The sequence below is a fragment of the Numenius arquata genome, chromosome 6 (assembly GCF_964106895.1).
Source record: "Numenius arquata chromosome 6, bNumArq3.hap1.1, whole genome shotgun sequence".
NCBI classification, from domain to species: domain Eukaryota; kingdom Metazoa; phylum Chordata; class Aves; order Charadriiformes; family Scolopacidae; genus Numenius; species Numenius arquata.
In genome coordinates this window covers 26,119,524-26,407,881 of record NC_133581.1, presented here as the reverse complement: position 1 = coordinate 26,407,881, position 288,358 = coordinate 26,119,524, and the positions used below count along the sequence as shown (strand labels likewise).

General features: G+C 39.3%; 3 protein-coding genes across 3 annotated transcripts; 2 read left to right on the top strand and 1 right to left on the bottom strand.

Annotated features, from left to right (window-relative positions):
- The first annotated feature begins 37,018 nt into the window (after positions 1 to 37,018).
- FSHB (follicle stimulating hormone subunit beta) lies at positions 37,019 to 37,949 on the top strand. The gene is made up of 2 exons (XM_074149506.1): positions 37,019 to 37,177; positions 37,713 to 37,949. The coding sequence occupies exons 1-2, from the start codon at positions 37,019 to 37,021 to the stop codon at positions 37,947 to 37,949; spliced, it is 396 nt and encodes a 131-aa protein (XP_074005607.1).
- Positions 37,950 to 67,308: 29,359 nt separating this feature from the next.
- Positions 67,309 to 72,830, top strand: ARL14EP (ARF like GTPase 14 effector protein). Its single transcript, XM_074149444.1, has 4 exons — positions 67,309 to 67,431; positions 68,841 to 69,343; positions 70,371 to 70,501; positions 71,935 to 72,830. The coding sequence occupies exons 2-4, from the start codon at positions 68,921 to 68,923 to the stop codon at positions 72,161 to 72,163; spliced, it is 783 nt and encodes a 260-aa protein (XP_074005545.1). The 5' UTR covers positions 67,309 to 67,431; positions 68,841 to 68,920; the 3' UTR covers positions 72,164 to 72,830.
- Positions 72,831 to 112,782: 39,952 nt separating this feature from the next.
- On the bottom strand, positions 112,783 to 218,118 carry MPPED2 (metallophosphoesterase domain containing 2). Its single transcript, XM_074149414.1, has 6 exons — positions 217,991 to 218,118; positions 183,161 to 183,342; positions 162,203 to 162,428; positions 120,212 to 120,327; positions 117,376 to 117,489; positions 112,783 to 114,209 (listed from the first exon to the last, which is right to left on the bottom strand). The coding sequence occupies exons 1-6, from the start codon at positions 218,116 to 218,118 to the stop codon at positions 114,091 to 114,093; spliced, it is 885 nt and encodes a 294-aa protein (XP_074005515.1). The 3' UTR covers positions 112,783 to 114,090.
- Between the last annotated feature and the right edge of the window lie 70,240 nt (positions 218,119 to 288,358).

Genomic DNA, 288,358 nt, shown 5'->3' with positions numbered 1-288,358 from the left:
TCTTAGGCACCAAAGTAGCAATGAATTCTTGTCTCCACAACTAGGTTTTCTCTCCCAGGCTTTATATCGCTTTAGGGAGTTCATATTTTATTCATATTTTACTAACCAGGCTCAGTAAGACACCCCTGTCAAAAAATCTGGCTTGAGTACTGTTCTTTTGAATATGATTGCCACTATTTACCAAGGTACTTAGCAGAATAAAATAGAGCCTATTCTCAGTTTGTTCTTATACACAACATATATGAATAGCACATCTGTTCCTTACTCGTACTGCAACAGGGTAACCCAAGGAAGTTGACACTTCAGAGAACAGCAGGCCTTTTATACCTCCTTAGGAAAGTATGCAAAAACCACTAGCATTTACCACTGAGTTCAGGATGAATAGCAGTAAGAACACTGATGATATTTGTATTTGGACATTAAGTTCTTGTACCAGAGCACGGACCTACTCAGAAACTAGGATAAAAATACTGTGTATGGTTTATTTTTGGACTTGACTATTCATTCTGGGCAGACTTATATCAGAGATATTCTTGAAATCAACAAAGGCCAGGGCGGGGGGGCAGATAGTAATGAGAGAAAGCCTCTAAATAAGGAGTTGCTTGAGAATGAAGAAACCTTACTTATATTCATGGTCTCATTCCAGATTTCTAAGATACCCACGGCAACATTACTCTTAATACTGACCTCCCTTTTCCAGTATAATAAGGATAACTTCCCACCCTTTTTTTTTTTTTTTTTTTCCTCCTAGCAATTTGGTTTTATTTAGAATGGAGGAACTTGGATGAGGCAATGCCCCTTCTTATGGATCTGCTAAGTAGCAGTGAATAGTGTGGATTTCCAGTTTGGATACTGTTATTGTAATTAACTCATGAAGGAAATGAGTTAGATTCACAGAATTGCTTAAATTACTGTGTCACTGGACTTGCTCCATTTATGTATTCAAGAATCTGTCTATTGATCTGAATATGCCATTTTCAAACTATTCTAACAGTAAATGCAATAATTGTAAAACCTGGAAACATAAGGTGCTAATTTCTGGCTTGCATATATATTTGTCTAGATCAGATAATATTATGAGGGCATGGCAGGCTAATTTCTCAGGAATACTCTGGAGGAAAATTAGGTAGTGGGCGAATAATTAATGTAGCTTCACACTATTAAGTTAACTAGGACTTGCAGAACAACTGGAAAGCAACATCTGGAGGACAACAGCTCAAAACTACTACTGTTAAAAACATGAAGACTTATTAACTAGAAGTCCAAGTATCTCCTGCTCCAGGAACACGCAGTAGCATGAAGAAGCATGTAAAGAAAGAAATTTAGATGTTCAAAAATGGCATCAAACATACCTCACATACATCTGTTTAGGTAAAAAAAAAAAAAAAAAGTGTCTTTCCACAAACTCAAGGCTTATAGTAGATAGATGTTGCTTACATTCTAGCAAATATATTTTTATAACTCTTATTTATGAAATTATTTATAAATGGAAGATGTGCACAAAGGAACTGCTGGATCAAAGTATAAATAGTGGCTACACCATTGTATCTGTTAAGCTCCAAATCTTACCCAGAAGGCTCCATTTACACTTATTATCACACTTATATTAGATGGGAAACCTAAATTTACTGGACAATTCCTACTAAAGATTCTGGCCTATAACTACAGGAGTTACATGTTTCACAGGTAACTGTCTTGGTTCATAATTTGATAGTAATCATATACAGCCTCCAGAGGAACCTTTAGGTCAAAATCAGTATAGTCTGCTCTGGCATCATCTCGTCACCCGACAAATACAGACAAACCAGGACAGACACAAGATGAGACTGGTGAAGAAAGAAGCAGCAATCAGATTTCACACCCTTCCCACTAAGTAGGTCAACAGGGAAACGAACACAGTCATTTTCTTTTGCCCTTTAGAGATGCGTGTGAGGGAATGCTTTCATGCCACCATTGCACTAAAGGATTATTTTCCTCCTGCCATAATAAGGATACAGAAAATTGCTCCATGTTTTAAGAGGAGACCAATTCTGACAGATTCGAGTTCATGACATGTACCAGAAGTATGTCAGAGTATTCAGATGTAAGGTAAAAGTTTTGATTCTGCTCTTTTCCACATGCATGAAACACAAATCCTGGAAGATTGTATGGGGGTTTTTAACCAATGTTGATGGCCTTGTGTATCAGAGAAAATGTAAGCAATTCTAACAAGGAGAACCATGTTGACAAAAATGAGAATCTATTCAACCTTATTCCTAGTGGCTTCAAGATGAGATTCACATGGGTTCTAGTTGCCTAGAAGTTTTACAAGCCACGTGTACTGATCCACAAGGGAAAGATTATAAAACAAACTGTTCCTAAATAAATTATATACTCATAAAAGTTCATTAAACCACTTTATTTCAGAGATATTGTTGTATGATCTCAGGGGTGTATTAAGCACAAAGTTAACACTGAAAAAAATGTACACAGCTTGAATAAACACACAGAATTAACCAACCTTGGCAGGGTGCAACAACAGTTATACTGTGCAAGGCTGGAGAAAAATAAATTCTTGAGATTATCAAATAAAATAAATATTCTTGGGCTAATTTTGAACTAGCAACCAGTTTATAAAGAATCTTATGACAGCCTTTACTTTGTTGCGAGGTAAACATATAGTTTTGTTGTTGTCAGTACAATATTTACTGAGGAAACCCTTTCCAGAAGGAAAATGCCCTTTCTAGAGGGTTGCCACAGAGAAAGAAATTGGTCTGGGGTCCAGGGACTAGCTAGGAATTGAGAAATTAAAATAGGTATCACAAAGGCAATATAAAAATCGCTGTAATACTGTTGTATATATGGAGATACTAGAAGTACTTTGGAAATTAGTCTCTTGAAGGAGATCTGCATTTCAGGACATTAAGGATCATTTACAGTAATGCTTGGGAAAGATAAGGTAAAATTAACACAATAAAGTAACATATCCCTTATGTCAGACCTAACCTGTTGAATGAATCATCCAGCCTGTTGTCTTCTGAGAAAATAGGAAATAGTGTGCTGAAAATCACATGCTGTCCTACCAGCGTTTCTCCTCATGTTCAGGCAGAGCTGTCCCAACCAGGTGAGGGAAGGAATTGCAGCCAGAAGCACCCTTTCTCTGTTTATGCATCAGGGCAGGTAAAACTGTAAGATATAAACTGTCATAACCTCATTAGTACAGCCCAACACCGAAATCCCCAAAGTGGCACCACATCCCTGTAGCCCAAGTATATAGTTTCCATACAGACATCAGATATGATCTGTAGAGAGTTTGTGTTCTTTTGTACACTGGCTACAGAATAACTCCTGAAAAATATCCCTAGTTAAATTTAGCTCATTTCTACCCTTCTCCTATCCCAGGACAGTAAAAAAACCTCCTTATCAACCCTTTCTTTTACAGAAATCTTATGGTTCTCAGCTGCAGTTTACTATAGCAAATTTCCTCATATCTGTGCGTAAGTGTGGGAACTCTCATGTTATTAGGTCATTGTTTAACTATTGTTGAATACAAACAGGGGTGGGAGTTTTCATATGGAGACCAAAAACTAAACCAGTTGTAGTTTGTGAATATAATCATCATTCATACGAGATCCTGAAAACTTTAGCTCTTTTAAAAATTTGCCACTATACCTGTGTCAAAATTAACCCAAATGTTAACCTCAGCATGGAAGCCTTGGGCTTAAAATCTTACTGAATGTGTTGCTAAACTCAGTGTTAAGTAAGTAGATCTAAGGGTGAAGGTACTTCAGAATTTTTCAGTCCAACACAGATTAATTTCTTTTCTATATTGAAGTCAAAAGCTTCACCAAATTGTTCAGGATTAGACCTGTGTAGCTAATTAGTTGGAACCGGAACCTTTAGTAACCAGCAGCTAACTTGCTCTGTGGGATACAAAGCTAAGTATATAATTTATTTAGGAACACCTTATCACATTTCCCATGTAGATCTGTATAAACAGCTCATAAAGCTATTAGACATCTAGCTCCTATCTGAATCCACTAGGAATCAAGTTGAATATGGATTCTCATTTCTGTTATCATAATTCTCTGAACCCATTGACTAGAAGGGTCTAATGCTAAGGGATTCCGTGAGGTTTGACCTGAACATGAGCTATAAATCCCTCTGTACTAACAGAAAGGGCCTAATCTACTCAGGCCCTTAGGTCTCCCTACTTGACTCAGCACTTAACACTCTCCCTAGGAATACAGTAGTGCTTCACACAAGGGATTGTTGATGTGTCAGTTGTGAAAGCATCGTCTGCACTAACAGCGCTGTGAACGTCTGCCCCTCTTCTCTGCACCACCATCTCAACACACTATGAAATGGATTAATTGATGAATGTTGCACACAGCCACCAGATTAACAATATAGCAGTTTCTATCCACAAGTAAAAATAGTAACTTGAAGCTAGACCAAAGCTATTCCCTAAACAAAGAGAAAAATATCATGGTCTGTTGGCTGTGTTGTCATGCCATTGTCCTTCTGATCTGATAAACATCCACTTTCTTAGGTAAAATAATTTTAAATCATTATAGTTATAAAATGAATAGGTAAATAGTAGTTACAGGAATAGACTCCCTTCTGATTAAAATGACCTTTACAAGGCAAATTCATGTTCAGGAATGTTCATAAGAAGTTTTAATAAGGTAAAAGCCAAGAGAACTAACATATAAAAATCCAGCACATCTTTTACTAGGACAGGCTTGTCATCCTTCCTGTGATGCACACTTCATGCAGCCATCTTCAGATATTCTGGGAAAATATTAGAAAGTAACATCTTCCATTTTTCCCCTTCCTGAAAGAAAATAAAGAACGTTGAGTGTCTCCAGACACTCCCTAAAGTAGAGAATGAGTCTTTGAAAATTAACGTAGTTGATGAAGGTGCTCTAGAGACCAAGGTTCTCTCTTTAACCATAGTCAGGCAGCATGAAAAGCAACAAGTTAAATTCCTGGGCACTCCTGTCTCTATGCTGACCTGGTAGAAGAGAAGGTTCTGCGATTATTTCTTGTATCCTATGATGAATAATAATATGCTTGCAAAACTCCCTTAGCACTTTTGTAAGGGAACTGCACTCAGAGATACCGTCATTGCTGGTAGTACTGAAATCAAGTAAACAAACTAAAGCTATTTTATTCCTGAATGAGTTCACTTTCTCGGGAGTCATCAACACCGTGACTTCAAAACCAGCCCAGGTTCATCCACTTCAACAAGTTTAAGCTCAATTTTAAGCAAAATTTCTTTTCCAGTTTAGGAAGGAGCCAAGCAAATCTCACTAACACAAGTTTGGCTTGACCTTCAGGGTCTCTTCATAATTCAAATGTACAGATACGCATTATTTATCAATACAAATATTTGTCAAAACCATGAAGTTTACCAATTTAGTTACCACCAAGAATCTTCAAATGGAAGGTGTTAAGACATACCTACAATGGTTCTTCTGACAAAATGGTTGGATTACATTAAACAATGCAGCGTAAGCAAAGACATCTGAATGATGTAAATGTACCTGCATTATACCTGGAGCCGAATTCTATACTCAGACTCTTTGGTACAAAGTTATTTACATACAAAAAGTTTAACTGTTTCAAGAAATGTCTAGTACTCCTCCCTCTTTCTGCAAGGTGGAATTGATAAATTTCTGGTGCCCATGTATGCACAGATATACGAACACCCATATACTCCTGCATATACCACTTATGATCCTAACTTGCTATTCTCTGAGGGTTTCTTTTGTGCATCCATGGAGTTGTTAAATGACAGAGCGTGGTACGTGAATCACCTGTGGGAAGAAAAACATTACGCAGAAAAAATACAACATCATGCCTTAAATAATCTTTGCTTTCTTTTACACATGGCTTTCTTTTTGCACAGTTGGCATGAATTCCAACTGTGAATTAAACAACAATAAAAAGTCTTTCTGCAAAACATATCTTAAATTCTTAACTTGCATATTGCTCTTGTTGGCAGTGGCAAAGGGAAAAACAAGGGTTAGCTGAAAATCAAATCAATCTAAAGGTAGCTAAAGAAGCCCAGTATAAATCTGGAATATCTAAAGGTAAGAATTACCATTTCAATAATCGAAAAGCGAGTAGATCCTGATAATAGCTTACTCTGAATACAGTCAAAACAAATCCCCTGTTTTATCCACAAATAAAGAGCTTTTCTCACTGCTTGCATATGTAAGAGTCCATTACCTATCTTTAGCTAGGAAGACAGACAAATATGCAACTACCAGCTTTATGGGATAATTTATAAAGTCTTGGTTCAGCAGAGTGGGAGTTCTAAATGAGTGTTATTTTACATTTAAGTAAATGCCTGACAGATCAGGGGTTTTTTTATGCAGTTCTGGAACTTTCTTTATATTAACAACGCACTCTGTCAAACTAGTAGAAAAAAAACCTGGTATAAAAATGTCCATTATCTAGGGAAATCATAATTGGTTTTCATATCAGCTTTCCTTCTTAAAATACCCAAATGAACAAAGTAGATAATTGCAAAGTTCACAGTGTAGCAATTATATTCTGACTATAGCAATCAAGATGCTGACAAACTAAAGACCCACTATGTGCATAAATAGGCTAATCTTTGTTTACAGGTGACAAGAAAGCTAACCTTTAAAAGATTTTTACGCCATCCCTTAATTCATTCTACTGAGATTTACAGGTTTTGTTTGTGGCATTTTAGCACTTTCTACTCACTACACTAAGACTCTGGTTCAACAAGGTAAACAAACATGTATCTTACTGAAAGGGAGTGATCAGTTCCATTGCCATTTGTGGACTACTCTTTTTTACTTCTGCACACCGTGATGCTCCTTGCTGAACTGTGCTGTAATTAACTCTTAATGTATATGGATTTTAGTATCTTCCTTTTGCTCTCTCTCACACAATGGGAATTTGTCTATAATTGTTTTTATGTGACTCTGTGTAACTTAAATCATTCTTACCATGCATTGCCATCTCCTGTCATAGTTGCATTATTTGCCCAGGCATAGCCAAAGCAGTCCAGTTTCCACTGGGCCACAATATACAAAGTGGCATTTGGTGGGGTTTTGTTCCAGCAGGATTGTTTGTTCCAGTCTTGCATTAAATCCAAAGTTCTGCCTCTTACTTCACCTTGCTATGTTTTGACGATGATAAGAAAATTGTTAATCCTTTAAAAAAATAAAAGATTACTTTGCTTTGAAAAAATCAGAGAGATGACAGGACAAAGATACCTACTTTCTATTTTAAATTTAGCATCAAAATATGTCATCAGTCAGCTGCAATTTTCTGTCTTCTGCAGTTTTCACTAAGAAACTAATATTTATTAAATCTTTGCCATCGTCATTAAACTACGAACTTTGTCACTTCTTTTGAACTTTGTCACTTCTTTTGAAAAGATGTTTCCCTGAGTTTCAGCAACTTTCCTCATTTTCAAGGAACTACTCATTGGATCTTTGCTACCTTTCCTTCTATGTGTTTCTGGGGCAGCATAAAGACATAAAATACAGAAAACATAATACATCCTTCATTAACACAAAAAAATCAGTAAAAGATACATACTAATTCTCAGGCTTTACATTATGAATAACTCCAAACAATTCTCGGGTGCAATTCTCCGCCCCTGACTATTCTAGCAGAACTGAGAGGTATTTACCAGGCTGGAGTCTACTCACTGAAAAGTCTGTAAAAATACATTCATTATATCTGTGAACTTCATGGTAAAACAATGCCAAACACAGTCCAAAGGGCAGGATTTAGAAACATCTTCTAAATAAGGTGCTGAATGTGAACACACATGCCCTCTTTTTCTAACAGCACATATCAGAAAATCCTGGGAAGAGAACCTACCTTAGAAAAACATCATATATGTGCCAAATTTTTTCTCCTTGCCAGTAGTCCGAGGTTCCTGTCTTGCAAAAGTATACAGTTCTTTTAGTAAGCACTTTTTTTTTTCCTTTTCTAAAATGACCAGCACTTAATACTATTCTGCCTACTGCCTGTTTTCCATAATTAAACTCCCTTTTCATCTCTCTGGCAAAATGTAATTCCCTAAGGATATAAATCATATAATGGTTGGGCTCTCTCCACTCTTACCTGTCATCTTCAAATTCTTCCTCAGTTACATCAAGTCTTCTTCCCTTTAGGTCAGTCTTCTAATAAAACTTTTTTAAAATGGTAAATCTTCGTTTCATATTACTCAGTGCTACTAATGCTTCATTTGATGCACTGGTGGCACTGGAAATCTCAACTTTTACTTCTATGGCCTCTTTGATAGCATTATTTTTGCAATGAATTAACAAGTAATGACAAGCACAGGTAAAATTTAACTGTTTTATTAAATCATCATGGATGCTATTACCCTTTGTTTTTCAGTAGCTTAACTAAGCAGTACAATAGTCAAGTATCACATTCAAGCAAAGAATAAACACTGAATCAATTTTCAGTTTTTTCTGACTGTTTATGGTGAACTTATATAGGATAAGTCATATGGGGATGCTTTACACACCTTTGACATTCCAGTCGACCTCAACAAAAAAATAACTACCAATATCTATCTGCATACTAAAAAAAAGCAGATGAAGACAGTTGATAAAGTTCATCCTGACCCAAAGGTTGATCTTAAGATCTGTTATATCTGCAAAAGAATACTTTTACTATACCGAACAGCAAATCATGAGGAAGAAATATACAGCTGTACAGACTAAACCAAAAAGACTGAAATGCCACAGTGAAAATCTGACAAGGCTTTGAGACTTTTCCCAAGAAATTGTACTATAGCTTTGTGAAACCAGCATAGCAGGGTAACAGAACCAGCAATACAGGCTAGGATATGCAAACAGAAAATGAGCAACTACTTTCATGAAACTGTAGCATTCTCATCTTAGTGTGATCATATTTTAAAATACAATGTATGTTGCTTACATGGGAAGTGAGAGTATTAGTGACAATGCCAGCTGTCTTTGAAATCTACAAAGAAAAGAAGAAGTGAAATCATAATTAGAAACAACTCAGGGACAAGAGACCCTGTGGATCTACTCTACAGTACTGCATTCACAATAGATTTGTAAGAAGGGAATGGGTCCTAATGCTCTCAGTAAGTAGGACTACTAGGAGTGATAACTGCATATTCTTTTTTACTGGATGGATATTATTTTCATACAGTTAAGGAATAGATACAGTCTAAGCGAGGCATGTTAAGCTGCACCAGGGCTGCTTTATCATATACACTGACTGGACTAGTGGAAGTCACTCCTGCATGAAAAAAAGGTGAGTATTACCAACAGAAAGAGCAGTCTTGCCTACCTATAGCAAAGGTACTTTCTGTCTGCAGTTCTGCTCAGGATTAGGATTTTAAAAACAAAACAAACAAAAAATAATAAGAAGAAAGAAAAGGAATACTTTCATAATAAGCATCAGCATAATTCCTGTATTAAAGAAATATTTTGTTTTGCTCTTGCGTTCAACATTGTGAACCTGTCCTCTGCGAATCACTTTTTGGCTTTGCCTTTAGTAATGAACGGCTCAGGTACCACAGCTACTAGCACTCTTACAAATATTTGAAGACTGGTAGACCAGCCTGGAGAAGAGAAGGCTCCAGTGGGACCTTAAAACTATCTTCCAGTACCTGAAGGGGGCCTACAGGAGAGACGGGGAGGGACTCTTTATCAGTAAGTGTAGTGATAGGACGAGGGGTAATGGTTTTAAATTGAAAGAGGGGAGATTTAGATTAGATCTTAGGAAGGAATTCTTTACTGTGAGGGTGGTGAGACACTGGAACAGGTTGCCCAGAGAAGTTGTGGATGCCCCATCCCTGGAGGTGTTCAAGACCAGGGTGGATGGGGCTTTGAGAAAGCTGATCTAGTGGGAGGTGTCCCTGCCCATATCAGGGGGGTTGGAACTCAATGATCTTCCAACTCTAACCATTCTATGATTCCTAGTGCATCATTTCTGAAAGGACTCACAGATTTGTCTTCCTTAGCTACAAAGCTGTTCAAAGATAGCGCTTTCAACAGATAGGTTTTAGTAAGTTTGACTTGCTGACTCACTTAAAAATAAACCGTCTTAGCTTCACAGCACAGTGCATTCACAGAAGCAACTGGCTCCCACCTGCTTATTCTGCCCTCGACAGAAATAGCCAACCATAAAACCACACACCATTTATGGGATCTGTATTGCCTCTGATACAGAGCATGTGGTGGAACTTCTAGGGCACAGCACACTTGACTTTTGTTGTACTTTAACTTGCGAGTTTACATAACCTGAGGGCACAGCCCTTTTCCTGGTGAAGACACAAGTGCCAATTTTGTTGCCAAAATGTACAAAGGGTGACGACTCCTCAGTCCAGCCTGTCAAGTGCCTACAGTCTAGCATGTCTTTTTTTTAACCCAGGATTGGATTCTTTCTCCAGATCTCTTGGCTGAAATTGATTTGATTGCAAACATTAGAGACTTCTCACATGCCAACAGTATTCTGTTGTTGTGTGGTCTGCTACAGCATTTGTATTGTAGCCTAAGGATCTCAGTAAGACAAAATTTATGATGGTAAGGTAGTATTAGATAAAATAATTGGACCGTATCTGAAAGAAAATGGGAAGTTTTTTTAAAAAGAAAAATGCCTGTGAAGGAGTTTATGTGTCTCTGTCTAGTTTCTCAACCATTCCCCAAACTAATAAAATATATTAGTTGTCCCTGCAAACATTAGTGTACAAACAGTAATTTGTACATTGGAGTTGATGCTTTTCAATTTCAGCCCCTATCACATAGTATCCACAATGATACTTCATTGCTTTGGTGTTTTGTTTTTCTCTTCTAGCTTGTGGCTATGTTATCCTCTTGTAGTTCACTTTCTATTTATGACACTAATTCACAGACAAAGAGAGATCATAAAAAGACGTATGTGCTGAGATACAACTTGGAGAGAAAAAATAACCAAAAAAAAGTTCCCTGGGAGAGCACTTGTACAGTTTTAGAAGAACAAGATGCAGTATTATAGAAAGTATTAAAGGAAATATCACATGATCCCACAGCATTTACTGATGTACAGAAACAGAAAGAAGCAGACCAATGATGTGGTGAACCTCTTAAAAGAAATCATGGATCAAGATGTCACAGAAATAAATTCCAACTGTGGTCATGAACACAAGGAATGAAAATACGGATTGACTGTGGAGAATGAACTGGTACAAAAAGAAGAGCGGGCAGTGATTCCAAAAATGATGTATTCAGATATTCAACAGAGAGGAGGGAATTCATTATGGACAACTCTGTATGCATTACATGAGGAACGCTGTATGATTGGAGAAAAGAATAAATCCTCAGAAATCTTGAGTCTGAGCCAAGTACAAGAGTAAATTAACAGAAATCCGGTTTTTAGTGATGCTCTTAGTACAACCTAGCAGCAATTGGCAATGCAATTATAATCAACACAAGCACAATCATAAGGCAATATTATGACTTAGCTAGGGCTACAAGAAGCATACCTTACTCCAAACCAACTCATCCAAGGATAATTGTTGCAGCAATATTAATAGTGGTACCTCCAAAATTCTTTTTTATTTTAGTCTTTAAAAGATACCTTCGGCAGCATACTATGGACAGAAACACATTTGAAAGAGAGACTGTAGCTTCCTCATGTAACGACAGACGAACCGGGGATATTATTTTCATCTAGACTCTCATTCCGATTTTACATTTTACAAAGCTGCTGAAAGAATCACATTCCAGTTCTGAAGCCTTTGCGTCACCAAAACTCCCACTGTTGGCTGAAGGATTTTTAGCGAATCACAAATGCAAGACTCAGACCAAAAGAGACTACGTACTTCTTAAAAGAAAAGTATTCTGTAAAGTGTAGAAATCCTCCTTCACTATTTTTCTGATTACCTAGAATACTGTGCTATAATGCCAAAAAATATTTTAAGTCCATGCAGATATTTGGCAGAGCAGCATATAATGTTTGGAAGAACATCATTTCTACAAATTAAAGCAGTTTCATTAAGTATCTTCAGCTGCTAGACAGGAAGTCAGACTAACAAAACAGCTTGTCTGTGAAACAGTTACTAGAGGCATTTTTCAGGATCAAATTAGCGTTTCACCCTGAAGGCTTCCTACTGATTTTTCTTAAGAGCTCATTTTTCAAAATGTAGTTGTGTATCATACTGATACCTGTTTATTTTAGTTGTTTTGGCTGGAAGTTTGGTTTAGCATCTTAATGAAACTGTATTCATTGTAGGCTTTCGGTTGTGTTCGTGTGCTATATATATATAGCCCTTCATTCTTATTTCTCTTATCCACTTTCTCCCTCCTCAATTTGCACTGTTTGCTTGAAGGAGCCACTCCTTGCAGCTAAACTGAAGTTCTGGAGGACATTCAAACTTTGTATATAAATGGGCGTGTAGTTTTGCCCACAAAATACAAAACTACTCATTATCTCTCACAGGACACTCACAAGGCAAGCACCTACAATAGAAGACTTGAGATAATGAAGTTTAACGACCTTTTCATTCTCAATGGGAAACTATTACTTTCAATACAAGAGGAACTGTAGGCATCAAAAGACTGTGATGGTACAGAGGCATAGGGTGATTCTTAGTTACTCACGTGGCATCTGCTGCTGTAATACCACCTCAAAAATCTGCAAGTACTTGTCTTTACAACCTCTGAGGTTAAGACGTCCTATTGAAAATAATCTTAAAGTGAGGGAATTCACTTCCAGAGGAGCTAAGTGACTTTCTGCAGTCATACAGGAAGCTGTAACAACACAGACCTATGTCTCAGAAAGTTTATCTTTCATGTAGGATGGCAGTACCCCAGCCATGCAGCCACTCACCTGGTTTAGTTACTGATCTCAGGGAGCATAAAACATGAAGTACAATGGGAACATGAACAGGACTCGGACTCTAATACAGTCTTACCTTATGACTGTGAGGACATAGAACAAACCGAGATTAACAATCCCCCTTTAGTTTCTAAAGGCAAAGCTTGCAAAATCAAGCTACTAAATTCTGAATACACTGAAATGTTTCTGTGAAATAAAAAGCAGAGATGTGAAGGTGTTTACAGCTTAAATAAAACAACAAATTCAGGAAATTACTTCAGCCTCAGGGTGTTGGCTTTCAAGGACTGCAAGTCAAGCCATTTTTGTGTCTCTCTAATGTGCCCCATACAGGAGAATCCAATGTAGCACAAACTATTTAAAGGACAATATCCTCTTTTTTCCCACCCAAAGGGAAAAAAAAAAAACCAACAAACATGAAGAAACCACCTGGGGTACAGAGTGAGCAGACTGCAGTGATTTTCTCAGACCATTGCACCACTCAAACATTTATTCACCTCTGCAGAGGAGCTGGCTGCCTTTCAAAATTACTTTCTCTGGTCTTCTAATCAATCCCTTACAGACAGGAATGGAAGAACAGAATCTCTACTAAAAAGACATAGTCATTCATATTTTCTCTCTCCCTTTGTGAGAAAAGGACATGAAGGCTGGTGGTCTGGGTCCCAGTCCTCCATGTGTACCCCAAGAATCAGATCCGGCAGGCAAGCAGATAGTATGTGATTTAACCAGTTATGGTGAGGAGGAACGACTGCATGCAAGGATAATGCATCAGCCCGAATTTCTGCTGGTGCAACAAAGAATCAGACCTTGGGTGGAAGGATAACAAAAGAACCGTTTGTCTATCAACAGCAGTAAAACAGATTCATAGCAAAATTTACATGGTACATTTAGCAGCGACATGAATCTACACTGCATTCACAGTAAAAGAAAAAAAGAAATCTTTTGCATTCAGAGGGAACTTTGTCCTCACATGAAAGAGGAAAATGTGCTCACATATTCCCTAACACTCTAGATATCAGTCCTAAGAGAGTAAAAATATGCTAGATTGTTCTTTGAGAAAGAAACGTTTCCATATATACATAAACTCTACATGAACTTTTCTGATATGGGAAAATGTTACTTTCTCCAATAAAACAACTCACCCTCTCCCTCGCGTCTATATACGCATACATATATTTCCATGTTTTTCCTTCCATCTTGTGATAGTCCAGACAGTTTCCATATAGCCCACTAGACACTGTAAATCTCAGGTGGGACTGTTTTTTTAAATGATATATTTGTTTCTGGATTATCCCCAGTGTCCAACTGGATTCACCTCCAGGACCACTGCAATACACATGAATTGACACGATAGAACATGTGAGCTTCATACAAATAAGGAGTTTTCAGAATTTTTCATGCAATAAGAACAATAATAAAATATTTTATATTGCAGGAGCATCTCAAAACATGCTTCAACCATCAGGCGCTGAAAGTGAAAAATGACGGGTCATGCCAGAAAGGACTCACAACGGCAACATAATTGCAAAAACAATGCTGTGTGGATGGAACAGATCTGGAAGAGAAGAGGCACATACCAGATAACAGAAAGCCAGCAATTAATTAAGAAACATTAGAGTATACAAGCTGCCCAATCATTATCAGATTTTCCCTGTTAGCCTGAGAATAGTAAATTTTAATAAAGCATATTAAGTGGTATTTTCTTTCAGCTGTTTAAGATTATGTAGCTGTTGACCTTTTTAGCATGTTACAAAAGGCAACAACAAGCCCTTTTGTGACAAAAGGACTAGGTTTGTAGCCACTGCAGAAAAGCCATATATTACAGATTAATTTGGAAAACTGTATAGTGGTCGTAGATGCCTATAACATTTGTTAAAACTGACATATTGAATGAGACTACATAAATCTGTATTTCCAATACTGAATTCTAAGTAATATGTTATTTTGTTAAAAAATTGACTTAATTACATGTTATTATTACTGATGCTGAATTCACTTTCATATCCATATCATGAAAGAAATACAATTTACCTAGTGTTCACAAGTTAATTTTGCTGTGTTTTCTAGCTATAGATTAATTACTCTTTCATCAGTGTTAGACAGTATTTTTTGTGATAGAGCACGCTTCATTACAAGACACAAAAGGAAGTAAATGTGAGAGATACAGGTTTAGATTTTAATTCAAAGTACACTAGTTTATTCCATGAGCAAAATACCAATTTAGGTTATTTTCAAGGTGAGATCGTTATGTATCCCCAGCAATTCAGTCAAGATAAAATCTGATGTATACATCCCGCTAGTAAGGGTACCATAAGGTCAAACGTTACAGAAACTACTTATTTACATTTACAATTACAGCTTACTATTGAGCTCTCATCCTTTTTTCAGAAGGTTTGTGACACAAACTCAAGAAGCTTTTTAATATGCAGGAACTCCATCATCTTCAGAAACTGGAAAGTAATGTTGTCTACACTGCCAATAAATGAAGCTGAAGAAGTGACCCTGTAAAGACAAAGACAACAGCATGGTATGCTCAGGAAAATATGACTATTTCAATAAAGCTGAAAACCAGAAACAAAGTGAGCTGCAGTGAGTTAAGGCTTTTTCCAAAGCATCAACTGAAATGTTCTATTTCAACTCCCTCATATAAACAAAATTATTTGAGAAATAACAGGTAAAAATGGTCAAACTAACTGGTAAAGATGTCAAGATGTTTATTCAACAGTCATAACATTGATAAGCCTTAATTCAGTAAGCAGAAACAGAAATCTAACTGGATTACCACTCAGCACATCAAAAACAGGCAGAGAATTCAAGCTTTTGAATCTGTCTCCTGAGATGAACTTAAGGTTGATTAGTTTCCACAGCAAAGCCAATGTAAAAAAGATTAAAAATTTTAATGGAGAGGTAGGTAGCAAGGACAAATCCTTAGTAAAAACAGCATTTAATCTTCTTTTTAAATAGAAATTGTTTACTTATTACTTAAAAAAAAAATTACTTGTTTACTTTGCTTGTATTGTTGCATTACAAAGCAATGAATAAATCAAAGATGTCTCTCATGCTACTTTTGTTTCTCTACACCTTAATCCTTTAAACTCAGCCTGCCAGATGTCACATATATTCCTTAAGCTCAGAAAACCACTGTCCAGAGTTTTTTATGTTTTCATAGATAGTCAGAAAGTTTATATCACATGACTGCAGAGCCACACAAGTATCCATTTTTTGGTCACGGTTGCTGAGTGTTTTTAAAGTTGGGGAAAAAACAAAACAAGTTATAAGGAAATGCTCTAAGGAAGAACCCTCTATTCGCTCTGATTTCCACTGAAGTTTTCTGGAGAGACACAAATTCTTTTTTGGTTTCCTCTCTACAAAGATTCATGCAGTTAAGTATTACTAATACGAATCTTCAAGAAGACTGAATTTCAAAATCACGTGGGTGTGTAATTGCAGGTATTGAATTTTGCATTTATTCACATAAATACATTACAATAGAAATTATAACTCCTATACTTAGTCAAGCAACTGTAAACTAATCAGAGTTAGAAGATCACTTGCATCTTATAAAATTTTCCCCAAGAATCAATGTCAGCACAAGGCCTACATAGCTCCTAAACTCTGCTACTGCCTATGTAAGGACAATCCCTTATGTAAGGTAATACTATTTTGGTCGTATATTTCATTTTTTGGTAAAGGACTGCCTAAAAGATGACTGAAGATGAAACTGGAAAAAAAAAAAAAAAGTAATTTTAAAGATAAAGGACTCCGTATCTTGGAAGTAAATTATATACAAACAACTGGTAGTATCTAAAAATTATATTTTTCTTAATCTGTCCTCAAAATGGACTGAATCCTTTGGGCTGTGTACGGAGTGATTTCTAAGCTATAGATTCTATCAATCAAGCCTTTTTTCATTGGTAAAACTTCCATGGATTTCAGTAATTTTCAGGAAAATTTTTGTCATTGTCAGAAAGATATAAATACATTCTGTAATCGAACTTTAAACCCACATATATTACCACTTCTAAATCTTCTGCTATTTGTAATCAAACTCCATTTTTGTTCCTTCCATTACCTAAAAGCTGGCAAAAACTTTAAACAAATACAAGCAATCGGTTGAACAATATTATCTATAGTGGGCTTCCAAAATGAGTCAATGCCTGCTGAAAATTTAAGTTAATTATGTGGGGAGGTTTCACAGTATCTCAAATATTCCAGTTTAGTGTGGAGTACGACTGATTATAGTTGTAAATATAATTGATTGTGTTCCTGTTATACATAGTGTTGCAAATAGAGAGATGTTACACATTGCGGGTCATGATATGACACATTTTGAGCAACAACAGCCTCAGCTATCGTATCTATAAAACAGCCTTCATTCCAGTTTACTCTTCAAACTTTTTTATGAAACTATGTGCAAAATCTGTCAAAATTGCAGTTTTGTGAAATGGGAATGATCGCGCTCTGTTGTAGGACTGCGATCATCAACACATTGACAAGTACAAGATCATCCTTTGTCATTCCTGACTGATGCCAAAGTATTGCCTGGCTTTGAATTTATTGTACATTTTGAAAAGGTGCAGAGGATATCACTAATACGTCACTAATAATTGTTGTGGGGATGTGGCAGTAGAAAAAATAAAAGCACCACAAAGAAGAAAAGAGTTCACATAAAAATGCAAATACAATATCAATATTGGAGACCCATAAAGAGTCATTAATGTTCTTTTCTCCTCCCATTCTACAGCAAGCTGGTTTGATTTCAGTAATAGTTTATCAAACTTACTAAGTGTCATCAGGAATAAGTCCTGATAGATGACTCATGGGTTCAGAGAGTTAAACAGGAGTATTAGTCATGATATATAGTTTGTGCATAAAAATATAATTGAAAGGGCTTGTCCGAGAATGGGTCTTAACTGTGCACAAAAATAATTTTAAAAAAGCTTCTAGCACTCTGGAACAGTGATTTTGCAAATGCAGACCCCTATCTGTCTAAGAACAAAAAAAATGAACTTTTTTTTACTAATGAGAATTAACTTCTTGGAAGATAATGGAACCATTTTCTTTGGAGAATCATTTCCTTCATGTAAAGAGATGAGCTGAACTTCAGACGAAATTGATAATTTATGATTTTGTATTCAGACTGCTAATCAAAATGAAGAGGAAAAAAGTAAGGAAGAAAGAGTGCAGATTTTAAATTTCCACAGCTACCATCAAAAAGGCTTAAGTTTGAAAGCTCTAGTTTCATTTTATTCAGTATCTTCATAGAAAAGCCAGAATAGAATCAATATATAAATCAGAGAAGAAAACAATACACCTCACAATGACTTCCAATTCAGATGTTCAGTTGATTTCAAAAGACCGCATACTGTGAAAATTGATATTTCCAAATAAATTCACATGTGAGCATTCCCATTGTATATATTAGTGTTCAAAATTTCTTTTAAAAAACAAGTAAACAAAATTTCTTTAAAAAAAAAAATTATGCAAACATTTTTTAACAATATCTTTTCCTTCAACTATACCTAAAAGTTAACCAAAAGTGAGGGGGTTTTTGCAACATCAAGCTCAAAAAGATTGCCAGTACAATCAGAATTGAACTACATTAAATGAAATGAAGATTTGTCTGGCTGTGCCATATTCATTCTGTGCTTCAGGCCTCCAACCTGCCATCTTTTTGTAACAGTCATAAGCCTTTTATCTTACAGAACATTGTAAGATAGGTAACCGCAGGGCTGGCTGTGCCTTTCAACACAGACGCAAGTGAAGCGTGCTGCATAGGATGTGCACTGCCCCAGGAGGAGCTCAGGGAGGGATCATGCATGACTTAGATACAAGTCTTTCCCTTTTCTCCACTTTCTGGCAGAGGCATAGGATTAAACTCGACTAGATTTTTAACAAGTTATGCCATTCTTGCAGCAAGCCAGATGCTTACTTTTCCCCCCTATATTCGCTTACTTGCAGACATACTCCACAGTAGATATGTCTACTTGGCAAAGAAGTAAAGGTCCAAGCATTTTCTCAGGTTCAGACTCTTCTTGTGTACCTGATTTCATGTTTAAATGGACTGAGAAAGAGTAAAAATATGTTATAGGCTTACACATAAGCAGATACTCCAATCAAAACTTCCTAAGCATTGTGAGGATGATCTACACGTGACCTGCAACTATCCCAGTTGAAACCAGGACACTTGGTCAGTTAACGTGAATGGAAAGTACATAGACCACAGGAATTTTTATGTTTAACTTACTCTTGACCTTGCAGTTCATCATCATAGCATTTTCTTCCCCAGATCTTTGGAATAGAGGTGTTTTTTTTAAAAAAGAAATAGTGGGAAAATTAGTGATAAAAATATTTTTATTTACACTGTGCTAATTTTCCAAAACTGACACTTTTCTATGTATTCACTTTTGTCCGGTTTTAATGAACATTCATCTTGAAAGCATATGGGTGTAGTAGGATCTAGAATGTTACTCATCTAGCCTGAACTCCAAATTTATTTGTTTACATTCATATTTTACTATCTAATTTTTAATTTTTTTAATATATCATTAAATGTTTACTCGGTCACAGAAAAGCTTGTACTTTGAATTCCTGATCTGAATAAGGGCTCATAACAGTCTTCAACATTTGCACACCTAGGCTCGTTTATACTGATCAATTGCAAAATCTGTTAAAAGACCCTATTTCCTGACATTTTTTAAGCAAGAAAGCCTTGGAAAACAATCTGCCCCTAATTCCCCATTACAATGTAGCATATCTCCCACCTAATGACCTCTGATGTAAGGAAAGTAACTCTGTTTCTTGGTATTCCATTAACCTCTGTCAAATACACGGGTATTTAGGATTATACGCTAATTGATGTAGTTGTTTTAGCTACAGTCCAATAACAATGAGTTAGAGTACTCTAGAACTGTGTGCTTGTGGAGCCAATTCTGATACTGCTGACAGCAGATGCTTCAATAGAAATTCCTAATATCTGGCAATATCAGAACTCATGGCCAAAAAAACTCTAGAAAGAACACAATGCAGAAAGCTATACCAAATAGAACTAATTTCATCTTTTCTTCTAAAGAATAATCATGAGAAAACTGGCCTTTGATGTTGAGAATTCCCCAATAATAATCTGTACTCAATATTGGAGAGATATATGGGTCAGGTCTAATCATTTCTTATTGCTATGAATATAAAAAAGAACAGTTTCACACTGTGTGAAATTATGGTCTAAAGTTTCGCAAGTGGTATGGAAGATACGCAATCAGTGAACTATTAAACAATGCAAAATATGAAATCAGATAATCAAAGATTATGCTGTAATGCATCCCAGATTCAGCAATCATGCTAGACAAAATTTCATTAACTGTGGGAGGCTATATAAAACACAAAAATGGACTACTTTTCAGATATAATGCATTTAATTTTATCCAGAGAGAAAAAAAAATCCTTCCTTCTGACCACTGATAACAAAACACATCTCAGCATTCTTTTGATATTTATTGCTATTTTTAGATATCTATAAAGAATTCTGTGAATATAATTCTGGATGCAAAACTCAGACTCAGAATCCCGAAATATTGTAAGTATATAGATTCCATTATGTAAAAGATAACGTGTCAAATTTTCCCTTTTTTTTTTCCCCATTTCCAATTTTCCATTCCCCAAATTTGGAAATGGCAAATCTCAAAGTTAACTTTTTTCTCAAAGAGAATGCAATCACAGTTAATAGCTAACAAGATTCTTGGACAAGTTATGGTGATATTTAGATAGGTATCCAGTGTAACAGTGAAGGCTGAAGTATTGGAGTGATTCTTGGCTCAAATAATAATTAAAAAAACAAAGTAGAGTATTTCGCCTCATAGCAAGGAGTGAGGGAAGGAAACGAAATACTCATTACAGTGAATTGCACAGAATTACCCACAGATACCCGTGCCTGTACAGCTGCAGTCAAATATGACCCTGTTATGAGGGACATATCATGAGTATAACACCCATCAAAGGCAACAGTTGATCACCTTTTCTAGATCACTATCAGAGACTTTAAACTGAGCTGTCTAAAAGGTCCCCTCTAACTCACAGCATAATAGAACTAACTGAAACAAAGGAAACACCAGAATAAACTGTCTCAGAAAGTCAATCGGAGACACTCTTTCTGGGAACTATGACTAAAGAAGGACATCTGAAAAATTAAAGAAATTAAACTCTAGTGTTGTGTTACCCACAATGAAATTCAGTAAAGTGCTCATCCTCATTTTCCCTGGAAAATTCACTAGAAAGAGGGGTTTTATTCTTTGTCCTACTGACAGAATAAATTGTTTCATTCTTCAAAACTATTCAATCAGACAGACAGGCTTAGAACCTTAGAAAACAAAAATTTGATTTTTTTCTTAAACCAGATATTTTACACCCATATATAGAGCCATGTTCTGTACTTACAAGCTTTGGTCTGATTTTATATTCTGTAACTTGGAGGAGAATCAGGCTAAACCATTATAGTGAAAATTTCACTCCTACATTACAATTAATATGATCACTCATTTGATTTCTCAATATTTAATGTAGTTCTTGCAAAACATACTAATACAAGAAGTGATTAAGCGTGGTGGTGTTTCTTGCCTTTCCTGTAACGTGGAAGGTTTTATTAATCATAGATTCATTAGGGTGGATGGAATCTAAAGAGTTCATGTAGTCCAACCTCCTGCTCAAAGCTAAGTGAGACGAGGCCAGATGGGTCTTCCAAATCTCCAAGAATACAGACTCCACAACCTCTCTGGCAAACCTGTTCCAATGATTAGTTATCCCATAATGATCTTTTTTCCATATACCTAATCCAAGCCACTCCTGTTTCCACCTATGAGCACTGTCTCATGCTCTACCACTATGCACCTCAATCAAGAACCTCTGTTTTCCTTCGGTAACGGTAGCAACTTCTTCGGTATTGAAATTCTTGTTTGACTGTTAATAGATGCAAAATCTGTATTTGCTCAAGCTGCAAACAGAATAACTGGCAATGCCTATAAATGGGAAAAGTTACGTTGCATTAAATTTTACATTCTTACCCACTGATATTTCTAAATATTTAGCAAAATCATGTTTATATTTTATGAATCATTTTTAAAGTTACAGGCTTTAAAAAAAAAAAAAAGATGGGGTGACAGCAAAATACCATTTAGTTTGAGTGACAGATCACAACGAAAGACTGGGAGTTAAACTACTTTCAGTTTTCTCATTACACTTTTCCCAACATGGTTATGACTATTCCTACTCATATGACAACACCAGTAGCTGGGAAGAAAGAAAATATATCTTTAAATCTGGAACCAAAAGCAGGACCCTGGCAGAGCCTTGGCTTAAATAATGCCCCAGTAATTAACAAGACAAAAAGACATAAACTATATGAAAAATAGTAGACAGATGGTCTTCTGAAAGGAACTTTCACAAACATTTTCAATTAGTTACCCGAGAGGGATTATCTCAAAGCATCCATTCTAGGTGCATTCCTTTTTCCATTACATTGTAAAGAACATCTCACAAGCCCAGTTACTTCTGGAGCAGCAGAGCACCTTGGAGGCAGATGTAAGCTTTGCCATCATTGCATACTGTGCTGCTGTTTTACTATTTACGTGCTTAGAAATTCAATGCACTTACATTCCCCTGGCCAATTTGTTTGAGTTTATGAATTCTTGCTCTGTTAATATTTTCTCCTTGTTTTAGTGACAGAAAAGCATCCTTGAGCCTGCAGGTAAAACTGAATCAAAGTTTTAAAATGTCAGAGCTCCGATAAAAGCCTGGTTCTTTAGCAACTATTAAATAATTAAGAGGTTGCAGCAGCAGTTTGAAATAGCCCTTGTCAATGCTTGATAATTTATTTTCATTTCAAAACCATAAATCATGGGCAATCCGCATTTCTAGTGTCACTTGAGGACATATTGTAAAGTTCTAAGGCTGTTTTGAGGAAAAGACAAAGAAAATGCACTGGATTAATAAAGAAGTAAAAGAAAAATCTTTCTATTTTAAAATTAGAATCTACAGCTAAAGTTCATTTACATTTCATGCATCTTCCTTTACATTTTCCCACTATAATGAAAACGAATCTACTTTCTTCTCATCAAACACAAACAGACCGAGACTGAAGAAGAAGCATGTCTTGGTTTATCACCCCATACTCTTCCAACTCTTTTCTTAGTTATTGCAGCCCAACTCCTGTGAAACTACTGAATTTCTATCCTTGATAAGGGAAGGACAATGGATCATTTTGATTCGTCTCTGTAGGCTCTGTGAGATAATAAGATGTGAGCCAGCAGAGGAGCAAGAATCACTTTGACAAATGCAAGAACACATGAATCTTCAAGAATAATGGGAATTGCAAAGCTCTTTGGGGGAATTAATCCTTTTCCATTCTGGTCCCTATAAAAATTCTCAATGTTTCAGTGTTTTCTCAAGTTACTGACTGAGGAGAGCTTCTCCCTGGGTAGGGGGCTTCATTTGTGCATGTCATCAAGATAACTCCACATTCAAGTAGCCATAGAATTCTACATGTAATGGCCCGCATATCTGTAAGGTGCCAGTTTTGAAGGAAGCCAAGAAAACTCCATAGAGGTCAGAGACATCAGCAGGGGATCCTTCTCATGGCAGATAGCTCCACCCAATGATCCTCTGCCATTTTTCACCAACTCGGGTCAACACAGACAACCTTGCTTTGTAGGAGTACATTGGAATTAAAAACAATACACTGGGGCTCCTAGAGACCCAATAGTTTACATTAGTTGCCTTATGGCATCAGGAATGGGAAAGACCTGTCAACAGCTCAATTTTTCCTGTTCACAAAACAGAACTTTCTTTCAGCTTTTGAGAATTTTGAATTCTGATGCATAAAAGATGCAAAAAAAAAGCATAAGATTGATGCTTCCACTATTCTGGAGTCTCTCTTTCAGACCACTAATTCTTATCTCATTAAAATTTTCATTATTGCATTGAATTTTTCATCACTTGACAATTCATCTGCTACATGCCACCTTTCCCAGCTAAACAACACTTTACATGGCAAAATACCAAATACATTCCTGAAGACCTTATAAGTAAGATCTGCTGTAGTCTCCTTGTTTATAAAAGAGTCAAAATGAACAAGGTTATCAGGCTGTTCTATCACAATCTGTCTTAATTAGCTTGTTGTTGTTCCTTTGTTACTTTCCTTTATGTTTTTGATTATTTTTTTTTGGTTGATAAGTTCACAATACTTGCATACTATTAATTCAGACTAATGGGTATACAGTTGTCCATACGTTTTTAGGCTGGGCTGTTGGTGGTTATTTTTAAATATAGATGTTATCTACAGTATTCTCCAGTTTTTATATACCACTCCAGTTTTAACAGATTAAGTACAAGATCCTTGCTAGTAGCAATTTCACATGCCAGTTTTTCCACTGTTACAGAGCAAAGTGTACGTTGAGCATAACAGCTTTTAAGGTATGTTACAAAGTTCTTTCATAAAACCTTTTTCCCCAAAGACAGTCATAGTAAAGTTGTCATATATGGAAATGGGAGATGTTTTTGGTTAATTGGTGAGATCTTGCTTTGTTAGCTGAGAGATTGCCCTTAACTTTGTTGAAGTGTGACATTTTGTCTTGCATAGAAACATGGTAAGCTTATGGGAGAAATTTCTGAAACACAGGAAAGATTTCCATTTTCTCTCACACATATACAGTTATTGATAAATACTGAAACAGAAAAAAAAATGTAAAAAAGCATAGGTTTGCTTCATTGACAGTAACTCCACTTAGTTGTAGTATACTACAGTTCATTGCAGAGCAAAGGATATAATAAACTTTTTCACCTACAACTTGCAGCCATTTTTCTCATATAATTTATTTCCTTATGATATAAAGCTGTAATTTGTTTGAGAAGCAGAATCCAATTATTCCCTAATTAAGAAAAATCCGTGTCCTTTGTTTAACTGGAAGGGATCCAGACTCAAGTAGTTGAATGTTATTTTTTGTCACCATTAACAAAAAAGAATTCTTGATGTTTTCAGGAAATCGCATCAATTATTTCTTCCACATTTAATTCCTGGAAGATGACTCTTATCTCAGACCTGGGTAGACTGAGTATCAGGAAAAGTTTTACAGCATTGTACTAGACTCAAGCTATAGTCTCTATACATCATAAGTATTCCGATTTGCATATCTAGGAGTTTCTCTTTTTAAATAAACAGTTGCAGAGAGATCCTTGAACATCATGCAAAGTCCAGACTTGCAGATGTCTGCATAAGTTTGACCTGATCTCAGCGGAGGCTGGGAGTTATGTCTTGATATTAAAATTCTGACCTGAGCATGTGCACTGGAAAACAGGTATACTATGTCATTTGCATGTAAAAGTGCAGGTATGCTTTTGAAATTCTGTGAGTCTTAACTGCTGCTTGTTGGGAATGTATAATTTCTTTCTATAAAAAGAAGCATTGGATAGTGAATTGGGACTTCAGAATACCTGGTAGACATTATTATTTATAAGTCTTAAAAGCAAGGACTCCTTTTTTCCCAAATCTTATAGTACCCATGATAAATTTGTCTTCAGTTTCCTTACAAAGAGTTCCCAGATTATATAGGGATCAGTGTCTTACAAAACTATGTCATAATCTTGCACAATTTCTGTTTTATGATAAAAGAGGGTGGGAGGGAAGAAATTCATTAGATAAGGGAGGAAAAAAAGCATCATTCAAAATTCAGAACAGCTAAATAGGTCATTCAAGTCTTATAAAACTCTCCAGTATCCAGGAGCAGGTGACAACATTCTGTACTCTTAATTTCTGTTCCTGACTACCAATGCTGGCATTTTTTGCAGAGATTATAGGTGTCATGAACACTGGATTACCTCTAGCACACTTGATGCTCTATGGGGTAACCCTTAAATACATTATCAAGTGTACAAAGGCAAAAATGTGTATGAGAATATACAGAACACCTCCACAGCCTTAAAATATCTGCATTTCAAGCCACTCAAATACAGTGGCTTAAATACTGCTTAGAATCCTTTAAATAGTACTGAAGGTAATGACTAGTCCTCTCACTGTGGCAACAACCACTTCTGTGATCTCACTTCTGCATTAGCCCATATTGGCTAATGTATCATAGTCGCTTCAGTTAACCAGTCAAGGAATTAATTAAAAAGCTTTCTGCAGAAGGTAACTAATCAGTTGATTTCATTAGCAATTTAGCTCTACTCATAAAAGTATGGTAGCACATTCCCTGTACCCACATCTGAAGCCACAAAAAAGTTGTCTATAATGGGAGGATGGTTGCGGACATACAATGAAACTTTTCTCCGCTGATTCCAAAAGTACTTACTGAGCCTTCTATTCTTTTCTTAAATGTTCAGAGGCCTGAAGTCCACCTCCTCACTTTCCTGTGCCCTCAAAGATCAGCACAGATTCTAGTGTTTTCAGCCAGTGAAGGACCTGCCTTAAGCATTTTACAAGTTGTCCTGGTTTGAAGTAAAACAGAACTAATTTTAATTTCAGTAAATTTACATTTTCTGTTAAAACTGAAATTAATGGCATATTTTTCAGACAGTGTCTGCTTCTAGCAGATAATGTCTAATATTCATAGTGAAAACCAAGGAATGGTATGCAGAGAGGCTCTTGCTTATACTCACTGCTATAACAACCGAGGTCAGCTAACTTTGATATGTACCAAGTTGGAGGGTCGGAAGCAGAAGAGCATAGAGGGGTCACACCTGTGGGGAGGAGGGAACAGGCCAGGTGACCCAAAACTGACCAACAAGGTATTCCATCCCATCTGCATCACGTTCAGTAAAAAAGCTGAGGGATCAAAGGGGTCAGCCTCTTTCTTCAATGGCCAGCATCAGAGGAGGACTCATCTGTTCGACTTCCTTTGATCCCGACCTGCGCGTTCCTGACTCCAGGTCCTGTCCACTGCTGAGTCCAGTCTGGGACTTTTCCAGTATCTGCCAGTAATCGGATTGTCATCCTGGGAGTTCAATTTTGGTTTTGTATAAATCTCATTATTTTAATAATATTATTTTCTTTTCTTTTTATTATTAATATTTCATTATAGTAATTTTAGTTTTCTTTTCAACCCATAAGTGTCTCCCTTATTTTCTCTCCCTTCTCTTCTGGGAAGGGAGAGAAAGATTAAAAGAGGGCTTCTGTCATTTGTTTAGTTGCCAGCCCAGCCTACAGACTACAACACAAGTCTAACAAAACCACAGCCTATTAAATTACCCATCAGTGTTCCATGGGTTGCAATGAAGATACCAGTTATCATGTCTTCTTCCAATACGGCTTCTATGGCACTATCACATGATACATTTCCAGGTTATTTAGAAAAGGGCATACTATGTAGCAGAAGTAATTTTCTCTTTCAGTGCCCCATATGCTCAGCTCTCTTGTGAAGATTTTATGTCCACTACCTATGGAAACTGAGGTGTGAAGCAAAAACCTCTGTTTGGAGCTACTAAATCATATGTGGCCGGCAACTGTGGGATTTGTTGTATTTACAGGCACCTAGAAATTTTATCAGATTCATGGATATATTGACAGTTTCTTTCAGAAGTATCATTATGTAAAAGTCATTCAAATAGAAACTAGAATTCAAGAAGCGACACATATGATGAACACTTTTCTGAAAATGCCTCTTAATCTTCAGGATGCAATACAAAGTAACAAAACGTGATTTGCAAAACAGAATGGATAACAGTGGACAACACCAACAAAATAGGAGGCTGCAAAGTGATAACCATTTTAATGCTATTGAAAGTTTCCTAGGTTTTAATGATTCCTAAGTTTTAAGGATTGAAAGCAAAAACAAAGCCTAATAAAAATCAGACTTTAATTAACAATCTGCTTGACAACTTTGTATTGGGACAGATCAAGTACAACTTGGAGTAAACATTATGCTTTTTGAAGGTTTAGAGTATAGCAAGATGAGTGAGGTTCTCTGAACAGGACATAGAAAGACTGCCTGAAGTTAGGAGGAATGCCCCTCAGCTTGCAAGCTCTGCAATGAGTAGGTGGAAATGAGATGGAGACAACCACCATATATACACATTGCTGTAAATCTTCTTTCCTTATCCCAAGCAAAGCACATTAGAAGCAGGAGGACTGCACTCTTCCTCTCTACTTTCAGAGCAATTCTATGCTTAAGACACCAGCAGGAATGATTATGCTTAATGCTTCACAGTTTACAGAGAAAGAAAAGAGAAGGCATTTTTTTCTTGAGCACAGCTCTCGATGCCTCTTGTACACAGGGACAAGCAAAATGGCCTGAAGTAATTAATGTCACTGCGTTTAAAGACTGCTGTATTATCACCACTCTTAGAGTTCTGAAACTTCTTTTTGCTCAAAGGCTTTATTAGATCTAGAAAGGACTGAGCACGGCAGGAATCTGGCCAATAGCCAGGAGGCTTAAAGTGCTGTTTCAGCTCTAAACTCTAGCATTTAGCTTCGGTTGCCGCAATGCTGTAAAATCTGCTTTAGCTGTGAATTAACTTTCAACATGTGAACTTTTAAGCAGGAACCACGAGATGGCACCACAAGTCACAACACCTGTTTCATTATCAGCAACTACGATCTCGCTCATTTATATAATTAATAAAGCAATCTAGTAGGACTGTTTCTTTTCAGGCAGTACTACAGAGATTACAAATGATTTCTGCTCAGTCACTCTTCTATTCCTATAAAGCTGAGCAGCCAGTGTTTAGACTGATCCATTTCAAACAGCTGTTTAATATTGTGCTGAAACAGACACAACATAGATCAATATTTTAAGAGGTGATCAGTGGATACCATAGGTATCCAATTCCAAGGTAATTTTAATCACATTTAGGAACCCTCATTTCATAGGCTGTCTCATTCAACTTGTCTTGCATGATGCCTGCCCTGTTTCTTCCTCCCATACCACCATTCAACTCCCCTGCCTGGCATTCCCACACAGAGCTGCCACCCAGGTGGACCTTCAATGCCTTCACTGGCATGGAGGTAGGAAAGAAGGGTCCCAAGCCCCTAATGAGAGAGGGAGAGAAAATGAGTTTCTAAGGACCTCAGCAAGATAAGAGGGACTCCAGGATCCTAAAGGGAACAATGAGCAGTATCTTCTGATGTCAATCTGGCCAAGACTCTGGCTGGAGGTTCCAGCCATCAAGTAGCTTTACTTTTCTGCCATAGGAAAGCTTACTACCTTCTGACACTGTGTCAGATCCAGGACTATTTACCCCATAGGCTAAGCAGCCAATCCCACCATGGCAGAGTCTGGTGCGGTACGTGCTCTCAGTCACACAACATGGAAGGCTCCTCCTGTCTATTAGACCTTCCCAGCTATTTTTTTTTTATGCCCTTAAATAACAGAGTGCTTCTTGTCACTATAATTCACATCCCCTAGGTATAACAGTAATTCACCTTATCTGCTTCCTATACCTTCATCAGAAATTTAGCCAAATACAATACTTGGGTGTTTATTTCATCATTCTGCTAATATAACCTAAAAAATAAGATTTGGTTTTCTTATTGAGCTATATACTGGGCTAACACCTGCAAAGCTTTTTCTTTAAGCTTCGGATCTGTTTCCCCATTAAAGCTCTGCAAGACCGATTCCTGCAGTAGTTTCATGAAGTTTCTTTGCAAATTTGCAATCTGATTACAATCAAACTCCTACAGCTCACAGAGCAACTCCAACACCCCATATTCTGGGTAATAATGGCTCCATTCTCTAGAATAAAGATTCCACAGGACTGCTGAGAAAAAAATAATTTAAAAAAAAAAGCTTAGAATCCCTAAAAGCAGTGAATATTGTAGATACAGCTGCTCAGATAAAATGTTAAAATCACAGCTGAAGGTGCCTATGCCTGTATGCATTCTTTTCAAACTATTTTCTTAAGCAATTTGACCTAAAAATTACTGCACTTGCAAAAAGAATATGGGTCAGACATCGCCAGCCTAAGACTTTATTTAGCAACCCAAATAAGACGGGCTTTTCATGCAAGTGTGCTGAACTGCTCTGCATCAACTTTATTGTGTTATCAATGCACAATCTCAGCAAGATTCAAATAAGCCTTATGTTGCATATCATAGCTGTAGCTTGAAAACAATTAACAGCTGCTGTTGTCTATGTGTGAATAAGGCACAGTCCTGCCAAACTTACTGTTTTAGAAGAAATGCACATTTTTTTCAGAAGCCCTTCGTAAAATCCGTCATAGATAAATGCTTGCCCTGCTTCTTAGCATGGTTACAGAACATAATAGAAACACTGATGAATTTTTAAAGGGTCTGAAACATTGTCTTTTTTACATCTAGGTTTAACAAAATATGAACATGACAGATCAGTGAAACAAGCTACCTAGAAAAAAAATGTTATCATTCCTTCCACAAACTACTAATGGCAGCCTTTGTCCTTTGGACTCAAGTCATTCTTTAATATTTGGGTCTTGAAGTATTATTTATTTTTATTTTTTTTTTAATAAATGTTGTTATTTATACAATCTGTGTAAATTTGTTATAAATACTGACATGAAAGAAAACCAGAAGGCCTTCTAACTCAGAAATTGACAGGTTTGCCACTCAGCAAGTTGTGTCAATGAAGCTAAGTATCTCCACTTTCTCTCAAGCACTTTCTTTTAGGAAGCATATGCAGTACCAAAGCACTCAAATGCAGTCAAATTGGATTTGGCTTTTCAAATGAATACTTAGATATGTTTATTTGTTTTTCATTTTGGTTTGGATTTCAAAATTCATTCAGCTCCTGATTAATATGGTTTAACAGTAATGAGCATATAAGTGTTTCTTTAGCAATCTAAGATAATTGTTCTCCAAAACAGAAGTCCAAAAAAATCTGATACATTTTTCCCAGAAATTTACCATTCATATATGGAAATAGCAAATGATGAATTTGAAATTTGTTGAAAACTTGCTCTACAAAGATGATTTCAATGCAGTTCACTGAAAACTAGGTTTCCTGCCAGCTTTTTCATCTGACTGCTCAGAAGTCTATCAAGCTGGGTGGCTGAGGATACTACATTTCCAAGGCTGGGCAACCCAGTGCTTCCAGTATTTGCAGCTGCCTAGGCAGTCCACGTGCATGCTCTGCCGTCAACAGACAGTAACTTGAGACAGAAAGATAGCAACCTGAAGCAACTCAACAATGAAAAGGCTTTCCTTCTACAGGGTATGTCAAACTTTTGGGGTTTCTTTTTTAAGAACAAAAAACTTTAAAAAATAGACTGGTCTTCCTCTAGTGGATAGTTTTGCTTCCATTCGCACTGAACTCTTCTCATACTTAACAACCTGTGAGTCACAAATAAATCCAGAGGGCTCTCCACTACTGCTCAGTGAAGAAGATGACAACACTTAGCACGGTTCCTTCTTTACAGGTACACACAGGCACCACTTGAATTAGAGTGGAACAGATCTGGGCATGTCTCTGTACTCTGTGCAAGACCAGCAAAAACAAACCATAATGAACCATATCAGATGCAGCCTCATGCCCCTGTTTCTAGTTTCTTTAACTCATACCCTCATAGAAATATTTCCTCACTTTTGCTACCAACAGCATAATGGCAATCCCATACAGACCCAAGAATTGCCCACATAAGAAAAAGGAAACCCCAGTTGGTTATGTATTAATGGAATATATGAATTTAAATATATTGTCCATCAGGTCTCTCCCTTTCCCTTGTTATGTCAACTCTTTTCTAATATGACTAATACATTTTGTTACACCCATTAAGATGCTTTCTTGTTCTTGAAAAACACTAGTTGTACCCAGAAAGCTTAAAATAGAACAGTAGTGCTCCAGGACAGTCACAGGATCAAAACTGCTACCTGTTCAAACACAGAGAACCCATTCCTAGAAAAAAAAGATTTAATTTTCATTGGAAGAATAAAATAATCAGAAACAAAGTGAGATGGTAAAATGCAAGAATGATAAAGAAGAAAGGAAAAACAAACACATAATTTTTAAACCTCATTTAATCTTGAGCAGAATCTTAACATACACTTCCTAACAGATACCACTGGAGTTATCAAGTGATCTTATATAAGAAGCCAAGATCACACTGTGGTTTTGTAAGAGCAAACAGCTGAAGGTTGTAAGAATCCCATCACTAAAAAGGGTAAAAAAATGCACCTGGCTTATATATTCAGAAATGTGGTATAAATTCATTCATGGCTGATTTTATATCAATTTATATAATTTATAATTTGTGTTTATATACAAAAGGGAAAAACAACATTCCACTCAATTTACTTAACACAGGCCTGTGCTGCTGTGCTGTGAAATACCAACCCCGCACAGGAGTCCTGACGAACAGATGCAGAAGCAATTTGCAATCTGTATACCTCAAGGACATCAATTTAGTCAATCGCTGGGTAGCAGCAATAAGGCCTTTGGCTTTAAATACCTCAGGTTAAATTTGGCCCTGTCCAGAAAAACATTTGGACAAACGCAAAAGAGGGGAGACAGAGGGTATTCAGTCAGGACAGGTTCTGTGAAGAGGAAACTTGACAGAAGCACATATTATACTCAGCACGATGGCACTGAAGTGCACAATTCCAAACTTAGGACAACCAACTCTTCATTCTGTTCAAACCCACAGAAATGTAATTAAGCCATAGATTTAAGCACCTTAAACATGCTTTGAGACATACTTTCAATGAAAAACATATTTCAGATGCAGAAACTATTATCTTCAGAAACATCTGTTTAACAAGGCCTAAAACATGTACCCACAATCGTGAATCTAATAAACCTAAAACCACATCCCTTGGCACTTTTAAAAGAATACATTAGAAGGTAAAGCTAGTCTGCAGCTGGAATAATTTACAGATAATACCTGCCTTTTATACCAGACGTTGTGTTTTTTTCCACTAGAAGGTCCAATACATCTTCTATCAGGACAGAGTCAGATTTATTACTCATGGTGGATGAGATGCACGCATATAACTGAATTTTCAATATGGACTTTCAAAGATACAGAATTTTTTTGAAAGATCTAAACTACCTTCTTTTAAGCAAGGCAGATTTACAACTTGCAGTAACAGAATTGCAAGTACTACCACCACCTCTCTTGAACAAAAAAATGTCATCACTTCAGGACAAATAAGAAGCACAAAGCTTTCAGTCCTGTATTAGATGCTTTTGAAATAGGGAAAAAAAAACCACGCACACCAAACCACAAACAGAAGAAAAAGAGCTTTTACTGCTTACAAGGGAAACAGCAGAATGTGTCACAGCACTACTAGTTGAGGTGATTAGAAATGGCAAAGCAAGTGCTCTCTTGTGGCAGCAGTGGTAACAATGGCTTGCTACATTACAACAGTAATCAGTCCATAGGGAAATTGCCACAGAATACAAAAAAAAATAAGAATATAGAGAAGCCTTTTATTTCCCTGAGATGCCACTAAGACATTAACACAGCCATGTGAATCTGATACCCACTATAACTTGCACAAAAGTTGCAGAGTCTTCATCTACAGGACTATCTGTACTCCAACAAACCATCTCCTTGTTCATGTTGAAGACCAGATTTTATGTTATAGCATTTGCCAGGTTTCCCCACTCACTTCAAAAGGAATACAGCAATCTCCATTGACAGAGGTCTTGACCATTAAGCGCTAGCTCTTCCAATCCAACTCTTTCATTCCCAAACATAATGCAATTACAGGACTCTGCAGCAACTTGAGCCCTCACGGGGCTTGCTGGAGCTTGGATTCTGCACAATGAACCCACTAGTAAGCTAACCCTAGAAAGGTGGAGAAGAGCATGAGATTGCTTTGCCCCAGTCCAAACAGGCCATTTGCAAAGACATTCCCAATCTGTGAATTTCTTAGCTGGGTCCAAGAGTGAGCAGAGCACACACAGTCCAGAAGCGTAATGGCAACTGCTAAATCTAGGATGGGCAATTCTGCTAAAGAACTAGATAGATAAAACCGCTACTCAACACTAAAAGCTGCTGTAGCACATGAAGAAGAAGTATCCTTCCCTCTGACATTATTCCCTAAATTGAAATATAAACCATTTAAAATGGAAAGCATTTCTATTTCTCAAATAGACAAAAAATTCAGTAACACAGAACCTACATATAATGTTCACATATATGTGAAAAAAATAGTCTTCTGGAAAAATAGCATTTGTTATTCCCTTCACAACTACCATAACCCTTTTTTTCAATCTAATGGGAATATAAACTTGAAGGAGTATGACATAGGTAGCATATAAATGTTTTCCCAGAGGTATGAACTAATAATCTTAAAAAAACATGTCCTTACGCAGCATCTTGTTCATCATTAGAAGTAATTACTTTAGCGTACCTTTCTAACAAAAGGTGTGGGAACAAAATCAAAGCCAAACAAGTAACAACTCACCAAATTACCACTCCTCAGAGATGATAGACCGGTGGTTAATTGATTTCAATTTGTAATTTTCTGTTACACTAAAAATTCATATTCCTGTATTCACACTATGAATTTAGCAAAGCTGGTAGCTGGAGAATCAACCTAGAACTGATGATTACAGAAACAACTGCCCTTGAAGTCAGTGCAGGAGGAAATTTTCCTGTTAAAAAGTTTGTGTTGTGTTTACAATGTGGCTTCATGAACTCTTCAGTGAGAACACTATATAGTGCATTTCCTGTTAACCTCCCTCCTCATTCCCACTCCCCAGCCAATCCCATCAATTACACTGCTACAGCTGTTCATTTCACTGTGGAAAAAATTGACATGGATTAACAACAATGCTGTAAAAGACATCTGGGTTTTTCCCTTTTAATCAGAATGATTTCCCTAATTTGCATTTCCACAATTAAGGGAGCTGAGTGGGCCAGAACAAGGAAGTAGGGGAGGGAAGAAACAGCATGGCAGAGGCTAAAATTGCACTCTCTGCTTATGAAATGATGGTTTTAGTTAATGTGTATGACTTCCTCAAACCATGAAACAGATCATTGCAACTGAGAGATTAGCTATTCTGTATTGTCCTTTGCAAATGAAGTTAATTTAGTTACATTTAATTTGTATAAATTAGTACTTAGAAAAGGCCAGATCCTCAGTAGGGATATAACAAATTATAATCAGCTTTTCTCTGGCACCTCTGGAATTAGTGATTTACAGCAAGTGAGAATCTTCTCTGGGAAGACAGACTGTTGACACTAATTGACACAAAAGACCATTATCAAATGATCACAGAGTTTACATCAGTAAAGAGGAAGATGTTTTCTTTCTTGACTTTTTTATACATTTAATTGAGCTGCAGTGTCATTCAAACAAAGCTATTATTACAGGAGATGTCTAGGAAAAATTTGTGGATCACTTTCTAACTTTGGTGTTATAGCAAATTCATTAATAAATTATGGTATTGCAGACTGGATGGAAACTGGAACAGATGGCCAGTCTGCAGGACCACAGGAAGGTATGAGACACATAAAGGGCTCATTTGTACAAGCCATTTTGAAAAGTATCCCATCTGCAGGACAACTAATAAGCCAGTGAGAATTTCTTTTCATGATGAAATGCTTTTAACTCTATGTCCTTGCCTAGTTTTCTTTTGTGGATAGATTTCTGTAAAAGTCAGACTGACCATAATAGAACAGTCATAACAAAGCAAGACTGGCTGTTCTGGGCAGGTGCTAGTAAATACAGCACTAGTGTGAGTCATTTTCCCCAGAAGTGATATGTGAAGCTCAACAAAGTTATTTCTCTGTCATTATTCTGGTGAAGAGGCACACATAACTAACTTGTAAATGCAGGAAAAGGGCAGTGAGCAGGGGAACACTATTCATAGAATCTTGTATTATCATGACAAACTAGGGAATGCATTCAAGTTGAGTTTACATGGTTGTCTGCTAAAAATATTAGCATTTTCCATGTAACGTGACAATACTTAATCTGAGATTACTGACAGAAAACACAGATCTGGAGCCTCATTATGACATCTTTATAGTCCTTTTTCACAATACAGACATCCCTTACATAAGTCAAGAAAAACGTGACCATATGACAGACAGGAACCAGGACTGCATATACTGGGATAGAAATCTTAATTTTGAATAACCACAGTAGTATTTTAAATGGTAAAGAAAAGTGGAGTTACTCATGGTTTAACAAAAATCACACTACAACCTTTCTTGGACCACAGATCAATAAAAAAGTACATGTGCTGCTTACTGGGTAAAGGCTAATTCAGAGAAAAGCAATTAAGATTGATACCCTGAAAAACTCAGGAATATGTTCATTAGCCAAGAAACAATCTAGTAATGTCTCTGCTATGAATTACCAGAGGACCAGCTTGCACCCCAAGCCTATCAGTTTGAGGGCTGACATAAAACACGTTAAAACACTTGAACTTTTTGTCAAAAAATAGGCTTCTCAAACTTCTTTCAAACTGTGGAATGGCTCAGCCATTTCTAAATGCCACTGAATCAAATCCAGTGAAACTTCTAAAAAGACATTGTGACAGTAACCTTCACCATCACTTCCTGAGTGTGTTTTGGTTTTCTTTTTTCCTCTTTAACAACGCTTGATCTCCCTGTCTGGCTGAAAATTAATCCGCTTTCATCAAGTACCAAACTAATGCTCACTGCATTAATACACTGCAAATCCTCAACATATAAGTTACACACGATTTAGTATAAAAGGTAAGCATAGGACTTTCTTTTCACTACAGCTATTACCAGGAAGGCAAGTAGGATACAGGTAAGTTTTCATCAGATTCTCATCGAGAAATCTTTTTCCAAATTGCAAATACTGTATGTAATGACTTGATTTTGAAAAATAGATTATGCTTTGCTCTTTGTGTCTCTTGCTTCTTTTTCTTTCTCCTTAAAGACAGGACACATTCTCTGTACAGAAACTTAGATAAAAATATTTCATTGAAAGTGGTATTGTACTCTGCTATTATTATTCTGCAAAGATTGCTGATGTGTCATTTCAGTCACTTCGGAAAATCAAACTCCTTAACAATAAACCTATGGATAGATCTATGTAATGGAAATATATGGATAGATCTATGTAATGGCTTTATCCTATGTTCTCACTGATGTTTCTGAAAGCTTGCTATTATAGCACCACTTGAGGATAATGTGAAGACTCGATTTCTCCCTGTTTCTATAATTATTTCCTGTTGAAAATAACTATACATATTTCTTCAGGATAGATTTTTATTTTTTTTTTATTTTTTGCTTTATACACAGGATGAAGGCAGTTAATTGTTACGTGCTGTTATTTTGCTGGAAAGCAATTTGTTGCAATAGCTGTCAGCTTACCAATATTACTATAGCAGTGGAAAGAGAAGAATGTGAATTCTGTATTACAGTGAATGCCACATGGTGCTCAGGATACTGCTTCACAAGGGTAAGAATCTTAAGTTTAATTTCAAGCACTGGAATTAAATATTCTGAGTGATGTATAAATAACCCATTTCTCTAGCCCATAATGAACACATAGGCAGGATGAGCCTCGTGAAAGAACAGGTTAAGTAACTGCTGTGCTATTTGACAGGAAAGTAGATACACAGCCAACCTGAACCACAAAAGGAAAGAGTGAGAAGTTGCTGGCAAAATTCAGATCTTTAACTGGCTGCATTCCTTACGTTTATATTGTATGAACACAGTTGAAATCTGGGTTTCTGCCTTGTGTTCAATTTGTAATTGCAAACAGATACAATAAAGCAGCCATTACTATGTAGACTCCTCTACTTTTCCAAATAATTTGAAGAATCACAAGAAGAAATCTAAGGATCCAGAGTCTGATCTAAATCCTTTTGATCTCAGTGGGATTTTCCCACCAGTTAAATTAATTTTGACATTAGGTCCTTTATGTTATAAAAATGTTTAATTCTACCCAATAACAAATTTCAAAACAGATATTTCTTTCTTGTAATTTTCAGGATCCAGTATATAAATATCCACCAGTATCATCCGTTCAGCAAACATGTACCTTCAAGGAGGTTGTGTATGAAACAGTGAAGATCCCTGGCTGTGGTGACCATCCTGAATCTTTTTATTCGTATCCGGTAGCTACAGAGTGCCACTGTGAGACCTGCGACACTGACAGCACTGACTGCACTGTAAGGGGACTGGGGCCATCCTACTGTTCCTTCAGTCAGAACAAAAGTAATCAATGAAGGGTACTTGAGATGGCTTCAAATATTCACTTCTCAACAGAGGTACTGATCGGGCTTAAGCAGCTCAATAAGTGGCTCTAAATAGGCAAGGCTATTTAGAAACTGCCAAGACTCAAACAAAGATTTTTAAGGCCAAAATGGAGAGCTACCGACTAAACTTCTCTTCAGGCCTTCCCTACTTATCCCATCAGTTTCCTTAAAATCATTTTCATAGGTCTATAGAACACTGCTTCAGATTCCTTCTGCCCTTGCCTCCTCTTATTCTCTATTACACCTTCATTCTTTATATTCCTGTATTTCCACTGCCCAGTTCACTTAGCTTATTCTATGCTATGCTATCCTATGCTTTCAAAAAGTTCCTAAGATCCAAGTCTAATATCTTTCACTTTTCATCTCTCCTCAGAAAGCACTTATTATCAAAAGCCTTGCAGCACTGGTTTTCTTAAAAGCAACATCTTTGCCCTCACTTTCTATTAGTTGGACTGTAAACCTCTCTTAGCTGAGACCCTGCCTTTTTTTTTTTTCCAAAACATTTCATATAGCCATTATGGTCTGTAAATAATAACAGCATGTTTATTTAAGAGCCAAAATCTGTGTTCAAATGTTGAATGTCACCTGACTCTTATGCTTTCTCAGTAAGGCTTGTTAGCTCAGGCTCAGTGCCACAATAACACAAATAACATGAACTCTAGTTCATACCTGGATAACTTGAAAAAAGAATAATTAGCTGTCTACTTTCACCTGAGTAAACATATCCTAAGTCAGTTATACAATTCTGAAGATTTTGCCACCTATCAGAAACACTGGATTTCCTCTCATTATGCAACAGAATGTAGTAATGAGATTTTTTTTAAAAAAACACTATTTAACATAGGAGTCTCAAAAACTATTTAGGGATGAATCCAGAGGCACCTGATCCCAGTAGTGCAAACATGCCTTGAAAGTAGTTCACAGTAGTCACTTCTGAGAATGGAATTTCTGTAGCAACCTAATTCTGCGATGGCCAACATGAAGCTGGGATGGTCTGGAAGCAAGCTGGAGGACTGACTGAATCAGAACGGAAAATTATTTCACATTATTGGGAAAATTATCTGAAAACTACAGAATGAACTGCTATCAGGAAAATGAAAAGATACTGTTCTCCACCAGAAACAATCACCTACACAAACACAGAATGGAGAACAACCGGTTCAGCAGTAGTTCGGCACCAAAGACTTGGAGGTTATACAAGCTAGGTATGACTCAACAGCATCACACTGCTGCAGAAAAGTGGGAACGTAAGGAGTAGAGTTTACAACACAACCTATTTCCACCACTCAGTTCAGTGTGATAAGGGCCTCAGCTGAGTTGTTATTTCCAGCTTTGGACACAGAACTTCAAGGCATTGAAAAACTGGAGAAAATCCACAGAAGAGTAATAAGAATGGAGAGAGGCCTAAAAAACATCTTAGGAGAAAAATATTTAAGAAAAACATCTTAGGAGAAAAATATTTAAATAAATGTGGTTGCTTTGCTCATGGGAGGTGACACTTAAGGAGGGAAATTATTGAAACCTTTCACATGCTTGAAGACTGTTACAAAGTGAAAAGGAACAGTCAGTTCTCCATGTTCATAGTGAACAGAACAATTAATGAAAGATTCAGAGTAGTCACTAGCAAATCTTCCAAAAGGTAGAGACAGCTAGTCACTGAAATAAATTGTCAAGGGTTTGGGGAAGGAAGGAAAGGGGGGAGTGGTGTCTGTAGAGTAGTGACCACTACAGGTCCTCAAGAACACATTGAACCTGTTAGGAATGACAGAGATAAAGTTAATTCGCCATGAGGCAAGGAAATGAAGTAGACAACCCCTTGAGGTGGCGTGGCATGTCTGCTTTGGAGACCCTTACAGACATATTTAATTAAAGGAAATTTGTCTTGTTACTCTGGATCTCTCATAATAGACAATAGATATTTTAACTTATTTTATTTTTAGCTTTTGTACTGAAAGATATTAGTTCTCTTAGTTTTATTTATAAGATTAATCCACACGGACATTTTCTTTGGTCTAGTGGAGTTTTAAAAGTGGTAAACTAATATGTAAATCAAATTGCCTCTCACACATTTCTGTTTTAAACATGGGTTGACTTCAGTTAAAACTAAGCATATTATTCGTATTTGGAATTATTCCATTCTGGATAAGAGAATTTTGAATTAAAATTGCAAAACAGAGTAGCTTGTAGTACAAAAGTATGGGAAAAAATATATTTTCAAAATAGATCTGTAAACAGCTACATTGTCTGTTGTGCATTTTGGAATAATAAAAACAATTTGTTGCACTTCTGTTATGTATGTCTTAACAAGCCTACTAAAAAACTTAAAAGAGTCCACCTGCCCACTTTACTATGCTTTAAATCACACATTTTCTTCTCCCTCCCCCCTCCCCTAATTTTTTTCATGTAACTAATACACCCACCTGAGTCATGTTTGCATTATATGGCGAAATCACATCAAATAAAAGACTGGTATATTTTAGCCTGATCCAGTAATGTGATGATTAAACATAGTTGTAACACAACAGAACTGTGGATGAGAATAAAGTTTATCATTAATATTTTATTTAAACTGTAGGGATAAGAACCTCTCCAGAGCTGTGTCCACATCTCTGTCACAAATTACCTTGCAAGATGAATGCACTACTCATTTTCATTTTGCAAACAAATCTCTTCAGAACCTCAGATCTAAAACAGTAACTAATGTAGTCAAAAGATTATTGAAGTTAATATCAGAATGCTAGCAAAAAAATCCTAATCATGCATCGCTACAAGCTTCCAGATTCTTATTTCATATCTCTCATACATCTTAGGTACCAATGCTGAGACAAATACCAAGTTCTAGAGACTCAAAGATGCAAAGAAAAAGGTGCACTAACCCCTGCCAAGCAAATTATAGCCTTTGGGAATACCTCCTTCAAACACTGTCTCAACCTCTGTCCAGTACCTAGGTATGAGTTCTACCCAAATCTCTTCCACAAAGCTGCTTTTTGAAAGATGGGTGTATCATGCATCAAAAGCTTTCTGCTTTTCAAAAGATCAATGGGGAACAGCAAACAAATAGTTTATTGCATTCATCTTCTTTTTCTAATCATAAGTGATCACATAAAAAGGTTCAAGAAACATGTAAGTCCCACATGAAGCCTTGCTGTTAACATCAGTGAGCTTTGAATGCATGCCTCCATTTATATCAAACCAGCACTGGTATTCTACTCTGAAGTAAAATCCATTCCAGATCACGTCGACAATTACTTGTTCTACAGGTACAGGATGGCAAACATTTCACTGTCAGTAGTTCCACTGACAGAAATTCTTACAGAAGGCTGGCCTGACTTGAAGACATCTTGGACTACCATTGATAGTTTGTAAGATAGACTTTGACTTTATCTTCTCAAAGTTCACTTTCCATTCAATGCCAAATAATCATTTCATTAAACTCACTTTTACATTGACATTCTTCCAAAATTTTAGTGAAGGTACATGCAAGCCATGAGTATCAGTGTAGTCTGAGGTCCAAACCTGTTTTGAATTATTACTGAAGAAAAACAGTTAAGAAGTAATTTTTATGCTCTTTGCCTAGCTCTATCATGATGAATAAATGGGAACTCTGTCAAAAGGTGAAAGCTTCAGTATGACATTTATTGAATTGGTGGGTAAGCTTTCAGAAACATTCCTAATAGAGTCAGAAGTAGATTTTCCAAAATTCCTGCCATGGGCCTAACTCTTTCCACTGAAATCAATAGGTAAAATGCTTTTCAACTTCAATAGAACTATTCTGCCAACAACGAACTTTTCAAAAACTGCATATTAATTCTATTTTTAAAGGCAGGGTCTGCAAATAGACCTTACAATATGTCAGACTTTAGCCACCAACCTAAAGAAACTAACTTTAGAGGAGTAAAAACTAAAATGGACTGAACTATCTATTTATTTACTCTCAGTTCAGTAAAATTATCTCTTTTCTTTCATCACCCTGAAAGCAGCAAACCTGGAAAACTGTAATTTATAAACCCCTGGTGAAGGCATACAGCATAGCAGCAATACATAGTGTTGAACTGTCCCTTAAAGACCTTTGAGAGGGACACAATGCAGATTCACTGCATTGTAATGAATTAAGTCTTTCAAATACTCAGATGTATAGGTAAACTGCATGAAGATTATTCATCTCTGCTGCCACATCTGTGGGTGAATTAATATTTCTATCATTTTTTATGCAGACAGTTTGACCTTGATCTTATGAGTGTCTGTGCCCGTTGTACTGGAAGCTCTCCAGACATCAAGATGGGAACATGAAGTGCAGGAGGAGTATTCATAGTCCTGCTATTGAAATGACTGTTTAATCCCAACTGCCTTCTAGGTAGAAAGCACACCCTGATTTTACAGACAGGCAAATAAATACAAGTTCCTCACCTTGAAGCCATTAATAAAGCATCAACATATTAGCATCACTCCACTGCTGTTCAATGCTCAGCTATTATTCCCTGCCTAAGTTCTGTAAACCATTCCTCCTAGCTTAAAACAGGTTTACACTTCCCTTTATAATTTTGGCATATAACTGGGTTCACAATATTTTTTACCATAAGCAAGAAATATAAATGTCCTCTCCTATTAACCCAACTATTGAATAAGAATTTATTATTCATCCACAAATCCTCAGACAAATGTAGCCTGAGACAGAGGTAATTACAAATAATAGGTGGAAACAGGAATGTCAGGAGTCTGGCTTGTACAGGTCAAGTTGAGGCTGCACTCAACTTGGGTTATTTGAATGGGAAGAGGAAAGAGAGTTGAGCATGGTGTTAATATGCTATACTCCTCCTTCACCCTCCCACCTCAGCAAGTGCACTTTGCTTTGTCAGTATGCAATATTTAGCCACACAGTTAATTTTCATTTAAAAATACAACTAGCATCTTAGTTGAAACTAAAAAAAAACGAACAACAACAAAAAAAAAACCACTACAAAAAAATGAGTGAAGGAGCTAATCTGAAAAATTCATTTGGAGATGGCAGCCTTGAGATTAGTGGCTCCCCTCTACTCAGGCAATGGGATCTATAGCATTTTTCTGTGTATCTCATGTTTCTCTTCAATTTATGTTATTAACACTAGCTATCAAAGCCTTGGTCTTTCAATGTGACTTACACTGATAGACATTACAGCAGCTCACAAGGCTGCAGTCTCTGGGAAATACAGAAAACAAGTCAGGAGCAGGGTTAGAGAAAGGCCATACTTTCAAGAAATCAAATGTCACTGCTTCATTATGTGTAGGTGGGGAAGAGAAAGAATTAACTAGCTATGCTTCACAGTCGTTAGCCATCAGTTCTGTTTCATGTAGCAACTCTAAGAGGCAAGAGGCAAAGTCCTACCTTCGCTAATGACCTCTTAATTCACTGAAAAAATACTAGGGGTGGGGTTGGGGTGTGTGTGTGCCAGATGTATTACTTGTATAGTACGACGTTATTCTGTATGAGAAAGGAAGGTAAATTCTGGATCCAATATCTTTAGATTACATCTGGCTATAGTTATGTACGCTGAATAATACTATAGACAGAGATATTATTCAGTCAGAATATGAGTCTAACCCCTAAAATATGTCCTCCTTAAGATACCAACATTCAAGACATATAAGGTAATCTAAGATTATCCAATGGCTTGTAGACAAACCTTTGAACAATTTAAGTAATCCAATTTTCTTCTTGCTTCACATGCTTACATTTAAAGTTTCATTCAAAAATTACCTTAGCTTTCATTATCTCCTTCCCTCATTATACAGTATTGGCAAGTCTTCATGCTTTTGTGAATGCTGTGGGAATTCCCAGTCAAAATAATACGATAATGAAGAAAAATCTTAAGAAGTTAGAAAGAAAACTTTTGGTTCCGACACTGTCAAAATTTATGTCACAGTCAAGCAAAGGGTTATGGATCAGGTTAATGCCCTGATAATACTTGCCTTTTCAAACAGGAGTTTAGAATCATCAACAGCTATGTAACACAAAAGTAGGGCACATTTCAGCTAGCCCAATGATCGAGAAATAATAAAGACAACTTAAAATTAATTCTGCTCCCACTTCCAAATAGTACCAAAGACAGCCCTGCCAAGCAATGGATCGGGCCCAATCAGTTAAATTTCTTTCCTATAAGACTTCTCCTTTTCGAATAAATATTTCAATCTTCATGAGAATTCTAAATCACATGAGCTAATGCTTTAGATGGGAGATTGATTTACACCATCAGTGTGAATGGATACAAACTTTACCATGCTGGCTTTGTTTATGCAGTCTAGCCTTACCACAAGTAGATCCTGATCTACAAGTATCTGGATGTGTTCATATACTTGGATTATTATGTCTGGAACTCGAAACCACTTTACACTGTGATGCTTAGTTCAGGGACAACGTAAAAGCATAACCAAATCCATTCCTGTCTATGCACAATCTAGTTACTTAGTATTTGTTATTCAGCATGTACAGCACATGGAAGACTGTCACTTATTTTATTAAGCATTTCTTTAAGCAGAGTGTAGAAACCACCTTGTCAAATTCCAATATTGAGATAATAAATTCAATAGAGACAATGAAGGTGCAGCAGTTTGACAAAGACTCAGTTTACCCCAAAACAAGCACCAAAAATCACATCTAAGAACAAACACTGTAGTTAATAGAAAGTGTGTTGTCTGGAGTGGTCTTATAGACTCATGAAAACCACTCTAAGAATATTTATTTTTGTCTATTTAACACTGTAATATTTTAGAATATATATTTTAAGAATATTAGGATAGCTAGTGGGATTACAGAGTATTCTGATATAGTATCTGAAGAATATCTGTTTAGTTTTGCTTGTACCGTGTAGACAAATATTGCTGTAATAATCAAAAATAAAACAGCATGAGAGAAAGCCTGGGAATGAACAACATTATATCAGAATAACTAAGCCACAGTTATGAATTTCAATGCTTCAAGGGTTAAATACTCAAGGATTTGTGATGCCCTTAAATAATTCAGTCTACGTCCTTTCAGTAGACGTCTGATCCATTAAATATTCACTAACACTTTGAAGACCAGAATAGTGTCAGATCTCAAATTAGAAAATTTCTTTTTAATGTCACTCTTGCATTAATTTCTGTTATATTATTTCAGGTTATTTGCCACATGTCAAACTAGGTAATATTAATAGCATAAAAAAAGATCTCCTCTTTCTTGATGACTCAGTATGCCATATGAAAGAAACAAGCAATTCTGCTTTTGACATACACAGTCTCATTGACTTCAAAATAGGAAAAGTGATATGCCCAAGGATATGGCAATCAATAAGGGAGACTCTTCAGGACCTCCTGACTTCTCACTCTAGCAAAGCTACATAAAAACACAGTTTGAAGCATTATACAATTGTCAATATCACTATACTACACCAGTTTATTAAAAAAGTATCCTCGTATTTGATCTGAAAATAAAATAAAAGCTTTTTGCCCAGACAAAAGGAAAAACAAGGGATAAATGTCAAATTGTAACTCTACTACTAGATGAAAAGAGCCTAATGTAGACCTGCCAGGTTTCAAAAACAGACAACTGAACTGGGAAATCCCTTCAGTCTTGGTATGACATCACTACATAAATCCTTGTTATGTTACATGGCTCCAAAAATATTATGCAAACAGCTGTTCAAAAAGCACTGAAACAAGATCTTTCACACATCACGAACTTTGTGTCATAATTGGATTCTCCAGCTTGGAATATGTCACACTCTCCTGGTGAACACGTCTGTGCTAGGCAAAGGAACTCCTGCTTACCTCAGCTGATTTTTAATGAGAAATCCATGCAATTTAGTTCTTCTTTCAATTTTTGAATTATTTCTAGGTAGATGTTGATAACTGTTTTGTTTGCAATGGATAATGCAACCCAACAACACTAAAAGCAAGATGCCTTAGTCACATTTCTTCCTCATATCAATGAGGGGACACAGTAAGGGACCTATTTTCCCCGCTATAGATTCCAACTATTGTGTGAGTAATGACATGGCAATAAATATTGCTGGTCTGTTTGTGACTAGGACTTACTACTGTGAACCTGGACATGCTGCAGAACATTTGACAATCTGAATTTATCTCAGTGAAAACAAAGAAACTAAAAGTACTGGAGATCTCGCAGTTAAAATAAACCAAGTAGCATCACTGTGGCACAAAACAAAAGACCCTGAGTCATTGAAAAAAAACATAGCAAGAAATCAATCACCAAATCAAAAATGTTACTAGCAGGAATTAGTTGTATAATACTCTCTTGTCAAGCATTCCCTCCCTTGCAACCTGGTTTGCCATGTTTCCTTCTACAGGGAAATCCTAAGATGTCAGAAAGAGGGGTACACAAGGAACAGATATTTCAAATTAATCTTAAATTTCGTATCAGTAGAGTTATACCGATGGAAAGCAATGTACACCACAAGCTTCTTCCCAAAAGAAAAAAAGAGGTAAATGAAACTATACATTTCCTGAACTAAACAGAAATGGACCACGTCCTCACAAAGAGACTTTTCATTGTTTATCAACTGTTACGCAGTTTCATGACTGGTTCTAATGACAATTACTGCAACTCTGACTCAACAGGTATGGATACTGTTAAGGGAAAAATATACTGTGCTGGATCCAACAACCCAAGAGAGACAAAGCTTCTGCAGCTCCATACCCCCAGGCCCAACCAGCAGCAAGGCTGAAGACACATGCCCAGTAGGTATATGCACAGAGAGCACATATACGTTATACTACATATATACATGGCTGGCCACAGAGATCAGCCACCCCAGTAGCTGGCACTTGATTTCGTTCACTCCAGGCTCTCCAGTTGCTGGCACCCAGGCACATGGGCCCTCTGGAAGACAGGACAGACCATGCCAAACAGGTGCAAGGCATGGCCAGACAAGCATACCGACCAGTGAGCTATTTACACCAGACCAGATCTTTTATGCCTTTATCTTTTCCCATGCTTGTTGCTCCCCAAATCACTTAAATCTATCCCTTTCCCCATCTTTGATTCCTCCCCTAAACATTCCATAATAAATCCTACGCAATCCCAAAATACTCTTCCCCTGCATCCCATAATGCATCACATCCCTAGGCAGCAACCTCTCCCAGTCTGAGAGGTGCTTCAGTGTTGACTCATCCCAATAGTGTCTCACACGAGGAGACTGGGGCTGAGGGGGGCAGTCCTGCGAAGGGCCCATACAGGGAGTTCCTTCCTCCAAGTCCTTAATTTGGCTTCCCACCCTGTCTCTGTGCCTCTGTGCTCCTCTGGGCTTACAGAGACAAGCCTTTGATGAGCTGACAGCTCTCCTGTGATGGGCCTCGCAGTAGTTGAGCAGAACATTACTTTGGCACCCCCACCCGACATTGTTTGTCTATGCTCATTTCTGGGTGTGTGAGGCTTCTATCATGTAACTTAACAAACATGAGCCAATAAGACAGCTGAGTACCTATGAAGCATCAGTTTATGCTGTTCACACTTACTCAGAAGTCAAATTAAAAATGCTAGACACCATCTGTTTGTTAAACACGGGGATATGTACAGCCTCTCTCATGAAGTCAACTGTCATTCCCATCTAGGTCTCATTAGGCTTGAACCCCACAATGCATTATAATTTTTCCATATTGTTTAGCAAAAGTCCAAGAGAAGAATAGTCTTTCTTTGGCATCTATTTAATGCATCAAGGATTGCCAGCCAGACAAATCTTACTGCCTTTTCACTCTCTTAATTGATGCTCAGGATTTCAGGTTGTGTAATTTTAAGGCTTTTAGGTAAAAAGAAAAAAACTACTTATTTGGGTATTTTACATTTGTATTTAGAAGTTTTAATAAAACAGCTGCTTTCCTCTTCCTTTCCTTACCACAATTTCTGGCTACTGAAAAAGAGAGAGGCATTCTCGCATACTTTTGATCATGACGTTGCTAACAATTCATACTGACTCCACAGAAATTCTTTTGAAGAGTAATTCTAGTCACTTTTTCATGTCAGTAACTCTGTTCTCATTCTTTTCACATGATAAGCACCTAAAATCATGCCTAGTTTTCCAAACTGTGTGCACAGTATTATGCTTACCTTATTCAAGTTTGCAGATAAAATGTTTCAGTATGCGTATATCCAGTTACTCAGTAGTTTTGCTCTAATCCTAACTGGATGCATTCTCACTTTTGAGCACACATAATGGCACACACAAGTTTGAAAGTCAAATTTTCAATAATTGATAAAGGGCAGTGATGTTAGGTACCAAGAACCATCATCAGTCATCTTCTGCTTAAGATGCTAAGTGGATGTTTTTGATACTGCCTTTGACTTAAATGCACAACAGTGTGTGTCTTTTTAAAGAAGTCCTCAACTGAAGTTAGCGCACTGCATAGCTATGAAATGTTCATATTCTGCAGTGAAGAAGATAGCATAAAAATTTTCTGAAGGACTTATAACTCTGATTCTCTTTGGAAAAAAAATACGTTATATGAGTATGTCCCTCCAGATCAGAAAAAGGTATGATAAAGTCTATAAATAAGCTATCACTGGTATCCACTTCTGCTGAGCACAACACTGAGTCTATTTTACTGCTGTTTGAGCAAGAATCACAAAATATAAGAGAATGAAATTGATATTGTGACAAGAAGAAATGCACATAGGAGTAATGAAACTCACAAAGTCTGTTTTCAATGTGGAACAAAAGATAATTTCCCCTTTCACCTCTTCAGCTCAGACAGCCTTTGGCATTTATTGAGCTCAATGTTTTGATTTCAAGTAATGTTTTTCTTTGCCTGGATGAGAATGACCTTTATGTGGTACCTGCACTAAAGTAAAATTCATTGGGAAACCAAGGCCAGACAGATTTTCCTGGTGAACACTTGAGTTTCCAAAACAAATCATGTTGTAATTCTTTGTAAGCAATACTTTCAGGATCCCAGCTTTAGCTATCTAAATTAAAATCTCCACAAGTCATGTTTTCTAAATCTAATTTACTCTTTAGTGCACTAACGTGTCCTCGGGTACCTCAACAGAATAAGCTATGAGTATGTGCAACAGTTGCCCTAAGTTAGGTTCTGAAATTCCACCTAACTTGTAAGACTTCTGCATTTGAACAGTCCTTCCTAAATATGTAATTATTTTATGAAAGAGACTAAATCACAAACGGGCTTTTCAACATAAGAACCATTCTCATTTGCCTACATAGCATTAACAGCAGCAAAGAACTCGTGCAAATCAAAGGTCTTGTGCTTAGGGTGGCTCCCACCATCTCTATGATACAAGTATCCTGAATTGTATTCAACTCCAGTGTAATTTAAGAACATTTCTGGACTATGTCCCTTCCAGGAAGGTGACAAGAGATTACATGTTACTTATGTGGGAATGCCTTGATACCAAATATCTTCAAATGTTTGAAAACAAAGCACAAGACTTTGGAGTGAGGATTTATCCCTGAAGCATCATCTGCAGGACTGTATATGTTTTTCCAGGTCATATAAGGATTGTTGAATTTCTATGACAGACATCTATTTAGATGGTTTAGTTGCCCTAGCTTCCCGCATAAGCGATATTGTATGTCCTTTCTGGAAAACACAAAACATAGATACACAAAACATACAACTGTTAAGTGCAACCCTTAAGAAAGATAAAGCAGATAAATTTTAAAATTAGAAAAACTGACCAAGCAGCTGTACAGCAGAAAGAGAATCTCTGAGTTCTAGTGATTAACAACAAAATTATGACTCAAATATATATTATGACTCAATATATTGTTGCAGACATGTAAAATCTCATCTTAAGATCTATTAATAGGGGGCCTAAACAAGCTATAAAACAGAGGAAGAGGTTTTTTTTCTCGGTCAACATTGGTAAGGTTTCAGTTTAAACAGAATGCCCAGTCTCAGGGTTTCACACTTCAATTACAAGGTCTCTCAGTAACTAAAGCTATATAACTAAAAACTTAATAAAGATTGACTTTACATTCAACAGAGCAAAGTAAAGCATATATTCAGCAGCAAATGCCCAAATACAATTCATGTACACCAGTTCTGACAATCCACTGCATACTCTTCACTTATTTAAAATCAAGAAAGGGCATACTCAAAAAAGTAGGGGTAAAGAACATAGAAGGAAAATGTTTTAAACAGTGCTTTTCTACAGAGTTCTTATATTAGATTAAACCCAAATTATATCTTGAGGACTATATCTGCTTTCCTGGTAAGTGTGAAAAAATACTTTTTTTTTTTTGATCAAGTGTATCTCAAACTTCAAAAATGGGAACACAGGTCCAGGCATAGGCTTAACCTGAACAATCAGACAGCAATCTCACCATATTTTAGTAGTGTGATTACTTATTAATAATTATTTTAAAGTGAAATATATCTATAAAAGACTCCTTGAAAGCAGAAACAGTACTGAAGCAGAAGCAGTCCATTTTCCTGAGTAATAAGTCAGTAAAACAAGTACTGGAGCAAAGTCTGAAGTTGTTTTTAAAAAATTGGCCATAATCCAGTTTTACTCCCCCCCCCCCAAAAAAAAAAAAAAGCTTCAATAGCTATAACATTCTGAAACAGCTGTAGTACTAGATTATTCTGATTTCCAAAACAACCATATCCTACCTATAAGCAAACCACCCTTCAGTTTCCAGGGACATACTCTTTAAATGGGGATGGCAAGGTTCTCCTTTAATATGATACTATGACAGTGTTCTCTGACTTTAAAATGTACCCCAGCACTAGTCATAAGAAGTTAGATCCCTTTAATTTCAATGGATAGGTATTTTACCCTTGGAATATTTCACTGATCTTTGTCATCCTGTCAAAGGCTCAGGAAGAATGCAAATTCACATTATTCTAGAGTGAAGGGAACTTCCCTTTTAATTCTCACAAGTCTTTTCTAGCAGTCTTACTACTCTCTGAATCAAGCCTTACAGAATTCAGAAAATAACCTTATAGAAGTATCTGGAACAGTATGAATAACTAGGATATTAATAACTGATAGAACCTTTTTCTCAGCTCACAGAATGCTAACAAGCAAACTAGACTGATTTATCTGGTGATTTTACCCCACAGACTGTTTCAGAATATTTCCAAGGGAAGTGGTAAAGACTCAATGTTTGAAATCCTATCAGTCTAACCAGTTGTGATGGGTCACCTAAGTTAAGTAGCATAATTTTTTTTCAGCTGAAGAATGCTGACTCTTACAAAGAATCTTTTGGGCACCACTTAGCACGGGTATAAATATGGTTTCCCACGTATGATCATTCCCATAAATTAGAAAGTCAGACTCCTTGAACTGCTAGAAGTAATATTTAATTACTTATTTTTAAAAGATGCTAAAACTAGCTGAGCGTACCTGAAGCACATTCAGGGGGAGGGAGAAGGAAGGGGGGCAGAAAACAAAAAAACCCCAAACAAACCAAATCAAATATACACACGGAACTTGATTTGTAAAAATTATCCTTTTAGATAATATCAAATAATGGCAGCATAGCATACACAGAGCAACAGAGATACCAGGCACACCATACCACCTCAGCTGAGAGGGCGTTTCATATTCATAGAAACAATATTTACCTGTTTACCTACTTTTGCTCAAGTAAGTGATACAGTTATTATGTGCTAAGAATGCAACAGAACATCCATGGAGAATTAAGCATTGTTGATTGATCTATACTATAAATAAATACCTTCTGCAAATATTTATGTCACATAGGTTTATCATTGTGTGTGTTTTGGCTGCAGAACTTCCCAAGGATATGCCTTACTCCAAGTGATATTGTGCCACAGTGACACGTTTGACAGAAGGAAAAACTGAAAATTAAGAATATTTATTTGTCGGTGATTATATTAACATCAAATAGTAAAATGCATGGAAAAGTAATAATATTTTGGACTTTTTATAGATTTATGAAGAATGCTGCTGCCTTGCTTGCCAATCTAACCGTATCATTGTTCTCTGCAACCTTCTACTGACTGTCCCTTCTCTATTGCATTAACAATAAGCTATTTGCCATCACCTTCAAAGCTCTTTATAATTGATCCTTCCTACCCATCATCTGTCATCAAGTATTTAGAGGCCTCCAATCAAGCTATAGTGACAGCTTCCCTCATCTAGTTGTTAATCTTCCAGACAAGCACCTCTATACTTTCTGTCAAGTTAAGAGTTGACACATCCCAAAAAGCACTTTCTGATTCTCCGTTGTATCTTCCCTTAAAATTCTCCTTTGCTATAATGCCAATAAAAAGAATATTGTGGTGTATGAAAACAGACACTTAACAAGTTGATCAAGAATATTAAATTGTCTCCTCGACAACCTGTCTATAAGTATCTTTATGTTATTTTAAAGCCATGAATTATTCACTCCTCTTGGTAATACTTTAGAGCTTGGTGGTTTAGTTTATCTCTTATGACAAGATAAATGTGTAGGCCTCCCTCTAGGATAAAGGGAACGCACTTGCCAAACCCACAGAATTTCTTACTCATTTTAATCTAGAGTAATATAACAACAACTCCACAAGATGGCATTACACTACGCCCAGGTGGAGGAATACGAGGCACTGGCATACACTCAGTCTCTTGACTGACTATTTTCAGGAAGGATTCAGTACTCATCAAATCCTTTCAAAATAGACATCATGCAGAAAACCGACATCCCAATCTCTGCTCTTGAAAGTAACATGAGAAAACATATAAAGGGAATGAAAACACAGAACAATAAAAACTACAATTTTTCCTTTTAGAAAACACAGAGTACTCACTTCATAGATTATATTTTATACAGAAACAAACTGCACATGAGCAATCTATGGGATGCTATAGGCTTGCTGTCACTGCAGAATCAGTTTGATTACATTCTGAGCACTGATGCTCACTTAGTTCCTCACTCAGAAACACAATTCTCTAGCTGAAGCAATGTTTTTCACTCAAGCTGACTGGCCCATAAGGGGTGCAGGCTGACATTTAAGTATAGGGAAAATTAATGCAGCACCGAAATAGCGACTCGGTCTCTCTGGGCAGTTAATAAAAGTATCCAGCTAGCTCAAGAAATGCAGTGCAACTTGGTGTTCTCCTGAGAGTCAAACAAATTCCTCTTAAATTATTGCCAGTGGGGATGATGCATACTACCTCTGCAGCAAAAACAAGGCATTATGAGATTTCAGGGGCCTACTGCAGATAAGCCAGCATCACACCAAAATTGAGACAGTATCTTCTCAGAGGCTTTGGCAGAAAGCAGTCTTGAAGGATGCATGCAGAGGCTGAGAGATAATTCTACAGAAGGAGAAAGATCCTATGACCTGTAACACCTCAGAGGCTAAGCAAGATAATCTAGGCAGCTAGAACTATTCTAATTCTACCTGCACTATTTCCAGATAAAATCCAACTGTGTCAAAGCTGTCACTGGTTTAGTCATTGCCCTGTTCAATGGTACGTACAGTCATGGAATCACCAGTACAGTCTGCACTAAAGTCCTAGTGTCATGAAAGTCTCATATCTCCCAATAAAAAAAGCACTAAAAACCCTAACTAATATAATCTACCTCTTTCCCAGAGATCAAATGATGGGAGAATCTATTAAAACAAATATCCATGGCAGCGTCTGCTTTACTGTTTCATCTGAAACACTGTAGGCCAGATCTAATTCAAAGCCACCTGCTGACTTCAATGGGCTCAGGATCAAGCCTTAGCTGAGGAAGACTTCTCAGTTATCTCTTTAACAGGTACTCAGTTGATTAACAGCCCTCCTGCCTGCTACTCTAATGGGAATGCTTTTATTTTTATGCTTCTCAGGGCAGCAGACATGCTTGTGCAATCATCAGCAAGAAAACTTTTTTCAAAAAAAGCCGTATAACTGCAGCATCTGTTAGTGTATTTACACTACAACAACTGCTTAGCTGTTACAGAAGATTCCAGTAACTTCACTGGGGGCAGATCCTCATTTCGCAATCAAGCTATCATCATAGCAATTGAAATGCTAATTTGAACAGAATAGCTGATCTTTCAGAGTGTGACTTTGAGTATCAAAAACATACTGATGTTAAAAAAAAATCCACAGAAGCCAACAGTGAGAAAAAGCAATAGCTCTGAAGACTTTCTGAACTGAACAAAGGTGAGGGAAGACATAATATGAGCTCGCTGTTCATTAGATATTTGTTGGATTAAAAAACACTAAGAAGGCTATTAAGGGACAATCAGTTAGGAAGAATTACAAGTTTGTGAAAAGGACAAACTAAGTCTAAATACAGCAGCCACTATATTCCCCCCCAGGAAGACTACAATTAGTGTGGAGCGGGGCAGGAATGGTCTGACACCTTTTTGAGTAGTAACATAGCAAGCAGCCTGGATCGCTCACTCCCCTTATCTCATGCTTCAAAGGAAACTATGTGCGTAACATCTTTTTTTCCAACGTCACTGGAAAATGATGAAGTGAAAGTTGATACAAAAGGCTGGACACATGCAGTGGGCCTTGCTTTCTGAGGAATAAATATAGGATTGAAGTAGAAAACTGCTCAGGATATTTCTTCTTTGTGACAATAAGGGTCACTTATTACACTTCATATTGATACGGTATATTTTCTGTAAGCTCACAATGAATTACTAGATTTTATGCATTAGACGTCTCACAAGAAGATTTTCATTATTTTGCAAAGGACCAAGCTTAAATTCTGAAAGCCATATTCACATCACATTTATTTTGCTACAAAACTAGAATAACTAAGTTTGAAAAATATTTCAAATTAGATCTGCGTACTGGAATTCTGCCCTGGGTTGCAGCGGCTTAAGCCGTCCTTAATAAAATTGATATAGAAACTGAAATCAACATTAAAAATTGATGAATCACAAGATGCTTAAACTAAAGACAACATATCCGTAAAAAAGTTTGGATTTTTTTTGTGTATGTTTGAAGCACAGAGCCATAAATGTCTCTTTAGATTTAATCTAAATTTAATTTTATTAGCACTGTGAAGAACCAATGAAAGATGCCAATGTCCAGTGTTTAAAAAAAATGAACTGTAGGTCAGGATTTAGGGCTAGTGTCACTATTAAAGTGCAGTTCATGTGGAAAAAGATACAAATCACATATTTCTACTTATAAAGTCTGGCCCCTGTGTGCTATTTACTGCATATCTTTTTATGTCTGACAAAAAACACGCTTTCACTGTCTGTGCCACAGAGTAACATCCAACAGAAGGCTGAGCTTGAATCTTCAATGTTTTACACACTGTAAATTTCCACTTGTGACACTATAGCTTGATTCTTAAGTTTTAAAATTGGACAATGACAATCAGAATATTTGATACTTTAGATGTAGACTCTTGACTAGGATTTTTGTTTTGCCTGCATTACACTAATACAAGTATTACTGCTCAGAATACTGTTACATTTAAAAGAATAGAAAGGGTGATTTTCACAATGATACAACATTGTGATTTAAAGTACTTGTAAAGATGAGAAGTAAATGGGCTGATATTACTTATTCCCTTTGAAATTATAAATGCCGCTTGTCACACAGAGAACTTTTTGTTCCCAAACCATTTTTTTTCTTTCTGCTTTATCATACAGTTGATGTTGCCACCAATAGTGAAAGAAATAGATATTGTTCCATAAATTATGCATCAGTAAGCCAAGTCTTTTGCCCCAGGAAAGACAGGACAATAACAGGACAATAGTTTAATACGTATGATCAACACGTGTATTTGTAAAATGAATAAATCTGCTTATTTTACAGAGGCTTTAAGGATACAGCTAAAATCTATGCTAAAATTTCACTGGCTCTAAAGAAAGTTGGGAGTAAATCTAATTTTGATTACACTCAAGAATATGCAATTTCTTCAAAAGTAACAAAGTGACACAAAATAAAATGTGTTCTATATATGAGCAAGCAAAGACTACAGATAGCAGAAATACAGCCAGATGCATTATTATCTCATTCATGTTTATAACAGATAATACCTTTTCTCAAATTTTAAACATATTCAGTTTAAAATCTAGCATCACCTTGTATAAAATTAAACATTCAGCTTCAAACCAGAAATCTACTACATAAGTAACTGCTGATGCTTTGATTTTGCAATGTGACATTGCATGGAATTTTAAACCATCACCGACAAGAACTAAATGGAAAAAGATTTGCCAAATATGCACAGCAAAGAGGTAATTGTGGTGATTTATGAGCTTATAGCCAAGACTAAGCATGTTGTCCTGGGAGACCACTAAGTAACACCTTATACTGATGGAACATCAGCATGTGACTACTGACACACCTCTAATTTGTTCATTAAGGCCAAAGACTACAAACAAAAAGTCAAGTCAGTGCTTCCGTCACTTTCAACCCTGTAATGGGTCTTGTATAATCCATCTCAAGAGCATTTGAGCTGGCTTCTCTTGTATTCTTGGCCCTCTCCCTTTGTGAACTTTAGTGGCATTTCTGAAGACCAGAAGAGAAGGAATAAAGTAAAGCCTGGCATACTGAACCATAATACAGTATAAATAAATACAGTTGCTATCAAAGATTCATGCACGAAGAGAAATTATTCTTCTACACAAACTGCTGCCAACAATTACTTTTCACTGTTACAAAAAGCTACTGCAGTGTACTCAAGGGCAAACAGATCCATGTGGGGAGACACGACTTAAAGCATGATTTGCACAACATTTTGAAACCATTTGAGCTGTAGAGTGTTAGCACAAAGAAGTCAGAAAATTTTCTCTTCTGTTTAAATTACCATGTTTTAGTAGCACATACCTTCTCCTTGAGTTTTCTCACCCTAATTTGTTCATAGCCAAAATGTTGATTTTTGGGAAAAAGTTGTGTGGATCAAGTCTTAGCTTACAATTGTGTAACATTTCAACATGAATAAGGTATTGCACAATTTAGTTTGCAAATTTCATCAAGTTATGTGAAAATCTCAATAACAGCCTCATTCTCTGTTTTCTCTGATACAACAGTACTGTGATTCCCCATCCCCCCCAGCCAAGTTCTGGGCATGTGTTATTATTACACACTAATTTAAACTTTTTTGCTTCAGTATGTGAGCCAAGGCAGAGTTGGCAAACTTATTCTTAACCCACAGCTCTCTTTGAGCTTATTCTTAAATCCACAGCTAGTTATCTCCAAACTGTTTTCCATTTGCTGCCTTGTGTTTTCTTGAAGCGGTTGTTTTGACAAAATAACAAGAGCATTCATACAGTTTGACACAACCACTGGTCTTATCTAACGTTTTAATTCTTACGTGCCTATATTCTGAGTTCTCAGTGTTCATAAAACTTCGCAAAAACACAGATCAAAGTGCACAGTTGGTAACCAAAAGAGTATTCTTCACCACCTACTCAACAAGTGACCACTATTTTGTAAATTAAAGGGAAAGCAATCATTGTACTGGATTTTCCCATACTTGCTTCCTAAGGTTAAAACATATTACTTTCCTGCTATTTTCCCTGTTTCGAGAAAACAGTGTACCTTGACCGCCAGAAGGACCAAAGCCAGTTTTCTCATACATTATAACTTTATCAAGCAAAATTAACTGGAGGGGAAAAAAATTGTACTAAGCTCAGAGCTCTGGTCTCTTCTGTTACCTCCATTTATTTTGCTTCTGTCTTTTTTGCCATTTACATCTTTCTGTTTCCATTCTTTCTTCTCCAGTCCTTGAGTCTTACTATCTTGCATTCTCAGTTCATATCAATCTTAAATTCTCAGGCAGTCCTCAATGTTCCTCCATTTATTCTGTCCCAGTCCAGCCTACTCTCTCATTTTGTGTTTTCCTCCATTGCCTTTTCCCCTTCTGTTCATCTTACTAAGTTCTGGCATAAATTCTTTCTGTTCTCACATCTGCTTTAGCTTCTCTGAGCTAAACATTTTGCAAAGGCCAGAAAGTTTTCCCACAGGGTTGCCCTGTACAGGCATCAGTCTACTTGGGCTTCTGCTTAAAAAAAGCTAGTTCAGACATCATTCGGTGCTTGGGGAGACAAGAGCCTGAAAAAGATTGCACAGTATATACAGTTTTTCTATGCAAATGACTATAACATAGCACATTACCTCTTTTCTGTTAGTCATGGGCCTATATGGACAGTAAAGAAAAGTAAAAATAATTAATACCCATCCTAGTTGGTGGCAAACATAAAATCTTTTTTCTACTTTTTTATGTTTGCCATTATTTTCTGGTGCTTTCCACTATTAAAGACAAAAATACTAAATCAGTGCTAAGACACAAAACCACACTGAAAACAAACTGTTAAATACAAGTCTGACCTAACTCCAGAATACTCAGCCTGATCCAAGCACAGTCCACAGTGACCATATTTCACTTCACAAAATTAGCTTCCCCCTCCTTCAGCAAAGAGCCACCAAAAGAATGTAACACTGTGTAGAGTACAAGTTACCTCATGGGAACAAACACAGAACAAAACAGACGCTTTTGTGTACTTCACTGCATTATACCACTCCTAGGAGTTTGTGGCTACTAAAAGGAAAAGCACTTACATTCAGAGACATCCGATAAATACACAAAACATGAATTTATGAGAAGATATTCTCCTGAGACAGAAAACTGATTCCATTGCATGTCCCTTTCTTGAGAAGCCACTAATCTGAGATAGGATGAGCCTGCACTGGGGTCTTTCAAGTCTCTCTGCATCTTGAGAAGATTCAGATTAAAATTCAGATTAAAAACAGCTCTCCAGTCAGATCAATACATAAGAATATCGTAACAATTCCAGTGGATAATTTCCGGGACACTATGAAATATTAACATACAAAGTAGCCCTTTGAGGGAAAAATTTCCTCAGCCTATGTCACTCAGAACCTATTTGCTGAACCATTTTCTGGGCGGGTTTCCTAATATCCATTTCTTGCATCAACAGAAGAACAACTGAACACTTAGGTTTCCTCTTTTATGCACCAATTGACACACAGAAGCTGTAACCCACAAAATGTAGCTCCTGGCCGCCAAAATTCAGAATTGCACTTGTACATATGAATTACATTGTCAATAGGACACTTATACAAAGCCAAGGACTCTTCATATGCTAAGGACTTTTCCAAGGACTTCCTAATATTTCAAAACCCATAGAAAGCACTAGAAAGTAAGTAAACACATGCTTATGATTTAGAGTAAGAGTCAAAGAGACTTCTAAAATTCTTGCACTCATTATAGTACAGTACCATAAAGAGGCTGTATGAACATAATATATATAAGCTTCAAAATAAAGGAAAGAAAGCAACATAAAACACCATAAACATTGAGATTACAGTAAAGAAAAGGAAATTACACAAAATGAAAATAACATTTTGGTCACAGTCCATTAAAGTGAATAAATAAGGAAATGTTCCAGTGGTAGGTTTATATACTTAAAATGACATGAATTCAAGGTGACAAATGGCCCAAATGTTTGTCTCCTATAGCTGGAGGATAATAGAGTCAGGAAAACAAAACAAAGCATGTACAGAAAGGAGAATATTCATTTCAAATGTCTGAACAATCAGCCTTTTAACTCCCCCCTTCACAAGTTTGAGAAGTCTGCTCATTAGCATACTTCACAGTGTCACTACAAAATTACGAATATTTTGTAACTAAAATTAAATGTATGTAACTCAATCCTACCCACATTTCTCTAACCACAACTGTGGCTCTGCAAGCACTTCCCAGCTTCTAGGTCCTGACTGCATCAGTGGCCACCATCCCATTTCTCTCTTTCAAACAAACCCAGATATGGCTAGAGCTGTCACACATTCCAGCAGGTCCCTCAGTTTGGACAACCAGAGACCACACTGAGCACACTGGAGGACGTCCTTCGTCTGTAGTATGACGAGACCCTCTATTATATGCATACAACGTGTGAACTTTGGTATTCAGGTAGTCAGTTTACCATGTACCTATAAAGGAGGACATAAGTGTCGGGAATGGGGAGAGTATTTTGCTTTCTGAACTCTTCAGGTGATTTATCCGCTATTGCCCTTTCTTAGGTCTGCTCTTCAGAGGTCTTGGAGAAATGAACATCCTGGACCAATAGCCCATGATAAAAAATTCTGAAGTATAATTTGAGAGCAAATGTTCAACATAAGAGCCTTCCCTCAGCACTTCGAGGGCATGTGGTGGCTTACTGATGGACTCTAATGACCAGGACCTTCCCCTTCCCCTCAGCCACAAAGTTACCACTAAAATGACGCTAAAAAACCTAGAGAAACGAGAAGTCTCAAAGAAGTATACAATGCCATTCCCTCACCCCTCCATAAAGAAATTTTAACTACATGTTGCATGGTATCACCATCTTTCTTTCTTGTTCTCCAGCTTTCAATGAAGGCATAAGATGAAAATTTCTGATTTGAAAAATAAAAGCTTATAATTACTGTCAAAAGTAAGAAACTTTCTAGGTTGTCTTTAGGATAGTTACACCTTTTCAGTTTGGCAATAGCTTTCTTTTGTCAATAAAACTGCTAGGATTAACATATTGATTACTTCAGGAAGCTGAAGTGTCCTCTTTTAAGTATGTTACTTGGATTCAGTAAAAGCTATAAAGAAAACTGCTGCTGGAATTTATAAACTACTGTACAACATCCTTGATTCACTGTAGATTGACTGACTCGTAAATTGGTTTGTTCCAGCATAATAAGTAATAGTATTGGCTTTGACACTAAAGTACATCAACAAAGTGATCCTCGGTTTGAACATGTTTATTGTGGGTTTTGGGCGGGGGTGGAAAACACTTGAATTATCTCCGATCATTTATCAGAGGCTTTCCTGGTTTACTTTTCAAAAAGGCAGAGATTAAAACATCCCAAATCTGATTGCTTGAATATTTTTAAATAACATAGCCTAATACAGTATGCAATGGTTTTACATTAGTTTTTGGAAGTTAAAAACCTCTATGTTTAGACGGACTATTTGCAGTATTTGATGATACGTGCTAATAAACCTATCAGTTGCAGGCAAAAGCACCATTTCCTCTCCAAATACATAATGATTCAGGAAATCAGGAAACAAACAGCATGTTTCTAGGTCACTGATTTGTCACAAGGCTATAGAACTACTGGACAATGTAACTGTCTCCCATGCTATAAAACTACTGGACAATGTAACACGTCTCCCAAGAATAATAAAAATTAAAAAAGTAAAATCATTCTGTAATGTAAAAATAGAAAGAATATAAATAAACTTGATTTCAGTTAATATTTCATGGCATAACAGCCTCATTTCCATAAGGATTTCAAGGAACCATGGTAATTCCCATAGCTACAGCTGATAGAAAAGTTTGACGTACACTAAGTCATGGAGCAGAATGCTGTAGGACTGAAGAATACAGTTACAGAATTGTGTGTATAGCCTAACCTCTGTAACAGAAAAGGACTCAAAAAGAATCTAAGCTTACAGATACATTTCTTTTTGGTTTATGTATACACCCAGCTGCACTGACCATTTAATACCAAGACTGAGCACACACCAATGCAAAAGCAGTATTTTCCCTCGTTGATTCACTGTCAGATTCACAAACTTCATTTTCCATCAAACTATGCATGGAGAGCATATTTTTCTTAGCAAAGGACAAATCCTAAATTCCTTGAACACCCTATCACTCACTTACCAGTGAGTAAGCATTAACTGGTCTCAGGTCTGTACAAATATTAGTTGCTCTCTAAGAGACTAGAAAGAGGCTGAATGAGATTGCTTTTAGTAACAGCAAAAACCAATGTCCGTGCTTCCTGAATCAGAAATAAATTCAGTAACTTTACAGACAGGTAAGGAAAACTTCTTCTGAAAATCAGCATCATTTGAGACACAAATGTAAGAACAAAATGCTATCTACTGGGGCTTTCTAATGAAATACAAACCTGGCAGAGAGACACTGCACCAATTCCAAAGGACAGCAGACATTCATGTTTCTAAGCACGTTCTCTTCGGCCCCGAAGCAAAGAACACAGTATAGCAACAGGGTGATGCTCCATCATCTGTGAAGTTGCTCAAACAAGAGGAGCAGATTGGAAGTAGCAGCCAAAATCCTGCTCAACACAAAAAAAAAAAAAAAAAAAAAAAAAAGAAAGATCTCACTGAGCAGACAGACAGAACATTACGGGTAATAAATTTATAAAGACTGTCAAGAAATCAGCCTGGAAAGGGCAAAAGATTCCCAAAGAGCCATCCCAAAGCCAGATGCCAATAAAGCAGGTAATTCTCATTGTGACACAGCGAGAATCAAAGTGTTGAGGGGATTTTAGGGTTTTTTCCAGCCTGACAGGATAGAAATATATTACTCAAAAAATGCAGCATGATATGAATTCAAATATACAACAATTATGGGTAAAAATTTAAATGCAAATTTTGAAAATAATCCATAATCTCTATAACATTGTCTAATTAGAATAAAACCAAACCACAAACAGGCAAGAAAGCAATTTAAGCTAGCGTATGCATGCTTTTATATCCGTATCTTACAAAAATAAAAGTTATCGTGTTACAAAATATCCTGATACTGTTTAAGATTTTTTTTTATTTTAAGCATTAGCTTTATGGTGATATACAGACTTTTGGCAACTTTAAGTTTTGATGTGAAAGGAACAGTTCTGTTGGTGACAAGTCATTAGTTCATGACTGATAAAATGCAGCATTTGACATGGCATTTTTTAAAAGGAAAAACTCATGTGGGCTACTTATTTACAACTCTGTTTAGGGTTTAGTCTTTATGCTTCTATTTGAGTTTGTGTGGGTAAAGGCATGAAATCAACACTTACCCTTATTTGTAACAAAGTGTATTTATTTAGGTGTCATTCAAATGAAACTGTAGGTCCTTGCAAAGGGTAAAGACAAGGCAACAACTGGTAACACAAAAGACAAAAATATCCGTTGGACAACATAAATTTAACGGCAAAATAATAAATTCTCTAAGGTCCTTTTCTTTCATCCTTCCATAAAGCAATATTTAAACAGGCTAATACTTACTCCCAGACATTAACGTTCAGTCACAAAAGTCCCCTGAGCTGGGGATCCCCACAGCATAAGGGAATATACAAGGTTTAAGAAGAGTGGCAGCTTCCAAACACAACTTAGGATTCACTCCAAATTTGTCACCTGCTTTCTCCCATCAAATCTTTATTTTCTATTATTGAGAGCATAGTAATTCACAATAACCCTTTCAACTGATACAGGCCCCTTTCTGCCATGGGTGTTCCAACTCCTTATCATCACCTTCAAAGGATGTGAACTGCACCTCACATACAATTTTGCCCCTTCACACCGAATTTACTGAGGTATTCCTCGATAGCAAAGGTTTTCTTTTTTCCATTTATGTCTAAATGCTTCTTACCAAAGCCTTCATGTTTTTTCTTTCTTTCTTTTTACTCTCACTCTATCTCTGACTTCATGTTTTTGAAAAAGTACATGACAAACAAAATAACTCAAAGCAGACAACATCTATACCTACTTAGTGTTCCAGCACGTATCTCACATGTGATACTTGCCTACAAACTTTGAAGGAAAGAAACAGGATCTCTGGTTGTAACAAATATATATATATATAACCTAAATTAGGTTCTTTGTTCTTATCAAATATGCCAAACATAATAATAAGCAAATTTTGTTTTCATTTAACACCTGTTTTAAAGAGACACTTCATGAGATACAAAGGTTCTGTACTAACAGAGTATCTTAATTTCACTTTAATAAAAAAAAAAACATAAGAGCATCCTCAAATTTGCTTAGCTTACAGAAGCAATCAAATAAAATCTCTGACTTTTACCAGCGTTTTGCTCGTTTCTAGGCCAGTCTATCTGGATATTAGGTAGGTAAACTGAATTTCTGAAAGTTTCCATGGATAAGCTGTAAACTCTTAAAGCAATGCTGTTCACCTACAAGGTAAAGTTACAAAAAACTTACGCCCAAGGTAGTAAGGTAGTGCTCCCAAAGGAGAAACTACCAAAAGATCTACTTTCTGTTCTTTCTCAGGTAGCCCTCCCCTGTAAAAATTTCTGCTTGATTATCTTTGAAGTTGAGCTGAGCTACCTGGAATTCGTACCGTACTGAATACGGTGCTAATATCACCTTTCTTCTGAGTCTATCCCAGTGATTTGCAGGTCAGTAACAAATCTGTTACTGCTTCAAATTCTGGAAAAACAGGGCGATGGAAAGAGAAAGCAATTTTTATATGATGATATATGTCACTACTACTTTTACATGTGAGTGAACAGAGGCACACACTAATCACTGAATCTTAGCAAGCAGACCAAAACTGGATTCGGAGAGTATGACTTCTACTACTCTTCAACATGAAATGCATTAAAAATTACCTTGATGTACATATTCCTTTGCAGCACAAGCTTTGACAGTTTTCAGATGCACTTATGAATGAAAATGGCACACACAGTCAACCTGCACTGGCAGAGAAAAAAAAATAAATTCCAGCCCAGTATTACCAAAAATATATGAGAATATTTTTACAACATCTAGTCTGGCTCATGATCCTGTTATCTTTCATCTTCCACACCTAGAATCCTTTTACTCTAAGCCTCAACTTCTCCCTCATTAAGGAACAATTCTGTTTACATAGATAAAAGCTACTGTGATCAACCAAAATCAGTCTAAATCCATGGATGGCAGATATGTTACAAGTTAACACCTGGATAACCCAAAATCTCTTACCTAGTCCTATATAATGCGCCTCACAAATTGACACTAACACTGAAAAAGTGACTACACACACCTCACTGCTCTTCCTATATTTATTTAACACAAATTGATGTCACAACCTGTATCTCAAGTATCTCCTCTCATGAATTATTCCCCTTCATTAATTCCACACATTTCATCCTAAGCAGTACAAGTCAGCAGAGGAAGCCTCATTGAAGCCTCCTTGAATGATAGCACTTTGCAGTCTCTCTGTCATCATTGAGCCAATATATGATTTAAACAATATATATGGAATTTGTAATGGCTTTCTTTAACGGTCAGATGGAGAAACGGAAAATGGCACAGCCTACATGCTGTTACTGTAACATTATGATTAAAGCTTTATATTCCTGTGCTTTAGAATCCTGGGTATCTCCTGAAGCAAGTATAAAATTATTTCTCACCTCCACAGGCTTTTAATTATTTTCAGACAACTATTCCACCAATTCTTCCACACTTTTGCAAAAAGTTATATGAAAAGACATCCTGATTTAGTCTTGCATTTTAAAGCGATACAGACAATTCCAAAATTGTATTTCTACATGATAATATCTTTTCACTGATCTCTTTACCAGTACTGACAAAGGCTACTGTGCTGCAGTACAGACTGCAAGAAAAAATCCCCACTTTGCCACTTTGGATCTTTCATGCTGTTTCTAACATTTGTGCCTGGTTGGGTTCAGTACTTCATTATGGTAATATTTTTTTTCTAATCACAAAATATAGCAAAGCCATGAAAAACTACTGCTAGGCCTCAAGAAATTTGTGTATTTTTAACCTTTTTAGCTTAAGTTGGCTACATATTTCAAGCCAGTTGTTTTGCCCTTTAAGGCAAATTTAGTTTCTTTTAGGCTTGGCTAGTATTTGCCAAATCCAAGATTCAGACATAATTTAAGAACTCTTCCAATGAAAGAGGACCCAAAGACTGTTTCAGTCACAACTTCAACCATCTAGACCTACACCCAAATATTTATGGTGAATCAAGACTGGCTTCTGTTGCACTAATCACTACCTTAGCTCCATCCCAAAATTGTTTATTTGTTTAGAAAGAGGTGTCAGCTGTTATATTATCCATCAGCTGTGTCAAGCCCCAAGTAATGGGTATGGTATTACTCTCTATACTGTTACTATATATTAGTTTCTATGGGTCATAATTATTTTTTTAGGTTCATGCCATGCCTCAGTGTATTTGCTCTGACTATAATTTGGCTTTCTTACTATGACTACCCACTGAAGATCTGCTGGAAAGCCATTTAGTAATTATTTAGTTATAAATGATTGGGGAGGGAGACTTAAGCCTCCAACATGACCAACTGGGTGGCCTTAATCTGCTGCTAATGTTATTGGGCTGTGATACACTAATGTTCTATGGGCAATAGCTCTGAGTGGGCAGAAATATACAGCAGATGATCTCACAGATCTTTTCTGTCCAGTTGTGCGATAATTCAGCAATATGCAGTTATCGTGCAGGACAGGAGCAACGCAGGTAGAGCAGCCCAGAGCCTAACAAGTCAGCATTTATGAGAAAGGCAATGTTCTCAAAAGGGTACCCTGCCTTTGAAGAGGTTTGGAAATAACAGTCACATCCTCCAAAAAATTCTGGGTTACACCAAGTCTGGAAAGAGAGCAGGTATAGAGCACTAACAGAAACAGAAGAAAAATACTCTCATCCAGCACTTTTTTCTTATAAGTACTAAAATCCGCAACAGAAATAGATAAACCAACAACTTTGTATAGAGATTAAGTGGTAATTTAGGGCTTTCTTTTAGCTATCACTAAATTACAGTATTAAGTATTCTTAGCATCAGTATTCTAAACTTAAGGCACTTATTAGGACACCTGTGTTCTGCTTGTTAACATCATTGTTCCAAAAACTCCCAAGTAGGGTGTGGCATCGCTACCTAGCCATAGAGCAAAGTCACAATTTCATACCTCCTCCCTGGAAAGATCCATTGTCGTGAAAACTTTATAGAATTACGGCAAACAAACAAAAACCCCACCACCCAACAACAAAACACAAGTAACAGACTTTTGATAAGACATTCTGGAGACAAGAATCGCTGGGGATTTTCTTTCTTTTTTCCTAAACGAAGCAACGAAGATTTTTGTGGGTTTTTTTCAAATAAGCAACAGCTTCAGCGGCACTGAACTGCGGGACGGGAATGGGGGGGCAGTAGCGTGGCGAGGAACCGGGGGGCGGGAAGGGTGGAACTGTGTAGGTAGTTAGGGTAAGCCTCCCCTATTTTATTAACGAGATTTCCTCACTGAGTATCCAAAAGCAGCCCTGTGGCGCTGGCAGCTCGTGCGGGGCGGGCCCGCTGCGCCCTCTGCGGCCCCCGCCGCCCTATTGCAACCGCCGCGGCCGGAGAGCGCCCCCCCTCCCCGTTTCACGGCTGCTTTTCTGTAGGACATTTACACCCGACGAGCGGAACAGCCTCCGAAACCCCTGTCCCCTCCGGCCCTCTTCCCCCGGTGGCGGACAGCCCCGCCGTCGCCTCACGCCGCCTCCACAGGCAGCGGACAGCGCGAGCCCCGCCCGGCGCGTCACGTCGCGCACTAGCCCGCCCCCGGCCACGTGACCCCTCCCCACCTACCCCCCCCAACCCGCCGTTTGCCTCCGCAGCGGCCGGTGTCGCCGTTCCGCCCCTCCCCCCCCCCCCAGCCGGAAGTGCCGCTCCGGCCCGCGCGGCGGTTCCGGTGCTCTATGGTGAGGCGGAGGGCGGGCGGGGTGAGGGGCGGTTTATAGGCGCTACCGCCGCTGCCTGGGGGAACGCAGAAGTTCGGTACCCGCGTCCCGGCGGAAGAAAGTCCGCGGCAAGGTACCGGGGCAGCCTCCTGCCGGCGGCGGGAGGGGCGGTGCGAGGCGACGGGCGGCGGCCCCAACGCGCCTGGGCCTCAGAGAGCCCGGTGGCGGCCGGCCCATCTTGGGCCGCGGACAGGCCTGCGGGTCGCCTCCCGCCCTGCTCCCCTCCTGGCCGGCCCGGCGAGCAGGCCGCTCGGAGGGTTAGTGCCCTCCGCAAAGGCAAAGGAGCAGCCGGGCCGTTCCCTGGTCTAACGCGCGGTTCTCAACCCGCGGGGCCGTCGTCGTTTGGGTGAGAGTGTCATGAAGCGCTGTGCAGCCAGAATAAGGGGTTCAGACAGGGGGTTGCACACGCAGTTTCAGGACTGATCTTTCCCTTCGGCTTCATATAAGCTATTCCTGCCACTCTAAACTGTATTTTCCTCCATCCTTTGTTTTTTCCTGCAGCAAGGAGCTAGAAAACCCTTGCTGAATCGCTGCTATTGCGCAAGTGCTTTGCTGTGCTGATCCTCATCACTGTCTTCTGCTTTAATTTATTGTGTTCAGTGTGGTAAACACTAATTGATTCCCTGATTTCACTGTGTCAATACAAACCTTCATTTAATTTAAAGCTCTCTCCTGTTTCCACCAAAGAGAAAATCAGTGGCAAAAAAAGCTGTGTACTTCTCCCAAGGGGGAGGAGGGAAAAAATGCCTCCAAAGCTTCTACCAAGAATTCTTACAAATCAAGTTGATGAGATGTGTAACTTATGTCACCAGTACACCATCATTTGAACAAACTGTGGCAGTAGACTTGATGTGCTTTCTCTCCCTTTAATATAGGGGTACTTCAGGTAGTGTAGGCAACTGTCAAAACAGATGCCTGCCAAGGATAGTGCTGTAATAATTATTTTCTGTTTTATAGAAAACAAGTTATTTTTTTTAATTAGAACATCTTGCAAGAGTTATGATTTCTAATACATCTGCAAATTTTGAAAATTCAGATAATCGCTTTTCTGTTGACCTAGTGTGCTTCCTCATGCACACATACAACCCCCACCTTCCACAGCAGGAATAAGTCAAAAGTACACGCTAGCATTAGAAGCAAGCTTGGTGTGTAGCCCCTAACAGACTTCTTTGAATAGAGTTATTTGGTATTAGCTAAATTGTTAAAATGTTAACTCAGCTGCAGTGAGCTTAGTTAACAGTGCCAGTTACGTTGGTTTGAAAGACAAACTCTGTGCACCTAATGAAAAAAAGGTTAGTTCTGAGTATATCTGGTTCACTAAGATGGTAATTCCAGAATTAAATTTAGTGCATTTTTAGTTTTATCTAGACTATCTAGGCTATCATTTCGCTACGTGTTGTTAAAATTACTTAAACATAGTCTGTCAAGCTTACGGATAAAGGTTTGCAGCACAAATCTGATTGATTTTTATGCTTTCTGTAGGGTGATCTTCATAGAAACTATTAAAGACTTCAAAGAATTCATTTTAGGCAAAATAAGTGAAGTTGTTCTGATAAAGTAAAATGGATTCTTGTTCAGTTGGAGTTCAGCTTCAAGCTACCAATGAGTGCCACAGGATCTGTTATACTCGTCACACTGGCTTCAAGACTAAGCAAGATCTGTCTTCGTCTGATTTACTGTTACTTCAGCTTAGGACTGGAATAACCCTTTCAGAGAACAATACAATCTGCTTCCACCATGCAAAAATTTACATTGAAAGATTTGAAGACTTACAAAAATCCTGTTGTGATCCCTTTAATATACACAGAAAACTATCAAAGAAAAACTTGCGAGCAATTGACTTAGATGACGCAACTTTTCTAAGTGCCAAGTTTGGAAGACAGTTCGTACCTGGTTGGAAACTTTGTCCCAAATGTATGCAGATAATAAATGGAAGCGTGGATGTTGAATCTGAAGATCGCCAAAGAAGAAAACTTGATTCAGATGTATGTATATGGATCAGTTTTCTTACCCTGCTAAGATCTGCAGGCTATTGGAATTGGGCTTCATGCAAGTCCTACATAAAGAAATTAGGGTTTTTAATAGAAATATGAAAGGGTGTAGTCTTGTAGATGTATGGGAGTTTACTGTATTTAAACTTTTATTTGGAGTACCTTAACAAATCTGCTTCCCTAATTTAATATTATAGCCTTTTAAATTCAAATGACTGTGCCTACAAGGGTGACTTACAATTCATAAGTTCATGTAAATACCAGACTGCTGCTGGTATTTTAAGCTGTTACTCAAGCCTTGCAAAAAAACAAGCTTGTGTGCTTAAAATTGAGCGCTGCAAATGTTCTTCCTAAGGATGTTGAGATAAACTTCTGGTTTAGTCTCTTCAATTTAAAAAAAAAAAAAAAAAAAAAATCCACTTTCTCTAGAAGTTAATTACCAAGTGAACTTGCATTGAGATGAATTAAGTGTACTCTTGTAGTGTCTGAGCTGTGAAGGCCATGGTGTTTGTTCAGGGGCAGTAATAAACTGGCGTGGGAGGATAATGCTTTAAGTGCTGAGTTTGTAACACAGCTTGTACATTGTTGGATGCATTATTCAAGATGTGTGCAGGTAATCTGTAGAAGAGTGGGCAACCAAATTGGCAAGAGCTCATCCATATGTGCCCTGTAGCAAAGCAGAATTGCATTCTAGAGCCGTTGTCCCTTTCAGCCCTTGGACTGTTGCTCAACTGTATTTTTCAGTTATATGTCAGTATGGTTAGGAGACTGATAGGAAGCGTCATTTGAAAGCATTGATTAAAACTGCTACTATAAAGCTTGCATAGTTGGGTTTTGATACTAGTACAGTTCTCCAGTATAAAAGTTTTAAGACTTGAGTTGTTTCTCCCGGGAAATCCAGTGCTTAGAGTTGAGGGCAACAATTTACCTAAGTTATTACAATATTCTGGCTTGACTGGACATTTTCTTATTAATTTAGGTTTGTATTTGTAATTAAATGAGATTTTCTGTCTTTGTTCAGGGACGTACAGCTAAGGCTTTAAAGTCTCTACAGTTTGCTAATCCAGGACGACAGACTGAATTCACTCCTGAGACCAGTAAGAGGGAAAAGAGAAGGCTGCAAACAAAAAATGCATCATTGAATTCAGACAGGTGAGCTGTTTCCTGTATTTACATTATCTTTAACTTTCACTTCAAAATAAAGTGTCCTTGTAGTGCTAACACTTTCTATATGGATATTTGCATGTTTATGGATTGCTTTTTTGGTTTTGAGGATGTTAAAGCTCACTGTCATTACTAAAATAGAAGATAAAATGTTTAAGCATGCAGTTCGTATTTTAGGCAATTAGAATACAAACAAGTATTTGTTAAGACATGAAAATACTACACAGATCAGATGAAGCTATTAATTTATGCATAAACTAAAATTCCAATATTAGGCTAAATTTGAATATATTAAGATCAAATAGACTACACTTAAAATACTAGAGTTGTCATCTTTCCATAAACTCAGTATTTACACTTTGTAAACAAAAGTGTACAAGTTAGGACCTTACCTTCGTTTTAAAATAGGAAGTTAGTGTCCAAGTTGGACAATACTAGTTAACAAGTTACAACCTTCTAACATGACTGATTTTAAAAATCACGTTTTTTACAGAGGAAAGGTATATGCAGTTGAATTTTGTCTGTCATTTTCCACAAAAAGTTTGGACCAATTCAGTCTTGTCCTAACAGGAGAGTGATAGAAATCCCAGCTTTAACTAGTCATACAATATTTGTTAAAACGTGCAGGAAAGATCACATTAATGCCTTTCCCCAGCTCTCCACCTAAGTTTAACCTTACAAGACAGAAACAGACTCTAGATGTGCTTCTCACAAATCACACATCCTTTTCCCCTCCATTTGTTTCTTCTATTCAATTTGGGCACAAGTTGCAACCAGGGACATTTTGTTGAGGTGTTAGGAAAACCTTTTCTATATATGTAGTAAAATGCTGGATCAAAAGCGTTGTGGCATCTCTGACATTAGAGCTATTCAGAACTCAACTAAATGCAGTGCTGAGCAAACTAATTTGAATTGACGTGGCTTTGAACAGAGGTCCCTTCCAAACAGTTTTTCTGCGATTCCGCAGTTTAACATAACTGTTACAGAGATGGGTAATGATAAAAGCATAAAAAATACTTTTAAATTAGGATGTGCACACCCTAAATGATTCTGTTTGACCTCCTTTGAATTACAATGACATGTTACAAAAGAAGAGTAAGTTAAGGGAGCATTTCACATCTGAAAGGTAATCTGAAGTTTACATCCTATAATGAAGATTATTCATAAGTGTTCAAATAAGCATGCTATTGAAGAAATAAAAACTTCTCATGCTTGAAATTATTTCAAAAGCACTATAGTGGAGATACAATTAGGACTGAGAAATGTTGTCAAATACAGTAACATATATACACCTTTTAAATTAGCATTGTCTTGCAATGAACACCTGAAGAAAGCAAACTTCTTTCCACAACTATTAGCAGCTTGGCATCAAAATATGTGTTTTTTTAACATGGAAATAACTGATGTTTTTCATTAAACAGGCAAGTTATACCAGCCAAGAGTAAAGTCTACGATAGCCAGGGCCTACTGCTTTACAGCGGGATGGACCTCTGTGATTGTCTCGATGAAGATTGCCTGGGATGTTTCTATGCTTGCCCCAAGTGTGGCTCCAACAAGTGTGGAGCAGAATGTCGCTGTGACCGCAAGTGGCTATATGAGCAAATTGAGATAGAAGGAGGAGAAGTAATTAAAAATAAACATGTTGGTTAATATATATGTGCATTGTTTATCCTAAGTATATATTCCATGCTTTGATTAAACTGAGCACATTCATCATTTAGTGGTTTAATAAAAACCATTGAATTCATCACGATTCGCATGATCAATGTGCTCACTTTCACATGCATTTTCAGTATGATTGTGGAAATACTCTTAATCATGCTACTGTCTTTTCGCACTTCATTCTACCTTATACTCAGTCTTGTCAGTCATCTAAGTAAGTTCTTATTGAACAGTCATTCACTGTATTTAAATATAAGGTGCTACATTTTCACGTGGCAAATCCTGAGCCACTCACCGTTGTTTCCTATACTGTTTTGTAGAGTGTACCATGTCCATGTATCCCTCATTTTTCCTTCTCTGTTTCAGGATCTCATGGTTTTAAATTTATGTGAAACACTCTAAAAGTTCTCAGTGAATTTACATGCAGTATTAATAAAGCTCTCTCTAGTATTACTAGTGAATGCTGTATCTTCTATAGATTATTCCAGCTACATCTGATAAATTCAATCCTGTTCACTTAAGTGGATTCAGAGGCATTTAGGAGTTCAGATCCCATCCAAGTTACTGGGATTTAAGATCAAGTTATCCTTATGAATTCAGGCCTCACTGTTAAAGTGTTATTAAACTGCCAAGGCATTGAAAAATATGTTAAAGGATTAAATATGGTACTGTTTTGTTGGTTTCTGTATAACACAATTGAAATAATTTTGCTGTATTGGTTACCAGTCTGTAATTGGACTAGACTGGTACTTCAACAGCTGGTTCCCCCCCCCTTTTTTTTTTTTTCCCCCTATTTACTTGTTCTTAAGGAAAGGATTTACATGCAGCTGAAATGAATTTGAGTGTCTGTTCCCAAACTAAAAATACCTACACTGCTACAAAAAAAAAACCACCACAGTTTAATTGAAATTACATTTGGTTGATGCATTATCCTATCCTCACAACATTAAAATTTTACAATACAACAAGATTTATGGAAGAGATTTTATAATTTGAATCATAGTAACGTTAAGTTTCATCCTTTGGTATTTTTGTTGTGTTTTGGATAAATTTCCTATTTCTGTGGTAGACTTGGAAGATCTGCATGTTTATTGGGTTACATTTATTCAAGAATACTGTTAACTATTGATTGCTGAAGACTTACTTGTTAAAGTAAGTGGGACCACATGAACCTCATGAGGTTCAACAAGACCAAGCACAAGCTCCTGCATTTGGGCTGGGCCAACCCTCAGTATCAGTACAGGCTGCCAAGAAGGACTTGGAGTTACTGGTGGATGAAAACCTGGACATGAGCCAGCAGAGTGCACTCGCAGCCCAGAAGGCCAACCATATCGTGGGGTGCATCAAGAGAAGTGTGGCCAGCAGGTCAAGGGAGGCAATTCAGACCCTCTGCTCTGGTGAGACCCCACCTAGAGTACTGTGTCCAGCTCTGGAGTCCTCAGCACAGGAAAGACATGGACCTGTTAGAACAGCTCCAGAGGAGGCCACAAAAATGTCAGAGGGATGGAACCCATCTCCTGTGAGGACAGGCCAAGAGAGTTGGGGTTTGTTCAACCTGGAGAAGGGAAGGCTCCAGGAAGACCTTGTTGCAGATTTTCAGTATTTAATGGGGATTTATAAGAAAGATGGGGACACACTTTTTAGCAGGGCCTATAGTGGAAGGACAGGGGTTAATGGTTTTAAGCTAAAACAAGGTAGATTTAGACTAGATACAAGGAGGACATTTTTTCACAATGAGGGTGGTGAAACACTGGAACAGTTTGCCCAGGGCAGTAGTAGATGCCCCATCCCTGGAAACATTCAAGATCATCAGGGCTCTGAGCAACCAGATCTCCCTGCGCATTGCAGGGGAGGTTGGACTAGGCCTTTCGAGTCCCAACTATTCTGTGATTCTATGATAAAGTTGGATATTTGTTTAGAGTATTTTCTCTTCTGATAAGCGTCATGACGATTGCACCACTAAAATCCAAAGTTATGCTTTGAGTTGTACTGACATCTGCTGGTCCTAGTGAAGTATAAGCATGAATTTATATTACATCCTTATTACGTCTGCTATGAAAATAAACAGACTTTTTTTGGTCAGAGCATTGGCTATTCTGCCAATGGATGTCCCTCTCATTGGCCTTGGATTCCAGCCACATTTGGGTAGCCTAAATTGCCTAGAGCATCCCATTATTAGAACTGTATTTCTCCATCTCCATTAAGTCTCTGAAAAGTTAGTATATCCAGTCTGTCGTTTTACAGATTCACCAGCCATGAGTATTTTCCCAAATAAATGATTCAAGTTGTTTCCTAGCAAACTGCATAGGACTGCTGTTTGACTAAAAGCCTGCGCTCAGTGCTGGGGACTGTTGGTTGCTATAGGAGACTTGGGGGTTTTTCCAGTAAAACAGAACTTTGTGTTGGTTGTTTGCATGTCCTGCTTACTTATTTAGGGCATTTCCATTTAGCTGCATTTCCTTAACTGGCCTAGGTTGTAGAGTGTTATTAAGTTCAATCATATGTTTTTATACACTTCATGCCCTCTTTATTTTTTTTCTGTTAAAAGACATTGTTGCAAGTTAAACTCTACCATCTTGCCAGATTTAAAATGCTTACAGCTATGGATTTCTGATTTTTTTCTGTATGCTTTTATTAAGACCACACAAACTTATCCTGTCAGCATAATACACAACCTATTTTATCATCATCTAAAGTGATTGCATTTTGTTCCCAATAATATACGTAGTTCCCCATCTTTCAGAATTACTCTACAACCAAGCCTGTTAAACAGTACATTCTTTTCTTATAGCCAAAGGAAACAACTACTTTCCATAAAAGCCAAAGTTCATGAACCAGGTATAATAACCACTTTAAGCTCTGCATGCATTAAAGAGAAAAGCCAGCTGCAAATATACCCCCGTTACCATGTTAAAACTCGCCTTTTGATATTAATTGCTGTGTGAGTTGGCACAGGCAGGATGCAGGAACAACCACAAAGACATGGATGAAATGCAAACAGTAAGTTTTCATTACCTTGTCAACCGGGGGATCTCTGAAGCAGCACCCAGGCAGAGGCACACAAGCAGGGATGCAGGCACCATGGAACTTGGTCCATTCTAGAGGATCAGCAAACCTGCTGTTTTCACCTGTTTATCAAGGATTCACACTGGTGTAATTTACCACTGTGCTTTGATCTTTCCCACAGCAGGGCAGGAATCTCATGCACATTTGAGTGCCTCTAAGTCTATCACAGGCCTATGTTATTTAAACACAGATGTTCTGTTTGTCCAGCACACAAGGCCAAAAAAAAATTAGTATGATGTGTGGTTTTCAACACCTCAACTGCAAGTCACTTGAGCATGTTTACAGTCCTCTTATTTTCCCAAATTTCACCCCTAGCTCAAGAGACCACTTCGACTGAGGCTAGCAAAGCTGGAGATGTCCATTTGGACTTATGGGGTGTAGGGCGGGACCATTTACAGAGGCACACAATAAATACATATAGAAAGAGGAATAAACATGTCTCTAGAATAAGACTTTGAATCAGGTGTTCTGCTCATCCTGTCAGGGAATTAAACCACTCAGCCAGCCAGGCACCACCAGTAGGTTGTTTCGTTTGCTGCATTAAGTCCTGGAGATACTGCATGTTGTCCTCTACACTGGCTGATTCGCCGGTTAGTTGAAGCAACACATGCCTTCAAAATCAGAGCAGTGTTAATGGTGTCAGAAAAGGAGATAGTCTGGTGCCAATTGATTTTGTAATGTTCCTTGGCATACAGCCATTACCTATTTGGAAAAAATAGCAATGAGGAACTTTAATATCAAAAACACGTAGCATAGTACAATTCTGTAATACAGCTACTGGGGTTGCCACACCAATGAAACACCCTGACAAAAGATCTGCAGCTGTTAATCTTCCCTCAATACAAAAGCAGCTGAGTTAGATATGGTAGAGACCAACAAAATCCAAGTCAGGCAGGGGTGGAGGGTGGGTGTGGAGTTAGTGATGGGGCCAGAGGCTGTTGGCTTTTTTGCCTAGGCACTAACTTTTGCCATCAGCAAAACATCTCATGTTGTAATCCCATTTATTTCTGATGGTGGGACACCAGCTTGTACAACATCATTCCACATTTGTTTCTTCATCACCCTTGATCTAACTCCTTTCATTTTTGCAGGCTTTTCTTTATTCACCACCCACACAGATAGCCCCGAAGTTATAGCCCCAGTTTCCCTCAAGGTATTTGCTAGGGCACCTACATTATCCGTAGCATTGGTCACTGCTGGTATAATCAAGGGGTTTAGTGGGGCAGGCACTCCTCAAAAGCTGCATTTTGATACTTCTCATTACTGCTACCCTGTCCGGATTGAATCGCATAATCAACACGAGCCACTGCTGTTGTCAAAAAGTACCCATGCACAGCAGAGTAAGATAAGCAGTAAGCAAGCAGTGAAAGCAGCCACTAACGAGCACTAGAGTCTAATATACAGTAAGGCAAGCAAGCCCCATGGCAAGCACAGGAGCCTGCCCATTAATAACAGCAATAACAACAATAAATTTGATCTAACCCATTCCAATCAAGCCTGTTGTTATCTTGAACCTTTTGAGCCCCCATTGGGCACCAAAAAGGACCTTCATGGTTTAACCCTAGTTAGCAACTAAGCACCACACAGCCACTTGCTACTCCCCTGCCCTGTTCATTAGCATTACGCACTATCAACTGTTCCACAGTAGCTTGCAGCATGTGGCACTCAAGTGTGTTTACAGTCCTCCTCACCAATCTTCTGTTATTTTCCCACAAAAATTAATGCCCAGACAAAGTTTACCTATTCAAAGGACAGAAATCAATGACAATAAAAAAGAAAAATCTATTATATGAATAATACCTGTCCCGTGGATCAGTTTCAGTGTCTTGAACAGAAGCTCCAGATTTGTGATCTTAGTACCATTTTGGTTTCTTAACTTTTCTCACACAGAGCAAAATTCACATCAAGTTTAGAACATGGTCAAATTTAACATCTTCTAAAGTCAATGAGAGTTCTTCTGTGAAAACCTTGTGAGGGTTTCCACAGAACTTTGGGGTCATATCTTAGCCAGGATGTGCCCTTTTATTCCCCCCTTAGTGGAGCTGAAAATTTCAAACTGATGATGCATGCCTTGGAATGCTTTCTGTTAAATACTCAAATAACAACATAATACAGTCAGGTAATTAACCCCGAGAAGGTGTTACGTTAACATTTTCAGTATCTATGCTACTAAAAGGCATGTATCTACATTATAACTTTATCCTTACACGCAGCATGAATTTGTTTTTCTTTTAATCAATTAAATTCATAACTCTTAGGAACTAAGAGGAGAAGACTTAACTTTTGAATCTCTTGGCTGAACATTCAAGGCATCAGAAACAACAGAAACTGGACAAACCGACACAAAAAGCATGATTTTATAAGTCTAGAAGTCAGAATTAAAGCCTCTAAAGGAAAAACAGAAAACTGAGTTAAGGTAACTAATTTTATATTTTTTTTTCTGATTTAAGACCTGGTTTAACGTTCTTTTTAGCCTTTTCGTACAGTGTTACCCATATTAGCCAGAATGGGCCAACAGACAAGTGCACAAGAGCTTGCACTGAAATGCTGTAGCGACATATCTACACAGAGGTTTAGTATTTAAGAGGACATCTATCACTTGTTATGTGACAAACAGCTACAACTTGCTGGAATCAGAAGTAAAGCCTTTGAGGTCTCCTGGTCTCATGACAAAACATAAACATACAATTTCCAGTTGCAGTTTGTTTGTTTTGCTCTATAATTAGCATTTCACATTTTTGGTCATATTTGCGTCTCAGTAAAGTTTCAGCATTTTTGAACTGATTTCTCAGTGGAATATCAGATGTACAAGCATGCAGTATCTTGTCCCTCATGATCCAGATAATTTTCCACAATAATTCTTCAGCAAACATTTTTAAAGTTTTATTTACCCTAATACTGATTTCTAACTAGTCAATATTATACGAATGACAACTCCAAACAAGCTAAACAGTTCTCTCCAACTTTGAGTTATACATGTTTTTAAATCCTAACTGTTCCTAGAGGAACAGTTTATTAAAATTATTGTATTTGCATTTAAAGATTGTTAATTACAAGTTGCATCTAATATTTACCAACGTGGAAGATGTAAATGGAAATATTCTTATATTCATTCACTGCTGTTAGATTTCAAATTAACAGCTCTCCTCCAAGCACATATTAAAAAGTATTGTAAGGAGGTGTGAATGGTTGCCATTAAACTGCCCGGTTCACTCTTTGTAGAGGTTTTGTTCTAAACTCGTTGTCCTGTTCTGAAATGGGGCTTCTATAGTTTAGGAGTTCCTCATACCCAGCAGAGGGCATCAGCTTACTGCAAACCTGACCGTGAACAACTTCTGGTGCACCTCTTAGAGATGTATCCCCAGTCATCTGAGCAGAGAAGATTTCATTATTGGACAGGTCCAGGAATGGAGCCCAAGACAAGAGATGCATTACTCAATGTCTGTGAGGTTGAAATATAGCAGACTCGAGTACAAGATTAGCCATTAAAATTAAGAAAAAAGTTTCTTTTTGGTCTTTATAAAGGCTTCTCACCTACCCCTTCCCCCAAATACTTTGACAATTGTTAGTTCTTTAAGTAGAGATCAACACAATTCTTCACAGATACATTTACAATTTAAAGTGTTTGCTATGAAACCTTTGTTTAAAGCTTCTACATGAGGATTCCCTTAGAAATTCAGTATCAGGTAGCTGAGAAAGCCACTCACAGCAGGGTCCTGCAGTCACTAGCAAAACAGGAGACTTTCTGACATCCACATTGGTGCCACTGCCAGTGTGTAGCACAGAGCTGAAGAACCACAAGTGTCCTGTTTCCCAGACAAACAGATAAAACACTGACAGTATTTTGCCAGAGTAGCTACAATAGCAACCAGAAGAAGTCCAGCATAAGTTGTGGTGGAAAGGGTGGGGAAAGATAGGAGGGGCAGCTGGGTATGGGAAAAGTTTCCTTGGGTCTCCTACTAAGTGGTGAGAAAATTCTTCCCTTTACCCCTGCAGCTTCCTTTGGCAGCCCTTCACATGTACTCACCAGCAAATTAAATCTATACAGCTCACTAAAAGACTTACCTGTCTCAGGTCTAGTTAGCAAAATATTAACAACTAGAGTGCAACAAACTCAGTTCCCCATCTCTCCCACAGGTGACAGCACTATCTATTTTAACCTCCCCAGAGTAAACAGTGATTTAGTGTCCACACAGAGCCCCAGACTACGACCAGATGTAAAAGCAATTCTCTTCTGTCATCTTCTGATTGTCTCCTTGCTATTCTTCCATTTGTTCTTGCATTTTACTTGATAACTCTACCTACTTTAAATTGTTCATTGTAGCTACTGAATTAATACCATGAAGCAGACAACACTGATTTCCACGCACACAAAAAAAACCAAAGCAGTCCCAGCAAACAGCAGCTAAACATCCCAACTTGAGCCACTTACCAGAACCATCAGAACTTAAAAACTTCTCAAAGAGAAATCACTGGAATCATACTCAGTTCACAGTTCATAAGGCCTCTTAAGTCATCTAAGAAACTGGAACAAAGGATTAAAGTGTGTCCTCCAGAGCCCATCCCAGATAGAGAAGAAACAAGCATCATAATCTAATGTATATATAAAGACTACAAAGCAATTCCATTAACACAACTACTTCACTTAAAGGTAGAAAAACCAGATTTTCCCAACTTTCAGTAGTGAAGTTTCCTGAATTTAGTGTTTCTCATTCTAGTTCATCCTTCCTAGGAGTACCTGATAATCCAGATGTACTCAAGAGAATGAATTATCTCCTCACTTCAATTTTCTGTTGCAAGTTTGTAATACAAAAAAAAAAAAATTCTATACCAAACAAACATAAAAGTCCCCACCACTAAACCCCCAAGCTGCTCCTTTCCTTCTGTTTTATAAGACAGCAGTGCTCTGGCAGGTGACCGCCTTGACAGTTTGCAATCAGACGGGCTGGGTCCTGCCATCTGACTTCAATCTTATTGCAACTTTTCTCCTGATGACCAGCTCTTGTTAAAAGGTATTAATTAGAGAAATTATATTTCAGTTCAGTTTTCACTTATTGTCTTTGTGCTGCTTCCTGGAAGTTTCAGCTCAATCTCTAAGAAAGGAGAAAATCAGAGTTATTACTCTGTTGAATACACTTGTGTAGGATGCCGAGCCTCCAGCCAGACTTTTTAAACGGTACAGGCTCCTCAGATCATCACCAAGGGGGCCCCAAATCTCAGCTACACCGTTCCCTCAAGCTGGTTTGTCTGTGTACTTGGTTGGCAATAGCAGGCTGTTCTGTCTCACTGGTGAGCTCATATTAAGAGTCCTGTTGACTTCAGTGAAATCACTTAGGTGGGTAAGCAGGCCAAGCAAATAGATGGGTTCTGTACAAGTGAAATGTGTCACAATGAAATGCTGAAGCTGATGCGACTGTTCAAATGAAGACACCGTTCACCCTCAGCTGTTATGTGTGCTTTTGTACTGACACAGGAGCAGAGACTGTGCCCGAGATCCTATGAATTTAGGATCTTAAGAAGCCACTGAGCCCCCCCCAGTGGAAGGCAGCTATGGAGCAACCATCAGTGTGCACCAAAAATAAATTCTCCTTCTGCTGCTGGGATCCCAAAATAAAATGTTAGGGTAAGCTTTACAGGATTGTCCCCTAAAGATCAGATCCGGAGAAGCCTGAAGTCCCTGTGAAACGTTAAGTGCCAAATGCCTGGATCTGGGCTTAAATATTTGGGCCTCCCATTGGAGTTCAGAGTCAGGCTTGGAGACTGGGACAAGGCAGCTGAACACAGAGCAGTAAAATAGATAACTTTTCATGTGCTTTCTGTTGGATGTGGTCATAATGAGCTAGCTGGGTAGAGAGCACAGAGTAATTAACCTACACTAATGAAAGTTGGTTATATCTCTAGACAAACCCAGAATTTTATTTTTCTCAAGAGAAGGTTTTCTTCCTACTGTTGTGCTTTGGGTTTGTTTTTGCTTTTATCAAAAACCCAGAAAGGCACAATTCATCCAGCCTAGTCTGTGCCAGCTACCTCTGCTTTATGACTCCCCTGTGTTAATTTCTTGTCTGTGAACTGCTGACTCTTTGAAGTAAAACATTGGGCTAGATCTGGTTTGGAGCAGATGAGAATGCAGGGCCACTGACAAAGGACATCCATCACCGGCATCGCTGCAGAAGATGTCTGCAGTTTCTCCTCCTCTGCTGTGAGTGAGCTGCAACATCCAGCACACATACCCCCATCCCAACCGGGTACCTTCGTCCCAAACTGGGGTACCATGCTGAGCCATGCTGAGCCATGGTTTTCCTCAAGTACTGTCTGAGCACATTCCTCAGTTTTAATTAGTATTTTTCCTCCAGAATGGCAGAATCTAAGCCACTAACTTTGTATCTGTAATTTATTTGCACAGTGCCCCAGATGGTCTATGGCTGATTCAGATCCTGAACCCCATCAGATAGTTTTCACTTCTTCCAAATCTTGGAAAAGCTGTGTGTATGTGTAAGGGCTTACAGGACTGTATATGAAGTTGATTCAGCCAAACTAATTGGAGCTCACCTCTCAGAAATACAAGGTGCGAATAACATGGTGTAAGTTGCCACTGATCAGAGTGGATTTGTTTGAATCTGCCCAAGAAGGAAGATGTAAAACCACTTTTCTACCTAATCGCATGTTCTGTCCTGTAGGGTATGAGTAAAGGGAACCTGCGTTTCATTGACTTTTATTGGCCTTAACAATTATTCAGCAGTTAACCGGAAGGTTGGAAATTATCCTTCTGCATCTTCTGCTTCAATGTAATCTGAAAGGCCCATCCATCACTCAATTACAGCTGGTAGCTGGCTTGGTATTTTGATACTGCCATGTGCAACAGGGAGAGCTCCTGGAGGAACAGAGCTGCAGCTCTTTTCCCCTTTGCATCTCTCGTTTCCTCAGATTCCACGAATTTTGCAATTTGATTTTTTTTAAAGTGACTTGAAAACCCTTGCCTACCATCCAGCACTAGTTGATGATGCTTCTCACATGTCAGAAATTGCTACTGACATTTCAATTTTGCTTTATTTTTCCCCTTTCCTTGACAGTATTATAGAGAACATCTATATTTGAATAAAAAGCAAATAATGCATGTCAGAGTACGCATCAGGGAATGTCAAATTGTTTTTTTTTCCAATTACAACTCTATTTCAAATAGGGTAATGCAATTAAAGGATAATTACTAGAAGTGAAAAGCCAAGGTTATGATCAGAAATGGTTACCCTTTCACTTCAAAGTCCTGTCTTACTAAATAAAACATTCTCGTGGGGCAAGTTACTCTGCATATCTGCAGCTATCCAGAAGAAACCGAATGTCCAGCACTACTAGTAGAGTGGCTCTTTGTGTATAAACTACCGTATTATGAAAAGAGGATAAATATAGGTGGCTTTGTCACTGATTAATAATGACATAAATTCACTTCAGGATAGACTATTAACAATACATTAGTAGTGTTTTACAGGCAGTATCATAACATGCTTTTAAATACTCATGGTAAACCGCTATTATTTCCTTAATTCTGAGCTATATCATTTATCTGATAAACTATCAGCAACAAAATACGGACAAAAAAGTAATTACATAGTTGTCAATGCTTTGTTGGGTGGTTATTAAGGATGCTTAGCACGGTGCTCCAGGGTAGCCCCAACAAGGACCAGGGGAGGTTGTCTCCCCAGCAGAAGGGATTCAGTGTGGCAGGTGAGCTGCAAAGTGGAGCCTTCAGTCCCCAAGTGGAAGTTCAGCCCACCAGTGAGATGCAGCATCCTCCTGCTGCGGCAGACAGGTCCGGCTCTCTGCTGCACCCCTGCGGCAACCCAAACCAAGTGACACCAGTGGCATGGCTCCAGATTCTCATTCCTGTGACCCGGACAAAAACTGAGCTAAACAAGTACATTTGTACTGCATCCCTTTAGCTGACGACGGTTCACTGTCCTTTCAGATGGCAAATCTACATGCTCCACCTGAAGCCCTGCCAGAGGGGACCTCCTGCCTTCTTACGTCCTCCTGTGCCCAAGTACGGCAGAGCCGTGCCATAGGGACTAGCTTAGAGAGGGGTTTCGGTGTGTCCCCTCCCCCTTAGAGGGAGTTTCCCTCTGCAGTTTGGCTCTGTCTCACAAGGGGTGTTGTGGTGAGCCAGAATTTTTCTTTTTCAGAGCTGCTTTCCCCTCTGTGGGGAGAAATACAGTGTTGCTGTATCCTGGCTCACCTCAGGGTCCATTCGATGGGAGGCCAGCGACAGAAGAAGTCAAGCTGTGCGAACTACAGGGAGCTAAAAATTATTTCCTCATGACACAAACATACATCATTAACTAGTATGAAGCATTAGTTAGCATTGCCCTTTGTCAGGGCCTGTGTCACTGCCGGTGCCCTGGGGAACGGGGCTTTTTTTTCAGCTGGGCTCAGAAGAGGCTAAAGGGGGATTTAAAACCAGCTGATGACTATGGGAGAGGTAGTTATAAAGGTGAGGGCGTTTCAAACCTTATGCAGATAGCATCATGGACTTCCACCCTTTAAAAGTCTGAAGCTGCTGGAAAAACCTGCCTTCCTGCAGGAGCCTGTCTCCAGGAGCCAGCTGGTGTGAGGCTCGAGTGTCACAAACCATTAGTAAGGTTTTGCCAATCTGTTTTATTTAAGTGCATGAAATAAAACAGCAATCCTTTATTATTAGCCGCTTTATTTGACTGGTAATAGTGCCTAAAAGGGGCCGGGACTCCAATTTGCTTCACTTTGAACCGCTATTTGCTGTGAGAGCATATATTCTCATTTTCTACAAGACTGTCAGTGGGACAGTGACTGAGTCTTGATCCCATTTTATCTGTCTTCAACTTTTTTATGGAGATGGCTGACGGGCAATGCAAACTACATGTAAACTGCATAATGAGAGCAAGACTTATTTTAGCAAATGTTAAAAATTAGTGACAGCTAATGAAAAATGCAATGTTCGTAACTAAGCATGCTAGTTTTCCTTTGCTAGGCTCCACAAACTCATGGTGTCTTCTCAGGAGCCAGCTGCTGAGCCCTGGGGGGCTACACACCTGAGAGCCCTGAGGGGTTTTTAATAACCACCAGCCTTTTAGTAACAGAGAATTACTTCCGTGGCTACGTGGTCTCTGGACAAAAAGAGAGAAACCCAGCAAGGTCACCAGGCAGGGACTGCTCTTGCGGAAGCTGGAACTTTTCAAGGGAAGGAGTTCAAGAGAGGGCTGTCTGGAGGTGAAGGTCTGGGGAGAGAGAGGGTGCTCAGCCGGACACAGGTCTTAATCCCCCTCTGCTCCTCTAGTGAGAAACCAGCAGGTGAAGCTGAACACATAGAGACATTTTTTCCCAACATTGACATTTAAAACAAGCCTATAATAAAAATAAAAAGTAAAAATAATATTTATTTATACATATTTATATTTATTAAATAATAATTTTATTTCTAATGTCAGCCTTATTTCCAGGACATCTATTCTGCCTGCATCCCACTGTACCTGAAGCAGACAAAAACGTTTCTCTGTGTACAAACTAGGTGAATGGGGCAGAAAAGCACACCAAGAAATAATGATCCCTACGGAGCAAACAAACAGCGGATGAACAGCTGAGCTAAAGCATTTCTCGCATTCCCTGGAGATATGTCCTTATCTCGATAATTGGAAGAATAATAAATAAATAAAGAAAATGTCTTATTTAGCTGTGGTGGTGTTGTTGGAGTCCTTTGTCTATAGCATACTCAGGAAAAACTTTTGGATTGATCTGGAGTCCACAGGCCTATTCTCTATTAAAGTGTATTAATGCCAGGTTCTGTGCAATTAGTGAAAAGTCAATTCCCATTACTAGTTAACAATATTGAGTATCTGCTTTCTTTAATAAAAAGCTATGTCCAGCATAAAGACTATAAATCGATAAGCAGCCACTTTCTAAATCTATTCTGTCTCCTCCAAAAACGCAGCGAGCGTGCTGCCGTTTAGAAGGCAGAATGGATTGAGGAGGCGATCCCTGCCCTCGGAGAGCTGCGTGCCTGCTGGGGACCCTGCCTTCGCACAGCCCTCACCACAGCAGCGTGGTTCCTGCTGCGACTCAGCGCTGATTCGGAAAAGCCCTTGCTCATTTCTAAGAGCTACACACACGCAATCCGGTGTTACAATCCTTATGTTCATTTAGCAGCATCAGAGACCAGGTTGGCAGAAATCCTCCATGGAACGAAGTCTTCTCGCCTGGTTGAATCACATATATGCTTTATGATCCAGCAGCTGCTGGAAGTGCTCAGCTGAATGTTGGACGGACCTTGAAGTATTTAACAGCTCCTACCAGTGGTGGCCAGGGTAGCTGGTGTCCGCTGTGGACAAAGCCCTGTTGACGGGACAACTAAGTCAGGCTTCAGAGTCATATCTCACTCTTATGAAGAGCCAAATATTTATGCTTTAGCAGTGGAAGATCTGCAGTTCACACACAGCTGTCACCTGGTATTGCATATTCACTATGTTAATTCTATGAGCAATAGCTACGTTTTGGTAGAACTCAATCTCCCATTGTAGGGAGCACTTGCAGTGCTTGTGCTGGACCAGCTGCCCGGGTGGCACGCACATTTAATCCTCACGGTGTCTAACAGAGCAGTCTACAGGTTTCATACTCAATTTGATCACCTTCAGTGAGCACTGTGGCAGACAGCTGAAAGTTATGCTGTCATTATAGAGGAGCAGCAGAGAGAAACCTCTCCTAAGTATGCTTTAGTAATGCTGTCTCCTAGGACAGATTTCTTTGTCTTTGTGTATTTATTTCCATTCTCATTTGAAGGTACAGATATTCAGGCCAGTAATCAAGAGCCACCTGGGTGGCTCTCCTCACAGGAACCACGCAGCCCACGGGGTTGATGTGATAACTTACACTGTTCACACAAGGGGATGAAGTCTCATCTCATTTGGTCTTCTGCTTGGATTTGCACTGCATGGTAAGGACTTAGGGCCAGTGGGACACTATCTTTCTGGTTGTGATGGAAGAAATTGCATCCTACCATGAAGGCAGAGATTTCTGCATGGGAGGAACACCTTAATGCTTAGCTGAAAATCAGAGAGGAAGATGTGGCAAAGGTCTCTTTGGTGCCTCTTAAGATTCTATGTGCAGGTTTCATGTCTTGTTAGCCCCCAATAAATGAGGAAATATGATTAGAAATTAACGATAGAAGTAACTAAAAAGGAAGGAGAAAAACTTGTCCTGGGTAAGAAAAATGAAAACAAAACAAGAATTGGGGGAAGAGTCAAAGAAGACTCTGTTCTGCTCCTGATACCCGAGGTTTCTTTTGTTTAGTATTGGTTTCCACTTGTGGCCCATGGAACCCAAAGGCTGCTTCTAGGAAATGAATAAAAGCTGGCTAAAAGACGGCTGCTGTTGGTAGCCTTTTATTTGTTAATGGCACCTGCAGAACCAGGGGGAAGGGGGAGAACTGGGCAGCAGAAGTTAAGGACTGCTAAAGGAGAGAAAATGTATTTCCTTTCTTTACAGAGAAGCAAGGAAATAAAGCTGCTTTGCCTGTTTTAATGATCATTTGTTAAACATCTGAGAGTTGAGTTGTTAGTCAGAATGAATGTAGATGCAATTCAGGCATAGACAAGACTATTTGTAGAAATTTGAGTTTTATAGACACATTGACAGTACTTTTTCTGAGAAGTATTGAATTTTGATTTAGCTCAGGAAAAGAAATTATATTATGCGATTTAATTACACAATTGTGATTAGCACTTTGTTGCAAATACCGAGAAGTGAAAATGGAAGCCAAACGCAAGCTATCTGGTAGGTAAACATTTTCTTTTAAATTGTTGACTGAATCTTAATAATGAATAAATTGGAGGAAACTGCAATCTGCTTGTGGAAGTTCCAGAAAAAGAAAAAGGAGATAAGCTCATAAGGTAAATTATTAATGTTGGTATATTCGCTTTGCTCCAGTTATTTGTAACATAGGAAATGTGATCTGCGTGTGTATGTCATTTTAAAATTAACTCAGTTGCCAGCTCAGATCTAAAATAATGAGACAGATCCAAGTCTTTCATTTCCAGAGAAGAATTTTTAATGCAAGTGAAATCAATATGGCAAAAGATTCAGCCCAAAGAAAGACTAAAAACTGAGTGTAGCCATAATGCCTGAGGACAAGAGGCTTTAGACTCTCTATTTTCTTCACCTGTGGTGTGATAGATGCCCACACACACATTGAAGTTGATCAGTAAGAGGATAAAGACGCGTACTTTCACCTTCATGTTCAAATGCACGCCGTGACCTTATCTGCAGCCCGTTTGATTAGGAGCAGCTACAACATTATAAACAAGAGTAAAAAACCAGCTGCGTACAGCTGCCAGGGCCTGAGTCAGAGTCAAGAGCTAGTGGTAAGAATTAACATCTTGATGGGATGTTGCTGGGGGAGCCTGCATTTCAGCATTAATGTTGCACAACCTCTCTTCTTTCCATTTGCATCTCTTCCTTATTATTCTTAAATATGAATTTCCAGTCCCTTTTTTTACACTATCTATAAATATCTTCAATTACACAACAAGTGCAGGAATAACATTCTATTAAAGGGAATCGTAAAGTACAGCTATATTTTTAGATTTGATCTTTTTGTTAATTTGGTTTCAATGGTTCCCAGAAACACTGTGATTTTAGTATTTGCAGCTGGTAACTGTGGGACAACTCTGGGCTCTGAAGCCTTATACTTACATCCCAGCATACATCCAGATCCACTATCGCTTTTCAGGCTTTGCTTTGCCAATGCTTCTCAGCCTGAGAACGACCACCTCTGAGAATGAGAAGATTGCCAGGAGCTTCATGTACCCAACGAAAACCAGGCAGAGGCGAAGCTGCTTTGCATGTTGTGGAAGAATCATTGGCACTGAAAAAGGGACAATTTATCTCATTTACCATCTATGGTTCAATATCACTGTGTGGGACCAGATGTACTAGCAATGCCCATGAAACCAACCAAAAAAAAGAGCAGGTGACCTCCACCTGTGCCCTTGCCTACCGATTGAAGAGTGCTCAGGGCAAGGTCCTTCATCACAGCTTCCACTGAGGGTCTACTCACAATGCTAATTGTGCAAGCGAAATGGTTGTTAGCCCACATGCTGACTCTGGGGAGGCCACCAAAACACCATCCAAATACACTATAACACTACTTGATGTAATGATGCCTCAGTGGGGCTCAAGACTGTGCTGGCTTGATTGCACAACTCACATGAAAACCCCATGCTCCTTGTGCTAAGGATCCTGATACCAACATGCAAGCCAAGGTGCATTTATGTTTCCTAATGCTGTGCTGTGAAACGCCAATGGTCTGAAAAGTCTTAAAAGCCATAGCAGTAGAGACGAGGAGAGGACCTAAATTGTGTTCAGATACCTAAAATGGGTCCTGTTGGTGTTTCCATATAAACTATCATTGAAATTGCCTTGGGGTTCAAAGGGAAATGGCAGGCTAAGGCTCATCTAACTTTGAAGCTGCTTGAAACAAGGAGAGAACCCCTTATTTTATAGGGAGGGCAGAACTTCATCTGAAGGACATTGACTAGAAAGCTGTGGAGATCCCTCAAAAGAGCAGAGCTTTTCTCAGGGCTTCCCCTGCTTTCTGGTACTGCTGCAGATCCATCTCTGCGGTCTTTACTCAGTTACGCCTGCTGCATTTGTACCAGAAAGGGAAGACTGAACTGGAGAGCTGGCTCAACCCCACAGGCTGGCTGAGCACCCCATGCCCCTGTCGAACAGCATCTGTGTGAATAGGAAGGGTCATCGTTCTTTCAGCCCTTCTGTGCTCAGCCCATTGAAGGAGGACTTGAGCCTCAGCGAGGTCAGCTCCACTTATGGCCTTTTCAAAGACCTCTGCAGCATGGCCTCACTCCGGGTGTGAATGAACACAATGTACAAGGGAGGAAAATACGGTCATAGGAAAAGCTTGGACTTACCCATATTCACTGTGGATATGATCCTAGGCTTTTGGCCTTCAAGACATGGGAAATACAAATCATCGAGTATAACCATGCATCTTGCTGTAGCTGATTATTTTTGATTTTGAACCAGTGGTCTACAACTGTTTCTAGCATCATTTAAACAGTAATTGCAAATGAACTGTAGTAGCAGGTGGTCTCTTTCTAGCAAAATCTGCAAATCCATATTTTACAGGTCTGCTTCTTTTAATAGGGAAGGCAGAAAACAGTACAGTTTGCAGACTTGAGGTACTGGAAGTAATTTTTCAAAATATAAAGCTTACTGCATTAGGTATTTCTATCAGCTGCAATGCAGTTGCTCGTCAACATCAGCCCCACGCCCAGTGGTTAGAATTTGTGGGGCTAAGCCACACTGTATTAACTGTACGGTCTTGTGGTGACTAATAGCAGCATGAGAATGAAATATTACTCATCTGGCCCAAAATCTGCTCTCCCTGGGACACATACAGCAGAAACAATAGCAGAAGTTGGCTCCTTTTTTTGCAACTTGTTCAAAGCTTGTGCCGAGTCCCCTGGAAGGATCATCTACAGGCTTCATTGTGTGAAAATAATAGTGTTATCAGGCAAAATTCAGGTCTGATTTTCATAACGCAGAAGGATAGTGACTCTGGTGGGGTTATGTCTGGGTAAAAATGCCTCTTTATTTAGTTCAAGGGGTGCTGGACCAGAGGTAACATCACTGTGGAGTTTGGTCCAGCACCTTTCTCCTTTATAAGACTGGCACGAATGTAGAGCTCATATTGTTTTGGGGTGGATCCAGCTTTCAAACTGAGCTGGTATTGCTGAGTTGCCCTGCACAGAGGCCAGGAGTGTGCTGGTTTCTCAAAGGCTTAGAAGTTTCCCCTCTTCTTATTTTCCACTGACTGATTCTGTATTCCCCAGAGGCTCCTCGTTAACAGCACAGGCCATTGCCAAAAATTAAAAATAAAATAGGAGGGGGGGAAGAAGAGAGGAGGGATGGGAATAACAAGACATACCTGCAGCAGTCCTTGCTGTATATTCCCTCTGTGTCCCACCAACGGTGTCATGCGGAAGGGAAATTGTTCTATCAGTGACTATGTTAGATTCATGACCCCACCACAACCTTGAATTGGCCTTTAGTTGTCGCTGATGGGAACTGAAGAACAGCTCCTGTCGACATGATTGCTGCTCTCCAATGAATCAGAACACGCAGGGCACAGAGCAGCACATTAAACTAGCAACAGAAATATATCACTGTACTTTTATATAGATGTATTGCTTTTGCCCAGGCATATAAATGATTGGGCTATCCACTTATTTTTTTTCCAAGGACTATAAATTAAAAATAAGCTAAGGGTTTTGAAATTATGTTCTCTCTCTCTCTTCCCCCTCCCCCCCCCCCCCTTTTTTTTTTTAAGCTGGGTAGCTATTTTAGGTCTACAGTAAAACATTTTAAAGGTAATCTTACCACCTATGTCTACTTGACCATCCTTTTTCTAAAAGAAATCTACTATTGCAGTTATGGCTCAGGTAATTTAACACTTCAGTGTGATCACACTAACTGTATGTATCCCTGTGCTTCTTCTGCTAATGAACACTTACAGGGCTGTATTTTTTAATTTAGTAAGACATGTATCTGAAATGGCAAAATCTATGTATGTCATGTTTTTTCCCCCCCAACAAATATTTCATAAAATAAGATTATTCCAATATACCTAACCAAAGGTCACTTTGACTTGAAAGTTAGTTTGATGTACAGCTGCATAATTTAATGTAGTGCCTCAAAAATGGAAATGTTTCACCACTAAACTGCATTTAATTTTTGCACCTTTCTCTGCTCACTGATTGAATCATCTTTTTAAATCATCCATTTAATTCAGAGGTGATATCACCAAACTTACAGAGATTGGGTTATGTTTTGTCCATTGCACTTTTCCAGCTTTTTGCAAACAATTTATCACTTACCAGATTTGCAGCCAGATGTGGAAGGAATAAGCAAGATGCATCCCTTTAATTCTTCCCCCATCTTATGTTTCTCTGGGATGAAATGCAGAATAAGAAACCATCCAGGAGCCCATGTCTTTACAGCATGAGGCCGAGGCAGGCGGGTATCACAGTGCTTGCTCCAGTGGAAAGCCAGCAGCCCTGCAGCTGAGCTTTGCAAACCCTCGCACACGCGAGCAGCCCTTGGTCATGCAAGTGGAACAACTGACTTTCACGAGGCAAATTTTTCCTACAAGAATCTGTGGGACTGAGCCTGCCAAATCGCCTTCTGCTGGTTTGGTTTTTTTTTTTCCTGAATGTGTTATAACAAGACCTTTACTTTTTTAACTTTACTTTTCTTGGACCAGCTGCTAAAGAAGTTTGGTATTAACCATGTGTCTGTGTGTCAGATGAAATGAATTTGCCGTCCACCAACATGTGACCTGATTAAAGAAAATAAATGAGCTGGTTACAGCTATTTCTCCTCAACAGTCATAAACACCATAATAGCAATTCCTATGTGTCTCCTCACCAAGCTTTGGATGATTAAATCTTTATAACACTTACTACCAAAACTAGTGAGGTATAAATAAAAACTTGGCTGCATTATTATCTTTTAAAAAGATCAGTAATTTCCAGATCTAATGATATTATGGTCATTCGGTATTTTGAAGCTTTTAGCCAAACACTATCCAGGACAGCAATGCTTCACCATGCCACGGTCTTGACAATATTTAAAAATTAAGTCTTTTTTGGTCTTTTGAGCAGCAAGTGTAGTATCAAGAAACACAGGCTTAAAGGCTTCTTAGCGTGGGGAGTGTGGGAAGGTGCAAAAAAAACCCTAACCATCTAACTGCCCAGGAAGTAACAAGACCTCCGTCCTCCTGCTCTGTTGCCACCTGGCCGCTGTACTTTAATTCCTTAGGTGTTTAACTGCCTCCCAATAAATCTTTCTAAATGCTCTTGGCATAGCTAGGGTTTGCTGAAATCTTCAAGAGTGCTGTGCGTTTCAGTACCTAGCTTGTGCTGAAATCCTGTCAAGGCCCACAGTTAACCCAGGGATTACTGGCTAACGGGCGGAGGGGAGCAGCTCCTCTTCGTTGTGTTTTCTCAAGGAAGGGAACGGCAGTCGTAGGAGAAAGGATTTATAGCGATTCTCTACATGGGGACAAATGCTTTGCTCGCTTTGAAGGAAAGCACAGAGATGGAGATTCAGCTGTCCTTTGCTGGCCAGTTCGGGCAGCTCTCTGTTGACCATGTAGCCTTCCAAAATGCCGGAGCAGAGAAGTCCGGAGCGCTGCCTGGAGAAGTCAGCTGTCAGGCTTAGACTCTGCTTTCATAGTGCCACCAGCTAGACAGACCGGTCTCCCCATGGATTTAGTCCTTTTCAAACACCAGCTGAAAGCCCATCCCTGCCTGCATTCTTAAGGTAACAGATGCTGACAACCTGTTCTCCAGATTATTATTAAAAAAAAATAAATTCTATTTCAAGAAAAAAGGTACTTGCTTTGTGGCTCAAGGACTGCTCCAAAGCATCTGGTTCTCTCCCTGCTACAGCTGCAATTTGCCATGTGGCCTTAGGAAAGCCAGATAGCTGGTATTTGCTAAGCTGGGGAATTGGGAATTTGGGGGCTTTTTTTTTTCTGTTTTAGAGAGCTGCTGCAAGTCTTGACTCTCTAACAGCTTTAACGTATGGTAATTGTTTACGAATTAGCTTTTGAGCATGACTGGTACTAAATTCTAGACCCAACAAAGTTATGTGTCTGAGAGTTCACTCCTAAGCTGCTTCAGGCTGCGAGAATAAGTCTATTTTCACTGCTCTCCTGTTAGGCTTGGAGAGGGACTGCTGGCTGCAAGGGCATTTCTTCCCCTCTGTGCCCATCGGTGGGGTAGAGGAGGAAAAGCCAGAGCATGGTTTTTGCTCTTTACCCAGAAAGGGACGATCTCTTGCTGAGCTGGGGATGAGCAGAGGGGTTTCCCTCTGGAGGAGGGAGCACTAAGAGTAAGAGCAAGCCTCTGCCAAGCTCCAGGGGGGAGCATGCCCGCATGATGTTTTCATTGTTAAAATACTAAGTTATTCTCTAGTTTGGTCTTAAAAGGCAAGGGAAAAGCTCTCGTGAGCAGCCATGGAAAAGAAAGAAAATGAGAAAGTATCAGAAACTGTTTCAAAGTAGGGCAGCGGTAGCCAGCGAGCAGCCCGGCTACCCAGCAAGGTGCTCTGTGCCCAGAACTACTCACAGCCAACTGTAACTCAAGTCTTGCCCCTGATCTTAAGTGAGGTGAAGTTTAAGTTATCAGCTGTCTTGTAACTACCAGTCCCCAAACTCAGATAAACTTAAAATATTTCCACCCAGAAAGTATAACTGGCACTTGAAGGACACATAGAAAGTCATTACTGAAAGGTGCTAACTTTTCTGATAATAAATTAGTTTTCTGACTCCTTGAAAGCTTTGTCAGCCCAGACAGGAGATTATTTTATAGCACAGGTCTGGCATGCTGTTTGCTTATTGATGTTATGAATGTCTGTGATTTTATTTAGGGTTCAGGTTATCACCAGATGTTGAGATTGTACAAGGGAAAAAAAACTATCTTGCAATGTCCTCGCCTGATCTACCCAACTGTTCCTCCGGCAGCCCACGTGAAGGGGAAGGTTGACAAATTTCTGATATCAAACCCAGCTGTCAGAACAACACGGGGTAATAGCTGTCCTTGTCAAACGCGCCAATTAATTCACCAGCGTGTCAATGTAGGTATAATTGATAGACTCCACAATCTGGCTGAGTAATGAAAGTCAAAAGCATTACTAAGACCATTTCACCTCCTAAGAGATCCCGTAATCTAACCTGGGCTGTCAGCGCTGCAGTGAGGGGCGCTTAAAAAAAACACCAAAACAACATTTTCCTGTAATAGTAAGCAGAGGTTTCATATGAATTTTCATTTTAAGGGTAGAAAAGGATGTGAAATGAAAGAATATGAAGCAATGGCTTAATATTGTGGAGTGACAGTTTTATCCGAATACTCCTTAAAGTAGAATAGAAGATATAATTAAAGGAATTGCTTTTCTGTGAGAATCGATCTACTCTGGAGGTCTTTCTTTTAATGAGGGAATTGTTTTTAGAAGAAAACATGGCCATTGTCTTAAAAGCTGCGGCTGTGGGAAGGCAGTGTCAACTCAGCAGAGTCATTAGCATAATCTTTTGTCTGACTCAGAAATGTTTGTTAAGAACTTCTAAAACAACAAAAAAATTGCTATCAGAGTTCCCTGACTGCTGTGCTAACCCATCCACTTCCAGTGTAGATTTTGTTTTAATAAATGGTTTGAGGTCTTCTGGCTTTAGAGGGTGGTTTTTATATTAGTCACTCATTTTATTAAATAAATAAAATTTAAAAACCACTTTGTTCTTTATCACCGCAGCACAGGGATGAGGTCGTTGGACCTACAATCAGACCTACTCCCATGGCATGCGCAAGCCAGAACAGCTCTGTTAAGTCAGCTCTGCCAGAAGATGAGTACTCATAGCCACGGACTCAACAACAACATAATAAAATACAGAATAAAATCTTCAGGGATAAATCCAAAAGCCATATACACTAGCAAGATAAGGGCATGAAAGAGAAGGGCAGTGATTATCATGACTGGGGATACTGAAAGCATATCTAGACTCATCAGTATTATTTAAATGTGCCTGAGAAATACCTGCTTGCTACAAAGAGCAGGGAGCAAAGTCAAGCCTGCTTCTCTGTGCTCTAGGGTGGCACAAAGTGTCTGCCTGGGGAGGGAATCGAGCCACCTGGGATTTTAATGCATGCTCCGAGAGAGTCTGAAATAAGAAAACGGAGCTTCCGTGAGAACTTAGGACAGCATTTTATGGGGAGGGACTGCAGTATTGGTTCTTTATGCAGTTCAGGAGATGATTGAAAGACATTACAACCACAGGAAATGATGAGAAAAGCAACTGAAAAAGGCCGGGTGATGCCAGGTAGCTCTGCTTTCCTGCTTCCTAGGATTTATGTACTTATGGATGAATTTAATACTTGGTGATCAAAAGAGTTCAAATAGTGGTTGTATTAATGATTTCAACATAACCTCTAAATCCCAGGATGGCAGTAGAAATCTTCAGCTTGGTCTTAATCTTCTGACACTTTTTATTAAGAGCTAAATTAAGTGCTGTTGCCTTATGATAAAGCAGCTTACAGGAGTGTGAACTGTGGTATTGTCACTATAGTGTGTGTACACTCTGTGCTCTGATCTCAAGTTCCAGTCAGACAGGCTAGATCTTTCCCAAAAATGAATTACTGAAAGGGAAATCTCCTGATCGATATTCTTTTGGCTTTTTTGTTGATACTTGGTTAATTCTTACAGGGTCTTTTTGTCTATGGCTCTGGCTCACACTACCTATGGAGGGATCAGGGCGTGTTATTGTTGCAGATATCCCCAAAGAGGAGACGAGCCCGAGCCCTCCCACCCATGCAGACTGTTTTGGCCCACAACTGTCACTCTTTCTTCCTGTTTTCACATTAAAAGTTTGGTTCCTGTGAAAGATAACCTGTGGGGCTCCGAGCTCATACAAGTATTATGCATCTTGCAGCAAAGACCTACCTTATTGTGGGGAATTTAGCTCACCTGTGTTCTGTGTTCTGTGGCCAAGGAGATATTAATATGCCTCAAAGAAATATGAGAATCACCTCACCGTTACTCTTCTTCTCTTCCTCCCATGTGTTCCCTAACGTATATTGATCTTACATGTGGTTGTTTTCTTAAGCCAATATGAAGACAGTGTGTCTGAATCAAGGATGGAAATAAGTGATATTTGAAGCTGTTCTCAAACCTCAAGACAGTTTACTCTGGCTTTGCGGTGTCAATCCCAAAGATGACCCAGTTTCTAAGTTAGGGGTACTCTTATCTGCTAATTAAAGGTAATGACATCCCCAAAGACCAAAACTGTCAGTCCTAGTCTTCATTTTGGAGCTGTAAAGTATCATAAGATCTGATAGTGAGTGCCTTGAATGAAGGCTAGGGACTTTGGGGTTGACATGCTATTGCACTCCCCCCATGGCATTATCAGGGGGCCTGTTAAGGACACTCCTATTGCAGAATCAGATGGTAATACAGGAGCCAGATAAAATAGTTTTCGTGGTTTCTTTGCCTTCTTTACATTGGGGACCCCAGAACTGAATGCAATATTACAGATGTGGTCCAACAACTGCCGAGGACAGGGGTCTGATCACTTAATCTACCGGCTGTGCTCTCTTGAATATAGCCCCAATGCTGTTGGCCACCTTAGCTGCCATGGCACTCTGCTGGCTCGTGTTCAGCTCACGGCCTCCCATGACCCACCACTTTTTTTCAGCATGGATGTTCCCCAGCACTGTGTCATAGGGTTAGTCACTCTGAAGTGCAGCACTTCATGTTTGTCCTTGCTGAATTTGGTAAGGTTCCTGTTGGCCCGTTCCTCCAGTCTGCTTCAGTCCCTCTGAAATACTCCCAGATCTTTGGATTGAAAATGAGATGCTAATGTTGTTTTAATGCTCCTACACGCACTGTGAGGAAGGCAAGATGTTACACTGGCAGATCCCATTTCTTAAAATGCATCTAGGATATATCCAGAGAAGAAAAAAAAAGGGGGGGGGACACACAAGGACACAGAGCATCTCTCCATGCTCCCCCACCCCCTCAACCTGAGGTTGGTTGAGTCCCTGTTTGGTATAAGATATGTGGCAATAATATCTCAATGTTGTGGCCTTCAATGAATGCAAGGTTTAAGACTTGAGGGAAAGACATCCATAAATTCTCTGAGTGATGAATAGTTGGCAGTTTCATTTGAGTACTTTCTGCTACAGATGTTTAACATTTTTTTCCAAGGGCATACACTGGAGAACAGAACGAGGAGATGTTTTAATCTGAACACTTGCATTTCTCTTATGAAGCAGGCACGGCGACTGTGGGCTAGCAGAGCCAGAGCAGTTGCACGTGGAGTACCCAAGTCATGAAGAAAAAAATGGGAACACAACCGGGTTATGGTCTTGGCAGAAGCCTGACAATAACGTGATGTGTTTTGCTGGGCAAGGTGGAAGATGCGACATTCCCAGCTGGCAACTTCTGGTAACTTAATACTCCCAGATGGAGACGGAAGGCGATGTGATATTCCCAGCTGGTAGCCAAGGCCTGCCGTGGTGTGTTCCCATTCGTACATGTGGCTTCTCCATACAATGAGAAAGGGTGGGCGAAGTGTAATAAAGCAGCTGGTCTATTAGAAGATAAGCTTTGTGGAGAATAACACAAACATGCAGAATCCCCTTAATCTTAAACTTTATTATCCTAGATAATAGGCTTTGGTAGTGACAACAATCAGTCGAATCAGTTGAAATGCAGAATTGTCGTGGCTCCCGTGGCACCTGCCGTGTCAGTCAGTCAAAAGCCATCTTCTGCTGCACAAAACGGTGGCTGCTTGGTACAAGCAAGCTAAAAGTTTTGTTCATTTATTTTGAAAAGGCAAGGGAAAGCTGGGCGTCCTCCCTCCGCAGATTTAAGCGTGCACTCTGAACCTGCTGCAGGGGAAAGGCTAAAGCGATATGAAAGCCTGCTTTTCTTTCTTCCCCTCTGAGGAGTAGGAGCAAGGCATCTTTTGTCCACTGAAACCCACTTGAAAGAGTAGGAGTTGTTATTCCTGCTCTGAATTAGGTCAAGTTTCCCACTATTCAACCAGCAAGAAGAAGGGGAAATACCACAAAATCTGTTTGTAAAATCTTTATCTGTGTCATTTGCAATATCTCTGACATAAAATTAATCCAGTTATCTAAGGCACAATTCAGAAGAAGCATTTCATTCTCTTTTTGGTGGAAAACTCGGATCCCCAAAACCCAATGCACACACATGTGATACCCACTCCTGTAAGCAGGCAGGTACAGAAAGCTTTCAAATGAAAAGGTATTTTACTTTACAAATGGCCTTAGATTTAATAATTTTTATGTTTGTTTTTTTTTTTTTTAAGTTATTTTTTCCACAGTCCTATGATCAAAGTCCTAGTTTTTTTGCCTATGAGGCAAAAAAATATCTGCTTACCACAAGCTGTTCTTTTTTTTAATAAATATTTCAATATGAACTTTGGTTAAAAGAATAACTACAAACTGACAGAAGGTAAATTTTAAGTCATGAGAGATAAGAGTAATTCTAACAAAAAAAAAAATGCCAATTCTTTCAACTTTTTAGTGCCCTCTAACAATAGCTACAACAGGCAGTGTAGCAGAAGCTCACAGTGGGGTAGGAAAAGGGGTTCACTTAGGGAGGGGGTGTTTATACTGGTCCAGACAGTGTAGTTAAATATGTTTAATTTTTTGTGAATATTAAAGCTCAACCTAGTGGGTTAGATTTTGATTCTTAGTCTTGCCCACAAATCCAGGATCTTTCCCTTTTGAAGTCTAACATTTCACCATCTCCTCTGAAGAAAGCGATGAGTGGAGATTTTAAAAAAAAGAAAAAATTGAAACCAGCAGCGTATTTGGACTTGCAGAACTATAAACAGCATGGGAACAGAAGGTGAACTGAAGCCTGCATCACTCTCTGCCTCTCTCAGAAGAGAGGAGAAGTTAAACCTGAGCGAGGCGAGGCGAGACGAGGCAGCAGCGGTGGCCCCAGCAGCCTGACAGCTGCACACAGCCAGCGCTGGAAAAGCAGCATCGTGGCAGACCAGATGCCATCACACAAACTGGCTGGATAAGAACTGGGAAACAAGGAAACCTAAAAGAGAAGCTTAATGACATCTCAGTGGAGCTTTAGGAGAAATGCTGCTCCGAGTCTGACTTACCTCAGCTGAGTTGTCTTCGAAACTCAGCTGCTGGTCCAAGCGATCCGGGGGCTTCTGACCAGCTCACAAGCTTTGTTGCCCTTGTGTCTCCGTAGGACCGAGACAAACTCCCCTCCTCCTTCAGACAGTTCCGCTTCCTCTGGTAGAGACAACCAAGACACCTCAGCTTCCTTTGCGATGCTGTATTGATTTTTTGCAGTCTCTCCTTCCCTAAGGAATTGACTGCACTAGATCAAATTAAGAACAATCTGAGCATTTAATGGGGCTCCTTCAATACGATGAAGTTTGATTGCTTGAAGTTGAAGTTCATGATAATTATTTATGCTGACAGCACCCTCACAGGCAATAAAGACTGACCCTTTCCTCAAGGCCTCAGTCGCTCCATCAGGGAACTGTTTTTGATCCTGCTGTGCTTACCTAGTACACATACTTCTCATTATTAAATATGAAAACGATGATCAGAGAACAAAATGTATTCTATTTCTACAAAAAGCTGGTATCAGAATTCTGATTTTTTTTCTGTTCTCTGTTACCAAATAGAACTCTTGTGCCTGCCTAGTATTAGAAGTACCAGAGCTCGCCTGCAGCTTTGAGATCAGTGGCAAAACTTTTGACTCTGCTGGGTGCACAGCACCAAATACAATCCATTCGTGATGAAAATCGCAGCATTTCTGAACTGTCTATGGGGCTTGTCCTGAGGATTGTCTGTAATCACGACTCTTTGAGTCAGTAAACAGGTTTATCTGCAAGCAGGTATTTTTCATGAATGACAGAGAATTTGAAAATAAATCTCTCTTGTAAATTCTTTAGCCCTGTGATTAAAACCCCTCCTGGTTGGGTGTAATGAAAACAGTCCTTAAAGTCTGTGAGTGTGTGTGCATCTATCCCATAAAATCAGCTGCCTTAACACCTGTGGATGCTTGTCAATGCATGAAGCATCAACACCCTTTTATTTCGGTGAAACAGACACATATAAAAGTGAAAACATGATGCTGTTGTATATATACACACATATAAAAATACACACACACACATACAGTAGCCCTCCACCTGCAGCTGCTGTAAATGAAGCAGTTTAGCTCCTCAGCCCTCAGCAAAGTGTGCAAATTCACAGCAGCTGATGATCTGCTTCAAAAAGTACACAAGGCAAGTAAGGAAAGAAGGCAGTTTTTTGAATTTTTTTTGTTGTTTTTTAAATCTTTCCTCCCTCCACAAAACAAAAGCTACATTCATCCTACTTTTCTCTGGAGCATAACTGTCAAAATATAACACATTTTGGGACAGCTCTGGCCCCATGTGTATTCTGCTTTTTTATAGCAGAAAGAAAAACAATGAATACGGCTTTCACACGAGGGATATAGTACTTACCTAGGTTGTTGAGTCCTCTTTCTGTAGTGGAAAGGATGGCTATAGAGCTCTGATGCAGCTTCATAAAATCCTCATTGCTCCTTTGAACAGGCAGCCCAGGATCCCTGCTGTTCCTGACACACTTTTTCCTCCTTAGCGCAGGCTTCGTTCTCTGTGCAAGTTCTTAGCACTAGAGCTTTTAAACGCAGGAACAGCTGCCTCGCATTACTCAGTAATTCCCCAGCCAAGGGACTGAGTAGAAAAATTAGTCTCCTAACTCCTCGAAATGTAAAAATGATGTTATTTAAGAAAAGAGTTTGTGTAACAGTTAGAAAATGTGAAAATTAAAATGAAGCTGCGTGAATTCAGCAGCCCTTCGTTGGGATGGTGCTGGCTTTCACACAGCAGTAACACACGTGCTGGAGCAGCACAACTCCACACCCACCGCTTTGGCCAGACAGTTGGGAGGCCAGCTGCTGACCAAAGGGGAAAAGCACATTTCATAGAACCATAGAATAGTTTAGGTTGGAAGGGACCTTAAAGATTATCCAGTTCCAATTCCCTGCCCGGGGCAGGGACACCTCCCGCTAGACCAGGTTGCTCAAAGCCCCCTCCGGTCTGACGTTGAACACCTCCAGGGATGGGGCCTCATTCAAAGGGTTCCCTTTATCACAGAATCTTCATGGTTGGAAAGGACCTTTGAGATCATCGAGTCCAACCACAAAAAAAAAAAAAAAACAACTCACAACCAAAAAACCACCCACAAACAGACACAAAACAACAATCTCGGGCACTAGAGCATGCCCTGAAGTGCCATGTCTACATGTTTCTTAAATACCTCCACCACCTCCCTGGGCAGGCTGTTCCAGTGCCTGACTACTCTCTCAGTAAAGTATTTCTTCCTAATATCTAATCTAATCCTCCCCTGCCACAACTTCAGACCATTTCCTCTGGTCCTGTCATTATTCCTTTGGGAGAAAAGGCCAACACCCACCTCTCTACAACCTCCTTTCAGGTAGTTGTAGAGGGCAATGAGGTCCCCCCTCAGCCTCCTCTTCTCCAAACTAAACATGCCCAGTTCCCTCAGCCTCTCCTCCTATGACTTGTTCTCTAGACCCCTCACCAGCTTGGTGGCTCTCCTCTGGACACGCTCCAGCAGCTCAATGTCCTTCCTGTAGTGATGGGCCCAGAACTGAACACAGCACTCGAGGTGAGGCCTCACCAGTGCCAAGTACGGAGGCACCATCATTTCCCTGCTCCTGCTGGCCACGCTGTTCCTGATCCAGGCCAGGATGCCGTTGGCCTTCTTGGCCACCTGGGCACACTGCTGGCTCATGTTAAGCCGTCTGTCCACCAACATCCCCAGGTCCTTTTCTGCTGAACAGCTTTCCAGCCACTAAGCTGGAAGCATAGCCTTTAGATGGCTATGTTTGTTTCTTGTTTTGGTTTTCATATCTTGTAACTTTAACTTGTCTATATCTTGGTTTATCCATTTTAGACCGTACATCAAAATAGATCTTGTCTTGGTGGGTTGCTCTGAAACCTAACGATGGCATGGTCTATATCCCTGATGGGCCAGGCAAAAGGAGGAGGGAGCTGCCCCCCCAGTACGGGTCAGAGTTTGCATTTGGGGAGGGAGTTGGCTATTTTGAAGCAGGGAGGAGTTTTTTGGCAGTATGTCTTGAGATGATTAAAGAAGAGGGTTCAAACCTGCTTCTAATTAAAAAAATATAAAAATAGAAGTAGGAAGGCAGGGAGGCCAGAAGGAAGCCGGTCTGTTTCTTTAAGTGACAGAGGCTGTGCAGGCTGCTCTGAGGAGCCGTTCAGGCCTTTCACAGCCCTGCTGAAAGTTTTTCAGTAATACTGAACTCCAGGTGACCCTCACAGGCCATAATTGCTTTAGCATAGGTTTGACAACAACAGCAAGAAACTCTCTAAAAATATGCACAAGCTTAAAATAAATTTCCACCCCAGAGACCCACTCATGTAAAGAATCCAGTACATCTCCCGTGTTTTCCTTGATTAGCATCACAGTTCTTGGCAGTTCGAAAAATGACAGTTTCCAAGGGATTTCCAATGGCTCCCGCTCCAGTTTCTAACCTGGCAGGGAGCCAGCCTGCTCTGACAGCGGGTGGCCTTTAAAGGGACCTCATGGGGCAGCTCCGGGCCAGCATCCCTGCTCATTTACCCCAGTATCAAGCTTTTTTAAAGGCAGGATACAGAATAAACTCAAAAATTCATTGCAGCACCTGGGATAAAGGTCTTCCCTTGCTTTGTAGCTGTAGCATAGTTCATTTAAAATGGCTACAACATTACTTCTACTGCAGAGTACCCAAAAGCTGGCCACCAACCCCATGCTAAATTAGTTAGCCTTGTGTTGGAAGAAAGAAAAAAATCTTTCTGCACATCAGAAGGAAAAGGGGGAATTTTGGCCACAAGTGTTGAAGGAATTATTTGTTCTTGAAGAGGCGCCCACAGGACATATGCAGAGTAGAGGCATGTCCACTTTTAGAGGGTTTCCTATTATAATGAACCACCTGGAAATTAGCCCTTACCCTGCTAATGTTTTACAGCAGTACGTATACCTTGCTGCTACACTGAATCCAGGGTCCAGAAATCCCAAATGTTCACTGAATTTGATGGAAAGTAACTCTTCTCTCAGTAGGGAAGAAGAAAGTGTTTTGCTTAGAGAGGATGAAGTTTGCTTTTTCTGGCCCATTCAGTGGTGGCATACAAGGGAGTCCTCTCAAAGGCCAAGGACCAGGAGCCAGTGAAGGTAAAAGCTGTCAGCTCTGGTTTATGGATCACAGGATGAGTTTTAATTTGTTGGGTAATGGAGAAAAGAACCAAATTATTATTCTCTAGCTCTTCTTACGGACATTTTTCTCAGTGTGCAGGCTGACTTCTGCAGGCAGCTTTCTCGCAATATGAACTATTGAAAGTTAAAATGTACTTGTCCACTTTGCACACCCTCCTTTTATTAAGGTTTTAGAGAATGATATGTCAAGAAAAAACTGTTAGGACATTGCAGAAGAACAACAGCCACATGCACGGAGTTGTACATGGCATGGCAGTAATCCAGGCTTCTGTGTTTTGTCCTTGTAGGAAGAGTTCAAGTAAAGAAGTTGTATCAAAGAAACCTATAGAAAATGAAATGTTTCAAGCTTTAAATACCAGCTGGTTCCAGGATGTGGTGTACGAGGCAAGAGGACACATACTTTCTCTGCATACTATTGTCTGCAAAGTGGGTTCTTGGGTTTTTTGTTTTTTTTTTTTTTTTTACACATTTTTCCTCCCCTCTCACACAAAAGCTAGAATTAGATCCCAATTGTAAACTGAAATATTCACCTGACAGCAGATGCGCAGATATTCCAGGCATCCTAATGCAGCGCTTTCTCCTGTGCCAAACCAGAGATCTGAATTCCAAGAAAAATAAAGAAGTCTCTTGTTTTCTGATTAAATAAACTTCTGCTCTATCATCATTGATGGGGTCAATTTGGTCCAATGACTTTTGATGAGACAAAGTGGAAGACTTGCTGTTGGCTTTTTTTTTAAGTGCCTACATCTTAGAAAAAATTAGCTATATCAGCTTGCTAAATAACAAAACTCATGAAATTGCTTATTGTAGTCACCATTTGAACTAGTAGTAATTATGCCTGTAATAGTAAAATGAGGTTTTAATGCTGATTAATGAAACTGCTAAACTGTCAAGACTGCTAGCCACACTTACGGGTCTCTGGAGACTGTGCCCTAAAATAGTTGCCATCGTATGTGTAATATGGCTTTTTCTGTAGGACCAGATGTGAAGCATATGGTGACCTATTACAGTAGGGATGAGCCATAAGTCCTGGCTGAATTATATTGGACAAACTACCCAAATGGAAAGATAATGTCCAGCGATCATTATAGGATCATAGCGGCTTTCTGGAGTGTAAGGGACGATGATGAGCTTGGGAAATTGCCTAGCTCAGTTAATCATTCCTGCCTGATACAGTAATACTGATATTCTTTTATGCTTATTTCTATCCTAGAGGAATACCATGCTGCTGTGCGAGCAAACATACTCTAAAATATATTTCTACTGCCTAGCACTTGTTCCCTCTCCTGCCCGTTTCAGGTGCCCATTCCCACTGCTGGAGGGGAGTCCCGTGGGGTGGTGGTGAGGGAAACCTCTTGTGTTCCCCAGTGCCCAGCGCCATGGCCCGCAGAGGAGAAGGAAACATGATGTGTGATTCAAAGGATACTGTACCACCCAGACCACAAAGAATTAGGCAGGAAAATAAATAAACTAATTATGTAACTCCCTGCTCTTTTATGCAGTGACACAATTGTAATTGGGCACATTTTACTTCCTTATGGTCATGTAGTCATTGGGGCAGGGTCCTCACTTGCAGGAAGCCAGCCCATTGCTGCGCTGAGCTCTGGAGGGCTGTTGCGAGAGTGCTTGTGTCCCCTGGCAGGAGGAATGAGGGCAAAAGTCTTTCCTGAATACCCATATTTCCCCATACCCATTAACTTGATCGTTATCCAATACTGTACTCAGTCTTCAGTACGCTGGCAGGTACTATCCAGGGCAGAATATAATGGACTGCTTTTCAGTTTTGCTACTGCCACTTTGTATTACTCTTTGGTATGATTCTGTCATTTCATGAACAGTTTAACCTATTTACTCATGTGTAAATGGACAATGGTTGAAGATTAGAGAGGCCTCATTTGCTATGAAGAGCTACTATCTCATCTCAAAGGAAAAAGAACCAGTTGACCTAGATGGCAGGTCATCTGCTTCTTACCTTGGATGTATCAGATTATCATCACAGTGTTGGCCTATGCAGATAGACATAAATACGCAATAGCATGGCTACACACTGACTTTTAGGGGCCAGAAAAGTATAGACAGCTATTTCAGAAACTAAATATACAACTTAATAAGCAGGATGATTCATAGGCACATGCAACGTGTTTCACGGTCATTTCTGAAATCAGCATGCAAGGTCCCGGTCCGATTGGTCCTCACACAGAGAGGTTTGATTGGTTTCTCACACACTGCTATAATTGCTGCTGGTCAAACTTACTTCAGACAAGATGATCTTGTTTGAATTTATATTTGGAGGAGGGAGCAAATTTTATTTTACCTCCATCTAAACACATTTCCAGTATTTCTTCCATTGCCGTATTCTTGGGCTTTAACATTGTTCCATAAGATAGAAGTGCTCTTCTTACAACCTGTCAGGTCTTGCAATTTCACCAGTGATTTCACAGCACCCAGTCGTGCATCCCACATGACCAGTATCACCAGCTTCATAAAATAAGATCCACAGAAATGCTGAAACTACTTACTATAATTCTGTATTCGTGCAAGGCTGATTTATCGCAGTAAAAGCCCTCTTCAAATTGTCTGGCAACAGCAACTGAGGTATTTTTGTTATATGGCCCAGTTTTCTGTGACAAATAATGCTACCACAGCTTAATTGGCATTTATACAAATATTCAGGCCTGTAAATGATAGTAGTGAAAGGCACAGCTACAGCTGGGGATGTCTGCATATGGTTACTACACTCCAGATAGGTAATTCGTTCCTCGGAAAAGTCCGTTTTCATAGTAACGTGGTTACAAAGGAGTCTCTCAAGTGTCACTGTGTCAGGAAAGCACATCACAGGCAGAAGGTAATGACTGCTGACACCAGCCCAGCTTTCCTCTTGTTCCATATAAAAGCCAGCAAACTCTAAATCATCAGTGCAACCATGCTGCTTACCTGCCCCCATTGTTCGAGCGTGTCTTTACAGCAGGGAGCTAAATCTATCAAAAAACAGTTTAAGAAAAAAATTTACTGCACAGTGTTATAGAAGTGTGACTGGCTGGTCTGATAAAAATTAAACTGGGATTAAGATTACAACAAAGAACAAATCCTACCCAAGGAAAAGTGCTTTGAGAGCTACTTTGCCAAAAAACTCACCCCAAACCAACCATTCCTGCCCCAGAGAAATCTGAGGTGGAATGGTCTTAAAACTGTTCCTGATTTCAGTGAACAGGTAACAAAATACTGTTCGTCTAACATTTGCAGCAGTTACAGCCTGCGTACTTAAGCCTGGAAACCCAGTATGTCTTTAGAATACCCTTTCTGGTATCTATTGGTTATCATTGGCTCAAATGATAGCTTCAATGTGAAATGTTTTGTGCCCTTTTAAACTATTTCGGTTTTCCCAATTAGGATTAAGAAACTGGCTCATTCTCATTGTAAGACCTTTCCAAACAAAGAGCTGTGGGGAACAGAACAGCAGCAAGCTGCCAGATCAGGAAATACGGATTCAATCCTTAATTTGGCCACAGGTCACTGATGTGACTGTAGCTCATTAGCTTAATTTTTGTCTCATGGCTCCTCCAGTTAGAATAGCACAGTTACCAGCTTTTTACTTACCCCGATTCTTGACTTGGGCTTCACAGTAAAGGGATTTTCTTACTACGTTGGACATGTAACACCAAGTCAAGAAGGTCTTAAGCCTCGATTGGACTGCCACTGTCATGCAAATGAGAGCCGCAGCTTTTCTGAGGGGGTATTTGCATAGCTGATTGTTTGCTGTGGGGCATTACATTAAAAACAGTAAATTTTATCTGCAACTATCCACTGTGCTGAAGTCTAACCGGTAACTGTAGTAGCTCCAAAGAAATCTTGGAGCAACAGGTAAGATTTTTTGCACAGGACTTGTCACAAAACTGGATTTTTTTTTTAACATACTTCTAGATACCATAAGGTGATGGATTTAAATGCCATCAAAGTGATGGGGTGTCCAACGGGATTTCTCAAAGATTTCTGGCAATATAAAGGTATCTGAAAATTTGGCCTCAGTTTGATAACAAAAACCCAAATCAAAGATAAAAATAAACCACTGGAGTTTCATTTAAAGCTGATATAGCTATTGAATTTCGAAGTTTTATATCTACTATAATTGAGTAATAAGCCTATGTATTTGTAGTTTTAAGTCTACGGAACGTTCAATAGCACTTTGCACTAGAAGTTGTTCTGTTGATTAGAAGACCTTAATCAATACAATTTAGCTCCTCTTAGGAACTGCCACTCTCCTGGCCTGAGCTGGGCTTGAGCCAGATGCCTTGTAGTGTCAATAAAATGCTCAAATACGCTGTCTCCAAAATTCTCTAGATACCTCATAACACACAGCCAATAACAACGTAGTGTTACTGACAGAGCTGTAGGCTGTTTCTTACAGTAATGTAAAGATTTTGTACCTGCTTCAGACCTTTTAAAGAATCTATGCTTGTGATCATCTTCAGAGAGGTTGGACTAAGCTAATTCATCACTTATTTGCCTGCTGAAAAAACCCCCTTATCATGCACTTCAGCACTTTGAAATGATTGATAAAGGTTTTGCTGTGTGTCTAATTGAGATTGTTTGTTCGGTTACCAAAAGCTTGGTTTTACCTGTTTATCCTCCCTCTATTCTAGCTTGCTTAAAAATGCAGGAATTGGCTTTGATTTTTGTTTTCTGTCTAGCTGGAAGTCTCCCTTGTCACAAGCCAGCCTGTGTTCCAGGATCCTGGGATGATTTTCATAGCAGCAACTTTGCTCTTGGGACAACAAGGCAATTGGTTTCTCCATCTATTCGCAAAGGAAAGGGTACAAAAAGGAAAACTGAAATTAAAGAGCCAGAACACACTGCTCAGGAGATACAGATTCAGTTGTTAGGGCTGCAAAATCTCCTGCACGATCTTGGGCAAGTCGGTCACTTTTCAATCTGTGACCTCAAGAGACTCCTTTTCTGCCAGCTTTTTAGCATCCTGTCCCTTTAGGCTCAGCCTTACACAGGAGATCCCTTGTTACGTGCATAATGAGCTCCCAAACAAAGCAGATCCGTACCAACTTCGGGCAATACTACCTAGAGTGACAGCTCTAGAAAAAAGAAAAGTGACACTCCAATTGCAGTGACTGTCAGCAACCAGAAGAGAAAAAACACTTTGCTGAAATATGCCACCGAATGTTGAAAACACTTGTACACAGTATGCAAGAAACGGTATTTGTTGGGTTGTTCCTTTCCGAACAGTCCACCACTGAAAGCCCTTGGCAACAGACTGACACGTTCGAGCCACATTAATAGTAACAGTAGTTCAAAAATAATTTTTAAGGGGATTTGAGGAGGACTTAAGTCTTTTGTTTCACACTTTTAAGTCTGTACTTTCAAGTCTACTTATGAATATTTTGTAGTTTAAAAGTCTTCTCTCTTAGGACTCTTGCACTTCCAACTCCTCAGTTTGTAAAGCTGACAAGTCCTGCTGTACCACCGAGCCATCCACCTCGATAAACACCACCCACTGTGTGAGGAAGAGATGACTGTAGGCCATTCATTCAGTTATCCTAAACTGAGGTACTGACACTCTTTTGTCAAACTCTACCCCATGAACATAAACCTTAGCTACAAAAAAATGACTAAGTTGTGTAATAACAACTGCAGGGAAATGCTGCCTAGAAGAAAGGAAGGACACCTCTTGATTCTATTGTATAATCAACAAAAAGCAAATTGAGCCTGAGGAAAACTGACAAAACAAAATGAAACGTATCCTTACAGCCACATCATAAATTAATTGTTACAAAACTGGCTGGCTGGTCTCTTCTTACATGTAATTAATGACAGAACGAGACAGAATGGCTTCAAGCTCCAAGAGGGTAGGTTTAGACTGAACATTAGGAAAGAATTTTTCACAGAAAGAGTGGTCGGGCATTGGAATAGGCTGCCCAGGGAGGTGGTTGAGTCACCATCCCTGGATGTGTTTAAGAGCCGTTTAGATGTGGTGTTGGGGGATATGGTGTAGGGGAGAACTTTGTAGAGTAGGGTAGATGGTTGGACTCGATGATCCCAAGGGTCTCTTCCAACCTAGACGATTCTATGATTCTATGACAGAGAGTGCTTTGATGGCTAGGACTTCCTCCAAAAGTGCATTGGGTGTCCTACAAGGGCCGACAGCTGACATAGGTGTCTAAGTCTGATCATATCGTGATTTTACCCGAGTAGCAGGTGAATGTAAATTAGAAACAATGATGGTGCATAAAAGACTGGTTACTGTAAATGAGGAATCTACAAGGAAGTTAGGATCTGTATTTCAAAATAGCAGCAAGACAAAATACACTGCTTTCTGGTGCAGGCTTTGTCCCATGCAGCTTTTACAATGCATTAGTCTTCCCAATAAGAAGTTACGTTGGGCAGGTAAAAGCAGGATTCCTGACTATCTATAACTGCTAGAAAATATCCTCAAGTTAAAAAAATAAAAAATAAGGGGGGGTGGGGAGGGGGAGAAGTAGGAGGCACGCAGGGAAGGGGTGAAAATAAAATTGCAGAAATGTAATTCAATCAGGTGTGGTCAAAAGCAAGGTCTCCAAGAAAGCCCTTGGGTCAATTTAACACAGAATGGAAGGACTACAGAGTTTGGAAGTCTCCCTGCGACTTAAATTATAGATGGTTTCCAGGAGTTTCCTTAATAAAATTTGTCTAGGGAGAAAATATTGGTGTCAGTGAGGGGAAAAAATCTGATTCACGGAAAATGGAAAAGAGAAAGGCAGCTTCAACCAGGAGTTAGTCATCAATCTATTTCTTAGACAGAGTCTTGGCAAAACCCATTCTCCTGGTAGAACTTGCCTGGAGTAGACCAGATTGATTTGACAGTCTCTTAGCCTAATAAATGCTTGACCTCAAGGTCTGCTGAATTCACTAAATTCACTATGCAGAGAGAATTGGGAACCAATCACCTCTGGGGAACATCCTGTTCTGCAGCCCTCCCCTGATAAAGGCCTTGACTGCTTTCAGCCTTATCGAGATGACTAGATGAAAGCTGCTCTCAGAAGAAGAAAGGTTAATCGACTACGCTGCTGTTAATCAATCACTTGGAAAGATTCAGCACTTACAATAGGTAGGTCCCCCTTCCTGCCAAGAGGTTCTTGCATGTTAACCAGGGACCATCTCCTCCAGTTTGAAGGATGAGTAATAAGACAGAAACGCAATCCAGATAGATGCCAGGTGTCTGATCCAAAGCCAGCTGAAGTCAATAGAAAGACTCCCACTGAGTTCAATGGGCCTGGATCAGACCCGAGAGAAAGACTTATTATGCCAGGTTTATTCTGCATACAGATATTGAGCTACTTTTAGTACTAAAGGATCCTTGAAAAGAAGCAGATTCATCACACTTTTGCCTCCCTGTGAAATCAAACTTCTTCAAATCATACTGTGTCCCATTTACCCCGACTGTCAGATATGGCCGACATCCAGCAAAGGAAAAATTACCTGCCTGTGACAGCAGACAGACACATATACATTTTGCAATCTCTAAGGAGAACAGAAAGAAAAAATGCCAAACTACTAATGTTTTCCTGGCCTTTTTGTAATTGCCGCTCGCCAAAATGATAAGCTTTCTCAGAAAAGGAAAAGCTAGATCAATTTCTGAAAGAACGAATGGAAAATTGAGGGAATAAAATTAAAAAGTTCCTGCCATGGAGAAGAACAAGCTCAGTGCTGAACAACGGGCAGTATGCAAGGTGAGGCTGACAGAGCCAGAGAGAAACGTAATACAAGAGAAAACACATGCCTTAGGAAGTACCCCTGAAGATTAGGTATTTCTCTAAATTAACAGCTGTATTCAGCACCAACCACTTGATAACACACCTGATGCACCACACAGCCGAAAAGCCATATGGCCAACAGCTGAAACCAAAAGACACACGCCTTTAGGACATCTACAGCTATGTGTACCACTTTGTAGTTTATTGCAGAGCCTGGTACAGACTTTTGCTTCTTCAAGGCATTGCTTGTGGTAGTTTCTCACTACCAGCCTTACCCAAGGCAGACTCTTGGCTGAACTTGTGCCAGCCTTTACTCATCCAGCTCCGTCTGCTGCCAGAAGGCTTCATGCTGCTCAAATCCTGGAACAAAGCTGCCGGCTTAGAATTTTTGCTTTCGGAATAACCCAATTCCCACTAGAAGCAGATACCTGAAGTGGAGAACAACAGACCGGTACCATGGTTGTATCTGTCCCAGCTAGTGAAGAGGCACCAGGTCTTTCAGAAGGCTGGAGAGCAATCCAGATGCAGCAGTTATTCTCTGCTCATCTGGAAGTTCATGGCACTAGAAAGCATCCCAGGCAATGGATCTTTCCTCCTTATGCAGTCACAACAAGCAACAGATCAGTGGAAGAGAATGATCTAAGGTGCACTATATATATGACTTCTATGTGCTTCAAGAAAACACCTTATCTGAGGAAGGACAGCCATCTTAAATATAGTCATGTTCTTTGCCAGTAAACAGCTGTGGTTGCCAAACCGATTCCCTAATCTTCCCATTGCTGGCTGAAAAACACCCACAAGACAGATCCTGCATATACATTCAAAAGGAAGGACTGATATTTGGTGACTTTTCCCCCTTTGGCTCAATTGATAAAATAACCAGCACCGCAAACAAAGCAGGGCAGATATCATTAAAGAGGGAAGGTACCTGCCTGTTCCATAAGGAAACCTCACAACAAATTCCACGTTCAAAACAAGAACTAAATTTAAGAGTTACAGCAGCTTCTTCCCCAGAGAAGACTGGTATAGCAGCCTTATAAATCTGAAAATTTCAGCCTAACTCCATAGCCATGTGTAATGCGCATTGCATCAAAATACACAAGCAGCAGTGCTCTAAGTAGCACCCTGCTGTTAAGAGCCTAAAATTTGTTATCTATAACCTTTGGAACAAAATAACGTCAAAAGTTAACAACCTGCTAAGATGAGTGGGAATGGTCCGTGGCTTTCCACGTCTTGTTTCACGTTGCTGCAGGTGCAGATTCATGAAAACAATGCCTTATCTTCTCATGTTTGAAACTGGATTTTCACAGCCATAGCTTCTATTTTTGAATGAGATTCTGTTATTATATACTTGACTGCATTGCAGCAATACCAGCAGGTCCTGTTGTGCTTGCCATTCTACTGGCATACGCTGAACCACTCTCCCCTGCAATTCTCTTGCCAGTGGCGGATCCCACTGTAGCCACAAAACCGAGAAGAGATCCAGATAAAAAGTGATGTATTTCATCCGTGACTATTCATTTCTTAACCCACACGGGATGAGCATTGAGCACCTGCAGCTCGGTACTAACGACCAAGTGAGGAAGTACAAAGGTTACTGCCTAATCAATTTTTCCTCGTGTTGTCTGGAGCAGCATCCTACAAGGCTTAACTGCGCAGACTTGGTTGCACTGCATTATAACATCCGAAGAGAAAATCTCCTCTCTCTAAAAGGAATGGAAAGACGGATGGCAGAGAAACGGAAGGAAAAGTCTGAGTGCTTTATCGACCCAACTGACATCCTATGAATGATAAGCAATAAAAATTTATTGAGAAATAGAAAAGTGCTTACTTACCATTATCACTGCCCCCCAAATTGTTAATGCCACAGAAAAATGGAAAGTTCCCTTAAAACCACATATTTAAAAATCTTGCAATTTTATTTGCATATAAAGGCCGCTAGATATAATATCACAATAAATTTAAAGAAACAACTGCTTTTCTAAATTCCATTAACAAGGTAACATAAAATAGAACAAAGCTCAATAGCATTTACAGTGGTAGAACAGAAATAACTATCTGCAACAATATTTTGTGCTAGCGAGATTGCATTTACACACAGTGCAAAATAAGAAAAAGGAAATAAAAAGACAAGAAGAATATTTAAATATAAAGGACAACTAAGCCTTATTTTAGTTAGGCTTGATTGTATCCATTTGACTCTATACATGCCTGAACTACAACAAAGATTTAACTCAGGCTCTTGAAGGCCTTGAGCACTTGGAAAATGTGTCACATCCTTCATAATTTAGATGTGCTGTACAGCATAATTTTGCAGATGCTATACTGGCAATATTAAATCCTAGCTTAGTTATAATGCACAAAAAATACATATATATATAAATTCATATTTAAAAGGAGTCCGCATTTACATTTTTTTTTACTGCATGAAATACCTGCTCTTTGCAGCTTTCACCCCCAGTCTTTTAAAGCTAAAATAATTTAAAAACAAACAATAAAAGGTAGATATCACATACAGGCCGTGGCTACCTATATCAGTCTTTAACGTATAAACCAGGTAGAGACAAACAAGTGAGAAGTCTATTGTCCCCTTGCTGCATTCTACTGGCAACAGAAACGAGTTTCAGTATATGCACACATATCAAGAGGTAAATGGACCCCAAAATATTGTTTGTGCTACTAAAAAAAAAAATTTTAAAAAAATCCATATAAGTGGAGATGAAAAGCTAACATTTAGACCTAGGGAAAAAAGAAGACACTTAAAAAACCCCGACAATAACATAAGTTGTGCAAATTTGGGTGTTTTTAAATGCTGCCTATTTTTAAGCTTATAATATAATATTAAAATAAGGTCTCTCACTTATTAAAAGAAAGCTTGGCTGTCCTTTTGAGAACACTATAACAATTTACAATGGCAAATTTATTGAAAAACAAAATTCATTTTACAAATTCACAATGCTTTATCAATTTAAAATGAATGCTGCATTTCCAAAAAGCACAACCTCTAACTTCTCTTCTTGTTTCTTTTGTACCAGCAATTTACAAAAAAACAACCCCAAAACCCCAAACCCCACCCCAAACCAAAAACCCCATGGTTCCCCCAAATTCACCCCCCCGCAACTTTGAAATAATCACGTAACAGAATGTAACTTTTATAATTAGAAAATGGCAGTTTATAGACCTTCCCCAGTTCCAAATGTGCAGTAGTGCTTCATGATCCTTGAGGGGTTGGAAGGTCAAATATAATTGGTGGGTTGGTTGGTTGAAAGCTGACTGTACACGTTGAAGCATTGATGTACGTTGTGTAACCGTCTGTCATAATGCCATAACCTGTAGGGAGAATGTGTCACACTTACTGTAATATAAACAAACGATACTGCCCGTGGGCAGCTGCACTGAAAGCTCGTTGTGGGATCAATGCTTTGGAATAAAATTAAATTTATCCCTTCAAAACGATACAAGTTCTTGAAAGCTGCCACAAAGGCTTGATTGAAAAAAATACAACGTACTGTGTCTGAAATAAGAACCAATGCTTTTATGTACAAACTTCCCCCCCCCCCCCCCCCCCCCCCCCATGGAAAATCCTCTGTTGCAACTGGATACAGCAGAAACAGACAAAATCACATGTACTTTTTAAAATTACTTAATTAGTGAGCTGTAGTTTGCATGCCTGTAATGTCTGTCATAAGAAAAAGACGAATCTGGAGCAAAAGATTTAGAAGTAACTTTGGTTTTGCCTACAAAAACCCCTCTCTCTGGGCAATGAACTGAACCCGGTAAGCTTTCCCCATGCTAGCCCTTATCATCCAGTTCCTCATCACAGGACTGCCAAGTGGTAGCACTGGCTTGGGAAACCTCAGAAACTCATTAGCAGGTTAAAAATATACATATGTATATATTTACCTTTTACATATATACATATATATTTTTATATATACATATATATGATATCTACCAGTGAAAAGCAAGACTAAGGAAAGGAATCTCCTGCTATAAACACAACAGAGCACTGGAGGTCAATGGATCACCTCTGGCTTAAGCAGAAAATTGAGGTGAAAGTTAAACAGATGAGTGTTTTTCATCATGAAGGGATCTTGATAACTCGCTCCCTGATAAACTAGCAAGAAATGAATATTAATCAAAGGTTTTTCAGCATGCCAAGGACTTGACTCCTCAGTAACACCCTGGCATCAGTTTCAGGATGTTGCAGACTGTCTCCAGCTTCTGAACATCTGGGCAGCAATGCTCTTGTTCAGAGCGTGCCTGAGGAGCCAGCAGCAATGCTGGTTCTCTGCTGGCCTGGAGCTCTCCCACTGGCCGCATGGGAATAGGACCTAACAGAGGGCTGCGCACTCCAGCAATTTTGGGCAAGCGGAGCAAACTATAGCAACCCATGAACTGAGGAGCCTTCATTCAGCAAACGCGATGTGAGAAAACAAATGATAGCAGAAGAACAGAGACACTGAGAAGGCAGAAGGTCTCCTCTTAACAGACGTTCTCTCAAGGATAAGGAGATAGGGGCACCAGTTCCACCAAAGCAGAAGGTGAGAGAAAGCTTTGCCATTGTTTTCAGCTGACATTCACAGACAGCTAACAAAAAAGCTAGAAAAAATCTAAGAAGAATGTGGCACCAAATACACCTTTTTAAAAAAAAAAAAACACCCAACCATCAGAGCTTCACGGAGGAAGAGAACTTCCCATTGCTAACCCACAAGGAAAAAATGTTTTTCTTTTAAACCATTATGATACAGTACAGATCACCGCTGTCTGAAAGCTAAGATAAATACAGCTACCCACAGTGTCTATCAGAAAGAATAATCACTTCAGAATTGCTGCACTGTCCGCCTGTATTACTTTACTTATTTAGACTGGCAATTTTGATTTAGATCATCTCATGGTGGGAAAAGCCTTGTTTGCGGTTGTTCTTGCTTATCAACCAGGAAAAAAACCTGCATCACCAAAATGTGTGTAAAGCCTCCGATGATTTAATATAATGTGGTGCATGTTCATCTCTGCTGGAGTTGGATGAGAATTAATTGCACTGTAAGATAATGCTCTTAACACTTGTCTATTTCTTTCTGTACTTAAACAAGCTGTTCTTATGTCTTCTGTGTAAGTACTAAACAGGACTTTAACTTTTTTGTTGTTATTCTTTTAAGAATGTGTTTGAACGTTCACTTTTAATGTGCTACCACCCTTCCTATGGGATTTAGCATAAGATGCTGCGTGTGGTCCCTCAGTGCTTTCTCACACTAATGCACTGATCTTGTGCATTAAAATACCTTCTTCTCCCATTACTTAACACTATTACAACTAGAAGTTTCATCATCCAGTGTGCCTACAAAGGCTGTAGACAATTTACATGCTTTAGCTAGAAATCCTGCTGTATTCCCATATTCTTAATATGCAAGGATTAATATTTATACAAAATATCCAATCTTTTCCCAGGTGCATTAAAAGACTGCTATTCATGCCACTATACTTAAGGTCATGTCAGTATTTCCATTATAAACTCTTTATTTACAGATAGCAGGCATAAAACCCATTGTATGAAGCCACAGGGGCTTCAGAAAAACCAATACCGCTAGTTGAGAAAGATGTCCTCTTTTTATATTTCTTTTATGAAGTTCTCCAAATCTTTAAGCCTACGGAGAACCTAATTAGAGTCAATGGAGAAACCTCCAAGGGCGACACTATAAAGCATTTAATGTGTAATTTCGAGTTCTAGGGTCACAAAGTCTTACACTCTCTCTCAGGCAGAACTCCTAGTGTTTGTCTCTCAGCCACAGGAAAGCTACAAAACTGTATTAAATATTTAAGTATCTCCAAAACGGATTTAGTCTTTTAGTCTCTTCCACTGCCATAAACTGAGCTTATTGTTTCTGAAGCTTCAACACTCCTGGATCTGATACCGACAGTGGAGAAATATCTGCTCTAAAATACGAGACTGCTGGAAGGTAACACACAGTACAAACTCTATTACAGGATGCTTTTAGAAATGCATGCAAAGTGAGTTCTGGCAATCTCTCCTCCTGATGTCTGACTCGAGATGCCCTCCTTTCTGCTTTTTCTTACACGCTGATGGGAGGTGAGCTGAGACAGTAAGTTGCCTTTGCTTTTCCTTTTTTTTTCTAGCACCTTTCTTGGCTCCTGTGCTTGGAATAATGGGGATCATTTTCATTTTGGCTTGCAAGTGTGGAGAATCTCATCTGTTTTTCTAACCAAGTTTGTCAAAATTTGAATTACTTTCAAATAACCTGTGTGGAACAACCTTTGCCCAGTGAAAGATGTAGGTGGCTAAATGTAGCACGCGTTCCTGAAACAGTCTGTTTTAATTCTAGCATAAATTTACAAAGTGCTGTGCGTGTAATCACTTCCCTCAATTCCCTCTCTACTTTAGTCCAATATGCCACTATCCATCCTTTGCAATAACCACTGAAACGTGCTTCTTTGAAATCAGCCTGAGATTGAAGAGGGGAGAAGTGCTGCTCCTTACCTTCATGAATCCCACCAAAGACATGGAGTTTGGGCCTTACTCGCCTCTGCACCGTGTTCAACAGTTCCACACAACCCACTCTCTGCAGCTCCTTTGGAACCCAGTCTCGAAAACCTGAAGGCAAAATGCAATCAATACTATTAATTTTCTCTATTCAGGTAAGGTTTCATGTAGTCTTTCAGGAAATCATAATTCATGGAAGGTTTATTACATTATCTGTAGTCATAACCTCTCCAGTAAAGCACACAATGGCTTTTAAGAAATGTTTCACTGTCACTTTGTCTTCCTTAAGATTTCCTCCCTCCATCTGCATTAATATTTTTTCTGGATGTGATTCGGTTTTTTAAACTGTGGGTTTAAACTCATATTCCACCTTGAAAACCTGGGACATTTATCCCCGGCGCTGCTACAGATTTTTCTTCCCTCTCCCCTGGCTCTTAGAGCAGTCAGCTTCCCAATCCAGCTCGCTGGTTACTCCAGAAACAAAATACCTCTGCAGGATGAACAACCCGATACCCGCCCCCTCAAAGCTTTAAAATACAGTCTCCCACAACTTCCAGAAGACCGTGGTCTGCAGATGTCAGGTTACTTCTGAGTCCCTGCTCACCAACAACAAGCAATGCAGCAAAATAGCTTCCAACAAGCTAGTGCTAATTGACTACGTTGCCACTCAGTCTTACGGATAAAATGGAAAAATGCACAAAACTTGACATCAGTTATTACAGGATGCTGCTGCCTGGACTAGCACTGATAAGGATCAGCAGAGCAAGATGAATGAGGAGGAGTAAAAGGGAAATCTGGAGCCACAGCCAACTGTAGCATCGTTCTACTGACTTTAAAGTCACTTTAAAGTAGTAAAGTCATTACTACAAAGTAGTAATTACACCCTGTGCCAAGTTTATCCCAGGTAATAAAAACATGTTGTGACATGAACTTGACCGAATTTTGGAAAGAACAAAGAGTCCAGATACAGCTCTACTTCCCTTAATATTTACATAATTTAAAAAGCATCATTTTGCCAATATTATCATGCAGACTGAGACCTAGACCCCCTCCTTTTAGGCACAGTACTTGCATCCAGTCTGTGCCTGTAGTTAAAATATTGAACCAACCTTTGGAAATTGAACTTCATTATCTCCATCAAACCCGAAATTTAAGTACGCTTATTCAATTAAAGCATTCATTAGTGTCTGCAGCATTACAGTATTGCTATATGAACCCAATTCAGAGCAGATGGATTAGCAACCCATTTAAAATAGCACCCGTGAAACATTATAAACATACTTGTGGGGGTTTTTTGCTTCTTTGGGAAAATAAGCAGATTAAAAGAGTGCTATTCATAGTGATGGTTTTCAATATCCGGTGTGCTCCACTGTCAGTGGTTGGCGTATCACTGCTTTATCAAAGCAGCACACCGGTAGCTCTATTAAGAATAAAGAGAATTTACAGATCATCTTACGACACTCTCTAAGTAGTATTAAGAGAGTAACCAGGATATAAAAAGAGCAAGTACATTACCAGTCAAAAACTTTCTGGACTTTTCTGCCTTATCTCTGCTTAGATCGCTGACTCTTTAACTTAATTGTGGTACAAAACGTTAAGTGGGTACTAATTCCTGACTCCACGGTCACTGAGCAGCTCTGTGAACACACTGAGTACCTGGTACCACTTAAACGCTCTTTTATAATGGCACCTTGCAATTCTGGGAAGTTTTTTTTTTTATATTCACTACCATCTCAAAAGTCGGTGACTTCACGTGTCATTAGATGATCTGATCCCTTGGATTTCAAGAGCTCTTAAAACTCTGACAAAATCCCTGTCTACTAACAAGAACGGTAATGAAGAAGAGATGGATACACTTTCTTATCCTGATCAGCTGTAGCTGTATTTATAAAAGGCAGATGCTCAGTTGTTGTAAAACCAACTGAAATATTTAAAATATGGCCCTAGACTGCTTGCCACATGTGTCTTAAAGAAAAGCAGTAAATAACGTGCGATACTATCTTGTGGGGTACAGGACAGGGAAAAAATAGTGGGAATTTTCAAAGAGTTTTAGCGCGGTCTTTAATGACTTTAGATATATCAAAACCGAGTACTCCTGCCTCTGCTGAATTATTATCTTAGTGTCTTTTTGAGACCATCAGAACTTAGTTTAGAACTTAGAATTAAAATGTGGTTCAGTGAATTGCTTACATTTACAAGGCAGGCAAAAATTAACTAAATGAAAACCTTCAAGTAATTAATGAAAAAACAAATTATGCATTTACATACTTGTGTGCGTCTATCGTTACAGTAGGAATAATTATCTGAGAACATAATTTTATTCTTTCACAAATTTGCTATAAGACAATTAACAGCTTTAAAAATACTGTTACATATTCTAAGTTTCCAAGGAAATTATCAAGGAGAGTATGTGACTACATACTCCTCAGCTCTTGACTGCATCCTCTAAAACCTTAAGGAAACATGTCATTGTAGTGGAATATTTTTTAAAAGTTTTAGTCAACCTCTGAAAAATCATATGGGATTGGAAACTGTTTGACAGATGAATATTACTGTTAAATAAAATCCCAAACTCTAATGGCTAGGAATCAGATCTTTGATCTTCCTTAGCTTGAGTTAAACAAAAAGTGTAATTTTTATTAAAAAACACCAGGAAGCTCAACACATCGGCTAAGCCTAACCATCACTTTACACTTCTTCCAAAAAGGCTTTTTAATTCACGGTTTTGAGTTAGGGTGTAATTGCAGTATAGCTTATAGCATTATTATTTTTGCTTATTTTGAAAGTAAAATTCTCAGGCAAAAAAATCACACACAGCTTTTGTTTCACTTACCAAGGGGAGGTCCATGTGTCATTAGTATATCAATTCCCTCAGGAATAAGGTTCCACTTGTCTAGCAAAGACTGACCTCTGGGTAGGTTAAAGCCCCATCCATTAAACCACGGTGTCCTTTGAGGGAAAATAAGATGAACTGCATCAGTATAAAATAAAAATCTCTTCCCTTCTCCAATTTTTCTGAATTAAAATAATTTCTGTACTTCAGAGATGACTTGTAGACAGCCTTTTTGAAGGGGATGCTGCTAAAACAAACTAGTTCAAATACATACATACACTAACCTATACTTCCAAATTTAGATTAATATCGCATGCTCTTTTTGTACAAGAGTATTCAGCCCCGGGGGCGTTTTTCCACTAGAGAAAGGGAAAAAAGTTAAAATAACAGACTTAATCTAAAGCTTTTTTTCCAAAGTTTGGGGATGCTCAAACATAAGAACTCCTTCCTTATGTTACCTACCATAACCAAGAGAAATTCTCAACAGTTTTTGGAGGCAAGAGACAAATGCTGACCACAAAAGGCAGCTAGTGGGTGACAGCTCAGCAGGAAGGCTGTATGGCGCAGTGGTTATAAGCTCCATCTGTACTATGGTATTTCACTAAATTCACACTTGCTTCGTTTAGCACTTTTAATATCAGAACGTTGTCACATAACTCGTCTTTGAACTCCTGGGCCTCCTAGAGGCCTTCATCACACAATGTTTAACCTCACAGTGACTTCTTCAACAGATCTTATAATTTAAAAATCGTTTAGTATTTCTTAAGGAAAATGGAGATCCTCAGTCTCCACCATCACAGCACAGCGTTGCTCTGAGACATTGGTCCATCCATCAACCCAGGCATGCAGTCATGAAAAGCGGACTTTCTAGGAGTACTTTTTCAATGTGTAACAGCCACAGTGAATGGTTTTGATGCAGGTATGTTATAATAAAGCCCTTCTGTATCAGGCAGGTCCACAGAGCAACTGTTTTGAAGAGATAATATATAAACCTATATACAACATTTCATACAGCTGTTAGTATCGTAATAATTTTCAGAGTTTTCATCCACATGTGCGTTTCCCAGAGCTTAGGCAACAGAATTTGACTGGGTTGCTTCATTTTCTGGGTCAGATCCTCCTGGGTCCTAGCCCTAGTCATTTGGGGCCATCTTTCTGAGAGTTCAAGCTACTCCTGCAGTCTTCTGTGTACTGCAGTTCTGAAAATAAAAATTGGGAAAAAACCCAAGACCAACCAGCCGTAAGGAAAAGCATACCTGTTAAAAAGAGAGAGACCATTAGGAGTCCTACATAATTTCATTATATAATCTGCCTCCTGCGCCTTCTAAATTATGCATATTTTCAGCCTCAAATATGCACTGAAGTGGAAATTTCCTGCTGAGATTACATCTCTAATTTTTATATATTTTTTAATTGAAGTATTTGGTTTGCCAGAGACAATAATTTGACCAATGCAGATTATACCCAGTTATACGTATGGTCTCAATTCCTGACAATCGGCAGCATGGGAAAACAGCAGGAGCTGCTAATATAGGAGCAGGAAGGTCACTGGTGCCTTAGTAACAAATAATAGACACGTCCCGTGTAGTCCTCCTGAACGATTACTTATACTACACACACAGAGGAACTCTTTCAACCCAGCAGACTTCCTGGATGCTGGATGAAAGCTAACAAGGCAGAAAAATTAGATGTTAGCTAAACATTTTACGTAAGCGACGGGTTCCTAACATACGTGGCAATGAAACTTCTCTCACCGCTGGCTTAGTCTGCACCCACTGAAACATTTAAAGAAGTTCATGTCTTGTAAAGTCAGGTCAGCGTACCTCGCAGGAGGTTTGCATGCAACTGAATTAAAACTGAAGCATGTGTCTTAGCTTTCTTTAGCTGAATCACAAGTGTTTCTGCTTTTCTATGATTGACCTTTCCTGAAACACAGATCGAAATTTCCTTTCCTATAATGTTCCTGGGTTTTAACGTATCAAGATTATCGTAACCTTCAGGGCTGCAGTTAAAAGTTAAAATATGGTTTGGCTAAACATTCAGCTGCTTAAAAAAACAAACACACGGTGCATAGGTTGAACTTTTCACTGTCAATTAACGATTCTTTCCCCACTTGCATTTCTCCTGCAGATAATGCTGTAGTTATTACACCATAGTTAAACCTGAAATGTGAAACCACATCTGTGATCTCTCTGGAGCTCTTTGGAGACTACAACCACAGAAAAACCTGGATTTGTCTGCAGGTTTTTTATTTTATTTTCTTCTGAAGCACTGGGGGAGGAGGAGGAGGGGAACCTGAGCTCCAATATATTCTTCATTCACCAGCCTCTGTAATTAGCTGTGACTAACAGGCACCACATGGGAATCCACTTGTAAGAAAACTTTTGAGAAACCTTCCCCATTATGCAGCACATGCACAAAAAAAAAAAGACAGCCAAATACTTTTTTAACATACTAAGTATTTTCATACAAAATGAATAAATCGGGGAGAAGAGCGGGCATGACCGGAAGAACACCTGGATTACAGATTTAGGTTTCAGGCATTTAAAACACAAAAATGGATATTCGATGAGAACACTGCACCCTGACTGCACAACCCCAGAGTCCCTGCATTTCGGAGGTGGCTCCGGCATCGCCAGAAAGCCAAGAGGAAAGAGGACGTGTTCAGAACACCACCAGTAAGAAAAAAACAGCTTTATGGCATAGATTCAGGTTTAGATGAGATCACAAGGAAGGTCACCCGATGTTTGCACTACACTGTGTTGCAGTGCAGACAAAAAGGAGTTGATGTACTGTGAATCCCGTGAGCGGACAGATGAATAGCTGTTTACCCCCAGCAAACTTTAAATGTGCAAAGGAAAGACAAAGCCCGCACTGTCAGTAGGCACCACCCTATCAAGGGATATCGGATAGGGATATTTCACTCCTCCTAGTGCCCTTTTTTGCATACCTAAGAGTTAAATAGAGTCACATTCAACTTCTAAATAATTTAGAGCGGAAAAATTGTGCACATAGTTATGTGCCTTCTGCAACATCTTCTGGAGCTGATTACTTATTGGGAGAAACCACTTCATATCTAGGAAGGAGTGTTTATAATGAACCTGTGGTGTTGCAGTCAGGTGCAAACAATTAGTAAAGGCTACTTAGTCATTAGTAAATGTATTTAAAATCTGACGTATTTCTCTTTCCTGAGAAATTTTAAGTAGAAGATGTCAGTTAACTTCTAAACACATTAATAGTATACTTCATTATTTAATAACTGGCAAGAAAAGAAAGCAATCAGCTGTTGAATAATGCCACAAGGAAGGCGCAGACATAAAAACCACAGGGACTAGTAATGAGAGATTACAAATGATTTTGTCATTTTACGTTTGACGGACCAGAACACATCCTCATACCCGATGCCCGGTGTGACTCGGGTCCCGTTTGCCCAGTGTGTCAGCCCGCGTCCGGGAGAACTTAACTGAGCCTCTGCTCGCCAGAACCACGCCGCGCTTCACAGCATCCTTCATGTGCCATCAAGTCGTCACAATAATTCTCGATCCTCGGCTCACCTGACAGCTTAGCCCTCCCCTGACTGCAAAGCTTCCTTATCATTTAGGGATAGCAGTTATGCTGGCACCAGATGTGACACAGGGAATATCCTCATCAAAGGCAGACACCTGGCCTGTCGTTACTCTCTTCAGTTCTTCATTTCTAGGCAGGAATCCCCACAGATCCCCCTCCACCTGGCAGTTTGGAACGTACATTTTCTGTGATTAAAAGAATGCTTATGCAGTAGGCTGCGTATTATCTTCACACCTTGTGCTGCAAGAGACACAGACATCACTTGACAGAATACCAAGAAGGAGGGGATCTTAAACTTCCCAACAAGACTCACCCTCCTTTTGCAGGTGCATTGGGAGAACTCCCTGACAGCACACAAATCCCCCTGCTTTTAATGGCAGAGAGCTGCCTCTCCAGCAGGTGATCAAATCTCCCTTCTCCCAAGAACTACGTATGGTTTTACTATTATACTAAAAAAATAAAAAAACCTGAACAGTGATGCAGCATTATTTTATGACACAAAATCACAACCGACCCTTGGCGTGTACACCTCAAGCAACATTATCACACGGGGAAAACAGGAGACACAAGGTGATGGCCAAGTTCATCCAGGTGATACAGGAATTTCAACTCCTTCTGGAACTTCAACACTTTTAAAGGATGGTATCTCCTACTACCTACTTTCATCTCTTCTCTGGCTCATGAATTTAAATTACCTCATCCTCAGAGTTCAACAGCTCAAAAGGTAAATGTACAATGAGACCCTCCAGATTCAGGTTTTCCTTTTACCTCCACCAGTAAATCCATTTATTTCGATAGTTACTTCTAAACAGGATTAGAAAAAATAAATCATCTCACGGGGTTTTAATCCCATGTATTCATCGACTCATTTTTTTAAGGCTACCCAGTCTTTTAGGAAAGTTTCAATTTTATCCTTAATCCAATGAGTGAATGCACAGGAGGCAAAAATCTCTGTTTTCCTTCCACAGGCCAACAGCCAAGCAGGTGACTAAAAGGCATCACGAGCAGGAAGCACTCCTATACAAGTAATAATGATAATGAAATGCTCTTTATTTTTGACAGCATTCAAATCCAACACACAGACCTGGCTCACGAGGGAGAGAGACAGTTCCGTTCATGGAACAAAAACGGTGGGAGAGGACACTGCTACGCACTCCTAGACTCGTTCAGTTACAGGACTGGCCCACAAACACGTCCCCAAAGTATCTATTACAGTCCTAGGCAAAAGCTGCAGCAGCGCAATGGACTGAGAACAAACCACAAAGGGAGTAAAAGGAAAAGAAGAAAAAAAAAGAAAAGAAAAGAAAAAAAAGCGACCTTTGTGCACAGAAAAGAAAAGCCTTTCAATCCTCCTCCCTCCAGCCCAAATGCTGCGCACAAACATTTGCCGGGGCAGAGCAGCACACACGTGCCCGACTCCACTCAGTCAATGGAGAGAGCGTGCCCGGTGGGAACAAACAAAAAGGGACTGTAGTGTGGGGCGAGGGAGAAGGGGAAGGAGCGAGAGTGTGTAATCATGGAAACAATAGGCTGAGTACAGCAAGTGCACAACACATTAAGGACACACATTTTACAAGTTAAGAGCCTCTATAAAATAGGCTCTGAAACTTGCCTTCTGTGCTACGAAACCTTTTTGGGAGGTGGGGGTTAAGCTTTCTTACAGTGAATATTCAAATGCTTTTTAGTAATGTAACAACCACCAAGAAATCTTCAAGGCTAAATGATTTCCTAAATGTACTCATTATATGTAATGCTGTGATATGAGTAAAAGGCAGAGTCTGGTGGCTTGAGCTGTGTTTCTTTCCCACTAGCATTCACCTGCTGTGCCTCAGCGTCCCATTTAGAAAGCGAGGACAATAATACACAATTAAAGGAAGCATGACGGGGTCTGGTTCCTTGGGATTTTCCTTACCCTGCATCTTTAAACAGCTGAAGCTCTCATGAAAGTGGGTTACCAGTACTGTGACTATGTTAGCCATGTTACTGTATGCACCTCCTTTTTACTGACCTGCACAAAAGTCAGCAAGTCTCTTATGTTACAAAAACATGAAGCCTCAACAGCTGCTAGTAATTACCTTCCCCCGCCCCCCCCCCAGCCCCGCAGGTTTTCTCTCTTTCAACGTGCTACGACCTCTACACACTTGCTGGTTGTCTAAATGACAAAACATTTGAGAAACACAACCCCCACCCATTCACATGGTTGGAGAGAAAGGCTACATGGTGCCTTTTCTCTACAAACCAGTCCCCACAATGGAAATTGCAGCAACCACCTCATCACCACAAGCTAGTGTGACCTAGAACTCTCCTTGCACAAAGTGGTTCTCCATTGCTACCTTAGATTGTACCAACTGGTCAATGGAGGTTTTTAGCTTAGACTCCTGTCAGATAGACACCCGGTGCTTGGATCTCAGAGGTATGAAAGAAAAAGCTAGGAGCTCAACTGCAGCCATTCAGCACATTCCATGGATGTGCTGATGTGGACCAGATTATAGCCTAAAACAGGGACAGATAGAGAAGTAAGCGTAGTTTCAGACAACCATATGGCTGGAAAATGGTACATGAAAATAATTCCTTTATGCATCTTGCAGTTCTCCCCTTTCTCACTCTCTGTGCATCTCTGCCTTCCAGGCTGCCCCAACTTTCTTGACAGGCAACAGAGCTCTGGTCCCCAAATCTACAGCCTACTACTTCTGTGGATACCCTTCAGTATTTGGTTTCTCTGAAGCCCTGTGTCAACCACTGGCATCTTCTATCCTGTGTCTTGAATGGTTAGGGATGCATTTTGGAGGAGGAACATGAAACGTCTGCTCTATTCACAAGTTTTGTGTTAACAATACCAGAGCACCACAGACAGTATTTAATACCACAACTTGTCTTCTGTGGGGAAGGCTTATTTAAAAACACACACACACAAAAGCAAACCCAAAACCCACAATGAACAAAACACAACAGGAGGAGGTTGTGTAAAGAAACACATAAAACCATGCACATGCCAGGGTTTAAGAAAATTGAGGCCAAAGAAGCAGACAGAGGAGGTTAAAATGCCAGCAATGTCACAGAGGATTGCAAGACACAGAGGACAGCAGGACACAGAGCACAGGGCCCCTGAGGACAGGGAGAAAGAATACATAATGTGGCAGAGGAGGGGACAACATGAGGAAGCCAGTGAATACTGGAGAGGAAGGGAGTAGATGAATTTTTAAAGTTTATGACTCAGGCAACCTTTGTTTAAGTATCTGAACTGCTCATCAAAGAGGAAATTTCCTCCAAATCTACTGAGGCTTTCCAATCCCTAACTGTATTGCAATTATTTTATTTAGGGCTTTACTTAATGAGATCTGGGAGATATTTTAATATCCCCAAAATATGAAAATAATTCAAACTTGACTCAAGGGCTAATTTCATTCTACTTTTAAAAAGAACAGAATTACAAAGGCCCAGTGATAAAAGCAAGTATTGGACCTTGCATATTTCTATGCTGCATATGGTTGAGGATGGCTTGAAGGATAGACTTGGTCTAAGCTACAGGCAGCCTCAAGCTAGGTCCATACAGCAACTTCACGGTGCTTCCCCGCATGGTGACAGGAGCACTGTGGCAGCAGCTCAGGCCTAGGAAGCACCATGCCAGACACATTTACAGAACAACTTCTTGTTCCAGAGTGGGCACATTCTGCCCTTCATGTCCATACTGCATCTCTGTGCAGGGTACATGGCACTCTTGGAAATGTCAAAGGATGCTGCGGTATTGAAAAGAGCTTGAACTCCTCCAACTGTTATGGTAGAATTTTGTGGTCTTTGTAGAAACATAGAGAAACATAGGATATCTATCTCTGGCCCCAAAGCTCACCACAACATATCGAATGTCTGTTCTGAGGGATAGGCCAGGGGAAAAGAGGAAAGCAAAGGCAAAAAAGCAAGTGGCTGAAATTTTGATTCAATTTTGCTCAACAACTGTGCATGTTATAGAATGATGCTTGGATGCTTGATTTCTTCTAGTAAACGTGATCATAATGTGCTAGTTGTATTGCATATTAAGTTTATTTTCTACATGCCTCTTATTATCCATGCAGGAAATGCAAATTGACAAAGCTCCCACCCCAGGTAGATCTGGAAGAGGATTTTACTAGTAGCCCTGTTTCTGCAATGACAACACAAATAGAGTAAAAGTGAAATGGAAGTAAGGACCTCTCCAACAAATGCATATTTGTGCAGATCCACTGAGATAGTGTGCTTGACATGCAAAAAAGCAAAATCTGTACAGGTGTAATTACATCCAGTAGCTTCTGTTGAATATTTTATATATTTATAAAAATACCAGTTGGAAAATACTAACTGAAAGATGGCTGCCTTTAAACTTAAGTTACATTTTGGTGAATTGTGAAACAAATGTTACAGGTGTAAGTTAGTATAATAAATAAAACACCCAAAAGAAGTTATACCTGCCTGCCCTGTTGGTGAATTTGGTTCTTGTTCCTATGAAACAGCTTCTATAAACTTCATGGTTTTGAATGCTACTTAGAACAGAATTCTTTACCATCGCTGGTGAGTCTCTGTAGTTCCTTCCAAAAGGCTACGCTGGTCAGAGAACAACATGGTTGCTTATTCATTAATAAAGGCCACAAACCAGAGAAATTCCAGATACATATTTTTATGTAATGTTTCAGAACCTTTATGTAACTTTACATCTACCACATACGGCTCTTAATATATGTAACTTAACGATGCCAACATGAAAGGCAAAACTTTCCCCAAGAGGGTTAGTTTGGGCTGGGGCTCCCTAAGAGCCGCTGAGCCAATGTACCAGTTCGTTGCCCATCACCAGTCCCTGTACCAGCTCCAGACCTTGCAGGTCCATCCCATCTATTTGAATCCTAATGAACAAATGAAGGAGAACACCAGATGATGTCACTACTTCTACAACCCATGACACAAAACCCTGCCACAGACGATGGAGGAAAAAGCAATAGTTGGGCTGCCTGAAAGAAAGTAACTTTTCTCACTCTGTTGTTCTCTGAAGATAATCCTCTGAAAACAGAAAAGACTTGCTGTTTTATGCTTACAGGAATACCTACAGATATCACATCTATGTTTTGAGCCACTTTAGGAAATAAACCCATCACCAGCACTCAATCTCTCACAGTAAAACTGTGGTTAGTACACACCTAAAAAGGACTCAAAATTAACCTGAGTTAGAAAGTGTCTCAAACAGTGGGCTTACATCAGAGCTAAATTTAGGTCTTGTTTCTGCACTGCTTTAGAGCTTTCTATAAAACACACTTCTCCATGCTCTAGCACATAGAATCAAGAAGAAAAGATTTTGGTCTTTATGCCCTTATATTCTGCATGTCTGGGTTACCCTTGCTTTTCCTGATCTGATTTCCAGAGTTAACAAACCAGTTGGTTGTTTCTGAAAAGTAAAAAAACAAAACCAAAACCAACCCAAATCCCCCCCCCAAGCACAAACCTGCATCACAATCCCAGGAACCTGAAGGTTTTCAAAAACTCTTTTCAGGTACAAGTAACAATTAATTTAGCCTCAGAACAGTCTAGATAGCACACTCTTTATAAAGCTACTGTTTAGAACTAGGCTGACTACACCAAGAATAAATTTGCCAGAACATTCCTAAATGACTTGCTTAAAGTGAATCAGATAGTAAACACAGAACATCGCCCTCTGTGATTTTCACTGTAAGTCTTTAACAATAAACCAATTATCCTGACCTACTCCAATATTTTAAAATCAGACAATGAGATTGCTTATTGCCAGGTGGTGCTGTTTATCTATAAATACCACCACTATTTTTATTTATGTTTTGCTCAAAATGCAGCTTAGCATTCTTCAACAATAAATGGAAACTTTCCTGAGTGCCTGGTAGGAAAACCAAACAAGGTTCACATGTATTAGTATTAGTCTTCCATGCACACATAGCCCACGATATTTAATTGTAGGAACTTGTAACATAATCTTCTGAAAATTTACAAAAAAAGAATGGAAACAGTTAGTTGTAATTAGGCCACAGGATGCTCCCAGCATTTCTCGTTTGTTTGAAGTTCATGCTACCTTCCATTTCAGCTTATTCTTGAAACTGGATGTAAAGTCTCTTACCCTCACTAACCAGATGAAAACAGCCAAAGCAATTAAAGAGTTTCCAGTGTCACAATACATGGTTATTTGGCATTTAGGTACAGTATAAAAACCTCATGGCTAGACTTTAAGCAATATTTACTATTTTACTATTTAATTGTAAGTTTACTATTTAATTGTAAGTTTTAGGAAATGTCATTTATTTAAAAGATATGTAGATTTGCTCCATTTATTACAGTCTTTGCTTTATGCAGAAATTTAACATCTGGCTTACTCAGAATTTCACCTCTACTGAAAACTGCGATCCTACTTTGGACTCTGCGGGAAGGGAAAATTAGGAACTCCTGTCCCATCTTCATCCAAAACCATCGCTACTTAATTTGTCAAATTCTGTCAACCAAGAAACTTTAAAAAAATGTCATCTGGGGAAAAGGGTGATCATGGATCATATCACACCTCCTTCTCAGCTCAGGCAACCTGAGAAGACTTGTATGCAAACAAAATTCACACGTACAAAAATCCTATGCTCGGTATTACATGCACACAATGTATGTGTGTGTATATATATATTTAAAAAAATACATTTATCTCCTGTTGCTCCTTGCCTTTAAATAACTTGAAGAAAAGGCACGGTGCACTCCCAAACCAATGCATACTCTAAGTGTTATAGCACTCAAGCACGACATCAGTAATATAAGCTAACATTTTCAGGTTATTACCTGGAGGAGCTGTCTTATGTATGAGCCAATTTAGCAAATCAATTAAAGTAATGCAGTTACTTAATCAAGAGATGAACACCAAAAAAAAAAAAAAAAAAAGACAAAAGAGACTGAGAAAAAAAAAAAACACATATGAGGGTCATAAAATAAGCAGAAGCTGCTGAAAAGACTGCAAAGAACATTTGGCCTCGCAGAGGTAAAAGGAGCATTGTTTTAATTGAAAAGGATCTGTTTAAGCATGGGTCACCTGCTTTTGTCAGCTTCAAGATCATTAAACAAGCAGTTCAGATTACATGCAGGTCAATTTACACAACATTTAATTTTAGGCTCACCCACCTTCATGTTGTCCCTTCAAAGAGGTTTGTGGGAGATGCAGATTACTACAGACTGAATGAGAGTTAACTTGGCTCTTCTGATGAAAAAAACCTAATATGAAAACTTTAATTAGAAACCATTGTAGTAGAATTTTTATCTCAGTATAAGTGACTCCACCTGATCAATAGAATGTTATTTGTGTTTTTTCCAGTTTTCACCTAGACAGAGGGGGAGGATTTTGACACCCACAACTCTCCAAGGCAATGTGCAACCCCTAATTCCCCTCAAGAGAGCATTAATGGAACGTAATTAGGTGCAAGCAAGCAGCAGCAAAAAAAAAAGACATAGGGAAAATGTCCTTCTCATCAACCACCAGTCAAAACTCCAGGCTTTATGAGAAGCCCAAGTTGCCTTCCAGTTGGACTGCAATGTACTTCCAGAACCTGTGTGTATCTGGCTGATCAAACTGCTTCTCCTGGAACCACAAAGCACCAGCCCCAATCAGGGGCACCCTGCGGTGGGCAACGTGCTGGCACGATCAGACATTTCTGGTCCTACAAATGCAGTGCTGTAGGCTCACAATTACCTATTTATTCCTTGGGATCATATACACCCTTATTTTTAAAAAACACACTTCCAAAGAAGAGTTGTGAGCTCATATTCCAAGTTCTCACCTGAAGTAAATTTTTTACTGATAAGTTACAAGCCTATGAACTGGTGGTTTATAATAGAAAGGCAGACTGACATTTAAATAGAGTGGCACTAGAATAATGGCTTTATATTAGTATTTTATGGGAGGCTGAATAACCACAGAGTTAACATACTGTATTTTCTGGCAATAAAAAAATCTGTTGAAAACAAAAGGTCATTTTATTTGATAATGTAAACGAATTAGATTTGTATTGTATGGTCAAGAGAGTAAAGGAAAGATTAATTCTTAGAGGAGAAGTCAATATATCAGGATGGCTAGAACTGGTTTGGTTTTAATTCTTTAACCATGTTGTAAAGCCTGTGGTTCGTAACCCACAGCCGTATATTGCTGTACACTGTAGGTTTAATACAGACCCCGGACTCCAGTCTGATCTGATAAAAATCTGAAACTTGCAGTAGGCCATTACGTGGGCAAACTATTCATTTTATATTCACCTCCTTGTCGTGTCAGTGCAGAGGTCATCTAAAGAGGGGGCCTAATTAATCAAACTGTCAGAGCCAATGAGGAGGAGCATGTTAATAGGACTTTTATTTCACCCAGGAAAGCAGTGGTCTGACAGGAACCAGAAAATATGGCCTTGATGTTGCTGTTTATTAGCAATGCCGAGATCAGTGGTAATAGGTGCCAAGCAGCCTATGTTTGATAAAGCGCTGAATGTCAAGAACCTGCACCAACTAGAAATTAGACTGACAAGAGGCAAGAATCTCAGCATATTGATAGCTACCAGAGAGCAGGTACAGTTTGGATGTGATCACAAAAACGGAACCTGCACAGGACACATTCTCATTTCTTCAAAAGCAAAGGAAACAACCCAACAACACAAATCCTCAAAAAAATCATCATCGACCCCACCCCAAATACCAAAACCCACCAGCTATTTTCCTGCACTTAAAAGTGAGGCTTTGTAATATTTAACTCTTATTTGGCATGTCACCAGAGCAGAAAAGCCCCGAATTCAGTACAACGGTGCTGAAGTTAAAGGATGGCCTCGATGGGATCCCACGGCAGTATAAATCCAGCACACGGGTGCAGCCCTGCACCTCTGTTACCCTTTAAGGGAACCATCAGGATGGTAAATGGTCTAAGACTGGTTTAACAGCTGACACTAACAAATCCAGATCAATGCAGAGGCTGCACCAGATGAAGGAAGCACGGCACAGGTAGCAGTGAGGTCTGTGCACCTCTTGCCTGTGTTAGATGGGGCACTCACCCAGTTAAACCCTGGCCCCGCAAAACACAACGATAACGCTAAAACAAATGCGGTGATGATTTCATTTCTTACTGAAAGCCTTTCCACAAAATTGATGTTCTTAACACAAAGTGCACACCCGTAATAAAGAAGAAAACAAGCATATCTAAAAGGGAGTGAGTGGGAGATATAAGAGATGCTCGCAGTTTTTGAAGGGCACTGGACTCATTTTAGCAGCAGCCACGGCATTTGCTGTGTGGGTGATATATGTAAAATTTTAAATTAATTATTTTAGTAATGCACCCCTACGTGATTTCTCAGTCTGCAATGTATTTTAGACTTCAGGCCATGGTAGTCTTTATAATTAACTACTTTCTGGAGCCATTTTAATTAAATTTTTTCCCCAACACCATTATTTCCAAATGAATAGAGAGCTAACATTAAATAGCCTTCTAAATAGAGAGCTGCAGGAATCTACTCTTGTAGGATAAAGCACCCGGAGTCACACCCCTAGCAATGCCCACAGAAAGGTTTAAGCAGAGCATGTAGCAGCCAAAGGGGAACTGATGGGGCATGCAAGTCCCTGGCGAAGTCAAAAATCTTTCTTGGTGGATGAGGAAAGCTGTTGTGTTTACAGCTGCTGCCATGGATCCATCCTCATGCTGAATTTTTTTTTCCTTCCCTGAGAATACTCCACTGTCTGAGTCTTCCTCTTAAAGCCAGAGATACTAAAATTGGCATCAAATGATGCAGAGCTGAGTTCTGTGCCTCTCACTCAGGCGAGTCAGCTTCCCAGGCAGCCCCGCTCCGTCCCGGGGCTTGCAACAGGCTGTCGGAAAGGCAGGAGCCCAGGGCAGTCCTGCCTCTGCGCTGTGGCCAGCTGTCCCTTGTGAGCGGACTAGCACAATTCCATCTACAGAGACTAGAGAGACTTGCAGTAAAATATTTATCTATTACCCATCTTGACCGGAGTTCGGATGGCCGAGCACAAAGGTACACAACGTGTTTTCTTTGGCAGCAAAACCACTTGGAAAACCTTCTGCCTCTCTCCTGAGCCTTCCCTGCCCCTCCATGCCACAGGCACCGCTCCCTTCTGCTGGCACTGCTGAGACCGAGATGGGGTCACTGAAAAATGGAAGATCTTTTCAGGTATTTGGTTTTAGTGTGTTCAAATCTGCAACAGCACAAATATGGGACTGGAGAATGGTTATTCAGGGCAGGAACTGCTTCTCCGATGGCAAAACTCACTGAAAGCTTTACCATCAAACTACAGCCTTAAAGATAACAATGCATCTCTACTGTAAAAGAAACATACGAAGAATAATTAAGGCACTCTTCCCTTCCTAATCTTCTGCTGTTGACAGTGTCCTTTCCAATGTTTCAAATATTTATTTCCCCTTAGAGTTTCATACTTTTTAATTTAAACAACACAAGGCATGCCCCCTATATGTTACAGAAAATATGTCAGATTGAAAATAAATGCAGAAAGCTAAAATGTGGTCCAAATTAGCTTTTGGAGCTTTAGATGGCTATTTTCACAGCTACAAGAAAAATAAAACTTTAATGGTTATGAGCCTCATTTTTACATTTCTCAGTAGCAGCAGTGTTAAAAACATGTATTAAAGTCAGTTAACCATTAGCATATGAAGTAGCACAAATATTTGGAACTATGTTAAGTATCTTTAAAAAGTATTGAAGAGGGTTTTTCTGCCATTGACAATGTATTACTTATCCATTAACATAGTATTTTATTAGTGTTATGATTTCCTTACTTAGATTGTACTATTATGTTTATGATTGGGGGTGGCGGGGGCGTTGAATTTTTTATAATGTCACATCTTTATTCACTATCATTGTGTAGTCAGAGTATGACCAAGGAAACTAGTTATTCAAAGGCATTGTAAAAGTGTATTATTTTAAATCGCTTGCCTAACTTCATATAGATATTGCTCTTATTTTGAAACAAAAGAAAATCTGCAAGTTAATCCCAATGACATTGCTATAGGAACCTTATTTACAGTATGATAAAAAAACGGTCCTTTCTTACAGCCTCATTAAATCTAAGCCTCATTTAACTACTAGGACATTTTTACAATGGGTTTACTGACATACTATGATAAATGTCTGTATAACATCCTTCAACAATAGCCCCGACTATAGCCATAACCACAATGTGTATAAACACTGCATCAGTTTTAACAATGCGCTGTCCTGAATAGTCGGAAGTGAAGTAACATTGAACACATTTTTACTAAGCCCCACATCTCCAAACCTGTGTTTTGCTTTAAGTTTTTTTCATGGGTTTCTGTTTTGGTTTGGGGGGCTGCTTTGTTTTGTCTTCTCAGTGGGAAAAGAAACATTCCCCTTAAAATTAGGAGAATTAAGACGTTGAACTTTTTAAATATTACAGAATCCCTTTGAAATTTTGACCTAGGCAGAAAGGTTTCCTGAAATTTGATTCTTTCGAGATAAAAGGGTTGGCAGCAGGATGAAAGCAGCCCTACCCTTTTTTCCATGTCAGAGAAATGAATGGAATGGCTTATGAATACATGTAACTCACCCATTCAGGAGCCACTCTGGTGCCTATTTGTCCTGAAATATCAGTGTTAGGTTACTGTGCAAAGCAAAATAACTGTTAGCCAGCGTGAACTCAATCCACAAGGACAATGAGGGCCAGGACACGGGGTTTAGAGACTTAACAAACTTTTCAAACTTCAAGGTAATGCAAGGAATCAGAAGACATTTCTGTGGGAATCATGCTTTAAAAACCCTTTATAAACGGTTAGCCTTTGTAACTTACTCTTGCAAGGAAGAGATCAGGAGTACCAGCACTGTACAACAAACTAAAACTGAACAGGCTCAACTGCTTTCCTGTTCATGGCTGGCCTCTGATTTAATTTCACATCAAATGATATTGCAAAGCTGGACATGGTAAACCTACAGTATTTTCACTGGAGACTAGGGTCTGACATTGTGTCTAAATGAAATTTCCCAGTTGTCCCAAGCACTTTTTATCTTATTTCCATGCTAGCAGTTTGAAATGTCACTATGTATTGCCACAATGACAGGTGAGCAAAGGCACAAGAAAGCAACAGAGCTGGTTTCTCCAATGAACCATGCCTGGCAAATGTGAAAATTTACTTTCGCCCCGGCTCCTGGTCCACCCTCAGGTATTAAAGTTAACAGAGGCAAGCTCTGCCAGCATGATTTCATGCAGGCTGAAATATAGAGCAGTGGTTAAGACAACTCAGTATGTATTTATGTACGTACATACACACGTTATTAAAAACACCACTAAGGGCCACATCTTGCAAATATTTTTTTACTTTACTATCATAGGTTATCTCACTAAGGTTAATCAGAGACTGACGGCAATAAATCCCCTGTAATACAGAAGATTGAGCCATGTGGTCATAATACATATTTTACGTGTATTAATAGACTGAGGCTTAGATAGTATCAATGAAAAAATAAAGAAAACATCCTTCAGAAAACTTTTGTATACAAGTTGACACCTCCTGCTCATTGGGATTTTGGAATCTGCAAAGACTTCCTTTCAGTGACAGTGGGGAGAAGAACATGGTGACATTTATCATTACGCTAACTGATGTATTGCTACTAACTACAATGAATTGTTCTAAAGACAACTTTAAGATCAAACTCTGGATGTTGGTTTCTCTTTCCTAAATCTCTTTTTCTTGCTGTAATGAAATAATAACCTTCTGCCTTTTAAAGGCAACCTCTTTATATAGGCTTGCTTATGTCATAGAGGTGGTAATCACTAGAAGAAAAATAAATAGGTTTATATTACCAATTAAGACCTAGATATTGCTTACCTCTATCTTCCATTTGAGTAACTGCTCGCTCTGAGTAACACTCCTGTTTACCTCACCTCAATGAGACAGGAAGACTTGCCACTCACAGCAATGACTCCTTCTGAGCAATGCTAAAAAAGGAGCAGTGAGCATTTGTATGCAGCAACCTCCATCGAGAAACATCCAGCACCCGCATCAATGTGTGTGAAATGCTGGTCTCCTTGAAGTCAATGTTCAAAATTTCACCCATGATTTATTTTTCAATAAGTCATCTCTCGCTGTTCTGCTCTTTGATATTGCTTTGCTTCTGGGAGCACAGAAGATATGAAAAGGTGCATTTCTATTAGCAACATCCACTTTAAAACTTCACATTCTACCCTCTATATAAGGCCCTGCTGCCAAACATTCTCTGATACAAGCTGTTTATTCAGCCTTCACCTGCCTTTATCCTCAGAAGAAACCATTTGGACTATCACAATCCTTTCTGCATAAAAAAAAGAAGTCATCATGGTCTCTCTTATAAACATTAGGAAAAAAACATTTGAGTAGTAGAGGTGGAGTAAAAATAGGGTTCTGCAGCACATTTTGCCTAGATTCCCCTGAAGATATAAATCTATACAACTGTTTTCTTTAACAGTACACAACTGAGGCACCAAATGATCAGAATCCTTCATGACTGTGACGATATGTGTGAGACATACCATATTTTGGGGATATCTTTTCAGAGCTCAGTAGTGAGATGCATCCAAAACCTTCCTCTTCCGGGGATGCCGTTACCTGCCCCCAGGAGAGCCACAGCCCGAGCCATTTCCTTAGCTTACCATTCCTTGGCTACAGCTGGGAGAAAGAAGGGGGAAGGGAAGCAGAGGACTGCGGATGGTGACTTCAGTTTATTCAATACTCTAGTGGTTAAAAAACTTCCTCAGAGGGTCCTCCTCATTCAGGAGACACAAATTAAATACTCTGAAAATCCGGCAAAAACCTAGAGGGATAGCCTCACCATCCCCTACAGGAAAGGCCAATAAGTCTATGCATGCACACACACATACATGATATATTCCATATATATGTTTTCATATAAAGAGATAAGAACAAGATATGCTACATCACGTGCTAGGCAATTATAATCACGTAAAAAAGTGCAGAGAAAATGAGCATGATTTGGCATGTTAAAGTAGTTTGACATGCTTGCATATCAAAACATACAACTCCTTATCAAACTTTGTTCATCAAACGTTAGAGCAATTAAACTTCTGCCTGTAATTATGAATTTTTAAAAGGGATGTTTCAATGTATAATTGCTTAACTGCAACTTCTATTCAGATAGATGAATTAGCAAAGTGTTTAAAATACAAGCTATTGCTGGCTGTCATCAGGAATGAGTTTTCCACAATGCTTAACATTTTTCAGTGTCTAAATCACTGTCACGATATCCTTACTGAAGTAAGTCTATCTCTGCTGTAGCTTTATTTCTTACAATGCACCAGGAACAAACGTGACTTCTTATTATTAGGTACAGCGAATGCAAGTCTATTAATACTACAGTCCTTGTCAGCTAAATTTAGCCATTCAAAAGTCAAATGTTTGGTCCAAACTAGTTAGCAGGGCTCCTTTATAGCCAATGGATAGACAAGCCCTTGCAAAGAGTAATTCAACTTGTCCACGGTTTAAAGCATGTTTAAAGCAGCTGGGATGGATTGCAGGTGCTGCTTTCTATCCCCTTTGACTTAAAAGGGAGCAGAGGACTCTTGCTTAGCTTCAATTCTCAGTTTTTACATACAAAAACCCCCATCAAACCTCCAAACCCAAAAAACAACAGCAAAAAAATTTATATTAACTTAAGGAACATCATATATTATACAAAATAAAGCTTCTGCAAAAATGTGGTGAGAAAGGTGTTTGTTCACATAAGTGTGTATGTATATATACAGCATATGAAATCTGACACCTAAAAAAAAAAAATATATATACCAACTTCTGGCAATATTGAAAACCCTTCAGCATGTTTCTTCTTTGAAAGTGTGCAATGCCTGTAAGAAGGCAACTGTGATACTGCTTTTAAGCTATTTTAGTAAGGGCCCTTGACAAGCTTCACATAAAATATTCAGCATTGATGCTTTCAAGTCCACACAATCTAACTTAAAAAGCTCTCCATTTTCAGCCCACATTATAAATAGGGTTATTATAAAGGTGGTGTGTGGATTAGATGCCTTCCCTTATCCTTCCCATCTGCCTTTCTAAAGCATGATAGTACTGGACTGCATCACAAACACAACCTAAATTTTAAACAATTTAAAACAATTTCTTTTTACTGTTAAAATTGTTTAGTGAAAGTCTTAATAGTTTTTAAGAAATTTAGAAGAATTTCACATACTCTTTCAAATGCTTATGCTTACATCTCCAACAAGTAACAGTACAGCAGAAGAGCAATTGGAGTTATAAGGGTCCTCTATTAATAAGTCCTCTAGTATGGAACTATATTAGCCATGCCTTTTATTGGGAAGGCTTTTGTTTTCTGAACTAACTTTTAAAATTAAATCCTGGCTTTGCAGAACTGAGAAGCCAATGCTACTGATTTCAGAGGGAGCTGCTTTTCATCCTTAATCTTTTACTTTTATCTGCATAATGAACCGATACCTGCTCAATGTCAGGAAGTTCTTAAAATAATACATTGAAATACTGGAAAACATCTACACGGTGGAAAACATAGCACCCCATTTAACTTTTCAGACTATAGCTGCAATGAAGGACTCTTTGCAGGCATAAAGCAAAAGCTATTTTCAAATTCTTACAGGTCTGGAGACTTCAATGTATTTTTTTTCTAAGCTATTTAGATGCCAAAGGTGGCATCAAGATGGAGATATGGTTGTATTTCGTAATGTAAATCTGCAATCCTTAATCAGGCAGAATTCCAAGCACAGTATTTAAAGTATGAGTATCTTTCTCATCTGCTAAGAACTTAAGATCAGTCACAAAATTTAAAGCCTACCGAGATCAGTGGAAAAAAATCCTATTGGCTTCAATAAGCTTTGGATCAGACTCAGAGGACCACAGTCAGAAAGTTACCTAGGGCCTAAAAATGCATCTAGTGAGTTTTTCTAAAGAACTGAGGCAGCCTGTCTGCAGATGCTGAAGACACTTTTATGACTGAGTGCCTTCTGCATGGATTTTGAAAACCAACAGATTCTCAGTCAAACTATGCCAATTTTGCTATCTCAATACCAAAATTTCTACTTATCTCAGTTTTCCTCATGACTTTTCTACATTACTATACCAAACTGTACTAACCAGACATATTCTTTATTCTTTGTTTCTTTGGAAATCTGATGCCTCTTTTTCGCTCTCCTTTCCCACCCACCCCTCCCTGTTTGGTACGCTTGGGAATTTTGTCCTTGAGAATAGAACTTCATGATAAAATAGAGACTAATAACACTTTTGACTTCTACTTGTGTTATGCAAAGATATTTTAACTTCTGTTGAACTCAAGCTATAGGAAATGGTGATTTCAAACTGGACTTGATACATTATATGGTCATTGAGATATTTCCTATAAATATTTTAGATGGTAATTCTGTTCTTCCCAAAGACAAAATGACTTAATTATCAGAGCCTTTTGCTCACACTATTCATGGAAACAGCTATACTTTTAAAGCATATTTAAAGATTTTAAATTATGAAAACCAGTTCACATAGGGTAACTATTGGAGATAATTATTTGATAGTTCATTATGATGACTACAGTAGATTTATTTATAATAAGTGCCATGTTTTATAACATGGTACCAAAATCAGATACAACTTCATAGCCAAAAAAGCCTCCTTTGGCACTAGCAGATTGAAAATCACCGCAACCTGTCAGTCCAGTCCTGGTAAAAACCAGACACACTTCACTCTGGTGTATCAATATTGCAGATTGCCACCGCAAACAATTTCCTTGTCCAAAGCCACGCAGGTCAGTCTGCTCTCTTACAAGAGCTATGTATGCACATAAGTAAATATGATTTGCCATTTTCGATGTTTTATAATCTACCATTTAACCTTTAAACTTATGTTTACCAAAGCCTCTATGAGCACAATGTCTTATTTTCGCTGGATAATATCAGACATACAATGCAAGGCTTATACACCAACTTCTGCTTGACTGCAAAATATATCAAAACAGAGTGAGGCCCTGTCTGTCTTGGGGAGGGAACAACGCTTCCCTGTCTTCTCAGCTCAGATCTGACACTCGTTTACAGGGACTGAAACTTCATCTCCCACTGAAATGAGAAGCTTGCCCATTGATTTAAACTGTATCAAGATTTAATCAGGCGAATATTGGCAAGACATTTACTGCAGAGTTATTGCAAAACATATTTCATTAATGATGATACTAAAACGCTGGAAATCCATAAAGGTGGAATCAGAAGGACTGGACCAAACGCTCACTGAAGTCAATGGAAAGATGAAGTCAGCTCTGGATCACACCTTGCTTACAAAGCACCATCTTCTTTAGAGCTAGCAAAATTTTACACAAAGGATTAGAGGGGTGTTACTCATTGTCTATATAAAATCCCCATACAAGAAAATGTAAAAGTGTAGATATGAATGGTGAAAATACAGTGAGGAAGCAGGAAGAGAACTAAGATCACGTTTCCACAAACACATGCAATTACTGACGTGCCATTCAGCGGAGCAAATTAAAATTTTCACACCGAAAATTCGCAGGATGGACTCCTCTGCTTACTTTCAGCAGCCTCATCGCATATTTGAGAAATCAAGCATAGAAACCACAGTCTGTTAACTTCTTTCCTTCAAGTTTGAACAGCAACTTTTCAATGCCGAACAGCGACAAGTGCGGTGTATCTGACCAGCAGCCAGAGAGCAGCAGCATGAGATGGATTTTCTGGTCAGAGCCCGGGGAGCTGCCTGTGCTGCTCGGCTACCTTGAGGGCAGCTGTTTGAAAAGAATCACCACGCTAATTAAAAAAATCTAGCTTCTGGAACAGAATATAAGAACAAGTGGTTTCTATACCTTTACCAAGTTTGCCCTTTCTTGTCCGCTTTTGCTGGAGTAAAATGAATTCACCTGAAATATTACCATCAGAGTGGGGTGAGAGGAAAGTCCAATATAACTAGCATCAGAAGTATTACATGAAAGCTGTGACATGAAAGTCACAAACCCCTCCGCCCCCACTATTTGTTCCAACTAGAATAACATCTTGCTCACGCCAATATTTATCTCCTTGTCATTTAAAGAGAAAAAACAGTCAGACCAACTTTTAAATTAACTTACAAACCATGCCTCCAGAAATTATTTTTTCTGAAAGGATAGTTAAGAAGAGCAACAAAAGAAAAACCTACATTACTGGAACTGTGCAGAATTTCTTCTTGAACCACAGCTTATTCTTCAAACAGTAGGACTGAATTGCTCACGCTGTAAGGTCAGCTGCTACGAAATTATGATTATCTAAGATTTTGAACGCACAACTCAGCATCACGCTTCTGTACGAAAGGCCAGTGCTTTTGACAGGTAGGCTGAAAAACACAATGAACTTCCTCTACAGAAACAAAAAAGGCAAACAAGTCTGCCAGAGAGCCCTGGGGAAGACTTACCTGCAGTGCGTGCTTGCTCTCAGCCCCGATGGCTGGACTCCACCAGCAAGAGCACCATCCATCCCCACAGAAGCGCAGCCTTTGTGAAGACGCCACCGCTTTCCAGAAGCTGCAGCCGTGCCCAAATTCACCCAACTTCATCTCAATTTGTGTTAGGTGCGTTCCAGAAAGCATCACTCAACTCCAGAAGCACAAAAAACCTGAAGTCCAGCTTACTACGTATGCAGTTTTAGTTTGCAGTGAGTGGGATGGCTTATTATTACTTGTTGCTAGCTTTCACCACTCATGATGGAAAAATGCTGATGTCTTCACTCTTATCTCTTCAGAAGGCATTCAGTCACCAAAAATATTTCTGACTTTACTGATTGGTCACTTTCTTGTGCAATTTATATTTTAAGTAAGTTTACATGGGAAAGGATATTTTGGAATACACAATTAGAATAATTAACAACTATGATTAAAATAAAAACATGCTGGATTGCCATTCAAAATCTTCAGCACATTGTTAGCATAACCTTCTCATATTGTGTAACTAATCACAAAACCAAGTATCATAAGCAGCTGCAACCCTGAGCACAATAGGGGGGGAAAAAAGACTCTGCTAAGTAGAAAAGCAGCTTGGCATGTGTGGCTTCTCTGTTCTCTTCAGCAAGTTTATCACAGATGTGCAGCAGAAATTATTAAGGTTCAATCAGCAAATTGTGGTGGGGAGACAAACTTACATTTCTGATTTAATTAACATGGATTTTTATTTTGAGTTTTTACATAATGAATTCTAGTTTATATTAAGTACATTATTACAGCTTTGGACAGCTAATTATTTTTAACATTTACCCTCAATCTGTAACTACCCATGTGAAGTCTACACTTGCAATAATATATCAAAATCATTAATATCTTAAAAAATAATCAATGTTTAATTGCTCCTAAAGTTAAAAGTCAAGCCATTGAACTGGCAGAAGTCTCCAAATAAGCTCTTAGAACCACAGTTTGCTGATAAAGATTTTTACAGGATTAGTTTCTGCTTTTGGAGAAGAGAATGTATTTTTTATTTTAGTCCACACAAGTAGTTCATATTAATGTTTGATTAAAATTAAAAAAAAAAAAAAAAACAACCCAACCAAAATAAACTGGGAATCAGAAAAGCAAAAGGTACCACCCCCAATTTATGAATAAAAACTAAATATGAAAGACTATCTCTGCAATCTTGAAAAACTAGCTTGACCAGGAACAATAGATCAGTTTAAAAACAGAGACAAAGGTAATACTTTGTCTTATAAGATAAAATTTGCCTTGATGAACTTAGTTTTTCTTTATGGATTTAGAAGTTCTAAGGTAGTTTTATTCTGGTAAGAGAACAAATTTTAAACTGTTGTTTGTGTTCACTCATAAATTAATTCTAATAATTTGCGTCCAAAGACAGCTTGAATGAATGACAAAAAAGAGTTTAAAAAGAATAATTCATCACTTTATAACCTGAAAAAATGTAAATGTATATAGAAAAAATATTACATGTATATTTTACATTTTTACACTTTATGACTCTAATGTGTACTAAGCTATGCTGTTATTTAAATGAGTCAGTAACATGCCGTTCAAAGTTAACAAGAATGAAACATTGCCAATCAGTGACACCCAACTTTTTTCAAATATATAATCACTCAGAGATTTTTAAAAGTACAAAATTACAAAGTAAAAAATTAAATACTTTATTTTAAAAACGGGTAACTTGGCAAATGGTAACATTTATTTTCCATCTGCTCCTGAGGTCTTTCCATAAGTAATACTGTCTACCTAATCTTTCTGCGGCTCCTTTATGGTGCCATCCAATGCTCTACTTCCCACAGCGTGCCCTCGCTCTGCACCTTGCCCCTGTTTATCTACCTTATCAGCTCAGGAAGAAATTTCGGCAAAACTCTTCCTCTGGTCACCGATATCTCTGGGAACCAAACCCATTAAGATATTTCTGACCCCTACTCATGCTATTTTAACTGTCTGATGTACAGGAAGGAACTGATAAAAATAGGATTACAATGCCCTTACAGACGAACCAGCAGGAGGCTTGATTGTGATTGATGCCTGAATAAATATACAATAACAGGCCCTACATTTCAACACCGCTTTTGATAGAAGGTAAGAAGAAGTGTCGGTTTTCACCGCCTGGACGGCAGGACTCTTTTCTCAAACACCTGGGAAGTGCCTTTGATTGAATATTGAATCTTCTACTTTTAGTCTGATTTTAAATGAAGAGCAGGAGGCAGTAATCAGTAGGTAAGAATGTATATTAGTATTATTTTGTGAGGCACAAAGGTGCATTTCTTCCCACAGGTGCTTCCGTGTGGCCCACCCTCAAGTTCAAATGAAGGTCTAAATTCCTCTGAAGTCTAAATATCTTTCCCATAGATAATCAGTGTCAAGGTGGGCCTATCAGAAAAATAAGCAATAATCCTATAATTATCCTAACAGTTCCATAGAAAACAAAGTGGGCTGGACTTTGAGCTTAAGAGTTGGCAGGGGAGGGCTGGGATTGCCCCGGTCTTTGACAACTCACCACCTCCTTGGGAGAAGCAGCTCTCAACAGGCATTTGGGTACAGACTTAGTCTGGGGGACAGTTTCTATGGAAAAGGCCCACTGCTGGGTTCAGACAGCAACAAGAGAGCATGGTATTTCAAGCAAACAATTTCAGATGGTTTTCCCCGACTCCACTGTGCTGCAGTACAGACTGAAGCCTGGCTGCATCCTTTTAATAGTTCTTAATGAACTGATTATTAATGAGGGATGCATTTACCACCCCAAACAGAAATTTCAGGAAGTAAACTCAGTGCACAGTTTTTATTAACCTTACTCTTTTCAGAGAAGAGGGCTTCAAGTGTCCTGAAATCACACATTATCAGCTCCCACTTCAAGTAACACAGCTATCTATTCCACTTCAACAGTATCTCAAATACGCCCCTTCTTATCCTGCAAAAAATAGACACCTACTTAGCTTTCCAGCACAATGATCTAGCCAAGTACTTAAGCAAGTACACAAACTTCAAGCAGGCAAACAGTCCCACTGGCTCCTTTGAAACCATTCATGAAACTAAGTCTGCATCTGCTTAGTACCTAGCTGGATCATCTTGCTAAAAATAAGTTAACGCTAATGCTTGGCACGTTCACAGTGCTTCATGTGCTGAAACTACTGTCCAAATGGCAAGCAGAGAGGAAAGCATATTAATATTATGAGGTTCATTTTGTAAACGAAGAAATGAAGGCAAAGAAACCAGCTACTCCTGCTCCTCGTATGGGGAGACAGTGTCAGAGCTGGGACCCCCCTCCCCTCTTCCCTCACCCATACACTCCATCCTTCTGGCATCCACGTGGCTCTAACTGGAAGCACAGTCACCATAGGCAGCAGCTGCCTAGCAGGTCTGCAAATAAACTTTAAATGTGCAGTTCCACCGATTACAACAGTCTGCAGCAATTAATATACATCAAATGCTATAATTAAAAAGTTATACCATTAAACTGCGATACACAGCAGCACAATATCATTCAAGAAGCAGAAGGACCAGATGTCCTTGAATATACGTGTTCTTCTACTAGCATAGTAACTGTGCTAACTATTCATTTCAAAGGCATTTCTGACGTGCATATGCGATCAGCTCTCACAAACTACAGACACCTTTCCAGAGCACTCTCTCTCTCTCCACCAAGAGCCCATGACCCAACAGTTCACCTCCTGAAGAAACTAATGTATTTATTGTATCTACCTACTAGTCTTTCTGAAACAAAGAGATAAAGTCTGAATCAAAATTATTTCACAGAGGTCACCTACGTGAAATTGCCTTTCACACACATATGTAAGCACAAATCGTATGGCTCGCTGATGGGAGGGTACAGTAATGTCTTAATGGATTTCTCCTCAGGGGTTCAACACACTAAGAACATACACCAGCTAAGTAACACTGAAAATTTATCATGTCACTTTCCATTACCTGCTTTACACAGAAAGCACTTTAATTCAAATGGGACATCCTTACACTTACAGAAGTACGAAGATAGACACCAAACCTGTCGCTCCTTCTCTCACTAGTCATTATTAGCAGATCTCACTGAAGTACTAATTCTGAAGTCATCAATCAAGACAGTAAATCCCATTTTAGTGTACCTAGCACTAGATCAAAACTCCATCAAACCCCAGACCAAAGCACTGCAGCAACAAGATGCAAAGAACTTACACAGTATAAACTTGGCCAGTTCAAAATGTGGAGCACAACTGAAGGACTAACCATGTCCCCCCTGCAGTCACCACACACTCCCCACATCATGCTTTAGGGAATGAATCAGAAACCCAGGGAATGAATCAGAAACCTGGCTGATTTGGAGGAATTCTCCATTAAAGGGTAGTAATATGGCAGCTCAGACCCAGCTCTACTGATTGTGGAACCGAGATTAAGCTGTCTCCTGGCCCCCCTTAAATCCCGCTGAAACTGGGGAAGGAAAATGCTTGCAGGATGACATCAAAATCACTGTGTTTAAAGTCTTAATACAGCATCTCACTGCTTGGTGTCACTGGAGAAGTTGCCCTCTGCGGCAGGGAGAAGCAAGAAAGCCAGGCTCAAAGCGGCCAGCGAGGTAGAAGCACTGTGCACACCAGAAGCGATTTCTGCGTTCAGACTGCAGCGCTCCCCAGCCCTCACTGACCAACAGGTAATGACAACTGCTCTGGTTTTATGTTACTATAGCTCTGGATTAGCACAGTCGTAAATCAGGGCAGTGACCCACATTTTAATACCGTTTCTTCTCCCAGTTATGATGATGCACAGTTGTGATTTGAACAGCATGCCATTCCAACCAAGCTGTGACAGATAAACTCTCCACACTTCCCTTTATAATGTAAAAATCGATTTTTGTATGGAGCTTGCAAAATGAAGCCAAACATACATAAAAGAAACAGAAATTTCCCAAGACTGTTTTTATTCAGCTGCTGATGACACAACTTGTTATTCAAGTTCATATAGATGCACACAACGTAAATGGAAAAAGTCGTGAAGCAAAAGGTTTTTCCTATTGCAATTTAAAATATGTTTGAATTTGAATGAAATATAAATTCAGTGGGCTGCTAACCAAATGACACATACCCCCAAGCTGCACAGCAAGGAAGCACTTAAACCCATGTTGAACTTGAGCAAACGCATAAATCTTAAAAATTTCACAAGGATGAAAGCACGCACTTAAAATTAAGGAAAGAGTTTGCTGTTGCTTTTGTAAACAGGTGAATGAAATTTCAAATAGACATATATATATAATTACAAAATAACAAAGCTCTGCCAATGATGACTTCTGACAAACAAGCAATAGACAATTCAAAGCTTGAAATATTAACAGAAGAATTCTATCTGGAGTACTTTTGTTTTTCAAATCAGATCCTGGAGAAGCAGTGAGAAACGTGGTGTTGATCTGTATGCCATGAATTAAGGAATGATACTAAGAATTATCTCCTAGTAAGTCTAAATTCAGCACAGAATAAAATTACAGTGTAATTGGGGTGGGTGGTGGTGGAGGAGGTGTAATTGCTCTAAGAAAAGAGAATTATAGCTACTCAGCTGCTATGATTTCAAAGTGCTCCAAAACCATAGCTCTATTTCATCACATTTAATTTTCATAAATATATTAAATTCAGTCAAGTCAGTAGATTAAAATAATATAGGAGTTTGTATCATTCCAGACTTTGGCAAAACGTGATACAATCCCTTTTCGAAAACCTAAAATTGGCTTGCCTGTAAGGACTATCACACAGATGAATAGTGGCTAAAGGGCTATAAACAAATAGATTGCAGCAGCACAAGGGAAGTGCTAGTGGATTGCCACAGGGATTGGTATTAGGATCAGTTTTATTTAACATCTTTATTAATGATCTGGAAGAACGGGTAAACAGTACATTAATTAAATTCACAGATTTCAATATACTGAGAGGTGTTATAAACATGACAGTGGGGAAAGAAATTATGCAAAAGGGGGTTAGAAACACTTAGAGAAGAAAACGGGATTCCTTCTGAAGAAATGCAGGCTAACACATCTGAGAAGAATTAAAAAACGTAAATAATCAGTGAGAGGAAGAAACCCCGAAGGCTGTTAAGCTAAAACAAAAGACCTGGGGGCAGCAGCTGACAGCAAATTATGTATGAGCTTGCAGCATGAATGGGAAAAAGAATAAAATGATCTGGGCTACACACATGGATGTATCAGAAGACATCAAAAAGACAGTGTGACGCAAGTCTGGACTTTCTGCAGAAGCAATGAAACATATGGTCACCATACTACATCAGTATTTCAACTAGCCAAATATCTCCACTCAACATACAAGTACATTAGTGACATCCATGCAGAATAGCAGGGTTTGGTTCTGAGCCTCTGTGAAATTTTAAAAAAAAAAAAAAAAAAGAAAAAAAAAAGAAAAAAGAAAAACACACACCAGACAACCAATCAACCAGAAACCAATACCCAGGAATATAAAAAAGTCCCCAAAAATAAGAAAGAGCAAAAGAGAAAAAATGGAAAGGATTATGAGGACTGAGCATATAATGTAATTGACACATGGCCTGAAAGGTACAAGAATATAAACATCAAGAAAGGTACAAGAAACCTTTAGGCTCATCTCTGCAAATAAGGTACAATTTGGATTTTTTTTTAAAAATGAAATGAACATAGGAAGAATATAAGCAGAACAGTAGTTCCCGTTAGTAACACCTGCTACACTAAGAAACAATCTTGAAAGGAATTATCTAAACCTTCTTTTCTTCATTCATTAAAACTAGGCAAAACATTCAAAAATACAGCGTAGGAGACAATCCTGTGATAGTAGAATGACTTAATAGGTCTTTTCCATCTCTAACTTCAATAATTCCATAGAAGACAATAAGCAGAGAGACAACCCTCTGCAAAATTAAATCACTGGGACTCAACTGGAGAATGAAAATTAAATCACAGTAAAGTATTTTCTTCTTTGTAAGCATTAGCATTAATCACATGCAAAAGTAAAATATTAGTTAATTTGATTCTCTGTGCCTTCCAGACTCTGGTCGAAATGAATCAATGCAGGAAGAGCGATTTCTCTGATAATTGGGGAAATTATAAGGAGGGAGGGGAAAAAGAAGAAAGAAGAAAAAAAACCTAGCAGAAATAGCTGGTGAAAATGAAATTACCAGAAGGGGACTAGAGAGAACCATGTTAAGGAGCTTATTTCTTCCAAATTCCTAGTAAGAACAATAGATGTAAAATTTCACAGTGGCAGCTTTGAAACAGCATTATATAAAGATGGCTAGAAATGGAAGTAAAATCACCTTGTACAGTTCAAACTATTACTAATTTGTTTAAGTGACTGTTATGAGTAATCTGCAAACCTCTGAAAAATGGCTTTACGCTACAGCACCTTCAAATGGTTAGCCCTCTGACACCTCAGGTTGCCACTGAGAGAAGGTGGTAACCCAGAATGCCAGCTCCTCCTTAACCAACACAGTAGAGCGGGCGTGATGAACTTGCAAGGCACGATACCTTTGGGAACCCCTTCTCCTTAATTGCTGTGAAATAGGTTACCAGTGTGCGCACAAGCCGCTCACTCGGCTATTGGTGTCAGGATCGTGTCAGCGATAAGGCACAACCGAAGGCATTCCATCTGCACTGCGTCACCCGAGGGACGGAGGGAGAGAGGTGTCACGCTGGCATTTAACTCCGCTCTTTAGGCCATGAAAGGTCAAACAGGACAAACCACAGCCTAATAAAGGGGTTTGTAGCTGGGGGTGAGGCAGCACAAAGCCTTTCAAATCAGCGGTTAAATGATGGCACAAAGCAGTGAGGGATCAGTTCTCAGCGTAGCCAACAAGAATTCAGGTGTGGACTGCACTGGAAGTCAGGACTGGACCAGTTTGCAAAGGCTGGTAATTTAAGCTTGTGCACTAGAGAAATCAAGGCATGTGCTGTGGGAATACAGTAAAAACGGGCATGAACACAGTGAGAGGCAAGCGCAGCAGCTGAGACAAACCCTGCTGCCTCGGGGCCAGGGTTTTTTCCAGACAGCAGCCCAAGTTCTTTATAGTTCAGTGACAGACTTTATTGAGCTGGCAAAGAAATACGCAATCAACATAACAGAAACTTAGAAAAAAAATAGAACCAAAGGAACAGCATTGAAAAAAATAACCAGGGGTCTGGTTTGTTTCTTCTGATACTTTTCAAAAATAGATACTTTCCTCCTAGAGGGAGGAAATACTGCATTTAATTAGAAGCATAAATCATTACACTTTTATAGTTAGTAATATCTTCTATAATGAAACTAGATTAGTTTCTCACTATATATGCTGTTTATTGTTCAAATTTTACAGTAAGTTTAATAATGAAAGTGTTACAGAACAGTTCAGTTTTGGGGTTTTTTTGTTTATATTCCAGCAGTTTTTAGATTTTTTATATATATATACACACACACGCAACAGTAGAAATTTGTCTGGCTTTCTACCTACTGCAGAAAAACACGCACTATCTTAAACGACCTTCTAAATGTTATGGGGATAGATTTATCTTTAAAATTCTCTAAAACATTTTAAAGCTCATACCCCTGTCTGTAATCAAAGCTTGAATTTTAATCCTCACATTTAAACACAGGGCAGGTTCTTCTCATTCAAAACGCACCTAACAAGCGGTTCTGCTGTGCCAGGCTCCATCCTGCCGCCTAGCTCTCTATCAACGTGGAGCCACAAATGTCACTAACTTAAGGAATTTTCTATAGGGCTGCAATTATTTTCCCCTTTCTATTTTCCCCATCCTACAGCAACACAATCAAGACGTAAATGCAAAGAAAGTACAGCAGACACATCACTGATTTCATTGCCATTTAAGACAACCCTAGGAGCTCTGTGCCATGGACTGATGAGGAAAGCACATTAAGCACTTGCAACAGAACATCCAAGTAGACCTGTTTTGCAGCCTGATTAATAGAAACAACCTCCAAGGACTAATCACAAGTCGAGCCCTGTTTTGTAGATTAATAGAACAAAGGCACAAGAGAATAGGGAAGGTTACAGGACTGGAATATAAATAAGAAAAGGTGTACACTCTAGGTAGTTTGACTGTTAGTAATTATCAGCGAAAGGCATATCCTTATGGCGAGGTCTCGCTGTTCTGAGCTAAAGCAGCTCACTTCCAGATGGACTATCAGCCTCTGCATCTCTGAATATTTTATTTGTAATTTTAACGCCAAAATTCATGAAACAACAAAACAATATCTTCCTCTGAAACAAAGCACACTTTCACCTCGTGCTTTAGGTATCATATTAATTTATATTGAGATTGAGTGTTTATAAAATTTGCAGGAACTACACTTTTCAGTTTTACATACAAGGACCAGCAAATACAATACTGGCATATAATAAATGACTGCTACTCAAAAGACTGCTGCCACCGTGCTATGGTAGCAGATGCTAAGACCCAGCAGAGATCTCCCATACCCCATCTGACCCTGTGAGGAGGTGTGCCGCTCCTGCTGCACCAGCCTGGCCAGTGGATTTTGCTGGCCCTGAGCAGGATTCCACCACATGAGGAATGGTACTCAGCCAGAGAAAAGGCCTACAAATAAATTCCTTGGAAACAAAATGCAAGATAAGGTACGTTTTTTCACTACGTGGAGTTTTGCTACTGTTCAAGGACAATTAGAAGTTGTGAGCTTCTAATTACGTGAACTGTGTGGAGTGTCAACACAAATACCATATAGGAAACGATGGAATTTTTCATGCCTCTGAGAACTAATTCTCTGCTTTTGCAAGTATTCAATTTGATTGGCTATAACGAAATGTGGTGAAGAAACAGCAACCCAAAATGTCGCATTTGTGCCTACTTCAGGGCTCCAGAAGCAGCCCGGGTAGCACTCACAGCCAGCACTTCATTAGACATGTGGAATCTTCTCTCCAAAATCCTGAGTGAAGTGAAAAAGTCCTTCTGACTCCAGGAAGAATGGACTTCATCCTTCATGTTTCAGAATACCTTTCTATCTACACAAAGAGTAAACAATATACTGCACTCTATCAGGGTGCTTTATACTTATTTCCATCTTTTCTAAGGTTTTCCAAAAGTTCAACCTCTTCAAGTGCTATACACATAAGAACCCAAGCAATGTCATTCTTGAACCTTATAAATCTAGTTTTTTAAAACGAGTCTTCACGTTAGTCAATGGAAGGCATTCTTGCTTAAAATGGTATTTTCCAGGTTTCTCAATAAATATAAAATCTGAGTTATATTCACAAACTTACTAAGAAGAGAGAGACAAACTTACTAAGAACTGAAAAAACAAATTCAGGTACCCATAATACTGGGGATTACAGTGTATTGGGGCATCCCATATTAAAACCAGGAACAATTTCCAACTTCAGCTTTTGAATTACCACTCAGTTTGCCTTTCTCTTCCATTTTCCTGTGATGCAGGACATGAAAGTGTCCCAAGCAGCCCAGATGGAACATCAAGAGAGGTGTTAAAGAGAACACCTTTCTTGCAGTCTCTTTTTATTACATTCCCAGTTTTGGAAACAAGAGGCATTAAAATCTGTGCCAGGAAAAGGAGATTGAAAGATTCATCCTTCCTTCTTACATAAAGCTTTCCTACATAAAGTTTGAGGCGATACACAATCCACAAACTCATAAACCTTACTGAAGAGGGCAACACAGTTAGCAGCTGCAAATACCAGCTTTTGCTGGCAAGATACACCAATTCACGTGCATACAGAAATAAACTGGCTTTCTGAGGAACCAGACCATACAACTTTGTCAGTCCTACCCATCCAGCAAATGCTGCTGAAACACCAAAACGGAAAAACAAGAGCTCTCCAGAAGCAGAGGATAGACAAGTTGGCAGATCTGCAGATAAAATACTCAAGTACTTACAAAATTACTTGCAAAAGAAATACGGGGACACATTCTTCAGATGATTTCAAATCATTATGTGCTCATCTTCTAGGAAGCATTATTTCCTTTGTCAAAGTAGCCACAGGCACAGGGTTTCCAAGCGTGACATGCATGTCAGTATGTAAGGCAACCGGCTAAGCATATATATAAAAGGATACTGGGTTGTTCACAGAGAAGGCTTTATACGGAATGCTAAAGAGGAGGAATACAGAATGGAGTTACTAGGTGGCAACTCCCATTATTTTTTCCAGGTACAACTGTATATGCAGATCACAAAACGATGTCCTTATTTGTGCAAAACAGTAGCATGTACTGTAACTTATCCCTGTGACTATTTTCATTCCATACTATCCAGAGGACAGACAGACAATGAATGCTGGACAAACTTTATTTAGGATATGATTTTTATATTAATGCCATTGACCGTACATTAAAAGATGACTATGCAATAACAAGATCAACCAAATTTTTTTTGTCTTCATGCACACACATAGTTAATGAGCAGGTACAGTTCACCTTTTGGGTCTATGTCATATGAACTGGACTGTGCTGGACCGGGCACTTTTGGATAACCCAAACCAACCAACTGCAGAGGTGGCAGAGAACCACAACTTGTGAGGCTTTTCTCTACTTACTCAAGGGTGTATGCAACTCAGCCACGTCTACCAAGGCACAGTGATAAGCTGCTGACATCTTCCTGCTTATAAACCACTGCTTAAGCCTTCTCTCTGTGTGCACATATACAAACATAGCTCTCAGCCATACTAAGTTTTCGATATTTAACTAGTAGAGTCAGAAACGTCAGCAACTCTCATACTTTAGAGACGCACCCAAACCATAATATAGACTAGCACCTAAGCATTTTAGAGGTGGTTATAAATACCCAGCAGTCTCATTGATTTTCAACTGAATCCATGAGTGTTGACCAGTTCTGAAGTAAGTTGCCAGATCCATTCTAGTGAATGGATTCTCATGAAAATCTGATGAATGTAGCTGTCATTCTTGACCTTTATGTCTATGTTCAGATTCATGATCAGTGTTCTCTTATTTGAGCTGCTTGTGCTTTATTTCATAGCCTCTGTGAATTACTTTAAGCATTTTATACGTCAGGGTAAAGTTAGCATTCTGATCAATAAGTATTAGATAAATATGACCCAAATCATCTTGAAAACAGTCATAAGAAATCTTACCCTTCACTGGAAGCTAACAAAATCTAGTCACTTGCTACTTTACTTACTTTTGTAAGTCAAGCACAGTTTTTCAAACATAGTTTCTCTTCCATTCCTATTGCATTTAATCACCATGACATAATGTGAGCTTCATCAGCAGCTCCACCTGAAGCAACATACATGCTTCCAAATTTTATCTTGTTTGTTCTGAATAGAAGAACTATGAAGTGAGCCACCTGTAGACACTTGTTTCACATTCCTGAAAGAACACAGGACCAGATCTACCTTCTCCCCTGTCATCCCCCCTCAATCTCATTCATTTCACCGCATCTCACATCTTATAAAGACACTTGAAAATATCCCCATTTTTCCAACTTATTTCAGCAAAGCTTTTAATATGTATATCTGTATTTAACCGATAATTACATATATAATTAAAGCTTATTACTAATCTCACTGAGTCAGTGAAACTACCCATGTCCCAAACTTGGCACATTTAGATACCTTGTTGAAGTGGGGGTTTTGAGCTACATATTTCCAGTGTGGGTTGACACTCACACTGTGCAGGTGTCTGTCCCATGCAGTCTCTTCTCACTCAGGTTCACAACTCCTGACTTAGAAATGATTCATTCATCCAATGCTTTTAAATCTGTGTTGTTTGGATCTAAATATCCTGCTGAAAGCACACACACGTTCACGTACACTGGGGCTGGATGGGCCTCACCCTTCCAGTGATACAGCCCTCACGTAGTCCTCTTACCCCTAACAGCAAAGTCTTGGTCTCCCACTTAGTTCCTTGCTGAAGTCCTGGTTTCTCTGGCTCAGCAGCTCCTCCAGAGGACCCTGAACCTCCCCCTGCTCTGAGCTCTTGCAGCCAGGACCTGGCTGGCACTCGCCCATGCATCCTCCAGCAGCCTCTTCCTCTGTCACTGCAAGCACTCAGCTGCTCCCTACTTCTTCCTGCTCGGGGTATACCACGTACGGGCAATGAAGGAAAGAAAGGAATGGGCCTTGAAGAGCATCATCCAATGTAAAATTCATCCTCAGATCAGCTCCTCAAAGCTCAAGCCCCTCTCTTACTTCTCCACTCTCCTACTGTGAAGGTGTGTCCTTGAGTGAAATAATTTTTCAGTTAACCTTAACAGCATGCTATTTTCAGTTCTGTCTTTCTTCCCTTCTGCACTAGGCCACCACAAAGAGGTATGGCACGCATACAACTAGAAGAAAATGGAAAAGTAGGAGTCCTGAAGTGCAGAAGGTGCACAGAAGAATTTATTCAAGCAAGCATCAACACGCAACAGAGTCCAATCCTGTAAGGAACAGCGTACCTCCACATCTGGGTTAACTCTCCCCTTCCCTCCTCTCTCCGCAGTCTCCATCTCTACAAGTTTTCAGCCCTCCTCCCAAGAGGAAGTCTGTAGCGGCTGAGTTGAAAATTTCAGGAGTTTTGTAGTATTCTCATTAATCCCTGCTCTTCCTAACTCCTCACTGGTTGCAGATACTTTCAGTCTACTCAGTGCACACAAATGCCACATTGACCACTGTGTTATTCCAGTGCTCAGCAAAAGGAAAGCAAACTTCTTGTTCCTGGGCAGCTGGGAAGTAAAACAAACAAACAAACAAACACACACTCCCAAACCCCCAAATGAAACAAAGCAAAACTACAAAGACAAGCACAACTTGTGGGTTTATGTTTGCCCAACTTCTATATTGTTATTGCGCAAACCACACTTCAACCTATGAACAGGAGACCACCATAAATAATTAGCCCCTCAAGAGCACAGCTCATGCTCATTCTGGCTCTTTGCTTTTTCGCAGAGCACCTACTGAACTCCAGGAAAACGGAGCAGAAGTTGGAGACACAGATTCCCAAAATCATCTGCGTGTTTCTGCTCCGACGGAGTTCAAATCCCTGTTTCCACACTGGGAAAGATTCAAAGGAGTTAGGAGAGCCACCATTTTATGTTGGTTTTACCTGGCTAGAATTTCACCCACAAAAAGACACTGTTTGTGTGTTACACTAGCAATGAATACTCTGAAGTTCTTATTCCTGCTGAAATCAAGCCTGAACGAAAGGTTAAGACTTCATGATGTGCCCCAGTGCTGAGATGCAGAGCTTTCCAAACAATTAGCCAGGACAGGTTAGCATCATAATATTCAAAGTGACTTATGAGACAATATATTTAAAATCACAAACATTCCACTATTAAAAAAAAAAAAAAAAAAAGGAAAGAAAGCAAGCTTTTAAAAGTAAACAAGACATTTTTTTTTTCTTGGAAGTGAATCTGATATCAAAGAGAGTGAAGAAAAATCAGCGACATTCCCAACAAGGCAAAAAATGTAAACAAACCGCTGCAATTCTAGACCAAGGGGAATACATTCTTCGATCCTAAAATGAGAGACTTGAAGGACAAATGCCAAGAAAAACGAAACAGAAGCCTGCACCTTTAAACACAACCATGCTACAGTGGTGGTGTGTTTGTTTAACACACAGACAGGAGACTTCAGTCTTTGCCAATATTTTTCTCAGTTGCTGACTTCTACTGCATAAATGCCGGAATTCCCGAAAAACTGGTACAACACCAACGGTCTTGTCCAGTCTGCCCCTGGCTTCCTCACTGCTGAACAGCAATGAAGAACTTTATTGCTGAGTAGTCCGATTTCTGTTCCTCCCTTTTTTAGGCACGAGCTAATTGCCAACTAAGAGTATGAAAATAAAAGAAATGAGATCCATTCCAAGCCATCAGTGTATCTGAATCCTATCATGTGAGTTGCCAATTGGTTTTCCAGTCCTCACGCTCAATATCTGCTGTTAATTTGCTTGCTATTTCAAGAACTTGAAGACTGTCAGCAAAATCCGTGATGCATTACAAAACTTATAATTGAAAAGAAAAAAAAAAAAAAAAATCATCTGATGCTTTTCTGACAGGATAAACACAAAGCCTGAAAACAAGGGAGAGGCACTAACTTAGAGCTACTTGTATTAAAATATGATTGCAAACGAAGCAGGGAAAGAACGTGAGTTATAGAAATTATTTCAAACTGATGCAAAATTATTTGATTAAACCCCCAAATTTACACTGGGCTAAAAAGAAAAGAAAAAAATGCACAAAACATCATTTTAAAAGGAGATGACTGAACCTGTCTATACTTTCTTACGGCTGCATTATCTATGCCAATTAAAATTTTGCTTCTGAAAGAGAGTTAAGGCACTTCCTCTAGAGTTACTAAAAAAAGCAAATGAAAGCCTTGGCTTCGCAGAGGTGAGCAATAGTGAGCCGTTTGTTCTTGACCTCTGGATCACCCTCCAGATCAAATTCTTGGACATAGGAAAAACCCACTAGTATTCATTAAAAGCAACTGGGAGGCCAGCTTTGTGCTTCTGTTCTTGAGACCTGAACAAGCTACAACTTGACAAATGTGCAGGATACTGCTGAACAATGCTGCTGTTCCTGTCGGGAGGGAAGAGCTTTATTCCCAGCTTCATTCAGGATGAAATGATTTTCATCACAATGATGCAAATCACAGATTTCAGTCACTATTTAAATAATCAATTTTTATCTTTTACATTTGTGCTTTTCAGTTATTTCCATAAAGTTGATTCTGTTAACCATTAAAATGCATTGATTTATATCAAATCAGCTTTTATATTAAATGTTCTCCTTCCTCAAAAAGATTCATCTAGCTATAGTTATATAAATAAATATATATGCTGAAAATCTTGGGTCTTCAGTTTTACTTTTCACTCTGATAGATATGGGTAGAATTTGCCCATATATTTTAATAGCTAAAAATAATGTAAATGATTGCTTTATTAGATTATTTTATACTTATGGCTTATAACTTTTTTGTGGAAGTTTTATAGAGAACAGAATTCAAAATTCATAAATAAGCTTATTGCCTTGTTATTCATGAAATTAACTACCATAAATTTCTGTGCACACAAAGTTTATCAGAGTATTTTCTAATTTCAACTGTTTTTGTCTTTCAAGCAAACCAAAAAAGCTACCTGTAGAGCTGAAGAGCAGAACAAAAGAAAAAAGAGAAGAAAATATTCTCCCTGAACACTTGTTTCTGTCAAAACATGGTTTAAACAAATCCTGGCTCCAGTTAACTGCAGTTCTCTGGTGGTTTGAATGCTTTTAAAGCTTCATTAGAAAACAGACGTTGCTATAATATTTGTATTCAAATGTCTATAGCATACTACAGTAAATCCAGTCCTTACCGTGGATGAACAATTTCAACACGTATTTTAAAATAACATTTGAATTTAAATAAAACTTATACATATTACTTACATATATTCAGCGCCCAAAGCCAGAGTAAAAACAGACTGTCTCTCCTTACCCTTTTACAGATACATCAGTATGAGTTACGCTTACATATATTTCACAAAGGGAGTTTGAAGATTTAAAAATTCATATATCCATTACTGTTTGTATTTCTGTCCTGTTCAATAAGTAGCCTCAATCTCAAATTTTCAAAGGAGAAAATGTTTCCATTGGAATCTTTGAGAGTTTTGACGACATACAGTATAAACTATCAATAATTTCCCCATCAAACAAGCCAGGTTCATAGGGCAAAGTCAGAAGGGAAAGAAAGGACAGAAATGTTTTTGTGGAATGTTCTCTGTAGACCAAATGGAAAATCTTCAGCCATTTTGCTCCTTCAAGGCACATCAGAGAATCTCCTATTTAAGGTGTGAAAATGTCCTTTACATTCTCCACCTCTGAAAATGAGCAGAGCTCTGAGTGTGATTCATGTCCCACCCTTGCTCTTTTCCCTTTTAGAGGCAGATACTTCTGTTTTCAACTCCCCTCCAGCTAATGCCATTTAATACTCTCAGAACCATCAGGCTAAATTCAAATTTTCTGCTCCTTAGAGGCTGTTGATATGCACCACCGCACATTCCAATTGCAAATACACATGAATGCTCCCGTGTATTGTAAGTTATTTTCTACATACAAATTCTACTAAATTGTAAGTTAGGAGGCACTACTTGAATTCTCTTAGGTCTTTAGAAAGCTTTCAGACGTACCATGAGTAATAACATGTAATGAATATGGACTGATATTTCTTTTCTGTAGTTACACTGACTTGGCAATTTACATTTTCTAAATAGATAACTTATAGCAGTTTTCCCAGTATTCTGGCAATTACTTCTTAGAAACCCCTGACAGGCTGAAACCTCCAGAATCACAGCTGTTATTCTTGGTTTGATCCCTCTTTTTAAATTAAAACCAGTAGCTTTATCAGCAAATGAGAATTTTTTTTTTCCCTCTGGAAATACTTACAAAAATGCACATAAATTGAACATGTCAACTTATCTCATTTTAGGGTTGGAGCATCTTCTGGGTTAATGACTAGTGTTCCACTTCTGTGACAGAACTAATTGGGGTAAGGAGGCCATAAATACATACAAAACCCCCACAAATTCTCTTCCTTTGGGGTAATTTGAAGATTTATAGCAGTAGAGTGTAATGTGATTGGAGGGGAAGGAGAAAAAAAATTAAGAAGCTCTAACAGGCTCATCTCATCATTCTGTCTCAGTTTCCAGGCACAGAACTGACTTGGAACAGATTTTTCTAGTATCTGATGTGACTTTTCCTTCCTCTCAAAGATCAACTAAAATGCAGGAACCCATCTGAATTTTCACATTTTCCAGGAACTGTCATTATAAAGAAGAGAGAGAGAGAAGGAAAGAAAGAGAGAAAAAGACGACACATCTCAATGCTCCAAACACAGCCCAAACAGCTAGTTGATCTAAAAAGCTGTATTCAAATTGATAGCCTCAACTCCACATCAACAGTTGCTCAACACATGCTTTGATAACAGTTTTTCATAACTGAACACAAATGAAACATCTTTTGAGAGAGAAGTCTGCACTTGGTTGGAGCTCAGCATGCCTTTCTAGCAGTCTAGCTTTATTTCCCATTGATCACTAGTTGGAAAAAACCAGTTATCAATGGATTATAGGAAGGACTAATTAAGATTTCTCTTCCATGACTATATCAGAATACATACAGCATTCATTTGCTATGGTTAAAACAACTCAGTTCCTTGATGTGGCATCCCTTCATATTTCAGAACAAACATTCTAAATCCTTGTGTATAGCTGCAAAATGAAAGAACTTCTAAATGCAGCTGGAGACAAAAGGATAACAGATTGCCCTTATGGATTCAGGAAGCAAAAGAGGGGAAAATAGATCACTACTTTTTGCCAGTACATATAAATGTAAATGTAAAGGCATATCATGCAGTTCTCCATTTCAGAATAACAAGCTCTCTCTTCCCCAGACTTGGATCCTACGTTCTCCAGATCTCTCCAACAGGTCTGTAGTAGCAGAATTCAGGTAAATCAGCCACAAATAAATTCCAAAATTTCTTTTGAATAAATAAATTTCGAAATACACTTCGTAATCATTGGATGCCTGCAGAACACAAGCCCTCTCAGTCCAAGACATATACATGAAAGAAGTTGAACACAATCTTAATCTTAGCAGCTAACCTTCCAGCTCACACAGCTGTTCACCTTGCAACACGTCTCAAATCCACCTTACACTACCCAAGGCCTTTATGCGCCCTGTCTTCTTCTGTGTTATATGCCGCTATACTAAAAAAATTACTTTGAAATGTCTTTAAGAGAGGATTCCTAACCTGAATTGAGATCATCTTTCCCAATTAGCTGATACTGCAGGATTTAGAGTTGTGGGTTTTTTTCAGCTACACAATGTCAGGTTGATTTAAACTACCAGCTAAAGGCTATGGCTTAAATGAAAAAAATCAGCAGCTTAAGTCAAGAATGTGAGATACAGAGCTAGATCACAGTTTTCTAGCCAGCACTTATGTACAGATATGACAAAAAAAGCATTGTCAGAAGCATCAACGTGTGTGGTGCTGTATGAATCACCAAGGCCTGGGGGCCGAGTGAACTGTCCATAGAGATGAGATGAAGGGGAAAATTTCTAACGTCTGTATAGGTTTGCCCCATTCTTTGGTTCAATCCCTGCCATTCCCCCTTCCTATTCTACTTCCACCTTTAAAGCAAGCCTGCCACAAAAATATAAGTTCTAAGCTTATAATAAACCCTTCTTATAGGTGTGCATAAATTAGCATCTAAGTACTTCAGCTGACAATTGAGAATGCCAAGTAGCATAATGATTATCACCATCACTGAACTTCAGGTTTCTGGTAGAATCTCAAAGGGCTGCGGCTGTAGTTAGCACGAGAATTTAAAACAAGTGCTACCCAAGATTCTACAGAGATATCAGGCGTCACAATTAAACAACACGGAGAAAAAACAAGGAAGAGTCTCCTCAGTACAAAACTGGACAGCAATTTTTCCTGCATATGCCCAGCACAGCAGCAGAATGAGATCAAAACTGGCTTGAAATTCTGTTATCACAACTTTACAAGCAAAAAAAAAAAAAATGCCTAGAACTGATCAGAAATAACACTTAAAGCACCTGCTGCCTTGAACTTCATGTGGTGTGGGTGTTAAATGCTACCATACTAATCTATTAGCACAGCAGACATAAACACCTAAACAGCATACAATATAATGGAACTTCCTTCCCTAATACATACTAAGGTGCCACTGCAGTTAATCCACAAGCACAGAGCAGATATCGAGTCCACAATTGTTTAAGTGCATTCAGGAGGCAGAACAGAAATAATTACAATTCTTTTTCTCGTATTTCACATGCATGGCTAAATACAGCCTATTTATCCACAAAAAAAAAAAAAAAAAGTGGCAATTGTTTCAGAGTGGTTTATGGCTAAGTTTGATACTGTTCTGCAAGGCAATGCAACAAAGCAGCTTCATGCATTTTCAGCAGGAATGACTCCTGCTGTGATTCAAGTAATAAACAGCAAAGAAAGTTTAAATTGAGACTTACCACGGGGCACCGTATATTCGGAATCCTTTAACTGTTACCTCTGAATCTTGTAAGTAAATACTATTTGTCAGGAGTGACTGAACATTGTCAAAGTCCTCTGGTTTCAATTTGGACACAGAGGGAAAGCGGTAGTAATCTTGTTTAACAAGGTCTGCCATGAATTCCTTATCAAATGTCAGTTCATGATTCCCAGCAATCACTATTTTATATTCGTATGGTAGGTTTCCTGAAATAACAAAAAAGAGGACTTAATTAGCACATTTTCCTCCCACGCCAGCGTTGCCGGCACAATAAGTAGACAGCTAGCAGTGACAGAATGAAATACCCAAGATCTGTGTGCATCTCCATGCTGAGCATAAGTTATTAGTACCGCTTCTCTTCCATTGAATGAAGCTGTGTTAAAATGTAAAGTAACATCACACAAAGCAGTGTCATAATAAAAAGCATTAAACAAAACAAGCTGGTATGCACCAAAGCAGCTCCAAAGGCAGCATAAACCACCTCTGCTCCCTTGCTCTCAACTGATGACACACCGATTTAGATGTGACACTAAGTTCTACCCTTTAATTCATGGCATTGGGTCAGAGTCAGTAGTCCTGAGCCCTAATCCACAGAAGTGACCTGCAGTGAGACACCTCGGATGGGCAGACCAGAGACTGCAGTACACCTCACAAGTGTGTTGTAAGGGTACCAGGCATGCGGTACTGAATTAGGCTGCTGGTGCTGTTGGTTTTTAAATTATGCAGTTATTTGGAATAATTTGTATGGAACCCAACAAGAAGTGGCATTTATTCCAGCCAAGCCTGTTCTTCAAAGCACCAATTCACTTGGAATGGACTCGTACTTTATTATTTTAATTCAGCTTCTGGTAGTGTCTCATTTCAGTAAGATACACATAGAAGAAACCATGAAACTCAAGTGAGTAAGACATCAGGTAGGAAATGTGGTTAATTCATTTACCATGGGGGATCACAGGGCTTGATCACCTCAAGTCAGGACAACTATTTTCATTGTTTGGAATGAGGCATGGATCAGGCCCACAGAGCCAGATTTCTGGAGCTCAGAGACAGATTTTCAAGTACTTGGTACCAACAATCAGTGCCAGATCTTTCAAATAAACATATTGAGTGCTGAGCTCCCTTAAAAATATGGTCCCAATATGGTGTCTTCACAGAAGTCAAGTTCTTTTACAAAATCTGTCCCATTGTGACTTGCCAAAAATCACATGTAAGTTTGCATCAAAGCTAAAACCAGACTCACACTTCCCTTCTCCTGCCTTCACCATAAGCCTGATTTCCTAGTCTTATACCAAATCATTCATTTTGATGTATAATCCTAATAATAATTTAGAAAAGGTTGGGTTTGTTTTGTTTGTTTCATAAAGGCAGCAAAATGAATGTGGAAATCTATGTGTCCACCTTCCAGTTCTGGTACTCCCAACATCTGCCCCGAGGAACGCAGAATTGGATGCTATGTATTTCTTGTGAATACAGTTCTCCTAAATAGATGTGGCTTTGCTAGTTTAAAACTTGTCTTTCAACTTTCAAAACTGTTTGGGTTTTTTTGGTTTTTTTTTAAGTAAGTTTCAAAGTAAAGCTGTAAGTATTGACAAGAAGATTGACTTTCCCCTAAATAAGTTAAGGGAAACCAGTCAAAAACCCTCTGCTTTTCAATATTTACAGCACGGAAACAGGAATTACACAATATATGTATATAAACATCATCTTTGCAAAATTAGTTAATTCTGGATAGAACAACATAAAGCTATAAATCCCCTGAAAAAAAAAAAACCAAGCAGACATCTTCATAGACCCCTCACATCTGAACAAAATGCAGATCATACATATTCATAGCCCTCTGCGGTGCTGCATTAAATTAAAAGCTGGGGGAATGCAATAAATGCTCCTCTATGGTTAATGCCTCACTCATTTCCCCCTTCCCCATCCCTGCTACACGCTGCTCTGCAATTCATTTTTATTTAAAAACTCAATGTGGCAGGTACCTACAATTCCTGCTCTCTGTGACTCCTGGGCACAAGGTAAAATTGCTATTTTCTCCTCTCTCAGGAAACATAAAAGATACCACTGGCATGAAATTTGATACACTTGTCATAACTATCAATCCCCCAAAACAAGCTAGATGTGATTAAATTCTCAGAGAAGTAGGCTGGAGAAGTTAAATTCAGGTTTCTGCCAAGTTATCAACATTTGCCAGTTTTAGCAGAGAAAACTTCTCATCTTACTGGATAAATGTTCAGATTTTACACTGTCTCCCATGTATTTAGATAAATTTGAAAATCAGCACATTTTGATAATACTATGTCCAATTAAGTCTGGAAATTTTTTGCTTGAAGTCAATGCTTTTTTACCTTGACATCTTGGGAAAAAAAAAAAAAAAAAGGGCTAAATTAGAAGACACATCAGGCACAAAAATTACAAACCAATGCTGGCATCAGTGATTATTAAAATATATAAATGTAACATTATACATGTTATATAAGCACCTGAAATCAGTAAGGAAAACCAAACAGTAATTACTGCAATTGGTGTCAAGACAGCTGTTGATTTTATTAAGACTACAGAGAGGCTCTGCTTGGTCAGTTCTTCGGAGCCAGGAAGGGGGAAGAGCCTCTCCCGGGTGCCGCTGGGGAGCTCAGGACACAGCCATACCAATGAAATCCAAGGACCAACTCCAGGACTGAGGAATAAGGCAAGACAGGCCCCGGAGGAGAAACACCACGGGGACCAAAGTTTGCCACCATCTTCCCATATGTCAGCTCAGCGGTACTGCACAGCCACAGCTGCGAGCTGCAGAGTCACCAGTGCTGCTGGGGATGCGATGGCTACAGACCCAGGTCCCCCATCCAGCAATGCGACGAGATGCACTTCACTCCACACTCGTACATACTTTAGTATTTACCATCGGATGGGAACCAAGGTCTGACCAGGCTCCCCATCTAGTTCCCTGACCTTATAACCAGTCACATTTTGCCTTCCTTTTCCAGAGCTGGCTCGGGAGCTAGCAACAAGAAACATGACCCATCAAAATGGAAACGCGTCAAAAGCCAGGCCGAGCAAAGGGGAGCAGCAAGAGGAAGTCTCATCCATTTCTTTCCTCTTCCCTCAGGAAAGACTATATAGCACTAATCACAGTAATAAATTACCTGCAATCAGATTAGCTATTTATTCATTGCATTCAGGTTTTCACTTCCTGAAAGGCCCTGTGGCAGTGCACAACATTCATTCTCTCTGATACAATTTATGAAATATTTTGGCATCTTTTCTTTTGGCAGTCCTGGCCTTTGCCTCTAATCTGCTGACCTTCTGTGTTTAATATGGAAGCATAAAGAGTCACACACAAAATCTCCTACTCCATGGTATTTTAGCTTCATCTTGACCAGATTAATCTCTGCATATCTACATCCGTGCTGTCTGTACAGAGAGACACCACAGCGCAATACACAGGTTGAAAGGCATTTCCTCATTTTCTTTCACTACGTTTCTGTTTGCTACATTTGGTCTTTATTAGTCGAATTTCCTAACTATTAGATTTTCCACCATGCATCCGTAATACTATGCATGCTAATTTATACCGTGAATCTGGAAAATGGATAGAAGAATTCGCTTTCCAAACTAGGAAAAGAGTTGGATCTGTTTGCTGGGATGAACACTTCAGAAACCCCAATTATCAACTGCTAGGGTAATAAGTGAGTTTATATCAAAAATACTTAAATGTTTAACAGGTGAGATCAAAAGGCTAAAATTACAGGTACTAAAAATGATTAGGGCACCAAGTCTGTGAAGCAGAGTCACAGTAGAGTATTTGAAATCCTATATATTTATATGTATATACACACGCAGGGTATGCGCGTGTGTGTGCATGTATCTTCAATATATATTTATATTATTTTGGCTAAGATGTTTTTCAACATTTGCCCACAACAGTAGAAGGGCACAATGCAATCATTGATCAAGAAAATATTGCAATTAGACAAGTTGTTCTCTTCCAGAAGACAAAAGGTCAGTATCACTCTTGCTCAAAGAAAAGCAAAGAGAGTAAAACTTGAATAACTTGTAAAAACAGACCTTTTTTATAGTAAATACATTAATCTGGGAGTTTTGGAAGATTTCTGTGACTTTTTGCTTAACAAGTCAGCCCTGAAGCTACAGTCCCATGTACCTTTGTCCCCTCAGCGTTCACCCTCACTCCTGTGCCACCACGCCTCTTTGCCAACACAAGGATTTGGTGGCCACAGGGGATCAGAAAACTGATCCAGCTGAAAATCGATGTAGCAAAAAAGGAATGAGGCTTTGTGAACGCTGGTAACGCAGGACTTTCTTTGCTGGGTGCAACCACTTATATCACTTTAAAGTGTTAGCTGAACAACAGACAGACTTTAAATACACCTATTACATGGGATGAGAGGGGAAGCTGGGAGCTCTGGGGGGCTGTTTTTAAGTTGTCGGGTTTTTAAGTTCACCTTAAGTACTGGATCCTAGGAGTCCTTTAATCTGTTGAACCACTGTTCCCGTTTTAATGCCATGCTTCATACAAGTACAATTTAGTCACACAACCCAAGTTCCATAGAGCTGCCAGACATGAAAAGGAGTCTAACTGGCAATGAATGTTGACTGCTGAGTCCCTATAAAAATAGAATATCACATTATCTTTTGACTACTGTTACCCACAAAACCCACAGGGAAGTAGGGTAATAAGAAATAATGTGATACCAGCTGTCTATATGGTGGTAGAAACCTGTATTTACCCACAAATGCTCCACAAGTGCTTCTGATGCGAAGCTCTGAATTTGCATGGGCATGCATTAACTATTCAAACCACATAACACTTCCATGAAACGTGAAGAGTTTTCATGCCCATTTCATCGCCTCATAGACCCTTTGGCCATATGTTGAGAAATGGGCTGAGAAACCTTGAAGTACAAATCTTACTCCCTTCAAAAAGAGGGAAATCTGTACAAATGAGATGACTGTGCAAGTGAATCATCTCGAATTTATGGTACATCATATATGCTTCAAAAGTGCAAAACTGGTCATGAAGCATTCACCTATAACTAACCACATACACCCCCAGAGATAAACATTGAAGGAGCAGATTCTGTGTTGTTCCTATGGACTTCCAGTCCCCACAGCAGCACAGGTTGCTATCAGTTGTCTGGCCACAGCTGTCCACCGATGGGCAGCAGGCGAGGGCAACCAGCAGAACCTGCTACTGGTCAGCAGCTCTGCAACTCTTCTAGGGGTCTCTCATGGAAAGCCCCCTGCATCTCAGGGTCATGGTTACTCTCTCTTCCCAGCATTTACGGCACAATCACAACACATGCAGGCCCCTTTCAGCTTTTTAAAAGAAAGACAGAATATCTCAAAGGCTCCAAGTTCTCCATCGGCAGCAACAAATGAGTTAGACTGTATAAATACAGTTATATAGACTCGAGCTTTCAAACGATAAGCTGGACTTCTCCCACCAACAATCAGCTGCAGGTACTGAGATCCAAAACCGGGTAGGAAAAAGAAATATCTTTTCTAAGATGATATTGACCAGCTGACTGGGAAAATATTCTGGCTGTTTTAATGAAACAGCCCTCACAGAAAGTCCTCAATGGAATAGCTAAAACTGATGTCAAGCAACATGCTGGCTGAAAACCTAACCTGTGAATTTCTATGGATTGTACCTCTCTGCGTCTGTAGAAATCTACAGAATTAAACCATTAAAAACAAAAAAGCAGGCAAATAAAAACATGCACAAACCCAGAACATGCTTCTACAGAAGGACAAAGAACTGAAGTACAAGATCTCTCAAAATCTTGACAAAAAGTATTTCACCAGCTTTTTAAAATATCTTCGGTTCAGAAGCCTCTTTTCTTTTCCCCTATCTCCAACAGAAAATTTTGGAGAAGGAAAAATAAAGGCAAAACACACATGGGCAACACAGCAAGAAGAGCAGATGAACGAAAGTTTAACTGTTTTGCCTTTATGCAAAGAAAACATCAGACCACAGCACAGGGAGAAGCAAAGGCTGAGACCCTTGAATTCCTGTGATAAATCTAAAGCTTGTACATTAAAGCTCCCCTTTGTTGAAAATGCTGTTAGACACAACAAAACAGAAATGTTAGGTAAGTGCAAGCTCTGCCTCTGACCTTTCACTCTGTAACCGTCAGGCTTCATTAATTTTCACAAGGCCTGACAGCTCTAGCGTTAATACTCACACTTGCGGATCGAGCCACACAGCAGGTTGAGACTGCTACCTTCTCCTCTGAAACTCATGCATTAGGATTTCTTCCATGCTGGCAATGGAAAACCAAGTCTAAGAAACATTAAACACAAAAAACTACGTTACAATAATGCCAAGGTTGAGTCATAAACCCATGAAAGCAAGGAAGTATTGAGTGAATCCTGCCTCGGCACCTATAGCCCAGCCATGCAGTGCCAAGGTATTGCAGCAAACGCGGTCCTGTCCCAGTGACCGCAGATCCGGGTGCTACTTAACCTACAGGGGCACTTGAGAGAAGCCTCACGCTGCAGCATCAGCGGTACCCAATGCCAGGTGCTTCCACTGCTTCTCTCTCCCATAGGTGAATACAGTGAATTTCGCAAAACACTGGGCCGTAACATCGTGAAGTGCGGTATGAGCCCCGCCACAGGGCCATACGCACTGCAGAACGTAGTTAACTATGGGTCTGATTTAACGATGCTCCGCATTGGTAACAATTCCTTGCTTTTATGTATTTATGTCTCAACCATAACATTATTCTAATGTAACTGTTTGTGATTAATATCGTTCTCCTCTCTCTTAAAAGAAAAAACGTAGCAGAACATAAGCGACAATCTTTTGCTTCACTTCAGTGTTCCACAGCTTCCTTAACATTATTCTAACATTACAAGTGCTGGGTTTTGGTCTCAAAGTCATTTTGAATTTCACTGGGCTACTGTTAATGAGACATTTTTTTCTTGAAACATGGAAAGCATCACTAAAGTTTGATCATTTAATACATAATATTTATTTGCTTTGAAACAGGCAGAATGTGAAGGTTTTGTTTAGCCTAACCTCAAAAACAAAAAAGCCTCCAGATTTTGCAGCTCACAGCCCTGCCAACTTCAGGTGTAAGAAGTCCCCCCAAATTGACTTTAAAATTATGAAACTTGAAACAGAAGCGGCACAGATTTCTCTGCTTGTTAGTCCCTGGAAAGGCTTTCTTTTCAGGCTTGTAATCGTGTAACCTAAAAGATGGAGCTTTCAAGGAAGGAGAAGAAGAAAAAGAGGGGAAAAAAAAAAAAAAGGCTGACATCTATGAAGTTTCTCTTTAAATTTAAGAGAATTCTGAAAACAACACCCTCCCTGCAAATCACAATAGTCTTATATTTTCCCCTTCGTTTTAAAAAAAATGATTCTTGCAGAAACGGTAGTTCCTGCTACTCTTCCCCATAGCAAAGCAATACATAAAGGACTACCACAACTGTATCGGTGCTACGTGTGCACTTTGAAAGAGATTCTTTAAATGAAATAGCACTCACACAGGGAAAATATATAAGCTTGTAAGGCAAGAACACCTTTCTTTTGGCAGAGCTGAAGGGTGTTCCTCTAAACAGAATTACCCCATATTTACACGTATAATGAGATTTGCATCTAGCCCCCTGCAGTTTAAGGTCTATAGTGCATATACTGCAAATACATTGAAATATGCTATATTTTGTCCAACAGAATTTTCCATTTTCTCTTGTGATCAAGATCTTAATGTACCAGGGCTGACAAGCTTTAGATCAATTTCAGCTCAGTGTGGTTTCAGATGGCTCCAATCTTGAATTGTGAATACCAAGGCTGAGAACGGGAACATAAACTCTGCCTTCACAGTGCGAGTGGGGCTAAGTAGAAATGTTCTCCTTGAACTTGATTAAGACTAAACTGAAAAGCAACATTTTTGGTTACTATTACATTAGGCTAAAATATAGAAATGAACCCTAATACTATCTAAATCTAATAAGAAAAAGCCATCTCTATTTCAAAATTTTCAAAGCATTCTCTATAAATGCATCACAGATCAATTTACATGGTACTTTTGCCAATAAGCAAAACGAAATCACAGGTTCCAATTGGCTTAACTCATATTGGAAAGTGCGAAAGCAAATGCTAGAAAATGCAATTACTGCAAACAAACTCCATTTTCTCCACTCAGGAGGGAATTTCAGGGAACATTTTATTGCCCTCAAATAATATTTCTAAAGGCATCAATACACAATTCTATTTTCTTTTTGGAGTCTCCACACTATATAACCTAATCCTCTATACAGAAACTCACCAGATTTTGAAATAATATATTGGTTGTTGATATTACCCTGTGCACTCACATATTGTATCAATTTAAATGATTTTTCTCCGTGAATCTTAAGAATAATAAAAAAACAACAGTGACTGTCTGACACAAACAGATCTGGACCTACTTCCTGTAACATACCCTTTGTCTCTGTAATTTACAATTCCAATTAAGTCCTTTTTTTCCTAAAATAAATGAATAAAAGCCATCAAAAAGGAGGTCATCTTGAGAAACAATTATATAGAAAGTAATTAAGCTAATCATAATTATCACAGACAATGTCTTGGTGTTTTCACGTACATACATTTTCACAATGCAAAAGGCCAGAGAATAAGGACAAGATTTTCCTGATAAAGTAAAATCTTTATTTAAAAGAGAAACAAGTCTGGTTATCAATTCTTCACTACTTACTGAAGGAAATGAGAATTATGAATACAGGACCCAGATCTAGATTCTGCCCCAAATTTTTCTGCCTTATTGACAGGGACCATTATGAGAGCAGCAGAACTTCCTTTTCTGTCCATCGGACTGAAAAACACACCTCTATCAGGGTACTTCCAATATCTACCTACCTATCTTAAGATAAACAAACAAATAAATCCATCGGGGAAACACACAGAATCACCAAAAACATTCTGCTGTTTCTCTCCTCTCTGAACTTATTCCTGTTATTTGTTTTCTCATTTTTCAATGGAAGTCTTTGAGGCTTATAAATGCACAAAGCAGCAGGCACACACCTCCCTCTATCCTGCAGCCTGGTAAAACCTAGACAATGTTTCTGAAAAAATCCCTCTAAATGTCTCCTTTTGTTCTGTATCCCAGGAAGGTGATTAGAGCATTTCTTATGAGAAGCAAAATCTCAAATACATAAACAAGAAACTTGTGATAATTTTTAAAATTTTCTTTCTACAATACAGTGTACTTTACATAACTTCTCGATTTTTACACATGGAACTTAAATTTTTCCTTTCAAAACTATAATTTGAGAGTACATTACTGGTAAATTACAAAACATACCGAGGCTCAGACTTAACTGACTACCAATACTAACGTAACATGGATAAATTCCCATAATGACAAGGGGGAAAATAATAAGCAGGGACACCAAGAGTAATTACAAGGAAAATAAACTGAAAGGAAAAGGAAGAAATAAGATAAAATATTTTTTAAATATCCCAAAGGTTTTAAAAGCATGGACTGCTGTCTAAAAGAAAGACAGCAGCTTTTAATAACTCTGTAACATTCTCCAGTGTGCTAAAGCAATTAGCTGCTTTTGAAATTTTACCCTATGATCATGTTTTGTGCTTTTAGTTGTCAACATTTAAGTATAAGAAGCAAGTTTGATATTCGAAGATGTTTTAAAAAAATATATTCTGGCGATGCTATTGTTCGTTGGGAATTGTTTCTTCCTTTTTACGTAGGAAGGGGAGAAATCTAAAACCTGAACTAAGCCCTCCTGATATCCATTTTACAGAAGCAGCCTGATATCCATTTTACAGCACTATGTACTGTATTTCAGAACTACTTCCACAGTCCTTTCCTGAAATTTTTACAGAGGATAAAAACCAAAGAGAAACCACACAGAAAACACAAACAGAAATTATAGTCAACTAAAAATATTCAGGCAGTCTTTATGAATCTCCAGTATTGTTTTCCGAATACCATGTTTAAATTTATTATTCTAAATAAATCTAAACATTCCATTATAGTCTTTCAAGATGAATTTGGATACCAGGAATCTCCTGAGCCCTGTAAGGAAATTCCTTTTAATAACCCAGCCCACAGAGAGGTTTCTTAGCTACTAAAGGAGACAACCAAATCACTCCAGCTGTATCATGTTATTACAAGGAACTGAATTCCTCTTATGCACTTTTTTTTTTCTCCGAGCCATCTAGAATTGCCTGAGCAGAATGCCACATAGCCTCCGATACCTTCCTCGTAAGTTTAAGCAAACTTTAAACCTCTTCAATTACCAAATCATATACATTACAGCATCCCAGAACCTCATGACAGACAGTTAAGACTGAAGTATTTTAAAAATCCAAGGCACCACTCTTTGAATTTCAGTGGGCAAACTTATGTGCCAAAATACCTCCTAATTGTCCTTTCAAAGAAGGAAGGACAAAACAGATGAATGAAAAATAATATATGTAACGTAAACTCCATTCTACAATATAAAGACTTTGCGTGCTTTCTTTGTGACGGTCCTATCCTTGTTACTACAAGTACATAGGACTTCTGCTGCAGCCATCTCTGCTCCTTAATAAAATAAGGACAATAGTAAGCACCTAACGTACTAAGGTAGGTGAAAAGTTTTTCAATCAAGTTAAATGGATACGTGGGGTTTACGGTATTTATACGTGTGCATTTGAATTTACAGTAATGTTTTCACAAGCTGCCGCAAAATCTCTATGATGCAGCAACTGTAGTTTCCTTTTGCATACAGAAGTACACCGAGGATTCTGCTACATGAATACATGCTTCTCTGTAATCAAACACCGTCATTAACTGTTGGGGCATGCAGCATTTGCAATTTTTCATCTAGTAGGCTTTCTGCAGAGTAGGGTCTCTCTCGGCTTACCCATTTTAGCCATCATTTGCAGACTTAAAAAAAAAAAAAAAAAACAAAACCAACAACCAAAAAAAACCAGACAAAAAAGGAATGAAAAAGCTGCCATAAAAAGGCACGATACGAAAACCTCAAGTTTTGCCGAATAAAGTGACAACTACAGTTAATCAGAGCTGATCATTAAGGCAAAGCGCTAAGAGAACAGCCATTTCAGTCACTTACACAAACGTAACAATTTAGTTCTTATTTATACTCCTTTCTGCTAAGGTTCTGCCCTTTCACCTCAAAGGCAAGCATCATTGTTTTTACAGTTGGCTTGACGGAAGCATTTGTTTATGAATGGTTGTATTGCTTCCACTAGACCTGTACACACATCCTCTCTAGGAACCCACTCCGATGCCGGGATCTGCTCTCATATCTCCAGCCAAAGCTGTCGGTCACCAGCCCAGTGGCTCTTCCTCCCCCTGGCCCCAGGGACAGTGGTGGCCACGCAGCCCCTTGGCCACTCTTGGGAGTTACAAGAGGGGATGTTAGTCCCAGGACCTTTACTCTCAAGACCACGTATATGGCCACAGCTACATTGTTTTATTCCCAGTGACCACCGAACCTTCAGCAGGGACAGAGGAGAGCAGAAGGAATGACCTCCTTCTTCAAAATGCCCAGAAGAAATCTCCTGCACAAAAAATGCAGGAAACCTCAACATTTGCCTTGCAGTTTTTCTGCTCACGTCTCAGCAGCCAACACAAATGCCAAATGCTGGGCAGGGAGCGGGGAGTCTTAAGAGTAACGTATGGGGGACAGCAGCTCAGGTAAAAGTAGGAAAACGGGTGTAACTGCCATTTGCAGCTCTGTTTTAAACTAAATTTCTCTATGTTTCTGTGGCTCATCACATAAAAAAAAAATTAATAGCAGCATTCAGGAGAAAAGGAGTTATTGCACTCTGATACCCAGCCTGGCCTGTAATATTAAAGATTCTGGTTCATTAGAAACTATGTACATAATTCTGAGGTCTTTAAGGTTCATTTATCACCAGTTATAGGAACTTCAAAGTAGAGAGTGCTCCTGAGCTCTCATTTCTTAATTTTATTAACTTGGGAAGAAATGATGCTCTGGAAAAAGCAAAGAAACCTCCCATGCTTTACATCCCTGTGCCCTCTCCTTTCAAGCCACTGTCCCTCCCCTAGTTTGATGTTATTTTGTTTTCTTCTGTGTTGGCTTTGCATCTTCTTGCCTTTGTCCTTACACAGCTGTCCCCTGTTGTGCTGCTTTGTTCCTTCTCTACTAAATGTACCACCGATAGTAACTGTGGGTTCAGAAACCAGCACCTCACAGCTAGGGTGCAGGGGGAGAAAAGAGGGAGCAGAACAGCCCTGTGAAATGAGGCACTGAAGTGATCCAAGCCTTGACACGATCTCAAGTCCTGAGAAACCCAGTTCCCAAAGCTGTGGAAGGGCCACCACGAACCGGCCCACGCATGGGCGGAACACCATGGGACGCCCCAGCCTTGCACTGGGGTTTACTGAGAGAAGATGCTGCCTGCAGGTCTTGTAACCACCCTACGGAGCAAGCACTGGAGCAAGCACCATTACTCACACTGTCACACTCAGGATGACAAAGCAGGACAAAGAAAATGCAGATTCCTTTAGCTCTGGGAGAGGGGTTCTCTTCTCCTTTTTCTCCTCACCAGTGGTACCAGATTGCCCGGGAATGTAACACCCCTCCTCTGAAATCAATATACTCCCTAAATACAGTCAATAAAGATTTCAAGCTCTTTCTAATAGGCAAAATGGGGACGAGCTGGAGAGCTGGAGTTGCACAGGTCTTTCTTTTGCAGCCCTTTTGTGCCAGGACGCATTGCTCCTGATACATAAAATGCATGCAGAATTTGTCCAGGCTCAAACACTCAGCTTCAGCCTACTGCAACAAGAGGTTTAATTAACAAGCCACGCAGGCTGGTTATAGCCAGCAAGGAGCAACAACCTATTTTTCTTTAAGAAAAAAAAAAAGTAGTCAGTAATTCTTGGAACATTTATTAACCCCCTAGTATAGGCAATTACTGTAAGATAAAGGTCTGCCAGTCTTGCATTAACATAAAGTGCTGCACGTTGCTTTTCTACAGCATAGTAATGTTCCCAACAGTGCAAATAAACACTAACATTTGAGTTTTAAACTTGACTCAACCCCCCCCAAATCTACACATTTTTAGCAGATCTTCACTCTCAGTGGCTGCTTGGCCACCAAAAAAAAAAAAAAAAAAATCATTTTACAAAAAAAAAAAAATGCAGGGTGGCGTTTCACTGAGATACCGTTTTGTAGCTCAGTTTAAGGTTATCTCACGCATTTCCTAACATGCAGAACTGAGAAGAGGAAAGGGGGTCGGGAAGCACAAAACCCAAAGATCATTCCTGCTGTCTGCTACGTTCTGTAGTCGCATACAACATTAAAAAAAAACCACAGTGGTGATTAAAAAAAAAAAAACCAACAAAAACCCATGACTTTATAATAGACAGGACACTGCAACCAGCTTTAAATTGAATTACACAGCCTGCTAATCTTTATGATGAAATAAAATTTCTTTGAACACTACACATTATACTAAAATCTGCAGTGCTTTCTCCCCCCAGCTCCAACCTCTCTCTGTCAAAAGCAACTCCTCCACCCCGAAACCATTGTTCTTGCTAAGCAGGAACGTGATGCTCTACTAACAGAAAGACTTCTTATTTTAATTAGATATTGTTAACGTGGTATGTGCGATGTGAAAATTTAGGAGAGAGGCATTTTTGTACTTTGTATTTTTGATGCGAGATTTAATTTGTAAGTGACAAAATAAATTGAGGGTGCACAAAGAACACATCCTTTGACTGCCTTCCATTGAAATCATTCTCATGCTACGATATGTGGCTGCGACAGCAATGCTGGAGGAAGAATCTGATGACAATGTCTGTAAAACTTTCTATTTGGGTGGCATTACTTGTTTCATGCCTGGTCAATACAACAACCATAAATCTCTGCTCCATTTTAAAGTGGATTTTCGGGAAAGAGGGAATTGAAAGAAAGAATTATTTTGGTTATTGTATAAATTTGTTTTGGTTATGGTTTCTTATTTGAAACCTGATTATGCCCCCCTTTTAAGACAACAGCAGTCCAGGGAAGCAGATCCAAGAAATGACGGAGCAATTATTGTGATTGAAAGTCCTGTCCAAAAATTGTGCAATACTTTCCAGTGCTCGCTGGCTCCTTTCCTTCATTGAAAATTACCAAATGAATATTTTAGGTTTAAACATATAGAGCCACTCATTCCAGAAAATTATTCTCTTTGAAAGTATATTTCACCTGAGCCAAACTTTCTAATGGCTGTCCAATAACACCTTAACGTCTGGTTTGACTGATCATGGCAGGTAGTACACAACTTGTATAGAGAATTTGACACTGTATCTCTAGAATGTTAGTGACTATAATGTAAGAAAAAAGCTCAGTTTCTCTGCATGCCATTAGGAGATAGTAAATAACAAGAACAAAACAAGAAACAACTAATCAGAAGTAAACTTACACTGCTCCTCATGCACAAATTCCACTTTAGTAAAATTTCCACTGACTATCTTGACATTCATTTCTGTACAATTTCTTCTATTTTGCCTTTAAGTAATACTTCTAAGGGTTCTGTTTTCCACAAAGCATCTAGTATCTGACTCGGAGCAGAGGATAAATATGAGAAAGCAGCTATAATAACCACAGCACAAAAGTAGAATTTTGGACTTATTTCCCTTTTGAGTTCACATTTCACTGTAGATTACTACATCAGGAAAACATTATTCAGCCTATTACCAAAAACCCACATGGCTGTATTTTCCCACTATTTTACAAACAGAATAAAATGTAACATTCAATTGATTTTTTTATTCCTCTGAGAAGAAAAAAAATTAAAATTGTTATTAATGTATCTAAAAAGTTGTATGCAAATAAAAGCTGAGCATTGAGGACTAATTTAGTCATGCCATATGGGGATTTAAAACTAAGTACAAATGAGAATTTAACAGTGATATTAAACACAGTTCAAGTTAGAACAAAACCAAAAGAAATACTCTTAAGTAGCAATACTGCAATAAAATCTAAATAAACTTGGAAGAAGCTTTTAAAAGTTTTACCATAAAGACAGAGTGAGATACATACCCCAGAGAACCAAATAAGTAAAGAAAACCCACCAAACAACAAAAAAAAAACCAAAACCCCAAAACGTTTTTGAAGACTAGATTTCATTGTATAAAAATGGGGGGTTTTGAAAGAAATTGCATCAAGATGTTCCGAACTTATAATACTCAGCATCTATTAGCAACTGGAATTAATAAGCAAGTAGACACAATAAAACTGTCTGCACAGTCTTGCCAGTGCACCTTCAGGTCTCCATTATTCCCCAGTTTAGAGCATCCTAAATGATTCTATGATCCCTGAAACAGGCAGCCAGCATGGTCTGGATCCTGCAAATCACACGAAACTCCTGACAGTATCAGAGGGACATCAGGACTGCAACACCAACAGAAGAGCCAACCCTCTTCAGCAGCCAGCTCAACCTCTTATTAAAATAAGCATATCCCATTCCAGTGTTTGAAGCCTAAAGAAGCTCCTCACCAGAGTCACCGACAGAAGACATGGCTGTTTTCAGAATTAGACTAATAGATTTTCCAGGGAGTTGCTTCCCTCTCTCCCAGAACAGCTGTGCAGAACTCATACACGCTTACAGGATTAAAGCTACCTCAGCATTTTCTTTCACTTGCAATGAATGCAATTTTTTTTTCAAGTGCTAAGAGTTTTGTTCATCAAAGTGGTATTTTATGTTTAGTCAATTATTCATTCTAGCTATAACAAGTAGAGCAATATAGGGTTCAAAATATGCTCCAGATGGTAAAAACACAAATCAGAAATAAATCAATTTATAAAAATAGGAAGAAATTTGTTTTCATTGCCATAATTTTACTGTAAAATATTCATAAGCTTCATTCTGGTTTTAAATTAGTTCAGAATACTTTGAGCTAATATCCCTCTGAATTTGGAGAAATTTAGAGCTTACTGGTTTGTTTTTATAAAAAAATGTCATGTTAGATGCTAAAATAATTCACATCAGAAATATACTTTTAAGGAGCAAAAGTTCTCAAGACTAAATACTTTGTCACAATGAAAGTGCTTTCAGTGTGCATTAGCAAGAGGAACAGTCATACAAAACCCTAAAAGAAATATGCCTGGAGACGAGATGAAGCCTAGATAAAATGAGGAAATAACTGGGCCAGACCAGAGAGACTGAGAAAGGATGCAAGAGGAATGTGACCCTGAATTTTTAAACAGTGACAAGAGCTTGATCTTACTATTATGCTATTTTGGTTTGTGGTTGGTTGTTTTTTTTCAGATTAAATTATACTATCTTCAAGACCAAACACTGTTTTGGCAGGTGTCTGGCTTACAGTTTTGAATATAATTTCAGGTTTCTACAGTACTAATGAAGTGAAATCTAAGTGCAGACTGGAACCAGGTGTCTGACCATACCTCTGAGAGCAACACCGCTTTTCCAGTGCTCTTCCCACCATGCTGTCATCTATTCCATCCAACAGCCAGCAATTCCAAGGTGAAGCAGTTACTTTCAATAACTACACATTGACACAAAAATGAACTTTAAAAGAACTGATGATATGTTTCTGAGGACCACATCCATATATGCAGAGTGTAACAAGAAAATCGCCACGTTAAAACAATATCATCATTCTTTTCTTCTCACTTTAACATGATGGAGGAACTACCATACAGAAAAAAAGCAGTTTTTTTCTTTTACTTCTATCAACATTGTTTATACTAAAGGCAAGGATATATTCCAGGTAAAGAAAAATTTGTTTCAGTACTAACCCATATACATTTGGCCACTACTCACACAGCTCCTTAAGTCATTATCCCACAGAAATTAAAAGAAACATGCATTCAAAATAAAAGCAAGACATGAAAGAAAAAACATACAACAGTCAGGTTGCCAAATCCCAGAACAACTCAGGAAACACCTAGCCATATTCTATTCTCAGCTCCACAGACATTAACCAGCAGTGATTTCACCTAATGGATCTATCCACATCTACCAAAATCTGTAGAATTTTGCCTAATTCGTTAAGTAATAAGCCTTACATTAGAAATAAGCATGAAAAAAACCAAAAAAACCAGACACCTCCCCTCTCAAATGAAACATAGTTAGGCCATAAGTAAGAGACAAACACTAGACAAAAAAGTCTAAAGAACAAAACCGGCGATTTGAGAAAAATTACTGAACCAGATGCAAATTATTCACACAAGTAAGGATATGCTCAATCAGGCCCATACTAATTGAGCACAATAAACATATCGTCACTCATTAAAGATCTATCTGCCTGAATTTATCTTTGCTTTCTCTTCAGTTCTTATGAGTTATTCAATCACTTCCCATCACACAGGAAAGGAAATATTGCATTATGAAGACAGAGCTATAATTAGATATTCCTGTATTTCATTTCCCATATATGACTGAATGAGAATGGATGGGAAAAATATGAACAGTGATAATAATAGTACGTTGAAACATTCAGTAAGTAATATATTGGGCATAGAATAACTTTTTAATTCTTCCTCAGTACCTAATGCTGTGTTTACTGCAAGGTCAGTTAAGTTACTATAACAGATTTTTAATGAAAACAATTATAAATTTAAAATAACTGTGTTTAAAGCATTTAACAGTCACTAAGGTCAAGTGATTACAGCAGTTACAAGACCCGAGGGACACGTTCACACCAAAACAAAGTGAATAAATTACCTCAGCCAGTGTATGTAATCTCTAAGTGACCACAGAGGTTATTCAATGTATGAGCCCAGACAACTTTCACGCAAAACCAATAATGAAAATTTACCAGCCAAAGGGGAAAAAAGCATAAGAATTAGTAAAAGTTGCAGGAAGGGCTGAGAGCTAGGAGCGGGAAAGAGGGTGTGGAAAGCGTGTTCTGTGATTTGGCTGCAGAGACAAGGAAGAAGGATGAATGTTAATGAAATGGATGGACAAGATGCTGAACGCATTGCTCAGGTGAGATACCTGAAGAGTTGCAAAGAGATGCAAGACCCACAAAAGACAAAGTGGCAGGGTTGACAGGAGCGCTCTCAGTCCTGCGTAACTGGCATACGGGACACCCAGTGAAGTACAAGCGAGGCAGGGGTTCAGAATAATCATCTTTTAACTTTTCCCTTGGCTTTACTGCCAAGAAAATTATGGATAATTATTGTGCCTTAGTTACCCCATGATACAATTCTAGTGGAGATGAGACCCTGTTGTTACCGCAGAGTGGGTGGGATACGCTGAAGCCTAGCTGCGATCTTGCTTCTCTCCCTCAAGATAAAAACAATACAGATGCCTTGTCTTCATTCCTGCTTTACAACACAACTGCCAAGAGAGAAACCATGCACACAAAAGATATGAAAACCCCTATCTATAAGGACTATACTGTATTTGGTGGGAGTTCTCAGTGCATTGCTTTAGAATAAGGTTCCTACCACCTATGACGAAAAAAAGATGCCTCCCACTATACAGCAGAAGAAAAAGGAATCCTGCTTGTTCCTGCCTGCCACTGGTATGTATTTTTTATACTATTACATGTCATCACATCACAACCGTGACAGTATTAATCTTCATAATATACGTAGTAAGTAGTAAAATGTGATTACTCCTATTTTGCTGATAGGAGCCTAAAATAAAGTGGCAAAAGGACATGCCTGACTGCATAGTGTTTTCATTCCAGATGAGGAGAGGACAGCACTGGGGCAACTATTCACCAACACGACAGGATTCCACAGGGGAATCAATTTGCTGCCTCACCTTATGCTAGAAACCTAGTAACCGGTATTGTCATACATACGAATTCTGTACCTGTTAAAAAAAAGAAAAAAAAAAAAAAAAAGGAGGGGGGGGAGGAAATAACAAAAGAAGTTTTCTCTGTATCTGAAACATGAAAGCCTCAGGGCAAAGCCAGTAGGTCCTCACACAGTGAAAGCTTCCAGTTTCAATGACACTGACTGCCAAAGAATGCAAAATCTGCTTTCTCAGATAAATACCATACAGACTTCTACGAGAAATATGTGTGTGTGTGTATATATATATATGCTAAGAAAGGCCCATGATAAAATATTGAGGCTGGAACAAAACCTATTCAGTGTTACAATTCTGCTGCTGCAAACGTTAAACCAAGGATGTATGTGATGAAATAACATCACCATGGAACACCTGCTAAATACAAGGAATGTCCAAGTGGCTGCTGATACTGTAAGATTCCCTATGAAAGGCTAAAAACACACCAGCAGCTTACTTGCTTTGGCTTCCAGCAGTTCTGAGTTAGCGTTTTCAGATGCCAAGCATGGGCTGGGCATGGGCATGGGCTCTGGCTGTATCAAAACAATACTTGTGAAAAGACCAAAGAGGAACTTTGGCAACCAGACACTGCTTTTAGCAGTGTATTCAGGGAAGACTTTGGAGGTCTACGCTCTCCAGAAAGTGATTCCTTTGCCTGGCATCTGTAACAGCCGAGTCTCACTGAACAGCAGTGCTGCCCAGCTTCTCTATGAGGACTGAAGCTTGGTGGGACCACATCACACACTCCCAGGGAAGCTGTGCAGCCTCCCACTGCCCTTACCTTGCCTGCTCCTCCTCCTCCTCCTACTTCACACCACCAACGCTTACAGGTTATCATAAAGAATACACAAAAAGTTGAGGAAGATGATTCCTACTGCACCTCTTCCCTCAACCCATGTACTTATTCACCTACTTCTCATACCACTTCTTACTTCCCCGTCCTGCAATTATATTCCTAGAAAAAGCATAGCTTTGAGCCCATAAAATCCAGTACTGCTTTCTAGAAGTAAGAATTATAAAACTAAATTACAGTAATGTATGGCAGTAGCTGGAAGCCCCAATCCCACATGCACAGCAATAAGAAGAAGGAAAACTGCAGGTCAGAAGGAAGATAAAAAGAACGATATGGAGAAAATGCAAAGGAGGTTGAAAAGATGGAGAATGTGGAAGGTCTTCTATTTTAAAATTCCTTTTATAGATCCAAATGTTCTCTACTTATCTCTTGAAGGGTCAGCCAAGGAACTCCAATGGAATAAAAAGATGCTATTAAAGGCATGTAGAGATGTGGCATCATACAGCAGGCAAGAGAAGAGAGAGTGCACTCATGGAGGTAAAGCATGATGACAAAGCTATGCTTTCAAAGGTTTTTATAGCATACTGTAATTCATTCTAGCATTTCTTGAAGATCAGTTACTTGAGTCACCTGGTGAGATGGCAGTACACAGCCAGCCTACCAGTGGCATTTATAACAGGAGCACCCTGCACAAGTTCCCCCCCCTCATTTTTGGTATTCTGCTGTTGCAATTTAATTGTCCTCAATTGTAGCAACACACTATCAAAGGCACTGCTATCAAATACAGTAGAATATGAAAAGCATTCTACTGAAGAGGCATTGAGTGCCTGCATTCAAAGTTAAAATGTCAGTAATCTTAACTCAAAGGGGCAATCATGTGAATACCACCCCCAAAAAATTCTCCTCTTCCAAACAGTGTTATTGATTTTGCCATCCTATATTGTGGGAATAAGGACTTCCATCATTTCCAAATTTGTTGTAGCTTTCAGCACTGCTTTCAATTACGGTAACCCCAAAATACAGTGAGCAACAGTTTTGGCTGTGGACATAAAAACTCACAGCATCAACTAATAGGACACTGTATGCATTCGTATGTGGTGCCACCACCCTCCCAACACACAGAGAAGGCTACACAGTCCTTGATGTGGAATGACAGAATATTTTCCCCCAAGATAATGCAGAAATACAGCGAAGTCTCTAAATTTGTCTTAATTAACAGAATCATACTGAGGCTAGAAACAGCACATCACATGAGGACAAGTGAAGCAAGGGTAGGGGGGGATTTTCAAGTGCTCTAATTCAATTAGGAGGCAGTGACTGACACTTGGACAGGAGAGGTTAATTGGGGTCACCAAAACGCAGTAATTCCTTACCTAACCAGTCATTAAACTTCTTAACCTCTGAGGGCAGTCCCAGTTCGGTGAAATCGCCCGTGTGGAGAAGGATGTCCCCATAAGGCATCTGGATGCCATCTGTTCTGGAGTGTGTGTCTGAGACGCAGACAAATCGCGTGTGGCCCGCTGGTTTTGGAGTGTCATATGGGATAGGGTCGACCCTAAAGCAGACACATAAAGATCTCGTAACAGTTACAAGGTTAAAACCCTCACATCTATTATTTCAGATCTATTTCTACATATGCACACACATACACATCCATTTACACACATCATGCTCAAAGAAATGACTCTGTAATGCAACACTGTCAAAAATCCACAAGGGACCAGAGTGCTTCTCAAATACTTACCTGCTAAGGAAGGAAAACTAAAAAAAAATGCACAAGATATGGTTAGTTTCTCCTACTAAAGTTAATATAAGCATTGGAAAAAATGAATTTGAGAGACTTTGAAGTCAGATGTATTTTTTGCATCATCTGCCTTATGTGTACCTTAACAGGTACACAAGCCGCTAAATAACAGGTCTCTCAGGTAGGCCAGTAACAGGCTCTCACTTGAGCTGAGCAGCTTAGCATCTGATTTTGTTCAAGAGCACAGGCACTCCAACAGATTCTGCAAGAATATTTGTTTACACACAATCAGGTACATTCAGGAATGCTTCGATGAAGCCTGGAAATTGCAGAACTAAGTCTAATGACAACTTCTTACTCTCATACAAAATCCTAAACTTATCTTCCCAGAAATCTATAAAGTCAGGAACTAATGCGGTAGAGCACTAAGCAACCATAGATAAAATATTTTTTTTTCTATCACAAATAATGTTAAAAATTTAGTTTGATTGGTTATTTGCAAGCCACGTTTGTTCATTATCAACTATATGTCACCCATCATAGAAGTTTAGTTCTGTGAGGTGTTTTGTTTTTTAAATTTAAGCAGAATAGAGAAAAATAATAGGGAAGAGAAGTGCTTTATGCATACTTAGCGGTTGGAAGTTCTAAATTACTAGATAATAACTTAAAATACAAAAGGCAACCCATTGCCTACTTTGGAATAGCCATTATTTCTCTGCAGAGTTACCGTAATTTGATTTGCTCAACTTAACTCAACATTTGAAAATTGTGAGGTATGTAGGAGTTATGTCAGAATAATAGTCCACTTATGTCTCAAATCATCACAGCAGTGAAACCAAGCTCTAGGTATTTTAAACCACCCAAAATAAAGATGTTCTAAGACTTATTGGGACAAACTGGCACAACAGACATTCAAAAATTGGTGCCTGAAAGTAAAAAGAAAATTTAACAGGGTTTATTAGTTTTGCTCTCCACCATGAATGAAAAGAAAATCACGTAACTAGCACACATCACTGTGAATCTCTTTCTCTTAAATCCTCATAGTTGTAATGAGATGTGTAATCAGTAATAGAAAATAAAGCACAAACTTTTGAAGTATATATTTATTCACTAAACTGTATTTAGTATTTTAGTAAACTAAATAAGTATATAGTATTCACTATACACTGAGCTGTGTGAAAACTTCAGCTCCCTACATAGGTGAGAAAGACCAAAAGCATCCTCCAGGGAGCAACTCAGCTCCCTACACTGGGGAATTTATAGTGGTTCAAGAGATTAAAGTCCATGTGGACACGTACTGGTCTCCAGTGGAAAAAAGCCCGCATGAACACACTTATGTTGTGGTTTAATCCCAGCCTGGTTTAACCCCCAGAAGGGGGCAAGAGGGAAGGAAAAAAAAGGAGGCGGGGGGGAGAAGGGAGGAAAAAACCTCATGTGTTGAGATAAAGACAGTTTAATAGAAACAATAACAGAAACAGAAAAATAACAATAATAATAATGACACAGGTCATTCTCAATGCCTGGCACCATCCAGACCAGTGAGGAGGATTCCCGTCCCCCAGCTAACGCCCATTTATATACCAAGCATGAAGTCTATGGTACAGAATATTTCATTGACCATTCCATCCTTCTGTCTATGCTTCTACGGGAAGACGAAAAAAGTCCTTGAACAGTGTAAACATCACTTAGCAACAACTAAAAACAATAGGTATTATTGACATTCCTTTCAATTGCTAGCAATCACTAGAAAGAAAATTAACTCTTTCCCAGCTGAAACCAGGACAACTTACTAACAAGATTTTACTGAGTCTTTTAGATTTGGCAGAATGTTTAATAACAGCTAAAATTTTAGCATGGGAGGCAGGGGAGATATTATTTATAAGACTGCATTTTCTCCAGTACCATAATTAAGTATTTCCAATCAAATTGTATTGACTATAAATGTACCACATTTGGTTGTCATGCTCCACTGAATTAACCCTCAAAATTCAGAGTCTACAAGATGATGTTTACATTAGTATGGTCTTCACTTTAAAAAAAGATTTTACTGCAGGCTGGGCTGGATGGGAAGGAGCAGTTTGGTGGCTAGCTTTTTTGGTTTTGGTATTGCACCTCCTATTCCACTCAAAGGCCCAGGTACAATTCATAGAGCTGTACAACTGGTGAGCAGTACAGAAACCCACTGCAAAAATCTGAACTCTAACAATCAATGGATTTGCGTTCTCTGCAAGGGTCAAAAATTAATAAGGTTATTACTACAGAGGAGAATTCATTTACCCATTCAAATCACACTGGCAAGCCGGGCAGAACTGTAATTACAGTCCATAGTGCTTTTGTACTTGGTGTCTTTCAATTACTGAAGGTAAGCTGAAACTTTTTTAATAGTATGTCACACAGTAAACAAGAGGGTCTGCAAATCAACATTTCCATACTTCCAAGTATATTAACTCCAGACAACACAAAAAATGAACAGCAACTTCCATCAGTACCACATACCCTGTTCAGATCGTCTCTGCTTGAGGTATGACCAGTACTGCCTGCCTCCGGGGAGTCTGGTTTTGTTCATACACAGCAGCTATGCCTTTGCTATTCTCTGCAGTTTGTTTCCAAACAAACCCTGTTTTGCTTTAGGCAATCTCTATTAGAGTATGACACCAAAATCTGGTTTCAGATTTTTCTATTCATGCAATGACTTACTGATAGAAAATTCTATAATCGAAATTCATTAAATTCCTGACCCTTCTTTCTCCTCTTTACAAACACTGTGATGTTGTCTAGTAACCTCTTTTTCTACATCTTAGCTTAATTTCGTCTCTTATTCAGTAGTGCTTGCCTACTAAGTATTTGAAAGTGAGATACTGAAGGTTATTGTGTTCAGTGCGTCAATTTATCTTACTCAAAACAGTCCTTCAATAGAAACTTAATAAAAGTGCTGTTACTGCCGGTTCTAAAGACTCAAGTTTTCTTTTTATTCACAGCTACAGTATGGCAAACAGTAATGCAAGATTTTTCTTTTTCACTACATCACGGGATGACTGGCCTCTGATCTTGTGAGCTCAGCTACCACAGTAGGCAAGGTGCTACCCTTTCACAGCTTTTGGTGACACAGTGCTCGGCTAGCAGGCTTCTACCTGGGCTGTGAACATCATCCCTTCTTCTGGTGGCCTGCTCACCTCACGACCCAACATCTGGGGATTACACCCTGGCAGTTCTAAAAGCTCTGTAATAGTTATGCATCTGGCCCTCACTGCAATGCAACAGGAGATAAAATAATTATTTCAGCCCTGCCCACCACCAGGCTTTGCTGAACGAGAACACATACCTATGAAATTCAACAATTTCTTCACCATTTGCTCCAAACACAGTGCATCCAGCTAACTTTGACATTCTCCATCACCACCAATACTTTATTTTTCCAGTTGTCGAGTTAGCCGACTCAAATACTTCACAAATTATTCAACTGGAATAACCATGCTCATGTAAAGACGCAGTAAATGGTATTCTGGAATAATTTAAAAGGTCGTATGTTAGGATTAATACAGCAATCAGGAAACAATACAACCTAACAAAATAGCCAAGTATCAAAACAAATGAACCTTAAGTTCGTAAACAATTTTGGGCATCTAACTTCCTTCACAGACAGCTGTTAATAGGTACTTTTCTATCCTAAGATATTTTGCACTTTAGAAAACTGGGCACTTCGGTCGCTTTTCAAAAGTTTACGTAAGACCCAGAATGAAATCCCTGAAGCCAGCTGAGCAATGACTACTGTCTAAGATCATGACAGTAATGTAAGATCTGTCACATTTAATGCATTTGTGACAAGGATTTACAAATCAGAAGGGACAATGTAATCTTCATACAGTTCTATAAGGACTTGTTTATCGGGTAATTACTTGGCTTTACTGAACTGCCCTTACCACTAGTTGTTTTCATGTAGAGTAAGAGTCCTGCAGGTACCAACCTCAGATTTACAGTTCCTCACACACTGCTGCAGCTGAAGCAAACACCACCACAACCCAGGCTCCGATTTGGCTTGCTCAGCTATCATAGAATCACAGAATCTCCTTGGTTGGAAGGGACCTTTGAGATCGAGTCCAAGCAACAACAACAACAACAAAAAAAAAAACGAAATCCAAAAAACAAACCAAAACCATCACAAAAACAACGCCAAACACCCACAACCACACACCACACCCACCCACAAACAGACACAAACCAACAATCTTGGGCACTAGAGCATGCCTTGAAGTGCCACGTCTACACGTTTCTTAAATACCTCCAGGGATGGCGACTCCACCACCTCCCTGGGCAGGCTGTTCCAGTGCCTGACCACTCTCTCAGTAAAGTAATTCTTCCTTATATCCAATCTAAACCTCCCCTGCCGCAACTTCAGACCATTTCCTCTGGTCCTGTCATTATTCCCTTGGGAGAAGAGGCCAACACCCACCTCTCTACACCCTCCTTTCAGGTAGTTGTAGAGGGCAATGAGGTTCCCCCTCAGCCTCCTCTTCTCCAAACTAAACATGCCCAGTTCCCTCAGTCTCTCCTCCTATGACTTGTTCTCTAGACCCCTCACCAGCTTGGTGGCTCTCCTCTGGACACGCTCCAGCAGCTCAATGTCCTTCCTGTAGTGAGGGGCCCAGAAATGAACACAGCACTCGAGGTGAGGCCTCACCAGTGCCCAGTACAGAGGCACCATCACTGCCCTACTCCTGCTGGCCATGCTGTTCCTGATCCAGGCCAGGATGCCGTTGGCCTTCTTGGCCACCTGGGCACACTGCTGGCTCATGTTAAGCCGGCTATCCACCAACACCCCCAGGTCCTTTTCTGCTGGCGATTAGCTATCACTTATCAGTATCCTCCTCCAAAACCACGGTTCCCATGGCATTTCCAAGACAGTGGAGCTGTGTGAGCCAGAGAGCCAGGTGCTGGCTCCTGCCCTGCCAGCACCACTGCTACTCCTGGGCACTGCGCAGACTTGGACTTATACCTTATACCCTGTCCTCACCCATCAGATCACCGATTTTGTCATGGCTTCACGCTTTGAAAAGCAGAGATTTAAGTAAATAAGCAACAATAAGCAACGCAGAAGTTATCATGGGGATTCTGACAGCGAGGTAGGAGGGCTGAATTTGGGAAAACATTGGGCCTTTCACATGCAGGGAGGCAAAGGACTTGATTTAGGATGTCATGCTGTGGAACAGACATGTTAGCTGTGGATTTCGGCCCAAGCTTATGCTAGTTACTCATAACGACGTCTTATAAATCAGCAGCATTAGAAAGTACCTCTGAGACAGAAAGGGCAGTGCAGCCCTCCAAGAGACATAGCTGTGGGCAGAATTACACCGGGATCCTATTTTCAAAGAAAATTTAGAAAAGACAGAAGCACTATTTTTCTGAAAGAAATAGAAGTTTGGATTCCAAAGGATAATTCTGCATGGGTGAGTTCAATTACTGAAAATGTAGCACTGAGGCAGGGTTAGCCAGTCCTCGGGAATGCCTGTGCCTGTGAGCTGAGCCCACAGCCTGTACGCTCCCCCTGCTCTCTTGGGGTTTGAGATATGCAGACCCCAAATCCCCTCTTTCAGAACAATTCCCCAGAAAGCAATTCATCCCTTAAAACTAAATAAAAATCTTAAACATTAAGCCAGGAAGAATTTCAGTTCCTAAAATGGTATAAATCACTCCGATGAATGCAGCACCTACGCCGGACAAAACATTTACAGCGCAGAAGACCACATAATTTTACTCTTTCCCAGACTCACCAGATGCATGAACAGCCCTGTGACATACGGGCCCATGTCCTTCCCAGTCTTTGTCACATTGTTTGCTGTCTTTTCATCTCTTAATAATTTCTCCACTGCGTTACATCTGTGACTGAATTTGTGGGTTTGTTTTTTTACAGACATCTAAATTAGCATTCATTATCGATCCATTTAAGCACAGACTTCAAGTCTGTGTGCCACATAAAATCTGTATGTGTTGTTGCACTTACTCTGCTGTTTTGGGAGTCATTTGGATACATGCTATCTAGTAACTATTCTATATTAAAAACATATCTATATTACTAGCTTTTAAAAAGCCACCTACGCGTACCCACTATGAAGAGTCATAGTTTTATTTATTTACAGTTTAGCTTCCTCTTGCAAAATCTTCATACTCTTCCTGCTGCTCCTATTTTCAAAATCTGTAAACCAAATCTGTAAACTCTTTCAAAGAGCCAGTTACCTTGATATATTTATTTTCGGATTAAAATGCAAACACTTTCTGCAAAAACACTTCAAAAAGCTTGCTTCTAAGTGCTCTTAGTTCCCCTTCCTCAGCTAAGGCAACAAAAGATGATTTTTGTTGAAACTGGAAAACAAAAGCAATATATTCTCTACATCATCTTCTTCTTTCTTTGAATTCATACCACTGCCTCTAGACATGCTCCCTCCAGCACGGGAAGTTCAGGAGAAGAGAAGAATGGGAATTTCTGTGAAAACTCCTTGCTACAGTACTTGAAGTATTTGTTACTGAAGCCAAATCGCACAGCTTAGTTACATTGTGATATTTGTTACTTCTTATAGCGCCAGTCCCAATTCCTGGAACTGGGTGAGACCTGTGGCTTAATTATTTTTGTCAAAATATATCAATAAATCTCTCACTTGAAGTAAAATGTATGAAGGACTACATCAAAAAATCAAACTGTAAATGTGTCTACATTTTGGAAAAAAATTTAACATCTGAATTTAAAATCTTCAGTTCAAAACATTAATTTAAGTCTTTCAAATGTAGTGTTGTTTAGCTTATCAGGTTGATATGAATATGGATACGTTACTAAAGACTTCATACACTATCAGATTAAAAACCAAAACTCCAGCATCAAGTGTGGAACAGATGTGGTCCCCTGTTCTTCATGGAAACTTACTCAAAATCTTTTGATCTCCTTCACTCTCCGAAAGTGCCAAGGGAAAAATGTCTCTGTGCCACAGCTGCTCTGGATGCGGTTCCCCAAATTTGTCAGGCAGCTTGGAAGATCCAGGCACTTTCTTTTTTCCTCTACCGAAGCACTCTTATTTCTTACAATTATCATCGTGACAGCACCCATCTCAACACCCAACATTTCAACTCCCCAGTGTGCCCCAGCTGTGGGGGCAGAGCCACAGCCACAGCAGTGACGGCATACATGGAGACGTGGTGTCCGTCTGCAACACCTCATGGACAGCCAGGCCGAGCAAGCTCATCACCTCACCCACCACCACCAAACACCAGTGAAAGGGCCATCACTGGGCACACACGAGAGCCAACAGTGCAGTCAAGCCCAAGGCTCTTGGATGACAACAATCCAGAAAAAGGCAAATTACACTAAGGGAGGCTTGCTATAACACTTTTGGGGTGATGGAGATCGTGGGTTTTTTTCCTAGGGCTCACCAAGCCCCAGGGTTTTTATCCAAGGCTCCATCTCCTCTGCTGCAGGCTCAGCCACCCATGCTGGAGGTGACGCAGCCCCGGCAGGATGGCTGCTCTGTCCAGTTGGCTTTGCTCCCTGAACTGGCTCAACCCCTGATTTCAACAGGCCCTGGCATCTTTATCTCCTCGACTCATCTCACCATGGTTGCCCTCCAACACAGAGTAGATGATGGTTTCCCAAGCACAGCTGCAGATAGCACTCCTATATGAGACTCTACATGATGAGGGCCCAGTAATAGAAACTGATTAAAAAGGAAAAAAAGAAAGAAAAAAGTAGTACATGCCTGGAAAAGAGGGAGGAGGTAAAGGAGAATACCACATCCAGCTGTCAATCACCATTTTAATTTCCTTGCTTAAGAAATCTTAGTACCCATAAGTTAAGCCAGACACCACGGGTTACCATGGCTTTTCTCAGCCAACAGAGTAGTAAACAAACTAGAGAAAAAGTCAGGTGGGGTGGTAGGACTGGAAGGAAACCCAGCAGGGCAAACACTCCTGTTATCAGCATGCCACAGAGGTGGCAATGGTGCTTCAGCCAAACACCTGCTGTCAGGGAGAAGAGGCAAAAACCAGCGCACCACGTAAGAAAACGACTGCAAGCCAGCAATCTCCATGGGGCCACCTTGGCACCTCTGCCTCCTCTTCCAGGAGCTCCTTTCCCACACCCGCAAATATGGCAAATAGATTAACTTCTCAGTATAACTCAGTTGTAACCGATTTCCTGATTTTGAAAGGAAAAAATCAGATCAGGAAAAAATCTGATCACATTGTACCCTCCAATGAAAGATAGACTGTCTACAAATTCTTACAGCATAAATTCAGCGCATCATATAGATACCCAGACATCTCCAGCCAGAAAAATACATACATGCACATACACAGAGCTGATTTTGTGATACAACACATGCTGAATGACACAAAGCCAAATACTCATTTCCTCTCAATAAACACAATGGCTGTCAAAACATAGCATTGCTTTAGTTGGCCGCTGTCAGCTATTAATTGTTTAAATCATACAGATTAGCGCTTTTGTTAACTTGACTCCATCTTCCAGTATGGTCAAACACCAAGAAAATATCTGGCTGCTTCTCTGACTAAAAATAAATGGGATGTAAATACACCTCAACACTCTCACTGGTAGATCTTATTTGTATAAGCACACGTATTTAAGAACTGACTACCCCAAATTAGCGAGAAAGCCACACCTCATCTGGAAACCTCCGTGTACATGTGTCACCCAACAAAACCTTAGAGAGAGTTCTGGAAACTGTACAACAAGAGGTCTGATATTTATTTCAAAAATGACATTAATTATGTCTTGGTGCAATGTGGGAAAAAAAAATTACATTTACAAACCCACAGGAGAATTCAACACACCACTCAGCAGCTTACTGCTAACGTTTCCAACAATTATAGCTGCAGGGAAATGATGGATCTTTTTATTACAGGTTTTGGAGCTGTTTTACTTCCAGTGAGATTTATGAGATTAAACAGAAAAGACCTATATTATCCACTGACATCATTTGGGCAAACTTAAGAAAACCCTCCTTTATATGGAATTTATAATAATACATCTTCTCAGTCCAATATAAACCTCAACTAATTAAGAGCCCAAACTCTGTTAATCCCAGATTCTGGTCAGTAATAAAACCAGGAAGAGGCAAAATCCAGATTTTCTATGATGTTCTTTGGGGGCAAATAGTCAGATGGTCTTTTTTCTGAAGGACCTAACCTCTTTTGGTATTAATGGGAATTGAAAAACTGAATTGCTTGACCGCTTTTGAAAATCCTATTAATCATCGCTTTGCAGATGAGATTTCAGTCAATGAAATAGTTTATAAAATTTGGGAATAAGTGGCTTTCCAAAGATTAGAGAAGCAAAACAGAACTGAAAACAGTATCAACACCAGTACCAGCATCACTCAAAGGCCCAGGCAAAACTTTTGTCTTTAAATAAAACACTAAATCGCCATTTTTACGCTGGTATGGTTTCAATTAAAAGTCATTAAGAAGCACTTTTCCCACATTCTTTTGCTGTTGTTGTTGGGGGACTGCTATAAATTACGCCTTCCCTCCACCCTCAAAAAGCTCATTTGCTGATAAAACTGCACCTACTAAGAAGGTACGTCTCTACACCAAAGGCAGGTTTTTATCTCTGTACTACAAGCTCTACAAACATTGACTCCTTAAATATACTCCAAGTACATAATCTGGCATCCCAAACCCCAAAGAGAAGTAAATTTAGATAGAATTTTAATTTAAGGACAACAAGATCTGAAAAATTCACATTTTTGTATCTCAGCAAGAGTGACGCTAAATTATTGTGTGGTATCCCTCCAATTATTTCAATCGCATGAGTCGTAACACAGGGCAGACTTATTTCTAAGATGGAAACCACAGAGAAGGCTTCAGCCCTTGAGCCCGTGCTTCAATAGTAAAACACTTTTTAGAACTGTAATGCAAAAAACCCACCCCAAAACAAATAGAAACAGATCTCCAGGACAGATTATATTTAATTGGTTTTGCTTTAACTTGACACATCAAAAATGCCATCTTTCTCTGAAATTACGATAATTTTGATTAGACAAATGTAGAAAACTAATGAGATTATTCACAATCACGAGGTTCTGTCAAAAAAAAAAAAAAAGACTTGTATAAGCATATATTGCAGTATATATTCCATTTTTGATGCCCACTTGCATTTAGCTAAAATCTAGAATGTCCTAAAATAGACAGAATTCACAAGCATAACTCAATAGCTTTTCTTGGAGAATTCAAGCAATAGACAATAACTCTTATGTAATAAGGCAACTGGACTTGAAGGCCCACAGAATTTTAAGGAGAACTGATTATCTTGTAGAATTTGCTACCAAATCCAAAATCTATCTTCGTGTTTCAGAAACAAATACTTGGTGTTTAGACACCCACAGGATTGAGACTGAGAGTGTTTGCTGAGAAATACCTGAGGTTGGTTCTGGTTTTTTTTTTGCCAATAAATATTTGGTCTAAAGTACAGTAACTACTTGGAATTTCACTGACTTGCAGCTCAGGAAATAAGTGTTCTTCTCTAATCCACAAGCTAAGTATACGGTGCAAGTAAGAAACTCTGCACTTAGTCTCCTCAATCACTTTACTTTCTGACCTGAAGGTATCACCCTCCCCAGGGCTGAGATGCAGCAATTCAATCTCCATGCAAGGAAAGCGTTAGCCCTCTCCTAAACTGAGCGCTAAGCATGAGTCTCTCTGCTGCTCTGACTTATGATTTGACTTCCACAGGAATGATGGAACCAAGTCCAAAAAATCTGTTCAAAGGAAGGACAATTCATGCTGGGCAAACACCATCAGCTCCCGTTTTTAAGTTACCAAGGGCATAGAGTGCCATCAACATGCCTGTGAAATTGTCACTGATGTTAGTAGGAGATCGGTGAACAAACAGAGCGGAACATATAACTCAAATAAAAAGAAATTTCCTAGCATTTGTGCAGCATGAGATACTGTTTTAAGGAAGTAAATTGGAAGTCGCTGTATGTTATCTACAAAATCCATTTGTGGATCTGAACAGGTTTAAAAATCTGTCTCCGTTAGGGTGTATAAGCACTAACAAACTTTTTGAAGATATTAGTAATAAAATGCTTCTCATCGAAATCTGGGCATCTAACACTATTTTCCTAATAAATAAACCTCTTCACAATAGCTATGCTGTCTTTAAAGGCCTTTTGCCACTCAGTCTCTCGTACATTAATTATTTCAGCCCTTTTCAAAGGCTTCAGCCTCTAGCTCCTCTTAACGTTTAAGAAGCTTTCTGCAGAGATGATAAAATAAAGATGGCACTTTAGCTCTCCTCCTAAATTTAAGCTCTTGTTTTTAACAGGAATAGAGACAGGAGATTCTTAACTAGCTTCTACCAACACCAAAACACAGGTTTCTACTCAACATCCAGGTTACCAAAAAGCTTGGTATATTGAAATGGTTGATTGAAATTATGTGAGCTTTCATATTCTATAGTCACACAGCTGGCCTAATATTTTTATACTCCCAGTAACTATACCACCACAAGTGTTGACACCAGTCATCGGAAGCTCAACTTGAATTCCAGATTTAGACTGGTGAGAGATCTGAATCAATCACAGGATGTATAGAAAAACATGTATTTACTTTATATAATTTTCTTATATATGCTCTCAATCCTTCACAGTAACTTTTCTGGAGACATAGAAACATAAAGGACTTCGGCCATGGAATTTTACTGGGGAGAATTTTGCACTTTTATCTTTCTATCCTTTATCTTTCTAGTGCAATTGTCTTCATTACAGCTAACATCATCTCCCTGACATACATGTCTAACACGAAACCCAGTCACAGACAGAACAGGATTCAATCAACAAAAAAGCTGCAATTCCTTGATGACTGGCTTGGAGAGGGCTGTGGAGCGCTGTACTGCAGATACTGAAAGCAGGTTCTTTTATTTGTAAAAGATTGTGCCAAATACATTTTCAGCTAAAAAGATGCTACCAGATAGCTTCCTCCCTCTTACAACTTACGACAAGGAAACTGCAGGTCAAATAGTACACATTCCACAATATTTCAAGATACAAACATTAGTTGGAGGGAGAAAAAGCTTGGTAGATAAAGCTACAGCAGGGGGAGAAATAATATCTCATGTCTGCACTAGCAGAACACCACACGAATATAGCTTCAGCTGGAGATACTACTTAGAAATGCACAATTCATTCTGACTTACTTTCTGCCGCCCCTTTATTTTCTTTTTCAAATCTCACTCATTATTTGGTGTTCTCACACACTTTCTCCTAAGCAATGAGTACTTATATACTAGAGGCCACTGAACTCAGCACCAATGCCTTCTTATAGAAAATTAAAAAAAATAACTCATGGGTAAACACCAGCACTGAATATTTTTGTTGCACCATCACTATAACTTGTCTATGGCATTTATTTGACACACATCACATTTATACAATATTATGAGAAGCACTGCTGCATATATGATCAGGAGGTTTTATCAATAATGTAGTTAAGAGGCAGAGGTTTTGTGGGCAACCACAGTTATAGGTTATCTAAGAACATTTTTGTTTTGCTTATACTTCTATCATAAAAATTAATGACTTAGAAGTCCTCAGTGGGAGTATCCAGAACATTCATATTTATCAGAATTGTTACTGACTTCTGCACTTAGCAATTATTCTTACTGTGTTAAGCTATTTATTTCCAAAGATGTATCCCAAAAATCAAATAAATTCAAAAATGAATTATAGTCAAGATAGAAATCTACCTCAGGGATACTTTTAGAAAACTCAATTTAAAAATGCATTTACTTCCGCTTCTATGCCTGTAACAAAGGCAGGGGAAAAGAGGGAAGAACAACAGAATCATTTGGATTTCAGTATTATCTACAAGTCAATTCCAAAGCCAAATAAGCTGAAACCTCTCAATATGCAGCTTCTGTATGCGAATAGTAGTAAGGTATTATCACATGTGACTCAAGAGGTTGTTGCTAATTGTACAAACCTACTTAGTAAACACTTAATATGCAACAGAACACAAGACCCTGAAAGCTTTGAAAACCAGCTGCTTTCCAAATCCATACGTTGTACGCTATCAAAATTTTGGTTCACGTGGCAGATGTAGGAACGCACAGCAGAAAGTAATTTCTGTGCCAAACACAAAAAGCAAATACTTTGTAGCTTTGAAATTTAGAGAAAGACTATCACCATGAAAAGCTCCAGGAAGGAGGGAAACAAGCTGCACCACACAACATTTTAGGATACTAAATGAGATGTGGGCAATGTAATTTCACTTACGTGATTCAGTTACAAGTGATGCAGATGCAATCTCACTGATTCCACTTCAAAACAAAAGAGGGGATTTTATTACTTCAACCAATGCATTCGCCATATAAAAATTATGAAACATCCTATCTGCAGCAGAAAGAATAGAAACCACCATTTCACATTCAGATGGGAATAACCATGGTGGGTGAAATTCATCCTGTTGTGGTGGGTGCTGGTAAGGCATAAAATGAAAAAGGCAACATTTAAGCTCACATATGGTGAGCTTAACCATGGTAAGTATGGTCTTATGCACAGAGATGAATTCCACCAAACTTGTAATTAATAAGCTTAAGACAGACAGACAGCTCAGATCCCCCAAACCGCGAGTTAAAAAAAAAAAAAAAAACCACAAAAAATCCAAACAACAAAATTAACAATAAAAAACCCCACACCTTTTTTATGCAAAATAATCTTTTTCATTTAAATAATTTATCTTCTGGTTTCTTGAAGCATGAGAACACGAGGAGGTTACTCTGAAGTAAGGCAGGCTATATGAATTCAAAGTACCATAGCTTTTCTATATGACTCCCCAGGGACTCTATTTATTAGGCACAGTCCTGTTTTCTGGTTTAGCTTAAGCACTTTTCCTAGAGAATATGAGTGTCCATACCAAAAGGATTTTCAGAGTACCAGCTGCAGAACAGCCTTTTCTGTAGGAACTATCTGAATCAGTTTCCCTACATGGATACACACTTGTCTTGGTTTTCATCTCCATACTCCTCTTAGTGCTTAAAAGGAAAAGAAACATACATGTTTTTAATATGCATTCCAGTTATAAAAAAAATTAAGGAAAGCTTCAGCTACTTGAAAATTCAAAGTAAAACTGACAAACTGGCAACACCAAAATACAGAAATATATGGAATATCAGGGTGAACTCATTGTAAGCTACACTAACTTGGATGGGTTGTTTTGGCTTTTTTTAAATGCTCAAACCCATTTTTGCTCTGACTAAGAATATGTGTAAAATTGTACCCACCAACCCATCCACAGCAATTTTTCTCAGCGCGCAAATGAAATGCCACTTTTCTTCCTTGTAACATGGAGCAGGAAAAGATACCTTCCAGGGACAGACTAAGACAGAATTCCACAACAGCTCTGCAAGGCTATGAGGAATTGCAAATTAAAAAAAAAAAAAAGTTTCTATGAGTTTTCAGAAAAAAATCATTACTAAACATTCTGTAAATGATATTACCTAAAATTTCCCACTGTCTTTGACACACTTGTAACTATCAGGGTATTTTCTGAGTAAGGAAACAGGCTAATTCTCCAAGTTGCTTAAGGAGACCAAAAAAAACCCAAACCCACAACTGTTAAAATCTGGGAACAGCTTTCTTAACCATTTCTTCTTTTACATCTGGATCCATTTGTTTTTTAGTTTTCTTTACATTTCTGCATTCTGGCATTGCCACTGAAATTTCCAGTTGGACAGCACAAAGGGCTTATGCTCGCGCTTACTGAAGTCAGTAAAGTCAAAGTTCACAGTGACCGTAATGGTACAGGAATGTGAGCTAAGTGCAACTATTTTCTTCACATCGATACTTTAACAGCCATCTATATTAAACAAAATTAGCAGTTAAGATTCTTAGTTCTTTGACTAAAGTGACTAATTTCCTGCAACCTTTCTCCTCCTTCCTCCCTCCAAACTTTTTGGCAACCGAGAACAGACTTACAGACTGTTTCATAACGAATACTGCCCTTCAGGGCAAAACTGGCAAGATACTTCACTCTGTTCCAGAAATCCCTTCTGCAATTGATTATTCCATCTAGTTCTACTCTACTGGTTTACTTTGGCCTATAAAATCCCAAGCTCCTTCATCTTCTGTGGACTGTGAAGATTTGAGACTAACTATACCCCTGAAGGGCAAAGCTGACTTTTTCTAGAATTAAAAGGCTCTGGTCTGTCTGCCTTCTGGAAAATCAACTGCTAGAACTTTTCCTCAAGAATGGTTTTGTCTGAAGGCTGCTGTAGAAACCAAACAGTAACATGCTCAGAGGCTTTCCAGTACCAAATATTTTTGCATAAGAAAGCATCTCTAACACTTGCTTTTTGCTGTTGGTATTTCCTATAGTAACAAGGATCATGTCTATTTCTATATAAAACAGAGTCACAGAATGATATGCAGTTGGAAGGGACCTCCAGAGATCATCTAGCCCAACCCCCCTGCCAAAGCAGGTCCACCTAGAGCAGGTTGCACAGGAACTTGTCCAGGCGGGTTTTCAATGTCTCCAGAGAATGAGACTCCACCACCCCCCTGGGCAGCCTATTCCAGTGCTCTGCCACCCTCAAAGTAAAGAAATTCCTCCTCATGTTTAGGTGGAACTTCTTATATTCAAGTTTGTGCCCATTTCCTCTTGTCCTGTCCCTGGGCCCCACTGAAAAAAGACCGGCCCCGTCAAGAGGACAAGAGCCGGTCTCCTTGTCAAATAAAATGTTAATTATTTTTTTTTAAGTAACGATCATCTTTAACTGATGAAGATAACATCACACAGTTCCAAAAAGCTATGCTGATCTTGCCCATACAAATGACATTTTCTTGTCTGAAACATCACAATCTCCCAAAGACTACTTCTCATTGAAGTAATACCTTGCTGTTACTACGATTCAATGCTTGTACACCCTTTATGGTGTGTCACCAAAACAGCAGCAAACCCAACTCAGTTTAACAAGCACAGGTGTGTATTTTTTGTAAATCAGCTAATTAAAGTGGCTGACAATCACCTCCATATAGATCAATGACATGCACTGTGTCACCGCACCCTTCCTTATAAACCATGCTCTCTCTGTGCACACCCCAAACATGATCCACTAAATCGCACTGCCCTTGACCTTTGCTAAATAACCCTGCCCATAGAATAGCCCAAATTAGACTTGCCGTTGAGCTATTTCCCAGTATGAGGCGACCTGCCAGGTGTACGTACCATCAGCCCCAAGACCTCAGCAAGCAGGGGTATGCCTCGCTGCGCTCCACTCCGACAAGCCAACTATCCGAAGGGAATCTAACCTCGCAGGAATTTAACAAGGTCTCTGACTCGTGGCATGTGCCAGTCACTTTTCAGTTCCCGGCCTGATGGCAAAAATGCAATTCCAATCCAAGCGTGATGGGTACATGCTTATATGTGGAGGGACAACTGCAGTATGGTACAAAAGGAATTCAGCCCTGGGACATTAAGTATGGCCTGCCACCAGCTTAACAAGACGTCAGAGCTGCACACAGAGGATAACACAATGTACAATCACTTTTATATTCTGAAGTAAGTGCAGGGAAGTGCTGTTGGCTGTATAAGCTCTGCTGTGATTTTTCACACCATTAAGGAAAACAGAGGGAACTGTTAACCATGAAGACCTGTCTCCTCCTAGATTTTCCCTGGTGGTTCCCAGCTTGTGCTTCTCTGTTTCATGAATGTCCCACCAAGCTCCGACTCATGGGAGATAAGAACTTGTATCAGGAAGCCTATCAAGATGATTGCCTTTACCATCCATCCCATTCACAGATCTGATAAAGGCCGCTAATTGCAAACTAACAGCGTAAAATACACTTGCACAGATTTGGCCCTCCTTAAAAGTCAGAGCGAGTCACAAGCGGTTTCACCTTTCAGGAAAAAGGGAAAAGAAGCCGCCTTCTCTCCCACTAACCCAGAACCTATATTGGGAGCCAGCAGACAGGTGGCTGGTCACATCCTCCCAACCACTCCTCATTTCCAGGCATGTTTTCAGTCAAACCTCTTCCCAATCCCATTCACACATTCACAGAGCAGCTGCACTAACAACTGTCAAGAGCCAGTACTACACGTCAAGATTTCACATTCAGGCATCAGAGCCTCGGAGGGAGGGAGTATTCACAGGACAGCCATGCAGACCTAGACCTAGATCTCACGGTGCAACTGCTGACTTGGACTAGCCCTAGAAGTCATGTGTCGTCTCCACACACCGATTCAGCTCACCAGTACAAGCATAAGGGAAGCAACAGGAGCACTGGGACACAGCAGGAATGAAGGCAGTGTAGCTTCAGCAGAAGCTACACGTTGGATCAACACAGATATTTTCCTAAATGTTAAGTGGGGTTTTTTTTCTTTCAGTTAAGGTAAAAATAAGAAACTCCTTGTTCTAATGAGAGTTGTCTCTGTTTCCAGACAGAGCTTGATCTTGCATAGTACGTTCGACTTCTAGATGGCTCCCTTTGTTAGAGACAGTATTAGGTTTGGATGGGGAAACAGACTTCCTAACAGACAAATTAAAAGCAAACAAACAAAATGAATAAAGAAAGAAAAAAAAGAAAAGCAATTAACTTTAACATATTGAGATAACAAGAGTACTGACTGGATTTTTTTGTTGTGCTAAGGGGAAGTATTTCACAACCTTCTACACGCCTTTCTTCCCCAGGTTCAGTCCCAAACATCCATGCTTTTTTGTTACTCCATTTTTTTTTTTATCATCCTTGAACAAAGCTGTATCCTTACATGGTCTCATGTATTTATTTGAACTTTAAAAGCAGCAAGTGATCATGCTGTATATGAAAAACAGAGTTACGCTCCGCTCATTTTTACAGACTTTGTTTTTTCCTTTTTTGTTTTCCTGCAACCGCTTCATTTTTTCCTGAGGGACACGCTGACATGAACGCCACATTAACTGCCAGCTCTGTGAGAAGAACATTTCAATCACCCATTACAACTAAGAATCAGACCTCTAAAGTCCAATGGCCAGATGCTGTTTCATGCCCTTCCAGTAACCCTGCAGCGTGGCTATCGCTGCCACTTCTTATCTTATCGTCATTTCAAACATTGTCTGCTATGGTCAGATGAAGAGCCAGACCTAAACAATGACGGCAAATGAAGACTTCCTCCTCCCAACGCAGTCTTGAACTTCTCCTCCCAACACAGTCTTGAACTTCTAATGAAACTGATCACTCCTTAGCGAGATAACAAACCACATCAAGGTTATACAGGGTTTAAAAAAATCGAAGTCAAGAGAATCTCAAAAGAAAGCAAGCTTCCAGAGGGTGGCAAAGCTATTACTGCATGTAAACATGCTCTCTGGGAAACAGGTAAGCACCAACTATATGTATATGTACAAACATACACACATGTAGAAACAAATATACACCACGTGAGGTTTTTTTGATTCCTTCGTTTTTTTATGACAGAAATAAAAGATCAGTCAAATTCTCCTCTGTTACACCTGGTGAGCAGAAAAAAAAAAATTTAAAGGAGGGTTTTTGGCTCATTAGATTTAAAAAGGCAGCTGAAGCAGCTGGGAGTTTTCCAGAGTAAAGAACTCAACGTTTTTTAATTTCATTAAAATTCAGACAACTCTGCACTAGAAGTGATGTCACAGAAAATTATTTTTGCAATGTTTTTATAGCAGTAAAAGATCTGGTATATATGAAACAAAATAAAAAACCTAACCCCAGGAAGGAGCAAGCCTTTTGCTTCCACAATTTTTCTCCATCTCACTGCTTGCTGTCAAGAGTGTGAGCTTTTTTACCAGCATAATCTGTGTCCTCATTAGGTGGATCTGTTAACACGATTAACATTAGAACTATACCAGCAAACTTCACTAAAATAGATTTGGCCTCTGTTCAGACTAACTGCCCTTTCTTCCAGGGGAGTCACAGGTAGGAGCTCTAAATGAGGATTAAGAGGTTTCAAGGAGAGAAGAATATGCAGTCCAAGCCTCCACGTGACAAAGACCGTCCCCTCATTCATCCCATCCCATCAGGGCAGATTTAAGTGGGCAGTCTGACTGCCCACAGCACCCCAGAGGCTCCACTACCAGGGAAAGTCCAGAGACACCATCCTACAGTCTGACATGGGGTACTTCTTTTCAGTCCTTGCTGCGGTGCCTTGCGCCGTCACTCGCTGTGGCAATGCTGGCAGGACAGTCAGCAGCTCAGCGCTCCCCGTGCTTCAAAGCACTACTCTAGCCCTGCAGAAAGTCCGAGTCAAAATTCCCACTGATCTCCACAGGTACACTCAGGCTCTTCAGGATGTAGAAGTTACCTCAGATTATTCTTGTAGCTTTCAATAACGCTGGGGAATTCTTTACACCTTGTTTGGAAATCACACAAAAGTCTCCTGTGAGTTCATTCTAGGTTCTTCGTAATTCACCCACATGCTGAGCTCTAAACCATCCAACACCACAAGACACACAAACCAACAATTCATAGCTATGTCTCGGGAAGTACTTTTGCAAATGAACCGCAAAGTCAGCCATACATTAACCACAAAACCATTACTAATCTGTGTGGGTATCCAGTTTGATACCCTCACCCTTCAGCAGCAGTGCCAGCCTCTGCAGCACCCCGTCCCCTCTCGCTGCAGCTGGTTCCAGCTGGGCTGGGCCAGTACCACTGTCTGCAGGGATGGATGGTGAACAGGACTGGAGAACTGAACCGGGCTATACAGAGTTTCTTTCCCTCTCACTCCAGGGGATTATTGCGAATTCCCAGTTATGTTACATGTATGACACAGACACACGTGGGAGAATAGAACAATGGAGCAAACGAGTGAGGGCTATTCAAGTTGGCAGTACCACAATCCCAAGAAAAACAGGGGACAAAAAAGCCCTCATAAAACCATGGCTTCACACACTCATTGTCATTATGAATTTAACAAGCAATGACTTAAGCTCTCAAACCATGGTGTATGTTACAAGGGATGTTAGTTTGAGCAGCTTAAAGCAGCCCCAGGTTGCAGCTCTTTGAGAAGTCACAGAGCAAACCAGGTTGCTGACCCGTTTGGGAGTTGAAAATCACATCTGAAGGCAATGGCGACCCTTGACTACGTGTGCAAGTGAATGCTTTCCTACCTCTGCTTCATCGGTGATTAAGCCATACAAAAAAAGGCAGAAATACCACAGGGAAAAAAACATTTTTTTAAGAGGCATTTTGCCCTTTTTAGCAATATAGCTCAGTTTAGGAAGATATTCCACATATTACTGTTTCTGCAAGGATAATGAAGACTTAAACTCAAAAATCTTGATCCCACTGAAGTTTTTTGTGACAAAACTTTATGCAGAGAGGCTGCATTTCACTGTTTCAAAACACTTTCCCAGCAACAGTTACAAACCGGCCTTTCAAATTTACATAACGGGATACGTAGCTCAGTGAAAATACAAGTTCTTGAAGTTATACTCTCTTACGATTTTCATAAATATTTAGGTCAGGTGCTGCAGAGCAGCATCACCGAAAGCTCCTTCAAGATTCACTCCAAGAGAGTCAGGAGCAGCTCAGCTCCTTCTTACCAAGTGCAGCAAGCAGAAGCTTGCAGAAAGCAAGTAAACCTGTCAGCACAGGGAGCTGGCTATATGCTATTCCTCTGTCAAAACTTAAGCACAGTTGATCCTTAAAAGTCCTTTTCAGACATTGGGTCACTACTAAGACCTAACATAACAGGAAATTTTAAGTCAAATAGTACATTAGCCAAAACAACACCAATAAATAGCAAAGTTGCCAGGCTTAGCATAAAAATGAAAAACACTAATGAAACATAGAGCAGTTTGTTCATACCATGTGCAGCCTAGAATCATGCATAATGTAACAGTGCAATTGCTAACAGCAGGCTCACATAAGATAATTTACACTTGTTTTTATGGACATGAGGAACTGATCTTTGAAGTTGTCCCTAATGAGATTCTGCTTGGCCCTAACAGCATCCTGAGAGAATGTGCCGGTTTTCTCCCCTGCATCCGGTGCATATTTATAATGCAGAATCCAGACCTATTTAAATCGCACATGTGGACTGGTGTCCCCCCATGCCATCGCAAAGCCAGATTCTCACAGTGGGGGAAATACCTACTAAAATGTCTCAATTTACCTTCAAGCCTTTTTTGTAATTACTCATACCACCTTTACTAATTACCAAAAGATACATGGGGCTTAATGAATAAGGGTTTTTTTAATTTGTACAGTTGAACTCCTAACTTGATTAAGCTGCCAGGTCACTGGCAGCTGTATCACACATTGCAGAAGACATGTCACAAGGCTCCTCAGAGAAAACAGAGGTGTAGCTGTGTAATGGATCAGAAGACTTTATTCCAAAGACACAGGCAGCAGCATCAGTAAGACAAATAGGAAACGTTTTTTTCCTAAAGCAATGTAGTCATAGGTTTACTACTATATCCACCTGTTTTAAAAGCCCTTTCAGTTACGAGATCTGCAAGAACCATTAAACCAACATCACTAAAATCTCAAACTGCAACTGATGCAGTAGCCACACCTACAACTAGGAGATACTGCAGTACAACTACCACAAACTGCCAAGGAACATAATGAAATAATGTTCGTGGAGACAGACCTCAACTCTGTCAAGCTCAAAGAACACAGATAGTCACATCTGTAAGTCACATGTATAGTAACACAACCCTTCTACAGTACTGGGCCAAAAACTACTGCAAAAGTTAGGTAACCATTGAAAAACATTTGTTTAAATGCTGCCTAATGTAACTTCAGTATGTGAGTACTCGGAGCACTGCTGCTAACAAGTGTCATTGCCCACTCTGAGCTTCCTAACCATACTTCTAAATACAGCCACTCATATACCATGTTTCTTGACTATCACTGTTTCAAGTCAAAGCATTCACGCAAACAAGAGCTGATTATCATTTAGAGTAATATACTGAAGTGCAAATGAAGGCAGTTCAGGAAATGTTTTTATGCACCATTCAATTGTTCCTTTTGCAGGTTAATGGTCTTCAGGAGGGTGCTAAAATCAGGAGGCTGGGGATGGCAACTCCAGCAGCCACCCATGTGGCTGATAGATAACATACTTAAGTTATACCATCAGCGAGTCAACATTTTAACTGTTCGTTCTCTGCCTTTTTCTGCTTGGAAAATATAGAGGAAAAAAAATCCATAAATTCTTTGAACATACTTGTCAACACTGTTCATGCCCTACAAATTCACAGTTTAAGATTAAATGACTTGGGACAGATAGCAGGATATCTGATTTTTCATTTAGAGCTCATTGTCTAATCTGACCCTAAACAAACAGACATTCTACCCCCTGGCAGCTGTTTAGTGCCTTAAAAAAACCTCAAAGGACTCTACTTTAGTTCCTATAAAGATGTTCATGTAACAAAGACCACCACGGAAACTGGTGTTCTCTGAAGAAACTCTAGTTTGAATGGAGACAGAGACTAATCTGCCCTCCCAGTTCCACGTGAAGTCCCTACAGGTAAGAGAGGACAGTCATTTGTGGGGAACTTATGAGGGAAGCTCTAACAGCAACTACAATAGCTCTGTGTGCATACGTGGAGAAAGAGAATTTGTTCCCAGCACACTGTCTGACACTGCTCTCAAGCACACTAAGCCCCACAGAAGAAAAATTGTAAAGAACTAAAAAAAAAAAAAAAAAAAAAAAAAAAGTGTGCCTTTAAAGTCACTAGGTTCTGGGCACAGCACTGAAAGGTTCAAATGACCTCGCCTCAGTATGATCAATGTACAACCTCTTGGTCAGCATTGCCAGATTCCCCTGTGAACAACTACAAGGCTTAAGTCTGGAAGCTCAAAATCTAAAAAAGCTTTTGTTAGGAAAATAATAAAACGCATACAAACCTGAAAGACAGACTCCAACACTACTGCTGCAGCAATAATGTGCCATATATTACTGCTACGTTTCATGCTAGAGCAAGATTGCCTTTGAACACATATGCAGACAGTAAAATCGTAACAAATGAAATATGGCTGCAGGTGCAAGGTGTGCTAAGAACGATACTTTAGGCCAACATCTTATCTCTAGTTATGTCTGGGTATTTGAGATCATTTATCCATTTCTCATCTTCCATTTATTTTGTATTAGTCAGCTCCAGTACATTCCTCTTGCATTTTATTGGACAAGTGTCTGAACCCGAAGGAAATTGCATTGCCTCTTTATAGCTAGATACCCAGAAAATTGCCACTTGTACCAAATCTTCTATAGACCCCCATTTAATTTGAACTAATTGATCAAAAAAAAAAAAAAAACTCTACCAACTTCCTGACTCTGTTTCAGTTTATGTATTTTAACTCTGCACTGAATAAAATGATTTGTAGAAGTTCTTTCCCATTCTGTAGAACGAGGTCTTAAAAACCTAAGAGAAATATTGACTGAAAATAATGACTCTTGCGTATCAGAGTAATAAATGATGGTATAACAGACTACCAACAAAGCCAGGTGATCCAAAGTTAATTTTCAACTCAAATTAATATTACTCTTGTCAATCTAGACTGAAAGTGAGAATTCTTCTCACAAAAATATGCTCTGTATTAATGATATTTATGTGAATGAGCCTCAAAACAAAACAAAATCCCCCTAAACATAGACCATTTAAATTCCTTGAAATCAATACCAGGATTTCCTTTCTCTACTCAAATTACATTTTAAAAACAAATTGTTTTCTTGAAGGCATAGAATTTATGGTTAATAGTTAACTAACGACAAATGATGAAAACTCCGTGAGTTAAAGTCTTCGTTTTGTTGCCCAGATGATGTATCAGATTCTGAGAGGAACAGTACGTGTGATCCTTCCATTAACACAGCGGCTCTCTCACAAAGCAGCAATGCAAAGTAGCCAAGCAGAACACCACCAAAGGTCACAGTGCAAAAAAAAGGAGAAAAAAAAAAAACAACATCATATACCACCCCTAGAGGATTATCATCATCATTTTAATTCTCAGAGGGTGTCTGGAACTCGTTTTACAGTATTTGATCTGCCCAGCCTCATTATACTGACAACATTTCTAGCGGAAAACGCGTGTAAGAGCTGTGTGCAAACAATTAAAATACCCTCCAAAAGATCTAAGGAGTTGCAATATGAGTCATAACTCTCCCTCAGTAACCCAAAGTGGGTGTCCTAAGTGGAAACTTTCAAAGTAGAGAATAATAATGATAGCAGAACAAAATTTGTTCTTCTTGTAAACATGCTTTCCTTTGAAAGCTGCAAACATCAGTGTTTAACAAACAGAAGATGCTGGAAAATCAAACTAATGTCAAGAGAAATATATCGATTTACTGTTAAAACAATTTATTAAAAAAAAAATCAAGTAATTTCAAAGATTATACCTGAATTCTATATATTTTTAATGTATCATTATGTATTCATTTAGTTTTAATTTATTCACTCCTTTCCACCAGAAGGAAAAGTGAATGCCTGGCTGACTTGAAATTTACAAAATAAACAAACCATAAAGATGACATTTCCCTCTTCTTTAATATCTATTAATTATCATAATCTTATATGTACACTGTTAACAACCAGAGAAAAGAAGTCCCTGAAAGAATCATAGCTTAAAATTGAGGGAGCCACTTAATCCGGCATCTCTAAGTGACTGGTCCTGTCCCACTGGAAGCAGTAAGAGCGTCACTAATCACTGCATTTAACAAGTACAGGACAAGGCTCCTATTTATTAAATATGCTGGACCACATGAAATTTTAATTCTGAAAAATTATTTTCCCCAAAACTACTGCTTCACCATTCACGGGAAAGAAAATAACCATTTGGTAATTCTCACTGCTGGCCAAAAGTGAATGTGCTTTAAGAAACAAAGAAGCCTAGAGTAATTAAAAAGTAATGACTTTTCTCTGTGTTCCCTATATAAAAGAAGCATGAAGGAAGATATACTGGACTAGCACCTTTTTCTTCCCATAAACTGATACAATAGCTAAACATTTAGGAGTAATATGCTGACCCCGATGCTCCCAGTCACTACACTCAATTCCTTACACCAGCGAAATTGTAAACGTGGTAAATAGCAAGTCTCCTGGCTTACAAATATATCAGATAAAGTCCCTCTATCATACTCCTTTTTCCTTCCCTCCCCCATTCCCTCTCCATCTGCTGCCCTCCTGGGAAGGGAGTGCTACACTTAATGGCTATGTGCTTTTAAGTCTAATGCGCTGGATATAAGTTAATGCCTGGTACAGTAAGTGGGGACTCTGCTGCGAGGAAGCCTCCAGTGCTGTTTTTTCCTTGTCAACATCCAGCGGAATCTCTGTAGCCCTAATGTCAAGCAAGAAGAGAGTCTGGGAATATAAAATCCACCACCTGTGACAAATCTTGCAAGACACTACACGGCACAATCATTTAAATAATTTTTTGGTAAAAACATGAGAGAGTTGGGTTTTTTTTTATTTATCTCTCCCCTCAAGACAATGATTTAAATTTAGAAGATAGGCCCATTATAAAATAGGACGTATGAAAACAGGGCAAGCATTTCCCTGTCAGTGGAGACTACACAGGTGAACTCTGTTGACAGCATTCTGATCTACGAGAGAAGAGAAAGAAATAACATGGGCTTGATCCATCAGAGCTCTGAAGAGGACAACTGTATTTGGGGATTACGGGTTGACTTACTCTCTAGCTATCCTCTCTTCTCCCACCCTGAAAGCTTCAGCAGCAGCATGCAACACCAATGCTCATCCAACAGCATTTTGTTTCAGCCAACCTTCATGCAGCAGATCCTGCAGGATGCATGCAGCTGATGGAGTGGGAAAAATCTCCAGGTTTATGGAGGTTAAGACCAAGCTTTATGGTCAACTCTTCAGGAGAGAAATAAAATGACTGCAATTCCAGGTACCTAACGTTTATTGTTTGGAATACAGACATGCGGTTTTCCGCTCTAACCAGTTGATACTGCTCTGGGCATGTTACCAGCTACTGTACATGGTACTTGGTACAAGATTATCATACGTTGTCTTTTTGTTTGAAAAAGGCATCACAATTAAAGATCATTAAGTCTATTCACATTTACTACAGATGGAGTTGCTGTGACTTCAGCGTGTTAAACACATACACGTTTTGGCCACAGCTTCCTCATTTTATAATTTAAACAACCACACACAGTATCGCAAAACTCGCTCTCTGCAGTGAGACCTAAAAATTGCAATCTTAATGGCCCATGTCAAAACTTAAAATAAATGGGGCAAAACCTGAATTTCCAAATCCCATCAACCAACCACCTCTTTGTATCTTCTGAAACATCTCCTATGAAATATGTGCAGGTACATAAGCAGACACGCTTACCCCCTTCCTCTATTTCGCACTCCTCTGCATGCGTACATTACAGAAAAGATCAGAAAGCCAGTGTCAGGCCTTCTGCAAGCAGAAACAATCATGACAAAGTCCATGAATCTACAATTGCATAGGCCAAGCATGAGTCAAACCACTGGAAACAAGAAGCCATTGCATCAAGGCCCAAAGCTCACAATTTGCTGGAAACCTTTCTAGAGACTTGGGAAAATCTCGCACAAATTAAGAGGCGAGTGATTTTACCATGCAGGACTGAGGGGACCTCCTACCCAGCCCTGGCACTCCATCTCCTCTGCCAGCAGCCATCACTGGGGCAATGCAGGTAACCAAGCCCTACACCAGACTTAACTGTATCTTCAAATGAGTAACTTTACAGCTTGCTGTAAGAGACGCATGTTTTAAAGAATCTCCCTGCCTCACTGTATTTCTTCTACTACGCCTAAGCACATTTATTTTCTCAAGTTATGCCACGACATTTTACAGAATTCAAAACAAAACTCATCAGGTGCTCTTTAGGGAACACGACATGCTGCCCCCCCCCACTTCTAAATTTTTCCATAGATACCTATGGCAGGCAGCTGACTCGGAAATTAAGCCACCTCTGTTGGCTCAAGATTGGAAATGCAAACTCAAAAAGTTACCGTGCAACATTCAGTACAGAATCGATGTTTGTAACCAATACTCCGGCACTTCCGAAATAGTCCTGCATCAAACATGAGCAAACCGCATACAGTAATTTAACATAGACCTCTAAATCCACATTGTTTACAAGGCTTTCCTTTTGCTTATTTGTCCAACAAGATATTCGAACACACATTTGTAAAATAAAATAACAAGATGTGTGGTAGGCAGGTGCAGCATTTCCCTTGGGCTTGGAATAGCCATGTGTCACAAGGAACATACTCATCCTTACCAGCAGGGAAGACCCAGCCTCATTCTGCCATTAGGAGAAAACCAAGAGCCAAAACCTCTACGATGGGATTTGCAGTGTGGGGCCTGTTTTATTGGAATCTGTGCTCTAAAAGTTGTTTCACAGGACAGATTGCACTCTCACCCTTCAACGATTAAACAAAAGCAAGAATCTGTTGCTTCCACAACAATACCCCCACCGCCCTGATACTTTAAAAAAATAAATTACAAGCTTCCAGTGACAATACAACATCCTGATTGTAACGTACATCCATTTTTTTGTTTACTTCACAGCAAAGAACTCCCCCAGCAAGCACTGTCCCTGTAGCACAAGGTACTGTGGTAGGTAGGGACCACTGCTGCAGAAGGCATCCCTGGTCAGATCCCACCACACGCCTCCCGTAAGATAAGAAACACACAGTATATTGTACATAGACGTGAAACTCAGTCAACTGTCACTCAGTATTAGTGACCACTAAATGAACGACATAGGTAAAACTGTAACGTAGAATCAGATCATGTAACGAAAATTTCCACGTATAGTACTCAGCTACTGAAATGGGGCCTTACAATTAAAGTACTTGTTACCTGAAGGCTTCTTTGCATGATTAATACAGCATAAAAGAACATTAGCATGCATGCGCATAAAAAACATGTAATTTTCTTTTTTTCTCCCTTCTCGGAGTTTACCACAGGGACCAGACTGACTCTACAAGGTAGTATTTTAAGAGCACGATTTTGTCAATGAAGAAATAAGGTGAAGAAATGTCCATCTCCTCCTATCCTTGCCCCTTGGCTGATCCATAAGCTCACTGCCTTCTCACCTGTGCTGGCCACTTCTGTAACCCACTACTGGTGAGGCTAGAAAGAATCAAGAAAGAGACCACTGAAAGTAGCTAACTGAAAAAAAAAAAAACAAACCAAACGGCACTGAATGGACATTTTTAACCTAGACCATTTCAGTGGTATGATCTATACCGCAACCTCGCTAAAGACTCTGCCAATACTACTGGGGGGTGGGGGGGGTGATGGCAAAGCGCATGGCACAGCGGCAGGAATGGACAGCCAGGGAGCAGCAGGCTCAGCACTGAAATCTGTGTTATCAAGGAACTTCCAGCCCTGGAAGGAACCTACAGGCATGGCTTTTACATTCAGACAACCAGCGGTAATTGCACAAGGCCCACACCTCACACTGAGGGGCTGACTGATTGATTTTCAAAGGTATGGAGACGGCTTGGGCAGCCCGTTCCCACGAGCACAAGAGGTAAAGGGGTTTTATCACCAATGTAAACCAGACCTGGCTTCCATCTTAGGACAGGGCAATCTGAAAATATAGTAACTAATAGGGCGATGGTGACAAAAAATTATTTTAAACCTGTCCTACATTTATAATAATAATAATGTTGGCACTTTTACAACATCAGCCTTCCAGGGGTGTCAGAACATTTTTTTAAAGGTAGGTCGGTATTATTCCTTTTTAGAATGACAAAAAGAGGTCATAAACTTAATGAATTTTTTGAGTGAGTTTAGCATAACATGACTACACTGCATAAACACAATACAAGGGGCCTAAATCTGAGTTTTAATTACAGAACTACAATCTCTAAGCTGTGTATAACCACTGCATGAACACTTCACTTCCAGCATGCTCCACTCAAGCATCTCAAAATGCTTTAAATAGAAATGTATTTTTTTCTCATTTTACATGTTAATTTTAAGTTTAGAACTTATTTTATGTTTAGATTTTGCAAAATCAGTAACTCAAAATCATTAAGATCAGTAGAAATCTGTCATTGACAGACATACGCACATGGTCCAGTAAATCAGTTTTCTTAATGACAGTTAAAATTAGCATCTTTGCAACTGGTTTTCCATTGTTCTATTGCAGGAGAATCAGAAAATACCATCAGTTAATGGCCCTCTTCTTGTGTGGGGACTATTTTGGGACAACTGTAAGGATTCTCACCTACAGCTGTTGTCCTCCCGCCTTTCTGCTGGAGTCCCTGCGCCGCTGCAGGGGCAGCTCAGCTGCTCAAGGGCAGCTGCTGAAGGGCTGCTGTTGTTGGCTTAAGAAAAACAGGTCCATTTTATTTAACACACTGGGTTGTGAACTGCTGCGTTTCAGTAGCCGCCCATGCCACTGAGCGACCAGCACGAGAAAGATGACTAGAACTGCGCAGAGGTAGAGCTGACTGTGAGCCACGGTCCCTGTAGAAATCCCTGTGTCCAGAAGTAAGGCTCAAGTTTTAACTAGACTCATTCGATGTACTCATGTTTTCACAATTAGAGCTTAAATGTAACTTTACTGTTTCAGGGAGTACTGCTTTTTTTTCAATTAATTTTGAAAAATAAGTAGTGAAAAGGAACTTAAGTGGTCATGAACTATGCATGCTTTTGTAAGAAATGGACAGAGCAACAACAATTTCCACCAAAACCATGATCCTCTGTCACATCAGTATCAACTGAAATAGTTTGCCCAGTCACACCAGGTATACCCAACTAGCTTAAGACTCAATCTCTGTATTCTCTCAACCAATATTATTACATGTATGAACTCCGCTATTCTGTAAATGTCAAAGGAGTCCATATTCTACTAACGCCAACTCTTTCCCCCTCCCCCTAAATATCACACACCTTATATGAACGAAAAGTTGAGAATATTTACAAATCAAATGCATGATTTCCCACTAATCCCAGTGGGAGTCTATAAAGCCCATTAAATGCAGGATGGTTTCCCCAAGAAGAAAAAATACACAACATCCTATTTCTCAAGGTTAGTAGTCTGATAAGATCTCTGGGTTGTAACAATTTAAGGTTTCATCACAGCTGAAAGTTTTTCCTTCTATGATTATATAGCTATAGTTTTATATTGCTATTATTATTATATATCCACATTCACACATACTCATACACTTAAATATTTTATTCAACTATACATATATATTTTTACTGATATAAAACTCTGCTTATACTCTTTGTTCTAAAATAAGAATATTCACATAGGGAATTACTCCAGTACAGAAAAAGCATTAAAATTATATAGTTACAGATTGTTCAATGTATCTCCAGGTATGAATAAACTCATTTCTATCTTTCTTATTCCCCTACTACTGAATTTAAACCATACCAGCATTTTAACATGTACTCCAAGTATCCTAAAACCAAGCCACCAAGCCATTCTGCTGAGAGCAGAAGAAAGCTAATGAACTCCTTTAAAAGGCTGAGCCTGCCGCAGCTCGGACTACAGCTAGTTTATCTCCACAAAACTCCCTCGCCAGCTGGGCCTGTTTAAAAGAGCATTTTCCATGACAGATACACAAAGTTTATTTCACCCTCCCTTTTTTTTTTTTTTCCCTGAAAGTAAATGGGGTGTTGCAACCAAACAGGAAGACTTTTTGCTTTGGTTAAAACCTAAGAAAATAATTTTCCATTTGGATTTGTCCCATTTTCTCCACAGCTCCTTTCCATCGGTTTGAGGAAAAAAAAATGGGCAAGACGGGAAGGTTCCACAAAACTGAGCCTTAGTAATTCCTGTTAATTAAAATGGTTTAAAGACCCATGGTGGTGGCTGCTGTAAAGCTGCAGAGTTTAGAGAGAAAAAAAAAAAGTCTTACAAAAAAAGAGAGAACAAGCTAAGCAAATGACAAATAAACCTGATGAATTCTAATTATCTTCTAAGTTTAGTCATTTTTGCTTTTTTTCCTACTGTTTGCTTACGATAGTAGAAATTTTCTCTATCTCTGTACTTAGAGGCAGAAGCCTCAAAGCATACCTGCTGCCAGCTCCTCCCACGTGTGCCCATCCTGTCCCCAGGCTGCATCCTACCACTGCTCACTGGTATCAGTGGCACCACTGACCGTAGCCTCATACAGAACATCTCAAGGGTTTAAACAGGCTTAAAAGCTTTTCCTTTTTTTTTTTAATTTAAAAAAAAAACACAAACCCAAACAAAAAACAAACTTGCAACACTTGGCTGCACTACACTGAAAGAACAGGAAGCATTTGTCTCTTGAAGTCACAATTCCTGACAAAAAATGGGAAAGTATGAAGACTTTCAGAAGAATAATAATCATTAAGAAGCAAAGGGAGGCAGATTGTAACTGTTATTATTTTGCAGCTGCCCTTTAAAGCATGGAACTATGGTAATGCAGTTAATTAAAACTAACTGAAAGTAAACATGACTTGTACAAACCATTAAAATACAGACATTTTATAACATCTTCAGAAAGTAAGTGAAACCTGTGGGTGGGAGCATTGCTTCAAGATGACAAAATATTTAACATGATATCCCTTTATCCAAAATAATCGTACAGTAAAAATTGTCTTTAGAACACCTGTTCAAACATTAATTAGTAGAGAACTAAAATATAAGCACAGGACAAACTGACTTAAATGTTATACTATACCAGAGTTTAAGTAACTGACAAAACTGCTGTCGCAGCCAGCCCAAGCAAAGGGAGCTTTAATACACCGTTATTTACCAGATAGTAAATTTCTACAGATTGACTATTTCTAAAGTGCTGGTGTAAAGATACACATAGAGATTATAAACGAGAACTGTATCCCTGCTGATTGAACTACACGATGCTGTCATGTGAAAGGCACAAAATGAAAGCGGGAGAAAAAGCGCAGGACAAGTGTCCCGCAGAACAGGCAGTGTAATGCCAGTAGTGTCTGGTTAACCACCAGGTTTACGCTGGTGGTATTCAAGACTCTCCATCTACTCTGCACGAGATGAGAGTTGGGCCCAAAGGATACTACAACCAGAAATGGCTCACTGTATGCCAAGAATCCAGTTCTCACCTTTGCACATGAAGATGCACACCCATGAAGAAATTACTTTTTAAAAAAAATTACTTTCTTTAGGAAATATTTCCTTAAGCGGCACCCAGCCACTGATTCATGGTAGGCAGCAGGGCCCTGTAACAATATATCGCCCTGCTATTCACATACATGTTGTAACACTCTGTTCCCATGTTGCTTTAGTCATTTCTCATCATTCCATGATTTTTTAAGTACATTTTTCACTACAGAAGGATAAAACTTCCTTAAACACTCTCTTAAAAAAATAAATAAATAAATAAATAAATGCTTGCATTACTTTAAGATAGTAAAAAAGAAAAGCAGGTTGTAAAACCAAATCAAATCGCACAATCCTGGCAGCTGCAGCAATTTGGCACTGGCAAATATACAACAGGGTTAAAAAAAGATCATGGTTTCTTTGTTAATACTGCTTTTACCAATTTTCTGTTCAGGTTTCTTGCTTGATAACATCCTCCTCCAGAAATATGCACGATGCTTCCATTACAAAACATTGGGAAGGCAAATTAGGACCCCTTCTGAAGCCACCACACAACCTGGTCTCTCCTCCCCAGAAATAACTACGGTTCTTGCCATCACAGAGCCATAGTCGTATCTTCACTTCCTCGCTTTCCTCTCCCCTCAGCTCTAGACACCTGGTAGGATCCTGTCATTTTTTCCTCAACGAGGTTTCTCAAATCCATCATTCACTATCCAGACCTACACCTGAACTCACCTTCTACACATCAACATTGTTTTCTTTGCTTTGTTTCCATTGTAATCTGAAACTTATCAACCCCCTTCCAATTTTGCTAGATTTTGATCCCTCTTTCAGTATGCCACACCTCTCCTTGAAACCAAATTACTGATTTTAAGAAAGCAGCAGAATTTCAGTTAAAAATCCTTTAAAATACTGTCACTATATTGTACTTTATAGTTTCAGTATTTATTTCAATTACACAATTTCTCCAAACAAGTAAAATAACTTTTAAGACATCTGTCAAGTCAGTATCATTTGAGATACACACAAATTAGTAGTGATGCAGCTGTATAAACGTTTGTGATTTTTTTGAAAGAAAGCATGAGCAATTTTTACGATGTTGAACGCCACACTGTTGGTCCTTAAATCAGCTCCCACTGAAATCAATGTCAATTAGAAGAGGCTCTTTTAAACTGCTTTCTGCATTTCTTTTGTTTGTTCTGACATGTACTTAATGTCAGTCACAAGTGCAGTCTGGAGCGCAAAACACGCAACAGAAATTTGCAGACAAAAGGTCTGAAAAGTGAATCAAGAAATGGAAACTTTTCTAAAAGAAGAGTTACATCATTGTCGTTGTAATAAACCAAATGTAATTAATGAAAACTTTTTCCACCTTGAAAAGTCACATGCAGACAGACCCTCTTCCTAAAGTTGCCTTTTGGAAGATTGTAACCACATGAAATCCTATTAGAAGGTGCTGAACTCCTACATTGTGACTCTTCCGGCAGGCTTCTACATAACAAAAATGCAATGAAGTGCCGTACAACTTTTCCCCCCCTTATTATGCAAAATCCTTATCAAATTCAATAGTGTGACATCGTTCAAAATCCTGACTAACAATGGCATGCGGGAGGTCAAGAGATGTCGTCTTTGTTTTAGTTTCACGTGCTTTCCAGTCTATTAATGTTAAAAGAAAAAAGAACCTTCACAGAAATAACCGATAAAGATCAAACTTAACTAAACAATGGGAAGGAAATTCAGAGTTAAAACTGGTACTTAGCTCTTAAGACAAACCATTGTGCCCGGGCACTGTGCGGCGGAACGATCCTGCGGGTCACACAATCCCCAGGAATAACAAGGTGAGGTAAGAAGCCTTCAGCTCCCCAATTCCCATGCTTTTGGGGGTTTAAGTTCGGGCCAGGGACATCGTTTTAAGGCGGTATTTGTTATTTCTTGGGAGGAACCAGTGGGCAGCCCCCCGACTCCTTTGTGCTGCGGGTTGCGAGTGGAATGCAGCATGCGGCACACGTTCCACTCGCAACCAGGAGGACAAAGGATTCAGTGATCGGGGAGGGGACAATTAGTCCCAATTAGGCCTATTTCGCAGCTGAGTGTAAGGGCTGGGGGAAGGGAGCTTAAATTTTAAAGCAATGGGTCGCTCAGGCGAGTTAAAGTGAGGTCAGTGAAGTGACAAGTTTCAGAAAACGTACCCTGTTAGTCACCGTTGGGGCAAGTCTCCCGAAGTCGGTGGCACCTCCCCTCAGGCACCGCCAGGAGATGATGGGGCAGCGGTTCTCAAACACGCCGTTTAAGAAATTTGATAACCACTTTGCCTATTAGGCTAATGCGACTAACCAATTTTTCCAGTTTGCAACCCACTCCTCCCAGCAGCGCTCTCAGTTCCAAGGCACACGCAGACGCACAGGCAGGCACACACAAAGGCCGCGTCAGGAATACTCACATATGCACATGCGGAGGCTGGAACCTGCTCTGGTTAATGTTGTAGTGCGTAAACGCCTGCGTTGGGTTGGAGCTGTATTCATCCACCGTTATGGTAACTTTGCCTTGTGAAGGAATTCCATGAGCCATCCTTCCTCCTTATGGACATGAGCAGCTCACAACTTGCCAAGGTCAGGAGCCGGGTAGGGCATTGTGTTCCAGGCACCTTCTGACTCCCAGCAGCTCCTCATCAACTCCGCAGACCTCTGTCAGGAGAGAGAGACAGCACACACTGCTATCAACTCAAAGGAGATGAAAACATACACAAACATATTGCTCTAGCCTCTCCCCATTTCCGTTTAAAGGTCTTTTTTTTTCTATATTTTTGATGTACCCATCACCCAACTCTCTAAGCATTACTATTCACATTTTTTCTTTAATTACCTCATCATTTAACTCCATCATCATTAAACACATCCAAAGGATGAATGCTTAAAGTAAGGTTTTATCTTCAGGGGAAAAAGCTCCAGTTAAATACTCCACATTTATTATTCTTTATTTTAAATAACATCTTGAGCTAATTGCAACCATGAAAATTAACAAGTGGACCCAGTTTTCCTGAAGGACAAATGGCTTTCCACAAATACACACACTTGTTTTCAAGGCCCCATTTTAGCTTTACAAAGTAAGTTACATCTGAGAAACTTAGGAGAAGCCAATGCAAAGCAGAAAGAAAATTTTACAATTGTATAGCAAAAGGTACACGCAAATACCTTGGAATCAAAGCATTTATCTGTCCCGAGAAAGGCTAGCAGCCAGACAACATTAACAAAATATCCATGTTCTAGCGCAGTAGCCATGAAACTGGTTTGGATTCCTCACCAGACAGTAAGTAATGATTTATCTGACAGATTTAAGTGCGATTTTCTGCATAAATATTTCTGCATAAGATGAAAGAAATATGCTCTTCCCTCTCTAGGCATCCCTATCTTTCACTTCTTCAAAGTGCTCTTAAACATATTTTGCATTAAGACTGGAAGCGTTCTATAATATGAGCGTAAGCCCAATAGCCAGAAACTTCCCAAACCTGTTCTCTGTTGAGTTCCCCGCACAGAATCTGAGCTTCAATTTCTTCAATCAATAAACTGAGGATACCTCAGCTGCCTTCCTTTCAGAGGGGCTTTGTGAGAATTGATCAGCTGATGTTCGAGGAATATTTTCAAGATGAGCAACTCTTTAAAAGCCCTGTTTATGAGGTAGAGCCTCAGCTGGGGCAAGCTCTCCTAGCTGCAAGGACTTGCATGAAACCACGATACTCTGCATCAGTTGACACCCCCCTCCCCTTTAGCTGCCACACACAATCGTGGGTTTTTTCATATCTGGTGTGGAATTTACAAAAGTAAATCAGTGCTTACTGGGAAGACAAAGAAATAGGAAAGAGAAGAGAATGACTTGATCCCTGAGCATCAAACTAAGCAGTATTTTTCCAGTGTGATTTTCCTGGACTTCTCTTAGCTCCCAAATAGAAATGTGTTTGCCATGTGTAATGTTAAACATTTGGAATCTTTGATTTGTATTCAAAATATATTTTTAATACAAAGACTAATTTCCAGTTTGGCATGAAGAATGATAAAAATGCCCTGCAAATGGCAGATGGCCTGCTATAGGCCATTTATTTTACTATTTTACAACCTCAGGCCTATGTGGGCTTCCATATGTTAGTTGGGTTAAGACATTCTGCAACGTTCATTCCAGTAATTGGGTTCTATCCTTCATCTTCTTTATCATTGGAGGCGGGCGGGGGGGGGGGGGGGGGGGAGATGAAACTAAACCATAAAGTTTCCATTTAAAAGCTGAGGCACTAGTGAGACAGTACATCTCCGTATACATCTCCGTAACTAAGGTTATGGTCTGGTCTTGGCACTAATCCTCTCTCATAACTAAAAGCACAATAGTTTCAGGGGTAGAAATCAGCAAGGTGAGCTTAACTTAACCAAATCTTTGCTGTGTTAGAAGAGATGTAAGATGCATACAACAACTGCTCACGAATCATAATGTAGTGGTTGCCATACCAAGTTTGCAGCTGTTTCCTTAATTTCCCTTACAATTATATTTTAGTGTTATTTTGCATAACAGTAAAACACAACACCTGCTTCAAATTGCAGTCCTGTTCCAAGTACTGTAATTCTTTTGAGATAGGAACTACGAAGAGTGTGCAACACAGAGCAGCGTAATTGCCCTGGACTGAAAAGTAAAGACAAATGAAAACATCTTCCTGTTAGAGAAATGACTGTCATTAACAAGAATGCTAGCATTCAAAACTCCCAGGAAAAAAAACTAAGTTTTTCTTTTACCCAACAAGAACTTTAGTGTCTGCATAAATTAAGTAGTAGTGTGAAAATTACATGTCTAATGTGATTTTTTCATAATTAAAAGCTACAATATAAAACAACACGTTAAACCAACAACAAAAATATGCTTGGGCTTTCAGAAAAGCTAAATCACACTATTTTCAGTAATCTAGCATAAGAAAGGTCAGAACATTCAATTTCATATTATAGTTCACTCATGAAAAAAATCCAATTTGTTCATGAGAGTGAATTATACATAAAGATAATAAGCATTTTTACAAGGTTTATAACAGAAACACAGAAAGAAATTACAACTAACCATCATAAAACAAACGATGAGGATACTTGAATATCTGTATTAAATACTTTAAAGTTGACTTTCAGTAAGATTATGAGTACATAAGCTGCAATTGCTTCCCATTGTTCCAATCTTTAATCTTAAGAATAAATCTCTATGCTTAAATTAAGGCAAAACTGAAAAAGCATCCTTTTAAAATGAAGTTAACAACAAAGCCCGGACTGGGAAAGCAGTAAAATTTGAAGATGGCTTCTGTGTCAATTCTCCAATTTCCATTTAGTGTTCTATAGAGTACTATAGCTCACCTACCAGAAGCATCTAGTTATTCCTTCTTTACTGTGAACTTCTGTAAAGAAGAATATCCAAAAGGAGCTGAACACTTCAAAACTTTAATCTTGGGCCTAAAATAAATTTGTTTTTAAAAAAAAAAAAAAATTAAATTGGCTACTTTGAATCACTACTATTCTTTTTTCTCCAACTGCAATTACTCTTTGAAGATTACATACAGGAGATGAGTACAAAAGAATAAAAGTTGCATTATTTTTCACATCTGTCAAGTAAAACTATGTGCAATATCTTCCATGCCTTATGTGGCAGTTTTGAGTAAGAATGATTATATTAAAAACCTAAATGAAGATTATGTTTTTTTTTAGCATGTTACATTTTCCCAAATATAGCTGTTATCCTGGGAGCAACAAACCTTCTCCAGCGTGAATTTGTACCGACAGCGAAAGAGGAGATGTTCTATTGTATACATACGCTCAGTTTCACATATATAAACCGGCACTTTTTCATCAAAGGGCTGACACAAACTTAGGCGCAGCTAATTATAAACCAGTATACTACCACCGTGTCAAAAAACTATCACCAAATATGCACAGATAAGCAATTTTAAAACACAACGTTACATTTCACGGAGAGGTACACGGACAAGCTCTGCGTATGTACATGCACTCACAGACACGCGAAAAACGCATTTCCCCCCAATAAAATATTTACGCCTTCCTCATCTGAATTTCAGAAATTCGCCTTCTGGCTGGTCTCGCGTCGTTAAAGAAAATTTTGAAAGGCAAGAGGCAGAAAGGGTTAATTCCGTGTCAACACCTTCTGTGGCTACATCTACTATCCCGACACTGTTACAGCAACAAAACACGTTACACCCACCCGGAGTGCGAGCACCGGCCGCCGCAACACGCCCCCCACCGAGAGCCACCGGTCCCCTCCGCACCCCCGGGTTCTCCCGGTGTGTCACCCCACGCCCCGGGGGTCATTGAGCGACTGCCCTGACAGCCCCCGCGATGCTGCGCTGCAGTTTGCGGCCAACTCCGAGCTCCGGCTTCCCCACCGAGCCCAAGGCGGAGGCAGCGGGGGGAGCTACACCCCGACCGAACCCCCCGCCCCACACACCGACCGCCGGTACCTGGGCTCCCTGCCGCTCCCCACCTCCGCCCGCCGCCGGCTCCCGGGCCGCCCCGGCCGCGGCCCCGCGGGGCGCCGGGCTCGCCCCCCCCCCCCGGTGATTGATGGTTCTTGGTGGCCAATGGCTCCGGCGCGGCCCCGTCCCGGCGTGTGCCGCAGCCCCCGCCCCGCGCCCCCTGCCCTGCCCGCCCCGGTTCCCCCCCCCCCCCCGCCGACCCCCGCTTGCCACCGAGGGGGCATCGCTGCGATTTTTGTGCGGTACGTGCCATGGCGCACAAAGTTCACATCACAACACCACCACCCCCCACCCTCCCCCGGTCACCACAGAACCATAATCGTATCTTTTTGGGGCGGGGGGGGGGCGGAGGATGCTCGGGGGAGGGATGCAATAAACTCCACAGCGGGGGCCGGGAAGGAGGTGGGGGTATGCCCGCTGCTTTTTATTCCGCCAGTGCCAACCGCGCCGTCCCCCGCACCTCGCCCCCACCCCCGGAAGGTTTCCAAGTGCTTGAGGCCTCCGGGATCAGGGTTTCAAAGCGGGTTCTCCCGCCGGTGAAACGGAGAGTGGAAACTCCGCCGGGGAACGGCAGAGCAAAGCGTTACCCTCCTTACTTTTGCAGCCTGTGTCCCCATCTTCCCCCCCCTTCTCCCCCCGGGAGCCCCGTCCCCGTCCCCCGCCGGCTGCTCGACGCTGCCGCCCGCCCGCTGGCCCCAGCCAGCACAATGCTCCCCGGCCTACCCTCCCGGCCCCGCCGCGCCGCCCCCGACCCCCGAGCCGGGAACCCGCACACCGCCTGCCGCCCTCATCCCGCTTCCAGCCCTGCAACCCGCCCCCCACACCACCACCCCCACCACCCCCCCAGCCAAAGAGCACGGCGGCGGAGGGCAGCGGGGGCACGGCCTGGGGGAGGAGGGCAGGGCAGCCTGGCTCAGCGCCGCCGAAAAAGCCGCCGGGGCTGCGAGGGAAACGCCGCCGCCGCCGCACCGACCCGACCCGACCCAGCGGGCTCGGGGCGGTCACGGCGGGGGGAGGCAGGGAGAACAGGCGCCTGGTTTTATCCTTATTATTGTTTGCGGGAGGCTGGCCCCGCCGCCGCCGGAGCTCCTGCCCGCCCCCCCCCGCTCCGTTCTCGTCCATGACACGGCACCTCTAACCCGCCGCTTTGTGCGCCGCTGCCCCCCGCCGGGCCGCCCCCAGACACCGACCCGGGGCCGCTCACCTTCCCTCCGCCGGCTGCCGCTGCGGGCGGGTCGGGGATGCCTTCAGCGCGGGCAGCGGGGCCGCTCCATGGGGCTGCGGGGGCGCGGCCGGGGCAGAGCCTGCGCCCGACCCCGCGGCGGTGCCCGGCGGCGGCGGCCTGGGTCCGGGTGCGGGTCCGGGGCGGCGGCGAGGGCGGGCGCGGTGCAGTGAGCGGGGCTGCCACTGGGGTCAGGGAGCAGGCACCAGGAAACACGGCGGCCACGGAGCGCTGCTCGCTCACACACACACACACACGCACAGCTCCTCCCGCTGCCTCGCACTTCACCCCCCCGGGCAGGGAGGGAGGGAGGGAGGAATCGCTGCTGCATTTCCCAAGTGCGGCACAGCCTCCCCCCGCCAAGCCGGCAGGAGAGGCCGGCGGGAGCAGCGGCTCTGTCGGGGTCAAGGCGCGGGATGTCGGCTGCCACAGCCCCGGGGGAGCGGGGAGGGCAGTGCCGGGACCCCGCCGGGACCGATCCCCCCCCCGCCTCGGGGCAGCGCCCGGGAGGCCGCGGCAGGCGCCCGGCTTGCATCCCGTACAGACCGCCGCGCATCGCCGCTCGGCTCTTCCCCTGCCTCAATAAATAATAAAATAAATAAATAACAACAACAACAATTTAAAAAAAAAAATAATCCTCTAAACGGGTTTTCCCATCTCCCGCACCTTTTTCATCATTAGGTATTAATGCAGTGCTCTGCTCCTTCTGTCTCAGCAAGCAGGAAAAAAAAAAAACAAACCAAAAAACCCATAAAGAAACACTACTGTAGGGTTAGCCTGTCAGGCTGAACATTATCTTAGGGTAATTGGGACTTTTCTATAGAGAGGTAGAATCAGGGAGGTTGCTGTTGTCTTTTTTTGTTGTTTCCCCCTCCCTCCCCCCAAAATCCGCAGCAATTGTGTCAACAGCCACAACAGTAACAAAGTAAAGATTAGAGGTGTTTGTTCTTTTACTTTCAAGACAGCAAACGGAAGGAGGGACTTCCACAGTCATACACTTACAATGGAGAGAAAAAAAAGAAGAAAAGGAAAGAATTCCAAATAATTCAGAATAATCGAGCTGACAAAAAATAAAAGCTCCTAACACGTCTCTTAATAGTAAGCAGTGTCCTACACATTTTTAATAAGTAATTTTGGCTCTGGCCAACCTTTGGAGATGCATGGCAGCTAGGCAGGTTTTTCTTTGTTGTTGAAAACAATGAGAAGGGTCCCCAGTATTGCCAGACAGAAATCCACTAGGATGGATTGTCCCGTTTAGAAGCATGGCAAATCAAGAAACATCAACCTGAAAAAAAAAAAAAAAAAAAAAAAAAAAGATTAAATAGCATAAGTTTTTTCCAAATTTGATATTAGACCTTTCAGTCTGATTTTTTTTTTTTTCACTTTTGTCATTTCCCCTTTTAATAGAAGGATGCACTGTAAACCACCAAAGGAAAATTCCCATTTCGGACAAAATGACGCACTGGTGAGTCCCTCTCCTCACCAAATCAAAGCAACATTTCCAGGGAACCTTTGCCTGGAAAGGAGTCTGAGGCCGCAGTTTCACAAAGGTTTTTAGGTGACTGACTTTGACACTGCTGTAAAATAAGCAATCCAGCACTCAGCCCACTTACCCTACCTCGGTCCCTGCACTAGCCCTCGTGTGAGCACAGGGAACCCCATCTGGGAAACCGATCCTGTTAACACCAGGCAAAAGCAGTCTGGTTTGGTGTGGGTCAGTCTCCCCATCCTATCCTCACAAATATTTCTGCTGGAGCAAGGCAGGGAGTGAGATGAGCAACACAAAGAGATCAGGATAGCTTCATTGGTACCACTGCCAGATTATATATAAAAATGGGGGGGTGAGGAGGAGCAGATTTGATCCTGAACCTGCTTCATCTCTTCTCTGTAGTTGCAGCAGCAGGACTTTTCCTGTACTTGTGTCCTCATACCACATCTAGAGCCCTACACAACAAAAATGAGCTTTTAGCACAGAAGGAAAAACATGGTAGAAGCCTGGGTAGGTGACTGGACTGGGAATTAGAAAGCTCAAAGACCTTCTCTCTGATGTTTGGTGAGAGACAAATCAGGCATTACCCCAGCATGTCAGTGCCCTAATATTAAAATAAGCATTTACCTAATTCACTAGTTCTTAAATGTGGCCTGAAAGTTAGCGGTACTTGGGTTTTGCTCATATGAATCCAGAGTGGGACTTGATTCTAAGGTCACATCTGTTTCACAATCCTAAATGTTCAGCAACAACACCAGGCTGTAATACAGTCATTGGGAGCACTGTTTTTAATATATGCCTTGACAAACTCTGAAACATTTTCTGTCAAGAGCACATCACAGAACTCTTCCTTTTTACAAACCACTTATTTTCTGTTTCCCCGAGAACAGGATGCTTTCCAGAGATGTACTCACTTTCAGAAATCTGCTGGCCCCCGAGTTGCTAAAAGAAGGAAAAAATATTTTACTTAAATTGATTAAAGGGTTTTCTCAGGAAAAGACTTGCATTTTGTTGCCTTTCTTCTCTAATTCACAAGAACAGCGTCAAAATGCAAGTCTGTAAGTACAGAAAACGTCTTTATTTTGGCTGGAATGTCAATACACACTTGACAAGAGGATTTCAGAGATAAATTTGAAAACTTCAAAAGCAAACAAGCTGATTATTGTGAGTGTCACAGGACTGATTTTTCTAGTTGAGTGAAATTCAAAACAGTGAACAAGCAGGTTTTGTTTACTTTAATATTTCCTATTTGCAACGTTAAAAGTGTACGTTATACATGAAACCTTAGTCATATTCAGAGTTTGCTCTGGATTTTGTTTTTTTCATTTTTACAAAGCCAAAGTGAGTATCATCAAATGTACAGATGCAGCAGTTGCATGTTAAAAATGATAAAACACTACAGTATCACGAAAAGCATACGGATTCTTCAAAATCTGTTATGTGACCTCCAATACAATGTGTCCAGTTTCTGTCAAGCACAAGAAAGCGCTAACAACTGTTGAGACACACACAGGGTACTCCAGAGTGAACCATGGACACCCATCTCACTTTGCTCTTTACTTTGGGAAAAATCTTCCCTAGGACTATGTGAAGCAATACAAAAAAGGTATTATTTAAAGTCCACCTCTGAGAACTTGTTCCTTAAATAATAAGATACACAGAAAGGAACTTTTAAAAAGCTAAAAACTTTTCAAGCTGTGTTTCATGACATTGGTCTGTGGTTACGGTACCGTCCTGATACAGATCCTACCTGGTCAGGATGTACTATGTCATGTGGTGCATTACTGTGCTCCACAACCTGCTGCGTGTTACTTGTTGAGGATACTCTCAAAGTAAGCTATCTCAAGAATATTCCATCGTTTGACCAAAGGAGGGAAGCCCTGATTACAAGGCCATGTCTTGCTGTATAAAATAATCAACAATGCTACTTTAAGGGTGTTCCAAACTCCCTCACTCCTCTGCTGCTTACTTCTGCTCCCATACCTCAGGATATAAACCACACTAGAAGAACAAATTCAGTTTTTAAAAAAGTGGACAACCACTGGAGGCAATCTACTCTGAAAGTCACTGGACTCACCATATTCCAATACAGACCACTGCAATTCTTCCAAAAACTGTATCTTAACAGGCTTGTTCCCCTCATTAAAGCAGAAATTCTTCAGTAACTGTGGAACCAAAGACAATTCGAGAAAACTGTATTACTTCAGGCTTTATGGCCCACTGAGCAGATACTACATTCCAAATTTGCAGAATATAGTTGGATAGATTAAAAGTTCTCCATTGCTCTCTTCCTCCATTTGTGGCCTGTGGGTCACAGAGCATTTGGTGCGTATGGTGGCCAACAATATGAAAATAACAGAAAAACATAGTATTAGATATAACAAGCAAACAAAAAAACCCAACCAACCCAGGACTCCAATTTTGAAGATACAAACTGTTTTTTAGCTCTTAGCTTTTTTCGCTTAAGAAAATCACAAACTGGAACTGGTGGCTAATTAAACCCTAAACACTGAATTTAAAAAAAAAAAAAAAAAATGCCTCTTGGCTTTTGATTTTTGTAATCTCCGCTGTAATGAATTTTTATCTGACTTATTACAAATACGGGCCCATACACTAACCTGTTCAACACTCCAGCAAACACTACATCTTCAGGAAGAATCCATGGCCTCTCCATAAAAGCACACCAGTTTTTTTGAGAAAAAGGACAATTCTCAAAAGGAAGTGAAACTCGAGCCTCCTATCAGAATCTGCAGACAGAGAGAAGCACATCATTCCAATACTGACAGAGCATCAGGTAAGACTTCTGAAGGAAATATCACTAGTTGTCCTCTGGGCATTCTTTTTATATTCGATGGACCAGAACATTGTCACAGGATAATGGTTGTCTGCTGCCTTGCCCCTATTAAATTAAATTAAATATTTGATTGGAACTTTCCTGCTTGCTCTCTGTAGGAATAAAAAGTGATGCAAAAAAGCTGTAGGTGAATCATTTGTCCTTCTAAAAACTCCCAGTGTAGCTGCTTGTCAAGTACCTAGAGAAGAAACCATTCCTATTAATTTTGTTTTGTTTTGAACATTCCACCATCCTTTTTTCAAAATTGAGAAGGGTGTATGGGTGATTTATGCCTTCATAACAGAGCAGGCAGTGACTTCAGTTTTGTATGTATATAAAGATGCAGGTATTGTTTGATGCACAGCAGTTAATGCAAAGACATTACTGCAAGAACTCCCAGATACTAAGTCTCAGCACACAAAAGGTTTTCGGTGATCACCTTCTGGTCAATGAGCTGTGGCAGGGAGTATGCAACTGTGGGACTAATGTGAGGTGTTTGAACACCCTATTTATTGCATATCAATTTACCTGTTTAGGAGAAGGTGGATGCCTTTTTCCTTGAGTAATCATTTTATCACTTAATTTGTCTACAGTGCATTGAGTCAAAGCCAATGGATGAGAAAACCTTCAGTTTAATTCAGCTTTAGTTCAGGCACTCAAAGCTCATTGTACCAAATAATTCCAAAACTTCAAATTCTGTCAGGAAACAGGCATTAGTACTACAGTAAAGAGGAGTATTACAAACCTCTCTTCTCAGAATCACAGAATCACAGAATCACAGAGGTTGGAAGGGACCTTTTAAGATCATCTAGTCCAACCAACGAAAAAAAAAAAAAAAAAAAAACAAAAAACACAACACAAAAAAACAAAAACAAAGCCACCACACACGCAACCCACACACACACCACCACACCACCCAACACTAATCCATATTCCCAAGCACTATGTCAACTCCTCTCTTGAATACCTCCAGGGATGGTGCCTCAACCACCTCCCTGGGCAGCCCATTCCAATGCCTGACAACCCTTTCAGTAAAGAAATATTTCCTAATATCTAACCTGAACTTCCCCTGGCGTAACTTGAGGCCATTGCCTCTTGTCCTATCATCTGTAACTTGGGAGAAGAGACCGACCCCCGCCTCTCTACAGCCTCCTTTCAGGTACTTGTAGACAGCAATAAGGTCTCCCCTCAGCCTCCTCTTCCCCAGGCTGAACAGCCCCAGCTCCCTCAGCCTCTCTTCGTAAGACTTGTGCTCCAGACCCCTCACCAGCTTCGTTGCCCTTCTCTGGACCTGCTCCAGCACCTCAATGTCTTTCCTGTGGTAGGGGGCCCAAAACTGGACGCAGTACTCGAGGTGGGGTCTCACCAGTGCCGAGTACAGGGGGACAATCACCTCTCGGGTCCTACTCACTACACTGTTCTTGATACAGGCCAGGATGCTGTTGGCCTTTTTGGCCACCTGGGCACACTGCTGGCTCATGTTCAGCCTGCTGTTGACCAACACCCCCAGGTCCTTTTCTGCCAGGCAGCTCTCCAGCCATTCTTCCCCAAGCCTGTAGCGCTGCCTGGGGTTGCTGTGACCCAAGTGCAGGACCCGGCACTTGGCCTTATTGAACCTCATCCCGTTGGTCTCAGCCCATCGATCCAGCCTGTCTAGGTCCCTCTGCAAAGCCTCTCTACCCTCCAGCAGATCAACACTGCCACCCAGCTTGGTGTCGTCTGCAAATTTGCTGAGGGTGCTTTCGATCCCCTCGTCCAGATCATTGATAAAGATGTTGAAGAGAACCAGCCCCAGTACCGAGCCCTGTGGGACACCACTCGTGACCGGTCGCCAACTGGACTTCATTCCATTCACCACCACTCTCTGGGCCCGGCCTTCCAGCCAGTTTTTAACCCAGCGGAGAGTATACCCATCTAAGCCATGAGCATCCAGTTTCTCCAGCAGGATACTGTGGGACACTGTATCAAAGGCCTTGCTAAAGTCTAGGTAGATAACATCCACAGCCTTTCCTTCATCCACCAAGCGAGTCACTTTGTCATAGAAGGAGATCAGGTTTGTCAAGCAGGACCTGCCCCTTGTGAACCCATGCTGGCTGGGCCTGATCACCTGGGCATCCTTCATGTGTTGCATAATGGCACTCAGGATGATCTGTTCCATCACCTTCCCAGGCACCGAGGTCAGACTGACAGGCCTGTAGTTCCCTGGATCATCCTTCCGACCCTTCTTGTGGATGGGCGTCACATTTGCTAGGCGCCAGTCGGCTGGGACCTCCCCAGTTTGCCACGACTGTTGGTAGATGATGGAAAGTGGCTCTGCAAGCACTTCTGCCAGCTCCCCTTCTCCTTGACCTTTAACTTATTCCACAACTCCCTTCCCTCTTCATCGCATAGATCATCTCATCCTGTAGCAGCGTCCACACTACAGTTCTGTTCCTGGATGTAAGACTGTGTCCCCATGAGTTTTGAGAAGTCACAGTGACATCAGACAGCTCCCTGGCTATGCTCTGCCTCTACCCATGTCCTTCTGACTTCAGACAGAAGATTCCGTGAAGTGGGTTTTTATTGCACTGAGTGCATTCTGCAAATGGCAGACTCTACAAACTGAAATTCCTGCAGACAGAGAAAAATACTAATCTCTATTCCTGAGAGAAGGTCCCTATTGCACCGAGAGTTACATATGAAATTCTCAACATCAGTCAAAATTCCACAAGGAAAGCAAATTGCAAAACTGAAATAGACCTTAGCTCGCGGTGCGAGTAAAGTGATTTACATGGTGGTGCAGAAGAAAGAATATTACTCCTATGCTACCTTGAAGAATGAAGGCTACAGATTTAACAGCAAATTTATCTGACGATGATTACTGTTGTCAACAGTTACTCAGAGTTAGCCTCTTTATATCTAAACAAATAGGCACCAGAGCTTCACTTCATGCCTTGCATAATTAACTTTATGCTTTTGACAGACGTAGAACCATGGTCTCCAGCTCATCTACATCCAAGTCCCAAATTACCTTTGGGCCAGGAGTGTGGTCCCTTTATAGAAAATTGTAGGGAATTGTAAGACAAACATAATGAAAAACTTTTAAAAGGGGTCAGGCGTTCCAACACGGAGATCTTTCCAATTTGAGCATGAAGACCAAGACTCCCTAAAGGAAGGAAAAGACTTTCACAGTCATTCTCAGGAGTCTTGTCACTTTGAATGTTCCCAGTAACACTGCTGATCTGAAGGTACATGTAGACCTAGAGCCTGAAGCCAAAATCTTTATTATATGTTAACTATCATAATTATCAAACTCTGTTTTACAAAAAATACAGTTCAGGATGCTCACGAATCCTCCCATTCTGTAGTGAAAGAGTCAAGCTTGAATTCACATGCAGTGCTCTCTAATGTAAGACAGGATTCTGGAAAGAACTGGATAAGATCTTACAGTATAATTTCTGGTTATTGTTGATTTTTATCCCTTGATTTGACATTTTAAAATCAATATTCCATAGCAGTTATGGTCTAGATTTTTAATGCATCCAGGCTGAAAACGTTTGCTAAGAACCGAGGGATTCTACACTCTTTGTCTCAGACACCCTAGGAAAAAAAATCCTGTATTTAGTTATTGTCTAACATTTGAGTTCACTGTTGGCAAACTGGTCCCTGCATGTCTTTGAGGCATATGGAAATTGATGATGAAAGTGTCTAGTGTAACTAGAAGTATAATTTGATGAAAACTGAAGCAGTGAACTGTGAGAAACTGCTAAATCAGTGTCATCAAACTCTGCTTGAAAAATAATGAAACAGAAATACCACTAGGACACGAGAAATGCAGGGCAAGGACTGTGAAACCAGAGAGAAAATACAAAAATTAAGGAAACATACAAGGTATTATTTTAATTGTTATTTTTGAAACACATGCCCAAAATACAATACAACATTCCTGTCCAAATTCACTTTATGGAGACAGTGACATCATGTCTCCTCCAAATTGTTCAGGCCCAGATCTTGGCACAAGCTCTTCCAATAGAATACCACGTTTGGCCCTGGCACTCTCGCCTGTCTACCCGTAACCATGTGCAGAATAAGAACAGCACTGTGGCCAATGCAAATCCTAGTTATAGCTCAAGTCCCTTGGGGCAATAGAAAAAAGACCAAAATAGAAAACATATTACAGTTTTAAAGCAATAATATTGCTAAAGAAAATAAAACAAATGTAACCTCAGAAGTAAGATGACATTTATTGCCTAAAAGTTAACAATTCCTGAGGCTGTAAAAGTACTCTATAAATAAGCCCTGAAGATGGCAGTGAAAAGATCCTGATATTGCTTTATTCATATATTTTGAATGAAAACAAAACAAACACATAGAAATCTGAGAGCGAGAGGACAAAGGAAGTTATTGTATGTTTTAAGGATTTCCCTGCATCAGTAAACACACTCAAATTACTGAAAAAAAATTAATTATTCTATTCAGTTGTACCCATGTTTTGAGACAGCAACATGCGTATGTATGCTCAAGAAAGGGATATAAGCTTGCATATTCAAAGACTTGCCAGAAAATTTGTACAAAAAGATCACAGGGAGACAGAGACAGCTGGAAAAATTGGAGCAGGGGCTCTGATTTTCATGCCAGTGTTACACCTAATGCGAAGGGAATGCAGATGATGGACTGCATGCTATATGTTATTCCTCCTGCCACTTAGCAGTGTGCTTGTAGAGCTGAACAAGAACCGGGAAGTACAAAAAAAAAAACAAACCCCAAAACAACAACAAAATCAAACAACAAAACAAAACAAAAAAGACCCAGAAATGACAGAAGGGGTGCTATTGTAAATTAAAATGTTTATGTCAGGATATTTATTACAGTCACATCAACATTTTCATGTACAAAAGGCAATCATCAAGATCAAGCAGGGGATACCAAGGACTGATTTCCTTAAAATGTAGTCTGACTTGGAAATTTAACTAAACTACACCCACAATCTCACCATGGCATACACGTAGCAGAAACCACGAAATGGAAAATATCTATAAACAAACATCTCTTGAAGAGCCTATATCATGCTATAAAAGAATGATAATGAGAAATTTCTGCATATGGATTTATCCAGATTAATTATCAATAAGCTTAATTAGAAAGTTATGCTAACAAATATAGGAGACTTCTTTCTATTAGCGAATATACAGATAGGAAGCTTAGCAGAAAAAGGGTAAGTGGAATCTTGAGAGGATTTTCTGGTAATACATTCAAGTTTCTAAACTAATCTAGGCATGATTTCCACAGGTTTTGATGTCATCTTTTCCCATGAGGTGATCTCAAAACCTGTGTGTTAAAAAGTCATTTTCTCTGTCAGTTACTGTTAACTGAAAATAAGCACTTGAGGAGCCACCTTCTACCAGTGTTCCCCCCCCCCCAAGACCTATTGACCACAATTCCACCTTTTGTGATGTTATTACTGCAAATTCAAAACTGTGATCTTATTGTAAAAAAATGCCTTCTAAAAGAAAACCCTTTTATAAACTCAGATTATAAATCTCAGTGAGAAGTGAGAGATTATAAATCTCTCAGGGTACCTTCCTGTCCACCCGGGGCTCCTGTGGACTTCTGTTGTGCGTTCAGATCAGCACATAGCATAGTCTTTGGCAGTAGCTGAGAGAAGCAGATCACCGTGTTGGTTTGTAGCAGCCTTATTGTCACACCGACCCATCCATTGAGATGGCTCACCTCTGGAAAGGAGAAGGGAAAAGGGAAAAAATTAAAAATACAAAAATGGCAATGCAAAAGACAAAGGAAAACTAGGGGTTCAGATCCCAGCTTTCCACAAGCCCCAGGTATGGGGCTAAGCCTACAAAACTCTATAGTTTGTTATAAAAAACTCTATACAAAACTCTAAAACAAATCGAGACAAAACTTCCCCAGATGCCTCTACCCAGGTGCAAGATAAACTAATAGTCTGACTATGACTCTTTTCCATTTAGAACAAGCTGTTTACCTTAGGAAGGTCAAAATCTAGAATAAAACTGGACAAATGTATATTTAAGCTTCTGCCCAAGCTTCAGACTAAAGGCTATACTTTATGTTGTTGGGTCAGAGAGCAGAAGCTACAGAATCACCTTCATCCCACTGAAATCCTTGGCTTCACTTCTAGCTAAATTGATAAAATTGAAAGGAGCAGATGTTCTGCCCTGCCTTGAGATCAGACCCTTATATTTGAGATGAGACATTAGTTGTTGATATAAAAGCTTTTTTTTTTTTTTAAGTAGACATGATTTTTAGCCAGCTATTTCATATGCAAAACCTGTTAAACCATACGATTTCATCCATTGTTGTTTGTTTCTTCCTATTCTTTCAAGTTTAGCCTATAATAAAGCACTCTGTGAGCTTAAAAAGAAAATTTACATATGGGAGTTCTACAATGGGTAAATCACTTCTTCATGTCTGGGGGTCTCTATTAAAAAGAATAGTGTGAGCCAACGAACAGTAAAGGAAGAGATCACTACTGTCAGTCCACACTTGAATTCTTTCAGTTCAGAATCTCACTACGCACACTCATGTTCCTTTGAAACATTCACTTATCTTCTGATGGATTTTCATCAGTGTGCTCTTTTCCATGTATCTGTAGGATCAGAACACTACAGTTACCCATGTTCAATACTGCCAAATTAACAAAGCAAAAATCAATGACTAAAGCCCACAAGCCACATGATTGCCATAGTCTGCAAGTTGCTAAATTTCCTTTTTATTTTTTTTTTTTTATTTTATACTTTGTTCTTGTTACATTGTTGTAAGAGTCCCTGTGCTGGTTTCCTATATTTATATTAGACCGTGTGTACATACAGCATGTGTACTTATAGAAAACTTCCAAGGCATTGCTGCTGAATGAGCTCTGGTCTCCCAGAGGTCAGTGTGACCCAAACGTCGCACCCACAGGGAGCTCCACCAATTTTTGATCTGTATCTTTTGATAGCAGGTGTTAGAGCCTCTGATGGAAGAGAACTCCAAAGTTTTGGACTCTGGGCTCTGCACATGTTGTAATCAAAAATTTATTTCTTTGTGTGACTCACATGAAAAAGAGTCAAGGCCCCAGGATTTTAGAAGTCTGGGTTTAGAAATGGAAACAAGAGGAAAATATATTCCTAAACTGTCCAAGAACTGGTCCAATAGCCACTGTCTTAAAATACCTCTGGCCATGCTGATACTGATTTATTACTATTGCTTTGTACTTCCCTATGAGGAATGACAGGATGAGAGTCATCAGATGAGATATTTTGTCTGACTTACCAAATGGCAATGTTTTGTAATGACAAACCGTAGTTACAGAATAAGAGGAGTTGGAAGGCTTCAAAGGATAGTATCAACTAGGCACACACTCTATAGACTAAAATTTCCCTTTTAAACACAGGGCTGAAGCACAGGCTTCTCGAAGTGCCAAAGTCTCCATTCAGGGCTAGCACGAGCCCCGTTTTTCAGTTCTCCTCGACAGGACCGGAGCAAGGTTTTGAGAAAGATGAATTTGATTCCTGTCTAGTGCCTAAAAAGCATCCCTTCCAGCATCAGCATCATCCCATCACAAACCAGAGATTAATCTTAGATTTATTTCCTCCTACTAAATCCCACTGTTTTCAGAACAATTTGGGATTGGCAAGGAAGGCAGGATCAGTTTCCTTTCAGACACTAACCAAATATTTAAAAGCCAATCTTCTCCTACTGAAAGAGGTATGAGTTTTACCGTTAGTTTAAACAGAAGTGAGGTGAAGCTGCAGACTTACAAACCTGCACCTATTAGACTTTTTTTGGTTTGATTTTTTTTTTTTTTTAAGCTTGGAATTTTATGTACAAAAACGTCACTTCAAAAGCAAACTCAAACGTAACGTAGTTGCAATTTAAGACTCCCTAACAAGCGCAGAGTAAAGGTGTCACTATGTAACAGAGGATGTTGATAATGGTGTCATCTAAGCTGCACAAATCTATACGGGTTCTCTCTCAAACAGTAGCTGGTGCTAAATTCAAAATTCTTATTTGCACCCTAAAGACAGACTCCAGCAGCACTCAATGATTTATGCTGCCCGTTCCAGAAGCCATGCAGCTTCAGGAATTTTTTTTTTTTGCTAAAGTCCCCTTCCCACATCAGTTTGAAAGTCTCATCCAACAGATATGAAGGGAATCCTAGCCGGCAGTTCATCGGAACAGGGCCTGGCTCTAGTGAAGCCAGGATTTGCATTTTCTGTGTAGAGAACAAGACAATTGAGAAGTTGTGGACCTAGACATATTTTATTAACAAAAGTCTCCATGTCCAATAACCCACTTGTCACTATTCTTAATTTTGTCTCTCATAACATTTATTTGGTGCAGAAGGATGATACATCCTACATTTTAAATATCTACACTAAAAATGAATATTAGAAAATTCTATATTCTATTTTATCTGTCAGAGGTCATCAGAAGCTGTATTTCAAGAAAACTGAAGGCATTAGATGTAGTTTGCCCAGTAGATTAATACTGAGCTGTGAACTTTCATCCTCTGCAGCAAGATTTCCATCCAACTGACACAGAACTGACATGCAGTAACACTTACAACCAGGGGGATCCAATTTAGACAGAGTTCAAATGGTTTCAAGCTACTCATAGGTCACAGAGGTAAAGTATGCATAAGAGAGCTGGCTTTAATCAGAAGGTTTTCAGTAATGTCACACCAGAAGTGATAGGCCACATTGAAAATGAACTGGATGTTAGGCTTGAGAATTAAATTACCAAATATATTTAAATTCTCTGAATATAGTCTTTAAGACATTTTCACAAGCCCAAAACAGTATGGATTGGTTTTTTTTCAGAATAGTAGAAAAAGACACAGAGTTTTGCACAAGCCTAAAAAAACCTTCTTTCCCATGTGGCATCGTATGTGTGATGTCTATCTTCAGAAGCTTTTGGGGAAGAAACATGATCCAAAACAAAAACAAACCAGCTCCATTGTGGGTGACAGTCTGGAAATAATCTGAAAAAAGACTCAACATTTTCTCCGTAATGGAGCATTAGAAGACAGGAAAATTGAGAGGGACAGGAAGGATTACAGTGAGAGAGAGGATTTAGGGAAGGCCAATTTTAATGCAGTTATCAAATGCTGACCTACTTGTGGAACAGGCAGGTGGAATCTCCGTTTAACATTTCATACTAGAACAACGTGAAAATGAGAGGACTCATTGAAAGACATGTCGCTGAAAGACAAAGTGTTATTCTCCTGAGACTTTTAAAGGCCGTATTCCACCCAGAAGCCCCTGGATATGTCAGGTGTTCTTATTTCAAGTTTCCCTGATCAGTTTGGCTGTATCCAAATCTGCTCTGTGCCCTCCTTTTCATGTAACTAGGCTGCGAGCTTTGTCTCCATGCCTTTAGAGATGCCAGAAAGTAAACTGGGAAACAGCTCCGTAATACAATGAAAAGCACCACACCTTTTGTACAGTCATTCCTATTGGTTTCCACTCTGTTTGAGAACTGCTTCTCAGCAGAAACAAAAAAGCAACTACTGCACAAAGCCTAGCAGACAAGGTATGTTGAGTTTCTGAAGATTTTCATTGAGTTTTGTTATGAAAAGGATTAAAAATCCTTACTGCTGTGCCTGTCTACAATATCCTCTCTGCAAAAATTCAAGTCGATGCCACGAAGCGAGGGGGGAACTTGAAGAAGTCTGTCACTAGAAATACAGTGCTGGATCTCACGTCATATTACAGCAAGCGTGTCTCAGCTCAGATCAGGTCAGCAAAGCAGAAGGAAGGAACCTGACAGGGTAGATCCAGAGTTTTCTTACTGAATACTCATCCAGAAGCAGAATCACAACCAGCAAAATTACACCTTCATAACCCATTAATTTCACTGCATCCTGCACTGATGATTTAAAATGTATAAACAGGAAAGAAAAACTGAGAAAGTCAAAACCAGTGTTTTTATAAACAGAATAAATTAGGGCTTGTTGAGTTCCTTACTATTAGAAACCACATTGTTTCCAGTACCTGGCTTGCTCATTTACCTCTATTTCAAGTAGCTCCTTACAGAACTCTAAGATGTGTATACAGGCATAACTTTAAACACTGGCCTACCTAAAGTGTCCCCATTTAGGTTAGCAAAGTAAATATTTTATTTTTTTCCCAAAAGTAGGAGGCTTTTAAAGACCAATCCATCGCTGCTCTCTAAGTCCATATCCACTTTTCTTCCTCATACTGAAGGAAGAAGTGGTTTACCACAGTCAGAAAAGCATTCCTCTTATGATGTTGTGTCTTTCATTTGTTGCTCTCACTCACTGGCCAGACTACTATCACAAAATTAGGTGCACTATTCTTCAATTCTAATTACATTGCGATTCCCTACACATTCAATTTCCTACAAGCTCAATTTCCTACACATTCTCAACTAGAAAAATATAGCTGTACTACATGAATAGTCCACAGAAGCCAAATATTAAGAGACTCCTCCTTTTCTTCCAGCCTACCAGGTCATATAATTCTTGAATTATGAAAAAGTAATTTTTCTTACTTGCCATTGGCACCTTGTCTTAACAAAATAAGATTCTAAAATAACAAGAACTAGCACACGTCCAATCACTCCAAATCCTCCACATAACCTGTTCAGCCCTTCCTATATTCACCTTGTGTAACTCTGAAGCCTTTGATTGTGTTTCATTTTTCCATGTGTAATTGCACAATTCTAGGATGATGGACTTAAGAATGCAGGGACTGCACCTAAGCAGAAGTGCAACATGCTCCCGTAATTAAAATACTTACAATTAAGTGATATGCATTTTCATTTTTTTTTGCTTTTCATTTTTGCCGGAAAACCATACTATGCTGCTTTTTGCCTTTTAACACATCCTAATGACTCATGGCATTTAAAATGGAGTTAAATATTTTTCTTAACACAGCTGTATATGTTTTATTCCATATGTTTGCCAAGATTCCTCATATATCCTTCCAACTATTACAGTCTTCCTTTCACATTTTTAATTTTTAGTTTCCAGGGTTCCATAAAATGTAAGTTGCTGAATGATGCCTAAGCTCATGGCTGGAAGTATCTCTTTATTCCACCCCACAGCTACACAGAACCTTGGACAGACTTTAACATCCATCTTTTTGGGCTTCTTTTTCCGAAGCTGGTCATTAGACTCAAGCCCCAGGTCTCCTCCTTACTGCCCTGAAGCAGTCCACCATTAAAGCACTAGCCAAGGTTCTCTTATCTTCTTCCACTAATCATGAGTTTTACTAGCTCTCTCCTTAGAAATGCAAAAATCCCAGAGCAGCTGGAGAATTTAGCAGATTCCCATGTCTTCCTACCAGAGAACAGTTGATACATCTGAGCTTTTCATCCTCCTTGAAGGATTGTATTTATTTTCACATGGTGAAATACAGAAAAACAATATATTGTTAGGATGCATCTCAGATCAATTGAACGTGAAATGGGAAACATGTTTAGTTGTACTCTTGAAATCCTTGCTAGCAGAACGCCCTTATGTGGCAATGATGGGGCTTCCTTCAATCTACCACTAAGCGACTCCATCCTATCCCGCTTGTTAATGATCTGGCTTCAGTTATTCATCTCTCTTACCCGCGCAACACATCTGGCACAAAGGCTTTCGTGCTAAAGAGAATCCAATTAGTGCCGAATGCTTCAATACATCCCTTCATCAATGCAAACTATCATGCTTTCACCATCATATCCGCTACTCTTTACACTGGAAAGCTTGTGAATCCTAAAGTTTTGCAATGAACTACTCACTCCTTCAGCAAAATATAGATTCTTAAGCAAGAAGGTAGGGCTCATCTGGAAGGGAGCAAGCCCTTCCATGAAGGCCGACCTAAAACTGCAGAATGAACTGCCTTAGAAAAAAAGGGATCATCTCAAATATTCCCCACCATCTGTTTCAACTTCAAGGCACATTTTAGGAACTTGCTTTAAATTCAACATTATAAAGGAATCCACACACATATTTAAAAAAAAAAAAAAACAAAACTAAACCCAAAACAAATATAAAGAGAAAATAAACACAAACTCTGCCAAAACAAACAGCCTACAGGAGCAGATGACTCCATTGGGGATCTTCTAAAATAAAACATCCCCTCTTACCGCTACTGGGGAGGTGCTGGAACATGGACATAAGATAGAGTTTCTAGCCCTTCCAAAGGGCTGCTTTGAGTGCCATTTAAGGAGTCAAGAATAGCACAGCACAGAACAGTAATTTTGCTGTAGAAATAAAGATGACAGAATGGAAATAACTATGCCTTAATATCAACAATTTATCCACACCAAACATTGCTCCCAGATTTCTCCTCACACTGCTTTTCTTTCATTGTCTTCCCAGGCTCTACTCAGAGCTGACACTTCTCTCCAATGAATTGCCTGACTTATTTTATGTCAGCTGAAAAAAAAATAATACCAATTAAAAATAATGTTTTCCTCACTGAATTAAAAAAAAATACCCAATACCCATTCCCATTAAGCTGACACTTGATAGTGATGCTACACAGGACTTTAGATGCTTCATGTTTTTCAAGTGATTAATATCAAAATCTCTCTATTAAAATAAAGCAGGGACAATTATAACAGTTAAACTACCTCGTTTGTGGCTGCACACCACCTTTAAAAAAAACAGCAGAGGATGTTTATTTTAGTCCTAAATATGATTTATCTGTTGATTCTTCAGCATTCATATTTCAACAGCTGCCAAACCACTAAGCTATCCCATGAGACGCATATCCAAAAACATCCTTAACCATCTCCATTTCCAGAACAACAGACTATGTGGATCTGAACATTCTGGTGGGCTGGCTCATAGTGACCAAAGGGTCAACCACCTGGGAAATGATAGGAACCATAAGGGTTAACTTCTGGGCTGCCTCAAAACACATTCGAATAACACACCAAACTTAATGACCATCAAATAATGGTTTCATGATCTGAGATTTGGAAAACCTAGATGCATTCAATTGCTTTCTCTGATTAGGTCTGTACTTATTTGGCATTACCAGAGATATCTCAATCCCTAAATAATTAACCTACAACCAATATCTATGAAATTGCCTCACTAAGCTCACTATCCAGGACTGTTTGCTGTTAAATTAGTAGAATAAATAATTTACACCAAAAAAGTGTGCACAAGATAGTGCCAATAAACCTGGGGGAACTTGTTCATTATTTGCAAGAAAATTGGATGAAACACAATTCCCCAAGTACAAGCCATTCTGTAGAGCAAAAGGTGCATTAGTATTATTGCAGCATGTAGGGAACAAATGAAGTCTCATGACTGTTCTCTTCAGAGTATGCTCTCTTCATTAGCCTTTTCTCCAGAGCTATAAATACATGCAATATACTGTACATAGGAGAACATAGGAGACTGAACGTTTGCATATGAAGCACGTTTCTTATAGGAAAAAAAATAAATAACAGAAGTATTGTAGATCTTTACTGAATAAGCAAGGAGCTAAAAGAATAATATTTAACACTGAAATGGCAGCTCTGTATCATTTGGAAAATCTTCAAATCATCTTTTCCAGTGGCAAAGGTTACTATTGCTAACTCTAAACATTCAAGAAAACTGCTTTGTAAATTTGTAATTCACAGGATTTTTTATCATTTTAAGACAATTTCAAAATGAACTGTTGATGGAACTTATGTTTTGTAAAGTTCTCATGGTTACTCATGCAGCACTTGCTCCAGCACACAATGAATCAGCGAGCATCTTCATGCTAATGTCACTGGGAGCTGAAACAGGCCCTTTGGCAAAGAAAAACAATATCGACTCTTGCTAAAACTTCAGGAAATAGTTTAAAAATAGTTATTCTAAAGGCACATTAGGGATGCCCAACTAAAAATTCACATTTAGAAATAAATAAATAAAATTCACCAAGAACAATTTGGCACAGAAACTAGTGCTGAGGCCAAAACAGAGTTTATGACTTTGGCGTGGGCCCATCTCCCATTAGGTTCCTGAAAACTGCAAGCTCCTGTACTCAAATTGTTTGTAGTGCTCAAAGGCACGGCTTTCCCTGCACGGAAAGGTACAAGGAAGAGACTCTGTCCTCTGTGGCTTGAGATTTCATTACAGAAGCACCGCTTCCCTGCCTTCCCTGGGTTACACAACCCCCTAAAGAGATGCCCAGGCAGGGACCGCCCTGACGTAGAGAACCAGCTCCAAGCACCGTCTGCTCTTCAAGCTGTGCTTTTCCCACACAGAGAGATGGTCACCAGTCTTGTGTTGTTGCTGCAGCCCAGGGACAGAGCCACAGACGTGTCTACCACATCCAGGGAGGGTGCAGCAGTGTCCCTGGCTGGATCCAGCCCCTTGTTTAAGTCTGAATTAAATTCTAGGTCTCAGCCTGATTTGTGGCAGTTTGTTAGTTTTTAGTATTTGATAGCACGTATCCTGGGACACGTTTCCTGACCTTGCTCTGTATTCGTGCTGAAAACACAACAATCTTTTTTATAAAAAAATAAACATTTCTCCCTAGATTATGAATCATGTAGTTGCCTGACCTGGGTCCCAATGCTTCCTGCAATCTATCTTATTTACTACTGAAAGAAATCATAGATATGAATGCCAGCTTACCTGTTCTTCTAGAAAACAACACTGGGGATACCAATTTCACTCCTTTCACTCATCTTTATCCCAAAAGAACAATGACAAAAAAAAAAAAGGTCAGCCCTGTGGAGTAAAAGGTGTCCCAATGTCATTGTTGCATGCAAGGATCAGATAAGCACCTGGTTTGTTCTGTCTGTGAAGACAGCTTTATCCAAATAAAGCATAGTGCATTTTATCATTCTGTAATGGAAAAGACCTGTCACTCTTTGAATATCATCATATGGTCGGTGGCCGGCAGATAATGGACTGTTAAGTGTCAAGGTGACTGGCTTTGAATGTGCACAAAACTAAAAATTATAGACCTGTCATTCCATAGGCAGGCCACAATTAGCTGTCTATGCAACTTGAAATTTCCATTTTGCCAGCTGAATAATCAATTGGCTACAGTTTCTCAATATAGATGCTTTTTTAGGCTCTTTGCGCTCAGGATTTTATCTTTTTTATAAGGTTTTTCAAATAACTGTGCAGTGCACTTAAGCAGATGGGGTTAGGAGTGAACTGTGCAGTTATCTCCTCCTCAAACCCATACACAAATACATTCACCAATATTTTACAATCAACACTTTTTATGTTAATTTCCTCTAGCTATGCCCTACCCTATAATGTTTCTGCCAGGGATGTGGCGCTAAGGAACACAAGCTACACAAAATTCACAGCTTCAGACTTTACAGCTGTTTGTTTCTATTAACAATAATAATCTTTTAATCTAATAATTTTTTCTACATTTTGCTATCAGTCCACCCTGATATGAGTTAATAATACAAGATGACTTAGAAATAAAATGTTTTCAATGGTCAACTTCAAAAGGGGAGAGTATTTTCTTTTTTGAGAATTTTTTCCTGTATCATTTACAAAAAAAAATTAAGGTGGCTGGGGCAGAGACCTTATTTTATGAAGCTAAAACGGCAGAGACAAATACAGTGATACATCAATAAGGATTCTTACACCCTGCTTTGAATCTAAAAAACAATGCAAACAAAAAGGTTAAGAATCCCACGTCATATATTAATGTATATACTGTAACCCTTTTTGTCCTGGACAAGTAGCAATCATTTGCTGTCTTACAGGCTGTCTGCATTTGAGAAAGAAATTGCTTAACATTGTGCCTGAATGCAAGAAAAGGTTTACAAAATGGGGAGCTCCGTAAGTTCTGGGTTCATAAACACAATATCAGGACAAGTGCTGCCTCAATGTCTTTTTGATATGAAAAAGTCCTTTAAAGATACGTTATTGCAAATCTCCTTTTTCTTTTCTTTTTTTAGCTCAGACTGATTTGTAGCACATGATGGGTAGAATTCCTCCCATCTGGTGTGGAAATGCTACACACAGGTTCTGGCCAAAACCACTTGGAATAATGGAAAGATATGTGGGATCATCACTGGACTTTAAATCAGGCTTCAATATGTAGCGTTCCATTTTTATAGTACTTCATATATTGATAAAGCCTTTGCATGTAGTTCTGGGAGGTACACAGCAATACTCTGGCAACCAAAAAAAGTCTATGACTGAGTCTGTAATTGTACGGTATATGTGCTTTAGTGATGACTGGCTCAAGTGATAATGGCTTGAGGAGCTCCTGATCTTCCCTCGTAGACCCATGCTCACTTCCTTCCCCATAGCACAATTTACTCTTTCTACATTTGTCCTATTTAAGTGCTCCCCCATCCTTTTTTCTGATGACGACTTTTAACAGCAGTTATTTGAACAGTATAATTTACAGCAAGTCATAGAAGTAGCTGTATGTACAAAGCTGAGGACGTGGCAAATTACAGCAAGAGAGCAGGAACAAGAGGCTGGAGGGAGCAGAGGGGAAAGTTCTTAAATACACATTGCAGAACTACACTGTTAGCCTGAATTTCCTCCCTGCTTTTTCTCCTCTCCCTCTAGAAATAGAAGGTTAGGCCATTAGAGAATTCAATTGGTTCCAGATGGACCCTTAACCCAGCTCTTCTAATAAAAACATTTTCCTGTTAAACAACCTGTGTCACATGGAATAGATGAAATTCATCTTTAGTATATCGCCACTGAAGCCTGGAAAGACAAACCTGAAGTATGAGTATCTGTATCTCAAATATAAAAGGGTAATGCAATAATGATTTATCTCACAATTAGGCAGCGGTAATTAAAAAAGTAATACTGTAGAAGACATACAATACAAGCTTCTAAGAAAAGTTATAAAATATTATTGCTGTCTTTTTTTAAAGGCAGCATTCCATTTTTATGTTTTCTATTAAATTCTACAGAAAAATCAAAATATAACACTTAATAGTATGACTCCTAAATCATCTCTTTCATGGGCTACTGCCATTGTTGACAAATGTTGTTTTATTTTACTTTATATATTTTTGATATATAAATCAGAGAGCCAATTTTGCTTTTTTATAAATCAGTGACAAAAATTTCCAAATTTTCTCCACAGACCACGGTCAATCCTTTTTGCGCATAAGAACAAAACCTTTACTGTTCTAGATTAACATTTAAGGTACTTGAAAAATAAGAATAGCCTGTGATTTTGCATTCAGTAGCAGGTTGCTTAAGTAGCTCCCATCCTCCTTCATCCCAGTCTTCGTTCCGCCCCATGTGCCAACCAGTGTTTTGGCTGGCGCAGACGTTTGTGTTGCCATGTAGTCAGCATATATTTTATCTTTTACCAGCTGGATCTATTCCTTGATCAAGTTCACTGTACCACTGTGCAAACAGTTGTGGCAGCGAATGCAAGAGCTGGGAACAACCCGCCAAGAGGGCGGATAGATGCCCAAGCTGCTTAAGCTATGACTGCTAGTGAATAAATGCTCTCAGTACCACAGCCTGTGTAGCCTGTCTGTCTATCCTGGGTCCTTAGAGAGCTTCTATTTTGTTCCAATTTCTTTCAAATATATTTATTCACACATCATCTTTGCAAGAAGTGCTGCAATTCCCAATTTACAGCTATGGAACTGAACTGCAGCAACGTTTTCAAAAATATCTTTCAGAGATACTTAAATTCTGAGCGCCTATAATGCTTTCAAAATGAGTTTTTAATTGACCTAGATGCTTTCAAAATTATTTGCTTAAAAAAGCAACAAAGAAATGGGTTCTAGGCTAGCATCCTAACCAGTAAGCTGTCCTAGCACTCTTGCTTTGTGAATTTCCTTCCATTTTCCCACCAGAGATAGCTGTGATATAATTTATTATGATCATGAAACTGATTATGCATTCTGAAGTCAGCAGATTTACCTTAAAATAACACAGTGCCTCAGTGAAAACCATTACATGTTCACAGTGGAATCTGTCTGGGCAAATGAAAAAAAAAATAAAATGTTACTTGCTTCAGATTCCACCCACCCTCCCCCAACACACACAAACACTCACTCTGTTTTATTCTGTTACCAGCTGAAATAAGAAAAAAATGAGTGGTTTTGTCTGTTCTAGAAATTAAAACTTTTACAGAGTCAGGGTTAGTGGATTTTCCCTCTGTGTTTCCAGAGGGTCCTGCACTCATGATGGTTCATAGTCTATCTGATCTTTCAGTATTTTGCTTTGAGAAAAGGGAAGAGCTTTTGCACTGCAGTTCGGAGCATTTGTACAGTGTCTCAGTCTATACAAAGAGTCTGCACACTTTTCTACATGCAGAGGTTTTAAAGAAAAAGAAAAAAATCGCATCTCTACCTTTTTCTTTCTAACATCTCTTCACCTCAGAAGGAAGACCGCTGAGTTGCCAGCCCATCCACAGAAGGCTGAAATAATTCCCAACTACATTGGCCTTCTGTCACACACACATGGTTATCCGCAGCCTTGTCGAAACACAACTTATTTTCACTGAACAATGCTTTCCTATGGAAGTTTCTTAGCACTCACATAGGAGAGCCCCAAGTCCCTGTAATTCCTGTTTAGAGCCTACAAAGATATCTTGGATCCTCAGTTACATGGAAACTTAGGAAAAGGGAAAAACAGGGTAACTGGCAAAATGAAGACAGGGCATTTGCACAAAGGGCTAGATTATCTCATACAGAACAAGCTCCACGCCACCTCCCCCTTCTCTGCTATTGCTTCTTCGAGCAATACTGCTTCAGCAGTGCTGTTTGTGATCCTTTTTCCTGTTTGAACTGGTCAGCCTCTCAAACTGGCAGGGGCGATGCTGCAATGCAAGGCATTCACCAGGGTAACTGCTGCTCTTCTCTGGGGAACCACGAGGAAAAGAACTGCATCAGCATCCCCCCGCTGCTGTCGGAGGTGCTGCGAGATGCATTGACTCTAGCAGCACTGGATTTTATGTACAGCTGTACTGATAGTTGGAGAAGTTACCATGACATCAAATCACCCCCTCCCTCCATTTCACTACATGGCATTTACATCTCCCTTCGAGGTGAAAACAGATGAAGCAACAAATACAGCATGAAATAAGGCTGGACCTACCCCTGCTCCACCTGGAGCTCGGCCACTGGATTTGCTGGAGCAGGGACAAGCACCTTTACCTGCACCAGGATCAATATAACTTTGAACAAAAACAAAAGAATATCTGTTAACTCTTGGCTGCTATGCACACCTTATGGTTGAAGTCCGGCCAATTAAACACTCAAAGCAGTAATGCTGCTGTCAAGACATCCAGCTGCTAAATGAGGTGCAGGCAAAAGATTTTGCTTAATTTCTGAGAATGAGAAAATATTTGCTAAAAACTACCGCTCTCTCAGTTCTGCTGCCATTTCACCTCAAAAGCATTACGTCTCCAAAAGCCGACTGCTAAAGGAACGCAGTTTCCTTTCTTAAAGCCGGGGGTACATTTAGACTCTACATTAAAACTACCATAAATAAAATAGCGGCTGCATGTGTCAAGTTAATATTAAAAACAGGGGCTGTGTGATGCATACCAAGTAGCCACGTTCTCCACCTACGTAACAAAACACTGGCGGGTTTCACCCCAGGAACTCCACCCCACTCCTTTCGGGACTCCCCCTCCCCAAAACCACGGCATCAGGCCAAGTGCGTGTGGCTGGCCGGCCGGCTACCGAGGCTGAAGGGCAACCGGCCCGCCGAGACGGCCACAGGTCTTGGGCAGCCCTTGTGCCTGCTCCAGCCGCTACCCGCGGCCGGCACGCTGACAGACTCCATTAGCATTAATGCTGCTCTCTTATCTCCCGGTGGCCGGCCGGTGACGGCCGCCTGCCACTGCCGACGAGGCCGACAGCGCCAATGGGCTCCGGCTCGGCAAGGTCACCGCGCTGGCCGGGCTCGGGATTGGCTCCGGCGCCGCGGCGTGTTATTACTGTCTGATTTGATCGGAGGCAGGGGGTGGTCTCCAATCAAACAGAGAAAAGGTCCTGGAGAAGGTAATTAAATCCTGTCAGAGGCAATTATCGGTTCCAGGGCCATGACTCTGGCACTGAATGCAGATGATCTGAAGCTCTATTCTTGTAGAAATTCAAGAGAGCTTCTGGCACGGATCAGTTAGACATAAAGGAAACAGCAGGCTTTTTGCAAACAATGCGGTGCTGTATTTTGAAGCTTTTTGCACATCTTTTTTCCTCCCTGTTCTCAGAGTTTGGTTACCGCTGATCAAAAATATTTCCTTCTCCCCACATTCTCATTAATTTAATAGATAAGATTTACTTACGTATTATACACATAATGACAAGCTACATAAGAGAAATTTTGTTCCGAAACACTGCCCACTTAAAATGTCTTTCATCAAGACAAAACCGCTTTAGACAATAGAAACATATCAAATTATTGATGTTTTACTGGAAAAAACGAAAGCAGCAGAATTGAATTATCTATCCAGAAGGGCAATGTCTCATCTCTAAATCCTATGGATGCCAAAAGGGAATAAATAAATGACTTCCTCCTACCACAGTATAATGATGCCAACACAAGTGTATCAGAAGTGCCCTGACATGGTGAAAAAGGCACGCATTTCACCGACATGAACAACACACTGTTTAAATTTAGTTCCATGAAGCCTGAAGCATTATTTACTATAGATTCTTTTCAGTTTACTCTGATGTGACAAACCAGGAAAAATCTGAAATTTATACTAGAGATTAAAAATCGAAACAAAAGAAACAAAAAATAAAATCTCACAGTCCTTTAACAAAAGCATTTTCCTGATTTTATATAAGACCTTTTTTCCCTCAAGTGTGCATCAATTTATTATTTCAGAGCCAGATTACAAGCTCGGTTGTGCCACAGTAAATCGGGATTGACACCATTAAAGTTAAGTGGAACTACTTTAGCTTTTACAGAGAGCAGAAGCGGGGCCTCTGCCTGCCTCAGCCTGGGCTGCAATCACTTCTTGCATCTGTGCATGGGGAAAAAAAGGGAAAGGAAGGGAAAAAAGCGCAGGGGTGTGTGAAAGACCATGTTGGGAAACACTCCCACAGACTAACTGTGACTGTAGGTCTTCCTGAACAGGCTTCATTCACTGGTAACTCATTCTGTTCTGAATTAGTTTTAATTATCTCAAAATACCATGCATCCAATAAAAAATAAATTTTTACTTAACCCTTCCTTTCACTGAGTTCTGCTTTGCTGAACTGACTTTGTAAACTGGTGTTTAAATAGAAATATTGCTGCTGCCAATGTGAAATTTAAATTTCACACAGTATTAGTGTAAGTTCTCTGTTACTCCTGTGAGGGCACTGGGTTTTTGGTCTGGTTGGTACCCTGCATTCCTGCCCCCCCCCTCCTCAGCCCCATAGAGCCCATGCGCTGGCATAGCATCATTTCATTTCATATGAATGAACACCTGGAGAGAGGGGATTACAGCTGCGGTTTCACATCTCCTCATGCAGGTAAGGCATAGGGCTGGTTGAGAGAAATGAACTTAAGCTTTTCTCCAATGTTTCAGTCACCCCATAGTATAGGAAGAAGGTATGTTTGTGGTGGATCCTATAATCTGCTGCCTCCTTAGTAATTATTTCTCCTCAGGAGTAAGCCCAGTGGAGGAAAAGACCTTTCTTCCTCCGACTGTGCCTGAAGGCAGGGCCTTCTCTCAGTCTGACCCACAGCTCACTGCTCCTGAAACCACAAGGAGTCCCCTGAAGCATCTCCTTTTGGCCGGTAAGCCCACACTAAGAAAACACAAGAAAGAAAATCAGGGAAGCACGAAAGGAGACACTCTATCATAACCCTAAGAGACCTAAGGCTCAAATCCCATGAGTCTTTATAAATCCATATGGACGCTTTCAGTCATAGAGAGGAGGGCTACTACGACTTTAGTAGCAAAGGAACATTTAAGTCTCTATAATTCATTCATTCTTGAATTTCAGTGTGAAATTACCAAGACAGACATCACAGTTGGTGACAACCACCCCAGTAGTTTCTGAAATTCGGGGCATTTGTCAGCTAAGAGTTGAATGAAGCATGAACTCAGTTTACACAATTATCAAACAGCTGTCAGAGAGTAACCACTTCAGTGGCTACCAGCTTCCAGCAGTTTCTAACCAGTGACAGATTGCCTATCAACAACCGGTCAGGCCTACCCCCTCCCCAAATATCAATCAGTTGGTATTAGTCAATTTTTCCAATGAACCCTTTTGGAAAAGTAACATTTTACTTCAGACCAGTGTCTGTGAAGGAAAGTACTGCTACTCCTAGTTTTCACGACTAATTTCTGAGCATAAAATGGCAAAAAAACCGAGCATCAGTTAATGTTGTCTTCAGCTTTACAGTGCCATCTCTCTCACTGCGCTGTGATAACACAAGACTCTCACCCACTGCACTTCAGATTCTCAGTCTCATCAACATAAACACATTATATGCATATTGCTGTCCCATTTTATAAAGGCCTTAGAGAATTCAAACTTTAAAAATTACTATGGTTTATACAGAATTGAATTATATTATTGACAACTGAAGTTCATTTGCACTATCATTATCGCATACTTTCACATTGTCTATAAAGGCACATCGAAAACAAAAGATTGAGGTAGCTCCCCATGCTACAGCTGTCAAAGCTGACTTCAGGATTCCATACATTTCTTGCGAAGTTGATATGATCCTGATTATGCAAATGCTTGGCTATTAGAAGATAAGCACAATGCCTTAAATTTGTATCTGTATTTTAAAACATGCTCATTCATCATTTGACTCTCCTCATATATAAATCTCTGTGTGTGAGACAGAGAATGTATTTCTGTATGTTTCTTTATACTTGAACATTACATATTTTAGCCTTATGAAGGTTATTGAGCAGTAATTATGAGAAATAGCATTAGTTGTTCTTACACCAAAATATTTGATTTTTGATTCACAGGCAAGGCGAATCTTAATCATCTAAGTAAACCTAACATTTTGTTTATGATACAAAAAGTGGTTTGTTTCATGGACACTCTACAACATTCAGTTCAAATCTACTATTTCACTTACCAGGAAATTTGAGCAAGCATAATAATAAAACTTGAAAAAAGCGGCAACAGTGAGTATCAAGTTGATTACAAATAAATACTTCTTGAGCTTTTTTGTAGTTATTTGTTTACATGTCATTAATATTAATACTCTTTAAAACATAAAACCAGAAAGGTCAATAAAACAGTTGATTCTACCAACCATGAAGGGCTAGATTCTTTTAGACAATCCACAGTCATCACATTACATACGTAAATTTCAAGGAGCCAATATCCAATTTTCTGTGGTTTCTTTCTTCCCACACATGTCACACTTCAAATTCGTTTTGACAACTAAACAATGTTTCCTTTATTTCATTATAATTCCCTTATCTAGAGTCAAAGCTTCATGACAATTTCGTAGAAAGAAACATGAAAAGACTTTCTGGTAGATAGGTTCCTTATTTTAAAGATTTCTTACAAAGATACATTGATAAACAATCCAGCTGCACGGGGTATTGTAGGCAATATCTAACTCTTACCGTACCTCACCTCACAAAACCCACTGTAGTGGCAGAAACCAATTCTCATGATTAATATTTGACCTCCTAAATAAAACCCCACCCCGCCACCCCATCAGATTATTCTTGATATCTCATTTCTGCATGTTTTTTTTTCCTTGAGGCTGAAGCATCTGTGTTAATTCCCTACCATCAGCATACACACTTCTAATTTACTAAATGCAATAAAAAAAATCAGTTGTCATTTGTGTAAGATATATTCATTCATACTTTTTTTCAGTTTATGTATAAATGTAATTTCATTTATTAAAGCATATATATTTCAGAACAGAGATGCAGCCACTGCTTACTAATGCACCACAACAAAGTGAATTAATGCTTTGCCAGGCTCCTATCAGCCAGCAATTGCATAAAAACTGAAGACGCTTACCAGAAGAAAACTGCAAAAAGGAATTGGCAACACAACAGCTTTTTGATTCTAGGACCAGTTTTCATGCCAGACTTGAGTCCAAGCACGTCATAGAAGGAGCCACAGAACTGCCTGGCTGCAGTTCCCAAAAGGGATGCGTTCCCAAAAGGGATGCCCCACCTTGCATTGACTGGTGAAGCTCGAGAGAACCTTAGTCATCACGCTCTGACTCCCACATCCACTCCTGCAGTGCCAGAGGTGTTAGGAGGGTTATAGGATGCAACCTTATCACCTGAAGGGAATTCAGACCTGCTCCTCAGCTGAAGAAGTCCGGTTTCTTCCTTGCCCTTCAGTGCTCTATAAGGAAGGCTTGAATTTGCCAAATATTCTGACCTATATTGGCACAGCAAAACTGCAAGAGATAGAAGGTAGGTATAAAACCAGCAAAGTAGCAAGGTCCTAAGCAGTAAGAAAGAACTCAAGAAAATAGTCATAGGTTTGTTAACAATCTCAACTGGTATATCCCCTGATTTTGTGACACAGTCGAAAATGACATTGTTGGTGTTCCCTCAGTGCCATGCCATCACTTTCAACATGCACTCTGAGGCAGGTGGGAAGACCATTTAATAGATCCCAAACACAGGGCAGGAAGGAGCCTTCTAAATCAAAATTAATTGCCTGCTATCACAAGCCACATCATCATACAATCTTGTTTATAAATTAATCATACTTCATCTTAACATCTTGGCATCTCTCCCTCATTTCTACCATCAGACAGTATTTCTGGCATCTCCCTTCTCCAATCCTTAGAGATATCCTCGTTTCCAGCCCGAATCTATCCATCTAAGACCAAGTGATGCACAACTTGTTCTTGTGCGAATATTTTCCCTTCTCTTAAGCAGCTGTTTTGTCTGGTGTTCACTTTAACGTACTGCGCAAGCAAGTTCTTTTACAGCTTCACTTTGCTAGGCTAAACAACTCAAGCTATCTGAGTCTCCTCTCAGCAGAGAGGTTCTCCATCCCATCAATAATCCTTGCAGACTTTTCCTACACCTCTTCCAATTGGAACTATATTACTGAAACAGGGGAAAGAACAGCATGAAATAATTTCAATGACATGTAGCACCGTCACACATATGACCGTAGCAGCTTGCTGTCCCTTTTGGGAATACTTCTCCAGGGACGTCATACTAGCACTTTTTTCAACAACTCACATCACACTGAGGGTGAGCTACTCACTCTCATCCTGTAATCTGCTAATACATTCAAGTTCTTTTTGTTGTCATTTCCAATTGATTAGCTCAGATCTTGCAAAAGAAACCCTTCTGACTAGTTTTCAAAAGCTTAGCATCATCCTCTGTAGTATTAAATGCCTTCCCATTTCCATTAACTTCAGTCACCAAATTCTTCCTTTATGAAGTTCATTTTTTAATAACGATGACTTCATAATTTGGGGCTTTGCGATAAATTAATTACACGTACCTGCTTTTCATTCCAATGTTATATTATAACAATGATTCAAAGATGGCCTTTAAAAAAACTCCATTCACTCTACTTCCAAGCAAAATTTTCTACTTTTAGAACAGATTTTTGCAGAATTCTTCAGCTACCTTACAGCTTTTCTCTTATGCCTCTCTACCCCATCCTTCATGGTTTTTCCCACGACCCACACAGAATGGTTTAATGAAGTCAGAATTAAACAAAAAAAATCCTTTACATGAAGATTTTATCAGAGAGATGTGGTATAATTTCTCTTTGGTAAATTCAGTGTGTGTTATCCCATTTTAAATCAATCTCTAGAACTTTTTGTTTATTCTTAATATCTTCTTTTAACTTCTTCTCTAAAGTTCTGATTACTATTAAAGGTAGAACAACAGACAATTCCCTAGGACCATCCTCAGCACTATGAACACACTTCTTAAACAAAACTTTTATTCTCCTGTCTTTTGCCACTATATACAGTTTTACTGATCTTTTAAAAATAAAGAGGAACAACAGGAACCATAGTTTCACATACCATTAGTTTTTAGAGTTATTCACAGTTTTGGTTTTTTTCTCTCCCACTTTCAACCTGCCAAATTTGTGTATTATGCTTTCCAAGTTTTCATTTTATTTTGGCTTTACTAAGATTATATTTTCATACTTTCTATTCTCACTAAGAACCGTGTGGCTTCCTTGACAACCCGAACACCACCACCCAACTCCAACTGGTTTGGCCAAAACTAGATTATTTTCAGTCTACACCTCATTTACATTAAATGCAAGTCCTACTTTCTCTCACCACCTTCTTTTCTTTAAAAATATAGATAAGGAACTACTTATCATTGATTTACATTCAACATGTTTCCCAAGACTAAGACATCTTGACTTTGGCACTTGTCATGTTGTACTTACTAGACACTAATTTCTAGTGGGATTTTTACTCTTAAGAATCTTTTAGATGGCTACCCAGCTTAACATCACAAAACTGGACCTCAAAAGCATCCTTACAAGCTTATTCCCTCTTGCTTAAGATGCAAATTTCAAATATTTTTTATCCAAAGGTAGAGAGCAATTCCAGGTCCAAGTGCAATTCCAGAGTTCTACAGTCCAAGCGACTCCGCTGAAAAGCTCTTTACTTTGATTTCTTTAAGTCATTTCTTCTTAAGTCTGAGATATATTTCTATTTAACTTGAAATTAATCAAAGGATTAACCAAGACAAGGCTTTTCTCTCTGAACAGCTTCTTATTATGTACTCACTGCTTACCATAGCATAGTATCACTTTTTATTTCTTTTGTAACAACTTGATAAAGAAACTCATCATTCTCACACTGAATTAAAATTGGGTCCTACCACCAATTTTGCAGTTTTTCACCCATTTTTATGTGGGCCGTTAAACCTTTTCACCACCACACAATTCTCACAGTCCTCTGTCAAACCATGTAACAAAGTTCTTTACTCACAACCAAAATTTAGCCTGGTAGTATATAGCTCATTGGGTCATTGTCCAACCAACCCCCTAGTTTTGGCCATTGTATTCTTCTGTATTACTTTACAGATTCATTAGCACAGAAAATCACCTACCACCTTTATTTCTGTCCTTCCTAAATGAAGCACACTTTTCAACAGTCATGTTTCAGACAGCATCACTTACCCGCCTTGCTTTTAGACTGTCTATAGTGTCTGGTGTCCAGTTCATGCTAAGTATGTCTATTTGTCTTAACTGTTGAGGTCCTTGGCATTGCTTAGCCCATAAGCATTTCAAATGTTCCTCATGGCATCTGCCAGTTTTCTAATCAGATTAGACAGTTCTCTTAATTACCTTGCCACGTACATGACTATTGTTATCACCACCATTATGCCTTTCCTGATTAATGTTTGTAACAAGTGCCACAAGGCTACGGTGAGCTATGGGAATTGTCATAAATTCTTCTGAAGTTTCATTTTCTTTTAATGATAGATTAGTGTACTTTTCATCTCCTTAGTTTCCATTTAAAGGGTAAAATTATTTTACACAATTATCAATAGTTCTTTATATCTATATTAACATACTCAAGTGAGATGCCATAGTTGTCATAGAGATTTTCTTTATATTATTTCCCTTTTTATAAAAGAACTTCTATAATTGTCACTCTCATGCTTGAAAAGCAAGCAGACAATATGGCTGATGATGTTTAGCTCAGCGTCTGAGCACTGGCAGCAACGCAGCAAATCCCTGCTCATGGCAACAGGATCGAGACTTCATTCCTACCAGTGGTACTAGTGGTACCTTCATTCCTACCAGTGAAACACTAGACGTACTGCAAGGTTTAATGTTTGAGATCAAACACATTATTATTTGTTTAGTTGGCATCTGGAGGATCCTAATATTTGTACTATTAAGTCCACCTTTGTATATTCTCTTGGTATAATGGGTATTACTTAAACAGAACTCCCAAGTAGTATCTCATAAATTGATTTTAGGAAGAGACTGGACCAAAGAACAGGGTACAGGAAAATAAATTAAATCAAATCATTTTTGTTATGGACCTTATACTAATCATCTTTCCCAATGCAGACTTTAAAAAGAACAGAATTGATGAGCAATTTTATATCTGTTCCCTATTCAACACTAGTTTATTACTATAAGATAGAAATATTTCATTTTGAAACACAGTGTTTCTTCTTGGTAAGTAAAAGAACTATAGTTATAGCAAAGGCTAAGGTCTGGGGTTTTTGAAGAAGTCTCCTTTTCCTGTGATGTTTCATGACCCTTTTACCTTGAAGGACCCCATCAAATGACTCAGGCTGTCAAGAGTATGTTATAAAGTTTGATTCTGTCACAAAAAAAAAAAAGTAAAGAAAAAAAGTTAATTGCAGGCTGCATGCCTTTCAGGAAGCTGTTACATCTCTGGATTTAAAAAAACCAAAAAAGTCTGCTACTTTGGGACTAGTGTTTCTGGAAACGAGCAAACGTGTTAAAAGGAAGTCTCATTAGAAAGGTACAGTCCTCTTATCATTACACTTCTCAAACAAAAGAATATATTTGAAACCATCCAGGTTTAAGAGAAGATTCTGCAATATTTACAATTCTGCCATGTGACGGGTGTTCATCCTCGTGTACAAAACCTACACACAAGAAAAGGATGGGAAGAGACATAGCCAGCTTCCTGCTTTGTTGTGTTCTGACCCCTCTGTTTTTCTGCCAGACCCAAATCAACATCCAAAAGGCTATCTGACAAAAATTAAGCCAACATTTGACAAGTAATTAAATTAAGAGTAATTAAAAATTCTGCAGTATTTCAAAGGTTGATTTTAAATAATAACTTCTGTATTTATAAAGAGCCTTCTGTCTCTATTGATTACTATATACACCTTCAAAAGCATACAAATATCATTTCACCCATTGCTCATATTTATTGCAACTTAGAAGAGGAATTGTTTTATAAACAACACTTTGAAACTGCAGAGAGAAATGAAAAAGAACTTAGCTGCCCCAAAATGAAATTAACTAATACAGAAAGAATATAGCTCTGGACTTAAAGCTCTGGTCAGCTTTAAGCCTTAGTCATAAGGCAATACCCTGAACATGATGCCTCACATTAGCTGTATAGTACTAAAATACCATAGAGTGAAACTGCCACTGCAAGTCTGTAGCAAATAAAATATGCTGAAGAAATAAGGTTGCTGCCTCCCCAAAATATTCTGCTAAAATGCTTTGCTGCCCTCTCCATTCCCAGGCAGCGTAAGGGATTATTTTTCCATCAGGCAGAGTCAGGTTCCAGGATGCATTCCTAAAATTCATTATATTGTGCTAAATGGCCAGGAGATTGCTTACATTGCTGTGTTTAGCACATATTGCTGTTTTTGTTTTATCTCAGAGAAGTTTTGTTCTAATCTGATTGTCAGTGCCTACCTACCACTGTCATTTTTAGGGTACTGACAGATTTTCTGACAATGTAATTCCGACATAGCAGCAGCATCACACTGCAGACACCAAAGTTTGACTGGTAAAGAAGAGATGTCTTGCTTGCTCATAATAGAAGGTCACAGATGTGAAGGAATTGGGTGTTTCAGACTTTATGTGAATCATGCATACATATAAAATAAACAAAAATCCATTGCTTGAAATAAAAGTTTTTTCAAGTTATTTCAATCAAATAATATTAAAATATTTATTTCAACTATAACATGCTCCCTCTCGTATGGCCATATTTGCAAATATTAAAATTGAGCAAAAAGAAACCCGAAGTGACTGAGGACAGTCAACTTTCTTATTGCACAGCCACTAATGTTGGCTTATTTTCTATTGTTCTTCATCTAAGAATTGTTTCAAAGTTAAAGAAGCTTGACCCCAAAAGAGTTACTGCAATTTATACTAGGATAATATTGGCGTAGTTTTTAGTGACAAGTTTTTAAGGAAAATAGGAAGAAATTTTTATCTGTCTGTTGATAATAATTTTTTGAAAGTTAACATGTCAGAATGAGAGAGAAGCACTGAGAAAAGGTTTTTGCAACAGTCTGCACTTCTGCTTTTCATTGAGAAGAATACCTGCACTAGGCAAACAAATGCAATGTAAACATTCCAGCCCTAGGGGCTGGGGGGGCACCCTCACAAAACCTGTGGGCAGAGAAAAAAGGAAACTATATTCAAAATTCTCTGACAGTACAGTTTTGTTCTTGGTAAAATGCAGTTAAACATGCACCATAAACAAAAGCATTAATCAGAATGTTGCATTAGAATCCCAAGTGGTGCTGCTGCAGCAAGTTGTTGAAACATGACATAAAATAAACTGAAGTTTCATTTACATTGTTTGTTTTGTGGTTGTTTTTTTTTTTCATACTCATGGTACTACAAAGCCATTAAATAATTGTAATAGCAGTAGCATCCATGTGGACGATAGCTCACACACAGCTTAGGCAATTAGAAGCTGTTTTATTTGGAAAGAATACGTTAATATTGGCCAGGACAGCATACGGATAAGTCACGGTGTTACTTGTGTGAGACTGACCATGATAAGGAGATTATATGAGCTTGGCAACGTGATAAGCCTCTATGGATTGAAGAATTTCAGAAGCTTGGGAAGACTGGAAGTGTTTATGCTGTATTGAGTAGCACGGAATGCAAAGATCCCTGAGCCAGGGCTAAGCATGTTACCTGCAAAACTAGGAGCAAAATAGTCCCATCAGTGTAACGCTGTACCGCAGTTAGCTACCCTTTTTTGCAGTTCACTGTGATCATTCAGAAGGAAGGAGCGGGAGCGGAATAACAAACATAATCAACAAGCAATGGAAAATAAATAATAAGAACCAAATGTGCTGAAAAAACCAAACCCAGAACACCCACCTTGATCATTCAGTAACAATTTATCTGAAAATTCCTCCTGCACACTTGTAACTTTATCTGATTTATTCAACTTTGTGAACAGAATAAAAGACTTGTAAGGCAGACACACCAGGATATTATTTTAGAAAGCCACGTACAAATGGCAGAATCAGCATCAGTGATTTGTGACTACTATTGAAGAAATTAGAAATAATTGCAACCTTTCATTACAAAACCTGTCATTTGGTATCTGCAAGCAATTTGGTGTAAAACTAATCTTGACGACTGAGTCATTGCCAAACCTAATAATTTGCTGCATAAACTTTAAACCATTTAATTGCTCAAGGTGAATGCAAGAATCTATAACATTAACTGTTACTATATCAAGACCCAATCATACAGTTCTTGAGTCAAAGAAACTGGGACTGTAGGATCAGGCTCTTAATTATTTTTTCTCTTTAAACATAACATGAGTTAATATGAACTTAAATTTCATGGGAAAAAAGAATCTATCAGTGAAAGACATAACAACGTTTCTGTTTAGTAAGCTTATTTTGGATTACTCACATGAACTACTGAATTGATAAACATGCTTGACTGGGTTTCAGGATTTTGCAAACTTATACATAAACTGCTTCAGTAAAACAACAACAAACATAGCTGCACAAAGTGAAAAATCCATTACCATTTATCACTAATCTGATTAAACCAAACAGATTTTTTCAATATGCAAACTGTGGATAAAGCATCCTCACCACTCCACAGGCAATAGCTATGCCTGGATTCTACACCCTACTCTCATTTCTAAACAGTTGGCTAGCCCAACATTTCTCATTGCTGTACAAAACCCTACCTCTTATTTGATTATATTTTTCCCCTAGAAGAGTTCCTACCCCGTTTGCAATTTAAAAAAACTAATTTTTTATCATTTTGTAAACATTATAAAATGTAAACATTATATTATACCATAAAATACCATTGGTCTGCCCCTGCAACGCCTGAATTTTCACCAATTTCTTGTAAATCTGATTTAAAACCAGCTTTTGCAATTAGTATCTGTCATGGAAATGATGTCAGAACGCTTCATTTACATCTTCTTTTGCTACCTACCATTGTTATAAAGTAATTACCATATACATGTATTTGTAGCATACCTATTTGTGCACGCCATTTTTCTGTTGATTTTGTTTGAAGGGCTTGGAGAGAAAGTTGGATTGGCAAGGGATTTTAGATGCTCCCACAACATGTGAGAATAAAGTTCAAGTCACAGCACAGTGCAAAGCATTATTGGAAGGGAAAAAGAAAGAACTCTGTCCTACAATGTGTTGAAAGCTTCCCAAATGGTGAGAGTTATTTCAGAAAGTTTATTTTAGGTAAACGAAAGCTTTTTCAAGGAAGTGGTAACATAGGATTACACATTACAAAAGGTTGCTTTTCAAGGCAAAGGGGAATTATTTTACTTCTCTTTTCAACATATCCCCCTTATCTATGAAAAAGCTACTAGAAAAGGTCACCTGGTGGACAGTACATATGTATGCATGTGTGTAGATTTTATTTTTTAGCAAAACCCAAAGCTAGAAACTTGTTCCTTTAAAATACAAAATTATTAAATGAAAAAAAACCCTCTCCTTCATGTTAAGCAATGAGTAAAAAATATACTAGGTTTGCATACAAGAAGTACAAATATTCCTTAGAATACTATTTTTTCCACATTTCAGGGAGCCTCGAAAGATGAAATGTTAAAAATTCATTCTACAAGTAGCTGCATCCTGAGGACCAAATATGTCCTGTTAAATTAAGCTTTAATCTCACGAGATCTCGGAAGCTAAACAGAGTTCCTCTCCCTCCTCTCCTACACCCCTGCTTGAGCACAGCTCCAAATTCTGAAACCAGCATTCACCAGACGCATGGCTGAAACCTGAAACTCCACGTATGCCTGTGGTGGAGAGAGAAGTTTTAGATGCTCTTTGACATTTCCTACCACATGCCTTTTTAGCATCCCAAAGCTCAACAGTGTCTGCTATCAGTCCCAAAGGAGATATTTTACTCTCCACCACAAATTCAACAATGACCCAAGATTTCCAGGCCATACAGTGACATCGACTTCCATGACCGAGCCCCAGCCTTTTGGCCCTGTACTGCATAATGCACACATCCTTTTGCCTTTATACAATTTACTCCAAGAAACTGCCCTCTGAAAGGCTGCAAAGTAATCGGTACATATAGGGTGAATAATCAGTTCAACATTTGCAGCAATGAAACAAACCATTCCATACTGAAAAGAAGTTAAGAGTCACTATGTCATTAAAGACATATCATGAAGATTGTTTCCCCAGCATACCTTGCTAGCACACATTGCCACAGTGTTGTCTATATATACTTGAACCTACATCTGCTTGATAGGTAATCATTGCTTCTGCTGCATCTTTCACTAGAGATGGGGAGAACAAGAGAAGAGAAGAAAGAGGAGACAAAAAGTAACCCTGTCTTTAACAGATGCAAATACAACTTGGAAGCTCACCAGCAGGTAAAGTCAGCTAACAAGAACAGTGTACTCCCCTAAGTGCAAGTGTGAGATCTTTTACAACAAGCCTGCACTATGTTACTGTAGAAAATTTGTGCCTATGCAGCAATGAAACAACCCATTACTGCAAGAGAGAGAATTTACAAAGTGTTTCTGAATTAATAATTGGGAAGTTAATTTGACTGTGATGTCATGATGCAAAACTTAGTTTTGTGACTGATTTTTTGCAGCGAGCTTAAAAATAAAATTAAATCTAGGAATTTTTTTTATTATTATTATTACTCCTACAAGTCTCACAGAGACTATAATAACAGAGCTTTAGTAGCTACAATTAAGAACTAATCCTCTGGAGGGAAAAGGAGTAATTTTTTACATATTGAAGTTGTCCCTATGTACAACCAAAGCAGGTAAAAGATTTGATTTCTCTCATGCATTTCCAGTGTAAGTGACCTCTGTATACAGCCAGGCACCTACATCAAGTGTAAAGTTAGCCCTGTTAATGCAAACAAGTTCTTTATTGATGTACTGCAGTGAAGACTTGAGCCTGCACAGTAAAATAACAAGGGGAAAAAATCCACGTACAATTAAGAAAAAGGATTTTTTGGTTTGTTTTAGTGTTTGTTAGAGCTCACAACCATCAAAAGCTACTTCAATAAATTTCACATAAAAGTGGAAATCTTCAACCATTTTTCCCTTTATCATGGTAGTCCAAGTATTCCAAGGTACAAATGACTGAAACAACAAAGAAAACAGATCGAAGTTTTATCTCATTAAAGCTATTCAAAGAAATTATTTCCCCCTTGAACAGAGTAGTGTGAATGTAACAAACAGGCACAGTGTGGAAGGTCTGGGTCACGTGGGTAAGTAATAAACTACTGCTTTTTATGAGACAATAAGAAAATACATACAAAGCTAAAAAGGGATTCTTTACAAGGAAAAACAGTAAATGCAAGGTCAACTTTGCCCTATTTATTCCCCTGATCTTGTCATGATGTAATCAAGTTTCAAGTTAAGTTATATTTTTCTCACCCCCCCATCCACAATTTAAGCAACCAATGTGTTAAATCAGTGCAAATGGACTCTGGCTATCTAGACCCCACGACAGCATGGCTGTTCACTAACATACATGTAAAAATAGTTTCATTTTGGGCAAAGCTCCTCTTTGTGCTCCTGAAGATTAAATGATGAATAGATTTTGGATGGTCAATCACAGTGAGATGAATTTTACTTCAGTTATAATTGGCATGTGTCCTCACTGCAATTCAACGTACAAAACCCAAGTTTTTTTCCTTCACTCTAAACAGTGTTATTACCCCACTAATTCCTCTCATTGTATAAGGATAATATTTCATTGTACAATAATATATTTTCTTCACTGTTACTGAGTAAGAAGGACAGAAAACTTGAGAAGGCTTCTGCATAAGTATGAGGAAAAAGAAATACTTGCAAAGAGGAAGGTGGTCTTCTATACTAAAAATAGCTGCTATGGTTCCTTCTGCAAAGTTTCTCTTTCACTGACAAACGTTGCACTTCAGTTGCCAATGCCAGTATACATAGAAATAGGCTTCAAAGTTTATACGGAACTTCAGAACCTAAAAAAAAAAAAGAGAGAGAGGAAAGACCATGTTTTTGCAAGATTATATTCGCATAGATTAAGATTCTGATAAAGCACACAGAAAGCAGAAGTCCAGTTAGTAAAAGGAACCTCAAAATATCTATTATACAAATATTAAAGTTATTCAACCTAAACTCCTAGAAGTCCACCCTAATTGCTGCTTTCATGTCTGGCATTGCACTTCAACTTCTGAATTCCTTAGCTTCCAAGAGCAGACTTATGGAGATGCTGTACTGTTTGATTTGGCACTGTTCACAAACCTTGGCAGATGATCAAATAGAGGGCACAGAAGAGCAGGAAAAGCCTTAAGAAACTGTCTGAGCTGCTGTTGTTACTGCCTCCATAGGGAGAAAACTAACTAGTAAGCACAAAGTAGCTGTATGTATTACTCTTTTTTAATTTTATACTGCTTTTTTATATATACATTGGCCAAATAAACATCACCATTTCAACAATAGATACTAATTTGGCCCCAGCTTAATTTACATCTCTTCACTCTCCAACAGGTAGAAATTTTATTTTTTCCTCTTCACAGTATTTTGGGATATATGAGTCACTAATGTTGTACACTAACTGAAAACTCAAGACAAAACTGTTACAAAAGGCAGCAGGAAGGAAACAGGACAATTTCAAAGGCACTTTACAAAACCACAAAGTGTAGTATGATTAAAACTGGAAGATTTAAAACACTATGTCTATAAATATCCAAGGGACATAAAGCTTCATTTTTTGCAACAGGGTTTAGATTCAGAGCAGTGTTTTGAACTTCAAGAGGACCCAATAATAAACTAGGGAGTCCTGAAAAGCTGCCAAGAAAATTCTGCTTATGTACAATACCAGGGGGAGGATGTCCAAGTCACACAGAGACAGCAGAAAGTAATCCCAAGGTCCTTACGCGCCTGGAAATTCACAGAAATGCCTTCCATGTAAACAGGAATCACCAAATATCAATACAATCACAAAAGCTTTTACATGCAGTGTTTAACTCCTGGTAAGATCAGGCCATGTCAAGTGACGGGGCCCAGGGAAGACAGAAGAGTCACTTCCCAAATCCCAGTCCTCCTGTTGGTTCCAGCAGGCAGCCGATACTCGAGACAAACCACGCAGTGTAGCGATGTCTTCCCCACCTCTGCTGACAGCACGGGCCCTCCAAAACCTGCACGGACGCAGGACACTTCCACTTCTGTTGAGCATCGCTTCAAGCAGGAGCAGGCAGGAGAAAGAGGAGACTCACGACTGTAACAGGAATTAATGCTTCGAGCAGTTTAACTCCTATTCAGATTTCGACTTGGAGAGCTGCCAGGTTACCAGGGAAGCAAGTCATACAGAGCAGCTGTTGCCCAGTTATGATCTTCTGTCTCCCCAGACTTCCTCCACGTACATGCAGCAGATCCTTGTCTGCAAGCTGGGGCTTCTTAAGGCCCCCACAGCAGAGAGAAAGAGACGGAGCTCTGCACTTGGCTACAGCTTTGGCAGTATTTCCTCCCCGAGTCTGCCCTGTAAGTGGAGAAAAGCACATTATGCTCTGCGCTGTACAGCAATCCTGGGTGATGCCTTTAGGGGAATGGGCAGGGGGGATGAAACCCAAAATAAACTTTTCCAGTTTGTGCAAGAAATACACAGCCTCTTCTAGCTTAAGAGTTACGAGAGTCAGATGACTCTCAAACTGTGGTCCAGCCACCAGCGGACAGAGTGCCACCCTTTGTAAACATGGCATCACGCTTTCCTACACAGCTCAGTATGACTTTTATGCACATGAAATTAATCCTCATAGAGGATTACATAAAAGCCATCCCACAATCTTCCTCCTTTTCCAAGATTTTGAGATCACTTTCCCTCGCCTCCTCATCTGCCACCCCTTCATGCACCATGCTTGGGGACAGACATTATACCTTAGCCAGCACGAAGGCAAAACAAGCTTCTTCTCCTGACTGACACTTTCACCTCCTTTTTCCAAGACCTTAAAGTCTTTTATGGTCAACTATGCTCAGATTTGCCACATTACAGAAGCTGAAGTGAAGCTTCCTAAAATCAGATATTTTGTTTCATGTCCCTTTTGAATTAGGAACGCAAGCCTGAAGGTTTGCTGAAAACTCCACTTGCATATGTACCTGTACAAGTGCATTAAACTGAAGGCCTCAGTTTCTATGAATATACCACTTTGACAGGTATTCTTGTGACAGTTCAAAAACAAATCAAAAAAAAAGAATGCATTCCCTATGGACAAAAACTTTACTATTTCCCTCAAACTTTCTTTCTCAGGGCATTGTATGATTACTGGCTTTATTGTGCTAAAGCAGAACTACCCAAGTGAGCCACATTCAAGAGCGATGCAGCTGCTTTAGACAAAAAAAATCATCCAGTGGCCAAATTCCAGTTGCAGTTATGGTCCCTTAATGAAATTACATCTTAATGGAATTGACCTACTTATACATTAAGACTACTGTACCTAAAATATAACATAGACTGAAACATATTCTTTGTCATTTTAGCTGCAATTTGCGATATTGATTTTAACCCCGGATCAGACCTTGATCTAACTAAGTGCACTGTGAATCCAAAAATCCTGACCTCCAGACCAAACATTTGTTCTTTATTATAAGTGCAGGCAGACCGCCTCACATTTGGGTGACGGATGTGACCCCAATCTCTCAGTTAACACTCTGGTTCAAAGAGTAATCCTGCCGCCCACAACTTTATTGTTAGGAAAGCTATACAAGAGTGCTCACCAACACGAAGTAATGACTCCTAGTTCTCAGTGACACCAAAAGCCATCAGGGTATTTTCTTGTGAAATAAGAAAAAAAAGCAAACCCAGAAGTAAGGGTGCTAGTTTGCAAACAGAAAAAGAAATCTTTGATTCCTTCATACCAGTGAAAGTTAAGGGGGGAACAGTGATTTAACTTTCTTTTAAAACATACTGAAGCATTCAACCTCCCATCACAAGGCCCTCCTGCCCTGATTTAGACATTCTTGAAAGATTTAATCATTGCAAGTAGAAGCATAGGGAACCTTCAGAGATTTGTAATACCTATGTGCTGATCCTCCCTACAGTACGTGAAACCTAGATCTTCCACAGGTACTTAGTTTCCTATTGGTTTAACTGGGCACCTAAATGACTTTAAATTTATTTATGCTTCACCACCCCTCTTCCTCCCAGTAAATGAAGGTAATACTGTCTCCTTGGTCCAAAGAACGTTCATGACAACAAACTACTAAGATCACCGAGTCATTTGAAATTATATTGAGTTGCTTAAATAACTTTGAGGACCTGGGCCTCAGAGACTGTAGGAACATAGACATAGATAAGCCTCGTGCAGTGTTACAGGCTTACTACCTGTAGTGAATGAGATTTTGAAAAGTAACTTAATCACAACAACAGGATTTTAAAAGAAATTGTGATTCTAATTCTCCTACAAGTACAGAAGACAGGTCCTCTAATTCTCCTCTGTGCCTTTCAAATAATCTCTCTAAGGAATTATTAGACTTTCTATGACTGAACTACCCTCTCTTTACAAAGTTGACTCCACATCTAAACCACGGAGCAAATCAAATGTAGTGGACCCTTTTAATCCGAGAGAGCCTCTCTACGTGACTAGGAAGAAAGACTCTGTTTAAACTGATCTATTTCATTTCATAGGCAGTTATAAATGTTCATCTCTCTTTCCTTCTGGCAGACATGAAGAAGGGAGCAGTACTGCCTCAAGACTCACACACTGTACATCATTTTACATTAAACTATTAGAAAGAAATAGCACATAGGAAGAACAATAGGAAGCAGAGGCAAGTGTTCTGCAGTAGTATAATTACTATAATCGTCATTTTTGAAGATGGAAATCCTTAGGAAAAAAACCCAAACAACCCAGAATATAATCAAACTCACATTTACCAGTGGTTCAACTGATTTATTCAAATGGAAGCAGCATAGTCTGCAAGTAAGTGGGAATAAGACTATATTTACTGAACTGCCAATACTTCCAAATTGTAAATGAAAATACAAAACATCAGGATGGCAGAAAACTTAAGAGCATTCTCCAAGCTGTTAACAGCTATAGAGGATATGTTTATGCAGGAGACATGAAATTAATTCACTGGATGTCCCTAGACTCTACTGAACAGCGGTAAACTTGATAGAAACTTTCCAAATGCCAAACATGAAAGACCACAATCATTTCTGACTTAGCATATGACCTTTGATCAGTCATTTTCCCCTTGGCCCATCATTTCTCGGTTGTGTTTACTTAGACATTACAGTGTTGCATGGACTTAACATGGGTTAAGTGAGTTCAGTGCTGGAAGTAGCTCAGTGCTCATTATGGATAAGAATGCTTTGCTTTGGGTGTCTGATCTCAGGAGATGGTGTTAGAAAAGGAAACTACTTTAGCTTCAGCACTACAAAAGACAGTAATAGTGCAAAATCTTAAACACTTCAACTATTTTTGCATGCCTCTAACTCTTCAGGATAAGATTCTGGAACAAAGACTTAAATTTTTTAGTTAGTAAGTGATTTCAAAATGCTAAAGACAGACAAAGAAAATGCTACAAAAGAGCAAAGGGAGGAAAAAAAGAAAATATTATCATCTCATAGAGAAAAAAAGTGTGCTCTTCACAGAGTAATTCTCCCTACGCTGTAACACTATTTTCTGCCTACATGCTGCCTTTATTTTTGAAAAGGATGACACGACAGTTCTTGGGAAGGTACCCCTTCATGACTATTATAAAAATTTTTCAATGGCACAGGTAAGATTTAAGAATTCTGAACTTTAATAACAGAAAACATAACTTTCTGACCCGATGACAGTCAAGAAGATTTGAAAAGATCTAAAACATCATCAACCATACAAGCAATCATAAACAACACACCAAACACTTTTTCCAAAAAGCAGTCAGTAAAGCAAGATTGTATCCCTACCAATGCACAGAAGCAGAAGAACTTTACCTTCTGTTTTCATAGAAATATTTACAAATGCTAAAGCCCAAACCAGAAAGTCTGCATTTTGATAGATGCCCCAGATGTTCAGAAAAAAAAATTTTTGCACAGGAGCTATATCATTGTGACTGTGCATCATAAAGGTCTCTTGTATGTAGCTCAAGAACACATTCAGTTACCACCTTCCTCCAATAGCTTCTCTGGAACCCCCAAATCTACAGGGAAGACATGTAAAATATTAAAGGAAGTCCGTGAGAGGAAGCAGCAAAAAATGCACCACAGTGTACTTCAGCTTTTTCAGAAGCATATATTCATTTGCCCTTCAGATCAGCACAGTGGGACCCTTACATACAACATGCAATTCTGGAGTGATACATTGATGTTCTCCTTTTTCTCAAAACTTCTGTATGGAAGAAAAGAGTTGCTGTGTGCAGCAAAGTAGAAGTATGTGTACCTCAATGTCATTTCATATTCTAAGCAGGTATTACTTTAAATTATTTTACTAACACAATAGATCATTTCTTCTTACATCTGTTTATCTGCCCTTAGACTGAGGGTCTTGTAAAGCACAGAGAGGAGCTTTCTGGAAAGCATCCAACTGCCCCCATCAAAATAATGACTTCTGCTTAATGAGAATTAATTCAATTATAATAAAGCACAGAGATGCTGTGTGCAACAGAGATGGTCTGGCTTGATTTTACAGAGACAAGTTGCAATGAAACTCTGAAATAAATGATAATGCCAAAGGAAAAATTCTTCACTGTTGTCAAACTGTTCGGAAAGCGTTAACATGGTTCATTCATTTTCAGCTGCAATACCATGTTGAAAACATACTTTTGCTAGTCTGCAGTTGATTGATGTACATTACTCATATCAAGCTAATGGCACTTTATTTTCCAACAGTAGCAAGTAATGAGTGACCTTGAGTGCATATTGTTTTGCTGAAAGGTTTTGTTGCTCCGTGTACTCTATGAGCACCCCCAAGGAAATGAGGGCCCTGTATTGGTGGTTTTCAGCAAACCTCATTTCTTTCATGGCTTTCTGTAAAAGAATTTGATACAGGGATAGAAGCTAACCTCAGTGAGTAAATGAAATATTGATCCACACTACTCTGGCCTTGCCTTCACCTTGTCCCAGGGCTGTGAGTTACTGACTTTTCCGTTTTGGCTGTAATAGGAATTATTACAACAGGCCTGTGCGAGTAATTACTTGGCATGGCAAAAAGGAGGGTCCATCATATATTTCTGTAAAGACGTTAGTTTCCATCAGCCCAGCAGTCTGCTTTTTTGGCCCTGTCTTTCCTACTCTTGATTCAATTCTTTTAACCATCATTAATCAAGTTCCTTGTCAGTAGAAGTTTATCAAAAGTATTAAGTGAGCAAGGTTGCATGGCCTCCTTAAAAAAAAAAAAAAAAAAGCCCAAGAAAAAGAAGCACCAATGCAGGGCAGTAAATTTCAAAATATAGAAGGCTGGTTCCATGATATATATGAGTGTCTCTTCAGCTGGAATGAGCAGTTTGTTTTAGTGATAGATACTGTAGTTTGAGCCGTGATAGAATCCTTCTCAAGTTTATATGTCATAGACTATCGTTTATGAGAGACCATGTGTTTCTAAATGGTGAAGGTCACGGCTGATGGCAAAAGTAAAAGCAGTGGTGATTCATTAAAAATAGTTAATAGGGCCTGTTGTTGACAGGGATAAATAGCAACACACTGCTTTTTCAACCCACAAGCAACTGGTTTAGGCAATGTTTCTTCTGTGTTTTCCACCACTCCTGATTGCCAGACAGCTGTGAACATACATAGAGACATAAGCAAGATTGCTTCCACCCTTTTAATAATAGATGCAGGATGGGTTCCCAGTGTGAATGACTTCTCTAGATACAGATTTTCCAACCAGCAGCTTTGGCAGACTGACTAAACATTTAGCTTGCAGTGATTTGTTAGCTAATAATCAAGTTTACACTGTACACAGAATTCTTAGGGACCAAATACATTTGCTAACCATACTACTGGGATCCCATCCTTCAGTCTGAACACCAACTAACACCTTGGTAGAGTTCATGTAAAATTAATGGAAGCTTTGCTTGCATAAAGGACACCAAGATGGGACCTTGTGGCATTGGAATGGCTAAAATACTAATGATCTTCATTGTACCCTCAATCAGAAAAATGTAATTTCCTTAAGCCATTTTTGAGCTAGTCAGAAAATGAACTCTTAAAATCCAGTTAGAAATAAAAGATTTTACCTGGTTGTTGGGGTGCTATTCCTTTTTTTTGTTTTGTTTTTACTTTATTTTTTAGATGCAAACAAACAACAATCATCATTAAAACAGAGGTTTGGTTGACCTAGTAAAGCTTACAAATAGGTTTTTCCAAACAGATTTGGGGCTGCATTTGAAAAAAGAGTTTGTTGACTGTTCTCTTATGGACACAACCCTACAGTGCATAAGAATGATAGCCCATGGTTTGCCTACAGTTTTTCTTTCGTTTGTTTTTAAGTACAGAGGGCTATGCTACTAATATATAGTCATTATTGATTAAAAAAATAATAATAAAAAAAAGCAGAGCAATGATTCATAACTTCCAGAGATAACATCAAATCCATCTAATTTTATCACACCAGAGTGTTCTGGGGTCAGTGGAAAAACTGGACAGAACTCGACACTTGGGTTTACCAGACATATGATCCAGATTACTTTTAGAGTGAACTGGTGTGATTGCACTGAAGCCGATGAACATAAACTATTTTCTAAAATGAAAGAACTGTTTCCGGGACCTTTAGCTTCATCAAACACACAAGCTTTATCCCTGACAGTTTCTCATCCAGAACAGAGCAGAGACAGACCAAATACCTCTTATCAACTTCACTGTAAAAATTACATATTGCACTAAGGTTTGTTACATTCATTTTTAGTGACCGATTGGACAGACTGGAAAGCTGGAGAAAGAGGTGGTTTACATTTAATTTCTGATCCTCCTTTGCTAACTGAACGTTTTGCTATGTCTCTCCTGGCGTTTCCCTACCTTTCTACCTAGCTAACACACTAGCTGACATGAGCACAGGGAAGGATTCTCATTTTAGAAGAAAATTATGTTTATCATTCTGTTAAATGGTTTCCTCCGTATCTTTGTCGCAACTGTTTAGAGAGTTCCAATTCTTGGTTGATCTTGAAGCACTATCAAAATGAATATGATTAACGACTTCCCTAGGAGTTGATCTTTCTCTGCTTGAGTGGACACTAGAACAATAACAGCAGAAAATAAAAGAAAAAGAAAGAAGAAACAAGGAAATCTACTGGTTAATTAAAAATAGTAACAAAGAGAGCAAATGAAAGAGTGAATCCATTAAGGCTTGGTTAATTCTGCCATCTCCAGTCCTTTGTTCTTCATATGATACGTATGCTTTGCAGCTGCCCAGATCAGAGCTGAAATCCTGTAATTACAGATGCTCCCTCACTTTCCTTCCTCTTGTTTCACTGTGGAAAAAGAAGTTTGATTTTTCCTTACTTGCTAGCCTAATACAAATGTTTTTTTAGGCAAGCTGGGAGATAAGTCCATGTTGTCTAGCTGATAACCCTTCTTAAATGTAGTTTTGTCTCAAATGTTTTTACTTTTTTTAGGCACTGATTAAGTGCTACTTCCCTTGGCCAATCATCTGCAGAAACACCACCAGCCTCTAAATTAGAGGCACAGTGAAAAATACTTGATTACTAACTAGAAAGGTAAATGAGACATCTGTTGTGATTATTTTAATGCTTATATTGTGATACTTCTATAAAAGGACCAGTTACCCTAATATAGTCATCTTGAGAAAGACAGTCTGCAGTGGTTACAAATTGACTTTTTATGGAGAAAATAAGACTGTTCCTAACCTATTGCACTGATATTATATTTTGTTAATATTTTATGAAATAAAAGTCCTCCCATTAAGGGTGGCAAATTGCTTTATAATTATAGCACTTCACACACTAGAATGACTACTTCATTTTATGGAAAAAAGCTCAAAATACAATTTCATTATCATCCAGTGTCTTTTCATCCTACTAAAGGTTTCAGCAGAAAGCACTGCTATATGCATCTCAAATTTCTCCTTTTCCAAATATTAGTTCAATTAAAAAAAAAAAAAGAAAATTATGATTCCTGTTCCATGCTGTTCGCTGCTAATGAAATAGTTGTGTACAGTGAACATTTGTACATAGATCTAGATGAATCAAATGAACAAAGTGAACAACTATAAAATATGGACCTTTTAACTTCTACATCTAAAGGCTGATTTATATACAGTATTGAGTTAACTCAAGTGGTTTAGAAACACATTTAGTTAAATCTGTGCAACTCCCTGGTGCAGTCTCCCTTAAATCAGTTTAAGAGGATCTTAAATCGATTTAGCCTGGTGTGGTTTATAGACCTGAATTGGTTTCTAAACCAATTTAGTTAAAATTGGTATCCAAGTTGTAATCAGACAGTGCCCAAGTCAATCATACTGATCTTAGTCCGAATCAGTACACTTTTTCCCTTCTCAGACAAGAGCGAAATTGCAGCACCGAAGGTTTTTTTCATCTTTCCTCTTTTAAAATTTTGATAGAACCATTAAATTCTCCTTCTGGAAAGCATCAATAGTCTGGCTTATGTACAACTGTCTCTCCTACCTCAACACACCAGTTACAATTTTGGTGTCTGCAACTGCAAACTCAAAGGTTATTTGATTTCCAGTGGAGTGCTTTGTTTGTCTGCTAGATCATCACTGCAACACCATCAATATTACACTAACCATATTGCAAATGAAAACTCAGCTGATTCATAATCCTGGGAAATACGGTCACTAAAATATTCTGATTCTAGAGGCACTATTTTTAAAAAACCCTAATTTAATCAGACAAGATGCAGAAACAACTATCGATCATAAAAACAAAACAATAAAAAAAAACCAAACCAAACAAGCCCCCCTACCTCAACTGCGAGAACTTTGTGGAATGACCTCTAGAGACAATATTGACTCCACGCTCACAAAGCAAGCAACAGCAAAACAGAAAATCACCAAAAACTCAACCCCAAACAGAGTTGCTTTTAACTGGCCTCCTGAGCAGCAAATAAGTCTGAAGTGTAGCCTTTGAATGCTGAAGATTCGAGCCAAGTTAAAAGGCAAAGCTGGAATGAACTGATTTTCCATACACAAACCCAAGACTTACGGACAGGAAAACGATCAAGAAACTCCAATCCTTCAGTATTGTGAACCCTTTCCAAACACAACATAATACAGAAAACCTTCTTAATATAGAAACCTTTCTATCCCTTTAGCTTCTTCCCCCCATCTTGCCCCCCACGCCAAGCATAGAGAGCAAGCCTTTTATTTTTAGTTTTTTTCTTTTCTTTTTCTTTTCTCCTTTTGATCACTGCCATGGCATCTTGTCCTACAGTTTCGTTTCTTGTTTTCAGGTTTAATTGCTAACCAATGAAGTTCAGTGCCTGGGGAAGGTGCAGCATGCATCTTCTGCATCTGCAGGAGAAATGCCATTTCCTCCATATGTGGAGCATTGCCCCTGCACCACGTATATTTAATAAAATCTGGTATTTATTTACCAAGAAGATACAAAAACGAGTTGCCTTTAATTTAACTCTTCCACTGCATTTATGTGTTATGAATTTCAGCCCTTCGGAGCTAGTTCATTGCACAGAAATACTTGGTTTGTTTAAAAGGTAAAATCTCCCTGTGGCACAACTTGTAAGGTCAGAGACCGAAGAAAACATGTCATTATTTCTGCTATGAAAATTGGTCTACCTAATGGATTTTCATTTAAATATACTTCGGAGACAACAGAATATTAGAAACCAACAGAATTTTAAATATTGGACTAAGGACATTAAAAACTAGGCACACCTTTCTATTCCTTATGTCCCTTTCTGTAGATAAAAAGTAGGCAGGGTTTTCTTTTAAAATAAGCAGATGATATATTAGTCAGGATTATCTGAGTTTGTTCTTCTGTGATAATCGTTTTATTATTATATATTCACCCAAAGTCATAAGGAAAAAATATTCTGGGGTGAAATTATTCATGTCCTAATTTTTGCCTAACATAGTTCGGCATGATGCTGTCAGTCTGTTTTAAGGGATCTTATAGCAGAAGTGTGAGGGGTGGTGAAAGGGCAACCAAGACACTGAGTTGGCAGATGAAGCTGAGACGGCATACAGACATTTGTATGAAACTTGCCTTTGTGTGTGCTTGAAGTGAGTTAAGTAGGTCTCATTTATTTTAAATGGTTTGTTACTGTCAGGGACAGATTCCAGTGGTTTTTTGATACTTACTAGAACTTCAGGATCCTTGCCTACTGAGCATGGAAGGGATATTAATGAAGGAAGATGTCCTTACCCATTCAGATTATTTGAATGCAACTTGAAGATCGATTACCATTTTGGTCTAAATATCCCCCTACCCAAGACACTTCCACATCTCATTCTTTGTTGCATTTAAAGACTGGAATAAGAATGGCTTCATATTTCAACTACAGTGTGAAAGAAGAGAAGGGTCTGAGCCCTCATGGTAACAGTTGAAAAGAGAAAGAGGGGGGAGCAATTTTTTCCTGTCCTGTTCTAGTTTGCAGGCCTCCTCTTACACGGTATCTGAGCTCTAGGATGACATCACTGCAACATGAACCCAGACCTTTCCCTCATTCCCAAATTCTATTATATATTACAATTTTTACACATAAGGACTCTTCAATTATTTCTGCACTGGCTCTGTACCAATATAAGCACTGGCAAAAATTCAAAACATTTTTCAAGGGAATGATTAATTGTATAAGTGTTCTGAGATATACAAAAAATATTCAGCCATTTGAATTACCCTCTCAGGCTCTTACTGGCTGAGATGACATTGCAAAAGTTTATAGAACATCTTGACTGATTTCAAACAAAAATTTCAGGCGTATACACACTTGCCAACAGGCAGAAGCAGGTTAAACAGGCATTTTTCTCTTTGCCTTCTGTTATATGACTTCAAACGTTTATTTTTCTGTAAGCAAAACTATTTTTGCAGGCAGTTATAAGGCCTCATAGACTTTTAACATCATGTCGTGCAACAAGTTTTGCAGCACATATGCTTTCTGCTCCCACCCCAATGAGGTACCAGGCACTGGCCCAGCTAGACCCAAGGGCGCCTGCCTGCTGCTGCACTGGCCAGTCTTCGTTCTTTTCCACTGATGTGGCCTTTTATGAGTAACTGATGCAGACTCAAGCTTTAATCTGGCACTAAGGATTTGACAATTCATTCATTAGTATATACTTACCACAAAAGGCAAGAACAAGTCTTTATTTTCAGCATTTTTGGGATGATCATTCTGCAATGTATACCCTGCTCGCTTTGACAGTACTAATGTCTTAGATTAAAACACACGTCGTAGAAATGGTTGACGCACTAGAAGGACAGAACAGACTTCTTATCCAAACGCAAGTCTTTTTTTAATTTAGCCTTATTGCTATCTAGCATATGCTCCCCAACATAACTAAAGCTGAATTGCTTTGGCAGTAGTCAGATAAACCAAAGTATGGATAACCAAAATGGATAGGTACCGCTGTAGTTTCATAAGTAGATCCACCTGGGAGACACCCGCCAATGTTGTCTATTTCTGACTTTTTTTATTTTTTATTTTTTATTTTAATTCTAATGACACAGCTTTTGCTGCTATAAAAAAAAAGGTGATACAAATGCATACCAATCCTCAGAACATCACATTTCCCAGTTCCTCTCAACGGCGCTGTATTTCAACAAACTACCAGAATGGTTAAAACCAGCTACTATTCAGAGTCTCCTATTTCCAGTAGCACAAAGAACAGGAGCAGCTCATGTCACTTAACTCAAAGTCTTACTTTACCCTTATGTTCTGCATTGCTTATATCCCACTACAAAAAAATCAGGCACCTCTTGGAAGATTATTTTGTGGAAAGAATATCTATCTATCTACACCATCACACTCCAAAGTAAATATTTGTATTTTTTGGTAGCTAACAGTGCATGAGAGCCTACAGGGTTTCTCTCCCCCTTCTCCTTCCTGTTCTCATTAAAATATTTTTTAATGAAAATGTCATTGGCATGTCACATCGTTTCACCCACTGTCAACTCTCAGATGCTCATTATGCTTATTCTTGAGACAAATGTTAGACTAAGAACAAAAAATATTTTTTCTCTTAGGAGAAGTAGGATAGTATCAAAAATAAAATACAAATCAACTCATCAGCAAACCCCAGACATTTTCAGAACATTGTTTCAAGTGTTCCAGTATTAATTAAATACCTTAAAATTGCAACCTTCACTTTATTCTGTGTTATCTTAATTTTCTTTACATTTGTATTTGGAAAGCAACGTTTATTTAATAAAGGAACAAAACCAGGAAATTCTAAAAGCAAAGGGTTAGAAATGAGAAAAAATTTGATTAAAGATTAATTAGACTTCGATGCAGAAAAATGTAGATTCACAGAACAAAAGTACATGTAAGAAATCAAAGGCCTGGAAATCTAATGCTGCTAGCCAATGCTCTCAACCCAACTGATTAATTAATATTTTTCAAATCATCATTATTCCTAAATGAATCTCCACAGCAATTATTAATCCCTAGATAAAATTATTAGCACACATACATACATATTCTTTCTAATCAAAAGAGTTATGCAATCAAGAACTGAAAGCATGAAAGGACAAATACCAGAAGCAGGTTGAATTCTTGCAATGTTAAGGCCTTGTATTGAAATTTTGTCAACCAGAGAAAACCCATCTAAGCCTTGAAATAAAAATGTAACTTGCTTCTGCCACCCACAAGCAAGGACGCTTTTACTGTAAAACTTACTTAAAAAACGTGTGAGGTGTTTGAGGGTAGCCCCACTGGATAAGAAGATTTAATCATAGCAATGAGAGCTGTAGGTTTTGTGGGTGATCTGAGTCACTTTTCAGACAGTGAAAAGACTGCTAGTACCATCAGTGGACAAATTTATTACAGCAAGAAACTTGCACAATTTGAGACAGAAGTTTCATTATCTTCTTTTTAAATTACTCACACTTATAAAGACCTTTGACTTCAAAAAGCATAGTAAATACCGCTTTTTCTTTAAGTTCACTCGTCAGGATCACAAAGCTGGGCCCTGTCCTAACACACACACTTTTGGGGAGAAAGCCTTTTTTTAATTTTTGCCAGGAGTTCATTTCTGACATGCACATATTGGGAAATAAGGGGCAAGGAAAGAATCTCTTCTGCCAGTAATATTCACAGCAAGAAAAACACTCAAATGCTACCTTAAAATTGGCAGGTTATTTAAATTATTGCCTCGTTTAAGTTTATCAATGGGAAAACAGAAAGTCAGATACAGCTTTTGAAGTCTGTAACTTGAAACCTTTATTTTCAGAGGGTTTTGGGTCACCGAACAGCCCAAACCAAAATAAAGGTGTAGGTAATTATGAAACAGAAACTTCAATTCAGATTCCATCTTTCTGATCCACAAAGCCCATTTTTTCCCTAGTGCTTTCCTTTAAGCCAAGTAATTAGTGCTTTATGAGAGATCCTAATAGTGAAACTGAAGCTCCATCTGTGACTATTTATACAAATTACGTACCTCATCAGGTATTACTAGTGGTGCACAAGAAAAAGATGTACAGTATGTATTGCAAATTCCTGTATTCTCTTGGTATGATGCTTTTATGAGCTGTATTTTGTTTACAGACTAAAAAGAAGGAAGTAAAGTATTGCCAAGAAGTAGTTGTCAATTACTACGAGAATTAAAATAACCTTCCAAGACCATTTTCTTGCAATACATATTTAAATACCAATTTCTCAGGCTCTCCTTTAAAATCTTCTTAAGACAGGTAAATAATATTTTTATACTATGAAAGAGGTAGAGTTCCCACAGAAACAAATACATATAGAAAGAAACCCACCCTTTTCTGTCCCTAACAATTTTCTGAAGCTTGATTTTGAAACATTGGGGAAAACCAGAAAGACACTGTTAGGTGAAATACTGCTGTATTGGAACAAATAAAACATTTTTATAAGCCTTGAATTCAATGGCAAACATGTGAGCCAGGGCAGAAGCTGAGGAGGATGATGAAGTTTCCCAAGTCTCAGGCTGTGCTGGCAGAGCTGGCACAAGTAGTCGTCTTCTTCCCCACCCCAAAGAGCAAGGTCTTTGTCTTTTCAGCTGCCTGCCACGCTGTATTTAACCAGGGCAAGTGCTCCCTGGAAAAGGAGCATCCTAGAAAGCTGTGTGAGCACGAGGGTATGCAAATGATCAGCCCAGCCTGGAAGCTACTCCAGCCAGCTCAGCTACCAGTATAGCTTTTCATTAGCTATGCTTCCTCCTGCGTAGGGGGGTATTTTTACTTGGTACCTAAACAAGCAGCATAGTTTGGTTTTAAATCAGGAGCAAGTTTGTCACAGCTAAGTAAATAGTGTATAGTTTCTAAAATAATATATATCTAGCCATATACTCTAGAGAGTTTTAAATGAGTAAACAGAAATTCAGTTTTAACATGCAAACAGACACTGTAAGGTTTCCCCACGGCTGCCGTCTCCATTTTGTCCACCACAGGCCCTTTGCCCTTCCCAGAATATTCCTTGTCCAGAAGCAGGCGAAAAACTTTATCACACAGCAATATAGAAATTACACCATTTTTGACTGAGATCATACTTGAAGATCAAGCGATTTAAAAAAAAAAAAAAAAAAAAAGACAGCAAGAAAAAGCACCGCCTCATCCCTCCATGGGTACACTAAGCCAGCGAGGGGTGACAGGGACGTGGGGGCTGCCAGTGGGATGGGACTGGTGCTGTGGCCCTGAATAAGGTGAGATCTCTTGTTTTCCACAGAGCTTTAGAACATGACAATGCTACCCATACATGCAAAAATGTCTGCTGATTGAAGAAAAGAGATGGGGGCAGAGTCAGCATCCCTATGTGAGGCACGAGGGAGGTGGAAGATGCTGCCATATTCTCTGCAGAGTTCTTTCTCCGCTCACCTAGGCCCATCCCTCCACATGCACCCATGACAGGTGCCTCCTCCCCGCAAGAGTCATTAGACAGCATAAACTCTGTTTCAATTACTGACCTTGCTAAGTCACAGGTGATTTACCCTTATGGTTTGGTTTTTAGACACTGCAGCATCCCCGTCCCTGGGATGCTTCACCTCTTCCATTTCACCTTCATAACTGTGCCCGCCAGGAGAGCAGCTTCAGGCCTCTGCACAACGAGCAGCTGAGATGAGGGCCATGGCTAAGGGGCATTTTCTCTGCCTAATTTCTACAGACGGCAGTTGGCACAAACACCCTCCCCTGCCATAGTCTGGGCAACTCTCAGAGAAGGAGAAGTCTCGACAGCATCTACAAGGCATGTGCTGTCTCCCCTGCTCCCCAGGGAAGCTCCCCAGGTACAGACGGTAGCTTCGGGGCTGTGAGAAACCCCATAATGTTGCAAAATACACTCCAACGCCTAACCTTAAACATTAAATGGATCGCATGAATGGTTATTTTTCAGCATCGTATTCCAGACTCCTAGATCTCAAAAGGCTGCTCATACATCATGCAGTATAAAAGCTAATACAATTTCAGAGGGTGTAGTACATGGCCAAGGTCAGGAATATTTTCTCTCTGCTGGCACTTTCTGAGCACTTAACAAAAGCTTGTCTTAAACAATAGGTGTGTTATGATAAAGACAAAAGAGACTACGTTCCTGACAAGGAATGATATTGTATCTATTGTTTTAACTGTTGCAGACAATGATATTTAAGAATTAAGAAGTCCAAGGTAATGCACAATTAACGGTCTAATTTGCATGGTCATTTATCACTAGTTTTTACACACATCAAGTGTTGCTTATGAATAGCCTGCTAAATATCCATTTGTAAATACAGATACAGGATTTGTACGTGGCAGATACTGTGCCTAGTTTGACTGAAAAAATGAATGTGTGGAAACTGGAATGCAAGTATTTAAATAATTCAGAACTACAGTATTCAAACCCAAAGTCTGACTTTATTTATTCTGAAAAAGTACACCCAAGACAAAGGTCTTCTATTAAAATGAAGCTCTAGAAAGAAAAACCTTCTAATTACAAATCTATTCCTAAATAATACTTTTTTTTTGGTAAGTTAATATTTGCAAATAAAGGAAAACGTTACCTTACTGTTGGTAATGACTATCAGCAATACATTTACAAATGCTACTTGAGAAACGGTGGAACATAATTAAATGCAGGATTACCAAATAAAACCAATGCACTTTTGGGGTATCTGAATGTTAGCCTTCCTCGTGAAATATATTAAAAAAAAAATAAATAAAACATACAGTACTTTGCCCAAACTGTAATTTGTCAACTGTTGAGGAAATTGGCATGTCTTTTCTGCTGATTTATTGGTTAATTCCAACAATTCACTGCAGAAAAGGCCAACAATGAATTACAATGTAAGGAAAAATTAAGCAGTGCATTTAAAAAGTGTTTAACTATACAGCTCTTAAAGCAAATTTCAGAGTTCTAGCTAAAATATTTTGGGTAATACTGTAGATAATAATTTAATAGTTTCAAATATTCTCTAAGTGTTATATCCTGTATAGTAGCTTTGCTAATATTGTTTCTTAGATTTTATTTCAAATATACCTGAAAAATATATAAACCTTGGGTTCCCAAAATATAAAACATGAAGGAAGTGCTGGATATATTATGCTGATTTCTTAAGTACTGGGACTGGATATTTCTATTAATCAACTAAGCAAATTACTTAATTTAAGCCAATGACTAATCCTGTTTATTGTAATGGGAATACCTCTTGCTTAGCATTAAACAGGTTTTGAAATTCTAAAAAAAAAATATGTGTGTGACTACACACTTTTAGACTTACCTTATTTTCACACGAAATAATCTGCAGGCCTTTAAAATACTGTCCATTTAAAGTAATTTTTCAGATAAGTGTTACAAAAGCCATAGACAAGTTTCTCAAGTGCTGAAGAGGAAGCAAGTTTGGCACCAGGGAAAACAGGACCTCAGGTTCCTCCTTCCCTGTTCACTCCCACATGCATATACAGCTTTCACTGGGAGTGAACTCTCAGAGTCAAGTCTGATACCGGTTTTCACATTGTGTTTCTATGCTTGTTCTCTTCCTCTCTTTTTAAAAATATCAGCTGCCAGTGATACGCGTAAAATATTGGTAATCAGACTTTTCTTTCCCTTAGGCTTTACCATGCAAGAAATGGAAAATAAGGCATACCTTCAGCTGAGGTACTAGGAGCTATGCAAATTAAATCCCACTTGCTGCTTTGGGACATAATTCAAAGCCCATTTATAGTCAATGGGAGCCTTGAAAAAGTACAGCAGGTTTGTAACAAACACATTTTGAGGGTAAACCTACACAGTGCAATACAGTATAGTGCAGAAAAATACCAGAGGCAGTTTACAGTTCACATCTGGTTTACAACCTCAGCTTACACCCTCTTTTTAGGTAACACATTTAAACAGTACATTGGGCTCCACCTTAACTCCATTTACGTCTTCTGTCTCCTGATGCTTCTTTTGGAGAACTTTGCCAAAATCTCAATAGCTAGTTTTCAACCTGAATTTATTCAAAGCAAAATTATGCACATTTGTTCTCCCACCAGGTCTACATTAGCTATATTATCGTTTTGGGTACGCAATGAGCATGGTTGTTTATGGGTTGCATCACTTAATTTTGGCCCTAAATTATCTCCATAGTAACTGTACCCGATGCTCTGTAATTAGCTCCTTGGTTGCAAATTTCACACTGCACCTTGGAATTTCTTTAAATTGAAGTTCCAGCGCACTTTTCAATTCCCTAAATTCTTCAGTCTAGTTCATTTAATTGATCCTTAATTGATACGTTTCTCAAATTCTTCCCTTCTGAAATTACTTTGGTGTCTTTGTACATCCTTTCATGTAATTTAAACTGAATCACTTGTGATCACTTCTATCAAAGTTATCATCTCCATATTCCTCATAACTTACTAAAATTAAATCTAAAGTATCATCGTCATATGGTCGGCTCCATACAGTACAGGCAAATCTGAATTTTGCCACCTTAAGAATAAGCATAAAAAGCTTTCCAAGACAGAATTCACTGCTTCTGTCTCTTCTCAGGCACACAGCATCACCTTTATCCTCCTACCAGAAGTAAGCAAGCAAATCTTGCCTTTGCCATGGCCACCTACTCTTCAAGGCAGTGAACTCACCAGGAATTTAGTCAAGAGCAGTAGCCTGCTTAGCTGTGAAATGTGAGCTCCAGGTGACCTTGCTCAGCAACGCTGTCTTGTCATCCCATTTTGCACTCCCACACTTTGCTCAGCAGTAGTAAGAAGAACAAATAGCAATGTGGAGGCATGCACAGGCTGAGTTCATAGATTACAGTGGTGCTATACTGCTGCCTAGAGAAAAGCCATCCCTGCGTGTTTGTCTGGGAATTGCGTACAAAACTGAACCATGCACGGCACAGAGCAGTACTACATGAAACAGACTTGGGCTTTCAGGAGAATGGCAGCTCCCTTGATTAATTAGCACTTTATTTATATTCAACAGTTAGACAGATAATTCTTTTAATTGGGTAATAATTCTATACTATGTCTTCATTTCATAGAACAGACAGGCTTATTTTAGAAATAACAATAATAAAAATAAATCAACAAAACTCAAACCAAATTTGAGGGGAACAGTATCAGGTTTGCCCATGACAAGCAGTGGGATGACACGCCAAGGTTATAGGGATGGGGTGCTAGTGAGGGCCCTCAGCCTGTTGCTCTGAGATATGTTGGCTAAACTGCAGCACACTTTAAGTCTTACAGAGATGAGCCCTGCATGGGCTTCTGAGGTAATAGAAGCCAAGAGAGAAATACCAGGGAAATATCTCAAAGGAATTAAGGGGTGCTCCTCTCAGAAGGTGAGACAGCAGACAGCCCAGCTGAAGTGCCTCTACACCAATGCATGCAGCATGGGCAACAAACAGGAGGAGCTGGAAGCCACAGTGTTGCTAGAAAGCTATGACCTAGTTGCCATTATTGAAATTTGGTGGGATGAGTCCCACGACTGGAGTGCAGCTATTGATGGCTACAGGCTGTTTGGAAGGGACAGGTGAGGAAGAGGGGGTGGAGGCATTGCTCTCTACATCAAGAAATGGATAAAGCGTGAAGAGCTGTCTCTGAAGAATAGCCACGAGCAGGTTAAAAGCTTATGGATAAGAATTAGAGACCAAGGCAAAAAAGGGACCCTTGTGGTTGGTGTCTACTACAGGCCACTCGATCAAGGGGAGCCTACTGATGAAGCCGCCTTACTCCAGCTACAGGGGACATTGCACTCACAGGCTCTTGTGCTGCTGGGGGACTTCAACCACCCCACATCTGCTGGAAAATTAGCATGGTGAGCCGTAGGCAATCCAGGAGACTCCTCTTGGGCACACTGAAGGTGCACTTGATCCCCTTGTCCAGGTCATTGATAAAAATATTAAACAGAACTGGCTCCAGTACTCAAGCCGTGGTGAACAGCACTTGTGACTGGCCACAAACTGGATTTAACTCCATTCACCACAATGTTCAGTTAGCTCTAAAAATTAACCGCATTTTTCACCCTTACAAGACAGGCTAACGTGTTAAATCTAGAAGTAGCTGAGCAATGAGAATACAAAATATAAACCCTCAAAACAAAGGAGCTGTTAAAAAATGAAGAAATTTGGGATTTGGGAGGTTTTTTTTGGGGGGTTGTTTTTTTTTTTTTTCCCGTCACAAACTTAGGCACCACTTTTAGGTCCCACCTAGTCCAGACTAATAGTACCCACCACCTTTCAAGAAGGGAGAAACAGGCTTCTGTCCCATGCAGCCAGACTCCACTTGGTGTACTGGCAAGGACTGACAGGAAAAGCTGATAAGAAGCTTTCAATTTTGCTACTCCCAAGCCCTGTATTTCACCATGATATATAATATTCACTGACTCTTCCTCCATCATTGTCAGATCACATCTGCCACTTGGATGGCATGAGATTTTAAAAAGAGGTGGCACTTTGCCACAAACCACTTCAGTCAAAGGACTTCTACTATTTTTGTGACAGGAGTGCAGACCTGAAGGCGCTGAACTTCCCGCATCAGAGCAGATCTTGAACATCCCAAGTAATCAGAAACCACGAGATCACTAGTGAAGTCCCAGAACTTTATCCAAACTGAGCCACTGAATGCTCCTGTCAGGATACTGGATATAAGATCCATGACACATAGCTACCTGGAGGGGTTGGCGGTGCGTATGGTATATAGAGGTATATGTGTATTTGGGACAGGCTGAAGGCAGAAAGCAAATACATAGAACAGGTCTGGTTAAAATACTGCTGACCTAGAAGGCTGCAACCTGCCTTATTTATGCAAAACTCTTGCTACCTCCTAGAAAGAGTCTTTCCCGTGCAAAGAAAGGAAAAACAGGCTCAATTATAGTCATATCTGACTATTGGCAAGTACTTAAATGGACAAAACCGGATTCCAAGTAGAATTCTACCACTCCAACATTTTTACTTTTACCCGAGGTCAACAGGCATGCAAAGGGCTTTGCTGCATTATAAATTTTAGTTAAAGAAGATCCTTGTTTGATTTGCTCTAGATACAGTAGTTAGGTTGCAAAAATAAAAACTCACAGTTTGATGAGGCTGGGTACAAAAGCATGCAACCATCACACACTACAGCAGCTTCTCAGTGAATTCTTAGAGGCTTTTTAGGTGCTTTAGCAGCTCAGTCATGAGGCCAGTACACTTTGATCAGCTCAGGAAAACACATTATGGAAAAATTAGCAGATTAGGCTTCTTATTATACTGCACACCAATACCAGTGACTTTTGTAATTCTGAAAGTAAACAGCTCCTGTACAATTAAAAACATTTTTATCGAATCTTTAATACACTTGCAAACTACAAAGGTTTGGCAAAACATCGCTTTAGCCACATATTTTTGCATGTTGCTGAAGAGGACTGTCATGTAGACAATGCCCTTTAAAAAAAACCAACAAAACCCAAGCAAGTACAAACATGCAAAATTGAAAATATTATCCAAGTTATTTACTGGAAGGTTCAATTTGGGCCAAGACTACATGGGCCAAAACTAATAGGAAATTTGTGAGAAACCCATCCAAACAGGCAAAAAAACATTTCTGAAGATCATTTTTCTAACTTGTCAGTAGAGTTGTCAGCAGCATTGTCCAGTAACACCAATGCAAGGCCAGATTCAATATACTTCTCTGCTTAAGAAAATCTGAACCTTCATTTCTCACTCCACAAGCCAAAACCATACACAGCCTCGGTCTATGTGCTCTCAGCTTCTGCCGTTGATACTCCTTCAGTTAGTACAAAATATGTAAATATTTACTGAGACAAAACCAAACCAAAAAAAACCCCAGCATATGAAAAAAAGCAACTCTATTGCCTGGTCTTACAGCCAATTTCCTGAGACGCAAGTTCAAGTTCTTGTGGGAAAAGTAGTGAAGCAGCAGCCTTCTTTTTGTGCTCATTTCAGTTTGAATGATATGCTTTGTTCAATTTTCCCCTCTTTCATTGAGATGAGAAACTAAATAGTTAAGATTTGCTCCAAATCAAAGTAAGTTTTCTGCCAATTTTTTTCCCTCAGCAGCTGACCTAAAGACTGTATTAAAAAAAATAACCAATTATTTCCAGATACTTAACTGTGATTGTGATCTGGAACCAACAAGATTACCAAGAAGAGGACATATGAGTACGAGGACCATCTGTTGGCTGAGATTGTCTAGAAACTAGATGGGACCTATTATACCCCACCAACAAATTACACGCCAAGAAATCACACCAGCATCTGACAGGTTATTATTGGGAAACCTATTGGCAGCTTATGAGCAGGCAATACCAATACTGCCTCAGGGGAACTATGCTGTACTAATTCAGGAAACCCATAGAGATTGCTCTCAAACAAACAGATGACACAGCAGATGAGAAATACTTAGCACAGCAAGAGTTGGTAGCATGATAACCTACCTACCTCACCCAGGGTATGAATCTCACAGAGGATGAACTGAAGAGAAGCATCTGAGAACTATAGGAAGGAATGAAGTAGCACTCTCAAAGAGGTATCTGGCTGCACCAGCACCACCTCACAGCACAACTACCACTCAGCAATTTAAAAGATAAATTTTGTGACAGAATATATGACACCGGAGCGTACACTGCAAAGCTTCTCCGTGTGTGACAAAATTATCTAATTTCACTTGCCAAACTGTATTTGTAAAGTCCAGGGCCTCTGTCTTGTACATGTGTAGAGACTCAGCTTTTAAATGAAGTGATGTCATTTATGTTACACTTATATGTTTTATGTAATGCTGTCATTTCAGAGAAAACCCGTATTTGTGTGACATTACTAATTCAGATAACTACAGATATAGTTATTCAGTAAGAGCTATCTTATCTCCTTTCCACATTACATGAACTCCTTAGCTGTTTTGTATTTCTTACTTGAGAATTCTAACATCTTTCCAAACTTGAGATTAATGATCATTGTTCATTGCAATAGGTCATTTCCTTAGTCCTTATTCTGCTGTTTCAAGTGAGTATATGGGACCTAAAGCTCTGCTATTCCAAGGGAGTTTATGGGACTCAGCTATAGGGGCAGCTGGGAGATGTCCAACCATAGCGACAGTGCTTCATGGGCCAAGTCAGCCAATTCTAGGCTACACTTCAAACTTCTGGAAGAATACTGGTGCTCAACAGCATGAGAAAGGCACTGGGGGCAGAGACAGGGACAAAGGTAAGGCCAGCACAAACGATGACATGCAGCTCCCAGCTGGGAAGCAGTCCCTTGGCAATAGCTGGGAGCTGGCTGAGGACAGTCCAGCAAAGTTGTTCAAATATCAAGAGATATTTGAGATATTTGATCCCCAGGGAGGCCACAGGATCAAGGAGGGCAGAAAAGGTGTTTTTTTAGCCACATATAGGGCACAGTCAAAGAATACCCCACAAAATGTACGAGGTACCCAAATTCATCCTGATCTTAATGCTTATTGATTTTATTATACTGCTCTTACATGTTGTCTGGTAGCACTTTATAAATGTTTTATGTAAAATAAATAATTCAAGAAAGCCATCGTTTTCTTCAGTATAGTTTATGACATCATGAGAGCTATTTTTTGTTACTATGCTGACTGCAATGATGAAAGAAAAAGGAAAACTGGGATCTAGACATTTCAAACGTGACCATTTTCTAAATCACAGCTACTTTTTGTGTTGCAACAACACTATGTTCAGGACTGTATTAGATATAGAATATAACATAGTTCTGTTCCTTTCTGGTGCTGTTTGAAACACTTTCCTCCCTTCTGACCCTTGATTACAACACAATGTCCTTAAATACAACAGATTGCAGTTTGTTGTATTTTAATGTTATTTTGTCTTTATTTCCCCAATATTTATTCTCCTTTTGTTCTACTGTCTTCAGTAGTACTTGCATTATATCAAAGGGAGAAACTGCAAACTGAAAACGCCACTTCCAACTTAACTGGCTAAATTGGCATCTGCTTTTTTAACACCTTCTTGGTCTACTGACATGACAACAGCCAACCAATCCTAATGGTTAAAAACTGTTTGGCAAACTGCTTCTAATAAGACCATGCCCTTCCTTAGGTACACTCTCCCTGAAACACCTTCCAGTCAATTACTGTGAACCACACTATAAGATCAAGAATTTACCTATACGATATCTTTAACAGTGGTGTCTCAGTGTCAATGGATTTTATGTCACCACATTAACATTTACACTCATTGCTGAAAGGGAATTAATAGATTATAAAACATGCTTATATGTTTGTATTTCTAACAGCTGTAAACCTAGCTCTTGATCCTCCTGTATAGAAAGTTTCCTGACTTTACAGAATCATTGCGGCATATTGTAAATTACATTAAATGAATAAATGCTGCCTGGGGTGCGCACGCACACACACACACACAGAGTGTTGTGCAAATCTTGCTGCAAGTTATCATAAAATCAGAATACTACTCACCTCCCAGGTGTCTGTTCTGGAGGGCAGATGGAGTAAAACAGGGGAAGGGACCAGGAGTTAGAGGCATTCTACTTTGTTAATTTTGTCCAGAAGGATTTTTCTTACGCATTTTTTCCAGTGGTCTCCAAGATCAACTCTTTCTTGAAATTTAATAAGTATATGGTCAAACCTCCTCTTTACTTTCACTCCAAAAAATCATCACAAAGCTTTATAACAGAAGGTTGCTGACTAAAATAAGCTCAAACAGTAAGTAAATAAAATGAGAGCTTCTATTCACTTTGCAGTGAAAATATTGAGCCATTAAGTGTCAAATGCCATTCACCATCACTACCCTACTCACCAGATCCTACTACTTCAGCATGTTTCTTAGCTCTGACTCAGACAGCACAGTTTTAGAAATGTTAAAAATGCTAAAAATGCCAGGTGAATGAAAAAAGTAACCTTAAAAAAAAGAGCATTGTTTCAGAGAATAATGAAAATCATTAGCATCTTTTTCACCATTACGGTTTAACAATCCAACAATTTTGGTCTTACACATCCATACATTATATCCTTGTCATATGCTGAAGAAGTGACACAGTCTGAGGGCAGCTAAAAAACAAACCCTGACAAAGACTGAAGTGGGATTAACAGACAGTAGGAAAGCATGATGAATCTTTACTGCAGCTGATAGAGTCGCACATGTCAGTGCTGAAACAGTGATATTTCCAAACCACAGTGCAGTTGGATAAGAATCTTCTCATCTGAGGTACAACCAAAGAGATTACAGCTGGCAGCAGTAGGAAAGATCCTCCTGTCAGAGCATGAGGTGTCTGTCTGAAGGAACGGGAACCCTATGCTAATGCCTGCAGGGATTACAAGACCAGAAGGAATAGTTAATGATCATTGTTTAATCTGCTAAATATACATAAACCTTTCTCTCTTGTAACTTGCTCTTATCCATTCAGAACTTGAACACAATTATCTAATGTGCAGTGGTAGATGATGGGCAAATGGTACCAACTGATACTGGTGAAGTGGCACAAATACAGTTCCATTCAGCACCAAACGTA

What these genes read in the sequence shown, in the direction of transcription:
- FSHB (XM_074149506.1), top strand. Translation starts at nt 37,019, where the DNA reads ATGAAGGCAGTTAATTGTTACGTGCTGTTATTTTGCTGGAAAGCAATT. An exon ending in CAGGATACTGCTTCACAAGG is followed by an intron (nt 37,178 to 37,712) that starts GTAAGAATCTTA and finishes TGTAATTTTCAG; the next exon opens with GATCCAGTATATAAATATCC.
- ARL14EP (XM_074149444.1), top strand. Translation starts at nt 68,921, where the DNA reads ATGGATTCTTGTTCAGTTGGAGTTCAGCTTCAAGCTACCAATGAGTGC. An exon ending in GAAGAAAACTTGATTCAGAT is followed by an intron (nt 69,344 to 70,370) that starts GTATGTATATGG and finishes GTCTTTGTTCAG; the next exon opens with GGACGTACAGCTAAGGCTTT. An exon ending in GCATCATTGAATTCAGACAG is followed by an intron (nt 70,502 to 71,934) that starts GTGAGCTGTTTC and finishes TTCATTAAACAG; the next exon opens with GCAAGTTATACCAGCCAAGA.
- MPPED2 (XM_074149414.1), bottom strand. Translation starts at nt 218,118, where the DNA reads ATGGCTCATGGAATTCCTTCACAAGGCAAAGTTACCATAACGGTGGAT. An exon ending in GAAGTTTAATGACTGGTTAG is followed by an intron (nt 162,429 to 183,160) that starts GTAAGGAATTAC and finishes TTGTTATTTCAG; the next exon opens with GAAACCTACCATACGAATAT. An exon ending in CTTTGGTGGGATTCATGAAG is followed by an intron (nt 114,210 to 117,375) that starts GTAAGGAGCAGC and finishes TTCTCCCTACAG; the next exon opens with GTTATGGCATTATGACAGAC.